The sequence below is a fragment of the Anastrepha obliqua genome, chromosome 5 (assembly GCF_027943255.1).
Source record: "Anastrepha obliqua isolate idAnaObli1 chromosome 5, idAnaObli1_1.0, whole genome shotgun sequence".
Lineage (NCBI taxonomy): Eukaryota > Metazoa > Arthropoda > Insecta > Diptera > Tephritidae > Anastrepha > Anastrepha obliqua.
In genome coordinates, this window is record NC_072896.1 from 32,560,326 (window position 1) to 32,848,683 (window position 288,358).

The 288,358-nt window shown below is 37.3% G+C and overlaps 1 protein-coding gene across 1 annotated transcript; it reads left to right on the plus strand.

Annotated features, from left to right (window-relative positions):
* Positions 1-96,225: 96,225 nt before the first annotated feature.
* Positions 96,226-231,175, plus strand: LOC129248690 (discoidin domain-containing receptor 2). The gene is made up of 13 exons (XM_054888319.1): positions 96,226-96,253; positions 96,299-96,335; positions 96,502-96,733; positions 102,432-102,579; positions 109,316-109,495; positions 112,227-112,366; positions 129,729-129,936; positions 138,965-139,126; positions 145,647-145,873; positions 146,032-146,176; positions 188,782-189,547; positions 225,846-226,109; positions 231,079-231,175. The coding sequence occupies exons 1-13, from the start codon at positions 96,226-96,228 to the stop codon at positions 231,173-231,175; spliced, it is 2,634 nt and encodes an 877-aa protein (XP_054744294.1).
* Positions 231,176-288,358: the final 57,183 nt, after the last annotated feature.

The window sequence follows — 288,358 nt, forward strand, 5'->3', positions numbered from 1 at the left end:
TAAGGCGCACATCTGCCACTTTTTAGTGCCATCGGATCATTAGTCGGCCGGAAATGTGGGCAAAAAATTCTTGGATTTTGCATGATAATAACGCACTATCGCACCAAGCACAAATTGTGCTGGGTTATTTGATCAAACACCATCGTGCAAGCTCCGCATTCACCTGATATGGCCCCGTGCGACTTCTTTTTGTTTCGCAAGTTGAAGTTACCACTTCGTGGAAGGAGATTTCAGTCGGTAGAGGAGATCAAAGGATGGCCTGCCCTTCGTCGTCCTATCAGGGGTGCATGGCGAGATCATAGGGTGCACATGTGCCTATCTAGGGTAATTCAAATAAGATATATTTTCGCCCTTCGAGTATTAATCAAATAAACCTTCGCATTGCATCATACGGTCTCATTATATCACCTCGTCATATGATCTCATAGACGATCTAATATATTTCATATACAATACCTATATGCATTCTTGAATTTTGAGGAACTGGCTTCGGCTTTATAAACAGAAACCTCAAAACGCCCCCGAGTAGTGCGATTTGCTTTCCAATCTTATTTTTTTTTTGTTTTTTTTTTTTTGTTTTTTCCTTGTTCACTCCTTTCGGGAGCATAGGGCTTCGACTTGTCTTGCGTTGGTTTCGTTAATCTATTTGATTTCTGACAGAGTAGGTGATTAGCCTGCCACTATCAGTTCTAAGTAGTGGCAATGCCCACCTGTTGTTGCTTAGGAACTACGCCTTCTTACTGCTTGGAGCACCATCTGTTGGTCAAATTTTTCTGGCAGCAGGATCGCACAGATGGTTGTGGACTTCGCTAAATTCGGTGTATCTGCGCTATTATCGCGATTGCCCGCTTCCTCTTGGTGGCGCCACTGATGCATTGTGTAACTGTGTTACACTAGACTACCGAAGCAACGAATCTTATTTACTGGGCCTTAAAGGGTCAAGCTTATGCCATTCAAAGTCTATATATGACAGAGAATACCGAAATCTTGATAAATAAGTAATATGTAGAATGTGTCAACATAATAAGGGTGTAAGTCTATATGACCCACTTATTACTACTGCTACTATTTCTTATCCAGACTAGCATAGTTTTCATTTCAATTAATTTTATTACAAGTTTTTCAGATTATGATTTAAAAAGCTTGCTGACTAGATTATAGAATTTCTTAGTAAGTAACTTAGCGTATTATTAAAGACTAGATCAGAAATTACGTGATAACTTCACATAAGAATAAAACGATTAAACCAAATTTGAATGCTGATCTTGATGATAAGAATTCAGCATCAATTCTCCTTGAGATGGTATTCATTTAAAAAAACGACTCACAAATTGGACTTGGCGAAAAATTCAGGGCAATCAATGTATCCACAAACCAGATAGAAGAGAAACATCAGCTACTGAATAGTGTTTCTTCTTTCTAATGACTGTAGGTTGATTAGTTGATAGCGGCAAAAATTAAGTTGATCGGGAAAATTAAGTGGTTGCTGAGCAAATTTTCTAAAGAGGTATTAAAGAATTAATGCATTATTTGTCATTTTCATCACTAAAATGTAGAGAATTTCCTTCTGGGTTGTCATCAGCCTCTATAGGCAGTCAGCCAGCAAAGCGCAAGCCAACCAAATTCAATAATGGCCAAACAAATCACTGAAATAAACAGAAAAAAACATTTGTGCGGAAAAAATATAGATTTTATATATGCACATTAGGGCGGGTAAATTTTTTTGAGATTTTTCCAATTCATCCTACATATGAAATTACAACAACCAAATTAATTACATTTTTAACTGTATTTCGAATTTCCTAATTGCACTGTGTGACATACAAATAATCCAGCATTAGATTCTTAGGCGTCTTGATAGACCATCGAATTAGCTTTCGAGACCACTTGGATTACGCTAGCAACAAAGCTGCGACCGCGACAGCAGCCCTGGCTAGAATAATGGCGAATATTGGAGGACCAAGACAGCAGGCAAGACAGGCCCTGGCTGGAGTAGTGAGGTCTATCCTCTTATATGGCACGACAGTTTGGCGCGATGCATTCCAACACGCTTCATACGTACGAAGCAGTAACTCCACGTACCACTTGTGTGCCCTTAGAGTCTGCTCTGCCTTCAGGACAGTCTCAGAAAATGCGGCGCTCATCATAGCTGGTCTATGCCCACTTGACGTGATAGCGCAGGAGATGTGCGAAATGAGACGTATGAGGAACAACCAAGCCCAATGCGATCAGCTGGCACTGAGAAAATCAATAAACCACCGCTGCATGGACCAGTGGCAGACGCGATGGGACAGTGCAAATAAAGGCAGGTGGACCCACCGTCTCATCCCCAACGTTGAAGCTTGGCTTCAGAGAAAGCACGGAGAAGTAGACTTCTATCTCTGCCAAATCCCAAGTGGTCATGGCTGCTTTAAAGCGTACCTTCACCGCTTTGGACACGAAGAAAGTCCATACTGCGAGCAGTACACACCAGCAGTTGAGGAAGACGCAGAACATGTGCTTCTGACGTGTCCCCGCTTCAGAAGAGCAAGGTCTAAACTGGAAGACAGCCTTGGCAGCAGCATTACGCACGAGAACTTAGTGCCACTGATGCTGAAGAGCCCGGACAATTGGAGCAAAGCCCAGCCCATGGTTGCTGAAATAATGCAGCAACTCCGACATAGGGAGCAGGCAAGGAGGAAGTGCGAACGCCAAATAAAACCGTGAAGCAGCAAACCTATCCAGCGATGAAAACGCAGGTAAACTGACGATAGCACTATTAGAAACTAACTTATCTATGGTAATGAACAGAGACATGGGGTGAGGGGGCATACAGATACGACAGGGGTGGTTCTCTTCAGATATGACTTAACAGTGGTGGTAATAGGCAGATTCAGCTTGTGACATTTTGCATCAGAACAGTAACTGACGTTGAGTGCAACGCTCAAACCGCCTCCCGACGAAATACTTGACGGTTGTACCGGGGGGCTCGGTACTTTGACAGTAGGAGGTTTAGTTCGGGTTAAAGTCCCACACTGACGGGGTAAGGCTTTCGATGCTTCCTCCTCATAAAAAAAAACATTAGATTCTCGTAGATGGGCACGCACGTTTATCGGCGATTTGAAATTTTATGTTTTTCGCTTTTGGACTATGAATAAGTTCGTGCGGTTTTTTTCGAAATTTGAAAGTTTATGCACGTAAAATGGTTACAAATTTAATATTCAAAGTATTGTCCATCGCTTGCTACTACTTTTTCCCATCTTTCTGGCAATTCACGGATTCCCTTTGTGAAAAATTCGGTCGGTTTTGCCGCAATCCACGAATCGATCCATTTTTTGACTTCATCGTAATTACGGAAGTGCTGGTCAGCCAGGCCATGTTGCATCGATCGGAAGAGATAGTAATCGGATGGCGCAAGGTCTGGACTATACGGCGGGTGGGGTAGGACATCCCATTTGAGCGTTTCTAAGTATGTTTTGACCACTTGTGCAACATGTGGCCGAGCATTGTCATGTTGCAAAATAACTTTGTCGTGTCTATCGGCGTATTGCGGCCGGTTTCTCGCAGTGCTCGGCTCAAACGCATCAATTGTCGTCGGTAGACATCCCCCGTAATCGTTTCATTCGGTTTCAGTAGCTCATAATACACAACACCCAGCTGGTCCCACCAGATACACAGCATAACCTTCAGGCCATGAATATTCTGCGCCGACGTCGATGTTGAAGCATGGCCAGGGTATCCATACGTTGCCCGACGTTTTGGATTGTCGTAATGGACCCACTTTTCATCGCCAGTCACAATTCGATGCAAAAAACCCTTTCTTTTGTGCCGTTGAAGCAGTTGTTCGCATGCCATAAAACGGCGTTCAACGTCTCTTGGCTGCAATTCATACGGCACCCAATGGCCTACCTTTCGGATCATTCCCATGGCTTTTAAACGTTTGGAAATGGTTGATTGATCAACTCCCAAAGTTTTTGCAACCTCTTCTTGCGTTTGAGCCGGATCTTGATCGAGCAATTCCTCCAATTCGGTATCCATGAACTTTGGCGGCGCACCCTCGCGTTCTTCGTCTTCCAAGCCAAAATCACCACTTTTAAAGCGTGCAAACCACTTCTGGCACGTTCGCTCAGCTAGAGCATGCTCACCATAAACTTCCACCAAGATACGATGACTTTCGGCTGCTTTTTTCTTCATATTAAAATAATGAAGAAGAATTCCCCGCAAAAAAACATTATTTGGCACGAAATTCGACATTTTCAAGTGTGGTAAAAATATTGTTGTTTACGCTTCAAATAAAAAACTTATACTGACGTTTGTGCCTTACGACAGTAGCTCTCCAATGAATGTTTGGAAATGTGGATCGATGGAATAATAATCAAGTTACGCCATCTGTTGTAAAACCGCACGAACTTATTCATAGTCCTATTACATTTCTATGATAAAGCGGATGATATAAGATATACGGTATGATGTGTTCAATGGCTCTATGCAAAACATTACTGAGAATATTCTTGTGAGATTTTTAAACCCCCTTATCTCCTCCATGGACCGGCCTTTTTTCGAAACACAAATGGCTGTCGGCTGTTGTGGGATGAACCCTTCAGAATATAATGGCAGGCCATCTTCTTCGAAAACTGATCGAAACGCCAATAAAGTAAGAAGTCGATCAATAACCATCAGTCAAATAAGCCACCAGAGAGCTGGCAGAGGACTTTAACATTACTTATGGATTCGTTCAGCGCATTGTGCCATTATTGCAGTGAAACTTCTTAGGCGTCGATGGACGAGGGAGAATGGAGAGTAAAATTTCAAAGCCATGCAACGTTTTGGCCATTTTCGTTCCGCGAGAGAGAAAAAAGATATAAGGAGAGAGAGAACTATACCTTATATATATCTTAGATACACTTTAGACTATTTTTCCTGAGTTTTTCCCTGTGGTTGCTAAATTCTAGTGGGAAATAACACTGCCTACTTTGTTTGCTGGTGCAAACCTGTAGGAAATATATTTTTGGTGCCTACTGTTTGGGACGTTCTTTGTTCCCAATTTTTTTGGCGTTTTTGTTTTTGGTGCCTACTTTTTGACGTTTGTTTCCGTTTCCTGGCTAGTGCTTGTGCGTACTATAAAGTGCTATACATTCCGGCGTCGGATTTATTGGTATTGCCTTGCGATAATTTGTGCCGTTGCTGCGGTCCTGGAATCGCTGCATTCGGGCGGATGATAAATGCTCGGAGTAGTGCTCGTTGTTGCCACGGTTTGTGTCCGGCGTTTACCTACACCGATCGATCCTTTTCCGTTTTTTTTTGTAAATTTTGTCTATTTGTATTCTCTGCAAATGTTGTGAATTTATTTAGATATATATTCTTTCTCTCTCTCTCCCTCTCTCTCTCTCTCTCATTCTCTCTCGGGTCTCTCCCTCTTTCTTTGTCTGCCTTGAAAGTTTCACTTCTATTATTAGAGAGATTAAAATAGCTTTCTCGAGCTTCAGTGGATTTTAACAATTTATAATTTGTTGTGAACTAAACTGAAAGTTATTTATCTGTAAATAAAATTATATATACACTTGTTAACAAAGTAGATATTTAAAACGCAATTCGAGAGGCCAAAATTTAATTTCTCTTATGACTTAGCGTCTTGCTCGGATATCCATAAAATCTTTATATTTTATACCTAGTCCTGCCATAAGTTTTGTTACATGTTAAGTCCGTTAGATGTATGAAATTATAAACTTTTTCCAATAAAGTTAGTTTTGTTCAATCACAGTAATATTATATTAAAAAATAAAAGTTTAATCTTGGTCCCCATTTCTTTTCACAAAAGCTTTCAAACGATTAGGCCATTCAGTTATTGCAGCTCGCACGATTTCCATGGATTTTGACGTCGCTGCTACAACCAAAGATTGTTTGAGATTCTCCAAATTTCTATGAGGCCTTCGACGGGCCATGCTCTCCAATTCTGACCACAAACTGTAGTCCAATGGATTCAGGTGTGGACTTCCAGACGGCCAATCTTCTGCGGCTATGAACCCAGGAATATTTTTTTTTTAGCCACTACTGGGTGGTTTTTGCCTTATGAGCTGGAGTGGAATCTTGCCGGAAGATCCAACGCTCTCTATTGAAGGGAGTATTGCTCAACTACTTTACCACGCTTTCTAAGACGTCCTTTTGGTACACTTTTGTTCCGGTCTTAACCCCTTTTTCGCAGAAGTGGAGAGATGTAACGCCTTTACAAAACACTTTCCACCAAGGCGGCCTGGGGCCACGCTGAACCTTTTGAAGCAACATTTTTTGCGTTTCTAGAAATTTTAGCATCTATTTTGTCGGTTCGCTTATTAAAAACTTCTTCAACAGTGAGCATTTTCTCATCTGTGAAAACAATTTTTCACCGCTGCGTACCACCGACGAAGTTGCTTGCTGCTGTCGAGTCTAATTTATAATACTTCAAGCGCGTTGTCAAAAGACGCCCAGTTGAGCGATGGAAGGCTTTCATGTGGAGATCATCTTTAATTAGTCTTGAATGGATATACTAGATACATTCATTTCCCTGGACTTGATTTTCTACTTTCTAAGAGAATTTCTGCAAATTCTTTCTCGAGCACCTTTTATGATTTCACTGATTCCAACCACGCGGGGCGAGCACTTATTTTTAAGGTACGGTACACTAGACAGGGCTACTTTACTGGGGCGGCAGCCCTTGGGCGAGAAAAACCCGAGTCATTCCGGTAACGTAGAACCGGCTGCCATGCGACAAGGAGGTCAAACTGCAACTTAAGGTAAAAGTCGATGACACACCATTTCCGACTGTTAACAACGCCAGAATCTTGGGAGTTACCTTCGATAGTTTGCTCTCCTTCTTCGCTATTGCCACTTAAGTCCAAAATTGCAACGAGATATTCAAATCGCTTGCCGGCAGCACTTGGGACAAAGACAAAGAAAGGTTGCTATCGACATTTCAGGCAATAGGCCTGCCAGTTCTAAGCTATGCTGCGCCAGTCTGGTCGCCTGGAACCAGTGAATCGCAGTGGTTGCAGCTACGGACCTGTCGAATCACTGCCATAAGGACTGCGGCAGGATGTGTACTGATGTCCCCAATACAACATCTACAAGACGAGGCCCATATGCTCCCTGTGAAGGAGTCTCACCCATGCAGACACCTGCTTGAGCTTGAGTACCTTCCAGGCATGTCAGAAGGTGCCTCTTAACTACGCGGAGGAGATACAGGACAAAACAGACCGACAATTACTGGATCGGACAGTGCACAGACAGACAATTAACGACATATATCGGGGGACTCTTACCACCTTCTTAAGCTCCTGATCCCCGAATGACGTCATCGGAGTCCAACCACCACCAAGTTTTCTTTATAACTTTAACCCAAAAAAAAAACACAGAAAATTAGTTTCTGGTACCCAAGAGCAACATACACGGATTTTCTTCTAAAATTTCTTTCCAATATTTAAAAAAAAATACAAATTTTTGTTAATTGACTAACATTCAAAATACTTCCAAAATCATTCTAGAGCTATGTATGCTTCTTTAGGCTGTTTTCTATTCCGAATTGTCAGTAGAAAATTTTAGTCGCCAAAAAGAAGTCATCTATTATTATTTAAATAAATCGACCCGTCCTAATGTATATATATATCGATGTCTATAAAGGCGAAATATTATAGCGTGCCTAATAAATTCGAAAAATATTGAAAAGGGCGCAAAAAAGCATTCCACAAACATCTAATGAAATTCGCAAGCAAACTGGCAATGAATTGAAATTTTCTCAGACTTTATGCTAGCCACGCCAGGTGTGGGCGGAGGTGCAAAGCAAAAACGCAAAAACATTAAATCATAAAAATTGACTCATTTGTAACATAGAAAGCGCATTAACACATTACGCCACACCAAAACCTTGTGCCTATTTTCACTCCTGCGCCTCCAACATATTTCGCACATTTACTCTTTTTTTTGGGATGAAAGAAAAAAAGGCATACCGAGAAAATTACCACAACGACCTTTTCACACACCTCACACCCAAAGGCGGTGGTGGAGTAGTAAAAGCGAGAAGTTAAGAAAATATTGCTGTGAGTGTATAAAGTATGCGCAGAAGGATGGCAAGACAAGGATACGTGGCAGGCCATTCGCAACCCGCTTGGCAAAGTAATAGCAAAGCAAGAAATCAAATACTAATGCAATAAAATGGTAAACGCGTTAACACAAATCCACAAGTGATTTGAACGTTCATACAAGTAAATATATAATGGAGGCAAATGCAGAGGGAGAAAGTAGAAATAATTGAGGTCTAAAAGGGGATGTGGTGCCAATCAAGTGAAAAAGTGAAAATACAAAAATCATTTCCAATCAATATTTGCGCCTATGGAGGCATGCAAAATTCATTTGGCCAATATGAAATTGAAAAGGAAAGTAGTTAACGAAAGTAAATCGAAAATTAAAAATTAAAAATTAAACCAACGAAATGTGTTTTTGTTTTGTTTTGTTTATTTCTTGTTTCTTCAACTACTTTTATTCAAGTGAGTTGTTTCGAAACTTTTGCTGCTCAGAGTTCCTACAACAATCTCGAGTCGTGAACTTTGTACAACAGCTGCTTAAAATTCCGCCAAAATCTCGACGCTTGCCAAGTTTAAGTGGCATTTTACACACTGTAAGTCGGAAAAGTGGCCGGAAGTTTTTCGATTTTTTTTTCTTGCTTTTTTCTGGTTTGACTTTGTTTGCTTTCACTTTCTAACGAAATGTGCTCCACATTATAATGGCGATTCGATTAGTTTTTGTAATTTTCCACACATATTAGACGTCAGTAAGCGCGCTAACATGCTTAGACGCCGCAAAGTAGGTAACGCTTTGTACTCCTAGAGTGAATTGGCTCTGCTGCTTTGTATTTTCGAAATTGGCCACTTACGCCACATTTACTTGCACACACAAAAAAAGAAAAAACAAAACACACACTCACACACACTTGCACACATATTGTACACGATAACCGCTGACATTGGCATTTGATTGCTGATGACTCTGCTGCATTGCGCGCTTTTATCGATTGGTTTTCGTTACTTACTTTGTTTGTTTTCCACGCTTTAGCTGTGAGTTGCTTATTTGTTTTCTATGTTTGCGGTTGCGGCTTTTGCTATTGCGGCTCTGTGGGGAATATAAACTACGCGTGTGAGGTCAGCTGAGCAGCGCGTGTGGCAGCACAAAACAGTAATTAGCTACTGTAACGATTCTTTATCGTTTTTTTTCGGTTGGTGGAGCTATGTAATAACAATTGTTAGCAGTTAAAGGCCGGGAAAATTTTCTTTTATAAATTGGAAAATAAATTCAAATAAAAGTTTATTGGACGTCGTTTTAGGCTGCTTCTTGAAGGTGAGCATACGCGCTGATCAGGAAAACAGATTTTTGTAAAAATGGATCATATTTCAGGAGCCATTGACTCCTGTCAGTTCCACTTTGATTGGTCTGAATTAGAGGGCAGAATCGACGGAGGCATCTCTGTTGAACAACTCTGTATGGAAGTGTGTTTCAGACCGAACCAACTGCAACGCAAGAAGCTGTTGACGGCCTAGGATCGGCAGAGTTCAAAATACGACAGCCGCTTAAGCTCGTTTAATCAATGAACTACTTTAAGAAGAAGCAGGGATTTTGCATCCTAATAGTATATACTACAACGAGAACAATTGCAAGTCTCATTACGCTAAAAACAGCCTTCTCAACCCCTAACCTCCAACCTTACTTAACCTAATAGAGCCCGCGAAAAAACTATAGTACCACAACTTTTTGTCAATTTTTGTTTTTATAATTTACCATTTTTTTTTTATAAGCCACAGTTTGAAACTTCGTAAAAAATGTATAAGTAATGAGAGGGTTAAAGTAGGTTAGCCAGGTTGCTTGTCTAAGACAAGTCACCCGATAGCCCTAAGGTCATAATTTCCATCCCATAACTAAATTTCTCAAACCACTTACATCTTTTCAAGATGTTAACTAGTTTCTCCAGTGAGATATTATGCAAATTTCCCAGGACTTGCAAGAAATAATCATTAAGATATTTCGCACGCCTTCTTTGAAGTGCAAGACATTCACAGCGGCGGTGTTGTATCGACTCAATTTCTACTTCACCTTCACAACTCCAGCAGATGTCATTGTGAGGTACACCATTTCTAGTAGCTAGAGTGCCAATAGTGTACTGACTCCCCTGTGAGGGCGCTGGTGGTTAATCTGTTGAATCCAAGCAGACATTTGGTCTTTTTAAAATTCAGTTTTGACCAGATTGGAGACCCCTGAGCTAGTAATCAGGGACCACCTTCTATTGACTTACGTGCTTACGCTCAAGGCAGTGCATAGATCGTTTAGACGAATGCTCATGTCCTCTACCACTCGCCGAAGGACAAGCTCAGAGCATTTTCTTGCACACTCATCCGATAATTCATTTCCCTCCACTCCAGCGTGACCGGGAGTCCAACGAAGTGTTGTATTGTTGGATAAGCCAGAACTTGGAAGACGCTACACTGATCTGGAAGTGCAAAGAAGCAATTGAAGAATAATTGTTTCGAGTACACTCCCGATCTAGTGCCAATGCGCATCTTTAAGCCGTCAGCATAAATACGGTGACGACTATGATCTGATATACCTCTGGTCTATCAATCCTTTTTGTCCTGTATTCTTATGTGATAGTCTTTGTTCAGATTTATCTTAGGAACTAGATAGTTTGTTTTTGGTGCCTCTAGCAAGTGTACCACAGATAGTAGAACTGTTTTCTTTTGATGTGCCTGCTGCTTTGATCCTGGAAGCAGATTTGGCCGCTATCCCTTTAACATACATTTATATCAATGGGATCCCTTCCAGCGCCGCTTGAGGCATTGATCGGAGCGCATCTTTTATTCCTACACAAGCTGATCGTTCGACTTTTATGAGATTTTTTTTATTTAGGATTGTGTCTGCACCGCCACTCACCACATGCAAGCTCCATAAATCAAAATGAATCTAACGATCATATTGTACGCTAAATAATTGATATGCGGTTTCAGGACCAATTTTTTGCCAAATTTCTTTTTACAGATAAAGAAGGCATTGCAAGCTTTCTTTAAATTTTCCTCGGTGCTCCTTTTTCAAAAAAGTTTTGAGTCCCGAATTAGGTCAAGGTACTTGGCTTCGTTCGATAGGGTTCGTGTTATAATTATAATCTTGTATAAAACTCGTAATTTTCATCAAAAAAATTGAGCTTGTAATTTTCATATAGAAAAGTTCAAGTTTGAAATGATTCGATGAATTTGGATCCTTTTTTTTGACGACAATGCGCATTTTGTTCCATACAACGACATTTTTCAGTAAATATTTTGGCCCTTTCCTGCATTGACATCTACTTCCACTCACTTAACCAAGCTAAGATGAGACCTAAACACAAAAAATACCCAGTGTTCGATGCAGGCTGAGTTGTTCAAATATGGAGGCGCATTTACCAGCTGCTATCATCGCCAATCATCAAAATCGAAGTGTATTTTGGCTAATCCATATGAAGGGAGTTTCTGTTGCTTCTGCAAATTATACCGGGACAAACCTTCTCAACATCAATTCTATCCCTAGACACCTGCTGTGTGAAAGATTGAAGTCCATTGTGAACTATCAGAGTGGTTTAGATTAGGTCAAGCTCGGACCGTTCCACACTATACTAATCGATCCTGGTGGATTCTCGTTTCACTCCCGATCTAGAAAAACGATATAATATTCATATTAAACGGTCTGACTCAGTTCGCGAATCAATTTTGTAATGTGGTAGTACCAATCACTTCACACTAGGGACCTCGCCAATTCAAGTTCGATCTCGTTGAAATAAAAACTCCTTTAAGATTGGTCATGAATGGAAGGAAGTCGAACCGAAACTTTACTGTCACTGGCAATGTGATTACACACATTGTTTTTTACCTGATAATATTCGCCTGACAGAAAACGGACAGATAACGAACCGAGATCAGCGCTATGCTGTGGTGGGGACTGCCGTTTGGCACGTTATGCAGAGTGGCACTTCTAGGCCAAAGGATCCGCGCCTTGAATTTTCCCATACGCTACTAGCAATGATATTCCCTTAAAAAACGCTGAAGTTTCTCTATTGACTCCAATTCTGCGATGTATTCAAAGAAATTCTTTCTAAGATTGCGATATCGCAGTTTTGTTAGAGCGTGGCAGTGGCGGGGATATTGTCCGACAATGTGCAACTCCTTGTTATCCCTGCAGCTACGAGTAAAGTCATTTGTGAGGAGGTCCATTCGATTTACGTGCATTCTTAAAGGTCCAGTGGTGGTGGTAACCACAAGGTCCTGAATTGGGCAGCAGATAAGATATTTTGGGATTTAGAACTTCTTCTGTCGAGCTTAGATCAGATCAATTTATACTAGGTTTTTACAGCGAAACAAATTATGGTGAAGACAATCCAATCGTCAAGTTTTTTTACAGAATCGATTTTAAGACCACTTTTGAAAGCTCTAAGGGAAGATGTCTATGTATATGACGCTGTGCCCACATTTCTTAACTTAACGCTGTGTAATATCAGCTTAGATACAACCTTTAAACCCTTCCAAATTGGCAAGTTCCTCTAGAAGCGCTCGAAACTAAATAAGATTTCAGACAAAGTGATCCATTTCCGTCCAAGGTCTTCATTTTGATGTTGGAAAGCATAATAGATGTATGCTAGAAATGAGAGCCACATCAAGGCGCCGACTTGAACAAAAAAATTCCGATGCTGCTGGAATGCGCCACCAAGGCCATTAAGCGGACTTCACTGGCTCCGAGCAGAAAGTAAATGCGAGCTCAGCAGCCGGCTTTCAGAGTCCAAAAATTTAAAGGAAAAGTCATAAAAGCATTCAGCAGCTCCATTCCCAGCTTAAAAAAAAAGCGGCAAAAGAGCTTAGCTTAGCGGTGAACGAGGACCAAACAAAATATGTCTTTACAAGGCATAAAGAGTCCTAGGGGCCTACACCCCTAAGTTGGCAGTCATAACATGAATATTTGAAAGATGATGTTTGGGGCTAACATTGTCGACATCGAGACCAAGCGAAGAACAATTATAGTTAACAGGTGTTATTTGGGTTTGGTACGTAACTGATATTCAGCGATCTCTCTTGGCCCACAAAAATCACACTCCACAGTTTTCTCTCATGATGAAAAATGCTTAAAAGAGGTTTAAAAAGCTCATAAGCCTTCCAAAGGATAAACTGAGAATGCTCAAGGGCAGTCTCACAGGCATTCTCACAGGCCAATACAGGCTCCACAGTCATCTGCATACGATCGGGTTATGGTCCACTACCTCTTATCGTTTCTGCGACCAATACCAGGAGATTCCAATGCATCTTTTTCTTGAATTTAGCGCAGAGAAGGTTGAGACATCTCGGCCAAGTGCAGCCAACAGGAAGGCATATACACTCAGCCCAACCCAGCGCTATCTAGAGTTTAATAAGGGAACTGGGTCTGGATGAGGTACTGTGATGAGTAGAGGGCACAAAAGACCATGATATAAAACTGCAAACATCGAAGTAATCTGATCTAAATTACTTTATATGACAAAGAAATATGGGCAAAGTTGAGCATAGATGAGGAAGTGTTAGGAGCAATCAGGAGAAGATTTACGAATCTATCCGCCTGAGCTATGTGGGTCAAGTGGGATAAGATTTGAACTGCACGAGTTATAGAACGTCAGGTTGCCACATCATTTGCATGACGAAAGCTGTTGAAAGAAAACGAAAGCAAGAGCTCCCGCAAATCCAATAGCGGCACAAACTTAGGGGTGCGTGACTGCGCTTGACAATTACAACTAATACAGCTTCTTAAAAGCGTGACGATACTCCCGATTTTTTTTTAATTTCTTTTGGTCGGGCTCGGAGCAAGAGTGAACCATTTCGCTTGGCTATACGAATTTTAGCTCTCGCAGATTTTTCCTCCTTGGGCACATGACTGTATAAACGAAATTCTTCTTACTATCTAATACATATGGCTTGTGAGCAAATAATTGTCCTGCAATTTCAATCAACAATCGATTCCATGCTTGATCTATGCTCCATCTAATTTTCTGCGCTCCTCTTTTCGCCATGTTCCTCTGCCCTCGGTGCACACCAACAATGCACCTTTAGCACAAATTATTTGTGGCTCAATAATTCTAGCCATTACTGCTGCCATTACAATCGACCTACCAGACAGACGACTGCGGCTGATGCTTGTGAATGACGAAGCTTTGTCTGCCTCGCTGCCATTCCAATTTTTATTAGTCGTGTGTGACCCCAGCGACGAGAAGGCCCTGTGCACGGTGACCGCGCCAACTGCGATGACTGATGTAATCACTACACAATCGGTGGTGTGAGAGTGCAAGGAGCAACTAAGTGACTTGAAGACTTCCACAGCTCCTTGTGATTTATTTTTTCTTTCTCGTTTTACGCCATTAACCTTGCGACTATCGCAATTCGATTATATTTATTTGTGCATTTGTTCGCTCTTCGGCCTATTTGATATACAATTTTCTTTTTCTTGTGGTTTTTTTCTATTTCTATTTCGATTTTCTGCTGAGACTAATATCATTACCACAAATCAACTGTTGGTCGATGTGGTGTATTTGGCCTGACTATTTTATTTCCACTACAACTACCAAATGGGTCAATTGGTCGACATCGCCGATGTAGTCGATGCTGTGGTTTTAATGTGCTGACCATTTGATGTAAGATGTATACACAAATACATGTAAACTTGTAAATGTATTCATATGTTTTTTTGTTTATTGTTGTGTCTTACTTTATGTGACCGCCTGTGCTTTGGTCCTGTTCTGTTTGTCCTTGCAGTGATTAGTTTCGATTAGGCACAATCAGTTGCAGCATAACTGCTTTAGCACACATTCGTACTTACACAGGCGCACATTTGTTTTTACATGAATACATTTGTATTAGTAAAACATATTTGAAATTTGCGAAAGTACAGTGGTTTAAAAATAGAAAGAGCTGAAACAAAATACAAAAAGAAGTATTAGAATGCGATAGTTTCCCAAGTAGTTGAGGGTACAGCTTTTGATACTAAATTCAGATTTTGAAAATTCAAAACTTTGAAATTCAAGGTTTTCAGAGAAATTTTTTGCTATCTTTTAGATTTCATTTTTGTACAGATTTAGGAAAAGGTAAAATTGGCGAACAGTTTTCGAAAGAAATTTTCTTTCTCAATGTTTTTTCACTACAAAGAATACTGGTTGCGACACTTAATTTAGACATAGAAATGGGGAGTAAGCTTAAAGTAACAAATTCAATATGGGTAGGAGCTTCGGAAAATTAGAATTTTGGAGTTTCAAAATGGCAACTTTTTTGGCAAAAAATTTATAGCATACAGGGTTGCCCATATTCGACGGACACATCTGGCAATCCTGTATCTTTTGACAAAGACGTCAGATCGCTTAATGACTTACCGCGTTGCAAGCGTCAGTCCCAGCAGATTTTTACCATGGAACAGTACACGCCATGCGAGCGCTCCCAAATTGTTAAAATTTACATTCAATAAAAGAAGTCAATTGTGAAAACTCAACGTGCGTATAAAAAATTAAATAATGTGAAAAGTGCGCCTTCTAAGAACACCATTAAACGTTTGTACGAAAGGTTTTCGACTGCTGATGCTCTTTCTAATCCAAAGAGGCCAAATCAAAACCGACCAAGGCGATCGGATGAGAATATTGCTCTTGTACGGGCCAGTGTTGAGACATCGCCAAGGACATCCCAAAATCGCCGTTCTCAGCAGTTGGGCATTTCTCGGACCACTTTACTTTATTGTTGCCTGCGGACAAGCCTCGTCGGTTGGAATGGGCCCAAAGAGCCATCGAAATGGCTGAAGATGACGTGCAATTTTAGAACAAAATCATCATGTCCGATCAGGCGTTAGTGCCAAAACGATTATTGGGCCGTTTTTCTTCGAAAATGAAGATGGCCAAGCTGTTACCGTCAATCAGGAGCGTTATCGCGATATGATAACCACTTTTGTGATGCCAATTATTCGTCGAAAGCGTATGAGGCAGTTCTGGGTTTAACAAAGCGGGGTTCCACCACACACAACTCGCACCACAATCGATTTTTTGAAGAAATTGTTTTCTCGTCGTTTGATGTCGAAAAATGGTGATCTTGACTGGCCACCGCGTTCGTCCGATTTAACGCCACCTCACTTCTTCTTGTGTGGATATTTAAAATCAAAGGTTTATATTAATAAGCCAAAGACCATAGAAGAGCTCAAGAACAACATCCGTGATGAAATAGCCGCTATTCCAGCCGAAATGTTAGCTAAAACTATGGAAAATGCTGCAAAACGGGCACAATACGCCGTAAAGGCTCAAGGCGGCCATTTGAGAGATATCATATTCAAAAAGTGATGTCAAAAAAATCTACTTGAACCAAATAAAATGATTATTATCGTCAGCATCAAAAAATTGTGGTTTTCTTTGGTTTAAAAAAAAAACACATGGGTCCGTCGAATATGGTACTTATATTTTCGAACATTGAATACGAACTTTCATAATGAAAAATAGAGAATTCCGACTGGAGGACAAACTTCGAAAGAGTAAAATTTTTAAATTACAAAAAGGCGCAATTTTCGAAAAAAGTTCATGGAACTTTCCTATTTTTGGTATACTTGTGCCTTTTTTCAAAATTCGAAGTGACGAATTCGTGATGCAAGAAAAACTCCGAAAAAGTAAAATTTTCACATTTGGCGAATATTTCGAAATATATTCTTGGAAATTGTTTCAAGTTTCAGTAAATTTATATATTTCGATATTTAAATCTAATTCTCTTAATTTGAAGTTTTGAATTGCAACGGATTCTCTCCGAAAGTATCCGTTTTTCGAAATTCAGAATGTCAAACAAATAGTTTTAGAGTTTTCTTGATACTCCGTTCATTTATATGCTTCAGATTTATATATTTAAAATTCAAAGTATCGAAATCAAAATGGAAAAAAATTAAATTTTCCAAATTCCATATAGCGGAAAATTTTTTCGAAACTCGGTATTTTTATATATATCGATGTTAAATTACAATTTTTTAAATTCAAAGCATCGAATTTATAAAGCAGATCAAACGCCGAAAAATAAAATTTTTTTCTCTAAATTTTAAAATAGCGCATTTTAATGATACAAATTTTTGAAGGAAAAGTTCTAAATGTTAAACAAATTTCGAAAAATAGTTTTGGAATTTTTTTGAGTTTGCGTATATTTATATATATAAAATTTATACTTGTAAAATTCAAAAAGGCGAAATCAATATGTAAAAATTTAAATTTTCAAAACTCATAATAGCGGAAAATTTTTGAGAAAAATTTTTTGTGAAAAATTTTTAGGATTTTTTTCAAAACCCGGCATACTTATACATATCGATGTTGAACTTAGATTTTTAAAACTCAAACCCACGAGCTCATAATTTAAATTTAAAAATTTATTTTTTTTTTAAGTTTTCTGGAACCCACTACACTTATAATTTTCTAAATTGAATTCAGATTTCAAAATGATGAATTCATAATTAGGACAAACTCCGAAAACAAAAAAATTTCAATGGTAGAAACAATTTTCGAATTTTTTCGAAACTCGGTATTTTTATATATATCGATGTTAAATTCCGATTTTTTAAATTCAAAGAATCGAATTCATAAAGCAGAGCAAACTCCGAAAAATAAAATTTTTTTCTCTAAATTTTAATATAGCGCAATTTAATGATACACATTTTTGAAGGAAAAGTTCTAAATGTTAAATCAATTTCGAAAAAAATTTTTGAAATTTTTTCGAGACTCCATATATTTATATATATAAAATGTATACTTGTAAAATTCAAAAAGGCAAAATCAAAATGGAAAAAATTACATTTTCAAAATTCATAATTTTTCAAACTCAAATGAGTAAACTAAAAATGGCGGACAAATTAAAAAAAATTTTATTTTTAAATTGGAATTTTTCCGAAATTCTGACTGTTTATATTTTTAAATATTGCATTTTCAATGCAAAAATCAAAGTGGTAAGCTGAAAATTGATGAAAAGCTCCGAAAAAGTAATACAAGTTTATCTGGCCTTTATCTGTTTGGGTTTTAGAAATATTTTTTCGATTTTTTTTTTCGTTTTATAGATTGCTTTTTTCGGTTTATTTATAAATTTAGTTCCCTAATTTTGTAGCAAATATTTTAGCATTTTTTGTTTAATCTAAACTTTTATTGAAGAACTGCAATGTTTATTGGTCGCCATAGGAAGGGTCTTTCAAAAAACATGCCTAGTTGTTGCTTTCTAGAAAACATAAAAATTTAGATTCTTTCGAGATTTTCTATTTTTATTCAAAATACGATTCTTGACAATTATATGTATGTGAAAAATCACATCATTTAAATCTCTACCATAGGCACCTCTACAGGTAAAATTCGCCAACCAGTCGATTCAGGAATGCCGAATTGCTAGAAACGTCGACGAGTCGATAGTCAAGCTTGTTCAGCAGCTCTTCGCGCCACGGCAGCGATATTCCCAAGAGAACGTTCAGTTTTTGGTCTACCAGCCCTTTTTCTATCTTTCATTGAACCAGTTGAATTGTCGACTTATAAACGAAAACAAAAGCAAAAAAACAAACCCTTTATGTATAAGTTTTGCAGCATAAAATTCCAAAAATTTAATTAACAGAGGTGCCCTCTTAAACTTGAATGAGTTTCTAAATGCACAAAAATCTCGAAACTTTTACAGCCTCACAAAAAGTTTTAAAAGTAGCTTGAAAGATAATTTTCTCGGGCCTTGAAAAATTTCGTAAATCACGAAAATATAACCGTAAATTATCTGGTACGTTTCAGTGTTGACTTAATATCCCTAATCATCATCATCATAGCATCACAGTTCGAGGTGAACTATTGCGTCCGTTACATTTCGCTTCCACGGCATAAAATCAAGTAAAATCAAATAAATCAAATAAAATCAAATAAATCAAATGAAATCAAATAAAATCAAGTAAAACAAATAAAATCAAATGAAATCAAATAAAATCAAATAAAATCAAGCAAAATCAAATAAAGTCAAATCAAATCAAATAAAATCAAATAAAATGAAATAAAATCAAGTAAAATCAAATAAAATCAAGTAAAAAGAAATAATATCAAATAAAATCAAATGAAATCAAATAAAATCAAATAAAATCAAGTTAAATCAAATAAAATCAAATGAAATCAAATAAAATCGTCTCGGTCAACAGCTTTTCGTTTGATATCCGATATGTCCATAGCTCCAAAGTTGCCTTCAATGGCATCTCTCAATCGTTTTCTCGGCCAGCCTCTTCTTCTGTCGCCTTGTGGATTTGTTTCTAGTTCCTTTTTAGAGTTCTATCGTTACTCATTCGTAAAATGTGACCGTACAACCGAATCCTTTGTGCTTTGATGTACTTGATTACTCATCAATTTACTTTTATCAGAGTCTCCATAAGACAGGCATATATTTTGGGGCCGCCAAATTTTTAATCGCAGCGAAAAAGTTTAGGCAAGTTCACTTGTTACTCAATGAGGTTAGTTCATGTTGGTAAGAGCATTGGTTTTACTTTTCTTAATGTAATTGTTTTTGTTTTTACTTTCATCCAGCTCTTTTGGTCGTTGCACCACCGTGCAATGGCAGAAGAAATAACAGCAAATCAAGATATATTTAATTCGTTTTGGCCGCGAGCAGAATTTATTATGGCTCATGGGCGCACGTGCTTGGTAAATTGAGCACAGACACACATACATACATATATTCTATGTACATACGCACCTCTTGATATAAATATGTATGCATGTGTGCGTAATATAAATATGGCTGGTATTTGTGATTAATCGGAAAAAGAAAATTTGTTTGCATAATGGCTTGGAAAAGTTAAGGTAATCGTTTAAGAGGTTTACAAAAAATTAAAGACCTTTTTTTTATGCATGTGTTTGTATATATGGGGGATGTATTTATATGTAAATCGCACAGAAGAAATCGGTATTTTTTGCTGTTAACGGTTTTAATATATATGATTTTCTTTTGAGGATTTTTATTCATAAATAGACGTCTACTGTTTTTAAGGCAGCTAAAGCGACTTATGAATGCACGAGCATGGCTTAATTTGTATGTACGAGTATTATTTATGGCACATAAGTATATACAGGGTGTTTTGTTACCGACTACAAAGCGTTTAAAGTAACTTTTAAGTTAATTTTACTACGAAAGAGACCTAAAAGTTGGAGCGCTGCGCGAATGTTCTAGGAATGGCAGCCGTTTTGATTTTTATCTTGTCTCACAACGTAGATGCGTCTGAAAAAGAGTACACGAGTATCACTTGATGTAGAAGTGTTTTGCTTACTAAAATAGGTTCATTCGAAAGCCAATAAAACCTGAATAGGTTCAAACAACTAAAGCTGCTAAAATAAATGGTTTTTCAAAAGTGATGTCCAGATGTCAGTACTGAATAATTCCTTTTTTATGTCATCTTTGAGATTTGTCAAGCCGTCAGTTGCATAATTTCACACGGTAGAATAATACAATACATTAAAATTATTATAACATATTATGAAAATAGTCGATTTTTAAGAATAACAAGAAGCAAAATTCGTAATTTTTTTGTGGTAATAATCGCCCAAATGAGTCGACAATTCAAAGGTTGGTGAAAAAATGCATGAAACTGATTATGCCAAGGATGAGAAAAGAATTGCAGACCAACAGCTGGACTTTCTGTTGAGAATATTGCTGCTGTAGCGCAAAGTGTTGTTAAACAACCTTCAACCATCGATGGCTCACCTTTCTCAACAATTAGGCATTCATTAAGCGGTTGCTTGGCGAATTTTACCTGTAGACATGCTCGTTGTGGACAGAACAGACCCTTTTAGTATCTTCAATAAACTGCGATTCCGGAAAAGTTAAAAAAAAATGTTTCACTGGTCGCTCATATTTGTTTAGTTGCGCTTATGGGAAAGTTTCGAACGACTCTATCCTGAGCTAGCACTGGCATCGTAGCCCATGAGTGGGACTATTATGCAGCAAAAAGCAGAACGGAAAATATCTTGAAGTTACAGGAAAAACCGGTTCTTTTCTTCCAAACAAAGACAGTACATCAAAAGTTGTACAAGGTGGGGCAAAAATAAGATCTATGATTTTTCAAACGGTAATCATATTCGACACTTGTGAACCAAACAGCTGCAGTATACAAACAGACAAGCAATAGAGCACTTAAAGTTCAAAATAAAGATTTTCCCTCAATCAAAATCATTTTTTGTTTATCATTAAAAAAAACTTATTCAAAAACAAAATGTGATAATTAATTTTAAGCTACCTTGTAATATTTCTCAGATATACTGTCATGGTGCAACAAGGTAAAAATCAGGATGGCTATCATTCCTTGGGTGTTCAAGTTGGCACCACAACTTTGTGGTCTTCTTCGGCAAAAAATTGACCAGTGAACGTCACTTTAAATTACTTGTTGTCAGTAACAAAACACCCCTTATATATAATTGTGCATGTATTGTATATGTGGGTTTTGGGGATCTTTTCCACTCAATATCGGAGCTATAGCGTGGTCGAGGCAACTCTTTTTGTCATGGTATCTGGTCTAGCCTTTCTCGACTAGTTCGGGTCGCACACGATGTGGTTCCAGTATCGATCGCGTAGTCTTCTAATCTGATCTCCTCTTTGATGGTGTGCTATCCCACTGCTAAAGAGTGCTCAGTTTCTATTAGCTTAGTAGCCGCAGTCTCTTTATGCAATCCATCAGTTACTTCATTTCCGTCAGTGCTCTTATGACTCGGCTTGGAGCTGCGTGCGAGAATTTATTTAGTCTCTGTGAGCTCCAAAATTATAGAGGGCTTTACTTCAAACGGTGCACGCAAATTGATTACAAATACTTCCACTTAAAAGAAACTCGGAAAGCTCCTCATCGACACGGGCAGTCTTGTCTTGTGAGCCAAAGATCCGACCCACTATGCTTCCTGTCTCTTCTGTGGAATTTTCTGAATCGCGTACATTTCCTTGGTAGGTAGGCTGTCGTATTCCAGAGTTATTTATAGATTTATACAGTGTGAAAGCGGCTGTTTTTTTCTATAGAATTGGTCTACTTCTCACTAGACTGTAGATGAATAAAGAGAATCAGGACCAAGAATGAAACTAAGTTTTGATCGATTGGCCTCTGGTACCTATATAGAGAAAATATTAAAGAAGTTCTTAAATGTTTTACAGCAAGCGTATTTTTCTCTCAACGATTATTCTTAGATACGAGTACTTCTCAGATATGCTTGGCCTAAGTGCTGTTTATACTGGCAATGCCCTTGTCGAAAAAATTTTCTAAAAGCGCTGTTAAGCTCTATCAAGAGCAATTATTTCTAGTCAGCAGATTTCCTTCATACTGCGATTGCTGAAGCTTATAGGTTTAATAAACTCAAATTGGAGATTAGAATTTCAAGACACAAAAAGTTTGATCAATATGGAGTACGCAAATCATTAAAAAGGAGCCAATCTTAATGAATACTGGTTTCAAAGGCTTTTAATTATCACTAATAACGAATATGAGTTTAACACTACAAAACTCAAAATGGCGGTACCAAAAATGGGGATATAAGTCTAGATGGAGCCAATCTCAATGAAAATACCAAAAGATTTTAGACATCGCTGACTATGAATATGAAATTTTACTTAAAAAAATTGAAAATAGTGAATTGAAGTTATGAATGACGGCCATTTAAATACAGTTAAACCTCCTTTGAGCAGACACTCACCGGCGACTCACCTTTTGTCCGTTCAAGAGAGATATGCACTCAAAAGGGTAACTTCTTTCGATACATAAGATTTTGTACAGAAAAAAATGTCTGCTCAAGGGTGATGTCCGGCTAATAAAGGTGTCCGTTAGGAAAAGTTACACTGTATAATGTTATTTGAGGAAAATTACTATTCAGAAGTTCTTTAAATCGCAATTTACGTAATTAAAACTTGAATTTTATAATTCTGTCAGCCTTAGATTACTCAGTGGAGCGTTTAGAGGCACTTTACCTGTAATAAACATTTCAATACAATAGGGCTATTTAGCACTAGTTTACGCAGGTTTTGCGGTGATGAAGAGAAGTCCATGGAATACTTAATCACCAAATTGTGAAACATTAGGTCATAGGGGACACAGAGTCCTGGGCTAAGGTGCTAAACACAATAGGAGATAAGCACACAGGAGCGCACAATAGATTAATCTGGTCGCAGTGTATAAAGGCCTTAGCCTAACGCCTACAACCATGCCGTTACTATTACCAACTGTCAGTAATAATTTTATTTAAATGTAATTCTAATCACAAATTTGGTTTCAGTAGCTTTATCAATTTCACGATGTACCGAAGAAATTGTCAATTGCAAAAAATGTCCCTTGAAATCGTTGATATGTTCCATCCGCCATATTCAGTGCGTTGTTGAATTGTGAAATTGCTCTGATGCCTCACTAATTTTAGATAGCAGTTAGGTCAAATGGTTGAAGTACCACCTTTTCACTCTCCCAGTAGCACTAAACCGCCGTATTAGATATCATTATGAGACCTTCAACGGGCTAATATCTGCAGCCAGCCAGAGCTGTTGATATAATGGAGAAGATTTATGGAATTTAGGTAGGCGCACTGTCCAGGCTGTCAAAAAAAGTAGCACCCAATTATCTTAATCGTCTAGCTGGCAAATCCGGAAAGTGCTCAATAGTCTTCTTCTGTGAAGGGTCACCGCAGCTTCTGCAATAGGGGTTAAATAAGAAACTTAGCCTTTCCGCGTGTGAGCCGATCGTTCAGTGACTAGTAAACACAGCTACAAGTTTGGAAATTGAATGGCGTGGTGTCTCCAGAACATTCTTAGTGCTGCGCCTATTGAACTGGGGCTACAGGGTTTTTGAAATAACACATGGAAAAATGGAGCTTCATTTTTTCTGAGCCTTTCTGAGAAATAAGTTCTGCTATTTCCTTTTAACAAAAGTCAGTTGGATGCCGTATGTGGGTAGAAGGTCTCTGAGATCAATTCAGTTCCCTTCCTGGCAAGCCCATCAGCATCTAATTTTATAAAGTGTTATAACTTAACAAAAAAGTCAACTGGCTTCAGTTACAGAATTTATTCAAGTGAACGCTCAGTTCTAACATTTATTATGTCATGTCGTTGTAAAGTTAAAAAAAGAGAGAGAATTAAAGACGCGTTTGGATTGCAGAGTTGCCAAATCGACACTATTCAACATAATGACTCTCTAACTTTGTAAGGCTCTAAAACACAGCTCCTAATAGGCAAACAGAGCTAATCAAATCTGGTGTTCATAGGATTAATATTTCCGAACCATATTCATTTAGTTGTAGATGTACAGTATAAGCTCTCCTAGAGGGCACCTCTGTATAACGACAACTTTCCTAAGGCGGACATTTTTTCCTACAACAAATCTTAGGTATCGAAACTAATTACCGTCTCTTGAATGGGCAACTCCACCTTAGTGAACAAAAGTTCACTGGGGTTGGCCTCCGTCCAGGAAAGGTTTTACTGTACTTATATAAGTATATAGCAGTCGGGTGTCCAGGTTACAAAAAAAAAACAAAAACCAATTCGTGAAGAAATCGCTCAAAATGAGCCAATTTGTTTAATTTATTTAATTTTTTTTTTTATTAAAATTCAGTTAATCAAAATAACAAATCTTCCATTGTACCAATGAGATTTTCTTGAAGCATCGTTTTTGAAAAAAAAAGTATAAAGCCGCCAGGGTAATAATATGCACTACGTTAAATAATTATTATTAGGGACTTATCGACCAGTTTTTATAATTTATGTTATCTGCTTCAATTTTAATAATTTTGTATTGTAACTACAGTTCATTCTCCTACAAAAACCAAATAATTGAGAAGTCAAAACTTTGTGCAAATTAAAAAGAAAAAAAAATTCAACAAAACTTTAAAATTTTTAATCAGAATTTATAGACAAACTGGCGCATACTTCTTTCTTGGGTGTTTGGCAGAGTTCTTCCTCCTATTTGTGGCGTGCGTCTTGAAGTTTCTCGACAAATGAAGTGTCCTTGAGTTTTAAGTCTACTCCGAGCGGCAGATACTTTTAGTGAGGACGTTTTTCATAGCAGAAATACCCTCGGAAGTTTGCTATTGCCTGCCGAGAGGCGACTTAAAAAATCCTGGTAATTTTTGATAATTTTTTTTTTGCTGGCGATATTATACATTTTCGTCCCATAACGAGTGCTTGACATTTCGTGGTTCGGCTCGTTCGATATGTTCGAATGCTCGAAATGCTACAATAAAATCGATTACAGTACAAAAGGTAGGCTTACCAAAAATGAAACTCAAACTCCACAACGCACTTTTTAATCATTTATTTGGTGGGGTACAAAAAATTGTTGAACGAAGAAAATCGACCAAAATAAGCCAAGGAGATTTTCAATAATTTTTATGCGAAAAAATCAAAAACAAAAAAAGTCGCCCAATCTGGACACTCTGATTAGCAACCCCTACTAGGCACCCCAAGGCATTATTTCATCTTTTCAGAACAATTCCCGTCTTAAATAGAATAAATTTATCTTCGCCTTTAACTCTCTCCTGACTCATTTAAAGAAAAAAATGCTGTTAAATTTAATAACTGAATAAAAATTGAGTTTGCAAATTGAATCTACTAAATGAAAATGAATTTCATCTTTAGAATCTGTTCCATTCATTCGAAAACCACTGATATCACAAAGCAACCGACAATACAATGCCATGATAATTCTTAATACCATATTTCCGATGAAATACACAAACACTGACTTAACCCATTCTCGACCAACTAAACACTTTATGGCTTTTAATAAGAAATACACACTTCAACCATGAAAAAAACGAAAAAAAAAAATTAAATAAAAAAAACAGAAACGCAAACTACAAATGAAATGAAAATTCAATGAAACGAAATGAAATTATTGTACAGAATTTACCAAAACATTCATTCAACCATTAAGACACAATGCGAAATCAAGTACAACAATAAGAATACACTGATGATAATATAAAAAGAAAAAAGAAAACAACTACAACAAAACCAACCAAAAATACCAAATGCCAAACAATGAAATCAAGCAAGCAAATTTTAATTCCCATTCAAGTGAATTTTCCAGCAAATTGCTGTCTTTGCACACAAGACAACAACAACAAACACAAAAGCAAACAAAAGGATGTATGTATGGAGAAAAGCAGATACGAGTACATAGAAGAAAAGGAGTTGAAAGAGCGCTCTGAATGTGTGAGTGAGTAATCACGTTGATGGGCGTCGTGCACCTACGCAATTTAATTTTCGATATGGTTGCCTGGAAAATATGGCGCGACAGCCAAACAAATACCTGCGGGGAGAAGGAATAGAAGGAAGAAGTGTGGAAAAAAGCGAACTGAGAAAGTACACAATTACCTGCGGAAAATTTGCTTTTTACATGTTTTTCTATTGGCGTGAAGAAGTTGGTTGAGCTTGGATGCGTACACCTCACGACAAAACAAAAATTCATATATAGCTTTTGACTAGTTTTGAACCGGTTTTGACACTTTTTCTTTTGTTTTAAAATTTTCATTATTTTTTTTTATTTCTTTTTATTGGTTTTTGGTGAATTTTTATTATTTTTTTTTTATAAATAAATAAGTTATACTTTGTCTGGACGAAAACCATATAAATTCAGTTGTGAAATTTCATAAAAAAATTAGAAAAATTTCCAAAAATTTTGCTCTCAATTTCCCGGTTTTTAATTAGAGAAAGAAAGAGAGAGAAAGAGTTTTGGTATGCAGTTTTTACTACATGAAATTTTAGTGTAGTAAAGTGCAAATTTGAAGTTGCTAGAAAATCTTGTACATTTTTTTTAATTTTTTCTGTTGTCGGTGTTGCGCTTTTTCTCCAATAACAAAAAATGTTGTGCGTTTGAACGAAAAAAATTATGAAAAATCAATGAAATTTTTTAGGAGCATCAAAATTGCACTACGTTATAAAAAACAACTGCAACGTAGAATTGGGAGGTAAAGTTTTTGGAATTTTTATAAAAAAATTCACAATTGAATTATAGTTTTTGCTAGACAATGTATAGCATATTTATAAAAATATGTTATGAAAGTTCAATGAGAAAAAAATAATAATGAAAATTAAAAAAAAAGTTGTCAAAACCTGTTCAAAAGCGGCCAAATATTGATGCCCTATCGTGTGTGTTACCGCGTTCCAAAATAAAGGTAAAAGAAGAAAATTCGATACATTCTTACGTCATACGAAATACGACATGCCCGTCCCTCTAAGCAAGGCTACTACGAAAAAAAGGCGGCCAGTGGAGTCTTGTTTAGACTAGCTCATCGCCTGCGAAGACGTTAGGCCAGCCACGCTCTACAGATTGGTCGTAGCCAAGGTAGGAGAGGTTTGGCCGGGAGCCAAACTCGAAGCGTTTAGTAAGGAAGAAATTCCAAGCAGACCTCGAACTCGAGTTTAGATTCCGTTCAAACCAGCAGAGCCGAACAAAATTGAACCAACTTTTAAGACATGCAATAGCGACCTGCCAACTGACAACGGGAAGGTGGAAAAAGTAGACGCGCCAGTTGAGGGAAGAAGACAGGTGATGCTTATCCTAAATGGAGAACCGCTTGCCCCAATGGCGCAGAAAAATAATGTTGTAAGGTTCGGGTTTGTTAACGCAAACATTCGGATCCATCGCAGCGACGAACGAGCTTTGGATCCAGATGAGGAGAGTGACAAAGCCGGCTAGCGTAGCGATACGGAAGAAGAGTTGGGTATGCAGCGAAAGGTCTACCGATTCTGAGAGGCTGACCGGTGTAGGGCCGCTCTTCAACGAAGAGGATCTCCTGGCTGACACTGAGTGTGGGCAGATCTCGGAGGAGGACGTTGATGTCACGATGGTGGAGATGAAACGGACAGATTCACATGAAACTGATCCAAATTAATCTCCACCACTTTAAACTTGCGTCCGCGCACCTTTCCGTCCGCTTGGCTGCCGGTAGACCCACATTCAAGAGCCATAGAGCCATAGCCAGAACATAATCTGCGGACTCGTAGTTAAGGGCTTCAAACTAATTGCCGTACAACACACAGGTAAGATTCGTAGCTGCATCCTAGCTAGAAATAGGATCACTATTTTCTTGCTTCCACAGCTCAGTAGCGGCGACTTGGTGGTGGCACGCATTGAGCTAGGGAAAACCGGCTTTTACCTAGACTCTGCCTACATGGCGTATGAAAAAGACGCCCGCTAAAACCAGCCTCATAAGAACGAAAAAAATGAAAAAAAGATACTTCCCGCTTAATCACGGCAGAAATCTAACGCCGCCAAATGTGTAGTGGATCAACCATTTCTGACTGAATCGTTAAGTGGCTTTGGTGCCGACTGTTTTTTTTTTCTCATAATCTTTATCATGTAACTATGCACTATACTTTTTTATATATGAAGCAAGTCGGTCTATATATACGATCTTTTACTATATCTCACCTGAAGCGCCCCTAGTGAATGATCCTGTACCCTATGTTGCAACCGAATGTCTATGGAGTTAATGAAGCAAATTTTTTTAAATCCAATACGAAGCTTTTGTGGAATTTAGTAACAATAGCTAAAAAACATATAATTTATTTTCGGACATTTATGAAATTGCGGATTATTAAAAATCTTTGAAAACCCAATAGCCAACCATCACTGTTTGATGCCAATCGATCACCTAAATACTACGATTCGACTGCATCAAACTACTTTCTGTGGGGCTCCGATAAATATAAAATGTTTTGGCAATGATGCAGAGGCTATTCAAGAGCTCAGCCATGCGTTTTTTACAATTGATGATATCCATGCCGAGACTGGCTAAAATATTATATTATATAAAGTATGTAAAATTAAGATTACATAATGAGTCAATGGGAAGGTAGCCGTGGAAGTTATTTGCCTGAAATGGTTTGCCATATTTATATTCAATGACGAGGTTTACTCTTTTTAGTAAAAAAGTAATAATAAAATTCAAAAGATAAACAAAAATACTCATTTTAACTTGCATTATTTATATTTTGTAGACAAATTGCATTAAATTTCAAACACCAGATGGACCACCCTGTAGGAGAGGAAAATCCGTCCAAATACCATATATTTTCTGAACGTAAGAGGAAATAAACAAAAAGAAATGTCCATCAGTATTTTTTGTTTGCTACTTTCATTTAAAACACGATTTCGTTAATGCAGCTGGCATCCACTATATTCATTTTTGACTAGCTTTATATTCCACAAGTATCTGTCATTGTAAGCTTTAAAGGATCGAATTGTTTCTGCATAGACCCCATAATATTTATTTTTCTAAACTTCCTATTTACAAGTTAAATGACCAAATCGAAACTCAGAGGAGGCCAATTAACCAATTAAGTCAATTAAATTATTTGACTAGCTCTGTGGCAAGGCTAGCTTTGTCCTGCTGAAATCAAAGGCAATCAACTTCACCGAACTAAAAGTTGATAATCGTGACTTTGTAGTGCTTGTGATTGAAAACAATTTCCTTCTCAAAATCATTTAAAAAACCCAAAATTATTGTTATTACTACTTCAAAATTCTTCTTAAACTCTCACTATTTAAACGTACATGGACCTCTTAACAATAAACTGCGATTTTCAAATGAGAAATTTACGTTTTCGCTTATATAAAAAAAGTTATTTGAAGAGAAAATAATTTTTCAAACTGCTCAAGACCCAAATTAGAAGTTACTGCCCTTTTAGTCAATGGCAAATTGTTTTCCTAAAAATTATCCGCGAGCTGTGTTCGCGTGTAATGCTGAGCTGCTGAGATCGATGTTGCTCCATTGAATAGCTTGGCCAAAAAGAATTCAAGCGCCAATTATTTGATATGGGAATAAGTTTCCGTCCTTTCATAGCCAAAGTCATGAATTACTTAAACAATTAAATAGTACATGATATTATGTGAAGTATATGCCATTGGAAGCACAACTTTACTCCGTCTTTCAGGTTTTTTTTTGTCGGGATCACTAGCAAGTGCAGCACTCAGGCATTAACTAAGTCCATTGTACTACACTTAGATTCCCTTTTAATTTTTTTTAAATACACCCAATCTCGAAGAAATCTGAGTAGATCTTGTGGTTCCAAGGAGCTTCTTAACACATCAGTGCCAAATACCTCAAACCTGATTTGGGCTTTTAGGTAGCATACGGATTCCTCTGACGAAAAATTCGAGTTCTTTTGGCTTCATCCATTTATTGAGCGAGTTTGTGATGCTCTCGTAAGAAGTGAACTGCTTTCCAATAAGGAATAAGAGCTGACTACATCGATCGGATTAGAGGGTAATCGGAAGGTGCAATACGGCGTGTGCGGCAGGATTTCCCAATTCAGTCCCTCTAAATATTTCTGGAACTATTTAGCAACGTGTGACCTGGCGTTGTCATACAGCAAAATCAGTTTGTCATGTCTACCGTCCCATTCCGGCCGCTTTTCTTTGGGAGCTTGATTCAAATGCATTAGCTGCAGTCGGTAACGTTCGCCAGTGATGGTTTTAGATGGTTTAAGGAGTTCATAAAAGATGACACCAGATGCATAACATAAGGTTTGAAGCATGAACATTTATTTCGCTGTCAATGGACCTGGTGCACCTGGCAGGCTCCAACTTTTTCGAAGTTTAATAGATCCATTTATCATCGCCTATGACGATGCGACGTAGAAAACCTTTTCTTTTCTACCATTCAAGGAGCATATCATACGTCACCAAATGTCTTTTAATATCCCTCTCAATTGATGTCGTACCCAGTTACCTGCTTTCTGGACCATTCCTATCGCGTGCAAACGTTTACCGACGGTTGATCTGTCAACATTCAACTCTTTAGACATATCATCAAGGGTTCGACATGCGTCTTCATCCAATAATTGTTGTAGCTAAGTATTTTTGAATTTCTTCGGTGGCCCTTCGCGATCTTTGAGACTCACGTCGAAATTGCCACTTTGGAAGCGTCAAATCCACTCTTTACGAGTTGTATTTGATGGGGCGTGATTACCGAAAATATTGATCAATATACGACACGTTTCCGCTACACTTTTCTTTAAAAGATAATAATGAAGCATGACTTCCCTGCAAATGCTGTTTTTTCTGACCGAACGAAGATATTTTTGATGTCATATAAAAAAGGATCTTTATGTTTCAATCGAATGTCAACTACTACAATCGAGACCTTTCATATACACATTGAAATGACCAGTATATTACTAGAGTGAACACAAACATAGTATCAGCAGCGACACCTCTTTTACAAGGCCGGAAACTTATTCCCATGCCCAATATATATTTATTCATATATATTAGGGCGGGTCGATTTAAAAATCGCTCATTGCTCTGTGAAAATCGTATTCTAGGGATCAAAATAAGAAACTTTGCCGAAGGAACCATACCTCTAAAACGAATTCCGATGTCCTTCAATTTGGGTCGAACGAAAAATCCCACTTTGACCCATTTAGAGTGCTCCAATCGACTCCAAATGTATGACCGACCCCCACTAACTTTGGACGGCCGATCCACCCATGCCAGTGGCACACCCCCTGGAACTCCTCTGGGGGGTTCTCTATACAGTCATTTCAAAATATCACCATTTTTGGCCTCTACATGAGAAAAGAAACTAAAAAGTTCGACCAAAATTGGGGGACATCAGAATTCGTTTTAGAGGTATGGTTCTTTCGGCAAAGTTTCTTATTTTGCTCCCTAGAATATGATTTTCACAGAGCAATGGGCGATTTTTTTGCCTCCCCACAAATGGACCCGGCCTAATATACAGGGTGAAGCCGCTACCAAAAAAAAATTGAATAACTTTTTTTCTTTTTAAGTTATCTGTTCCATTTCTGTTTTAATTTGCAGATTGATCTTTAAAATTTATTAAAATGGATAACTGGGACACGCAAACAAGAATTTGGATAGTCCGCCGCTATCACGCACTGGAGTCCGTAGTTTTGGTACAGAGAGAGTACAGGCGGATGTTTGGCGGCGATCCCCCGAGCAGATGGACCATAATGAGACTGGTGAATAATTTTGCTGAGCAAGGAACAGTCGCAAGAAGGCCTTATCATCGAAACCCACCAGTTCGGACGGAGGAAACGATCGCTGCTGTAGCTGCAGCTATACAAAGCAATCCAAGGGTTTCAATAAGAAGCTTATCTGCTCAACTTGGTGTCAGCCGACAGTCTTTGCAAACAATAATGCACAAAGATTTAGACTTATTTCCCTACAAAATTCAAATGGTTAACAAACTGAATGCAGCAGACTTGCCGAATCGCTTGGAATTTGGCCAGAAGGTCCTGCAATTGGTGGAAGAAGACCAAAACATGTTAAACTGCCTTTTCATGTCTGATGAGGCCCATTTCGATTTAAACGGCAATGTGAACAAACAAAATTGTCGAATATGGAGTACTTCTAACCCACAGATACTCCACGAGACGGAATTGCATCCTCTTCGCGTGACAGTGTGGTGTGCGGTTTCTTCACGCTGTATTGTCGGGCCTTATTTTTTTGAAGAAAATGTCACACCGTTACGGTTACTGGAGACCGTTATTTGAAAATGCTGAAAGAATTTTTCTATCCAGAACTACGCCGAAAGAGAATTCCTTTCAACTCTGTGTGGTTTCAAAAAGATGGGGCAACGTCTCACATAGCCCAGACTGTTATGACAGAGTTGCGACGAAAATTTCCCAATAAACTGATTTCAAGAAACTCCGAATTTCGTTGGCCCCCCAGGTCGCCTGACCTTACTGGACCTGACTTTTTCTTGTGGGGTTTATGTAAACAAGAAGTTTATAAAACAAAGCCAACAAATTTGGATGAACTAAAACAATCCATTCGGGCAACAATTGCGGCTATTCCTGTCGCAACTCTCAAAGCAGCAATGAACAACTTTTTACTAAGATGCCGCACTTGTGTCAACGAGCATGGGGGGCATTTAAATTCAATTATTTTTAAAACTAGTTAAGCTACATTTAATAAAATTTAATGACCTTCAACTCGAAAAAAAAAATAAATGAATTCCATACACTAAAAAAAAAATTATTTGAGTTTCTTAATGTAGCAAAATTCATCAGCCACCCTGTATATAAATATATTTATATATACACCGACTGATAAAGGGACTGTCTAAAGTCTAGAGTGACCATTGAGCCAGGACCAACCGAATCGTATTCATATGTGAATTCACTCGTCTTCTTATACATTGGCTTATAAAAGAGTGCTTGAGGTATACAAGCGAACACTTCAGGTCTTTGAACACCGTGCCGTTTGTACAGAAATAGCCACGCATGAGTAACTACTGTCAGCGTCAAAAGAAAGTGTAATTTTTGCATTAATTTTTTTATTTTTTTTTTATAAAAATCTAGTTTAGCTACAACAAAAGTATATACCGTAAAGTTTAAAGTTTTGTATGAATATTCGTCAAAAAATTTCATAAAAATTGTGAACTTCTTAGTCAAATTAAGAAAAATATAAAAAAAATGTATATTGTTGTATAAAAATTTTAAAGCCCATTAAATTTGAATTCAATAGAGTGTGAGCTTCAAGCGGTTAAAAATTGATGTCAATTTTTGATAATTTTTTCGCTGAGATGTTGCGTATTTTCTCCTTATAAGGAATTATATTTTTTGATACGAGTAACATATGTAACAAAATAATACAAAATTGAATGGGTTATTAAACTGCAAACCCAGAATTTTTCTAAGAATTTTGAATAAAATTTTCTTTAATTTTTGATGTCTTTTTTTGGTGTAGTATGAAGTGTATTTTTATGAAAAGTAAAAAAAAAAAAATTAAAAACAAATATAAATAGTCAGAATTTGTTAGTGTGTCGCGTACACTCGCTTCTGATGCTGACAGTAAATCCCTTTTCCGCCTAAATATGTCCTTGTTTACTTGCAGCAGTTACTTGCTAAGCTTTTTAATAAATAAAATTACAATAATAAAGCTTGTTATGCCACACACGCATGCAAATACATGTAGCAACATACTGAGCACGGCGCTATGCGTGGGCAAAGGATGTGAAAAACAAGCAGCAACAATAGAGGTGGGGGGGTTAGGTGAACTTGACGGTAGGGAAAAGAAAAACATTTTTATCTAAATGAATTAAATTAGTAAATAAAGTTGGAAATCATATTAAATGAAGTGAAGTACAATAAAAAATTCACACGAGTAAAGTGGATTTCTTTCTTCAAGTAGTAGAAGCATACTTCAAACCTCAACGCACAGCACGCATACACCGGTACGTACCCAAGTATACGAGTATTTGTTATTCATAATAATATATTCATATACGTAGGTATGTAGATTCTTATACTCGTATGTATATGCGACGGTGCAAGTGAGCACATATTGATACTGTTACCACACATGAAATTGTTATACCTTACGCAATCTGAATTTCTATAGTTCACTAATTTTAATAGGCTGATTAGCATTACTATATAAAGAGTTTCCCTTAAGGGGGCGTATTCCCACATTCAAATTCTAAATCATGCCTTTATGTGTGAAACTAATTTCGTTCAGGTGAGCACCAAGACTTTGATGGCTATACTATGTAGCTCGAAAGAAACTAGACTTGCATCAGTTGCAAAATACCCAATAGGAAAATAAAAGCTTAACAGCTCAGTAAACAATTTAGTTAAAGAACTGCTATTTGATAATGAAGTCACACTAGTTCGAAAGGGACTAGACTGGTACCAGTTGCAAAATACCCAATTGCAAAATAAAAACCCAAATACTCAGTAAATATTCTGGTTCACGAACTGCTATTTGTTGAAGAAATTATACTAGTTCAAAAGAGACTAGACTTGCACCAGTTGCAAAATAACCAACTGCAAAACTACAGCTCAGTAAGCATTCTATGTAGTTAAAAAATGATGAAAAAGTCATACTAGCCCGAACGAGACTAGAGTTGTACCAGTTGCACACTAACCAGTTCAGTAAACATTCTGGTTAAAGAAGTGTTAATTGATGAATAAGCCATACTAGTTCGAAAGAGACTAGACTGACACTAGTTGCAAAATAACCAATTTCGAAACAAAAACCCGGCTGCTTAGTAGCATTCTTGTTAAAAAAACTACTATCTGATGAATAAGCCATACTAGTTCGAAGGAGACTAGACTGATACTAGTTACAAAATAACCAATTTCAAAACAAAAACTCCGCTGCTTAGTAAGCATTCTAGATAAAAAACTGCTATCTGAGGACGAAGTCATACTAGTTTGAAGGGAACTAGACTGACACTAGTTGCAAAATAACCAATTGCAAAATAAAAACCCAAATACATATACATACTTGCATTTAGTATCAGAGTTATTATGTATAAAAAATTTAAAAAACACAAATTTTAAAAATTAAGTTATATTAAAACGAAGAAAAAAGTGAAAGAAAAGAAGGTGTGTAATTCATATAATTCATAAGCATTTCAAAATAATAATAAAAATGCAGTTTTTAAAAATTAAGACGAACAAAAAAATTAAGCATAAGAAAATTTTGTGTTTAATACTTTAATTCATATAATTCATAAAACAAAGTAGTTATTAATTTTTATATGAAGTTTCTTCCATTTAGTGTCAGAGTAGTTATGTATGTATGGGTTGGAAAATACCCCTCCACTAAACCTTCCCCAAGGTGCCGATTGGTTATAGATACCACAGTTCTCACTCTGCACACAGTTGAGAGGTAGCTAGCTAAGGTACTTCACGGACCAGTGTTCGTTACTCCTTAAGAGTACAGCATTTGTAATGGAGTTTTACTATGGTGTGAGGTAAAGGGCCGGATCAAGGTGTCATGCGATCCGTGCCGAGGATCAGCCTAGCTGGGGGCCCTTTTTCAAAAATAGCCCAATGGTTAATGTGAGCTTACGGATACCTGACGCCCTCCGTAATAACTAACCTTCATCTCTGCACATCTCTTCTCCGACACTCGTGGGACAACAACAAAAAACAAAAACTAAGACAAAGAAACAAACTTGAAGGGTCAGCAAGCTCTGAGAAAGGAGCAGCGTTTAAAGCCAGCTCTCAATCTGCCACCACGATGACTAAAGTCAAACTTAGTCAGAGTTGACCGGCGGCAAGCGCTGGCACTGGGACTGAGATTAAGCCTAGCTCCAGTACATTGGCACCTCCTGTGACAGTCGTCGGAACCAAACCAAGTAGTCGACATCCTGTGGCTATGCGGAGAGCTGGGGAAGATACTGCCACAGGTAGCACCGAGTCCAATGCTTCCGCCGGAAAATGGCCGACAGTAAGGATCACTGATCCAACCAAAGCAGGGTACTTGGAGAGGCGTAATGCCGTCAAGATACTTAAATGGCTGCACGAAACACCACCAACAACGAAGGAGCTGGCAAAGGAGGTAAACGAGTCGATAGAGTGGGCGAAGAAGGTACTACCTAACTTCACCCTCGAAAGGCCAACCACATCGACAGCTGCCACCAAAAGATAGAGGTCTACTGAAGAGGTCAAACCGTTAGTGAAAAGACCGAAAAATCGAGGCAAAGCGCCTAATAAAAAGTTTGCAGAAGTGGTCCGCAATCGCATGAAAATGGGCGCATGCTGCTCTAACTAATGTTACGCTGGAAGTGCTACTAAGCAATCCAGGTCTGCCACCATTATGTACTGACGCTGGCTGGTATCAAGGCCAAATTAAAATTATAGCGTGCGATGACGAAAGGTCGGTAGAGCTATATAAAGCAGCAATAGCGAAGATCGGGGAAGTCTACCCGGAAGCGAAGCTCGTGGTAGTAGACAAAAATGATATCCCTACACCCTCCGACCCATAGCAAATCATGCAAATAATAAGTGCTTGCAATCCAGGCCTTCCAACGTACTTACCTGCCTACCTAAGCCAAATTAAATGGAATACAAATTTTTTTTACAAGAGAAAATTTTGTTGATTATTTTGATTTATGTATAAAATATTCTTTAATCTTCTATTTATCAATTTTTATATCCTTTCTCAAGTCGTCTAAAACTGCGAATTTTCACACAAATGAGACCAGAACTTTCTGTGCGTTAATTAACAGGTACGAGTATTAGGTGCTGCAGAGACTACTAGTTGCTTATTCGTAGGACACCGCGAAGTTTCTAATTTTGATTTTGGTTTCTGTAACAAGTCAAGTTCGGAGATAGTAAGTTGTTGGCCAGAGGTTCCTATCCTCGCGATCGGATTGCCATCTAGCAATTGCATGGGACAGAATAGAGTGCAAAAATTTTGCTTTGGCCCTATGGCCGGAGCTCGAGGAACTATGACGATGCCACCGCTAAGTTAGAAACCACCTGAAAAAAGTATAAAACAAATTACTTCAGCTAGAATGCAAACTGGTAGTAATGTAATTAGTTCAGAACTAATCGATTTGACTACAGGAAATCTACAAAAACCCAGCGCTTGCCACAAGCAGCCAGAGTTGTTCGTATGAACGGTAATAATCACTTTTGTAAAATTTTAGCAGGGGCCGAAGGCAAATACTCGCATGTAGGTGCCGCGGTGACAACAACAACAACTACAAAAAAGCAAACAAAATAACGAAAGTGCTATATGAATAATTTAAATCGTTTTTCTGCTTTCATGGCCACACAAACACCTTCAGTGGCATACTGCGGCAGCAGTCGACACAACAATATTATTGCATAAAGTTGGTGCAACACTGCTGTCACCAGCTATCCATCACTTTTGCCGTTTGTTTGTTATATTGCGGTTTGTCAACCGGCCTGTCAACATTGCAACATTGGAAAATTGCAACAAAGCACATAATAAATACTCTCACACACATGCATACATAGATATTCGTACCAGCCGTAAGGTATGCAAGTAATAGCAACAACAATAGTGCCGCATAACCTTTCGCACTGCTAATGTTTGCAGTTATATACTTACACATATATGTATGTGCGTGTGTGTGTACCATATTGCACCGGCGGTTGCAGTTGCAGCCACTTCAACGTGTTGTTTGCCTTTCAATTATGCTGTACAAACAATGGCGACACAGCAGTACCAACCAAATCCTCATGTCCCATTACCCATCCATTCTGGTGAGTCAAAATTTTGCTGCAGCGCGTTTGCACTTTCAATTTGAAATATTCCCTCAGTCAACAATAGCTAAAATTTCATAAAAACACACCCATACATACATGCGTTTTTCTAGGAAAAAAATATATGTGAAGTGCGCATTATTGTCGTTTGCCAATCAGTTATGCGCAAGCGCAAACTTTACTCAATAAGTCGCAGCATGGGTAATGCGCGTGTGACCACCGCGATGACTTGTTTGTCTGCTGCTGGGCTTAGTTCAGTATTACTTTCAGTTGACTTTGTAAATATTGTTGTGAATGGAGAACTTTTCAAGCGATTTTCTCATTCATATATTTCCAGTGAGTTAAGGGTGAACAAGGCGGTTCACATAGTGGGTTTTTTGTTATTTCGATAGTTACAGCTTTTTCGCGCTAGAAATCTTAAACGAAAATCAATATTTATCTCCGCAGAACGAAAGTAATCGATTTACGCTTGAATAACATTGAGAAACTTATTTCCAAAGTCGATGCCGTGTAGCTCCTCCCTTGATTGAAAAAAATTCAAATCATCTTTGCTAACGAAGCGCTGCTTCATCTCGGCGGCTATGTTAACAAGCAAATCTGCCGTAGCTGTAGATCGAAGTAACCGCACCTGATCATTAAGAAGAGAATTCATCCTCAGAGAGTGGCAGTCTGATGCGCGTTTTGGAGCGGTGGCATCATTGAATTTTCTTTCTTTGAGTGGTATAGAGGCACGAGAAAAAATCTTTAATAGCATGAAATTGAAGACATGGACTTGGTCAATCTTTGATTTCAGCGGCACAGCGCATCATGCCACTCAACTCATGTCACAATCGATCTTTTGCGCGCCAAGTTCGTCAGTCGTGTTATCAGCTGTTTCAAAGGTGTCAATTGGTCACTTCGGAGATCCGATTTGACGCCATTAGGCTTTGTTTCAAGGGTACCGAGAAGTTCCGATGTTATGCGAACACTCTATTAAGAATTCAGGTATATACAGCGTTTGATTGAGAAGTAATGAGCCTTATTTTTTTTAAGCAGTTTTATTAAACCTTTTGGCTTATACAACTAATATTCTTCAAAATAGGACCCTTGAGCGTCAATACACCGCTGGTAGCGGTCCTTCCACTGCAGGAAACATTTTTTAAACTCATCCGCCGGAATCGCGTTCAATTCGGCTGTCAGTTTTTTGGATCGCCTCGATGGAGTAGATACGCCTCCCCTTCAGCTTTCTTTTCAGGTGCGGAAACAAGAAGAAGTCCGTAGGGGATAGGTCTGGGCTGTAGGGAGGGTGGGGAAGCTTCGGAACCCCCATCTTGGCCAATGCAGAGATGCAGAGGAAGGCGATGTGCCCCGGCGCATTGTCGTGATGAAGGGTCTAATTGTTGACGCTTTGCGCATTTCAAGTTTTCCGGTCACGATTTCCCGCACATTGTAATAAGTTAATATTCAAAAATTCACGAACCCGGTTCACATCTTCATCTGTTTGCGTCATGGAAGGCCTTCCAGATCGCTATTCGTCTTCGACGTCCTCCCGGCCTTCCTTGAACGACTTTTGCCACCGTTTTACCTGAGCACAGGACAGAGATTGGTCCCCGTAAGCCTCCTTGAGTAGCCCAATGCAAAATCCTAACACACTTTTAAAACAGCTTTCTCGCGCTCAACGATGTTGACTCCACCGCTGTTGCCAGCGAACTGGTACCGGTTTCTAGTGGAAGGGGAAGGTCCAACGATCATTTTCCCCCACCAGCCGATTAGGTTGATCGCTTGGCAGACGCTCCACGCGGGAAGGATCATTACTTTTCAATCAAACCCTGTAAGGCGAATATCGAACAAGATATTCGTGAGTTAGAGCCCAGGTTAGGTTAGGTTAAACTGATTGCCCAGAGAGTCAACACACTTGAACGAAGAAATCAAATTCATCCTAGCAAAGGAAGTAAAGTTAAGGAAACCAATAAGATGATTTTATCCTTCGATAAAGAAGGGGGAGGTAGTTGAAGGGTGGGATTGAGAATTTGTGGATTACGAACGATGACTGAGTTACGATTATGCTAACAGCTTTATGTTGGTGATGAAGTTAATCAGATTTTCAATATTAAGATTTAAGATCAGATTTTTAATATATCAGCAGGCATAGCAAAGAAGTGAGTACCAAAATGTCTCAATTTTATCCCCCTCTTCGTCAAAGCGAGGTCTTCTAAAGATCGATTCGAAAATTAGATGTGTAGTGCGAAACGACCCGAGGCAGCAACATGAATGAAATCGTTTTCCGTAAATAACGGCAATGTTTATTCTTTCGAATGGTCCAGTTGTTTTGATTTCGAAAGCCTGATTTGTTTCGACTACGTTGAACTTTATTCCGCAATATATTTCTCCAGTTAATTACACACAAGTGGAGTGTTAGATTTTACAGTAAATTAGGGAAGGATAGGCACTATTTTCTTCTTATAAAGGTGGTCCTGCCAAGGTTTTAGTCCTCTGAAGCATCACTGGCATGATATTATCAATATCTGGAGATTTGAATCGGGAAAAACCTTCCTTTCCTCAATTGAATCTGTTGACAGGATAGATGTCAGGGAAACCTCAGGTAAGGTCATTACAAGCTGGAGCAAAAGAATTTTCCGGAAAATGGGTATCATCACGAGTTTTTAAAGACCCTTCGGTGATTTCAGCTCATTCCCCATTCGCTCTTTTGACAAGAGCTTTACATAAATGGTTCTTGAAGAGGATCTTGTTGAGTCTTCCAGAGTCTTTCACGGATTCAATGGATTCGCAGTATTAGGAGTTACACTTCGCATCTCTAATGACTTTCTTATATTTTCTCAAAATTACCTGGTAAGCTTGAAAGTTTCTAATTTGATGACACTCATTGAAAACTCTCCTGTTCTTCTCTTTCAAGTCGGTCAGCGTCTTGCTCCACTGGGTAGAAAAGTCTTTATTGCTAAAGGATGTTGGACAGGCCACTTTAAAGGCAGTCTGATAGGACCTCTTTAAGTGTTCAACTTGAGTGCCCAGTTGTCCCGAAGTGGAAATTGAAAAATTACTCCTGTTCAAATTTCTTGTTGAAAACTCTGTGAAAAAAGATCCAATCAGTTTTTGAACATTCCTACGGCGAGATAAGGTTTCCTGAATGAAATGGATTTCAGAAAGGTTCAGGTTATGCACCGAAAAAGAGCTCCTTTGAGAAACCGCTCAATAATCAACCCTGACCGCAGAAATATTTGACGGGTTCATAATGTTCAGAACTTCCTCCCAGCAGCTTAATATTTTCAATGCTGGGAAAACAAACGTTGAGTTGTTGCCTTTGTTCCAAACAATTACATTACGGATAATTATAAAATCAAAAAGACTCACCTCGTTCGTTGTGATGTATGTGGAATTTGCATCGCAGCCAATCAGAATGTTTTCTTACTTGGGCAAAAGTGTATCCACCAGATTCTGGATTCCGTCAGGAGACGCTGGACTGCTATGGGCTCTATACGCAGACACCAAACAGAAAATACCACCACTACAATGCTTAAGTAAAAATTAACAACAACGGAAAGGAATGACAAAGCCAAACTGATGGGTTCAATTTATTACAGCGGTTTCCGACCCTAGTAATATATGAAACAATTTCTTTTTTTTTTAAGAAGACGCTATATGGATGATGTAGATTACTAGCAGTTTATTAATACAATTAAATCGTGCTACATCGGAGTTTATTGGTATTCGATGGCTATTTAATATTATAGTAGAATTTGCTAATAATTAAAATAGTCTCAATTCATATACGCAGAAGCTGAAGAGCAACTTTTAGTGCCCAAATCCCTTCTATGATTTCTTTTCATATGCACCCATCACTAGAGTTTTTATAAAATGATAATTCATACTACAACAAAAATCGTTCCTATAACGCAAAATTTCAAGTTTTGTGTAAAATGTTTCAGAATTTTTCAAAATTCCATCAGAACTTTTAACCGCCATTTCTTGGAGCATGCAGCTTTAAAGCCTATTTGTATAATAAAAAAAAATTGAAGGCATTAGAAAATACCGTTGATTCTTGATAGTTTATTTCGCTTAGATGTCATGTCACTTCTTTCGAATTTTTTCGGGCACGAAACTTCAAAACGATAGAGAAATTTTTTTAATGTATTTTTACTGATAGTCTGAGTCCATGGCTGCTGCTCAAGAAGGCAAGCTTCTACAATTGTTGTGTCACTCTTTTTTAAACAAAAGTTAGCTGAAAATGGTTTTCTCAGTGTGCGAGTGATTTGGTCGCCTGGGCATATTGGTATTCAAATATATGAAAGAGCTGATGCTATTGCAAAAATATCTGTTTGCTGTGGTTCAAGCTTGAGCGTAAAATTTACTTTTAAAGAGGCATTCAGAATTATCCGTAATTTAACATTCAGAGATTGGTATGGCGGCTTTCTTTCATTTTCAGGGGAAAACTTTGTCCCCTTTTTGATCGATCAAGTTACATCTTTTTTGCTTCATATGCGGACCTTGTTTCTATATTAAAAAACAATGAAGTCTTTAAGTATTTTATTTCATTTCTCAGTGTTGCCAACTTTTAAATTTAAGTAATACATTTTGACAACTTTGGCACACCAGGGCATCTATTGTGCACCCTATGCTGTCTATTGACTGTTAAGTATGCTTATGAATTGTACCGGCCCCTTCTGAGGGAGTGATTGTAGGTCTTCATCTATACGCATGAACTTGTTTAAAAACTTTTTCCTTCTATGCGTCAACCCCGGACATTGGATGATGAGATGTTCTATAGACTCCTCATCTTCGCAGCAAAATCTGCAGGTGCTGGTGTTAGTTATGCCTAATTTATGTAAATGTTTGTTGCAGGTGAAGTGACCTGTGAGGGCGCCAGTGAGAGTGCGAATGCTCTTTTTGTTTAACGTGAGGGCCATGTTAGCTCTTTTAGCATTGAAACTTAGGAACTTTTTGGAGTGTCTCAGACCCTCTACGTTGTTCCAATGCTGATTTATTAGGGTTTTGGCCCGGTATTTTCCTTTTTATTTTAGGCTGTTTTTGTTAAATCCAAACATGGGACTAGGTTCGATGAAATTTTTTGGCTTGAAAGTCTGCCTTTTCGTTGCCGTCATATCCCTCATGTCCTGGTACCCAAATAAATGAGACATTGTTTTTAGATGCCAGGTTATTGAGTGCCTTGTGGCATTCTAAGAGAGTTTTTGAGTTGTAGGTATAGCTATCTAAAGATTTTTTTGAACTGATTGGCTGTCCGAGAGTATTCTAATCTTTACTCTCTTGTGGTTTCTACGTTGCATAATGTTTGCTGCTTCCATTATTGCGTATAATTTCGCTTGGTAGATGGTGGTGTCCCTGGTGAGAGTGAATGGTTTGTGGATTCTGGGCCCCACTACTCCTGCTCCTACACCATAAGGTGTTTTTGATCCATCAGTGTACCATTTTTGTGAATCATCATTCATCCATTTTGGGTTTGTTTTCCACTCGTTCCTCTCAGGAAAGGTAACTGTGTATCCTTTTGTGAAACAGAGGGTTGGGTCAATGTGGTCTGAAACTTTAGCCATGCTTATCGTGTTTTTGATTTTATTTAGGATACTTAGGTGACCGGTGAGCGGTGAGCTTGCCTAATTTGAAATTTTCTTTCATGTGTAGCATGAGTGCTTGCGTAGCTGCTTCCTCTTGGGTTGCTATATGAAGTGGTGTGAGATTAAGGAGTGCTTCCCTGACAGCTGTTGGGGTAGTTCCCATAGCCCCTGTGATGCATAGGCAAAGAAAGCCTTTGTACTTTTCCCAGTTTGGTTATCGCTGTTTTTTGGATAGATTTGCTCCACCATACTAGTGCCCCATACAGTATTATTGGTCTAGCTACTTGGGTGTATATCCAGAGGGCCATACTAGGGCTGAGGCCCCAGGATCTCCCTAGTAGTTGTTTGGTTGTTCACAAAGATTTCGTGGCTTTTTTTGTTATATTATTTATATGTGACTCTCAAGTAAGTTTTTTATCTAAGGTTAAACCTAGATACTTGACCTCTTCCTTTAGTTCTATCACTGTTTCATTTATTTTCAATATAGGAAATTCCACCTTACTTTTTCCTGTGAAGGGGATAATTTTGGTTTTGTTAGGGTTGATCGACAGGCCCTCCCTTTTACACCATTCCCATGTTGCGTTCAAGGCATTTTGCATAAAGTCTGTTAGTGTCCTTTCATGATTGCCTTTTATTATAACAGATACGTCATCTGCATAACCAATGGTTATAAGTCCCTTATTGTTTAGGTGCTGCACAAAGTCATCAACTAGTAGGGACCATAGCAGTGGAAGTTTTTGACTCTTGGATCAAAAATTCCCTCCTTGCCCACCCTGGCGTTAAAGTCGCCAAGCACGATTTTTATGTCGTGGCGGGGGCAGCGCTCATAGGAACGTTCCAAGCGTTCATAGATGGAATCTTTGGTCGCATCGTCCTTCTCTTCCGTCTGGGCGTGGGGCAAATTAGCGATATGTTGAAAAAACGGGCTTTGATGCGAATTGTTGCGAGACGCTCGTCCACCGGAGTGAACGACAGTACTTGGCGACGAAGTCTCTCTCCCACAACAAATCCAACACCGAATTTGCGCTCCTTTACATGACGGCTGTAGTAAACGTCACAAGGTCCTACTCTTTTCTTGCCTTGTCCCGTCCATCGCATCTCTTGAATGGCAGTGATGTCAGCCTTTACTCTCACGAGGACATCAACCAGCCGGGCAGTGGCACCTTCCCCATTGAGGGACCGGACATTCCAGGTGCATGCCCTCAAATCGTAGTCCTTATTTCGTTTGCAGTGGTCGTCATCAGTATAGGGAGGTCTCATCCGAGGCTTTTTTAAACTTTTCATTGGGGGGGGATTTTTAAGTGGCGGGTCCCAAACCCAACGCACAACCAGCTATCCTGGAATGTTTCGCCTTCTCACGTTAGCTCACTCCCGAACGGGTGTTCGGAAGCTACCCAGAAGATACGTGGGCTAATCCCGGCCGTTGTGAGCTGCTTGAACCATATGCAGAAGAATCGTCCTGGTCATTCCCAAGTGAATGGCGATCAGTAATTTTCCCACTTGAGTGGGCTTCCACACATGGAACCATCCTCCAGTGAATGGCGATCAGTAACTTTCCCCACTTGCGTGGACTTCTACACATGGAACCATCCTCCATTGTCTCTAACATGAACGACGATAGACTGATTGGTCTGTAAGATTTTGGAGAATCAGGGGGTTTATTACCTTAGGAATAAATATTGCCTTCATTTTCCTCCATATCTTTGGAATGTATTCCAATATTAGACTAGCTCTGAAGATTTTCACCATGACTCAGATCAGTTCCACAGTGCCTTTGGATAGAAGTGCTGGAAATATTCCATCCGGGCCTGGAGATTTAAAAGGCTTAAAGGAGTTAATTGCCCACTCTACCCTTTCAAAATTTATGATTTTGTTGGCAAATGAGACCGTCGATCTCTGTTGATGGTGAGTTACCATGTCTAGACTTTTGTCGATTGATAAGTCATGACTTTTACAATCTGGGAAGTGAGTCCTTAGAAGAAGCTCTAGTGTTTCTGAGAATGTGTTTACATACCGGAAGTAGATATTTTTAGGCACTGCTCCTCAGGTGGTGGCAGGCAACACCTCGGCAGGCAAAACATTTGTTTAAAGACTCTTGCTTAGGTTTTTCTTTAATTTTGACTTTACAGACTGGCACGTCAATTTTATTCATATTACTAGGCAAATAACTAGAACTTGAAGGATTATATAATATTTGGCGACACTTAAGAATTTGACAACAGCAGTCACGATCTGTGATCTACTAGAGGCAGTTATATGCGAAGTGATCGTAATATTTACTTCGTTACAAGGTAGACATGCTTCACTCTTTACCAATCCTACTTGTTCCGCCCGAGATCTTGTGAGACATAGAACTATCAAAATCCTAACCACTAGTCCACAATGCTTACAGGTAGTTTGTGGTTATGGAATTGTATGTGGACAGCACGATTTTGGCAGTCTTGTAGGGCGTTTATGTATTCCACAAGCTTTTTGTCCTGCATATCACTTCCACGTCTAACTTTTTTTTTATAACTAAGAGAGGGACGAATGTGTGGTACGTAGACCAATGATAAGTCCTGAGTGATTTTGGCCAGCATATCTATTTATCTATGCCCTGATATCCAGTACACAGGACTTTATGAACTAAAATTTTTAATATATATTTTAATTCTTTACTTTTTGATCTACGTGAGTCAGCCAAATATCAGCCAAGTAATAAAAATTAGTAATCGAACAAGCAAAACATCATTTCTCCATCACTTTTTTCCCCAGCAAATATTATGGGATCTCTTAAGCAGCGTAATTTTCACGTAGCAGCTCATCCTAAAGTTTTAATTTTGGATTTATGTATAAATCATTCCATGTAATGCGCATTATAATATACAGTTATCTTCATGAGAAATGCCGTCGCTTTTTATGGGCTATTAATTTAATGGCTTTAAACTGTTTTGCACAAGCCTTTTACGATTTTCCTTTGCTTTGCTTTGTTTTATAAGGACAAACATTTTATGACTTACTGGCTTGGAATTCTCTTTAACCGATTACACGTACATACATACAAAATAATTGGGAGTGAAACCTTTCGCCTTTATAAGTTTTCACTTTTGCTTTCGCGCATTATGTGCTCTGCTCTTATTTTACTTTTGTTCTATTTTTTTCATTTCACACTTTGTCATTTGTCTTTTGTTTTCCTTTCAGGCTTACTTATATATGGCGTAGCAGATTTTTTTCTTCAAAAAATAGTTTTTATATACTCGCATATAGGCGCTTGCTTATGTGTTAGTTTATTAACATAGACATCAGCTTTGTACATATACTACCAAAGTAGAACTCTATACGACAAAGGTTACCTGTGGCCAAATCTATCAGCTATAGTACACAGCTATTTTCTACTAGTTTGCTTTGCACCTGTAGTAGCTCGTCTTTTGTGGTCATTCAATGAGCGCTGATGGGATTTCTAACGTGGCATTTCCTTAAGAAATATCAACTGCCAGCCTCTGTATCAGCATTACACCAATTACTGAATAGTCAGTCTCTACCTCACCATTATGCAAGTTAATGAACTAGTTCATAGTGGGCCAGTTAATGCACTAGTTCATAGTGGACTAGCTAACAAACTAGTTTATAATTGGCAAACAAGCAGAAAATTTACAAACAAGTTGTTAACTGACTAAATGAACATTTACATTCGTCTTACTATATATGCTTCGCGTGCATCCTTAGCCCTCCGTTGGGCACTCGCATCAGGCCAGACTGGCTTTTTCGACTTTGGAAGTGAATTTAACATATTTATATTATAGGTAACAAATTGATCTTCTAGGCGGCTTCCTAAAATTTAATTTTCTATCGATTTATGGATATGACCTTTTAAAAAGGATCCTCGAAAAAAAGACCACTCCCGGGTGCACAACCGAAGTTTTAAGAAAGGTGTCCAACAGAGGGTTCATGCTTTCAAGCATTCTTATTCATATTTACTATTAGAAAAATAATTGTTCTAAGCGATTCCATGCCAATCGTTGCAGATATTTTGGGCATAATCATAAATTAAAAAAAAAAATTGGTTTAGTTGAGCAAAAACTGAAAAAAAAATTAATTGTATAGAGCTTTTTAAGGTGAAATATCTGCTGTTCACATTACTTATTTTTTTTTTTTTCATTTTTAAAAATGAAATTTATTTTTTCCAAAAATATTAAATTTGGTTTTCTATTAAAAACTTGAAAAAATTGCATTTTAATAAAAATTTGTTTATGATGTTTTTTATTAAAAACATAAAACTTTTCTTTAATAAAACAAATTTACAAATCTAAAGAAAAAACAATGTATATAAAAAAATAGTTAAAAAATATAAAAAAATAAATATATAATACATATATAGATTATTTTTTCCTTGAAAATAAAAATTCTTTTTGAACAATTTTTTGTGTTATTCTTAAAAGCTAATTTTACGATGTTGAAAATTTTCTATAGAGTTTGTTAAGTGAAATATCTTCTGTTCTTTTTAAACATTTTTATTCCTATTCTTTATTTTTAATTTTTGTTTATGTTAAAACAATGCTTCTAAAAATTTTTTTTGGAAAAATATTGTAATTAATTTTTTGGTTTTTAAACTAAAAACTTAAAAAAAATTTTAAATAAAATTAAATCAAAATTTGTGTATGCTTTTTTTTATTAAAAAAAAATTGTTTAAATCGAAAGAAAGAAAAAAGAAAGAAAGAAAACTGATATAAAAAATTAATATAAATCATATCTAAAGAAAAATAAAAAAGCTATATAAAAAAATTAATATAAAAAAAATGTTAAAAAAAATTGTAATTTTTTAATTTAAAATAAAATTTGTTTTGGAAATTTTTTTTGTTAAAATTTAATTTTTGCGAAACAAATATTTTTTTGTTATTAGAATTTCACGATGAAACATTCAGGGATAACTACACTTAGTCTCAGTTGTAAAACATAAAAATAAAAAACATGAAAAAAATAAAAACACATTTTTTAATTAAAAAAATAGAAGAATTAAAAAACGGCATAAACATTAAACAACCATAAAAATACTTTTCTAATTTTAAATTAAATTTCTTTTTGGTTTTTTTCGGTGTTCTCTTTCTTGTAAGTTTGTTAAAAATTAATTTTTGTGGAAACAATTTTTTTTTGATATGGGAACGTCACGAAGAAATATTCAGGTATAACTGAGTGTAGTCTCAGCTCTTAATGAGAAGTGCTTCTACATTTTTTTGTTTTTCTAAAATAACTTTTTTTATTAATAACTTAAAAAAATATATATATACTTTTTTTCATTAAACAAAATTAAACAACCTTAAGAAAAGCAATAACTGTTTTTTTTTTAATTTTGAATTAATTTTTTTTGTTTTGCTATTTCGTTCAAAACTAATTAAAAGAAAATTAGAACAAATGTTTTAATTAAAAAAATACAAAGAAATTAAAAAAAGTTTACAATATTAAAAAAAACACCAAAAAAATGTTTATTTTTTTTTTTATTTTTAAATTAATTTGTTTTTCTTTTTTTGTTAAAAAATAGTTTTTGGAAAACAGATATTTTTTTGTCCTAAGAAAGGCATCCATGTTTTTCATTTTTAATTTAATTTTGGTTTGTAATTTCGATCAAAACTTATTAGAAGAAAATCAAAACACACTTTTTAATAAAAAAAATACAAATAAATTAAAAAAACTTAAAATATTAAAAAAAAAAATTTGTTTTTAATAAAATTTTTTTGGTTTTTTTAATAACTTTTTTTATTAATAACTTAAAAAAATATATATATATATTTAATACAAAAATAAAAAAATAAACAACAACAACAAAATTAAAAAAAAAAATAACTGTTTTTTTAATTTTGAATAAAATTTTTTTTTGCTATTTCGTTCAAAATGAATTAAAAGAAAGTTAAAACAAATGTTTTAATTAAAAAAATACAAAGAAATTAAAAAAAGTTTACAATATTAAAAAAAAACCAAAAAAATGTTTATTTTTTTTATTTTTAAATTAATTTGTTTTTCTTTTTTTGTTAAAAAATAGTTTTTGGAAAACAGATATTTTTTTGTCTTAAGAAAAGCATACATTTTTTTTTTCAATTTTTAATTAAATTTTGTTTTGTTATTTCGATCAAAACTAATGGAAAGAAAATCAAAGCACACTTTTTAATAAAGAAAGAAACTAAACAAACATGTAAAATATTAGAAAACAAAAAATATTTTGTTTTTAATTAAATTTTTTTGGTTTTTCCGAGAAAGTGGCAGAAAAGATGGGACCCCGGAGGACTCAGACTCCACACCATTCAATTTCTTAATTCAGATAACTTTTTTTATGGAAATCTCACGTCGAAATGTTCAGGTATAACTGAGCATGATCTCAGCTATTAATGAAAACAAAAAACACGAAAAAAGTCGGAAAAAAATATACTCCGCAATTTAAATAAAAATTTTAATGTGCGCTTCGATCGATCTGCAAACGAAATTAATGCCATAATACAGACTCTTCACTGGTTTACTGTACGCATTTCAATATAACTCGCAAAGTTATGGGAATTCTCGCTGAAACTGCCGAGCATAGTCTCAGTTAATGTTAAAAATATACGAGAAGAAGTAAAGAAGCGTATTTTTCAAAAATAAAAAATTTAAATATCCCAAAAATTTTGTAAAAAACGATAAAACAAAATAATTCTTTATTTAAAATATATTTTATTCTAAAAATTAAAAAAAAAAAATTTTGTAAAAGTTAAAAGGAAAAAATGTTTAAAAGTAAAAAGAAACCATAAATATTTATCTTTAAAACCCTCAATACCAAAATTTCCAACATAGAAAAAATCTCAAAATTAAAAAAAAAGTTTCAAAATCTTTGCAGTTTACTATTTATTATACTCAAGCCTATAAATAAACCAACTTTTAGACAAATTGACGATAATATTCAAAGTACGTGTTTCACTTGACGTGGAAACGCTCTTTGTCATACAGCTCTAATAGGTAATTTTGCAACTGGTGCAATTCTGGTCCCTCTGGTACTAGTATGACTTATTTGAGCAAATACTAGTTCATAAATTGCATAGAATTTGCTATGTAGTTCGACTTTTCACTGCAGGATATTCATATACATACACACTACAAAAATTGTATGTGTGTTAGTGCTACATATGTACATTTAGCGTCGATATTGTGCCCTCACTTTTGCCTGTCAATACAGCACAACCTGCTTCAAGCTACAGTTTTCCTCCTGCATACTTACATATGTACATACCTTTCTTTCACATTCGTCTAACACGCTTTCATCTTCCTTTCTAATCGTTGCATCTCGAGGCTTTAAGTTTTCACATTAAAGTTTATGCCTTTGAGGCATATTTCTTCCTGTCACCCGATTTGCAAACATCATTATTCTCGAAGCACCGGTGAATGTTGTCGTATGTACCACTATGTGTGTGTGTGTGCGTGACTTCTTTCTTTGCTGCTTTTAGCACACTTTTAACGTCCCTCCTACCTTTCCCATTTGGCCAGCTTTTAAAGCCGTTTTGCATAGCCACCCACTTGACACAATAACACATAAATTCAGTGCAAACGTAGTAATGTCAATACACCAGCGTCAACACAGCGCAAGCAACAAAAGTAAATGCAAATAACAAAGAGCTGCAACAACAACGGCAACAACAACAGCAACAGGCAGGTGAACCTGAGTTGCAAAAATGTCCTTTCCATGTCATTTTCGATTTTATGCCGGCAAAGGCGCAGCTATAAATTGTTAACGCTAACAAATCGCAGCCAGGCAAAGGCGAGACGAGGGAAATGGTGCCTATAAACTAACTTTTAAAAATATACAAAGAAGACATGACGGCATACAACCATATCCAGTGAGCACACTACTTTTTATGGGCTTGTAGATACACGTAGTGGCGTACATAAAAATAAGGACAGGTAGTGGAATTGGATTCAGAGAAATACAGGCTCTAGATGACAGAAGAGTTAGCGACCTTGGGGATAGTAAAGGGCGTCTTTGATGAAATGATACGGAAAACTATTTTTGCGGAAATATGATACGTAAAAAAATAAAATATCTCAAGTCCATCGTGGTATATTTTTTGCAGAACTATGAAAGTAACAAGTGTGTGAAGATCCGAACTGGCTTTTCTTTCAGAGAAGGGTAAAATAGAAAATGTCAGCATGCTCCCGCTAACCTTATAACACTCCTCCTCTCCCCTCCTGCGACTACTACAGGCAATTCATCAAGGTGGAGTCATATATTTTAGACACACCAAGTATCTATTGGGGTTATATGCTATCGATAGCTTCCATTGCCTTGTGACCAATGGGGCATCGGAAAATTGCAATATCGCTTAAGTTCCTCTGCTCATATATCAAAGAGAACTTTACTCGCTATAACACAGATTGCGTCACCAGAGACTGTTCTGTACGCACATGGTACTCTGAGCGCTCTAAGTCTGTTAGCTTGCTGTACCACGAGACGTTCAATCTCGTTCATCCTCCGGACCATACTGGGGCGGCGTATAGGAGAATAGAACAGTAACAGTTGAAAGCATATTTCTTCTACCTTCTTGAGGTACTCCAACGATAGCATACGCATGAGTGCGTGGTTTACTCTCATTGCCCTATAGCTTTTTATGTTTAGATGCTCCTTGAATGTTAGATTCTCATCGATGTGGACTTCAAGATACTTTAACCATGATTGGGATGCGATTTCATGTCCTCCAACCGAAATAGTGAGACTCTCGCTACTCCTACATTTACTGCTAAGGACCAGCTCAGTTTTTTGCGCCGAACTCGCTTAGGACACATTAGAAAGCATATCTCGAGGGAAGATCGCCGACTGGAGAGCATGAGTTTAGGTAAAGTTAGATGGGTTTCACTTGAAAAAAATGCTACCGATTATCACAGAGGTCAATTGTGGTGCCCAGAAAAGATTTTTATATTCCTATCTGAGCATTTCCTTAAAACGATCCGAGATTTTGTCCGATGAGCACAAACAAACACTGTCCAGAATACTGGAAGAAGTCGTTTTTCTAAAAACTGATAACCATTATTCTATTAGCATTCCATACACAGAGGAAGTGTTGAGTTGACACAATCTTACCTCCGGAAATTAATTTGTTGTAAAATATGAAATTGATATTTTTAATCTGGAGTGGTGCAGTTGAATCTGTAAGCAGGTTCGAAAACCGCTGTAAGCACGGATAACCCAAAAATTATTATTATTATTAAATAATGGACTATGAATAAGTTCGTGCGGTTTTACAACATATGGCGTAACTTGATTATTATTCCATCGATCCACATTTCCAAACATTCATTAGAGAGCTACTGTCGTAAGGCACAAACGTCAGTATAAGTTTTTTATTTGAAGCGTAAACAACAATATTTTTACCACACTTGAAAATGTCGAATTTCGTGCCAAATAATGTGTTTTTGCGGGGAATTTTTTAATATGAAGAAAAAAGCAGCCGAAAGTCATCGTATCTTGGTGGAAGTTTATGGTGAGCATGCTCTAGCTGAGCGAACGTGCCAGAAGTGGTTTGCACGCTTTAAAAGTGGTGATTTTGGCTTGGAAGACGAAGAACGCGAGGGTGCGCCGCCAAAGTTCATGGATACCGAATTGGAGGAATTGCTCGATCAAGATCCGGCTCAAACGCAAGAAGAGGTTGCAAAAACTTTGGGAGTTGATCAATCAACCATTTCCAAACGTTTAAAAGCCATGGGAATGATCCGAAATTCAAATTTCGAAAAAAAACCGCACGAACTTATTCATAGTCCTATAAAAAAAGTTTTTCTAAGAGCGGTTGCCTCTTGGCAGGAAATTGTGAACCTCCGAGTGTATTTCTGTTATAAAAAAGGTTTTCATAAAGAAACATCTGTCGATCGAGGGCGGCATTTGTAGAAATATAGTATGCCAAAGCGCCCACCCCAAATTGGAAGGCGATTTGAGCCAAACACCCAAGAAAAAACTTAAGTACCAATTATATAATATGTGGTTTTTTGAAATCTTTACTTAGAAGTAGTTGCCAACTGACAACGTAAATAAGTTTAGGGATAGGTGAGCGTCAGTCGGGGCAGCAGGCATCTTTATATATCTCTCAGAGGGATTTTTTCTCCGAAGTCTTTGTTGAATTCAACATTTTCTCGGTGATAAGACCATGACCAAAGGTCAGATTAAACAGACGGTCTTCACTCGATGGGCAGGGATATAAAATGCAGCGCCACTAAATGTTCTTAAACCATTCCATCTTCGGGCGAATCTAACTCCTCCAATGGGGTTGTTTGAACAGTTGGTTTTACTTTCAATGTACTCGAGGAAGTGGCTATGCAGTAATCTAAGACGCAGCTTTCGAAATGCTCCGAATGCGCAGTGAAATGTGATGCGGAATGGACCTCACCTGCTTTTCATCTCTGCGGTTCCTACAGAAATTGTTATTCAGACCTCATCTGCAGCCGACTGACATATGGATGATAGTGTGATTCGTCATTAGTACTTACATATATTCGCTTTTGGAAATTTCAGGTTCCTCGTTCTTCGAGTGCTGATCAAAGTGAACGCGAAACCCACGTGTTCTCAAATTGTGAAGACGAAAAACCCTGAACGTGATTCCCCAAGTCCTCTCAACCTCTTCCATCTGGAAACCAGCACAGAATGACGCCGTGCTGTCGAAGGTTCTTCAATATTTTTTAAGAAACTTCGAGTTGCTTCTTACCGTGACTTGGAAGCCAGCACAAAATGACGCGGTGCTGTCGAAGGTTCTTCATTATTCTTTAAGAAATTTCGAGTTGGTTCTTACCCATCTGACAGATTTGGTCATAGCTTGATTGCAAAGAAAGCGAGTTTGAAAGAGCTCGGACCATCGTGGGTGCCAGCTTTATCGGTATTTTAATTGTCAGAAACCGGTTTTAGGAACGCTATAGTAGTTCGAACGTCTTTAGGTTTTTCTTGCTGATAGAAAACGTCGAATCCTTTTTAGCATTCATCCTTTGAATCATCCGCGACGAAGAGAATTTCGGCTTACTTAGTAGTGGTATCAGATCTCTAGTAGCTGAAACTAGATAGCTTCGAAACTAATGAAAATATTAAAGAGCCTTCATAGGAGATGCAACCACTTAAATTTAGGCTAGAGCAATACGTCGAGCACTCCAATATGTTGGTTCATCGGCTACGAAAATTTGCCAACAATTTTTCTTCGGGTCTAAAAAATTATCACCTAAACTGAACTATAATTAATCGATCGAAATTGAAGGGAATTTAAAGGGAATTTAAAAATGTGAAAAAATCTTCTTTGAGTCTAAAATGTACTATCAAAATTTATCCATAATTAATCGAACGAAATCTATTATCTCAGGCGAGTCCAAATTCCTATGGTATGTGGTGCATGAGATCACTGAAAGTTTTAGCAACAATTTGAAGTTAAAAGCGCCAAGTTGTTGTCTGAGGATAATTTTCTAAATACGCTGTCAGCTGCCCTCTTAGTTGGTACAGTAAGGGTAAAGCTGTTTTTATTTCTTGACACAGATTTTTCTTTTAACTTTTTTAGAGACTTTTTCAATCGCGGCATGAAGATTTGGCCTGAGCGGAGCCCTTATGAAATTTTCCGAAGAATAATTTTCCAGAATATTTTAAACCTCTAATGACTTTCCAAATGTCTTTTTTCCGGGTTTTCTAAAATTGAAGGTCAAAAGGACCCTTTCAGATAGGAGTTAATGGATTTAAATGTTCAACGAAAATATTTCTTCTGTAATTTTACTGTCTATGACTTAACCGTTCATTTCGCTCAGGCACATATTTTAAGCATTTTTCCCACATTTTTGGAAAGAACTTAGGCCGGGACATGAAAATTTAGTTTGCCGTAAAAGAAATTCGAGCTAACTTCAGGAAGTCCATTGAGTATTTTATTACTGCATAGGTATGCCTTCAGCAAATTTCAACGAAGTCCGTGCTGGTTTCGGTGGTTGCACAGTGTTATTTTGTAAAAACATTTGTCCATAAATATACTGCTTTTTGGCGTCCAGAGTTTTTCGCCCGCAACTGTATGTGCAAGGTTTTTTTACAATCTTAGTGTGATTCATCCTTTATTCTCCACCCTTCTTCCTTTAGAGTAGTTATCTTTCCCACTTTCTTATTTACTTTCACCCTCCTTTCTCCCAGTTTCACCCAAGTCATGCATCCTTCAGCAACACTCGCTTTTGCTTTATCGCTTTTCACAGAGCCATTGTGATTATAATTTGTTGTGATTTTTCTTGACTGCTTGACGCAACACTCCCTATCAGTTTTTTCTTAGCTTTGAGGTTACTTGCGTTCGTTCGTTTGTTGTTCGTTTTGGAGGCATCTGCATAAATCCATAAACATAACTTAGCACTTCTCTTATTGGTTATGGCGCATTTTCTAATAAATACAGTCACGCCTGTAAGTTTTGCGGGCTTTTAAAAGTGATGGCTAGAGAAGAGAGAAATTCCTTCGAGGTGTGTATAGAGATTTGCATGTAGGTATTTATAAATTTTGGAATTAAGTTTTTAGATATTTTTTTTTAGAAAAATTTCGGTTGACTACCATTAAGTGGTTGATAATTAAAATGAATTAATTGGATAGGATTAATTAAATTAAATTAAATTAGTTTAGGTTAAAGCAGCCTTGATTACTTTAGAACAGATTTGGATGCGATTCAATTATTTCAGACTAAATTGGATAAGTTTCAATAGAGAACGAAAATAACTCAGTCACTGAACCCATAATTGATATATTGCAACAAACCACTATTCGGCTAGAGGTCCTTCGGGATCAACGCATCATTTAAGGACCTTCTTCTTCTTTGCAGAGATTTTACTTAGATCATTTATTTCCAGGTACAGTCGTCCAAGACAGCGAAGTCTGGCTCTGGTAACGGTTCACTATAACCTCTTATATACTCAGTTGTTTTCTGCACCTCATTCCGAAACCTGCTGGAGCGAATTTGGTACGCCAAAAATGTCCAAGCATTTCTTTACTCGTTAATGATCAGTAAGTAAGTCTCTGACTATTCTAGGTGGGTAAAAGTGGCAGTCGGCCTCTAAACCAACTCACTTAGACCGTCGCTTATCCATTGTGATACCACAGAAGCAGTTTACCTGCTACTCCTCATTAAACCAATTTGTTTCAAGTGCAAACTCATTGATATGGCTAACACTTATATTCCTAAGGTCATCCGTGTCGTTTAAGAACAAAGAGCCAGAGTATCTAAACCTAATGGCATGCCACGCGAGACAGAGACAAAGAAGACGTCTGACAAACTATTCCTCCTCCTCTTTCTGGCAGCTTCTGCAATAGTCGAAATGAGGTACCTTCAATCTGTGAACGTGTCGACTTAGAAGGCAGTGGACTGTGATCACAGCAGCTAACATAGAAACGATTTTCCTTGACCAATAAGGTAGCGCCTTTGATCGCTTGATGTCCCATTTTGACCAAATTCTTTTTATAGCATTACATGTCACACTACCATCCTATCTCGCGTTGGATAAATTTAATGCTACTTGCACCACGCAGTTTTTAGGCTGAGAGGAGTATACCTACAATCTCCATACCAAGAGCGAGGCGAGTAGCAGTGGTGGCTAATCGAGTTTAGTTTAATTTTTGTTTTATTGAACCATAGTGCAGTGCGACCTCTGATGTGATCTATTGAGCTTGGTTGCGAGCCTACAATTGAAGGATTCTTAAGAATTTAAGCGTTTCCTCGGGGTTCCTGTTCCATGTCTGTCGACAGCTGCACATCAGCAGAGTAGATGCTCTGTCGTTTCATCACGCAGCTCGCAAAAGCAATAGATTCTTATTTCTATTAATCCTAGTTTCCATAATGATACAATGACCCGTACAGTAACCAATGAGACTTCGTGAGGCCCTTCTACCAAGATTTAGGAATCTACTTGACGCTCTTATGGAGGAAAGAATAAATTGTTTGTTTGCTTATGTACTGGACTTTCCATATAGTCTTATACGGATTCTTGTAGTGCTGAGATGGGACTCCCATAGAAATAATAAATTGGGGTAAGATCGGACGATGTGGGTAGCCAGGATCACCGAAGCGGCTTATCAATCTCACTTATCACTCTCTTTGTCAGCGAAAAAATCTCACAGTTTCGTCATGGTCTCTTTGGTCGCATGTGGCGTGGACGTTCTGTCATTATTGACAGAAAATAATCATTCAGCCGATAAGATTCTCAAAAAAATATAATCCAATTATTCCACTGCTTAACAGTGCATGCTAAACCGTCACTTTGGGCCGCGAAGCGGCTATTGATGTTCTAATAGAGGGTACTGCCCATTAAGTGACCAATAATGGCAATTTTGTTTATTGAAACTTCCATTTAAATGAAAATGTGCTTCATCACTCCAAACAATAGTATTTCCAATAGCTCTGACGTTATCTCGCTGACATTGTCATGCAAATTGTAATTCGTTAGGCTTAAGCGCTTGTACGATTTGAGTTTTGAAGACTAAGATCTTTCCTCAATATTTCATGCACATTAATTTTTGGCGGTCCGAGGGCAGCCACTCTCTTGTGCACGGACTGACGTGCAAACAGACTATCGTACAAATTCCTAGCGATGACTTCAATATTTTCGTTAATTCTCAATGTCCGACTGGGCTGTCCCCGAGTGTTAGCTGTTTGCCATCGAACTTGTTGTACGAAACATTCGCACCCATAAACAAATCAAATTTTCAGTTGGGTAAATAAGTAGACGTCGAATATTTTAATGTGAATAAAATCCAACGTAGAATCTCTCTTGCCAACAAGTGCTACTTTGGACTAAGTAGGCAATTGAGCAGTAAAGTCCTCTCTCGACGAACAGAACTAACACTCTACAAGACTCATATCATGCCCGTTCTAACGTATGGTGCAGAAGCTTGAACGATGACAACATCCGATGAAGCGACGCTTGGAGTGTTTTAGAGAAAGATTCTGCGTAAGATTTTTGGACCTTTGCATGTTGGCAACGGCGAATATCGCAGGCGATGGAACGATGAGCTGTATGAGCTTTACGACGGCATAGACATAGCGCAGCGAATAAAGATCCAGCGGCTACGTTGGCTGGGTCATGCCGTCCGAATGGATACAAACGCTCCGGCTTTGAAAGTATTTGATGCGGTACCAGCTGGTGGTAGTAGAGGAAAAGGAAGGCCTCCTCCGCATTGGAAAGATCAGGTGGAAAAGTACTTGGCTTCACTTGGTGTGTCCAATTGGCGCCGGTTAGCACGAGAAAGAAACGACTGGCGCGCTTTGTTAAACTCGGCCAAAATCGCGTAAGCGGTTCTCGCGCCAGTTAAGAAGAAGAATAAAATCTACGACGAGCAGTTTACACGAATTATTGGTCCTGAAATATACTTCGATTGCTAACGCGCGGTGTTCACCCGCCGACCGCGACATTGTGACTAAATATCCCGCAGGAATAAAAAAAAGCTAACGCAGTCCCGTCCCCGTTCATAATCTGCGAAGTTAGGGAGAAAATTTAAATACTTTTTTTTCAAACTCAGTTTGACTTAAAAATTGCCGAGTTAATGAAAAATATTTTTAATACCTCACACTCTCTATTCCACGAACTTTTTAGCCCATTCTTATAAATAGTTTAGTTTCAGTGGACAGTTTAGAAATTGTTGAAACAACAAGTGTTAAATTTGCAGCAACCAGTATTATTCACTCGTTCTAGCAACTTACCCGTTACTTTCTTAAAATATCTATGAATTATACACAAAAATATGTCTGCAGCTACATAAAAGCCTGCCCCAAATCTCTGTAGATACTAGTAGCAATTCAGGCTTCGGTTGTTAAGCAAAAATATTTTTATAACGCTTCAATGGAAATGGAATGTAATTTGCCTACCTGCCATGCAACTGCGGAGTGGCAGTACTTAGTAGTAATTATTATATAAAAATATGTTCATATTTTTCTAGTCTTATTCCAAAAATATCTGCTTCCTTCTCTCCTCAATACCGCATTCATCAGCTCAGCTTTTCTTCATCCCAATTGCAGTCAATACGGGATTTTTTCCCCGCAATGAACTCGACGTGGTATTAGAACTTTAAAGAAACCCCTTAGAGTATGCTTATGAAAATGTAAGTAGAGCGAAAACGACATACGCAAACACATACACATATATGCATTTAGAGAAGCAAGCACACGAACATAAAATATTTACAAAAACAAAAATTAAATTCCACTATATCTGACGCAATTGAAAAGACGCAAAACACAGCTCAACTAACCTATATTTGTTGGGACCGCAGCTGTAGTATTTTGCGGCTGCTGTTGTTGTTGCTGCTACAGCGTTTGAGTGTTAGACTTATAGAAATATTATATTTAAATGTACTCATACATACATATGTTCGTATATGTGTACAGATAAGCATGTGTGCCCCAATTCTTCCAGTAAATATAAAACATAAGCTGTCAACGGCACTCGCAGGTACACTTGTGTTCATAATAAAAGCAGAGTGACGTGTTTTAAGGTCTTACAATTTTTATTTTTTTCTTTAATTTTTTAATTATTTTTTTTTGTTGTTGTTTTTTAATATATATTTTTTTTAATTTTTTATTTTTCTTTTTTTTTGTATTTTTTGATTGTTATTTAATTTTAATTTTTTTTGTATTTTTATTTTTTTTTTAATTTTTTATTTTTCCTTTTTCTGTATTTTTTTATTATTATTTAATTTTTAATTTTATTAATTTTAATTTTTTTTTTTTAATTTTTTTATAAAAATAAAAGGCGGTTCAAAGTTCAAAATACAGATTTCCATCACTCAAAATCGTTGTTTTTTATTTAGTAAAAAAGTTATTCAAAAACAAATTGGATGATTAACTTTGTGTACGTCGATAAGCTAGCAACAATTCAAGAGCTAAGGGATGAGTTAATTCGCCACATTAAAGGCATAGATAAATGACAATAATTTCCTAAAAAAATTGTATTTTATTCAAAATCAACACCGGCCCTTGAAACTTAACCACCCTTTACAATAAAAACCATATAACTTGTGGTGGTGGAGATGAAAGTATTGTCTTAGTGACACAGCCCAGACCCAATTGGCATAAAAAATGCCATTTTAATACGCCACTTGTTGAACCTCCACTGCTTTTTAGTAGTCGAACCCTCTTAAATTGACTCTAAATCTGCCTATGGCGTCTATTTTATTTGTTGCAATTTCTTTTAAGTTAACCATCGAGAATTCCCCCAGCGTTTTTTGGTGTAGAGAACCCAAACTTGGGCACTCACGCAGTTTGTTTCCTTAGTTTCTTCTGGATTGCAGCTTCTACATCCATCGACATCTTCCTGGTACAGTGTGCCAAAGGCCAGTGGCTGGTTATTTATTACCTAATTCTGAACATGTCTGCTCGTGGCTCTCGTAACAGCTCGTAAGTTTTGGATTTGTCTATTTGGCAACGGCCTGCTTCTCGAATAGCTAGAAAGTCTCCATTTTGTGCACGCCTTGGGGACAGCTTATCTCTTCCGCTTCGTATTCGTTATGGGATATTATATAGAGAGGAGGCCTCTTGCTAGTTCATCAACATTCTCATTTCCTTGTATGGTTCTATGGCCAGGTGAGAGTTATGTCTATCGTGCGCGCTAAAACATAAAGTCCCTTTTGTACATTATATATAACTCATAGTTTTAAACTTTGTAGAAGATTGAAAAACTTCAACAAATTTTTATCAAAATTTGTAGACAGAATCTGAGTACACACTGAGTTTCATCATCATCATTAGCCTCACACTCTTTGGCAGACCATAGCTTCTGCAGCTACATTCCTTCATTTAACTCGATAATTAGTCAGCTCCTTCCAGTTGGCAAAGCTCTTTGGCCTTAGATCATTTACGACAGAATCCAGCCACCTTTTCCGCAGTCTTCGTTTGCTTCTTTTGTAATCGGTGTGCTGCGATATGCGGTTTCATAGTTCATTAAATTTTGGTAATACAATGTTGCGCCAATTTTGAGTGTCTCAATTGATTTTTTACAATTTTTATTTTTTTGAAGGCTTTGGAGGTTTCATGCATTTTCTTCCATACGAGTATAACAAATGCTCGAAATTTTTATATGTGGAGAAAATGCACAAGGCTGTCAGCAAAGAAGCAAGAAAAAATTGCTAAAAGTCTATGAAATTTTTGAGCTACTTAAAATTTGCAGTTGGTATACCAAAATTTAATAGGGTGGAATACTGCATACCCAGTATTTTTCGCCCAGTGTCTAATCGACTTAAAGAAATGGGTTCCGCGCTTCACAGCCACCCTAGATCCGCCAACCTTTAAATTAATTTTGACAAGATGAAGGTGATGAGTCTGGCAAATAAGATGGGTGGGTGTGTGTGTAGGTAACGCTATCGAAATAGTAGAGGATGCTTTCCATTTAAATTCAACCGGGCTATTCGGGTCATGTTCTTCGATTTCGATGTAACTTAAATATGTTGCTCTCTGGTCAAAATAATGAGACACGTATTTTTTTGTTCGCCCGAAAAAAAATTTTTTCAAGAGTTATCGGCAATTTTGTTTTTCGCCTCAAACTCGATTTTTTTTAATTATATAAGGAAATTTTTTTTTTAAATGCCCATAACTTAGTCAAAAATGAACCGATTTTAATAATTTTGGGTTCAAAATGATCGTAATTACATACACAAGCGACTTCATGTAGAAACAATTGCAAAAAAGTAGTTGAAATTTTTTTATTTAGCAAAAAAGAAAAAAAATTGAAATTTTTTCGAAATTCAATATTTCAAAAAGTGTATTTTTTTTTTTTTTATAACTTTTTCCAAATCAAAAGGACATCTCAAACTTTAATTGAGCTGCATGCCTAGTAGCTAAAATGAGTTGTTTTTGAGTAATGAATTTTTGAGTAAACACCCTGTTTCGCACTTTTTGTTTTTCGCAAAATAAAAAATTTTCAACTACTTTTTTGCAACTATTTCTATATAAAATCGCTCGTGTAAGTAAAGACGATCATTTTGAACCCAAAATTATTAAAATCGGTTCATTTTTGACTAAGTTATGAGCATTTAAAAAAAAATTTTCTTATATAATTAAAAAAAATCGAGTTTGAGGCGAAAAACAAAATTGCCGATAACTCTTGAAAAAATTTTTTTTCGGGCGAACAAAAAAATACGTGTCTCATTATTTTGACCAGAGAGCAACATATTTAAGTTACATCGAAATCGAAGAACATGACCCGAATAGCCCGGTTGAATTTAAATGGAAGCATCAGAGGAATTTACTTAGCTCCACAGCAAAGTTGCCGCGGATGGTGGCACGGATCTAGACATACGCTCCCGAACTGAAAAAGCCAGAGGGGCATTCGGGATATTGTATCCTGTATGACGAAACAACAACCTGAGTTCCAGTTTAAAGGTTAAGATCTTCAAGATAAGGCAAGGACTGCTGTACAGTATCTTTACCTGCAAAATCAACGCCGATATATACAGTCGTTTACACGTTTTTGTCAACTACTGTCTAAGGATTATATTCGGAATTTACAGATAAAAAATAATATCAAACAATGAATTGCTCGAGAAAGCAAACATGTAGCCGCTAGACATTTGGATTAGAAGCCAGAAATGGATGTGAATTGGTCACACTTTACGCAAGAAAGAGGGCAACATTGCGAAGAAGGCAATGGAATGGAGCCCACTCCCAGCGAGAGGAAGAGCGTCTGACAGGCCAAGGGAAACCTGGAAATGAACTGTGCATCGCAAGACGGCTCACGTCGGGTTAAGCTGGAAGTAGGTGAAGGTGTTATCCAGGTATCGGACGAGATAGTGTGTAGGTGTTGTTGGTGCCCCATGTCCCGCTAGGGATTTAAGTTAATGATGATGATTATATTTGGAAATTTAAAAAAAATATAAGTAAAAAACTTAATAAAAAAAAGTTTTTACATTTTTTTTAAATTAAAGAAACGAAATGTTTCTCAATTTTTTTATAAAAAAAAAATTAAAAAAAAAAACTTTTTAACTAAAAAAAATTAAGTCTAATGTTATTTTAAAATTAAAAAAAAAATTCCACAATTTAAATTTAGATTAGTTAAAAAAAATTTAAATTTAAATATTTCAATTTTTTATTTAAATTTAAAATTTTAATTAATTAAATTAAATGAAAAAAAAAAATGTTTTTAATTAAATTAAAAAAAATAAAAATCACTAATGTAAGTTTAAATTTTTAAATTAAATTAAATTAATTTTTTTTTTAATTAATGATTTTTTTGAATTAATGATTTTTGTCTAAGCAAAAACTGTTTAAAATTAAAAACCAAATGGTAATGAAAAAATGAAATTAAAAAAAACAAGTTTCTGAATTTTTTCTAATTAAAAAAAATGTATGTTTGTAAATTTTTTTCTAAAAAAAAATTTTATAAAAAAATTAAAAAAAAAAATTTTTAATTTAAATTTTTGAATTTCTTATTTAAATTTTAAATTTTTTTTTTATTATTTAATTAATTAAAATAAAAAAGTTAAAAATTTTTTATTTAAATTTACATTTCTAAATTAAATTAATTAATTTTTTTTTTGAATTAATGATTTTTGTCTAAGCAAAAACTGTTTAAAATTAAAAAAAATTGTAATGGAAAAAAAAATTAATTTAAAATTAAGTTTTTAAATTAAATTAAATTATTATTATTATTATTTTTTTTTTTTATTATTGCAACTAGTTCATAAATATTTACAAATGACTAACAAGCAACTTAATTATGATAACATTACACAATTCACACTCTACATGACATAAAGCAGTTCTATGGAGGTATGAGATCGCTAGGTTTAGTGCGTCTGAGCCTTCGTATTAATCCGTTGGTTTCAATTAAATTAAGTGCTTCTTCATTGATGAGGTTTAATAGTCTTTCTTTGTGGGCAACTGCAATCTTTGCGATTTCAGTGTTAACGGAGTTTATTTTAAGGTCGCGCTCAATGTCGGAACTTCTGCAGTACCATGGTGCTTTGAAAATGCACCTAAGGACCTTATTTTGGAAGTGTTCGATTTCGTTTTTCGTACTTTGACTGGCGCACCCCCATAGCTGCGCACCATAACTCCATACTGGCCTTAGTATCTGCTTGTAAATTAACAGCTTGTTTTCTATCGTGAGAGCTTATCTGCTACCCATGAGCCATTGCATGTTTTTGAGTTTGATGTCCAATTCTTGCCTCTTTTTCTTGACATGCTCTTTCCATCGAAGTTTGCAGTCAAGTGTCATACCTAGGTACTTCGCATAGTTTGAGTATGGGACTTGTTGATCATCTAGGTATAGTGGTATATGTTGTATTTTAGTGTTTGTGAAAACTACGTGTACAGATTTTGTTTGATTAAGTTTAATTTTCCATGTATTAGTCCGCTGGCAGATCTTATTTAACGCGGTTTGTAATGTGGCTGTCGATTCGTTTTCAGTTTTACCAACTGCAATCAAGGCAGTGTCATCTGCAAACGTTGCTGTGACGTAATTAGGATCAAACGGTAGGTCATGTGTAAAGATAAGGTACAGCAGAGGCCCAAGAACGCTGCCTTGAGGTACTCCTGCATCTATTTGTCGAAGACTTGAATAAGCATCATCTTGCTTGACTCGAAAATAGCGGTCTGATAAGTACGACTCCAAGATTTCGTAGTATTGCTTAGGAAGTATTAATTTTAGTTTAAAAAGCAAACCTGTGTGACAAACTTTATCGAATGCCTTTGCCACATCGAGGAATACGCCAGAACATACTTTTTTATTTTCGAGTGCTTTTTCTATTTCGTTCGTGATCCTGTGTACCTGGTCGATTGTAGAATGTTTTTTTTATTTAAAAAAATTTAAAATTTTAAAATTTAAATTTAAATTAAACATTTTTTTTCTTTACATTTTTTTTTTTAATTTTAAATAGTTTTTGCTTAAACAAAAATCATATAACTTGGAGTTTCCATACAAACATATTTTTACTAAATTTTTTTTTTATTTAAGAATTTTTTTTTTTAATTTTAAACACTCTATGAGACTGCAAGTTACATAATTTTTGTTTGAGCATAAACTATATTTCATACAAACTAAAAAAAAAAAAATTAAGTAAAGGAAAATAAATAGTCAAAACTTTGCATTTTATCGCGCTGCTTTTATTGTGAACGCAGGTGTATATGCACACAAATATACAAATATTATATATTCACTGCATGATAGAGCACCACAAATTCTTCTCATTCCACATACACTCTACTAAATCAGTCTCACCAGAAGCTCTGGACCCAAACAGACAGCACAAGACCCCAAACTGCGTCAAACTGCGGCATTGCAATCGGTTGCTGCTGCTGTTTCTTTCTGGACGGTGGCAGATATGATGATAGGGAAAGAGGTCGAGGGAGAGAGGCGCAGCTGAGTGCTGAGCATTTACGCGTCGCGGCATACAAGTATTTGCTCTACATCTTAGGGCTTAGCGCCGCCAACGCGGAATAAAATGTGGAGCAACAGTTATGGTTGATGAAAGAGTACTAAACCCGCTTCTACATACGTAATCACATCCACGCATACATACACATATGTGCATATAAATACTTCAAAATCCATACACTCATACTTTGTACGATGATTTTAGGATTTTTGCCCATCCGTTCCATTTTCTTTCGAAAACTCATTCAAGTACTTTCATTCGTTCGTTCGCATGCACTGCTTTTTTTAGCCTTGTTTGTCTGCATTTTAAGCGGATTAAATTGTTTTATACTTACTTATACTATCTCAACTATATACACATGCATACATACATGCACACACAAACATATGCATACGTATGTATGTATGCCAGTGTGTGGTATGATGACTACAAATAAGTCTGCATTTCCATGCGTCTCTTTTGTCTTTGTTTGGCATCTTAATTCTCGTGTTCGTTTTTTTTTTCTGTTTCGTTATCCAATTTTTGAAGTGGCACAGCGTGTGGACAAAAGCGTAGAATTTATTTTAAAATAATATCCGCTCGAAACAAAGTATTGGTTTAATATTTTGAAGCTTTCACTACTCTGCATATAACCGAGACAGCCAGCAGCGCCACGCCAGCCAAAGACTTGAAAGTATTTTTGTATTTGTTTTTGTTTTTAACTGGCAACTGAAAACGCGCTTACTTGCTTGCTCCAGATTATTTGTCGCCGTTCATTGTTTTTCCATAAACAGATGTCGGGGATTTATGAATGCCGGCATTTGTTTGTAAGTAAAAAAAAAAGTGTTCGTTAGTATTAATGCCTTGTTTAAGCGCCTTAAAATATGCTTTAATGTCTTTTCAAGCGTATTTACACAGCTAATTGGTCTAACTTTCTTTTGAGAATTTTGAAGGACAACGAAAACGTTTAAAAGTTAGATGAATGCGAAGTAAAATTTAAGTATTCCACATTAGGGTGGTCCACAAGTCGAAGTACGGCATATTTGTTGCGACAGCAGCCAATATTGTTCAATATTGAAAGAGGGTAGGCGTATTTTTTAAATTCAAATCGATTAGTTTTTAATACTGCCGCAAATCACATGAAGTCCGCCATGTATTTTATACATAGAAACGCGATCCGTTTCGAGTGCTCCAAGTATTTTGTAAATTTTTGTAAATTTTTCTAAACATTTTAAAATTTAAAGGCTGGAGCTTAAAAAGAAGTAAACTGAAAAAAATTTTTTAAAATTTTATAATTTTGAGAGTTGTTCAATGTTGAAAATTTTGGTTTGAGTTCTTGAAAGTGAAATATTTTCAGTTTTTTGATATAGTTATAATTTTCCTTTTTTTAATTTTACGAATAATGTGGTTTACAGTACAATCGTGATAGTCCGACATTTCTTAATCCGACACGTTTGGTAATCCGACAACCTCATAACGTCTATGGATGTAATTGGCATTATTTTATTTTGATCAGTCGTAGCAGAACAGCAGAGGGGGATTGTTTTGTTTCCCGGTTACAACGTATTTGTCATTAAATTTGAACGACGTAAGTTCTCTCGCGATTTCTGACGGTGTTGATGTGATTTTTTTCTGTCTTTTCGTGTCATTAAATGGAACCTTCGGTAGTCTGGAATATTTGATAATCCGACAACGAGTCGGTCCCGTATATGTCGGACTATCACGATTGGACTGTATTTAGAAAACAATCTGCAAAAAATTAGTTATTTTGTAGGCAAGCACAAGCACAATAAGTAGTAAGCTGAAAAAGTTAAAAAAAAAATTGAATAATTTTGAGGTTTCTTCAATGTTGAAAGTTTTGGTGTGAGTTCTGTGAAATGAAATATTTTCGGTTTTTTAATATATTTATATTTTTATTTTTTTAATGTTAGTATAAACTACACTATTTAAAAAAAATGTTGACAAAATTTACAACCAAATTTTACAACTGGTTTCAGTCTAGTCCCTTGCGAACTAGTTTGACTTTTTCATCAAATATCAGTTCCTTAACTAGAATGTCTATTGAGCTGTCGAGCTTTTATTTTGCAACTAGTTATTTAGCAGCTGGTACAAGTCTAGTCTATTTCGAACTAGTATGACTTTTTCATCAAATACTTTAGCTAACATATCTACTGAGCTGTCGAGCTTTTATTGTGCAACTCCTTATTTAACTACTGGTGCAAGTCTAGTCTCTTTCGAACTAGTATGGCTTCTTCATCAAATAGCAGTTCCGGACTATCATAGAATGGTTACTGAGCAGTTGAGCTTTTAGTTTGCAACTTAATACTTAGCAACTGGTTCGAGTCTACTGTCTTTCGAATTAGTATGACTTTTTCATGAAATAGCAGTTATTGAATTAGAATTCTCACTGAGCTGTAGGGTTTTTGTTTTGCAACTGGTTATTTAGCAACTGGTGTCAGTCTAGTCTCTTTCGAGCGAGTATGACTTTTTCATCAAAAATAAGTTCTTTTTTCAGATTTCTACGTTTTACTTATTTTTAGTAATAGCTTCTTAGCCTATGCTCAATTCTTCGCTAAATTTAAAATAGCGCAATACACTTTTGAGTTGAAGCTCGAGTTGAAGCTATTTTAAGAACTAATCCGGTAGGTTAGATTCGGTTTTAATGGCTACTCCTCTCTATTGGGCGAAAAGAGGTATCAAAACCAAGCGGTTCTCCATGATGATACGTCAAATTCTAATTGCGATCCGTTAATTCCTCCCAATGCATTTGTTTTGAGAAGCACAGAAGGTTCTGAAAATCAATTAACTTCAAGTCTTTTTATATATTCAAAGAAACATTAAATTGAATATTTCGTATTTTTGCCACCATGGGATAGTAGCAGAGGTAGTATTCACTGATCTGCATGTCCATTTTCGCGTCCTTCTCATCTTAAACATAGCGACAAGAATAATCTGCGGCAAGCCTATTCGCTTGTAGTGCGTTCCCATAAGGAAATGTTCACCGCAGCACGAACAATGAAAAACGGTTGAGAGAGATATGCGATTTAGATCTTCTTCAGCCGATTTTTAGCCAGATCTGTCTAGTAATTCAATGCTTCTTCTTGCTTTTATTTATTTAATATTATCTGCTAGCTTCCTATTTGTCTGTTCAATGAACACAGATATAATCGGAGCTTATATGGAGATGAAGGAATGCCTGCATTGTGTGCAGAGTTTAATATCTGAAGCTGGGTTATCCTTCTTGGCAGCTCGTTCGCGGCACAGCTTGCAAGGACGTTCCTGGATCCGGGGATCCACACTATTTTCACTACATGCTTTATAGTCAGATCGTTTACTGAGCTTATTTACATAATATCGACCTTCGCGGTGGTTCTACTGCATTGTAAGTATTTACTTGTAGGTTGGTTAATAGGGTAAACTGCGATTAACTGCGCTGAAATGGGAGCTTCCACGCATCAGGGGGATGTCGCTCTAGTTGCTGTTACATCAGCTTTAAAGCCGTTGCAGCAGTCCGGGAGATGAAGATGAAGGTTCAGCAGAAAAACTGTGAAGTTTTACCATTCGCATCCCTCGGTGATTCTTGAGGCGAACCTGTTTTAAAAGCATTGGGTAGCACAGCGCAACTCGCGAAGTTTGCCATAGTATCATAAAGACGTTTAGAGTGTCCAAAACTAAGGTCCCTCTAGGCCCAAATTGCACTAAACCGAGAGTTGAGAAAGGTAGATAGGTGGTGTCGTTTAACGACATTCGCCGGGAGACCGTCACCACCTTCTTAAGCTCCCGTCCTGTGAATGCTGTAATCGGAGTCCAACCACCACCTATAGCAGATGAAGAGCTCCAGCTTCTCCGAGAGACACGTGTAACACTGGCACAATTACGTTCTGGATACTGTAGCAGTTTAAACTCCTACTTATCCAGAATCGGGCCCGACATACCAAATATATGTCCGGCATGTGAAGGCACCCCGCACGACACTAACCACCTTTTAACATGCCCTCTAAAACCGACTCATCTAACACCCCTCTCCCTCTGGACCAAACCCGTCGAAACAGCATGTTTCCTGGGCCTATCTTTAGATGAGCTAGACGAAGACGACCGGTGATATGCACTACACTGGCGGGGCTGCTATTACTGTTAACAAACAAACAAACAAAGGTAGATAGGCCTCAGAGAAAGAAACTACTATAGAAAGATGAGATGGGCATACATTTACAACTATCACACAGTCAAGCAGCTTTGAAAGCTCTTCTATCAACTGTAATCACATCGAAAATGTTACATGACTGTCTGAACCTTCTTAATACGTATTATTAGTTTGGGTTTCTGGACATGAGAGATATGATGAAAATAAATGGCTGATAATCTAGTTAAAAAAGAGTCAAAGAAGCCTCTAATTGGTCCTGAGCGTGTCTGTGGATTTCCCAAACGCTTTATTAACGAATTTCTCAGAAAGTGAGAGAAGAAATTCGTTGAACGCTGGCGAAATTTTATCGATCAGCGAAATAATTCCTAACGCCAAACAGAGGAATTTCTGATAAGCTGCTTTCACACAGCAGAGTAGACTTCTAATTGGCTACTTTACAGACCACTGTAGCCTGACATGTTACTTCAACAAAATTGGCTTCTCTGAGACCATCATCTGCCGATTCTGTGAAATGGACACAATCTTTGGCGGAACAATGGACAATAATCCCCAAAATGTGCTAAAATTTTTTAAAAAGCATTCAAATATAGGGTACCTCAGCAGGCTTTGCACAATAGATGATCACTTTTGGTTGCAGTGAAACCGAAACACTTAAGTGAGAAGAGCTCTTTCCAGTAGCTACAGCTGGAGATTCAGATCCCAACGTTCACACGGCAGTCAGTTCTATGTCACCGGAACTGTTTGGTTATTCCTCACATCTAATAATAATGCAAGTTCGAGGTAGAATTCATTAGTAAAACCAAAAAGTTATGAAAATATGGTCAAAGTAAAAGGAATTGAACACATAAAAGAAGCAATCTGAAAGAAAGTGGAAAATCTGTACAAGCAATTTAATCCTTACATTTTTTGCTGCAGCTTTGATTTTCAACGACTACTTCTTAGCTACCTACGACTTGTAATAGGTCTATCGATAAGTTCGTGCGGTTTTACAACAGATGGCGTAACTTGATTATTATTCCATCGATCCACATTTCCAAACATTCATTGGAGAGCTACTGTCGTAACGCACAAACGTCAGTATAAGTTTTTTATTTGAAGCGTAAACAACAATATTTTTACCACACTTGAAAATGTCGAATTTCGTGCCAAATAATGTGTTTTTGCGGGGAATTCTTCTTCATTATTTTAATATGAAGAAAAAAACAGCCGAAAGTCATCGTATCTTGGTGGAAGTTTATGGTGAGCATGCTCTAGCTGAGCGAACGTGCCAGAAGTGGTTTGCACGCTTTAAAAGTGGTGATTTTGGCTTGGAAGACGAAGAACGCGAGGGTGCGCCGCCAAAGTTCATGGATACCGAATTGGAGGAATTGCTCGATCAAGATCCGGCTCAAACGCAAGAAGAGGTTGCAAAAACTTTGGGAGTTGATCAATCAACCATTTCCAAACGTTTAAAAGCCATGGGAATGATCCGAAAGGTAGGCCATTGGGTGCCCTATGAATTGAAGCCAAGAGACGTTGAACGCCGTTTTATGGCATGCGAACAACTGCTTCAACGGCACAAAAGAAAGGGTTTTTTGCATCGAATTGTGACTGGCGATGAAAAGTGGGTCCATTACGACAATCCAAAACGTCGGGCAACGTATGGATACCCTGGGCATGCTTCAACATCGACGTCGGCGCAGAATATTCATGGCCTGAAGGTTATGCTGTGTATCTGGTGGGACCAGCTGGGTGTTGTGTATTATGAGCTACTGAAACCGAATGAAACGATTACGGGGGATGTCTACCGACGACAATTGATGCGTTTGAGCCGAGCACTGCGAGAAAAACGGCCGCAATACGCCGATAGACACGACAAAGTTATTTTGCAACATGACAATGCTCGGCCACATGTTGCACAAGTGGTCAAAACATACTTAGAAACGCTCAAATGGGATGTCCTACCCCACCCGCCGTATAGTCCAGACCTTGCGCCATCCGATTACTATCTCTTCCGATCGATGCAACATGGCCTGGCTGACCAGCACTTCCGTAATTACGATGAAGTCAAAAAATGGATCGATTCGTGGATTGCGGCAAAACCGACCGAATTTTTCACAAAGGGAATCCGTGAATTGCCAGAAAGATGGGAAAAAGTAGTAGCAAGCGATGGACAATACTTTGAATATTAAATTTGTAACCATTTTACGTCAATAAAGTTTCAAATTTCGAAAAAAAACCGCACGAACTTAACCATAGTCCTATTACTATCACCGAGTTTTGATACTTGATTTTAGGTATGACATACCAAACTTCCTGAATGGCAGTCCAAATATCATTTAACTTTTTATAATGCTTTAGTGATTTCAATGTTGACTTCACTCGAAATGTTTTTGATAGCATTTAAGTCCGAACTCATGGCTCCTTGGGCTAAAGCTTTGATCCCTTTCAACTAAGCCACTAATTTTAATTACTTTGGAGAAATATTTGGGATCGTTATCTTGCATAAATTTATATTTATTTGTCATGTTATCGAAGGCATATAACTACAATAGTCCCACAAGGCATTTTAAAATGTCCGAAGGTATGCCAAGAAAAAGCATCATGATGCTTGCGGCTCCGTGCTTAACTGTCTGCTCGGTGAACCTTGGATTATCTTCTTGGCGTTTTTGTCATCAGCCGGCTGCCATAGTCAAATTGATTGATGCGTAACTACAGGTACTATTCCGAAGTACGCAGGTTAAAAACTTCGTGCTAAACACCGAATGACAGAAAAAGTTCTTTCTAAGAGCGGTTGCCCCAGGCAATGGCAAACCTTTGAGTGTATTTCTGCATGAAAAAAACCACCTGCCGTTCGGAGTTGGCTTAAAAATATAGGTCCTTCCATTTGTGGAACAAGATCAAAAGACACGCCACAAATAGGAGGAAGAACTCGGCCCAACACGTAATAAAGGGTGTGAAAGCAAATTATATATCGAAGTATATTTTTTTGGATATCATCTGCCAAGCGGTTCTATCTTGTTGGTGATCGTTTCTTCTCTGCACAACACGTTTTTCGAAAAAAGTATGAATTTTACTTAGACAGCAAAGCCAATTTCTGCAAATGCGCCCATACAAGTTTGCTTCTTTTAACCCTCTGCTGAGGGTATTTTTAAGTCCAATGATTGACAAGTCTGCTGGATATTTTAAAGCGCAATGATTGACTGATATCGGATGCTATCTGCCGCGATGACTTGAATGGATATTTTTTGGCATTCGTCCAATAGCAGCATCCCTTTGTGCATCTGTCTTTCCGAGGAATTGGCTTCCAGATTTTGTCTCTGATCAACACATCGGGATTCTCCATATATGAATAAAATGCGTGGTATACTTTTTTGCGAGAAATATTCAAAATGTAAGCAATTTCTGCTACTTTCTGTTTTACTTCGTGCATTTTCTATATAATTCGTCTTGTTTTCCTGATCCTATTTTCTTCCTAAAAACACGTGCAGATGAAAATCCTTCCGTGCCTTCCTAGTTACATAGTCGTCTAACTTTCATTTCTCTCTTCAAAGATTATTCAGTAAATTTTATATGCTTTAAAAAACTAAATTATATTAAATTAAATACAAAAATATTTTACTGTTATTTCTTATAATAACTCAACCTTCCTGCCGCCCTTTGAATTACAATATTTCGTTCAAGCATTACAGCACAAAATTTGACATCTCAAGCAGCTGTGCGTAGAACAAATGGGTTATGTCTGCCATCTTAACCCTTTAAGTGCGCGTAATGTGTAAAAGAATTGATGCTTAGCGCTAAGCGAAAGGGGAAAGAAACCATTGATGCCAAATGGCGCCACAAAATTTTCAATATTAAGAGGATGCCGGCATAAGCCATCCGCGTCGCTGGCATGAAACACCTCATTGCACCAGCATACACGTACACTCCCACAGAATCAATAAAAGCATGTTCACACACACACACACACTCACCGCTAACACATATACACACACATGTATGGCACCAAAGCCATACGCATACAAACTGAAAATTTTAATTAAAAAACCCGCCGCCATTTAACTGACGACAGCAGCTATTGTAAATTTTTCGTTTATTATTTTCACGTCTTTTTAATTTCGGAGCGTAGGAGCTGAACAAACACAAAGTAGCATGAAATAAAAGCAATACCAATGAAGGAATAATAATAATAAAAGGTATGAAAAAGGGAGTAAGGAAATGTTAGCAGGAAATTTTGGCCTTCTAAATCGAATACCCGCATGTACTCGTAAGTGGTTGTTGTGGAGCCTTGAGAGTGTTTAAAGTAGTTAGTTGAAGAAGTTCGAATGAGCGGCAAGTATAAAACCATTGAAGGGTTATATAACGACTTTAGGTAGCACTTCGCGGAAAAGGATGAAAATATTGGGTGAAAGAGGTAAATGAATTATAGTAGAGTACTACAAAAGATCTATTTATGGGTCATCGTAAAAATTAAAAAAATATTTTCATAAACAAATTTTTAATTATTTTCAAGCTGGTCATTGGGCAAGGGATTTCATAGTAAGTTAAGGAAAAAAATGAGTGTTTTCAGATATATATAGCACGAGTGGAGCTGAATATATATTATATTTGGAGTACTTGTAAATATAATATATAATTAAACGCAGATTTTTATTAGTTACACTCATAGAATTATGCTTGCTAAATATTTGCCCAGGCTTCTGCTACAATTTACGGCGTGCGCTTTTATGTCCTACAAAAAAGGTCCCTCCTACTCTTTATGCTGTCTGCGAACTGCAGTTGGTTTTTATGAGAAGATTTTTATGACGGAAATGCACTCCAAGATTTGCCAGTGCCTACCATTTTGCGACCGCTATTAAAAACAAAACTTTCCGCATGATTTCTTGTGTCAAGTGCGCACCGGTCACTGAACTCCAGTCAACTGAATGAGAGTCAGGCATAAACTCACTCACTGCTTTAAATGCGATGAAAGTAACGTGGAAAAATTATGAAAGAAAAATATGGAAATACAGAATAAAGCAAAAATTTGAGTTGAAATTAAATTAACCTAAAGAGAAATACGGGCGGCCGCCGTAGCCGAATGGGTTGGTGCGTGAGTATCATTCGGAATTCAGAGAGAGAACGTAGGTTCGAATCTCGGTGAAAGCAAAATTAATAAAAACATTTTTCTAATAGCGGTCGCCCCTCGGCAGGCAATGGCAAACCTCCGAGTGTATTTCTGCCATGAAAAAGCTCTTCATAAAAATATCTGCCGTTCGGAGTCGGCTTGAAACTGTAGGTCCCTCCATTTGTGGAACAACATCAAGACGCACACCACAAATAGGAGGAGGAGCTCTGCCAAACACCTAACAGAAGAGAGAAATACTTTATATGAATACTTTGTATTGGAAAGGCATGATGTGATTTAATATGATAGCCGCGCTATTCTTATTATTACTTCACTAATCAAGCATTTGAGTAATAGAATGGCGACACTGTTTTTCACATTTGCGCTTTCAGTTTGTTCCTTTTCACTAGACCGCTTATTCTTCTCATAGATTTTGAATTGAAAAATCTGTCTCTAATACCAGCAGTGTCTTCCAGGCGGAAGTACTGGCAATTGGGGAAGCTTGTAGGCTACTAATCACAGATTTCTCTTTTAAGAGTAATATCACTATTCTTTCGGATAGCCAAGCTGCAGTCCAAGCACTGTGTTCGGCTACTACAATCCCTAACGTGGTGGAACAAAGTAGGAATAGCCTCACCATCTTGAGTGATAACCATAAAATTACCTTAATCTGGGTCCTGAGACATCGGATCATTGAAGGTGACGAAAAAGCAGATGAACTGGCAAGAAGGGATCTGCCATGAATATCGCTCTGGCAGTACCGGTATTCACACCTTTAGGTGCAGTCGAGAGTACCTTTTTCCAAAAAGACCTCCGAATCGCGGATTGTAGATGGAGAGACCAGACGAAATGCAAAATTAGCAGAACGTTATGATCCACCTACAACCTCAAGCAATCATCAACATTGATAAACATGAAACGACGGGACGCCTGGATCCTATCGGCAGTCATAACTAACAAGCAGCCAAAATGGGTATCCCTCACAATACATATTGTCACAGTTGTAAACAACCGGAGCAAAAGGAAACAACCTTCCATTTCCTCTGTGAATGTCCTGCCCTATGGAAGAACAGAATGTTCACCCTGGGCCAACCGCTGCTCAACAGTCTCGAGCAACAGTCTGGCTTAGACGCCAATAACCTAATAAGGTTCTTAAACCGCACAAACTGGGTATAGCCATGCTGTAAATAACCGTTAAACAAGTGGGTAGCGAGAATGTGGTATCAAAATGGTGCAGAAGCGCTAGTTGGGTTCTGGAAGAATCACCACTTTAACCAACCCATGCGCATCTTTAACTGCATGAAAACAGACACATTTTCTATTCAAATTTTTCCACATATTTGTGTAGTATATTTTCAAAAGAATATTAATTTTACAACCCGCTTTCTGTAGCCTACTTTGTGGCGTAACACTGCATAAAGTGCTATTCTTTGGGCTGACACACTTCCGTGTTTCGCAAATAATTCACCATTTACAACGTAAACATTTTCTACTTGCATACCTGCCTACATATGCCCACATACATACGTACATGTGAGGGAAATTATAGAAACATTTGCAATTTTGCACACAAAAAAGACAAGCAAGCATACTTGAAGGCTGTTTAGCTAAAATTTATGTCGCATATTGCCCGCAAATGTGCCGTAGGCATGAAAAGGCAGTCAGTCGCAGGCGATAGGGAAGAAGAGGGAAAATAAAAGCAGAAAACGTACAGTGAATGTTATGTAAATTTTATTTAGAAATCATTAAATGTGAATTATAAGCGGCAACGGCGAAATTATGCACATGCACATGCGGTTCCTTCACCAATTATGCATAGCTTTAGGCGCACACAAAGATGTTGCGTTGCATTGCCAAATGCGGGGTGTGTGCAAGTGCTTCGCTGCCCCTTTTTTGTCAACATTTTTTATGCCATTATTTATTTTGACTACTAAAAATTCCAGCTAAATGTAACCGAAAAGTTCGCAATAGTTTTGAAAATAGGCGCAATGCCTTACGACCGCCAGCTGCTTTCACTTTCGTGTGTGCTCCTTGTAGTAATGGCGCATTCTACTTGCAGGCACTTTAAACTGCCCCAAAAGCGGCACGATTCCTGAAAGGGGCGCATACAATTTTTCACATATGCGAAGCGCCTATGAGAGGATCTCATAAATAGAATAACAAACAAACAAAAAATAGGATTGGCGTATTTTCGTAGTTATTTGCTTTAAAAATATTATATGTAGACTCGTAGTATGTGGATTATTACGCCATCACTCTATATATATTCTGGCACACTTTTGCTGCCTTAGTACACCGAAAAATATGCAACAAAAAGTGAGCACTTTTGTTACTGTATCCAATATTTGAGTAGTACGTTTTGCTATTTATATTATTTGATTCTTGGAAACTTCTAATGGGCAACATTTTGTGCGCGGAAAAATGGGACCAACAAGCGAAAGTAATCAATAATCAAATAACCTCTGGCGAGGTAAATTTTTTTCAAATATTTCGTACCTCTTCTAACACAAAAAGGCATTCTTTTAGAGCTACCCTTGTTTTTTTTTGTTTGCTTTTTGGTGGGTCGTCAACTGCATCGAATGGTCTGGTCACTAAAACAATCCCTCCTCCTCCCCAGGAGTCTCAACAGCTCCATTCCCGGAACTTACTTTATGCATTATGGTACTTCGGGAGGGCCCAGCATGTCGTCCATGAAATGCACCAATACTATTCACCCACCTCTGGACTCCCCTTATTTGTAGCCAGCTTCATTCTATAGCCTCATGTTCTAAGGTCTCGGTGTCGTTATACCAGTGGTATGTGGGGCATGCTCCCAGATTCCTCTCACATGGGCGAATGGAGGTTGCACGCTATCGATAGTTTATTTTGCTTCTGCAGCAAATCAGAAACATTGGTAGATCTTGCGATCCATCTTATACCGTCGTGAGCACTTTACTCGAGCGTCTGTGATTTGTCGTCAGTTTGTAGACAGTCCACCTCCTGTCGTGGGCTGATTTCTTCTCAGCGATTTGCGCTGCTACTCCGCGCGTTGTAGGTGCAACATTTTCATCTTCACAAAACTTTTAACTGCGTTCCAACAGTAATTTAATGCACAAATTTTATTTATTAAGTGGTCTGGGATCAGGTGTTCATCCAAGAATAACTCAATCGTTTGCCGTTTTTCGTAAAATCAATCGCAGAAGAAGAACACGTGCTCCGCGCTTTCTATTTCATTGTTGCAGCTTGGACAGATCGAAGCGTGCACCAAAGTAAATCGATGGAGAATGAGAAACATCCATGACCGCTCAATATTTGGGTTAAATAGTATCCGCGTCTTCTGGTCACCCATTGGCTAATTATGAGTATACCATAAGTCTATAGGTCCAACGTCTGTTATCAGACGAGTTCCATTTTCTTTGCCATTTTTCTAACGAATGCGGACGTTCTGCAGCTTTCTCTTCAGTTGTTGGCTTAACTCCTTGTCTGTCAGAGAGGTGCCCCATTTCCTGCACAAGTATATGTATCTTTAGGGAGCTTTATAGCGATGAGGCAAAAACTTAACCTGCGTAGTCGGAGGATAATCTAGGCTATGATCTAAATAGAGAGCCAGACACATTGGCTTTAATGCTGCGCTGACTGGCTCTTGCTTCAAGAGATTTAAATATGTATAGAAGTTACTGAAACACTTTTCATCTGTCACTCCATTTTTATCTCTTTTGGCTTTGTGCTTGATCTGTGCAAATCTCCAGAGCATCCACTATCAAACAATCACAACGTCAACGGCCTCAGCTCAACCTGAAGATATAAGTATGTATAGATATGTAGATATCATGGCAACGCATTGGTCCGCCCGTCACAATGAGAGAATAAAAGGTAAGGCAACTAAGTAAGGTAGGTATATACATTTCGCTGGATGCATTCGTCTTGCTGCTAACCGCGTTCCTGGCCTGTCTTATTTGGGACGATGTGCCTAGGGTTGATGCGGTACCTTATGAGTCCACGCATTCAGATCCATGCCAGTGTTAATCGGGACAAAGTCAACCGAACATGCACGGCCAGATAAGTGGCGATAGGTATCGATATGCCTGAGGCTCTGCCACAGTTTTATCAGGACGGAGGCAACTGAGGCATTAGTCGACCAGCCGTTTCAACGAGATATCATTATCGCTTACTCCGGTAGCCGAACACCACAGTTGTCAGCCCGTGATCATCATTTCCAAAACATTTTTTTTGTCGTCCATTATCATTATCATAGAATATAACAGACGCTGACCAGATAGCCGCCCAATATGAGTCCGTTGCGCCTGGAGTTTTGTATAGTTTACAAAACTCTGTTCATCTTTGACACAGAAACCTCATAGGACACGCTCGTTTTTATACCGCGCCCCCTGTTTATGCCGCTCTTTGTCGAGGGTTGCCTATTTGTTAAAAACTCATTCACAACTAACCTGTTACTACAGGCCGTCTGGCTACCCGAAACCTGCCCTCCCCTACGGTAGCTTAAATTCCAACTTACTCGGCCGCTGCCGGAGAAGCGAAGATCTCTGTAAGAGGTTTTTTAGGTATGTGAGGCCTTCCTCTCATATCCCTATCCCTATCTCTCTATATTTCTATCTCCATCTGTATCTCTATCCTTATCTCTATATCTATCCCAATCTCTATCTCTATCTCTATCTCTATCTCTATCTCTATCTCTATCTCTATCTCTATCTCTATCTCTATCTCTATCTCTATCTCTATCTCTATCTCTATCTCTATCTCTATCTCTATCTCTATCTCTATCTCTATCTCTATCTCTATCTCTATCTCTATCTCTATCTCTATCTCTATCTCTATCTCTATCTCTATCTCTATCTCTATCTCTATCTCTATCTCTATCTCTATCTCTATCTCTATCTCTATCTCTATCTCTATCTCTATCTCTATCTCTATCGCTATCTCTATCTCTATCTCTATCTCTATCTCTATCTCTATCTCTATCTCTATCTCTATCTCTATCTCTATCTCTGTCTCTATCTCTATCTGTATCTCTATCTAAATCTTTATTTCTTTCTCTATCTCTATCCCTATTTCTATCCCTATCTCTATTTCTCTCTCGCTCTCTCTCTCTCTATTTCTATTTCCATTTCAATCTCTATCCCTATCTCTAACTACATCTCCGTCTCTATCTCTATCCTTGTCCCTATCCTCATCTCCATGTCCACATACGTTTTTATTATTATTTTACTTCAATTACCTTAATTCCCTAAAAAGCGTCTAATTGAATGTTTCCCAGTGTAGTGGGAGAACCCCAACGGCAACGAAATGGTATAGCTCAAATTTTCAAAGCACACTCGCATATCCACATAACAGCCACTGCTAGCTGTTCATTTTGCCAAAGCAGTTGTGTTATTTTTCGCCTGCTTTCTGCTCTTGCTTATTATCTTGACTCTGCAGCACATCCAATATCATATTGCAACTATTCCACCGCTCCCCCGCTGGTCAACGCATTGTACGAATATTACCCTCTATTTAACCGGCAAACATATGTAGAAGCATTTGTTTCTTTCTTTTTCTTTTTTGTTATTTTTGTTTTGGTTTTCTAGGGGTTCCTTTAATTTTCTTTACTACACCACATTTACCTGCAACACCAAGGCCCATACGCAAATGTAGCACATCCTTTTTACTGTTCGTTAGTCCTGCGGTCCTACGCTATCCAGCAGATGTGTGTCTGTTTTCAACAAAGTATGCAATTGCAGAAGCAGCCATGCAAAATGTAGCTAATTTCAAGGCATACCTGCACTGCTTTTTCAACACATACGGACAGGTTTATTTATATATGTAAATATGTATTTAAATGCAAGCACATTTCCTCGACATCATTTCATTTTACCGACAACCATAAAATTCTAACGCATTGCAGTTTCTGAGCGCAGCGGAAGAAACTAACCTCGTGATAGTGCACCTAAAAGTATACAAGTAGATAGAAATGGCACGTGGAATAGTAAACAGAAGATGTGATTAGAGAATCTCTACTTTCTTTGTCGCCCCTTATTTGAAGTGCGTTTCAGTTTTTGTTGAGCGTCCACATTTTCAATGCATCTAAAATGTGCTCTAATGTTGAAATTTAGACCAAATAAACGTACGAACACAACTAATTTGCTGCTTTTTGAAAAATTCTAAGGGGTCCAGTACACTCTTCTCTAGATCAATTTAAGGAAGCTTACCCAAATGGCATGCATTTAGATAAGCGGAAAATAACATATCTTTTGATAATATGAAAAGAAAAGTGTGTGAATCAGGTGATAACCAATATTACTGAATTTTAACCTCACTAAATCAAGGCAACTGACCTGAAGATTTTAAAATGATTTCGCCTCATAGTTTTTCAAAAGCTACCCGAGTAGTAGAGTAGCAGCATTTACCTCTAAATTAATTAATTTCTAAACTATTTCTAAGTTCTAAGCGCCCGCATGAGCTTAGTTAATCAAATTCAATATCTATGCAAGGTGGCGCAAAATTAATCATCCAATTTTGTTTGTCTGAAAACTTTATTTTGACCTTTATTCATTACAAACTTTTTTTGTATTATTGCTCATTACACTCGAGCGAAGGATTTTTCAAATATGACAAAAAAAAATATTTTCCCAAAACTTTTATAAAATAATCAAATTAAAACACAAAATATTTTTTTTTTATTTAACTTTGCCAAAAATTTTCGGAGAACTTTTTTTATAACAGCTACTACATTTGAGTGGGAATTTTTCAAAAATCACAAAAAAATTATTCTCCCTAAAAAATTGTTATAAACAAATAAATTAAAAAAAAACTACAAAAAACCATATATTCCCAAAAATTAGTATTAAAAAAAATTTTATTCAACTTTTTTAAAAATTTTGCGGAAAACATTTTTTTTTATTACTGCTCATTACACTTTAATGGGGGACTTTTCAAAAATTTGTTCCCCAAAAATAACCAAAAAAATTATTTCCCCAAAAAGTTATAATAAAAAATATTATGAAATTGTTTTTTTGTATTTAACCTGACTAAAAATTTTATTAAAAAATAATATGAATTTTTTTTTTTTTATTTAACCTGACTAAAAATTTTGGGGAAAACATTTTTTCGGTGACAGCCTTCTAGCAGTGCAAAGGTGTCTTTGGGAAAACGTGGGGTCTTTATCCTAGCAAGGTCCTAGGGATCTACTCTCTCTCGTGGGAGTCAGGAGGACCTTATCGAAATTACAACGCACTGTGGTCATCTGTTGTACCGGAGCTTTTCCGACTACTTCAGGCCCGGCATTAGATGCTCTGATTGATTTACCACCACTTGATGCTTTCATCCACGGAGAGGCCTTCAAGGCAATCTGCTGGCTAAAACACAATGGAAACTGGTACGGCCCCTGTCCGGCATTGAAAAACAGAGACGGCATGAACTTCGACCCAACGATTCTCTCCATGCCCCTTGACTCCATGCCATCAACAGTCGTACTTAAAAAGAGATACTGCCAGAGGCTTAGTTGTGGTCAAACTCAGAAAATGAGACCGGCAAACACTGTTTTCGCATTTTCACGGATGGCTCCAGGACCGAGCATGGCTCCGGCTCTGGGGTCTACATGGAATCCAGCAGGACAAAACAGAGGGGAGTGCAGACGGCTGGTTGGACTGATGACGGGCCACTTTCTGTGGGCGAAGCACATAGAAAGGTTGGGCATCTCTGACAGTGTACTCTGCCCAGCTTGTGAAGAGGAGGATGAGACAGCGGACCATTTCCTGTGTGTCTGCCCCGCCTTCGCTCCAATCAGGTTAGAGGTCTTTGGCACTGATGTGTTAAGAAGCGACCATCTTGGCTCCTCGGCACCACAAGATCTACTCAGATTTCTTCGGAGATCGGGTAGATTTAAAGAAAATTAAAAGGGAATCCGAGTGTTGTATAATAACTTAATTAATATCAGAGTGGCGCACTTGCTAGTTGTCCCGACAAAAAAAATTGTTCATTTTGATTTGATTTTTTGTTTTCACAGAGTGAATTCGCTACATTATCGAATTCATTTTATTCTTAGAATCCATAAACTAAAGTTTCGACACGCCTTTTTAGTCCGTAATAACTCTTTTTTATATTTAATATTTTTGAAACTTAGATGCTTGGGATTTGTTCTAAATTTTAATTTATAAAGCACAAAACTAAGTTCGCATTCTACGTGAAATGGCTGTTAAAATCCATTCAAATTGTATTGCCATGAAACATGCGTGAAATTTCATATGTATCTCACGGCAAAGTAGCACTCAGTACACGCCATTTAAAATTGTGCGAAAACTAACAGTTTGCTTGCGAATGAAGGGCCTAAGTTTGAATATTCCGAAGGTATGGCATTTTTAAGTCAACCGAATTTGCAAGGTGTGTAAGTTTTTGTGTCTAGGCTTGACTTCGTAAGGAAGTGTATTGGCTTTCTATTGGGTAGACAGCTTTTGTATTGGTTAAAAAAATAATATTTTTTACAATACGTTATATTATATATTGATTAGGGATCTATCACAGCATCTAAATATATTTTTTTTTTGTTTTTACCTTTACACTTTTCTTACCAACATTTTCTAATTGCGCCTGCAGCGGAAATGCTCGCTGCTGGCGGAATTTCGCGGCTGTAAACTTGTTACTAGTCATTTTTTCAAAAATCTCCTCAACTGCACAGTTCTAACGAAAAACATGCTTGAGGTAGCGGAATATCTATAGTTTGATACTGAAAAATTGTAAGTACGAGTTTCTTTCCCATAAAAAGGACAACTTGGTTATGCCAGGCTAGCAAATTGAAAGTAACTTTCCAAATTAATTTAATAGTGGATTTAATTTACAAATTTAAATTGAACCAAGCAAGTTTACTTTTCAAAATTGATTGCTGAAAAGTTGACAGCCAAAGTCAACATTTTCGAAGCAAAAAATTAATTCCATGGCACTTTCCGTGCCATGTCTGACTGCACCTTTACATAAGCAAGGTCACTTTTGGTAATTTTTTGTTTGTTGTTTTTTTTTCTTATTTCCATTTCCATATCGCACATAAAAAAGCACAACTTGCAACATTTTTATTGCACATAACTACTTCTACATATTTATAGAGCAGAGTCTAGGCCTCGATGTCGTTAAGCCGAGTCATTAAATGCTAAGTTGCTCTTTTTATATTTACAAGTCAGCTCATGAATTGCAAACGATAAGCGTACATACATGCGTACATTTGTATTTTTTTCTCGCATTGGCTCACATATTCTCACATGACTTATTGCCAGTGCGAATGTAAAATATTTTTATTTATTTTTTGTTTTATGTGTTTGTGTACATTTTCACGCCTCGCTAAGAGCCACGCCACTACCATGACCTACATTATCCTTACGCGCTTAGTTATGCGAGTGTGTGTATGTGTGTGTTTATGTGTATACACAATTGTGTATTGGTATGATTTACAAGCTGTTTTACATTCATATGTATGAGTAAGTAAGCTCCCACTAACAGATATGCACACATATATTTTTTTTTTCCTACGAATATAACATTTTTATTTCATGTGTTTATCAGTAGTGTCCTTATTTCTATGCAAAAAAAAATCTTCTATTGAAATGCACAGTTACAGGGTGTAGCAAATTAAAATCTCTTGGTGGAACAAAAGTTGACTTGGCACTGGCACTGACATTGTGAACGAGTTGTTTAGGTGGGAAGATGGAAAGAATTCACTTCCATTTCCTTTAATCCTTTTCCCCTTTTATCGCTAGTCGCCTCTTTTTAAAGTTGAGCTCAAGTCGTTATTACAGCTGATTTGCAATTCGTTGTATATTCCGGTGACCAAAACGGCATTGGAGCAATTGTGCTGTTACTCTCAACCTCAATGCAAAAAGCTCGGCAACTAGGTCCAAATGTTTGCTTCAACAGAATTCAATACAACAAAAATGTACTTTTTTTTGGTTTATAGAAAAAAATTTCATATGAATGGGAAACTAAATATTTTTCTTATAGGAATTCTGCATACTTTCCTTCAAGCCTTTCAAGTTTTAAAGGAAAAAATATGCTCGCATACAGAGGTATCCATTATTATAATCATTATTTGCTATTGTGTCGGCTGGCAGCACCAAATGCCGATGCAAATAAATTCCATTCGAGTCGATTTCCTGCTTTTGACTTTATCTGCGGCCTAGAGAGCGAGTAGTCAAATGTCGTGAATTCGCCAAAAAGGCTTCGTCTCCATGTTCCTTTCGGCCGTTTTCTTCGCCGAGAGCCTTGCTGAATCCAGTCTAGGGACAGTCGCTGGTTTACGAAGAGGTATCCATTGCGTATACTTTACTTCATAGGTGGAAAGCTACATTATTTTTTTCACGTTTTCATAAATCAGCAAGAAGAACTAAGTTAAGTAATGTATTACTACATACACATATATGCCGGTTTTTTTAAATGAATTTATTAAAAATGTCCACAATATTTAGGAATGCATTTTTTAAAGGACATTAATGAGCTGTATTTGTTCTAGTGAAAAGTAAGAAAGTTTCTTTTTTCTTATATCTCCTTCCATTTGATATCCGTGCTGATATCTTAGAGTGGGTGTAAGTACTTATAACTATCTTTTGAAAATTTAGTACATCGAAAACTTAAAGCTCTTTTACAGGGTGACAAAAAATAAGTGTTGATAGAAGCTCAAAACAAATAATAAAATTTTAATAGACAATGTTTGAGTAACATTATATTCAGCCAGTTCCGAAGTGGCCACCTTAAGCACGAATACACAAGCTCAAACGTTTCAAAAAATGTTGGGCTATAGGCCGTAGTTCGTCTACCGGCGATCCCACTCTCGACGCAACGCTTGCTTCAGGGAACTCCAAAGGTTTGTGGCGTTTTGCACAGGCCCTTGCTTCCAAAATCGATCACATGTTGTAATCTAGCGGATTCAGATTCGGTGAGTAGGGTGGCCATTCTTGGGAAGTAATGAAAGAGGGGAAATCAGAGGAGTCTTTCCACTGGCGCAAATTCCATTCCATACCATGACAGATGGCGGATTTTGACGACGATTTCTGTAGGCCAATTTCTGTCGTTTTGATGATTGTGAGCTTGTTCAACGGTAAACAGCTTCTCATCTGTAAAGACGATTTTTTCCCAGCCCGTATCTGCGGCCCGACGTTAGAGTGAGCGACATCTTTCGAGTCTTACTTTCTTGTTTTCATCCGTGAACATCTGGCACTTTTGTAGTTTATAAGGCTTAAATCCAAGTTCTTTTTTTGCTATAAGGCGAACTGATTCTTGATTGATGCCTGTCTCAGGAGCAATTTTCTTCATCGAGACCATGGAATTTCGTTGAACTCTTTTTTTGATGATTTTTCGGTTGTTGGAAGTGTTAAAAGTTCGTGTTCTTCCTCTTCCAGGACGGTCACCTTCATTACCAAGCTCCTTAAATCGTTCAATTGCACGAGAAACCAATGAAGTGCAGTTCCAAGGCTCCGTGCTATCTCGCAGTTGCGCGTTCCTAGCTGATGCAGGGCTATAATATCTGAGCGACTACTTGGCATCGTTACACAAAGTACTTAAAAAGAACTGGAACAGAAACGAATACTTTTTTTTGTATTTCAGAACACGCACAACAATCACAAAATAGGAGCATTCGCTAAAAAAAATTTACATTCATCTAATTGCACAGAGAAGTTTGTATACAGTAATTTTTTGTCACCCTGTAAAAACTGGTTCGATGATGAAATGAAAATCGGAGTATGCAGTATTAGTACCTATATAAAATCTGCACTTTTACGTGCATGCGAAGCTCTTCCCGGACAAACTTGACTGTATCACAGTGGTATCCTTTAATTGGGCATAACTCCTAAATTTAAGAGTTTTACTTAAAAACTGGCATAAACTGTAATTTTTCTACAAAACGTATTTCACTCGGTTTTGGTGGCTTTCGTGGCTAAGGAGGAGTAGCATTATGCCATGGGAGGAATGCCAACTGTTTTTCCAAAGGATTTTTGTACCATTCTGAAAGTAACAGAATGACTAAATGAGAGGAGATGAAGCGGGAAACAGGTTGGAGTCTTTAGTGACAGTAGGGCTTCACTGAAGGCTCTGGAGAACGCAAAGTAAACCTCAAAGATTATTCCAGAATTAAAAAAAGAGCTTAACTATGTTGCAAGATAGAATAAGCTCGTGCGTATATGGGTGGAAACTGCTGATGAATTGACCAACTGTGGATCAGCAGTTACCCCATAGGGACCAGAGGCACAAATCGGAATCATTTCTGCAGGAATCAAGAAGTGGATCAACGATTATGTATGCAATCTACATAAAAAGCCTTGGTCCGGTCTAGAACGCTGCAAAACTACAAAGCGTTGTATGACAAGACCCAACCAAAAACTGTCGAACTTTCTTCTAAAAGTTCGTGGAAAAGACGTTCGGTTGATTGTTGGTGTACTTTAAGGATACAATCCATGGAATCAGCATATGACTACCATTGGAATCATGGAGTGCCCGATTTGTTTGTCTTTCTTCGAGGAGGCGGATAGCGCTGAGTATTTTGTCTGTGAGTGTCCCACCTTTGCTAGGGCAAGGCTACAAATTTTATGTTTTAATGTGTAATATTCGTTCTCTCAAACTGAAGGATATTTTCCGTGGAAAATTCGCACAGGACTAACTATCTCTGTCTCTATCTATGTCTCTACTCTATCATATCTCTTTCTCTCTGTCATTTCTCTGCTTTCCTCTTTGATAATCAACCTTCTTAATGTCCAAATGTTTTTTTAGTAAATATGTGATACTTATTCTTTAAATCTTTTTTTATAAATTTAAATACATTTATCTCTTTGTGTCTACAAGTGGCTGTTTCCTAAACAGTTCTATTTTCTTTTTTCTTTTCCTCCTTAAAACACAATTTTCTAGGTAAACAGGAATGTTACAAATAAATTACTGGTATAACCTATTTATATCGAACTAGTTGGTCACTAGTACATTTAGGACCAGTCCGCTATACTGAATTTTAAACCGCGTTGTCCCGAAAAGTTTTAGGTGTTCCATGTCACATGCTCCTTTTCGATAGTTCGAAACTAGTACTGAATGGAACAGTTGGGAACTAGTACGTTCTTTACTTTTTTTCGGTGTTTCCGAATCAGTGTTAATTTCGACCAACTTTATTAAAGAATAAACAAAACAAAGACCATTTAGCAGCTAGTGCTGCTGCCGCTGTTGCAATTTTCAGTGGAGTCATGCATTGACGTGCTACTTAGGAGTTCAAATTTTGATTCTTAGTAGAAGCAAACAACTTAAGTTTTCTTATTTTTTATTTTATTTTGTAACTTAATTTTTATATTTTTATATTTTTTATTAAAAGTTTTTTTTTAACTTTTTTTTAATAATTTTAGCATTTTTTAAGGATTTTTATTTCGATCAAGGGTGAGCTCCAGAGAGGCATAATTTGACGACATAGACTTGGACGACATTTGGCTTCAGCAGGAAAGCACGAAAGCACATCTCACATATCACCACACATCCCATCCTTTCCACTCCAACTTTGATGTTCATATTATGAGTTTCGGCGTTGTCAATTGGCCACTTCGGAGCTTTGATTTGACTTAGACTTAGACTTTTTCTACGAGGGGCCGATTCAGGTCCTTAAGGTGAATACCGCTCTAGTCATTCGTGAGATAAAGCCAGAAACCGTTACCAAAGTCTTTGAAAACTGGTTTAAGAGAATGCGCTTCTACGTTACCAGCCGGGGTCGTCACATTTTTTTGCACATTTTTTCAATTTAAAAAAAAAAACCACTATAGGGGTCACCCGATATATAGATAATTTGGCGTGTAAATACTTTCTTGGAAATGTGAAGGATTTACAAAAAAATACTTTCTTATGTTTGTGGCCGAGTTCCTTCTGCAATTTGTGGTGTGAGTCTTGAAGTTTTTTCCACAAATTGTGGGACCTACAACTTTTTGCTGCATGCCAACGTCAAATACTCGTAGTTCATATCTAGAATAATAGCTAACTTACATCGTATGTACGATGGGCGGCTGATATATTTTCGTTCTAGGGTGTCTAATGAAAACATTTTGTGGTATTACCATAACTACATATACTTTTTTTTAATTTTCAATGGGATCTGTCTCAAGTGAAATATACTTCTCATTTCATAAATGAATTGCCTTTGTGCCACTAAAAAAATAATGTCAAAATTCTCTTCAAAATTGTTTTCTGTCTGGTCGTCTTCAACTCACTGTTGGTCGCAAATCTTCGTCCCGTAACTTCTTTTCGTTTAATTAAATACAAAAAAATCACTAAAATCCAAGTCAAAACTTTGAAATCCACAGCTTTTAAGGCAATCTTGGCAACCCGGATAGTGTGAATGGAAGCTTTTCTTGTAGAAGCTGTGCTCGCACGTCGACTAGTCACGCCTCTTCTATACGACTACCACACACGCCTGACCTGACAGTTAATTAAAGTAGTACTGGCCTTTCACTGTAGTCTCTTTAGGCAAGTAACAATTACTTTAATAAAATAGTAGCGAATATCTATGATGTGGCCACCACAGTGGAATGGATTGATGCGTGACTACCATTTGGGAGTGCAAGGTTCGAATATTCGTGCATGAAATAGGCAAATGATAGAAAAAGTTGTTTCTAATAGCGATCGCTTCTCGGCAGACATTGTCAAACCTACTAGTTTATTTCTACCATGAAACAACTTCTCATAAAAAACAACTGCATAAACGAGAAGGTCCCACAGTTTGTGCAAAAAATTAAGACGCACAGCTAAAATAGGAAGAGGAGCTCGGCCAAACAACTAATCGATGTGTACGCGCCAATTATTTATTTATTTTTTTATTATCTTCGATGCGGACTTTTCCATTATGAATTACTTTGGCGACTTTTTTCCTTTCATCCCCTGTATCGACCCTTTAGACAAATTTTGGATCATACTGACGAATCCAGATTTCGTCTGCAGTTACTAATTTCGTGCAAGCTACTCTGACTCAACTACCATAAAAATCTTTAAAGTCAGCTCCAATCGTCGCTGTTTATCGAGCGGTGTAAGCGTTCACGGTACCCAATCCTCACCTTTCATATGCAATCGACGGTGTAACGTCGCTCTTATTAATTCCTAAATAATCTGTAGTCCCTTTGCTATCTGTCACAATTTAATTCTTCGATTAGCCAGCAGTAATTTTCAGAGTTTTTGGACATTATTTTCAGTCACTACACTCACTGACCTCTTCACAGCTCTCTACTCTTGCTTTGGAAGACTAATGGCAGTTTCTCGAAAAAATTCTCCAGCGCTTTTCGTTTTTAAGCAAAAAATTTAATCACAGCGCTGCGCTCCAAATTTCGATACGAGAATCTCCAGTTTCAATAAAAAAAATATTGTATTGTAGAAAATAAAAAAGCTCTACGCATTGACATTGATTGGTCTTACTTGAGCCACCCTGTGTAAACAGAGATTTATATTCCTGACTTTAATCCAATAGTTTTTTAGCTACTCAGCATTGTTTTCTTTATTTTAGCAAACTATTTTTAGTGCATTCTACTTTTCTACTCCGTCTATTTTTTACTTTCATTAATTCTATTTGTGCTTTGTGTTATTTTTTACGTATAAAATACTGCCACGCTGACTACATTCGATGTTGACTACGCACACAAATAAATCCATAATAAATTTAACGAAATTTATGTAGCAGCGTTGCAAAATTGGGCAGGCTGCGAAAATAGAAAATTCAGAAAAATACAACTGAAAAGATAGAAAGTAGTGGGATACGGTACACTAGACAGACTAGTTTACTGGGTTGGCAGCCCTTGGTCGGGAAAAACCCAAGTCATTCCGGTAACGTCGAACCGGCTGCCATGGGAACGGAAAGTAGTCACCAAATTCGCTGAATTCCCGAAATCTCAGGATCGAAATTTTCCTCCAATATTGTCATCCTTGACATGTACGTCTGAATTTTTTTTTTGTTGAACGCTTTTCAATGTCCCCAACTGTATGTGTGCAAAAATCTGGAAACGTATAAACTGAATTGGTAGCAGAGAATATCGCTTCATAGCGCATTATACACATACACTCACATATGCATACACGCATAAGTAAACACACACATATAAACAAATATCTACGCACACAGCAAACTACGAATTTTTGTCGTCCGCCTGACGTCGCTTGGCATTAATATCAATTTTTGCCGTCATAAATCCAATGAGACGTTCATTTGTATAAACATATCTTTCTTCTTCTCTTTTCATTGACATTTGCATACACATATGGGCATATACATATAGGTATATGTATATGTGTTCACATCTATACACTTACATATCCAGATATCCGGGGCTGCCATTTGATCTCTCCATATGTAACTTTTACTTCTTTCATTATTAATGTTGAAATATGGGTCGTCGGGGGATATCAATGCTCTAGCCACTCAGGCACACAGTCAGTTCTGAGCAAGGAACAGAAATCAAAAAAAAAAATTAAATGGAGAAAGAAAAAAAAGTAAAAATAAGGAAGCTAAGAAAATGCGTAATTTAAGTTGAGAGTAAAATTGTGACAAATGCATTGGCTTGGCAGGCGAAAGACTAAGAAGTATATAAATAAATTATGCGTTATTTAATCCGAAGCAGTGAAATATTGAATTTGAAATGAGTAAGATAAATAAGCTCTCGGCAAGCTTAAGACGCATTTGAAATTGGAAAGCGATCCAGCGTAATCATTGAAGGTTAGAGAGTTTTTCCCTTATGCGTTGGGATTTCATGACCTATGGAATTTCTTCATGCAGTGGATAGTGGCCAACTGCCTAACTATCTGCGATTTCTCGCAGTACTCTTGTGTTCTTTCAAAATCGAGACTAGTTGGTCGCTTTGTACTGTCCATTCATTGACAGCTTTTGACGTTTGTGAAATTAAATATTACTGCACAAACTTCCCTACAATTTTATCTTAGAATTCGTATCTACATATTGTAAAGAAAGATTATTATTTATTTGTTTGTTATATTTATTTATTTGTCGTTCCAAGCTAGGCCTCCAGCTTGGCGAACGATTATTTTCTTTCTTGTGTCTTACATACTAATTACAAGCGTTTTTATAGTAACTTTTATCAATGCAAGCCAATAACAATTTTTCGGTGTTTACTTGTGTAATATGATTCTAGCATTCACGCGCCGCGCATAAAATAATTACGTTAGCTATGTTTGCGTTTACTTTCAAGTGTAATGAACCTTTTAAAAAATATGATACTTTATTTAAACGGCACAGCACAGTGAATGCATAAGTGGACAATAAAATAAAAAGCCAAAACAAAATGTTTATGAATATTAATGTTAAGGCATATCCGACTTATAATCATACTAATTACAATATACTATATTAGATATCATATAGATTCTTTGTTGTGTGTTTGGCCGAGTTCCTCCTCCAATTTGTGGTACGCGTCTTGTTGGAATTCCATCTATCTATAAGTGAACCACGAGAACTCGAAAAATGTTTAGCATACAACTTTTTCCACGTCACATCCATATTAATTACAGTTTGGATAGCTCTCGGCCCTAATTAAAGTGACATCTCTTGAAGAATTTACTGAGGCAGAAGCCCTGTTGTTCAGATAGAGACTCTCATGTTCGTCCACTGCATTCCAGTTTTTATATGCTGTGATATGCTGAACGCCACTTGAGAATAGTGTTCTACATGCTTTGCTAGTCACCCGTGCTGCTTTCCTTGGTTTAGGTTTGGCAGCCGCATCGCACATAGGGACAGCAATGCCACTTAGACCTCGAAATAGGTCTGTCTATATTCCTTAAGAAGTAGGATTTTAAAAATAGGTTCCTGCTTCCGCCTAGAGCTGGGCATGTGCAAAAAAGGTGTTGAATTGTTTCCAACTCCTCCTCATTTCTGCTCCTACGACATTAACAGAAATGCATTTAAACGCCTAATCTCCTTGCGTGATTTCCTATGAGACAATATCCTGTGAGAGCCCTTCTGAGGTCCTAACATAATTTGAAGTCTACTCAGTTTTATTATATTCTTGGATAGACTTAGACAAATTCCAAGGCACTAATCCATCTTTGATTTACAGAACTAATTAATGCGTCTATAACAAGAATCTTACAAGTTTCGAGAGGTACCTTTGCAAGTTGGTCAGCCCTACAGTTCTCTGGTATATCTCTGTGGCCTGGAACCCAACATAAAATAATACGATACTGTTTTAGCCATCTCATTTAGAGATTGGCGACAATGTAAGACACTCCTTGTTGTTATATGGAAAGCATCCAGAGCCCGTAGGGCAGCTTGGCTGTCGGATAGAATGCAGATGAATCAAAGAATCAGTAATTTAGCAGCCATTTAATGTTTATTCTGCCCACCAGAAGGAAATGAGTTCGCCAGACTCGCTGATGGTGCACTCGAAATTAGTCGAGCAATGCCTGACTTTTCTTTCAGTCTCATCTCGAAATTTCATTATCATGCTCATAAGGGAACCTTCGTCATTGTTGCTGTTTACGCAGTGTACCCTTGAGATGGCTCATCCGTGCAAACCGAGTGTACCGTTTCCTTGGGTACCTGTGGCCTGCTATTGGAGAGTTGGGACACAGGCCAACTCAAAGAATGCTTGACAAGAACTCTAAATTAAAAGGTCGCGATGTATTTTGTCTTTGGCATTTGTGCGGGCTCAATAGATTGTCCGTAATTTATCGTTTATGTAGAGCTTTTAACATAGCCCCAATTTAATACATATTCCAAATCCTTTTACTTTGATTTTGTTTTACTCTATGTCTACTTTTAAGAAATGACTTATTGTATAATACCCTTGTTATAAGGTATTTGTTTCTATCTATCTATCTTATAGAATAAAACATTTATTTATTCTTAAAAAAGAGCACGGGCTGCCTAGACCCTCGGCTCGCTGATGTAAAAGTAACAAATAGTTAGCTTAAAAGTCTTACATGTAAAAGTGAGAAGAGAAAACTTAATTATATATATATAGGTATATAATTGGCGCGAGCTCCTCCTCCTATTTGTGGTGTGCGTCTTGATGTTGTTCCACAAATGGAGGGACCTACAGTTTCAAGCCGACTCCGAAGGGCAGATATTTTTATGAGGAGCTTTTTCATGGCAGAAATACACGCGGAGGTTTGCCATTGCCTGCCGAGGGGCAACTGCTTTTAGAAAAATGATTTTATTAATTTTGGTGTTTTTACCGAGATTCGCACCTAAGTGCTCTCTGTGAATTCCGAATGGTAATCACGCACCAACCCATTCGACTACGGCGGCCGTGGCGATGCGGAAGATACTTTTCCTAATTTATTCAAAATGTAGGCAGTCATCGAGTAGATGGCAGACCGTTAAAGACGATGAGTGACAGTGCTGTCAGCATGGAGGGCTGGAACCATTGAAAACGTATGAGTGGGTGCGATTGGGTGTCATATAGGTATGTAGGCGGACTTGATATCGTTGCAACGGCAATTTAATGGGTAGTTTCGTTTTATCCTGTTTGGATTATTTAAGATCCCCAAGTGACCATTTGTGCATTATTGTGCCTTTGATATATACTATAAATTTGTATACTTCTTTTTTTCGAAATATCGTCGAAAGTTCTAAGTGTTTCTTTCCCAGCGCGTTTAGCCCGTTCGTCCGCAAGATTCTTTCCTTTTATGCCTGCATGGCATGGAACCCACGTTAGTGTTATGCGGTCGCTATTTTCTAATAATTTGCTCCGGATACAGGAGGTGATGTGCTTTTGTTCATTGTGTTCATTATCGATTACTGCTTTCGGCAAAACATTTTCAGCGAAGGTAATGCCATTCGCTGCTGTTTCGGTTATATAAACAGAGGCATAGCTAGAGAGGAGGTCGGCCGTGATTGTTTCTCCTTTCGAGTTGACAACTGCAAACGATTAAAATTAAACTCCATGCGGAAAGCAGAGAAGTTGTGATTTCTGCAAAAAGACGTTGGTAAACAGTGACGCTAGTGAAATTACACTTATTACCACATTTCGCTAAGTTTAATATAAAACTAGATTCTTTCATCAACCAGGGCGGAAACAGTTCATCTTGGCGAATTGAATCAGGAGTGGTACCAATCTCTCTGGCGTAATCAATGCACTGTGCAATTGACGATATGCGACGTGAAGTCTTACTTCGTTGAAGTTCGTCTACCACTGCTTCATATAGAGCGCTGTTGTAGCAAAGAAATAGCTTAGGTATAAGTTTATTCGTATTCGTCGTGAATCTCTTTTCAATAGTTTGAAGGCTGGCTTCCGTCAGTATAAATTTTGTTGTTGATTTAGGAAGCTTCTGCTTACAGCCATGTGGTAAGCTGAGTAAAGTGGTTTTATGGTACTTTTCGCACAGTTGCCATAAATGGGAAAGCCATAGTCTATCTTCGATAATATGAGGCCCTCGTTACATTTATTACCGTTGAATAGTTAATTAAACAGTGTTGAGATGAAAAATATTAAGCCTAAATAACAGCCAGCTTAATAAATAAATAAGTAAATAAATAAATAAAAAATGGCACCATCTCCACCAACTATCAAAATATAGTACGAGAGAGCTCAGATTTTTTATAATTTTGCACATAATAAATTGCCTTGAATTATTAAAAATTTTATAATTTAAATATAATCTGCTGATTTTAAAGTAATTTATAGTTAATCCATCCAAAATAATTAGGTGCACAGTTTCCAGTTCGAATAAATAAAAAAAAAAACAAGAAAATTCCCCAACAAATAAATTAACTATTTTCGCATTTGTGCATATTTCAATAATTACCGTTACGCGCACCGATTTACCGACTTTTTTGTAGTGTTCTACTTATCAGCAGTGTTGTTGTTGTTGTTGCTGCTGCTGCTGCTCCACTAAGTTAAATTATCAAAGTCGATAATCGCACTTTAATGGGCGCTTAAATTAAATGCGATTGCAATTAGTTGTTTGTACTCATTTCGTTCGCTTTTTATTTGCCATATTTTTTTTTACATTTTATAAAAGGGACAAAAAGTTATTAATTACAGTAGCAATCGATAGGCTATCGGCGTAATCCTGACAAAGCAAAAAAAACAAAAGCAGCATTTATTTTCATTATTAAAATTAATAGTAACGTATGGAGTAGAGTATCAATTACAAATGAGTTACCTTAATAATGAATGCACAAAAACAGAAGAAAAAACAAAAACAAAAAAAATTATAATATGTTAATTACAGTGGCACACCATACAAGTGCGTAAATATGTTTGTGTAAGCATTCATAATTATAATTTGCAGGTATGCCAGAGCTACTCTATGGCGGTGTGTGGCTTGAGTGCGCAATTTTTAATTAAACTTTTGATGCGAATATATTTTTTAAATCTCTAATTATATTCCATGCATAAATATTTCATATTCCAACTTATTTAATTTTCCACATTCTTTTTAATTTTTCTTACTTTCTTACTTACTTACTTTCTCAAAAATTCTATTACTTTCAGACTGAAGGTCGACAATAATGGCGGCGCTTGGTGTCCGAAACATATGGTTTCGCGTGGCCTCAAAGAGTATCTGCAAGTGGACTTGTTGCAAGTTCATGTTATCACGGCCATACGCACACAAGGACGCTTTGGCAAGGGTCAGGGTCAAGAGTATACGGAGGCCTATGTGCTGGAGTATTGGCGTCCGGGTTTCGAGAAGTGGCTACGCTGGAAGACCATTCAAGGCAAAGAGGTTGGTAGAAATATGGGCACACAATTTATTTTTTTAGCGCATATGCAAACAAGTGAATATACACTAGTTTACAAATTTCGATTTTTTTTTTTGCGCTGGAAGCCACTATTCATTGCGTAGGTAGAAACGCCCGCTGATATTAGAAATCGAGTAACATCATTTTTATGAACACGTTTTCGAAACACTGGCAATTTACCGTTTTACCAATAACCAAAGAAAAGCAAAAAGAAGCAACAATTCAAATTTCGAAAAAAAATCTTTATTTTTTCCTACTGCATCGTTTGTAAATTAACTAAATTTTTATTAATTAATATGACTTACTATGCCTTTGAAATGTGCAGGGCAATACCTTTCCAACACCTGGCAGGTTATGTCGATCCAGCGATATATGCCATTAAATACGAAAAGACCTGAAAAAATTGGTTTTGCGGGAAATTTGTGGAAAAAATGCGAATCATTGCATTTTTCGCGGCCCCAAATTGCTATAAAAATCACTTTTTCAACCAGGTGAATTTCTTGTGCTAACTAGTGTAAGTGCTTCTGTGCACAAAATGAACATCATATGCGTGTTTAGCAACTAGAATTACCCTAAAATTAAACTTTTTAATATAAGTAAATTTTTTGTGCTAACTAGTGTAAATGATTCTTTGGGACCCAAAATGTCTATAGAAATATTTTTTTTAAATTTTACCCTAAAAATCAACTTTTCGCCAAGGTGAATTTTTCTTGTTAACTAGTGTACATTCTTCTTTGAAGAAATGCATCGTTTTCGTGTTTAAGGACACAAAATTACAATAAAAATAATTGTTTCACGAAGGTTCTTTTTTCGTGCTAACTAGTGTAAGCCCTTCTTTAAAAAGCCAAACACAGTTTTAGTGTTTAGTAATCCATAATGTTCATAGGAACGATTTTTTTTTTTCAAATTTACCCTAAGAGTCATTTTTTCGCCAAGGTTCATTTTTCGTGTTAACTAGTGTAAATGATTCGGTGAAAAAATATTCTTCTGTTTAGTGTTAAGCGACTTGAAATTAACTCAGTTTTTCATCAAGGTTAATTTTTCATGCTAACTAGTGTAAACACTTCTTAAAAAATGCATCCTTTTCGGATTTATGGATCTAAAATGTCCATAGAAATCACTTTTTTGCTTTTACCTCATAAATAAATTTTGTACATAGGTGAACTTTTTTTTTAGCAAGTGTAAACTCTTCTTTAAACACAGGAGAACATTTTCGCTTTTAGCGACTCGAAACTACATTAGTTTTCACCAAGGTTCATTTTCTTGTTAACTAGTGTAAATGCTTCTTTCTATAGAAATCCCTTTCTCACAATTAATTTAAAAATAATTTTTTCACCAAGGTTAATTTTTTGTGTTAACTAGTGTAAACTCTTCTTTAAAGAAGGATATTATTTTCACTTTTAGCGACTCAAAATAAAATCAGTTTTTCACCAAGGTCCATTTTTCGTGTTAACTGGTGTAAATAAAATCTTTAAAAAATGCATCGCTTTCGTGTTTAGGGACACAAAATGTCTATAGATATCTCTTTTTTAATTTTACCCTAAAAATCATTTTTTCACCAAGTTAAATTTTTTGTGTCAACTAGTGTAAACGCTTCTTTCTATAGAAACCACTTTTTCAAAATTACCCCAAACCCCATTTTTTCTCTAAGGCTAATTTTTCGTGTTAACTAATGTAAATTCTTCTTTAAACAAAGGACATAATTTTCGTTTTTAGCGACTCAAAATTAAATCAGTTTTTCGCAAATGTCAATTTTTAATGTTCACTAGTGTAAACGCTTTTTTGAAAAAAGCCATCATTTTCGTGTTCTGCGTCCCAAAATATCCCTTATTTATTTTTTCAACAAAGCTCATTTTTCGTGTAAACCAGTATAATCTGTACATTTAGTTTTTTTAAAAATAATTTTTTTTTGTTAAAATTCTTTTGCAATCCGCAAACGAAAATGTTTAATAATAAACGCTGATTGAGTCCCGCATCTGCTATTACAAGTGCATTAATATATGTTTACATATGTTTATATGTATGAATATTTAGCACTGTTAATATCTATCTATGCGAACGGGCGTCCTAGCCTCATGCATAGTTGCACAGGTCGTCTTTACTGTTCTACAGTCTCCCACGTTTTTGTGGCTCCTCCTACTACATTCATTTTTATCCCAACTCCAGCAAATTTGTTTGTTATTACAACTACAAGCTATATACGTACATACATATATACACACATACAAACATATGTGTGTGCAATATATTTACTCGTGCCTTACCCGCCTTTGTTATTGTTTTAGCTCGAGGCCACGTTATTCAGTGCTGCGACAATCACCCGTATATTCGCCTATATTCACACATTAATCACTTCGATAACAATCACTTGCGAAAACTATCTTTGGCATTTACCCATCCTGCCCGGACTGCGTGGCCTGCTGCCTGGTCCGCCTTTCTTGAATTATTCGCCTTGTGCTGGTGATTTCTTGCTCCGCCCGTAATAACTATTTTTCATATTTTTAGTTTGTTTATTTGACCTTTGCTGCTTTTGCGTGCGTGTGGCACAATTTCGTAGGTGTTGCGGGAAAAAATTATGGGAGCTACACCCAACAAAATAGTAAATGAAAAATAGCCTGAGTCGTTAAAAATAGTTATAAAAGTAAAAAAAGTTTATTTATTTAACTCTTAGTCTTGATTTGGTGTTCATATTACTCTACAGTTATGTTATTTAAAATCGATGGACTCATTTCGGGTTATGTTCAAATGTAGTTTAATATTTACAGATTTTTACAAATCCAGGCAATGCCCATTCCGAATTGTACTATTTTTTATGTTAAAGCTATTTTGCAACAACTTCTTCCTTCCGTACACTTCTCTCAAAGGCATTCAAAACTGTGAGTGACGCTTTCCAAATTCCAATCTCAGAATCCGATGTTTATTTCTAAGAAAGTAACTCTCCTAATTACAGCTTCTTTGATCTCTTTATTCTTCCTTCACAGCATTGCAACGCGGGGTGCGTGAAAGTTTCCTTCATGATGCTCCTCTAAAGCGGTCGATCTTGAGCTTTTGCTTCGTAGTTACGTATTTTCAAATTCATGAGATCGTATTCTACTGCGTTTATCCAGCGGTTCCTTGGTCTGTCTTTAGCTTTCCTGTCATGGCATTATTCACGGCAAAGTTCGCAGGCATACGGGTAACATAACCCAGCCATCTTTTGCGCTGCGTTAACAAAACGCCCTGTTATCTCGTTCTGAGTGAGATCGTTTAGTTCGGAGTTGTACTGGATTGTATAGGTATAAAAACCTTTCTTAAAATTTTTCTTTCCGTACCTCACATCCATACGTTAAGATTGGTCGGATAAGGGTCTTGTACATAGTTAGCTTTGTAGCTTTAGACAAGAGCCGGGACTTGAACAAGGGGGTATAATACGTTTAGTTGGCGGCAATGACGCATTCCCTGACTACAGAAGTTCAATCACCACTACATGCGAAAATAACCCTCAAATATTTAAATGCTGATCTTTGATCCCCTACGCGACATCAAAATGAGTTTAATTTCGACTTAATCTTAGGGAATAAGAGACAGTCGCCGAGGGCGATATCGTGGCTATAGAATATACTTTCACCCTTTTTTCTTGCACTACGAAGGAGGAAAAAGGCGGCACGTTGTATGGTGCACGAAAGTGAGCTCACAGCCTCTCCAAAACGCTAACGTAGAACTGATCAATAGCTGAATGTTCGGCAATTTTGAAAGAAATTATCAGTATTATCTTCAGTTGGGTGTTGGACACCCTTGCTTTCGCTGGCTGTTCCCCATCTCCTTCTAATTACTGCAGTCTTCGATTTCGGATCTAGCGATTACAATCAAATATCTAAGTCTTATCTTTCATCCCAAAGCGGGGCAACAAATTCTAGCACACATTTTCGCAGCTTCATAAGATGTTACTTTCGAAAAGGATGCAAAAAGCACAAAACCGTGGGACGTGATAATAACTTCAAAAGGTGAAAGTGACTAAAGGAAGATCCCAACTTTTCAGGCAAATGACGCAGTCTTGCCATTTCCTGAGTTTTGACTATATTAATTTTCCGGAACTTAATTACCACATCTCGTATAAAATTGCCGTAAAGAAAAATTCTTTCCAAAACCTATCCCTCTTAAATGCTGCTGGTATTGAGATATTCTAAAATACCGAGTTTATTTATGTCCTGTCTTGTTTCCGGTTTATATTTGATTATTTATTCGTGTATGGAAAATAGGGCCTCAACAAATTGTTTCCACTTGTCCCGATTTCGAACTATTATTTGAACTTCACTCCATGTTTTGTTCGTGTTTTCCAGATCCGCCCCAATAATGTTTCTCCAAGTGGTAGATGGGTTCGTTATGTGATAAATTTTCCATTTTTTAAATCTTAAATCCATTCCTGTCTTTAAATATTTTGTTGATAGTGGAGGGAAAAGCTTATTTCGGAGTAGGTTCTTCCAGTTGCACGTAGTCGCTACGCAAAGTCGACTCTTTAACGCTTGATCACAAAATTTTAGACCACCGATTCGCTAAATAATTAGTGAACACCTCTATGCCAAAAGAATGCCGGATAGGCTGAGAACATTCGTCTGCCTTCAGGTTATACTCGTAGATGAGTTCATGAGCAGCCAATTTCTCGCACTTCACAAGAGTTCTGTCTTTCGCAGACTTCAACTTGAGAAAATTTGTGTCGCGACTTCGGTCTCACACGTACAAACAACTGATACAGGGACTCAAAGTTGATGAGCAGGTTTATACTAACGAACTGGGTTTCGGAGCATTTGGAAGATAATGCCCATTTTGGCCCAAAACAATCTTTAGCAACTAGTAGAATTTTTTGACGAAAGGCTACGTTAGCAAGCAAATTTAGGGCATTTGGGATAACTGCAATGTACCTGAAATACTTTTACATTGAGGGCCACTATTTTTACAAAACCAAAAAGCCTTTGTATCTACTGCAGTATTTCGGACGGCTGCATCATTTGTCCGTGTTCATTCGAAAATGAGTTTGATATGGCCATCATCGAGCACTAGAGGTCGATGGTAACCAACTTCCTTTGTCCAAAATTATACTATGTGGACTAGGGACGGCACTAAATGCCACAGAGCATATTCCACGATAGATATTCTTTATGGAATATTTGAGGGTATAGGCATTTCTCGCGGCGGCGATGTGACTTGATCTACACTATTGTGTAATTTGATTTGAGCAGATATTTTTTGGTCAGGTTTTCTGAAGATCTATGACAATAAGCCGCAATCGGTCGATGTACTCTAAGCCAACATAGTCCCGACGATTGTTTAGAAGCAGTCGTATCTATGCTGTAGAGTCATTAAAAACTGGAGTTCTCACAACCGCAGCATGGCGGAACTTTGAAGGATTGTCATCTTGGCTACATAATGACTTACATGGGCCCCACATATAATTTTTGTTATTCCATTTTAACGGCTCGTCTTTAATAAACAATTTTTTAGACCACTAAAACAACAAAAATAAAGATGTAATCGCGCTCGAGCACTTACTAAATCTGAACATTGTATATAAATTATATTTCCTTAATACCATAATACTTCAATTTGTATATACAATTCCTTAAGTAGTATATATTTGTTGTTCTATGTAGAAGAGTGCATTAATATTTTGCTTAATTTCCCCTTTCTTTTATTTCTCTCTTGCAGATACTGCCTGGCAATATCAATACTTACAGTGAAGTGGAGAATGTCTTACAGCCAATCATTTTCGCCTCAAAAGTGCGAATCTATCCATACAGCCAATACGATCGGACTGTCTGCTTGAGAGCCGAGGTAGTCGGCTGCCTTTGGGAAGGTGAGTGAATACTATGCATGCACATGCATTTATAAACTACTACATATACATAGATATGCCTTGCGTGTCTCCGCATACGAAAGGTAATTTCGTTTAGCATAAAAGAACCGAAGAAGGCAGCATCTAACACTACACACACATTTTCTTTACCCAACTAAACAACAAAAAGTTAGTGCTTAGTTAGTACTCTCTTTTCGGTAAACGCACACTGTTTAAAGTCAAATGTGTAAATTTTCATCAATACCAACAAAAACTATGTCACTAGTCAAAACTAGTCAAACATACAAACTACCTCAAACTCTTTCCTCGGTCAATTGTTTGCTTCTTCATTTACCGAAACATATTGGGATTGCGGTTGTGCTGTCAAAAGGTGTGTTAGATTCTTAGGTATTATTTAACAGAGTTTGGGGTCTCGCTCACAACATCAAAAGAAGAATGCGCAGAGAGAAGTGCACAGATCTCCAATTGTGCTAGAATCTTCCGTATTCTTTAACAGAGATCTCCACTTGAAAAATGCAACAGAGTAGTCTGATAATGTGCAGTCTTCCATTAGTGAGTTAAAAATGCTGGAATAACATATCAGATCCTGTTCCACTATCAATTTTTGAACCATTGCATGTATGTGTGTTTAACCCACATGATATGCCCTACAAAACAGTGCTGAACACTTTTGACTAAAATTCCAACACATTTACAAGCATTTTATTGTATATATTTAACATGCGCATTATCAGAATTATCGAATTATATGCTTAATAGGGAAATCAAATATTTCAATCGATATTCTTTTCCCCTCCTCGGTGTGAATTCTATCTCTTTTTTACCAATAGTAATTTCATATAAGTAAAAAATATATCTACTGTACTTTAAACGCCAAGGCAACTCATTTGTATGCTTATAATGTTGCTGCTCTGAAAAAACTTCTACTGTGAAATTTGGCTGTGTCACCATAGCCGAATGAGTAGATGCTTGGCTAAAATTTGAAAATTCGTGAGTTCGAATTTCCGTGGATGAAACACCGAATTGGTGTGTAAAAGTTTTCTAATAAAAACAAAAAAATATAAATTTTATATACATAACGAAAATGAGGAGTTTTTGTCATCAGTCTGATTACTTTTTAACGATTTTAACGAAAATGAGGAGTTTTTGCCATCATTCTGGATTAATTTTAACGACTTTAACGAAAATGAGGAGGTCTTGTCGACAGTCTTGATTAATTTTAACGACTTTACCGATTTAATGTGGCTTCTGTGAGAAAAGTACTAGTCTCAAATTTGGCTGTGTTTGTTGTATAGCCACCATAGCCGAACGAGACGATGCTTGGCTAAAATTTGAAAATTCGTAAGTTCGAATATCCGTGAATGAAACACCGAATAGGTAAGTAAAAGTTTTCTAATGAAAACAAAAAAATATAAATTTTATATATTTCTAAATTTCTAATGATAACGAAAATGTTGTCATCAGTCTGATTACTTTTTACAAAAATGAGGAGTTTGTGCTGATTACTTTTTGATAACAAAAATGAGTAGTATGATTATTAGTGCTGAGAAGTTTGTGATTATCACAATAAGGAGTTTAGATGTCGGCAGTTATTACACTGTAAGAATAAAAATGATTAGTTGCATTGCCTTTAGAGCATAGTAGATATATTTTTCAGTTATAAGAAATTGCTATTGGTAAAAAAGAGATAGAATAACACACCGACAAGGGGAAATTATCAGAACTTTCCTATGGCTAGAACGAAAATGTGTAGTTGGATGAGGATAGTGATGATGATAATATGAGTGCTTATAAATATGTCAGCTGTCTTGTAGGATAGTAATTGTAGAATTTTTCTTTAGATCAATAAATTTTTTTTAGCAACCTCGAACATAATTGCACTCTTAATTTAGCCAGTCATATGCAATTTTCGGGGACTTGAAAAATTTGCGCATTTTATAAAAATTCGCTTAATATATCACTTTTTTCAATGAAAAAAGATGACAACTTCTCTATAAAATTAAAGTTTAATATTATGTTTCCAATACTACACCTTGAAAGCAATAATTATGAGACTTTTAGAAAGATTCTTGGCTTTTGAAGATTTCTGGACCTTTGCACCTTCACTTCATTTAGTAAAAATTGCATACAAATATCATCAAATTTTTTCTATTCTATTCAGCTTGAAAAATTCTTTCAGCTTGAAAATGTAAAATTTTTTAGAGTGAAAACCTTAAATTATTCATATTTCCTTAAATGCTTTTCAACTACAGTTTTCCCATTCACTATTACGATTCATTTATTGATACAAATGCATTTATTTGCCCACTCACACATACATACATACAAATCTCATGATTTCCATAAAAACACATCAACTTGTCGTTCTGCATTTGACTAACAAAATACCTTAAAATTTCACATGCAACCATTCACCTACACCTAAACAGATGTGCTCCTATCCACATGCATTTTGCAGCTGTAAATCTGTCAGTGCATGCAACACTTTTGCAGCACAGAGTCAAGAAAAAATATTTAGCTTTTCAACCTTGTCAAAGCAATCGCATGCAAATGCAACATTTTGCTGTCAATCCACATCTGTTGTAAATGGCAAATGGCGACAGGGGAACCCAGAGGAGTCGCACTGGTGACTATGAATCGTTTTTGATGTGTCACACATTTGATGTCAAAGAGTGAAATATTGATTAGCGTTTTAAGTGTACGAATATTGTTTGTATGCGTTTGAATAGCTAAGCAAGCACGCACATCCACACACACATGCATATTGTCATAGAAATATATAGAGAATTGAAGTGTCAAGATTGTACAGCATTGAAGCTCGTTGCGCTCTTCTGTACTGCTCCTCTTTTTGGTGTTAACAGTTTTCGAATAAATAAACAAACATCAAATGTTTCACTCGAAATGGATAGTGACAGAAAGAAAAAATGTGTTATGTTAGGAGATCGCTTTTCATTTCGCTACACTTAGTTAGTTCATGTATCAGATGTGAATCGTTGGCAGCCATAGGCGGCGCTACAGACTCCGATGAGTATTGGAACTGAAGATTTTTTACTGCAATGCAATGCCACTCAAAGCAGTCGAATTACTAGAGGGGTTCGCATGCATCTGACTGGTTTTCATGATTTTGGTGAGGTCAGTATTGATGTGACAACCAATAATTAGAGGTGAATTCAATCAAAACTTCACATCCTACTCTCCAGTCAGACGTAACTAGAACTCTTACAGTCAACCAAATTGCAGCTATAGACTACAAAGGCTGGCGTGCCTAAGCATAACAGGGGCTATGAGAACTACCCCAACTGCTGGGATGGAAGCGCTTTTAAATCTAACACGGCTACACTTAGTAATACAAAACGAAGCTGCTACGCAAGCGCTCTCCTCTCATACGAAAGAAAAATTTAAACCAGGTGATCTGACTGGACACCTCTATAAACAAGGTTGAACGTGCGGTATTCATGATCCAGGCGAATGACCACACGGAACTCGTACTCAATTTTACTAAAAGATGCAAGGTTATTTTTCCGTCTAGGGAAGAGTGGAACACTAAACCAACATGGCTAAATGATGACTCTCAGAAATGGTATAGAGATGGATCCAAAACGCTCTGGGAGGTAGGAGTAGGAAAAGTGGCACACAAAATCCTAACACTAAGTACAGATACCACGATTTTCCATGCGGAGCTCTTCGCCATAATGGAAACAGTAGAAATCGTATCCAAAGGGGGGTTCGGTTAAAATACCTTCGGACAGTCAATCAGTCTTCGAAATCTTAAATAGCTTTACGTTTTATTCAAAAATTCTTAGAGAGGGTAACAATGTGCTCAACAAACTGACCACTCTTAATTAGGTTTCCCTCATCTGGGTACCGCGACATGAGGGACGCGAAATAAACAGACAAAAAGACAGATTTTTATGGCAAAAAAGAGGAGAGAGAGCCTTTAATAAAAACAACCGCAGACAGAAAACCTAAAAATGGGTCCAAAAAGCACAAACGGCTTTGATCACTCTAAAAAGTTTCGGAACTTTAATGCTAACAGAGTAAAAGCTTTTCGCGAGGAGACTTCGTTTGTCTGAAGTCATAAGTAAGTGGCCTTAACTATGCGAGGAGCTGAGTTTGTCTTTCAAAGATAGTCGAGTTCGAGGTTCATGAAAATGAATACCAGACGACTCCTGCCTAAGGCAGTGTAGGATATATCATCAACTTTATTGTTACTATGGAAATTTGGAAATTTGTTAATACATCAGAGTTATCTTCTTATTCTTCTTTTTAGCATCACAGCTCTTGGTAAACCATTGCTTCATTCAGAACCTTGTGCCATGTGTCTCTATCTAAGACCACCGCCGCACGTTTGTCGATCTGGTCTTTTCTACCTCGTTCACGCGGTGTAGCTGGACAATGTAGATCTCCTTGTTTTCCGTGGCATTCTTTTCGAACATTTCCCAAACCTACAAAACACATATCATCATCTTATTTGGATGAATATCATGCTTGACTGTCGGCTTTGGCGCATCTTCTGGAGCCACCCACTTATTTCTTGTCTTCATATTCCAGTAAGGGCCCATTTCTCATCTCGCCTGACGACTCGGTACAAAAAGCGCTGTTTATGACCACGTGTTACTCGATGGTGGGCGAGATGCTGAGAAGCAATTTGAAGGCGATTTTCTTTTCGAGGTACCCAGGCTCCCAATTTTTCGGTAAATCCGGTAAATCCCATTGAATGAAGGTGATTGAGAATCGTTTTATGATCGCAGCTCATTTTTTTCCGCCAACTCACGAGTGGCTTGGTGACTGTTCTCTTTCAAAAATGATTTGAGACGCTCTTTATCAAATTCAGAGGGCGTTCTGCTGCGGAAGGATTCGAAAGTATTTGTTTTGCAGAATTGATTGGAAATTACTTCACGGATTTTTACCTACGTAAGATTTAAAAGGTGTAAAATTAATAAATCTCCCGGAACCTTACTAAGCTACCTCCGTACTAGCTTACTATTTGGCCATACCTATCCACGTTGGTTAGATTAGCTTAATTTTTTCGGCTCACTTAAGAAAGAGAGTTTATCCGCTGGTGAAAGCGTCCTCTTTTGGTTCCCAAAAAAGAATTCTGGACTCTCATTCTCATATTTTCTTAAAACATTCCGATTTTTTGCGAATCTAATTAGACTTTTCGACAAGGCTATACCTCAAATCTTCAAGTCTCAAAGAAATAGCCAACTGGAGCCTGAATCCCATTTTTCGAAATGCGAGATATTCGCACAGAAGCGTTCCATCCACCTTGTCTCTTTCTCAATTCTATCTACATCATCATCATCGTCATCATTTGCACTACAGTCTTGTGCAGACCATTGCTTCCACTTTTTTTTCGCAGTCCTTAATTCGTTGTTTGGGTCGGTATCTTTTGATGGAGTTGTTGTAGATTCACGATAAAGAATACTGGTATAAACTTGCCAGTCTTAGGACCAGTCTCCTCTGGGAGAGCCAGATCACCCACTTCTTTTGATCCATTTCCTTTTACTGGAATTTCCTTCTTTGTGAGGTACGCAGTCTTTGGTTGGGAAAAACAGTTTCACTGCTAATGGGATTCAAATGAGATGATTGGCAGTAAGAGGTGAGATACATCAGGTGCCCATATAAGTATTCAAGTTGCACATTACTGCCCTTTGTGAAACACTCATAATTTCTACAGCTCCTACAGAAATCGCTATGCAGGATTTCTAACCCGTCGGTAATACGTCCAATAGTCATGTCTCTCGTTAGTATTTTCGTCAACACGGTACATTAATTTCGAGATCTTAATTAATTTCATAGGGTGTTGGTCAAAGTGAGGGCGATATACTGCAGGTATCCAGTATTATCTGCTGTTAGTAACTGCTCTAATAATGTCCTCGTCTTGGGAAGACAAGAAACCCAACGGGGCTTGTGGGATTAGCCGATATCTCCAAGTTCTGTCCTTCGTTAGTGCAGTAGTCTAGTTCCTTTTCCTGAAAAATTACAAGTTTTAAGACTCCGCTTGGCGCTGTACTGTTGAAGAGACTGTGGGACTTTATAATAAATTTCGAGTTAGTTTTTACCAATTTAAGAGCGAAGCCAGAGGTCACCGCCTGACTATTTACAAAGCAGATAGGTGGTGAAAAAATGAGGTCCATCCTGCTTTCCAGCTTTGTCGCCATGTCTCGAATTCAAAAATATCTGAAAATAAGAGCTCTAAAAAAAATAAAAAAAAAAGGTCACCGTAGCGGAATTATTTGGTGCTGGACTACCTTTCGGAAAAGCACAGGTTCGAAACCCCGGGCAGGAAACACCAATTGGTAGAACAAGTTTTTTTCTAATGGCGCTCGCTCCTCGACAGGTAATGACAAACCTCCGAGTGTATTTCTGCCATGCAAGAGGTTCGCATAAGAAACCATCTGCCGTTCGAAGGGGGCGTAAATCAGTAAGCCCTCCATTTGTGGAAAGACATCAAGACGCACACCATAAATGCCAGAAGTAGCTCACTTAAACACTTAAAAGGTGTAAGCGTCAAAAATATTCAAATAACAAATTTGAATTTGAAAAATTTTATATGTATGTCAACCCTTTCTATTAGAGTTTTCTCTATCCGAAATTTCTTTCGGTTAAAAGTTTCTAAGCCAAACTAAATTTACAGTGAAACTTGTTTACAGTCGAAACATTTTGAAAAGAAAATTATTTTTTTAAATAAATAACTTCTATACGGTAATATTTTTATTCGAACCTTCCACAGATGGCATCGTTTCGTATAGCATACCCAAAGGCGTTCAACGTGGCATGGAAATTGATTTATCAGATAAAACCTATGATGGCCACGAAGAAGGCGATCGTTACATCGATGGACTGGGACAACTAGTTGACGGCCAAAAGGGCAAGGATAACTTTCGTACGGATATACATGGATTTGGAAAAGGTGAGTTTAATGAAGAGTTCTGATATTCGAAATGTTTAAAGAAAATATAAATATTTCGAAATGCAAAGTGAATGATGTCGAAGCATCATAAAATTATAATTTTATCTTTTGGGAAGGATTGATTTAATAATTTGGAAAGCAGGTTATTTTTCTTAAAAACGTTAACTATTTGGAATGAAGATAATTTTTTTATTTATTTCACTATGCAACAAAATAAAAAAAAAATTCAAACCCGAACTGCCACTTTTTGGTATTTATTATTTAGTTCGATCCCCAAAGCGCGAAAATGACACAAAAAGTTTATTTGCGAAGGTAACACTTTTTCTTTAGAATTTTTGAAATAATTTTTCTTTCATTAAATTTTTTTTAGTTTTAAATATATTTTTTTTATTAAATTTTTTTTTATTGTAGTTTGAGTTTAATTAAAAAAATTTTTTTTTTTTTTTAATTTTCTATATATAGTTTTTTCATTAAATTTTTTTTTTTATTTTAGTTTAATTTTAAAAAGGTACATAACTTAACAGGTTTTTCTATATTTTACAACCCGTTGAACGGATAAAGTTGACTTACATATATGTCACTCGACAAGAAAAATAATAGTCTTCCATTCATTTATTCAAAACTCTTTCCTTAAAGCAGTACTTAAAGGGCAATCGGCTAAAATTTGGTGAATTAAAATTTTCCCCATAAAACTTAATTTGTTTGCTAAATTAATTTTCTTTTGTAAAATTTTTTAATATATTTTTTTGTTCTTTAAGATTCAAAAAATTAATTGCAAGCAGTAAAATATAAATTGTTTAATTAAAAAAAATATATTTTAATTAGAATAAAAAAATTTTACAAAAAAAAAATTTAAATAAAAAAAATTGGAAGCAAAAGAAATATAGAACAAAAACATTTTAAACTAAAAAAAAATTTGTTTGGAAATTTTTTAAATTATTCTTTGTTTCTAAAAAACGTGTTAAAATAAATACTTAAAATATTGAAGATGACTAAGTACAACAGTTCTATCTAAGTAATGGTAAATAAAAAATCCATAGGCGTCGGGTAGAAACATAAAAAAGTGCAACGTCAGTTTTTATACTGTGGTCATCATCAGCATCAATGCCTTTTGTACCGAGTGCCTCAGTTGTAGAACTTTTTTCATATACACACAAATTCTGCGCCTCCGAATCCGACGTGAATACTGCCGCTGCAGGTGGATTTTTCACATTTCTGTGGGTACCATTTGGGGACTGTAGTCCTCGCTAAGTTCATGTTTTTACATCCATAACTCGAAACACGTGAAGTACATCTATAAGTTACAAGCCTAAAGAAGATCTGGTGAGCTCCACGGGTAAGGTAACTATATACTCAATAGCGTCAGGTTGCTTCTTACCTGAAGGGCAGAAGCCTTTTGCAGAAGCTCGCTCCGAGACAGAGGCAGTAAGCTTCGAGAAGCCTTTCAATTGTATATATAGTGTATCAAAGAGTCCTTCCGAAGCTTCTACTCTCGTTAGCCCTGGCCACTGCTCCCACGAAGATTGGATACTACGTCTTCAACTAAGGTCGCTTATCGCTTATCAGGGTGTACCACGAAAAGGTGAGAGTAGGAATTGAGGTTAAAGAGATCTTTGCTTTCTCAAATTTCTAAAACCCGCTTGCATCCCTTTTACTGTGGTGCTTATTTAAAAAAACGAAAAAAAATTCAAATTTTTCCAAATTTTTTTTTTAATTTTCAAATTTTTTTTTAAGATTTAAAAAAAAAAGTTTTTCATATATATATTTTAAGTTTTATGCATATACATTTTTTTAATTAATTAATTTTGTTTAATTTTTAAAATTTTTTATTTCATTTTTTTAGAGTTTTTTTAATGTAACAATTTTGCTATTAAACTTAATTTGTTTGCCACAATAAATATGTAAAAAACCGAAGATGACTCAATACAACTCTTCTAAAAATTCATAGACATCGGATAGAAATATAAAATATTGCTATGTGCTTGTTTAAAAACACGAAAAAAATTAAATTTTTAATTTTAATATTGTTTTACTTTTCGAGGTTTCGTAATTCACCTATATAAAGAATTAATAAGAGCGTTTCGGGATGAAAAATCTGTAGCCCAGTGTTTGTTGTCTTAGCAAACCAGAAAAGAGAAAGTGAAGCAACATTTTTATATTGTTTAGTCAAACAAATGTTTTAATTATTTTGTTCTCTTTATTTCCAAATACCGTGCGGCAGTAGAAGTTGTTCAGGAAAAACTTGAGTTGCACGTACAAGTATGGATTTTATAATGCTGCATACCCAGTATTTCCAATGAAATTCTTTCAAAGTCTTTAAAATGTCAAAGGACTAAATTAAAAAAAAAAATTCAAAAGCTTATCAATATAAGTGATATGGTAAAGGAAGTATATCTAGCTTTAAAAAAAACATTTTGCTTGCTTTTCTACAGGACTAATATAGTCATTTGTAAAATGTGTCCTTAAATATCCTTGAAATTTATATTTATTGAAATGATATATTAAAAGAATATATACTAAAGGTACAGAGATGTAGTAATACTTATAAAATATCTATAGTTTCACGTGCATATACAATTCTTCCTGGATAAAAAAAATTTAGTTTTTGTCGCACGGTGTAGTCAGTGGATAATAAATAATGAAGTAACTAATTAATAAAAATTCAAAAAATGTAAAAAGTAACTGGCATCAGTCATTTGCATATTAAGAAATTTAATTTGCATATTCACAGGCTTTGAATGGATTGGCTGGCGCAATGACACCCCAAACCTACTGGGGCATCCGGTGGAGATTACTTTTGAGTTTGAAGGTATACGAAATTTCAGTGCTGTCATATTGCATACGAACAATATGTTCTCCAAGGACGTGCAGGTGAGTTACATAAGGATTTATTAATTGAAATAATATATATACAGAATGAAGGGGTTTTCCAGCTACAGTTTGTTATAAATTATATAGTTATATATATTTTTTTATGTGTTTTTTTTTTATGTTTTTTTTGGTGTGGCCTGTTTTATTATTATTATAGCTGTAATAATTTGAAGACGACCCGCTTGACGGATGTGGCGTAAAAATTAAGAATTTAATAAAATGTTTTTTATTGCGCTCCACAACCTTGCAAAACCATGACACAAACCAAATTGCTGAGTCTTTCCCGATTTCGCTAAATATGGATATTTTCAGCTTTTATGCCTGCCTAGCATAGTCCGATCTGCAAGAATTATTTATCTATTTATCTGAAAATTTCGATCGACTAACTGGCCATAAAAACTGTACCATAAGTTTACTTAAAACAATAAGTCCAGGAAGAATTTCGCTTATCCTATAAAATCCAACAGGATATTGGATTGTCGTGAATGCACTTGCTTTTCCTTGGATCGTTCTTAACTGAGGTGGTATCCCGTATTTTCGAAATGGCATCGCAATCGAAGAGCAGGTGACTTTTTTCCTCTAAGGACGAAACGAAGATGGAACGACTCAAAATGCTCGAATATAATCTGATACGATTTACCTGATACAATCGTAATATCAATACTTTTATTTCCATATACCCAGTATCGCTTTTATAGCTATTATGCCCTTCCTTGCGATACTGAATAAAATTCTGTCTCGTATTTATTCGTACTATAGGGTTTTCCAAACAGAATTTTGATTTTGATATTCAAAGAAAAATACTATTTTTTAATATAAATGATTGGGTGTTCATTTCATTATAAAGAGGAAAGTATGCCGTTAATAGTGGAAAATAACATCAGACAAATGACCACCACGACCACGCTTACAGGACAATATCCTTTTCATGAAATTTTCCATAACCGAATTGCAAAGTGGCTGCCCTATGTCCTCGATAGCCTCACGAATTCAATCTTTGAGGTCTTGAATCGACCCTGGGCAGTTGGCGTATACTTTCTCTTTCACGTGGCCCCAAAGAAAAAAGTCACAAGGTGTTAAATCACAAGATCTCGGTGGCCAATTGTGATCACCTCTTCGAGAGATAACACGGTCCGGAAACTTTTCCCGTAAAAGATCAATGGTTTCGTTGCTTGTGTGGCACGTAGCGCCGTCTTGTTGAAAATAAACGTTGTCCAGATCAATAGCATCCAATTCCGGCCATAAAAAATCGTTAATCATCTCTCGATAGCGCAATCCATTCACAAATAACACCTGTTATTGGAAAACCCTTTATCTTTGCCTGAACTTCCGATACCTATACCAATGCTTGCTCGTGCTACATAATGTAAAATTGGTATGGATATCTTTATTGACATGTATCAACAGGCTAGGAAGTATTTGGCATCCTCGACAAAACCTGTTCCTTGATTAACAGAGCTTGGATTTACACTACTACCAATTTATTCCTCTAAGGTATGTTTCAGTTACTGAGTGAGATCTGTACCTTTGACGATGCTTGGAATGGGTATTTCGGTTAATAAGACGAATTAGTTCATTTGTTTGTGCCTTTGTTGAATTTGTAGTGCTTTGTCCGCCTCTGGGGGGTGGAGTTCCATCAATTGCGATTTATAGACGATTTGCTGAAATTAAGACTGATGGCAGTCCTAAACATTTTTTTTTTTTTGAAGACGTACTTTTAAATTGGGATAGGTGCTTCGACTAAGCACTTTATATGAAAACCACCGCACAAAAGATAATGTGAAAGACTTTTGAGATTGGGTGAATATTAGGCCAGGTCGATTTGTAGGGAGGCAAAAAAATTGCCCATTGCTCTGTGAAAATCATATTCTAGGGATCAAAATAAGAAACTTTGCCGAAGGAACCATACCTCTAAAACGAATTCTGATGTCCCCCAAGTTGGGTCGAACTTTTTAGTTTCTTTTCTATAACTCACTTAAATTAATTTTTTCGTTTACATATGTTCTGACTAAATAAATTTCTTAAGAGAAAAAATAAATATTATTATAAATAGATAATAAATATTATTATAAATAAATAAAAATAAAGAAAAAACATAGCCATTTAGCTGATTTTTTCATGTAAAGGCCAAAAATGGTGATATTTTGAAATTGGGGGTCACCAGAATTCGTTTTAGAGGTATGGTTCCTTCGGCAAAGTTTCTTATTTTGATCCCTAGAATACGATTTTCACAGAGCAATGAGCGATTCTTAAATCGACCCGCCCTAGTGAATATGCTTTTTGTGCGTGAGTATACTTTTCATTTCTCGTAGCTCACGCTAACCGTGAGCTAGATATTTTTTTGTGCGGCTGGTTGATGATGAACTTCACCTAAGCGCGACGACTGCAGAATAAATTTAAAAGCTTTGTAAATGTAGTTGCCTATCACTTTTCTGTGGCAACACTTTCCGGGGATACGAAGAAAAAAAGTAAAATTTTAAGATCAAAATAACTTTGGCTTAGTAGGACCTTCTCTTTTTTTTTAATAGGGATAATCTTCGGCAGCCAATGGCAAACCTTCGAGCGCATCTCTGCCATGAAAAAAGTCCTCATAAAAACCATTTGCAGTTCGGAGTCGTATTAAAACTGTAAGTCACTTCATTTGTGGAAAAACATCAAAACGACACAAATTATTTATTTTTTTTATCTAGGACCTTTGATGTTTGGGATTTTCTGTTTTTCAGTTATTCAATGAAATTTATTTTCAACAGAAACATGAAATAGTCACAGAAAACCTCCTAAAATATCTGTTTTTCATTTTGTTCAATAGAAATAAAGTACCTATATCTCTCACTGAAAGGCAAAAATACTCTGTAGCCATGATTCAATTATGAGAGGTTTGCTCACTAGTGACATTCGATTTTTGACACTCCCTTACCAAAGGTTGTATTTGAGAAGGTGAATAATGTGAAAAATATTACATCATTTTTGGTAAAAATGGTAGCAAAAAAGTATTTTCTTACTTAAATGGAAAAAAACTGCAAGTTGTTAGCGGAAATTGCCAAGTATAATATTAAAACAAGAAATTATTTCACATAAACCAAGATTTTATTTTTTGAATTAATTTTTAAATTTAAAACAGATCGCGGAGTTGCGAAGTTTCGCCAATATGAAACTATTTTGTTAAAAATAAATAAATAATTGGCACGTATAATTATGTTAGGTGTTTGGCCGAGATCCTTCTCCTATTTGTAGCGCGTGTTCCACAAATGGAAGAACCTTTGGTTTTAAGCCAATTCCGGCAGATGGTTTTTTTATGAGAAGCTTTTTCATGCTGGTACTGTGCTTTGCTAAGCATCCTCTGGACACTTCATCCATCCATGGGAAGGTGGGCTCATTGGAAACAAGTTCCGTCAATCGCAACTTTTTTATAATGAGGTCTGAAATGTTATCGGTCGCGACAGGACTATCCAATTATTCTCCCTGTCGTACCTCTTTGGGAAATGCTAGCTCTTTGCAAAACATGAATTCCGTCAAAATCATCACATCATAAGAAATAAGTTTTGTAAGTTCTCCACTCATCGATCTCGGATTGCGTCAATTACTGTATTATGTTCTGACTTAAGCGTTATGTATATATTTCATGTCATGCTACCATGGTCCTGAACATACCGATGAAAACTCTTAAGCGAGTTGTTGCTCGTAAGCAGACCATTTTGAAAATGAAATGTTTTTTCTACAAATTTTAATTTTCTTCCACTTTTACTCAAAATTTTTAGAGCTCGCAACCCAGTGTCTTGCTAAGGGAGCCGATTTGTTAAGAGGGAAGGAGAAAACTGCTTACTGAGCAAACTTTTTATCATTGAATTATGCTCTGTAGCAAGCTTTTGGTTCAGACAAATATTTGTATAAATTGTTTTTTTTTTTGTTTTTTTTTTTTTTGATCGGAAAATAAAAAATCAAGAAAAATATTAGCGCTTCTTTTTATTAATTTTAAACAATTTTTCTATTTTGAGACGTTTTCAGTGAGCCCATAAAATGTAGTCAGTTTAATATTTTTTTTTTTTTTTTCATTTCATTAAAGCATTCTGTATCTTTTTTTGCTATTTTTCAAAGGAAATTAAAAGACGAGATAAAACATTTTATACCAGTTCAAAGAAGAGTGCATTTTTCCCATCTAAAAATTAAAAAAATTAATGGTGATTTTGTAAGCGTTAGTGGATAGGCTAAATGTTAAATTGAAAAAAAAAATTAAATAAACAAAATTATAGGAGTCTCATTCTATTGACAATAGCAGAAATTTGGGGTGTAACATCAGGCAAGAAAAAAAAAATTATTTTGGGTCATTCAAATGCCACAGAGGGATCTTATTTGTATCCCTACGGTTACCGGCTCTACTGAAATCCTTCATGTAGAGCGTAAGAGAAATTATTTGAAACTGAGATGTGAGCTCTTATTTCATCGAAATCTGAGGTGCATCTAAATTATCCCCTTTTTTTTAATAAAATCCTGACTGCATAATGTCAAGCACTTCAAGGCGATATTGATGACTACTCTATGTCCTTTGTTGTTGCATACTTAGTCGCCAAGCCAGGCCATAAAAGAGAACAGCAAAAAGGCAATAATGCAAAAACGCTTGCAAAAGAAGGACGCATTCCTCCCAGTTTAATTATGTAAATATATAGCTGTGCATGTATGTGTATACACATATGTATGCACATGCACATACATACTCATCTACATATGCACATAAGCAGTTCAGACATCAAAGTATGGCCTCTCTTGTCAGCATATAATAAGCGGCGAGAATTTGTTTTTTTCTTTTTTCTTTCTACTTTGTAACTGCTTTATTTGGTTGAGCGCGACCTAAATTCCATAAATAATCATATAGGTATGTATTGTGCTATTGCTTATCCATCGAGATATCAAAGCAATTATTTGCTTTTTTCTGTACTTTTCCCACATTTTTTATTTTATTTACACGAGTTTGTATGTATACAGATATCATTTATGTATGTCATAGGTACATTTTGATTAGCCCCTTCAAAGGCTTTAATTTGCCTCACAAAAGTCACAAATACAAATTAACCCCACAATCACTCACAAATATATATATGTCAGTATAGATAGCTAAACACATACCTGCCTTTATATTTACGAAAATATATATTCTTTCCTCTATTTCGTGCTACATAGCGCTGGCTATACCTTTATCACAGCACACACACATTTGTGTGTGTATTTCGGCAGTCTCATTTCAATAATTAGCGCTTTGCTCTAGCAACCCCTTTTGCACTCTTCACATTCCACTGATTGATTTGTAACCAATAAAAAGCCTGCTCGTGCATAGCTAATTGATATAAGATATGTCAACCGTTACACGTGCCTCAACTTTGTGACGTATTTATGTGCATTGATGTCTACTTCCAATGTGTCAAATTCCTAATTGCCCGCTGTCAGTCTCAAGTGTTTCATTGACAGTATTGTCAATTTTTATTTTATTCTACTTTTTTGTTTTGGAAATGTTAAGGATTTATTAGCTTTTCTCTTGGAAACTGCAGCCAGATTGTAAATCTCGATTGGGTAATCCAATAGAAGTTGATAAGTGATAACTGTAAATAACAAAACAAAGTTGTAAATAATGAATTATTCAATCTTATAGTTATAACTAATGCCTACTAATAAAATTTCCATGACAGAAATGAACTGTGAAGTTTTGCTATTGCCTGTCGACGTGTGAACGTTATTAGAAAAAAAAAATTATTAGTTACATTTTGAGATATCTTCAAATTCTTTCGTACTCTATGCAAGCCCGTCAATCCGATTTTTGTCCAATCTAGATATTTTTTTATAAAAAATTTTTGAACGATTACACTGTGCGACAGTGAAAATATACTTTTATAGAGACCTAGTACAACTTGTAGGTATAGTAAAACTAAGAAACATGGTATAGGAGAAATTTCCAATACACCCCCAAAATCTCATTTTATGGCCATAAAACCGTTTTTCAGTAGGTTCATGTGAACAATCACTCCTAACTTCGCCAATTTCCATCCGATTTCGAATTTGTTTTTTTAGTTCGAAAGAACAAAAACAAGCCTTTTTGACAGTGTGTTGACTTTTTTTCTGAAATGACAACTGACGAGACTGTAGACGGAAGTATTTGGAATTTTTTTATTTTTTCTCTATTTTTTCAACTTTGACATAATTTTTACGATATTATCCGATATTGAGGATTTTTTTAGTACCCTACTGTTATAGTAAATTTAATCTTGCGTCAAATGAGCTATATTTGACCGTAATTGAATTAAAATTAATAGAGTTGTGTGGGTTTTAAGATGTTTTCTTTTTTTTTACTAAGGTAAGCGTTTCGAAGCATGAAAATGATAACAAGTGTCATTATAAACACATAATATTTATTGGAGTATTGTGCAGTGCAGCACTGTACGGTATGGTACGGTGCGATACGGTGCAGTACACAACGGAATTGGTTCCAAACTTAAAAATGCACTGGAAACGGCCCTTTGGAGTTTAGTATGGTACGGTACATTTGTCATTCTCTTCATCAGGTTTGAATACTTCTCTGTAAGAAATTCGACAATCATCATTCATCTGAAGTCGTCATCAACTAAATTCCATTGTTTAAATCGAGAAGCGAGCGTTTTCAGACTGTCTAATGTAAATCACGTGAAAGATCCTGAAAATCTGAATTTAATACAATGTGTCGTTCTGAAGACTTAGAACCAGACGGAAAGTACTCTTCATCATCAGGTTTATTGTTATCAGTTTGATCATCATCAGCAATGAGTTGAACTTCCTTCAGTTCATGACCTGCAGTTGAGTCAATCATATCGTCCAAGACTACGGGGTTCTTAACAGTTGCAACATCAGCATACTTTATGTGCTTTCGAGTTTTATAATGATGGCCGTTTACGTCCGTTCTGCAAAAATAACAATCATCTGGTTTATGATAAGGCTGATGATGCCACATCATCGGAGAATATTGAGAAATTCGAATTTTCTGGCAACACTTTGATTTATATCTCTTGAATTTCAATGAAACAAACAATAAAACTTTGACGCTTTAATAAGGTTAAATTATAGTAACAAACTTCTTTTGTTAATCAATGTACAGTGTGAACTTTGGTACACTTGGGAGCTTTTTTATATTTCTATTGAAAAAAAAGTGCTATAATATGTCAGATATTTTCGTAAGTTCTAACCAGTTCTGTTGTATGCAGTACAGTGTACTCTTATGTATACATATATACTCCAATAAATATTACGTATCTATAATAACGCATCAAAACACGTCCTTATTCCCATTTAGCGTAAGCCATACCTACATATCAAATTAGTAAAAAACAAAAAATCTTAAAACCCACACAGCTCTATTAATTTTAATTCAATTACAGTCAAATATAGCTCATTTGACGCAAAATTAAATTTACTATAACAGTAGGGTACTAAAAAAAATCCTCAATATCGGATAATATCGTAAAAATTATGTCAAAGTTGAAAAAATAGAGAAAAAATAAAAAAATTCCAAATACTTCCGTCTACAGTCTCGTCAGTTGTCATTTCAGAAAAAAAGTCAACACACTGTCAAAAAGGCTTGTTTTTGTTCTTTCGAACTAAAAAAGCAAATTCGAAATCGGATGGAAATTGGCGAAGGTAGGAGTTATTCTTCACATGAACCTACTGAAAAACGGTTTTATGGCCATAAAATGAGATTTTGGGGGTGTATTGGAAATTTCTCCTATACCATTTTTTTTAGTTTTACTTTACCTACAAGTTGTGCTAAGTCTCCATAAAAGTATATTTAATTTTTTTTTTTTGTCACACCGTGTTATTTTTTTTTTTAATTTTTAATTTTTTTCGGTATAATATAAAGTTTTGTTATAAAGAATTTTCGGACGACTTTGTTTTTGAAAATTTTGAAATTTTTTCGATACATTAGATTTGTTTTTATAAAAAGTTTCCGGGCATTTTTTTTCTTGAAAATTTTGAATCTTTTCGATACATTACAAAGTTTTGTTATAAAAAATTTTCAGATGACTGGTTTTTGAAACTTTGAATCTTTTCGATATACTAAATAGTTTTTTTATGAAAAATTTCGGACTAATTATTACAAAAAATTTGCGATTTTTGTTTGTTTTTGAAATACAGTGCAGTTTTTTTTTTAATTTCAGATGATTGTGAATGTGAAAATTTCTTTTTCTTGATACTTAAATATGTTTTTATATAAAATTTTCGGACAAAGTTTTTTGTTTTAAAAAATTTTTTTCGAAGATTTGTTATAAAAAATTATCAGACCATTGGTTTTGAAACTTTGGATTTTTTTTCGATATATGGAAATACTAAATATATGAAAATACTTACATTCAGCAATGTTTTTTTTTTTTTTTGAAAATTTTGAATTTTTTTCAAAACATCAGATTTGTTTTTTTATAAAGATTCCGACAATTTTTTTTTTTTTTTGGTTTCGAAAATTTTGAATTTTTTCGATTCATTGCAGTTTTTTTTTAATTTCAAACGATTTTGTTTTTGGTTTTTGAAAATTTCGATTTTTTTCGATACTTATATATAGTTTCATATACAATTTTCGGGAATTTTTTTTTTTTGATTTTGAAAATTTTGACTCTTTTTCGATGCACTACATAGTCTTCTTATGACAAATTTCGGACTAATTGTTTTAAAAGCTTGCGCTTTTTGTTTGTTTTCGTTTTTTGAAAATTTTGAATTGCTTTTGGATACATTGCATTTTTTTTTTTGTAATTTCAGATGATTGTGATTTTGAAAATTCCAAATTTTTTCGAACCTTAGATATGTTCTCATATAAAATTTTTAAACAAATACATTTTTCGTACTTGAAAATTTTGAATTGTCTTCGATATATTTCAAAATTTAAAGGTTTGTTATAAACCTTTTTCGCACGACTGTGTTTTTGAAAGTTTTACATTTTTTCAATATACTACTACAAAGTGTATTTTTGAAAAATTCCGCACTAATTGTTATACAAAATTTTCGATTTTTTTTTTCTTTTGATTTTGAAAATTTTGAATTTTTTCCGATACATTAGATTTGATTTTATATAAAGTTTCCCGGCAATTTTCTTTTTTTGTAGTTTTGAAAATTTTGAATTTTTTCGATGCATTGAAGATTTTTTTCATTTCAGACGATTGTGTTTTTTTAAATCTCGATACTTAGATATGTTTCTATACAAAACTAGCATTTCCCAGTGGGCTTCGCACCACCATACATAAAATGTTTTTTTTATATCGCAAGAAATTTTTCATATTAAGTTTTCTTTATAGAACTCGTAAAATGTTTAAACAGTTAAATTAGTTGATTTTTTTCATTCAACATACTTTCTAAAGATGTCACAATAGCCTTTTCTTTACTTTTTTAAAATTTGATTGTGGTGGTCACCTATATACAGGTAAGGTGAAAGAGCCGATAAAAACTTGTAATTAAACTTTGATTCTTTAATTTCCATTTTAATTTTTTACGCTAAATAAATTATGCTAAAATAAATAAAGTTAAAAATGTTTTTCCAATTCCTTGAATGCTCCAGTTTTTATAATATTTTCGTCCAAAATTAATATTAACATAATACAACACACAACACTTACAACCACAACAGTACAACAGAAACGCTCATAAGCGGATGTGTATTTGTTGTTGTTTTTCCCATACAGGCATTTCGTATGAGAGGAAACCATTACTCACATAAAATGTCATAACTCAGGAACGGCTGCACCGATTTCAATCAAACTTCACACAAACCACCTCCTCAAAGATAGAAAAGAACTCTTTTTGTGTCAATCGGTTTGGCGGTTCTTGAGTTATAAGATTACCAAGGAAATGTAACTTCTTTTTATATATATAAATTATATAATATATTCGAACACATTTTTTTTGGAAATTTTGAATTTTTTTTTATACCTATATTACAAAGTTTTGTTGTAAAAAATATCCGGATGATTTGGTTTTTAAAAATTTTAAATTTTTTTATGAAAATTTTCGGACTAATTGTTTTAAAAAACTTGTGATTTTTGTACGTTTTCGGTTTTTGAAAGTTTTGAATTTTTTTGGATATATTGCAGTTTTTTTTTTGATTTCAGATGATTGCGTTTTTGAAAATTCCAAATTTTTTATTTTCCAAATTTACGATTTTTGTATTCTTTTTTTTAATTTTGAATTTTTTTCGATACATAGTTTTGTTTTGAAACATTTCGGGCTAATTTTTTTAAATTAATTTTTTAGTTTTGTTAGACAAAAATTTCAGACTATTTTTTTTCATTTTAACTTTTTCCCATATACTATTGCATAGTTTTGATATAAAAAATGTTCAGACCATTGTCTTTTTTTTTTTTTTTTTGATTTTTTTCCATGCATCAGATATTTACAAAACAAATTTGGACGACTGGTTGTTGTCTGAAAATTTTAAAAGTTTTCGGAATAGTACATAGTTTTATTATAACAAGATTTGAGAGTATTTATTTTTTTTTTCTTTCAATAAATTGTTAATTGTTATAAAAAAATTTGTTAAATTGTTCAATGTTCAAAATGGTCAACATTTTGGAATTTTTTTTTTTTTTAATTTTGAATTTCTTTCGATTACTAAATAGCCTTGTTTCAAAAAAATTTTGTACTATTTTTTTCGTGCGAAAATTTTGAATTTTTTCGATACATTAGATTTGTTTTTATATAAAGTTTCCGGGATTTCGTTTTTTTGGTTTGAATTTTTTCGTTATAAGTATTGCAGTTTTTTTAATTTCAGACGATTGTGCTTTTGAAAATTTCGATTTTTTTTGACTAAAATATGTTTTTATATAAAATTTTCAGACACCATTTTTTTGTTTTTGAATTTTCTTCGATATATTTCAAAATTTAAAGTTTTGTAATAAAAAGTTTTCAGAATATTTTGTTATTGAAAATTTTGAATTTTTTCGATATATAATATTAGATATTTTTAACAAAAATCATTGGACGTACTATTTTAATAAAAAATTTTTTTGTCCTTTTATAAGAATTTTACGATTTTCTTTTTCGAACATTAAATTTTTTTCGGTTTATTCCACCGTTTTGGTCAAAAAAAATTATCGGACATTTTCGTTTAAAATTTTAATTTCTTCGATTTATGTTATAGTTTTGTTTTACATTTTTTTTTTTAATTTTGTTTTTTTTTTCGATATATTATATTACATAGTTTTGTTATAAAAAAAAATTCTAAAAATTTTGAATTTTTTGGATAAAACATAGTTTTTTATAAAACATTTTCGGAGAATTTTTTTTGTTGCTTTTGTTTTTTTTTTTGAAAATTTTGCATTGCTTGTTTTCTTTCTTAAAAAATTAAAATAAGAAATCGATCGTGATCGATAATAAAATATTTTATCCTCAAACATTAAAAATTGTTGGGCTTGCAGCCACTCTGCCGAAGAAAACTTTGCAGCCGCCATTTTTTTTTACATGAAAGGTACAAAAACGACCCTTTTGATTTTTTATTTACTTGTTTCATTGCTAAACAAAATTACCAAAATATGTATATTTTTTCAGCCGCTGCCAATAGCTAACCCCTTAAATCGTTATTCGAAAGTAAAAACAGTGTATAAATACAAACATTTATACAGCAGTTTCTGACACAGTTTCACTATTTACTTATGGTATGGAGCCTCGTTTAAAGCAACTTCCCAAATATTCTGTATGCATGTTTCGCCGCAGTCATACCTTTGCATAATAACTTAATAAAGATATCAGCACGCCGATAAGCATAAATTTATGTTAATTGCATAGTAATTACCTCATGCGCCACACAGCACGTATCCACGCATACTAATGCATATGTGAATATTTGTGTTATGTTCGCTTAATTGTATTATAGTTGCCGATATTTGCTTGCTTGTATAGGGTCTTCTCATAAGGGCCGATTGATGCTGATAGGTTGTGGCGGCTAAGATGTTATGAGTAGGATTTGTTCGTTATTATTCAGCTACGAATGCTTTAACAAGAACCCGAAAAATCGGAATTAGCGACTAGGTGCATCTTCGGCTGAATGGCTATGACGACTCCCATCCAACAGCTAATTCTTCAAAAGGTATGTTGGTTAGGCCAAGAGTGTCAATGGCGAGCCCTACAGGAGGATGATGACCAATTTTTTTAATGCCAATTGAATGTTATTAACGTGGACGACGGATGATGTGTAGTGTCACACAGCGAATTCCGTAATGGAAACTCTGCATGAGCGATTCGACGTTATGTTTATCTCTTGCGGCTATAACGTGAATTAGTCACCAAAATCGTGCGATTTGGCCCCACTAGGCCTTCTTTGTGGAGTTTTTTTAGCAGAACCTTATAAGCCTATAAATAAATTGTATGCCGCCGGAAGCGCTAAAAGTGAAGGATTTGCATTGCTCAAATTCTGTCTGATCTATACAATAGAGTCTTAGAAAATGTAACCAAACGATGCCATATCCTACACAGAATGACATACATTCACTTTTAAAATCAAAACATAATTTTGTTAATACCTCACACAGAGCTCATTTTATATAATTTCATCGCTGGCTCGCTTTTTTCGGAAAACCCTTTATATAAAGTATACGAAACTATGAGAAATACTGAGTATATTGTGACTATGCCGAAATTTAAGACTGGCTTGCGGCTTAGATGATCTTAATTTATTTTATTTTTGTTTGTAATAAATGTTGTTATTTTGTAAAATTTTCAAACAATATTTAACTTACTAATATTCACTTTATTCCTATGTGAAAGGCGTTGGTTTTTCACTCTTGAGTAAGCCAGGTTGTTTGTCAACAGAGATATTTCTAGAAAAATAATAATTGATTAATGATTTAGAGTTGGGGAGGCACCAACGTCAGTCCAAATAGGCGTTTCATACACTTAGGCGTAAAAATTGTCTTCTCCCAAATAGCGTAAGTTAAATATGTATATAATAAAAATTAAATATACTTCATATAGCCTATGGCACAAAATTAATCATCCATTTTGTTTCTAAATAACTACCAAATTAAAAAAAAAATTATTTTAAATGTTGAAAATCTTTACTTTGACCTTTACGCGCCCCCATTGCTTGTCTGCTTGTATACTGCTGCTGTTTAGCTCACAAGTGTCAAATATGATTGAGGTACGACGCCATTTGCAAAAATTATAAATCTTCTAATTGGGTGATTAATTTTGCGCCACCTTGTAGTATGCGTTTTTCTCTAGGTCTCTAAGCAAATCCTCGTTGCGTATGTTCCAGAGCTCATTTACAATGGATGATAACCTTGCTCTGGAATCGTTCTATGATATGAATGTTTGTTTTGGTGGTTCAACCCCATAGCTGAATGCCGTATGTACTTGATTACCCAGGGTCCGACACTCATTAAACCAAGGTCATAAATTTAGTTTCGAAAATTACTTTTATTCAATTCAAACCAAAATTAAGAATCAATTTACTTTTGCTCTATATGACCACCTTTTGCCTTTGACTATGGCCTTGAGACGAAAGAAGAAACGAATCGCAAGCATCCCGAATGTGACTTACAGGTATTTTGGCCCACTCGCGGATGATGGCTTTTGCTTTTTTCAGCGCCTCGAGACTGGTGAATTTTTTAGCTCGGACCTTGCTCTTCAAAACGGCCCAAAGAGAATAATCCATCGGATTCGCGTCTAGTAAATTTCAGAGCCATTGTGTGGACGATATGAAGTTCGGAACGTAGTTTTTTAGCCATTCTTGGTTCACTCGGAGATGGTGTCGAGTACTGTTAAAACGTCCATTATCTGCAACCGCAATGTTTGTCTGCCCACGGCTTCAAAGCAACCTACAGAATATTTTCCCATTTTCGCATTTGCCTTGACGCCCGGCTCGATGAAAACGATTAAAGAGCGCCCATCTGCAGTTACAGTGGCCCAAACTATTAGCTGTGGCGGCTGCCTCCTGGTGGCCAATCGATTACTCAAATTCGCGTATGAACGGTTGGTCAAATAAACCCTGTCATTTTGGGACTTCGTCAGAAAAAACCAAGTGCGTAAATTGACCGCTTTCGGCCAAGTGAAGCAACTCCTTTGCTTTCTCGAGTCTGACTTGTTGCTGCTTTGGTGTGAGATTATGCGCCTTTTGAATCTTGTAAGACTTCACTGTGAGATAATTTTTCAGTGTACCGTGGCTCAAGTCGCTTCGTCACTTTTTGAACCACTTCATGAGACGTAAGTCTTTTGATGACTACCTTCATGACGTTTCGCGATGCTACCAGTATCATTGTAAAGAGTAATGGTGCGATAAACAAAAACTTTATTTACTTTAAGGGGCTCGAGCTCACAACCAATCGCTGAAATTTCAGATTCAACTCTGCAGCTTTTACTTTAACATGTTCTTTCCACTTGAGATTAGCATCCAGGGTCATTCCTAGGTATTTGGCGGGTATTTCTGATATTTTTTTGCTTGTGAAATCCACATAAACAGATTTTGATTCATTTAATTTGATTGCCCATTTTTCAGTCCACCTGACAATATCGTCGAGAGAATCTTCCAACTTTGCATTGGACTCGTATTCGTTTGAAGCAACGGCTAACATATACATCTCGTCAGCAAACGTAGCTACTTTACACGTATTCGGTACGGAAAGGTCGGATGTGTACAATAGGAATACAATTGGTCCGAGTATACTGCCTCGCGGAACGCCTGCTGCTAATTCTTTGGTTTTTCAGTATGCCCCCTTCTGTTTTACTCTAAAATATCTATCAATTGGGAGGTGAGCAGGCACTTCGTTGGGGCTTTTGTCAGGCTTGGGTATCAATCTTTCCTCCTAGACTTTCCATTTCAATGGAAGGTACTGGAACTCGTTGCACGCGTTCATGATGGAAGTCATTTTGTTTAGGGCTTTTCTCAGTAGTTTCTTCAGTACTTCAGCCATTATTAAGTCAAAGCCTGGGCTTTTTCTTGGTTTTAATTTTGATATTTCAACTGCAATTCTTCTGAAATGTTCTATTTCAACAGATTCTTGGTATGATATAGTTGAGTTGATGTTTTGTATATTTTGATGTGGTTGAAATGTTTTCTTTAAATGTGCGGCAAACATCTCCGCCTTCTCAACATCGCTCTAAAACTATGAGCTGAAACTATGAACTATGTGAAAGTTCAGCTAGTGTAGCCCAACATAATATTATGGGCCCCATTCTGTACTTGCTATCTGCTTCTGAAGAAATAATAGCCCGAACGTTCGCGGAGGATACATTCGTACTCACAATTCACTTCCACCCCCATGTAAGAGGCCTCTTAGAAGGCACTCAGAAGCCCATATTGGCTACTACATCGAAATTCCCATGTTTCTTCTCGCACTTCACTCAGCTATATTAAAACCGGTATGGACATATGGCACTCAACTTTGGGTCACTGCAGCTAACTCCAACATCGACATACTTCAAAGATTCCACTTGAAAGCCCTCAAAAAGATCTCAAACGCCCTTTTTTATATCGCAAATACACAAATTCATCGTGAAATAATTGCAAATCCCATAACCTTCACTAGACTGAAGAGAAAATCTACAAAAGGCCTCATATGATAATAAATTAGCCTAAATTATTTTGTATCTTAAAACTGGTATATGGTCGCATCAATGGCTGTATTCAATAAATGTTTTTTTCTCTTAAATAAATTAAATAGATTTAAGTAAAAATATTGCTGAATAAAGCAGGTCGGAATAAAGAAATGTATTTAAAAAAATACTAGATAAATATTCCTAATAAAAAGTAATCCCTTCCTCTTTTAATTCAGTCCTAAGTCTAGACCTAGTCTTCTGCTTTCACTTTGCTAAACAATAATTTTCAGGTCTGTCGGTTCAAAACTTTAGGTGTCTCCATTTGTTGAACAACATTAGACGCACGCCACAAATACTAGCAGCAGCTCGGCCAAACTCCTACCAAAAGTGTATGCGCCAATATTTTTTTAAGTGAAAATTCTAAGGCGTCGATGGACGAGTGAGAATGGAGAGTAAAATTTCAAGGCCATGCAACGTTTTGGGCATTTTCGTTCCGCGAGAGAGAAAAAGGATATAACGTAGAGGAAAAGTAGAGAGAGAGCTATACTTTATATATATCTCAGATACACTTTAGGCTATTTTTCCTGAGTTTTTCATTGTGGTTGCTAATTTCTAGTGAGCAACAACACTGCCTACTTTTTGGCGATTGTTTGTTGGTGCAAGCTTGTAGGAAATGTATTTTTGGTGCCAACTTTTTGGCGTTATACTTCCTTGGTGCCTACAGTTTGAGGCGCTTTTTGGTGCCAATTGTTTGGTATTTTTTCTTGGTGCCTACTTTTTTCCATTTCCTGGCTAGTGCTTGTGCGTACTATAAAGTGCTATCCATTCCGGCACCGGATTTATTGGTATTACCTTGCGGTAATTTGTGCCGTTGCTGCGGTCCTGGAATCGCTGCGTTTGTGCGGGTGATAAACGCTCGGAGTAGTGCGCGTTGTTGCCACGATTTGTGTCCGGAGTTTACCTACACCGGCGACCTTTCTCCGTTTTTTGTAAATTTTGTCTATTTGTATTCTCTGCAAATATTGTAAATTTATTTAGATATATATTATTTCTCTCTTTCTCTCTCATTCTCTCTCGGGTCTCTCCCTCTTTCTTTGTCTGTCTTGAAAGTTTCACTTCTGTTATGTGTACTTCGCTACACGCACTTTTTTGTAATTACTCTGCTTCCCCCGAATTCTTCGGCAGAAATCGTCAATCAGTGGCCTTCATATTGCCTCCCGCGTAGTACTAGCACTACTAAATAGAGGTCTGATTTATTTTATGAGTTGATTTATTTATTTTGAAATGGCACTATTTTTACGGTTTGAATCTCGGTGGAGATAATACAGAAAGTGTGGTTGAAGGTATCAGCTGATTGACTGACGTAACCAGAGTGGTTATGACAGCGGCTTGTTTACGACAAAACTGAGATTATGTTCGAGATATAAGAAAAAAGTCGATGCAGCCTATACTCAAATGACTTCGTTTCTGTGTCATATAAACGAAGGAGGGGTCAAAAAATGGAAAAGTGGAAAAGGTTTTTCTTTCATTTTTTCACTTCATTGCAGTTGTAGGAAGTACAAAATAAATAAACAACAGCGAAATGTCTGAAAATATTTATAAGCTCGATTTTTGTATAGCCCCAGATAATAAGTTCTGCCTAAATCGGATATCACTGGATCTCCTTGCTTCTACTATTCTATTACAGTACATTCTATTACAGTACAGTATATTCCGATACCTTTACCTTCAAATTACCTTTAAATAGGCCACATAAACCTGGCTTAAAACTTTAATACCCTTAGTTTAATTGGCGCATTTTTCTATGAATTTTTATCATATCATAATTTCGTTACAGGTTTTCGTGCACGCAAAGGTCTTCTTCAGCATTGGTGGACGTCAGTATGCCGGTGAACCGGTGCAATTCTCGTATATGCCCGACACGGTGCTGGATCATGCACGGGATGTGACAATCAAATTACATCATCGCCTCGGCAAATACTTACAAATTCATTTGTATTTTGCGGCGCGTTGGATAATGTTGAGCGAAATCACGTTCATATCAAGTAAGTACAAGAAGTTTGATACATGTATCTATAAGTATTTGAAGAGAGAGAGAAAATAATTATACAAGGTGGCGCAAAATTAATCATGCAATTTTATTTTTGAATAACTTTTTTATTAAATAAAAAAATGATTTTGTGAAAGGTTATTCTCGAAAGTTAAAAATCAGTTAGCTATTTTTATTACTATTACCAGCAATGGGCTGCTCTACCGATATGGCAATATAACAAGTAAGCCGATATAAAAATCAGAGCTCTGCCTTCTTTTAAATTTTTTTAATAGTAATAAAAAATAATTGGTTATCTGATTTATACTTGACTTGATTATACTTGACTTAGAGCGATACACACGAGTGTACTATCCACCAGGAATGTCGCCATTTATGCAGATAGCCAGGCAGCAATAAAACCTCTTCCAAAATAATTTACGAGCATTTAAAAAACAACTATTAAAATCGGTCGAAAATTGCTTCCTCTCGGATTGGTCGAAAAATCCCCATTGTGCGACGTGGTGGCAAAAAGAAAACGACTTGCACTTCTGCTGATAATTTAATTAACTTCCTTGCCAATTCAGCTATTACAACTGAAGTCAACCACGTAGCATCAGCGAGAACTGTAGGGCGTCGATTGACAACGAGAACCTATCAAGCAGATAAACTCGTAAAGTTCCTCTGTTGAAACAAGCAAATTTAAGGAAGTGTAAAAGCTTTGCTCAACGGCACAAGGCATGATGTGGAACAGAGAGTATGAAAAAATGGTATAACATATTTTGGAGCGATGAAACAAAAATAAATTTATTGGCAAATGAGGCTGGGCGATATGTCAGACGTCCAAAAGCCCTAGAGCTCTCACTGCAGTTCTCAAAAAAAAAAAAACAGACAGTCAGCCATGGTGGCGGTAACATAATGATTTGGGATTGCTCCTCTTGGTATGGAGTATTCCCTCATAACCAATAAAATGGACAAATTTATTTACAAGGGCATACTTTAACCCTAGAACACACACCCAGAAAATACCACGTAAACACACACCCGGGATACGTTTGTACCCGGGACCTTATTTTGCGGTTTTTAATGCTTATTCAACCTAACAAGTATTTTGTCTTTTGTTTCATTCGAATATTCTTACTGGTTCCAGCGATATGGGCAAATAAAGTCAGGACATGCAACAGTGGATTTTAGTTTTGGTTGTTGTCCTGATAAATGCAAAACAAAATAATATAATTTATAATAATATATGTACTTGTAGAGTAACAACGAATACACATTTTGGTTTTTATTTCATTGAAATATTCTACCTGGTTCAAAAGATATGTGCAAAAAGGTCGCGCAAGGTATGGGTACGTAGGTAGCAAATACACTGGTATAACTGGTTTTTGTATTTTATATGCAGCTGCTAGGGTTGTTTTCACACGAGGTGTTGTTATAAATGCTGCCTGTTGATATTTTCATTATTGTTTTGGTGCTCAAAAGTGTAAGAAGTGAAAATAAATATAACTGAAGCTATAAATAACTGGATACGAAATGACTTCAAGAAGAAACGAATATTTATCAAGTGCAGCATATAGAAGGTAAAAAATGTAAAATAAGCAACAATGTAAACATATACTAATTTTTTTTAATATGCAGGCTAACTGAGGAACAGCGAGAATCATATATACAATCTTTATTTGATGAAATTTGTGACGATGACGCTCCCTATGACTTTGACTCAGAAGATGAAGAAGAAATTCAATTCAATGACATTGAAATTGCTGATGACGATGCTGAAGTTTCGCAAAGTGCCGCAGAAGTATTACCTGAGTATGCGGACTATGAGGATGATGAAGAAGACGATGAAGAAGAAGAAGTGGAAGAAAATAATGAATTACCTGCTAGTGGCGAAAAATTTGTTGCACGTGATGGTACTGAGTGGATGAAAGAACCAAATGTAAGTCGTCAGGTACTCAGACAAAATATTATAAGAGAACGTTCTGGACCAGCGAGATGCACTGAAATGTTGTCAATAGAGCAAACATTCAAATGTTTCATGAACGTTGAAATGGCTAATATAATTATGCGCCACACAAATAAGTTAGCAAAAGAAACTTATAATGCTTACAACAATGCGCATCCAAACACAACTCCTAAGTCATGGACGCCTGTGTCAATACCAGAGCTGTATGCATTTTTTGGCATACTTATTATGACTGGTGCGAACCATAGCAATGGAGAACATGTTCGAGATTTATGGAGCGTCAAAAACTATCCTTTATATCGCGCCACAATGGGAGTCAACCGTTTCTGTTCGATATTGCGGTTCCAAAGATTTGACGATAAAAACAATCGTGCAACACGCTTACTAACTGATAAAGCAGCACCGATCAGTGAGTTGTGGACGATGATGAACAATAATCTTGCTGCACATTACAAGCCCAGCTCATGCTTGACGATTGATGAACAATTATTTCCTTACCGTGGACGCACACGGTTTACGCAGTACATACCGTCAAAACCTGCTAAATATGGTGTCAAGGTTTGGTGGATTTGCGATGCCACAAATGCATATCCACTGCATGGATAAATATATACTGGCCAAGCAGAAACTGGTAGGGAAACGAACCAAGGCGAACGAGTGGTGAAGGATTTGTCTGCCAAATACCAAGGAAGTGGCCGAAACATTACAATGGACAATTTTTTTACGACCTTGCCAGTTGCAGAACTGCTTCTCACCTGGAAACTCACGATCGTTGGAACTTTGCGCAAAAACAAATCATATATTCCTCAAGAAATGAAGCAGAACAAAAACAGGACAATTGGTTCAACGACATTTGGCTTCAAAAATAATGTGACAATGTGCTCTTATGTTCCAAAAAAAAAAATAAAGCAGTAATTTTGCTTTCGACCATGCATAATGATGCTGAAATAGCTGACAGTGGGAAACCTGAAATAATTGAATATTATAATCGTACCAAAGGTGGTGTTGATCGAATGGACCAAATGTTTGCGGAATATCCAACATAAAGACAAACAAAACGATGGCCACTAGCGATGTTCTTCAACATGTTGGATATTACAGCTCTTGCAGCCTACATTGTCTACGATTTGAATAACCCTATGTTGCCTTGGAGAACAAACAACAAGCGTAAGCAGATCCTGCGCAGCTTGGCTGAAGCATTGTGTATGCCCATTATTGAAGCCAGAGCCATAAATCGTCAAGTGACGCGAAATTTTTCGACTAAAATTGCTATTGAAGCATATTTCAACCGACCGCTGGAATCAATGGTGTCAACAGCAGCATCAACATCTGCCGCAGCGCGCACGCCAAAACCTGTGTCCGGATCTTGCTATTTATGTTACGCACAAGAGGAAAAACGCCGTAGAAAAACCAGAAAGTTGTGCGCCAAATGTAAGAAGCCAATGTGTCTTGAACATTCGGTCACACCAACAAATTGCTCTATTTGCCATGATTTTCCTTAGATATAAGATGCATTTTTAAAATTTTTATAATAAAAGTCAATAATATAATGTGTGAAATGAATATTTTTAATTTTTCGAATAAAAAAATAATATAAAAAATGTTTTTTTTTTGATTATTATGAGGATTTTTATTATTGGGGTACAAACGTATGCCGGGTGTGTGTTTACGTATATAATGTGTTTGGAAGGCTGTAGCTCCTGAACCAATGGTTCGATCTGGTTAAAATTTTGAATTTGAACTCAAAACTAAATAATCTTCCTAGATCCGAAGTTAGCGGTATAGAGGTATAGCGGTTCAAAAGTTACAACACTTCAAAGTTGAAGTGGATACATTTGTACCCGGATGTGCGTTCTAGGGTTAAGATGTGATGCTACAATTTGCTGAAGAGAATATGTCACTTCGGTGGTTTTTTATGCAAGATAATGACACAAAGAACTCCTCAATATTAGTACGTGAATGGTTTTTATAAAATAACATTAAAGTGTAATAAATAATTCGGCCGCCGTAGCCGAATGGGTTTGTGCGTGAATACCATTCGGAATTCAGAGAGAGAACGTAGGTTCGAATCTCTGTGAAACACCAAAATTAAGAAAAACATTTTTCTAATAGCGGTCGCCCCTCGGCAGACAATGGCGAACCTCCGAGTGTATTTCTGCCATGAAAAAGCTAACCATAAAAAATATCTGCCGGAGTCGGCTTGAAACTGTAGGTCCCTCCATTTGTGGAACAACATCAACACGCATACTACAAATAGGAGGAGGAGCTCGGCCAAATACCCAAAAAGGGTGTACGTGCCAATAAATAAATAATAATAATAAATAAAAGACGATTTTCTATTTGATAACCAATGCCGGATAACCGGCAGGTTGTATTGTCAAATATTTATTGATTGATCATTAAGATATGGTCGAGCTTTTATACTTATTTTACTTATTTCTACATATTCTATAACATATGTTTACTTAACGCAACACATGTTTACTAAAGCAACTGAGTATACTACATTGGGCATGTTCAACTTATAATCATACTACATTGTGTAAAATAAGTACCCGGAATTTAAAAAAAAAAACACATTTTTTCATATTATTCATCATTATTTGTTGGATCGCCTTCAAAATAGGCTCCTTTTGAGCCGATACAAATATTCCAACGAACAACCCAGTCATCCATGGCCCGCTGGTAGGCCGGCGCCGGGATGGCCTTCAGCTCCTTTAGCGAATTTTTTTTAATGTCTTCAATCGACTCAAAACGCCTTCCCCGAAGTGGCAATTTTAGTTTTGGGAAGAGAAAAAAGTCACAGGGTGCGAGATCTGGCGAATACGGTGGCTGTTCGATAGTATTTATTAAGTTTTTGGTCTTGTATTCGCGTACAATCAAGGCTCGGTGCGATGGCGCGTTGTCGTCGCTAAAGGATCTGCTAAAGGAGCTAAAGGAGCTGAAGGCCATCCCGGCGCCGGCCTACCAGCGGGCCATGGATGACTGGGCATGGATGAGTGAGCATATATATGTATGTATATGTATGTATATGCGCATATGTAGGTATATACATTCACACACTTATATTTGCATATGCCTTCTTCCTGTGTGCATTGTAATGAACCATTTCTCTGTTGAGAATAGGGCGATGATAGAAAAAGTAGGAAATGAAAGGGAGTGTTTCGAGTGTAAAGTGTCTTAAAAAAGTCAAATCGATGATGTTGCCTCTTAGTGTTGTTGACTTATTAACGTCTGATGCACAATCGAAATTGAAGATATCTTTCATGAATTTGATAAATGTTTCGTCATTTTTTACGTTTGTGTAAATGTAACTTGACCTATTCCATTGCAATTCCATTTACCTCCTCCTCTATATGCATACAAAATATCTATCAAACAAATAAAATTAAAATTTTCTTTTGAAAAATGCAACCATACCATCAGTATTTTCTTATGACGTTGTCACGTTAAGGGGGAAGCCTGGTTTTTAAGGTCAAAAAAATCAATTTTGTTTTTTCGTTTTAAGCGATTCCTAATATATTTCAGAATATTCACACAAAGTTACAGAGCCTAATTCTCAATATTTCCGTAGATACAAAGCCAAAGGTAGGTTATGTTGTGTTGTGTTGTGTTGTGTTATGTTATTTTATATTATGTTATGTTAGTGTTAACTCATTCTCTATATCCATACAAAATATCTATCAAACAAATAAAATTAAAATTTTGTTTTGAAAATTGCAACCATTCCATCAATATTTTCTTATGACGTTGTCACGTTAAACTATCGTCAGTAAACCGACTTTACAGACAACTTCTTTTTTTTATTTATATTTTTTATTTATTTTATTTTTTTCTTGATTAGATTTTATTCACACTATTCTGCTTTTTGTATTAATTTATTTTCTTTAATTCATTTTTATTTTATTTTATTTTATTTTATTAATTTGAGCTTGTTTTTTATTAAAAAAGTTACTTTTTTTTAATTTTTGTAATCTGTTTTTGAATTAATAAATTTTTTTATTTTTTGTTTCTATTTTTTTATTTATTCTTTTTCTTCTTTATTAGATTTTAATTAATATTATTCTATTTTCTTTAGTCTATTTTTTTGCTTTTAATTTAATTAATTTTATTTTAAGTTTAGTTTCAGCTTAGCTTACTTTATTGTTTTATTGTCCTGTTTTTATTTTCCTTTTTAAATTATTATTATAATTTTTTATTTTAGTCTGCTCTACCTTATTTCATTTATTTTTATATTCCATATAAAATTTGAAGTGAAATTTCATTTCAATTTTTTTATCAACATCTTGTTGCACAATCTCATTCGATTGTATGCTGGTATGTGTGTACATTAATTTTTTTTTTTGTTGTATCGAGTTAATGAGTAGAATTTTAATTGTACTTTCACTGCGAATGCAAAATTTAGCAATTCTGCAAGTGCACACTGCCATTAAGTTACTCCGCTCAAGCACGCCGGTGCTCGGCGTGCATTAAGTGCTCAAGGCCGCCAGCATTAATATCCACAAGTACATACAAGTACAATGCACATTTACTCTGCTCACTTTTTTCATTTTATACACTTTCTCAATTTGATCAGCTCAAGCCTTTTTTCCTGTTGTTGGCTTTGCATAAGAAAACAGCAAACTGACTGTGCTCATTTCGATTGATCTGCTTTTAATTGCAAAATTTACGCCTTTTACAAAGGCGCTGGCAATATTACGTGCATATAAACGGAAACTCATTCAAACAGCATTCATTGAAATGAAATGTGAATTACAGTGAGAGAGCGAGCGAAAAAATACAGTAAAGATTTTTGAAAATAAAATTAAACTAAAAATCCATCAAAACGATATGCAGTCGAACAAAAACGATGCATTTCAATTAGAAGGGATTAGGCAAGGATTAAAGGGGAAAGTGTGTGTGCATGTAGTTATGTATGCGTGTATTGTGCTTGTGTGAATGAAAAGTTTTACAAATGCCAAATTCAGTGCATTTCAATGTGCTGTGCAGCTGAAAATATGAAAAATCAACAAATATCAGGTTGAGGGCTTGTGAGGCAACGAGCCAAAGAATTCAATCTCGAAAGATGTTTGGCAATGCAGTTTTTGTTCAATTTGGATTGAAATTGCAAATTGAATTGAATATTCAAGAAAATGATTGAATTCATTTTGTTTTTTGTTATTTTTTTTGTTGTTGACCTACCGACAGCCGACATGAAAATGAAAGATGAAAACGGAAGGGTAAAAAGATCTGAGTGCCAAATAATTCCACAATCGAAATGCTAACTATTTTTACACGAATTTTCACAAGCTGTTGCAGTAGTGGCATAATTAGGTTTACATAGCACTTGTGCAAATGGAATTCACTACGCTTTTGTTTCTTACGGGCATTAATATTGTTTAGGCTATGTGGAAGGAGTCGAAAACTCGTTTACTATTCCACTCCGCAGCATTGTACCGGTTAGAACTGGCACACAACTAGTTACTTCAGGTACGATACTGATTTTTGGTGGCAAAGGGTTAAGTCATGCGAGGTATTTCGTTTTGCTTTCATTGATCTTTAATTTAGAGAATGTTACTTTTATTTAGAGTGCCCGGTCATCAGCAAATCCACATACTGTGAAGCTTTGTTAAATATAGTCTCTGATGGTTCAACGTCTTGAATTACAATAGTCTAGAATCAGGTTCAACACAAGCGTAGACAACGCGTCTCTCCCGTCTTTACTCCTGTTTCAACACCGAATAAATCAGACGCTTTGCTTTGTAAAAGCAGTTTTGCCTCTTTCAACTACCTCATCGAGTATGTTGAAAAACTTGTATATTAAATAAAATGATATGGCAACCCTATACACAAATATTTCGTTATAAAAGTTTTATTAAATACAAATTAACGCGTTTTAATCAGAATCTTCAAAGAATTTCGTACTCTTCACCAAAAAAAATGTTTTCAGTGGTCTCGAGTACATGAAATATTATACAAAATTTGTTTGTGAATGTAATTTCTATCTTTAAAGACTTGGAGTAAAATATAGCACGCATTTTTTCTTTGATAAGAAATGTTGTTTTTTTTTATTCCTTGACAATAAATATATACTGTTAGATGAAATGCTTAGGAAGAGCTAGAGGTGATTAATTTTGCGCCACCTTGTAAATATTTATGAATATGAGTATGAATGAATTTATGAATGTGAATGAGGCTATCGAATACAAAATTTCATCTGAATTATAGTAGCAAGAGAAACTCGGTTAAACTCATAGGGCTTAAGTTTTTTTTTTTTGTAACTTTCTAATGATTCTCAATTTTTGTAATTTTTATAATTTATATAAAAATATAACTTTAGTTCATTATAATTTTTTCAACTTCACCTTATTAAGTCATTATTTTTATATTAAAAAATGTTTGTATTAAAAAATTATATGGCAACCCTGTACGAAAATTTTTGTAAAAGTTGTATCAAGTAAAAATCAACGGATTTCACTCAGAATCTAAAACGATTTTTTTACACCTCATCAACATTTTTTTACAGTGGTCTCGAGTACTCTAAATATTATACATAAATTGTTTTCGAACGTAATTTTTATGTTTAAAGACTTAGAATAAAATATAGCGCGCCTTTGTTTCTTTCATAGAAAATGTTGTTTTTTTTCATTCCATTTTTTTTTATTTTTATGTTTTTAATTTGTTTTTTTTTGTGGTTTTTTTTTTATTCCTTTATAACACGAGTATATACTGGTAAATGACGTTTCTAGGAAGTACTAAAGGGCTACTATAAAAATAATCGCTCCTAGTCGGGCATAGAGCGGAACATATTAACTACTTTAATTTCCAACTTAGCGGGTCGTTTCGACCCTTCCTTCAAATAAGTTTTATGAAAGTTCTTAGGAAGAGCAGTGAAGGGTTTAAATTGCTCTCCAAAAGTTGTATAAAAAAATGTTTTCCAGGGAGGAAAAACTCGTGTGGAACATAAAATAGCATTCACATTGAAATCTCACCAAAACCAGACGAGATTTTTACCAAATAAATGATCACATCTCAGTTTTAATTTCATTTAAAATTTCTCTATTAAATTATCGCTTCTAATGTCTTCTATTTTCAGCGTCTGTTGTTGGCAATTTCACCGACGAAGATTTCGCTGGTGGCGCCATCGCCGTAGGTGCAACACCACAAGAGAATGCCGAGTATCCATTGCAGCGCGATGAAGTAGAGCGCGTCATTAATGGAAAATTTGGTGAACGCAGTCAGCCACAAACGCCACTGGGTAAGTGATTTCATCCATTTTATAATACTTAATTTGATTTTATTATACTCGGCACTCGTATCCGCAACTGAAATTTGAGTGAGCTGTCAGAAAATGCAACTTCATTCAGCGCACGGCTTTATTCGCCTGAAATACGAATTCAAAATGAAAATCACTGCCACATTTTAGACGTCTTGATGAGAGTTTCACTTAAGAGTGCGCTTCTAATACTTTTCATCTTTTATATGGCAACAATACTATTCGTCTTGTATGTGCATGTGTAAGTGTAGGTATGTATGTATGTGCCGGTATGCATTTAACAGTACAGTAGCGCCAATGAAATTTTTGCCACGCGGGGCGAATGGGGTTTTAAACTGCTCTTCATAGAAATGTTGTCACTTCGCTGTTAGTTATGGAGAAAATAATGGTAAAAAACATGAGTAGTTTAATATTTTTAAATAATTTTTAAATTAACTCTACTAATTTTTTGAAATCACCATTAAAATACTAATTTTCAAGAAAAAAAGCCGTCTTAAAATTTTACTTAAATTTTGTGTAGAGACCGCACATCAGCAAAAAAAAAAAATGTATAACAGATTTATTGCTGAAATTGCTGATGCACCGATTAAGTCTATCTATTGTCCAGTTTGCTGACTCTATTTGAGAGTGATGATGCTTTCGAGTATATTTTTTGTCACATCTCAGAGCTTGAAGCACATAAACTTCTATGTAGTTAAACTCTAAAGGCCTTTGGTAATAGACGCAACGCTAGAATACAAATCTCTTAGAGTTAGAGAAGTATTACTAAGTTACAAAGCACCTTATTAGGTGGCAGTGTCTCCTTGTTTCAGAGCATTTGTATTCGCAGTTTAAGTTTTACTTTGAAATTCATTTCTATCAGTAACGCTAAAAGATTGTGAAACAATTTTTTCGAACAAAAGGTCTCTTTTGACAGTCCAAGTCACTTATGTAGATAAAACCTTGCACTATTACACGAAACCTTTCAAGACTGCCAAATTTTCCGTACTTTCTTAAACATTGATTTGATATCCCGGCATTAGATTTAGAGAAAACTTGCATATTTTTTAATTCTTTTATTTTCTTGACATTAAATTGAATACAAAAAAAATTAACGTAACGTTAGAATTTAGTGTCGTTCCTAGTCGAAGCAGAGAGCGGAGACTAACATGCATATGTATATGACAAGAATAATAGATTACCAGGTTTGACCACTCGCTATGGTGAAATACAAAATTGTGAGAGCTACTTCCATTCAAGGGTGGTAGATTACCAGGTTTGCTATTTTGCTATGGTGAAACAAAAATTGTGAGGGGAACTTTGGCTACTACGTCATATGTATTCACACACTCGTCCAACGAGTCGTTGTTCAGAAGGCAACGAAATGTTGTCACTGGTTGATTTCTTTCGTATATCACTAACCCAAGCGCAGTTTTTTCGTCGAAATACCGTTTCGTACCGTAAGAGACATCAGCCTATCAACTGATTCTGCCAAATGCGCTCAGAGTTGAATAATAACTGCTACGTAGCACACCGCTAAAAATATTTTCTCCATGACTTCCACTGCCACATCACTGGGCACTCGGTAGCAGAATTTCGCGCACTCATTTCACATGTATTCACAGACTCTTCCTATCAGTCTTTGCCCAGATGGGAGCGAAGTAATTTGTGTATAGGCTGCGTTGATTTTTTTCCTATATCACCATCACAATCTCAGTTTTTTTGTAAACAAAGCGTTATTATGACCCCTGTTACGTCAGCCAATCAATTTATAACCTTAAGATAGCTGAGAGTTGGTTAACTTTCTGATGGAGGCCGCACCTCTGAATTTTTTCACCATGCATTCTTGAGGCAGTGTAATGCAGTCAGCGGAATACTGAAAGAAAGAGGATCATTTTCTCAACTAGCCTCTTAATTACAACTCATTTTATCTCGCCCTTAAATGCATTTTCTTTCCATGGGAAACCTGAAAAACCTTCCGGCCGATTAACTCCAAAATTAATTAAGGTAATACAAATAAGAAGCAGTTGGTTTTTTTCACTAGCATTACTCACCTTGGTTAATAAAATAAGGAAAGAAAATAGGGGATATTTACTCAAACCTTGCAGTACTTTTGGAATTAGTCAAATTAACTTTGTCCGGCAATTGGAAAAACTATAAGAGTTAAAGAGTTGTTTACATTAGGAATAGGTTATCGGCTCGATTAGTAAAGCTCACTTTATTGGTTGCGCCAAAATAATCCTTATTGAGTTTCTCGATCACATACGATGAGGGGTTTTTACGGATGGGTTTCCAAAAACTACATAGTGTACCATAAATCAACTATTTTTTCCTAGCTCCATAGAGTAAATTCAATGGGGATATGTAATCATGGTTGGCAGACTTAAAAAATGTTTTTGTTGGGTCACTTTCAATTAATCATTTTCAAATTCATAAATTTTGCAAGCGATATTAAACTGATTTTCCAATAGAAACCTGAAGTCATCGGCATTGATCAGGTATCGATGATGGTGCGAAGAAAAACAAGAATGAATCTACAGTGTTCAAATCGATGAAAGACTCGTTGATCTGTACGGAGTAGAAATAAAATCGTATATCTTTAAAAGCTGCATAAGGACTATGGCATTTATTGGAAATTTATATATGTGGCAACACTTCCCATCACTATTTTCGTTATCCTCATCTCCTCTTCGTTCTATTTCGTTTTTCGTTTGCACTTCAAATGTTCACTCTTTTTAAGTCTGTTTCAATAAATCAACTAAACAGGATTATTTTAGGTAATTGCCTTTCTTCACTTTAATCGGTAAATGTGTCGGAACAAATATCAGCCCTCAATTAATTTTATTTAAATACCAACCACCCCTTTAACGACGACTTTGGTTCCGACTTTAGCTTACAGCAAAATTGTGCCTACTTTTGGGCATCGGAAGTACTTTCAAATGTCTAACACCCGTCACATTCACCCAGCGCCTGTGCGATTATTAAAAATGTGCCCAAATCACTTCGCCAGCACCACGCGCATTTTATTATTCCTTACCTCCATTTTTCTGCTTCACACTTACACTGCTCTTTTGTGTCTACTCTTTTGTATGAAATTGCATTTCCATCATTTTCAAACCGCAACTGTGTACGGCCGGAAAACGTGCCGTTGCATATTTAGCTACGCGACTATGGACACAACAATGAATCGGGAAAAAACGGTATGAGCATTTTCCATTTTTTACGCGCAAGTATGGTAGAAAAGATGAATGTAGGTATGTGGCCATGCAGTGGAAATGGTTGTTAAATGTTGGAAAAAATTTTGGAAAAAGGTAAAATTTGTTTTCAGTGCAAAATATTTCTCCTTCAAATTATATAGGAAGAAGAAATACGATACGGCATATGATACATTTCAGTTTGTGAAAAGTTGTCAATAATTGTTGCATAATTTTGGGTCAATATTTATTCGTCAGCTGTAAAGCTGCAAATTAATAAATTTTGAAGTAAATATTTTGTTCGCTTGCTCGTTAGTCACTAATTTTGTGCTCTTTGACTCTCCAGTATCAAATACGTAAGAGAGAAACATTCAAGGAGAGCCGGTCACAGTTCTAAAGCGCAAAGGTTCTCAAAATCATTTGCTTGTAAGGCGGTTACTTCGGCTATCAAGAAGAAAAAGAAAAGTTCGTTTTTTGTTATATGTGTCTCCTGACGGTGGCGCGGATGGAGCGAAAGACGGACGCAAAGATCTTTAAAGCATATGATACTGAGAATAACCCCTTGCTTTCCGATTTTTGAAGAAAAGAACGATACTATTTTTTCTAGAACAAAAGAACAACAACTATTTTTCGGACACTGACCCCTGCTCTTAGGCTTTTGAAGAAAAGAACGAGACAATTTTGCTAGAACAATTTTCCAACACTGGCCACTGCTCTCAGGCTTTTGAAGAGAAGAACGAGACTATTTTGCTAGAACGAACTCCCGACATTAATGACATCAGTTGTGATAGGATGATTGATACCTTTCTTCACAAGCAATTCTTACCAGGCATATTTCTGCAAGTGCTTCATTGACAGAGAGTAAGAGCCAGAAAGATGTTTAACGTAAAAACCTTAAAATAGCTAGTGAAACCTTCTCCTCAAATAGACGAGCTGGTGATGACAGACAAATCTAAGAATATATTATTTGCAAGGCAGCTAGAGCTACTTTGGTCGATGACCCTGTAAACTAGTGTTGCATTGCAGTGTCTAGTGCTCAAGTCATGTGAATATCTACTTATACTTTTTGCTTTTCCTGAGAATGGAAAATGGACCTATCATGCGAAAGTACTCTTTTCCTCCCATATTACTGAATTATCGAATAAACGACAGTGAAATGGGATATTACTTTAACCAACCACTTTCCTCGAGCTCCCTAAAGTTCACAGGTCAGCTGCATATGTATGTAGAAAGTTGTTCAAGGAATGCACGCCTTAGACATTATGCCCGAGTGACGGAATTTTCCACCCGTGGTGGTAACTTAAATTTACTCTTTCAAGGAAGAATAAGATGTGATGCCCCAAAACAATTTATTCTACGTAGCCGGAGCGATTCGGATTTATAAATGTTGATCAGATTGGAGGTACTTTTTCCTACAGAATTTTTTGAGAGATCTCGCGTAACTACCGTCAAACTAAAAACATAATTTTTTCCATTATTTATTGACATTTCGTCATGGAAAGCCCAACGTTTACAAATCGTACAATTCTATTACGAAAATCGACGCTCTGTGAAAAGTTTCCATCGCACGCTCAGGCCAGCTTATAATTCTAACCTAACACGCACTGTGGACATGTACCATTAGGTGTCTTGGTAATATCAAGTATCACTTGACGACTAATTGGAGGTCAAGCTTAGAGGGAGGTTAAAGCACGTTGTTCATTTCATAGAAATTTGTATTAATCGCTTAAAGTTTTTTCGAGGAAAGACTTGTAGTAAAACTTTCGAAGAAATATATTTTTAGAACCTCACTCAATCTACAACGCATTTCCATTAGTACGGTGGTTGACATCATCACCGGGCACTGCCTAATGGGAGCACATAGGAAACCCCCATACCCTCTAATAATATCTGTCGCAGCTGTAGGAATGAGAAAAAGGTGGAGAGCGTTGAAACACAATTGCAGTCCTGCTCTTGCCAGAATAGCGATATCGGTGTCTAAACTCTTACGTCTGGCAGACATGGAATCGGCCACCAACGGTGTAGATATAGGAATACTACACCGTTTTAACAGATCCGAGAGAAGTGTGACAAATAGTGGAGAGGGGCTTACTACATTGGTATAGCTATCAGTTTTCAAGGTAGAACAATTCTCATGAGAGTTTCCTCTTCATAGACGTCATCCCGAGGGATGATTCGTCAAAGAGGGTATTTGTTACACAAACTCAGTAAACTCTCTAAGTTTGGCTGCACCAATTTTTCGTTTTTTCTTGGTAGCACGACAAAAATTGAATCAAATTCTTCAGAGAAAACAGGCACCAAAAAAATTAAAAACATTAGCAAAATTGTTCGCAAATTTAGGAAACAAATGATTTGACGAAATGAACATCAACGCAGTTCAGGAAGAATATACCAGACACACTAGAAATCGGGATAGAAACTCGATCGAGCGTCTAAAAAAGGGTGTAGGTAGATATGTAAAATGGTTTAAGTACCAGTCTGACATTTCCTAAGTAGCACTAAAGTGCCAATTTAATATCATTACGAGACCTGATGATATCTACAGCCAACTAAAGCTGTTGACCCTCTATACAAGGTTGATGGGATTTAGGAGGTTGCAGCACCCCACGTTGTCGAAGAAAGGAACATCCATTGACCTTAGTCGTATAGCTGCCAAACCCGCATATTTTCGCGTGTGTGTCGATCCTCTAATGACCGGTCAATACAGCTACGAGTTTGGATATTGAATTGCGTGGAGTTCCCAGAACTTTCTGCTTCCTGCACTTATTGCTTTGGAGCCACAAAGTTTTCGACATAGCGGACGAAGAAATGGAGCTACATCATTTTTGAGGACTAAGTTGTGCAACTCCCCTTTAGCAACAGCCAGGGAGACGCTCTGCGACCAATTCAGTCGACTCCTTCCTGGCAAGCTCGTCAACAATTTCATTTCACTCTATGTTTCTATGAAACCCAGCTCAGAGAAATGTTACCTGCACACCCAAGAAATTTGATCTCCTCCTTGCAGGAGTTGACCAGTTTGATTAGAGTTTTAATCCCAGCTTGCCTATCGGAAGAAATGTTAATATCTGCCTCGCTCCCACGTTCCCTAAGCATTCTACATGCCTGCAGCATCACAAAGAATTCTGCCTGAAAAAGGCTAGCAGTGTTCGACAGTTTTAAGGAACACGATAAAAAGGGTGTAAGATACAACTTTTTATTCTTTCATTTTGTAAGGGTAGTAATTTATTTAATAGTTTAAGCTCGTCTAAATTATTATTTAATCAATCTTCTTACAGTATGAAATCTTTCCTTTTAACCCCAAAGTTTTTTTCTTTTCTCTTTTTTTTCAGTAATTTCACCCAAACCCATAGACCATCCAGAGCCAGAAAGCAGTTTGATTGGCTTCATATTCGCCATATTGGTGGCCATCATTTTGGTGCTGGTCATCGTCATACTCTTGATTGTCATACGAAATAAACGTGGCCGCGGTGGCAATGTGCTTGATGCATTCCAGCACAACTTCAATCCGGATACGCTTGGCGGCGCTGATAAACGGCTCAACTGCAATGGCATGAAGGTGAGGAGAGTTATTATGCATGAGCACTAACACATACATAGCAATGAAAATGATTTCAGGTTGTTATTTTTCCCAATAAATTCTCAAATAACAACACATCCCAATCACCTTAACCGCCTTGTTTTTGTTTTCGTTTTTTTTTTTTTCTGTTTTTACAGGCCGTCACTATGGACAATGACTCAGAGTCGATAGACAAGAGTAGCCTCTACCATGAGCCATTCAATGTGAACATGTACACGAGTGCAGCGAGCGGTTGCTCCATGAATGACATGCAACGACAACATGTCACACCGGACTACACAGGTATGCAAATTACTTATTATGTACCTGGATGTGTGCATATTTACATACATACTTGAACATGGATAATAATTACATCTGGGTTCACAGTAATAGCAGCGCGACTTGGTGCAAGTTTTTTGCTGTTTACTTACTTTTTAATTAACTAATTTTTTTTTGGCAAAAATATAGTTTCTACTACAACAAATGCCATATAATTTTCAGATTCAAGCTTTGTGGAAAATTAAAAAAAAAAATCAAAAAAATTTTGCTAAAATCTTAAACTTTTTATCTTTTGATAATCTTTGAGAATTTTTCCAAAAATTTTGAGTATGCAATTTTATGGCCCCATTAATTTTAGTTTAATAAAGTGCAAGTTTAAAGTAACTGCAAAAGCTCATTGAGTTTTGAAGATTTATTTTGCTGGCGGTCTTGTGCATTTTCTTCGTATAAAAAATTGCGAGCGCTGGTTACTGGGAAGGAAATGCATGACACCGTCAACAAAAAAAAAATGTCAAAAATCAGCGTAAATTTTAATTCACTTAAACTGACAGAATATTACACCAAAATTTAATAGACTAAAAAACTGCGTATTTAGATTTCTAAAAACTCCGACTTAAAAACTTCAAATTTTAATGAAAATTTGTTGAATTTTTTAAATTTTGTTCTACTCTTAAAGCTCTGACTTATATAGTTTTTGTTTTTGTTTTCGTTTTTTTTTTTAATTTTTAATAAACAAAAAAAATAAATTAATGCCCTCGCCTCATTTGAATTGGTGTTTTTGGGTGTTTCTTTAAAGCATGTGAAACAGAAACGAAAAGACTTTTTTTTTGTTTTGAATATTTTATTTTTTCATCTTTATTATATTAAAAAAATAAAAACTTCTGTGTAGCCATACAAGGTTCGTTCAAAAAGTTGTCAGCTTTAAAAAATTGCCATCCAAAAAAAGGTAGGTAAGTCACTGGCGCCACGGATTCCGGAACTCACAGGGGTCTGAATTCAAAAAGACAAAAGGGTTCTTATTCTGTATGAATGTCATTATCGTGTGAACTACGGTCTTTAAGAAAATAAAACTTAGCAAAATGGCGGACGTTCAAAGAAGAAAACCCGTTTTTAACCTTTGTGTTTGACTTTAAACTTACGAAAAAACTACACAAATTTTTTTTCCCGAATGATCGTAGTTCACACGATAACGACATCAATTCTACGTCATCAAATTTTATTTCATCAAAATCCATTCAGCAGAACCGGCTATATCTGTATCCATTGTTTATGTGAAGACCATTTTTTGAAGGCTGACAACTTTTTGAACGAACCTCGTACGGCCACAAAAAAGTTTTTATTCTTTAACAATGAATAGGAAAATAAAATACTGGAAACAATAATAAAAAAATCTTCTTTTCATTTCCGTTTTACACGCTTTCAAAGAAACACTCAAAACACACCATTTCGAATGAGGCGAGGGCCTTCCGACTTTGAGATATAACGCTCTGCTACTATTGTGAGCATAGCTGTATAAATATGTCGATACGCGTATGTAAATTTTGATAGCAGAGAATTGTTAAAATTATGAAAACATATTTGCTACCAACCAAATTGGAAAGGTGGTAAAAAAATAAATTTACAATATTCCCTGAGAAAATATCTATGCGAGTTTATGGTTTTATTATGTAAAGCCCATCACTGTGAACTTAAGTTTGAGTTTTCGGGGTCGGGGGTTGTGTCCCGCGGCCGCCATCTTGGAAATAAGGGTGCAACTGGTTTTTTGCGATTATCTCGTGAATTTCAAAAGTTACGAAAATTTTGTAAAATACTTTTTTGTAGATAATAATATTATTTACAACTTTCATTCAAAACGTTTTATTGTAATGGACTATGAATAAGTTCGTGCGGTTTTTTTTCGAAATTTGAATTTCGGATCATTCCCATGGCTTTTAAACGTTTGGAAATGGTTGATTGATCAACTCCCAAAGTTTTTGCAACCTCTTCTTGCGTTTGAGCCGGATCTTGATCGAGCAATTCCTCCAATTCGGTATCCATGAACTTTGGCGGCGCGGCCAAAATCACCACTTTTAAAGCGTGCAAACCACTTCTGGCACGTTCGCTCAGCTAGAGCATGCTCACCATAAACTTCCACCAAGATACGATGACTTTCGGCTGCTTTTTTCTTCATATTAAAGAATTCCCCGCAAAAACACATTATTTGGCACGAAATTCGACATTTTCAAGTGTGGTAAAAATATTGTTGTTTACGCTTCAAATAAAAAACTTGTAATCGAATATATCATGTCTATGTTATCTTAATCGATTTTCAGGTGTAGGAAAATTTCGAAACATGAAAATTTCAAAATGCGATATCTCTGCGAAAAAAAATGATATTTGAGCAAACAAAACGCCATTTGAAAAAAGAAGGATTGTGTTTAAAGATGCCATCCTTTAATTTTGGTGAAAGAAAACATCTGCAAGGCTACATAACCTCAAATATGGGCAAAAATGGTGTTTTTTGCACTTTTAGGTTAGGATATCTCGAAAATCAGAGCTGATAGAGCAATTCTGAGGCCAGATTTGGATTTAGCGCATCATAAACCTTTGGAAATATATAGTCTGGTTTCTGGGTCTGAATGTTGGTTAAATTTTGTCGGCCTGTGTAATCATGTACGCGCTTCGCTAATGTATTGGTTGCTCCGCTTAGCAGCTCAAAATCATACGACTAAATAAAGATAGCGGAAAAAACTTTTAGACAAAAATGTTCACATAAGAATGCTCTATAAAAAAGCTCTGATGTATATTTTCCATAAAATCAATAAAAAAAAAGTTATTACGCTTTAAAACAATGCATCCCTTAATTTTTCGCGTAATTTTGTTTATAACTTTTTTATTATTAATTTTACAATAAAACGTTTTGAATGAAAGTTGTAGATAATATTATTATCTACAAAAAAGTATTTTACAAAATTTTCGTAACTTTCGAAATTCACGAGATAATCGCAAAAAACCAGTTGCACCCTTATTTCCAAGATGGCGGCCGCGGGACACAACCCCCGACCCCGAAAACTCAAATTTAAGTTCACAGTGATGGGTTTTACATAATAAAACCATAAACTCGCATACTCCTAAAATTACGAAGTTGGCTATTTTTTTCGTCTCTTTTGACTGGACTACTACCTGAAATCTCGTTTGATATTAAGCAACTCAGGCACAGAGAAATACTCTTAAGCCATGAAGGAGAGCAATAGAATTTTCAGCTCGCAGTTTTAAATCTTCTCATAAAAAAAAATAATAATAAAAATAAAATAATAAAAATCAAAAAAATAATAAAAAAAAATAAAATAATAAAAAAAAATAAATAAAAATAAAAGGATCAGCTGATGATAAAATATTCCTTAATTCATTTGGTAAATCTGCTTTCTTACATTCCTCATAGAACTAACAGTAAGAATTATATGTAAATATGATATTTCGCAACTATTGAAAAAATTCATTGAGTGATAATTGAAAATTATATTTGGATAAGTCATAAGCCAAAGACCTTAAAATCTAAAAAAGCTGCTCACGAGGTGTAAACAGTTCTCATAAGCTCAAGGAAGAATAAGCCATTGGTCCGACTATTTTTTTTTTTGTTTGAGGTATTTGAAAATGAATTCTAAGGGTAATGGCGAGCCAGCTGTCCCATTTATAATATCAAGAAAGAGAAATCAAAGTGAAACTATACTTCTTCTACTTTATAGTTCTTCTATTTCCTCTTCTACACCTTGCGTTGAATTAAGGAAGAGGATCAACAAACATCGGAAGAGATCAAAGTGCAAAACAAAAAAATTTCTTTTGAATGCCTCCATAAACTTTGAAGTATATGTATCCCTAAATTCAGAAGCAAAACGCTGAATGAAGGCAAATGAAGAATAAGCTTTGGCGATGACAAAATTCGAATGGCTAAGAAAGCCAACAAAGCATATAATTCTACTCTAAAACTGATTCGATCTAAAATATTATCGCGTGAGCAATATGGCTGTGAACTATGGACGCTAAAGTGACAAAACAGCTAATGTGCTTTGAAAGAAAAGTGTTCCGAAAGATCTATAGTCCACTTGCCGAACTGGGAGACATAGTTAACAAAGAAAGTTTTTCAAAAAACACACGTAAAATTCAGAAAAATTCATGAAATTTTTATTTACATTGTGTAAAATAAGTACCCGGAATTTAAAAAAAAAACACATTTTTTCATATTATTCATCATTATTTGTTGGATCGCCTTCAAAATAGGCTCCTTTTGAGCCGATACAAATATTCCAACGAACAACCCAGTCATCCATGGCCCGCTGGTAGGCCGGCGCCGGGATGGCCTTCAGCTCCTTTAGCGAATTTTTTTTAATGTCTTCAATCGACTCAAAACGCCTTCCCCGAAGTGGCAATTTTAGTTTTGGGAAGAGAAAAAAGTCACAGGGTGCGAGATCTGGCGAATACGGTGGCTGTTCGATAGTATTTATTAAGTTTTTGGTCTTGTATTCGCGTACAATCAAGGCTCGGTGCGATGGCGCGTTGTCGTCGTGCAGAATCTACGAATTGTCCTTCCACAATTCGGGCCGTTTACGGCGAATGGCTTCACGTAAACGCCTTAAAACGGATAAATAATATTCCTTATTAACCGTTTGGCCCTCTGGAAGGAACTCAGTGCACCTAGCCTTGGTAATCAAAGAAAACCGTGAGCATAACCTTCACTTTTGACCGGCTTTGGCGTGGTTTTTTTGGATACGGCTCGTTCTCGAAGCACCATTCAGACGATTGCTGACTGGTTTGCATATCGTACTCGTAGACCCATGTCTCATCACCAGTTATTATGCGTTTCATGAACGTAGGGTCCGTATTAGCTCGGGAAACCATGTCTTCAGAGACCTCCTTCCGATGCTCTTTTTGCAAAAAATTGAGTAAAATTCGCCAAGTAAACAAAAGATCAACTCACTTTGACTGCAGAATAAAACACACTAAGTAATAGATCCCGTTCTAATAAGGCTTGTGCATTCAAGGACATGTGTACCAACATGAAAAAACCAAATTTGAAGTGTCAGGTATTCCCGGGAGAGTTTAAATTATAAATTCCGGGTACTTATTTTACACAATGTAAATCGATAATACAGTCCATATAATTGAAGATAATTTCATGCAAATGTTGACCGCGGCTGCGCTTCAAATGGTTCATCCACTTAGTCCAATTTAGGCATACTCTTTCCAATATTTCGGCCGGTATCTCACATATAAATGCTTTAACGTTGTCTTCCAACGCGTTTATTGAAGCAGGCTTGTCTGAATAGACATGAGCTTTAACATAGCCCCACAAAAAATAATCCAAAGGCGTTATATCACACGATTTGGGTGGCCAATTAAAAGGTCCCGAACGTATTTTATTTCACGTTCACCAAACTCGCCTCTCAACAAGCCCATTGTTACGCGTGCTGTGTGGCATGTGACACCGTGTCATGCAAGTCAAGCTCTTGCATTTTGGGCAAAAAAAAAGTTGAATATGATTTCACGATAGCGCTCACTATTCACAGTTATGTTACGATTCGCAGCATCTTTGAAGAAGTACGGTCCAATGATACCTCCAGCCCATAAACCGCACTAAACTGTGAACTTTTTTGGATACTAGCAATTCTTCTCGCTGATCTTCACTCCAAAGTCGACAATTCTGCTTATTTACGAACCCATTGATCCAAAAATGAGCTTCGACTCAGAACACAATTCTTCGATAAAAAAGTGGATCTTCGGCCAACTTTGGAAGAGCCCATTCACCAAAAATTCTGCGTTGCGGTAGGCCGTTCGGCTTCATTTCTTACACCAGCCGTATTTTGAAAAGCTTCACACCTAAATCCTTTCGCAAAATTTTCCACGTTGTTGAGTAACAGAGGCCCAATTGCTGCGAACGGCGACGAATCGATAATTTATGGCTATCATTAACACTGGCCGATACAGCTGCGATATTTTCTTCAGTTCGCACTCTACGTAAGCGTGTTGGTGGTTTCATGTTCAATAATGTAAATTTGGTTCTAAATTTAGTCACAATAGCTCGAATAGCCGCTTCAGTGGGTCGATTGAACTGACCATAAAATGGAAGAAGCGCGCGATAAACTATCTTAACAGCACACGCATTTTTATAATAAAATTCAATGATTTGCAAGCGTTGTTCGTTTGTAAGACGATTCATGGTTAAATTAAATTATAAACCAAACTGAAGATGTTTGACAGTGAAACAAAACACGAAACGTGCGTCAGCTGGTTAAAGCAACTGTTTAAAATAAGATAATAAGATTTATTAAGTCTCAACGACTTGATAAGGCTGGGATATGTGGCTAGAATGTCAAGGGAGTAATCAACGAGAAAGGCACTAGATCTTCGCCCAATTGGAGAAAGAAAAAGGGGACGCCCGAGGAAAAGGTGGGTGGTAGATGTGGAAGCTGATCTTAGGAAAATGCGCGTGGAGGGACATGGCTGTAAATCGAGATCGTTGGCAAGAAGCTGTGATGGAAACAATGGCTCACCAAGGACTGTGACGCTAAGAAAAAAAAAGTAGAAATGGAAAAGTGAACTTTTTGATCCAAGGTGGTATGAGTTAAAATATTTAAGAAAAATATTTCTTGTGAAATTCTAATATATATGTCCAAATAAGTTATTTTGCACAGAAAAATATTTCACACTTTTTTTCAACTTTTGCCATTCAACTGTACTCAGGTACCTTTATCAGGAATTAACCATTTTCTTCAACCTTCTTCTTTAACCCAGCCTTATACTATTTCGAGTCGGCTCTTCGTATGCGCAGTCCTGAGTCGTCACTTCGTTGACTTTTCTGCATCGCAAGTCGTTTTGAATGGCGGTTTTTGGTGCTCTGTCTGACCCACATCTCACTACTTCCATCTGCAACACTTGTCTCACTCTGCAACACTTATATCCTCTGGTCTTCTCATTACATAACCGTACCAGCGTAGACAGTTTTCCTGAAGCTTAGGGCTGATCTTGTACAGCAGTGTAACGCCGCTGGCCCACCCTAGTTTCAGCTCTAGTTTTCTTGTCACACCGGACACCGGAGGTTTCTCTCCAGCTTTGCCATCCATATTGAATTCGATGAGGAATTTCTAGCTCGAAGGTGCCATCTTCGCTGAAATGCGAGCCCAGGTATTTAAAGCTAGCAACTATTCTGAGTGGGGCATTATTTATTATAAGAGATGGACAACTCACAACTCGCTGTGACAAAATGAAACTCGATTACTTCGGTCTTTGTGCGGCGCACTCGTAGCCCATTCGATTCAAGGACGGTAAAACTCCGGTTCAAATTTTCTTGGAGGATGGCTATGTTGCGTTCGAGAAGGAGGCCCAAGGGAGGTTGCCCAGGTTGCCCACGCATAAAAAAGTCCATCGGCATATTAAAGAGAAGAGGGTTAAAAGCTGAGAATTTATGTATGCCTACATGAACGTTGAAACCTTGGGCCAGCACACTCGAACATTTTGACTGGGTATTTAGTTTAAGGTACGCGTCAATGACGTCTTTAATACGTCTTTAATGATAGTTTCCAGGAGCAGGTGCTTTCTTAATCCAAACGAGATCTCTAGACTTTTTGATCTAAGTTGATATATGTCAAGAAATTTATAATTCATTCGAACGTTTTATTCGCATTCTCATCACAAAAAAAGAAAAAACAAAAACACAAACTCATCAGTACTGCAGTGGACTTCTTCTGCACCTAATCAATGCCAAAAACCACTTTCAAATGCAATGAAGTTGAAAATATTACAACTGTCAGGTAATTTGTCAGCACTGACAATAAATGAAAATTCAAAAAAAAAAAAACGGAAAAAGCAGTAAAATACTATTTCATATCTCTGTTTTTATATTTTTTTTATTTTTGCTAAGCTAACATTTTAATTTGCTGTATGCACCCCTGGTGTGTGTTTGTGTATATGTGTGTGTGTGAATATTCGTGTAGTACAAAGTACAAAAGTAATTTAAAGGTAACAACAAGTAAAAACCAATGAAGTTACCAAAGTTTGCGTGTTGTTGTCAACATGGCTGTTATTGCTTTTGTTTTTGTTTTTGGTATTTTTGTCCTCGTTGTTGTTGTTGTTGTTGTTGTCATTCCCATCGCATACAGTTTTTCGGTGGATTTCATTTGTCATCACATGGCACCAGTGCCGCTGACAGAACATGTAAATCGGTCACACACACACACACACACGCATACATGCATGCCAAAACTAACACAAGCAAGCATGGCAGGTAAACAAACACACACACATTTCCTGCGAAAAGTGAAGTGACGGTCACACGGGAGCAATTTTATGTACCTTGTAATTTAAGGCAAGCTGTCTCATGCCCCCTCCACCACCTCCCTTTCGGTATTTCACTATGCTTGGCCATACTTTGCATATGCCGACAGCAGATGATATAATAAAAACGCAAAACAACAACAATGACAATAACAATAACAAAAATGACAAAAACATTAGCGCTGTCATTTTTGTCATCAACGGTTAACATCAAGAGAGCAGAGGGCGCGATGGCCGACTGCAACGACTAAGCGAAGAGGGCAAGGGAAGAGCGCACTCTAACAAACAAGTGACCAGCTGCACATGGACACACACACACATACACACACTTGAAAAACAAGTCAGCAGGTTGTTGACACTTTTATTGTAGTTTTCATTTTGCATTTGCAACATGCAACATGTAAGCGCTTAATTGAACAACTTGCCACTGTCAAGCGTTAGTGTCCCTCTTTCCGCGCCATTTTCGTACGAGCGCCTAACTTTACCTTAGCCTTTTTTTCTCCATTCTCCTGCTACCAGCTTTTCGTCGAGGTTCCTGTGCGCGTTTTGCTTCCCAGCCACTGGCGCCAAAAACCAATTTTCCGCGAGTTTCAATTCCCCTCATTGCTGGCTCACGATGCACCTTTCCCAGTTGGATGGCTCTATTGTCACTTGGCTCGTTGGCGTTAATGAATTCTAATGTTCGAACTCTTATCGTAGTGACCACATTTTCTGTTTTTCGCTTAGCTCACTTGCGCTCGCTTTCTCTCTTCCTCACTCCCTCCTTCGCTGTCTCTATCTCCCTCTGTCTCTGTCCCTCAATTCAAGCCAACATTTCCCTCGCGGCTCATAAAAGCGTCCTGTTTGCAATGTGACAGCTGAAATTCGCGCAAAAATCATATTCCAAAACGGCTTTGGCAGCCATAAATTCCGCATTCGGTTTTGAATGCATTACCCGATGCATAAAAGCCACTGTAGTTTTTTTCTTTTGTGCTGTCGTTGCTTATTCATTATGCTTGCATGTGTGCATGTGTTAGTAGCATATCGCCAGAGCGCCAGGACATGTTCGTGTTTTGCTCAATTAACCATCTTTTTTGCCGGTGTGTGGTCGCTGATGACTGATTAGCACAGGCGCCAGTAGCAGCAGTAAAAAAGTTTGTTTCTTTTACGTTTAAGGTAGACTTTTTTATATTTGTTTAGCTGCTTTGTTACAAAAGAAAATCTTCGTTTTCGAATGCGAATGCAGCACTTCAAGAATCTGCGGAAAATTTTAGTCGCGTTATTGGATCTGAAGGTCAATCAAAAAGTTCTGCATATCTTAAGGTGTACTTGATATTTTAGTCGCTGTGCACCTTTACGTTCTTTTTATGCAGATTTCGTCTGAGAAGACCCACAGTAGAATAATCCGGGGCATATTTCCCTAGAATATTTTAACCCCCTAGCGACCACACAAATACGTTGTTTTCCAAATTTGTTCAAAAAAGGATCAAAATGGCCCTATTTTAAGGCAGATAATGGGTTAAAATATTCAAGATAAATATTGCTTGTGAAATTCCAATACATATGTCCAAATAAGATATTTTTCACAGGCAAATATTTCACACTTTTTTTCAACTTTTCCGGAAGTTCGCTCAGGTACATTTTTCAGAAATTAACCATTTTCTTCCACCTTTTTCTTTAACCCTTTCGGTACGGAAAGCTGCTATCGGAAATACAAATTATTTTATATGTTTAATAGTTGCAATGGGTGAAATAAAAGTGTTTTGTCCCATACAAATTGTATTCGGTTAAAAAGGGGCGGTGGGAGGGGCTGGGACATATATGTCCCGTCAGTATTTTTATGGACGCATTTGTCTCGTTTAGTATTTTATGATACAATATCTAAAATATTAATACCATTTGGTTTTATATAAAAGTTTGTTTTATTATGAATTCAATATATATTTAGTTTCAGTAAAGTGAAAAGAAGAAAACAATGAGCAAGTAATACAGTATAAAAAAAATTGTTTTTACTCTGGCATTCTTCGCACAGTGTCTTTGTTCACCTTTCTCTATTTTGTTGTGCACAACCTGTGGAACGCCTTCGCTTAGCAATGGGAACAGGAAGATGACCTGCAGATAGTTTCCTTTTTCTTCCAGATGTACCAGATCGACTAACAGCTCTTTTTTTATCTTCGGCTATCATATTTTCCGCCAGAACGATCATAAAATCTAAGAGTGGATTTTGTCTCCGTCCAAGTTGGGAACTGATTACCCAACAATTTCCCACTGACATCATCAATAATCGGTAAAAGACTTTTTTCCACCATTTGTTAGATTTCCGATCCAGCTCATATTGACCTGCTATTTAATCAGCTCTGTCCACTCCACCCATTATTTGTCTGTAAAACTTAATAATTTCGGGGCACTCCACATTCATTTTTTGACCGTTTTTCAATTTCTTTTCTATCTGCGATATTTCAGACGAATGGCAATTACTAACAACGACTACTTCCTTGGTGTCATGCCATTTGGTATACATCAAACCTGTGTTGCTTGCTCGGAAAACGCATTGACTTTCGTTCAGCTTTACGTCGATAATTGGCATTTTTTTACGGTTTGTCATAATGGTTCCCAGCGCTGCATGACTAGTAATCTCTAGGAAATTGATACTTGTGAAGAACCGATCAAAGCACAAAGTGGCATCTGTTTCTCGAATTGTTGCAGCTAATTGTTTTACGACGCGCTCGCCTAGGGTTCCCTCGACAGTTCCTTCTTCTCTCCTAAAAATCGTAAGTATAGCCAGTATGAGCATCACACCTGAGCCACATTTTAATACCGCGCTTAGTAGGCTTCAATGGTAGGTATTGTTTCAGGGAAGAACGGCCCTTGAACTTCGTCATGCTTTCATCGATACTTTGGTAAGGACTTTCGTTCCTTGCACTTGCAAATCGAGACTTTAGGCACTCCGCAATATCTTCCACATAATACAGCTTGGATGCTCCTTCAGGTTTTTCAGGTGAAGCAAAATACATTTTTGATGACAGTGACAGAAATCTATCCCGCGATATTGCCGATTTTATAGCATCGTTTCCCATAGAACTATGTTTCGACCAATAGTGCTTCACAGATGGCAAACGATTATATGACATAATTATCATGCAACCAATGACGACTTTTATTTCTCCAATATCTGTTAGTTTTACGTTTTTGTATGCTGGTTTTGATTTTCGCATTATCTCAATTCGTTCATTGGTACACTGGGTAATACGCATAAAGAGGCTTTCTTGGAAAATTTTCATAAATAAATTATAAGGATTGTCAGTCCTATCAAAGCGCTGGCTTATATCGGGAAATCGATAACTGGTTAATGTTTTCCTTGGTACAAATTCTGGGTTGGGAGACGACCATATGGTGTTTTGAGCACAATCTGTGGAGTGCGTTGTTGGCAAAGCCTCTTCCGTATCCTCTTCACTATCATCCTCCGTGCTTCTTTCATAAGCAGATAAAACCTCACTATCAGAAGGCTCATAGTTGTCATTACTGCCGTCCGAAAAGTCATCTTCCTCATTAGATGACTCCAAAATGCTAGCGATTGCATCCTTATCAACCACTTTAGGCATTATGCGTCTTTACAAAAGTAACAATAAGAGTTTATAAATAAAAAAAAAATTTTAATTTTTCCAATAAATATCCAAGAAAAAGCATATTTGATCCTGACTGGGACACTTTGAGCCCGACAAGAATACTGATGGGACACATACGTCCCACGAGGATAAAAATGCCAGTAATTTTTTATATAACACAAAAACTTATACTTACTTACCTCAATATAATAATAGAGCACTAGCACAATAAATAAATATATTTTCAGTAAACTTTGAAGATAAGAAACCACGAAAAATCGCAAAAAACCTACCACTTGCAAAATTCGCGTCCACTTTTGCGTTTGTTTTTTGACTAATGAACACGTGTTTACCATTTAACTTCAAATAACGGAAGGAAATATCGTTAAGAATGGCATTAACCACGAAATGGAATAAATAAAGCCCATTAAATTCGCTTAATTTCCAAGCTAGGTATCTTCAAACATGTGCCGGGACATATAAGTCTCGTTCGGACCGAAAGGGTTAACCCAGCCTTATTCTATTTCGAGTCGGCTCTCCTTGTACGACAGCTCCAGATCACGCAGTCCTGAGTCGTCTCTTCGCTGACGTTTCTGCATCGCATGTCGTTTTGAATGGTGTTTTTCCAGGTTTTTAGTGGGCTGCCTGGCTCTCATTTCACTCATGGCACTCATTTCCTCTGGTCCTCTCATTACATGACGGTATAAGCGTAGACTGTTTTCCTGGAACAATAAAGGTATATTGAATCTTGTCCAGGAGTGTAACGCCGCTGGCTCCCCTCAGCGTACGCTTTTCTGTCGCGTGTAGTTTCAGCTCTTGTTTACGTGGTACAGTCCAGCACTAGGATATATATGTCATTACCGGCATGATCATGATTTTTGTAGATTTTTCCTTTTGATTTTTCTGGAATTCTCTTGTCACACCGAACACTAGAGTCTGCTCTCCAGCTTTGCCATCCACTTTGAGTTCGAAGAGCAATTTCGGGCTCGAAGGTGCCATCTTCTCTGACATGCGAGCCCAGGTATTTAAAACTATCAACTATTCTGAGTGGGGCATTATTTATTATAAGAGATGGACAACTCACAACTCGCTGTGACAAAATGAAACTCGATCACTTCGGTCTTGGTGAGGCTAGTAGCCCATTCGATTCAAGGACGGTAAAACACCGCTTTAGATTTTCTTATAGGATGGCTATGTCGCGTGCGAGAAGGTGGTCCAAGGGAGGTTGCCCTAGATTTCACACGTAAAGAAGTCCATCATCAGATTAAAGAGAAGAGTGCCTCAAGCTGAGCCTTGATGTACGCCTACATTACCATTGAGGCTTTGGGCCAGCCCACTCGCACATTTTGCCTCGGTATTTAGTTAATGGTAAGTGTCAATGACGTGTTTAATAATGGTTTCCGGGATCAGATGCTTTCTTTATCCAAACGAGATCTCTGGACTCCCGGTCGAACGTCAAGAAAGACTCTAAACTCTTTATTTAGTCGGTTTTTTTTCTATGACCGTACGAAGAACGTGGATAGCATCAACAGTCGATTTCCCGCTCATGAAACCGAACTGGTGACCTTAGCAACACTTCTAATGCATGCGTCGAGGACTCGTTCCTATATCTTTAGGCAGTGTGACATAAGTTTTATTCCACGGTAGTTTCAACAGCAAAAACAATTTACCTGAGATTACAAGAGGCTTCGGGGGTTTCGGCTCCCTTTTTGGTTATTTAGCCAAGCTCTTCCTCCTATTTGTGGTGTGCGTATTGCTGTTGTTCCACAAATGGAGGGACCTACAGTTGTAAGCCGACTCCGAGCGGCAGATGGATCTTTATGAAAAGTTTTTCATGGCAGAAATACGCTCGAAGGTTTCCCAATGTCAGCCGTGGGGCGGCCTCTATTGGAAAAAACTTTTTAAAAAAACTTAAAATTATTCCTTGATTCGAGTATTCTTCTCTTTTGGCTCTAAAACGAGACTGGTTCAATAATTCATTAGAGTAGTCTAGCAGTTTGTGCAATTAGGTCCATAGCCAAAGAAACTGCTGCTGAAAGAAATTGACTTATAAGTTGGCTTGAGACATTTTAAGAAAAAAATGGAGGAAAATCTCAATCAGCACGGCAAATAAAAACATTTTTCGTCACCATCTTAAGTAGCCAAATTTATCTGTTAAGCTTCTATTAATACTTGCAATATCTATGACGTTGAAGAGGTGATATTTTATTACATTTGTTAGAATTAAATTTCATTTTTCAATATGAAACTCCGCTACTGATCTTAGATCACAATCCGCACTTCTGAAATTATAAAAAGCGAGCTCACCTGCCATAGGGACTGGCAGATATTAAAATTAATCTTCTATTCTATATGAATTTTATGAGTTGCTATACATGAACGTTATGTATACTCTCACCCTAATAAATATACCCGCCAAATTCTTCAAGAAACTAGAGAATTGAAAGAGTTATTTCCCCCCAAAAATAGAAGAGCTGCTTCCACAACCAAGCCAACCAAGCAATCCAAGCAAAGTACCAAATAAAGTTTCTAACAAATCGGCAGCAGACAATGCGCTACAGTTGTGTGTATATGTATATAAAACTTGGAAATTCATCTATACATACATTTGCCCTACAAGCAAACATTAAAAGTTGCCTACATTTAGGCGCACAACGGGTGAGCCTTTGAATGGAGTGATAAATAAATTTGAATTCTGCAATCTAACTGCATTGAGACTTGGCTTTAGTAAGAAATTTACATGCAGCAGATATGTGTATGTGTATGTGTTTGTGTGAATAAATTATACTTTTGTATATTTGATTATATTTACGAGCCTGCCGATGTATGTATGTAAGCGAATTTGGCCTAAAACTTGAGACAAAACAAATTGAATGCTTGGCGAGCAACAAAGTTTAGTCATTATCGTTTATTACACTGGCCGAATTAATGGAATAGTGTAGGGGAAATAGAGAAGAAAATAATAGAGCGAAATTTAGATGAAGCTGAGTTATGCTTTGTAAAGAGCACCAGCGGTCATAATTCAAGTGAATTCGGTCAAATTGTGATATTACAATAGAAAGTACACACAAACGAATTTATGTATTTAAGTTTATATATGTGTATGTGTGTGTGAATGCATATATATTTTATTATTACATTTACGGGTCATAAGGTAGGATTGGGTAATTAAAAATTTGCTGGTTGTAAATTATTCCAAACACTAAGGTGCGCAATATTATATTACTACCCCTTAAACAAGCACTAACGGCGGAAATGTAGCATCGTCGTATGCGCCTCGGATATACTTTTTTTCTAATTCATAGGCTAAGCCGTACTACAGTTGAGTTCTTTCGGAAACTTGCTGCAAAAATATTTCTTAAAAAGTAAGTAAGTAACTTCCTCGTACTTCCTCATGGGGCTTGCGTGCATCTGTGAAAGGCTAGGCTGTGGCAACGGAGTGCTTAAGTACCTTAGAAGGGCCACCAATGTTGCAGAGGCTAGCCTTAAGATGTCAGACAAAGACAGGTACAAGTTCGTCCATGTTTTCAAGCCGGAAGCTTTGCCTCAGTTGCTGAGAAACTTCACTGTAGGTCAGCAACGTCCGTAAATCCATAAATTCAGAAGCGTTTGTCTCATGATGAGCGGCTCCCTGCTCTGCGTCTGATCCCAGTAGGGCGTCAGTATTATTTACTCCTGACAGTAGGTATAAAATGCTACCTATCTTCGCCCCTTGTCTAATGTCTAATAGACCCGGCCCTCAGTATCCGGCTAAAGAGGGCTCTAAAATCTTTGCAGACCCAGTCGTTCATGTGCAGGACTCAGGCGAGACCGATGATCATACTACTAAAGTCCCGATTGTTCTGATGGTTACCACAGGCCTGGACAATCGGTAAGCTACTGGGGTAAAACAACTTGTCCTTAGACAGGCAAAAATCATGAGTGATTCCGAAAGTAGTCTATCGGATTGAACAGTGGTCGGTAGTGTGGTCTAAACCACGGCCGAAGAAGATATCTCTGTGTCCAAGCACTAGAGTGCAAGGCCTCCCGCTGATCTTAAGACCAAATCGGATGATACTCCAACAAAGAGGCATGCGATGGACAAAACCCGTGCACAAAAAAGGACATCGGGTTACAACAGCTCAGTCAAGTTTCTTGAGAAGCTGAGGAAATATGATACAAATTCTCTTTCCACACGGGATAAAGCGCTGAGAAAGAAGCACGCACACAACATCCGAAAATACGAGAAGCAGAATGCTTTGAGTATGACGGTAGTTGAACGGGAGGATTCCAAATAAGACAGTCTAAAAAAGAGGAGCCAAACTGCATCGGGGAAACAAAAATGATATGACTAATGGACTTGCTTCCGGCAAACCTTACTATTGTTATTGATAGTCAAGCAGTGATCAAGGCACTGGCCTCAGCGCACATCAATTCAAGATATGTTAACGAATAGAGAAAGTCGCTCTCGTTTATCCAACAACATAACACCACAGTTTGTGGGGTCCCCAACCACTCTGGAGTGGAGGGAAATAAAGAAACGGATGAGTGGGCAAGGAAACGCTCTGAGCTGGACCTTCAGCAAGTGGTAGAGGGTATTAGAATTCCTCTAAACGAACTGTACACTGCGACTGACTTAAGCGTAATCACGGAAACCAATAGAAGGTGGTCTCTGACTACTCACTGCAGGGTCTACAAATCGCTCTGCACAAAACTGAATCTTAAAAGCACAAAATGTCTGTAACAAATCAACTACCAGCGACCTCATAGGTTTACTCGTATAACGGGTCACTGCACTATTGGCACCTCTGCAAGAGCTGTGGAGATGAAGAAGGAATTGGGTCGATACAACACCGCCGCTGTGAATATCCTGCACTTCAAAGAAGCGGTGCCAAATATATCGGCGATTATTTCTTTGAAGACCTGGGTAATTTGCAAAACGTCTCACTGAAAGGACCATCCTCTCAAATAAGACTTTTTCAATACCCTGACCACAGCGCCCCCTAGCGAGTCCATCTGTTGACGAGTTGCAGCCTATGTATGTCGGGGCCAGTTGTCTAGAAAATAATTATAAAATTTTTTTATTGAAATCCATTCAAAAGTGTTTGACCTATTCAGTTACAATGAGATAATTTTCTTATAATCTTTTTTTTTTTTGTAATTTTTAAAAATTTTTACAATTTTTTTTTTTTCAAACTTAAATTTAAAAATGCTTGGTCTAGGACCTATACTTACATTGATGTTTCGTTCTTCAAGTCGACTCAGAAATCAGGCAACAGTTGTTGATATGAAGTCCAGAAGGACTACATATTTCACCTATCAAAGCCAATCAACAGAAGTCGACAGGGAGCTAGTGATGCCATATTATTTCTATCAAAAAAAAAAACCGAAAGTGTTATTCCTCTGAAAAATAGAGAGAAAGTAACTGTTTACTAGTATGCTTAAATCCTACTCAAAGTTAAAAAACTAGACGAAAGAGCGGCTATTGCGTTCTTCTGGTGCGAAGGAAATCCGTGTCCTGTGACTTGCAGTAAAAAATAAAGTAAATTTGAGTGGAAAGATCATTGGTAAAAACTTTTGGGCCTAAAAACAGTCGTCTACCATCATATTTCCCGAACTTAAGGGGTATTCTGGTCTAGACGTCTTAATTTTAGGTAATTTTAAAACTAAGATAAAAAAAATATAATAAAAAAATAAAATATGTTAAGAAACTGCAAATCTGCCAAAATAAGGTACTCAAAATGATGCTACGACTCCCATGGCATTTCTCCACCAGAAAGCTTCATGATGAATCAAAAACTAAGATTTTGTCAGATCAAATACAAAATTTGACTAAAAGATTCAAAATTCGTTCCAGTTTTTCGGACAATCTACTAATAACTGAACTTTCTTAATGTTCAATTAGGCCCTGGTACTTAAATGCGTATAGATTGACCCTAGCTTGTAAGATGTATAGCGGAGGTTTTTCATAGTAGTTTTTTCCTTCGAAAAAAAGAAAAAATCATTTAAAAAACCAAACCTGTGATAAATATACAAATATAATGATGTAGAATTAAGATTTAAATCATATTCTGTAAATTGTGCGATAACATAAGTATTGTAACGTTTTTCTACTTAATAAACTCTTATAATAAAATATTTTTACTATCCATTTTTTTATGGTTTTTATTAGTATTGGAAAAGTATAAAAAAAAATTAAAAAAAACAAAATCGTGGAATTACCGGCTGGCGGGGTGATGGCTGCATGAAAAACGATGCTCCGGGGTGGACATGATTCCAACCCTTGCAGTGATCTAAAACAAACAAATTTAAAAAGTTCTTCATTAAATAGGATATCGCTATCGAATTACGCCAAATCAAAAAAAAAAATATTATATATTATATATTATAAATTTATTTACCCTCTTTTTTTACCTTTTCAATTTTTTTTTAAATATTTCGAAATAAATTTCGTAAAAATCTGAAGCAGGCGATCGGTCAAGTAGAACTTGAGATATCATGACGATCATCTCAAAAAAAGTAGTTTTGAGAAAATCGCGTTTGAAGTTTGAGCAACAATTCCAATCGAATAACTTAGATCATAATATTTACTACTCACTCTGGATTAATCGGCGATGTATAGAATAAATAAAGATTGTGTGGGATGCAAAAGATTTTCTAGAAAGAACGAGTCCTCAAGTCTTCCGGTAACATCTGCCGTTCATTGAGCGATTCGCTCCACTCAGGCAGCTTAAACGCCACGTCACAAAATCCGCTGTATCTCCGAAAGTAATTCGATTTTTTCAAAAATCCTTTGAAAATATGCAAGCCAAAAATCGATTTTTTCAAATTTTCAAAGACCAGAATATCCCCTGAATGTCCTATGATTTGCGATAAAAGATAAAACAAATTTGGGAGAAAATATCTTCGGTATAATGAGAAAGGAGTTATGTCTAGTTGTAGCGCGATGAACAGGGCCTTTGTTAGTGGTTTTATTACTTTATTTTATTATCAAAACCACAAATACTTTTTAAAAGCGCAGTAAATTATCTGAAAGCACATAGACTGAAAATAATTTGATAAAAATTTTACTGAAATATTTATGTCATTTCTTACTCTTTCTACTTACTTCCTTTTAGGTATTGAAGGTAATTTTAGTTTAGCATCTCTAAGGATTTTTCTGTTGGCGATATGAAGATTGTGCCTGAGAAGATCCCTAGTAAAATTTTCCGAAGAATAGTTTTTTGGAATATTTTAACCCTCTAACGACTTTCTAAAATTGTTTTTTGAGTGGTTTCTTGAGGTAAAGTTCAAACTGTCCCTTTTAGGTGGCAGCTAATGGGTTAAGATGCTCCGCGAAAATATTTATCGTGAAATTTTACGCTATACGTTTTGACTTTTCATTCCGCTGAAACATATATTTTAACCATTTTCGCCACTTTCGTGAAAACAATACAGGGCAGGTCATGAAGACTTTTCGTAGGCGGTGAAAAAGAATTCGGGTTAACGTTTGCAAATGAATTGAGAGTTTTACCATATTACTATAGGTATACTTTCAAAAAATATTAAGTAATTTTAAATTTTTTTATTTTTATTTTTATTATTGTAATATTATTTTTTTTTTTTTTTTGATGCCCTATATAAGTGGCGGTAGGCATTTAAAGAATGAGCTAAAATATATAGAAAAAACTTCCCTTATTCGCTTAATTAATCATTTCTACTGATAAACTGGGCCTAACATTTAATATCATCTCATCGCACCTCCGCCAGTATGACCACTCTAACACACGTTCGCAAAAAATCATGCTGATGGATTACCTTATTGAGAACACTCACCACCATTTCTTCGATGCTTTGATTTATCTAATGAGGATCTTTGAGCTTTTATAATATTTGCTACTCGTTAGTAGACGATTGACTTCTGAAACATACAAACATGAAAACAAAAACGAAAAAAAACTTAAAAGACTTACAACCTGAAAAACTTGCACAGCTTGAAAAACAAGAACTACAAAAATACATAAGAAACCGCGCCGAGAACTGAAAGAAACGAAAAAAAAACAAATGACTATAAAATACTTAGAGTAGAAAAAGCAATCTGCAGCAGCATAAGTTTTAGCTTAAAATTAAAAAGTTTAAAGGCTTAAAACCGAATTCGTGCGCAGGGCAAACTTCTTACCGCTACTAGGCTGAACCTAAGGCTGTAGGCGAGTGAGCAGAGGAAGCAGAGGAAGCAGGATAAGAAAATGCAGATTTTGTTTTGGGTGAATTTAATGCAATGAAAGCAGACACTGACAAAATGGAAAATAGGAAAAGATGCCTATGTATATATGTATGTATGTGTCCATATTAGGGTGGTGCACAAAAAGTCGAAGTATAAAATCATTATTGCGGAACCCATCTGGACCTTTCAAAGTATATTGAAAAAAGATATACAACTTTTTTTTTAATTTTTTGTTCTTTTTTAATTGGCCGTTGAAAATTTTAAAGTATTTTGATATAAATGGAAAATTTCTTGAAGATTTCAGACAGGTCCAGTATACGCTTCTATTGACGACTTTTATATCTTGAAAATTAAATTTTAAAACCACATTCTATCAAAAAAGTACCGGTCAATAAAACGCAAAATAGTTGTTTAATCATCAAAAATTTTTTATCGCCTTCAAAATAGGCTCCTTTCGAAGCAATACACATATGCCAACGATTAGTCCAGTCATCAAAGCACCTCTTAAACACGCATTTGAAGAGATCTTCTTCAGCTCTTTCAGCGAATTTTCCTTAATGGCCTCTATCGACTTAAAGCGGCGTCTGCGGAGTGGCATTTAAGTTTTGGGGAAAGGAAAAATCATTGCGGGCTAAATCCGGTGAATACGGTGGTTGTTCGATGATATTTGTCGAGTTTTTGGTCAAAAAAGTGTTCACAATATGACCCGGTGCGTTATCATGGTGCAAGATCCATTAGGTTATTTTCTACGCACAGTCTCTCTCGAACGTCGCATAAGTTTCAAATAATATTCTCTATTTACCGTAGAACAATTTGGAACGATTTCCGAACACCATGATAATCAACGAAAAATAATAGCATGACCTTCACTTTTGACCGACTTTGTCGTTTTTTGTTTTTGAGGATTCGGCTCATGTGGATAGAGCATTCAGCCGCCTGTTGACTGGTTTGCATGTCAAACTCATACATCCATCTCATCCGTCTCATCACCTGTTATGATGCACCGGATAAACGTTGGGTGGGAATTCACTTGTTCAAGCATGTCTTCAGCCACCTTCTTCCGATGAAGTTTTTGAAAGATATTCAACACTCTCGGAACGAGTCGAGCAGCCTCTCGTCTCATGCCCAATTGATGGTGTAAAATGTTGCGAATTGATTCATGAGACACAGTAAGGTCACTAGCTACCTCCCTCAAACTTAAATGATGGTTTTGCAGCACCATTTCCTTGACTTTGTCGACGTTTTCATCCATTGAAGACTTTGATGGGCGACCAGATCATGGGATTAAAAATATGTTTAGTTCTTTCCTTGCTACACAACATGCACTGAGGTTACCCTGGGTGCGCTTTTAGTACAAGTTGTAGTGCTTGAGAGAGAAACCGGTTGCCTGAGTGCTCCGTACTCTGGGTTCCAGTATCAGTGCGATGTCTACGTCCACTTTCGATAGGAGAACGGCCAGGTTATCCGTTGCAGTCCTAGAGTGCTGCAAATTGATCAGGACAACCTTGAGAGTCATACTTATTGGTCGTTTTTAGTGGTTTCGGCATAAAGTTGCATGCCCGTATACTGCTCCTTAGCGCCATCAATTTGGCTAGAACAGGAGTATTTCAGTTGCATACGCGTGAGCAACTCGGTAGCATCGTCAACCTTGTCACGCTCATCCTCGGAACTTGCACAGCGGAATAACTTCAAATACGCTTTCTTCCTTTCACCGAACCGAAGTTTGTTGTCCTCTTTCTTTAGTGGCTCGATTCTCTCCTCCGAGATTTGTAGAAGAAAGGACACGCTTTTCTTTTGCGGAGTCTCCGCTTTTATGATGCTCCAGTCAACCATCGGAACAGTGCGGTTATCTGCTTGCAAGTATGCGATACGAGCCCTTGACCGTCGTGCAATCTCGCTGACTGGAATTAGTTTTAGCCTCGAACCTTTTCTAGTCGTTCTGGATCTTGCCAACAGCGGTTTGCAGAAAATCAAAAGGGAATTTGTCGTCACACTTGATCACCCTGTATCCATGCACTACCTCCATTAAATCAAATCCTGGCACTTGACTACCGGGTTTGCCATGACGTGACTAACGACAATACGAGAAAGCCGTGCCTCGATTTCGAACCACTTTTCCCACGCAGGTTTGCCGCAGTTCGTTAGTTCGTCCACCAACGCAGTTTGCAGGTGATGCCGTGCCACTTTATTAAACGCGCGTTTCGCTGGTTTGGGTGTCGAAGCAGTGTGTGACATCTTGTGCTTTTTTGCAGTTTTACCGCCCTCGTCCTGCGGTCTACTATTGAATATTGACAAAAATATTTATATCAGAAATCAACTTATAACACTTTTTATATGTAAGGCATCTTAACTTTCGATGGTATTTTTATATAAGAAAAAATGGCCGTAGGCGAATACCTTTAACGTTGAGTAAACGCCTGTATTAGCGGCTTTCATATCTTAGGTAACCCCCCTGAAATATTTTATTTTCGTAGAAGATAAATATTTTATTTTTTATTTTTAATAAATATTTTTCTAGAATAATTTTTTCCTCAAAATTGTTATTTAAGGGGACTTTTTGGGCTTTTCTATTAGGTGTGCAACTAAGTTCTCGCTGTTTTGATGAAATTTCAACTTTTTTCTGAAAAAATGGTTACAAGTGAATCATTGAAAGTATTGCCCATCGTTGGCTATTACTTTTTCCCATCTTTCTGGTAGATATCTTATACCGTTGCGGTAAAACTGTTCATCTTTTGGGGCTATCCACGGATCAAGTCATTTTTTGATGTCTTCATAGGAATGGAACTGCTGGTCAGCTAGACCATGTACAGGGTTGGCCATATTAAACTGACCCATGTGATTATTAAAAAAATATGGAAAAAGAAACATTTTTTGTGTTTTATTGTGAAAAACATTTAATTTAGTTCAAGGAGATTCGTTTACATCACTTTTTGAATATGATATCGCGCAAGTGGTCGCCCTTAGCTCGTATAGCGTAATGTGCCCGTTTTTCGGCGTTTTCCATAGTTTTGGCCAGCGTCTCGGCCGATATGGCGGCTATTTCCCGTCGGATATTGGCCTTAAGTGCGCCTAGTGTCTTTGGCTTGTTGACGTAAACCTTAGATTTCAAATAGCCCCAAAGAAAAAAGTCCGGTGGCGTCAAATCCGGTGATCGTGGCGGCCAGTCAAAATCGCCGCTTTTTGATATCAAACGGCCAGGGAACAAAGTCTTCAATAAGTTGACGGTGGCTCGTGCTGTGTGTGGTGGTGCGCCATTTTGCTGAAACCAGAAGTGCTCCATACCATTTTCGCGAACAATCGGCATCACAAAATCGGTTATCATGGCCGATAACGCTCTTGATTGACGGTCAATGGTTGGTGTTGACCATTTTCAAAGAAGAACGGCCCAATGACCATATCAGCGCAAATGCCACACCAGACTGTAACTTTTTGGTCGTGGAGAGGTACCTCTTCAATAATTTGAGGGTTTTGAGTGGCGTAGAAACGGCAATTTTGCTTATTTACGGTTCCGTTCAAGGAGAAATGGGCCTCATCACTCATAATGATTTGATGCCAAAAATCCTCATCAGTTTGGGCCATTCGGACGACAAAATTGGCATATTCCAAGCGACGAGGCTTATCGGCCGGCAACAGTTGTTGATTTAGTTGTATTTTGTACGGGAATATCCCCAAATCCAAACGAATGATACGTCGTAGAGTGGTCCGAGGGATGTCCAACTGAGCAGAACGACGATTACCTGACGTTCGCGGCGATGACTCGATACTGGCTCGTACGGCCGCGATATTTTCGTTAGATCGTCTTGGCCGCTTTTTATTTGGACGTCGGGTATTAGCCACAGTGCCGGAAGACAAAAATCTTTTGTGCATTTGCTTGATTGCGTTCTTTGACGGCGCACTTTTCACTTTATTTTTTTTTCTCCACGCACGTTGCGTTTTTACAATCGAGAAGGAATTTTGAATGTACAGCTGAACAATTTCAGCGCGTTCTATTGGGGTGTACTGTTTCATGGTATAAATCTCCTTCGACTGACGCTTCCAACGCGGTATGTCATTAGCTGATCTGAAATTACAGTAAAAAGTTATAGGGTACTATAGTACTATCAATCGGAACAGGTGATAATCGGACGGCACAATATCTGGAGAATATGGCGGGTGGAGTAGGATTTCCCATTTCAGTGTTTCCAGGTAGGTTTTAATGGGTTTAATAACGTGAGGCCGAGCGTTATCATGCTATAGAATTACTTGTTCATGCCTATCCGCGTAATGCGGTCGGCTTCTCGCGCAGTGCTCGGCTCAATCGCATCAATTGAAGTCGACACCGATCCCCAGTGATGATTTCGCTTAGTTTTAACAGTTCATAATAAATAACTCCCACCAAATACATAGCATAACCTGCACAGCGGGAATATTCGGCCAAGACGACGACATAGAAGCATGACCGGGCAGTCCCCATGACTTTCTTTTCTTTGGATTGCTGTAATAAACCCATTTTTCATCACCCGTCACGATGCGATGAAGAAAACCTTTTCGTTTTTTTGCCCCTGGAGCAGTTGTTCACAGGCGAAAAAACAACGTTCAACATCCCTTGGTTTTAACTCATAAGGAACCCAAGGCCTTTGCTTCTGAATTCTGAATCATTCCCAATGCATGCAAACGCTTGGAAATGGATTGGCGGGTAATTCCTAATACTGAAGCAAGCAACTGAAGCCTTGCGTTTGACACGGATCCTCATTGAGCAATGCCTCCAATTCAGCGTGTTCGAATCTTTTTGGCCTTCCTTCACGCGGACGGTCGTCAACATTAAAATCACCGTCTTTGAAGCGACGGTATCAATCTTGACACGTTGTGTGTAGCATCTCCATAAACTTTTTGTAGCACTCGATGCGCTTCAGTCGCCGTTTTTTTTTTCGAATGAAAGAGGAAAATCAACAGCTCCCGCAAATGACGATTATTCGGCACAAAATCTGACATTTTCACAAAACCAAAAGTATATGATACCAAAACAAAATCACTAATGTGTCGATGCAGTTTGTTTATCATATGTCTAAGCTTGATTTATGACGTTTAGGTTATGTTAGAATCGATTAGCACACACTGCTGGCGGCATCTATTGACAAAAAGCGGGAACTTAGTTGCGCACCTAATAAAAAATGGGATCAAATTGACCCGTAAAAAGGGGCACCAGGGGGTTTAAATATTCCGCAAAAATGATGTCCATGAAATTATACTACAGAATATTTGTTAAACAAATTTCTATCAGAATTCAACTTATAACACTTTTTACACGATTTCTTTGACCTGAAGTAGGAAATTTTGGAAAAGCTGAGATGTGTTCGATTATTAATTTGTGCTACAAAAATGGTCTACGTAAGATATAAAGGATGGCTAAGTTTCAAGGGCCGGTGTTGATTTTGAATTAAACACAATTTTTTAAGGAAATTATTATCATTTCTCTTTATTATGATAATATCGGTATGGCTCAATAACGTATGGAACCAAATATCCGCCAAATAGCCGTCGCGGCCTCGGCGGCACACCTCCATCCGATGATCCAAATTTTCGATGACGCTGAAGCATAATTGAGATTCTATGCCGTTAATGTGCCGAATTATCCATCCTTTAGCTCTTGAATTGTTGCTGGCTTATCGACGTACACCTTTTCTTTCAAATAACCCCAAAGAAAGAAATCCAACGGTGTCGTTAACGTTTAGGTGGGGTTCATACCCTTGAAATTTAACCACCCTTTACTTAGAAGAGTATGAACTGGACTTCTTGTTCCAATCGACAGATCTAAATTTGTTAAGCTGCGCTTTCAAAGTCCGATAATTCCTGAAGAGAAGAATAATTTGGCTACTACAAAATATTAACTTTCAGCAAATTTATATCCGAATTTGCGAAAAAATGACGACCAACTTTTTTGTGTGTCACCCTAGTGTTTGTAAAAATATAAGAGAAATCTACTTTATGTATGTATATTTATAAAACCAAATGTACATATCTGTGTATACACAAATAGCCGTGCTTATAAAGTCATTCCAAAGGTAAGCTGTTGCTGGCAGAGGACAGTCACAAATGTGTATTTTCTGGGTTGCAATTAATTTAATTCTTTTTGTTTGTTTTTAGTTCAGAAAACTAAGTAAATGGGAAAAGTTTTTCAGTCAGCAGTAGTTTAAAGGAGAAGAAGAAGATTGCCAAGAAGAAGAAGCAGCAGAAAAAGAAGAAAATATGCACAAACAGGAGAGTATTAAATAGAAAAACAACGAATATCTAATATCTTAGAGTTTGATGGCAGTCGAACAAATGTATGCAGATTTGAAGCACAAACACATGTAGACACACGCACAAATATACCAATACAGAGATGAGCTTACCCAGCATAGGAAATGGGGGAAAAACTGGGAGAGGGATTATTGATATGTAGATTACTCCGCAAGAAAATTATATTCTCAACTAAATTTCTTATATTTTTGTTATCAGTTTAGGGCTAACAATTTGCGCTTTTAATTTTTACAATTTTAAAAACAAATTTTTTAAAAATATGCAAAAATAAGCACGAAAAATAAATTAATTTACGAAACTCAAATTAATCACTAAGAAAAGTAAAATTTAAAAAATAAAATAGAAAGTTCTTATAAAGGGTGGTTAAATTTCAAAGGCCGATATTGAATGTGAACCACACTTCAATGTCAAGTTTTTTTCTGCATTTCATTCGACATTTTTCAATTTCAGATTAACTCAATTTGAACTATGGAAAGATACACAATCGAGCAACGAGTTAAAGTTATTCAGGCTTATTATGAAAACGGACGTTCAAATCAAAATGCATATCGCGCACTTCGTGAAGAAAATCATCTTCAGTGATGAGGCACATTTTCACCTCAGTGGATTCGTGAATAAGCACAATTGCCGCATTTGGGCGAATGATAATCCAAGAGTGATTGCCGAAAAACCAATGCACTCTCAAAGAGTGACTGTTTGGTGCGGTTTATGGGCCGGCGGCATCATTGGGCCGTATTTTTTCCAAAATGAGGCCGGTCAGGCAGTTATTGTGAATAGTGTTCGCTATCGTGGGATGATAACGAACTTTTTATGGAATAGGAAGATATGGATGTGGACGACATGTGGTTTCAACAGGACGGTGCCACTTGTCTCACAGCTAAAGGAACAATGGCTCTTTTGCGCGAAACATTTGATGGCCGAATAATCTCACGTCGCGGCGATGTCAATTGGCCACCAAGATCATGTGATTTGACACCGTTGGACTTCTTTCTTTGGGGTTATTTGAAAGAAAAAGGTGTACGTCGATAAGCCAGCAACAATTCAGGAGCTAAAGGATGAGATAATTCGGCACATTAGCGGCATAGAACCTCAATTATGCCTCAGCATCATCGAAAATTTGGACCATCGGATGGAGGTGTGCCGCCAAGGCCATACGTAATTGAACCGTACCTATATTATCATGGTAAAGAGAAACTATAATGATTTCCTAAAAAAATTGTATTTAATTCAAATCAACACCAGCCCTTAAAGCTTAACCACCTTTTATAAATAAATAGAATTGTTAAGGTTAGTTTAAAATTTGGAGCTTAATTTGTGTTGGATCCCCCTTTGATTACAATTTGTTGAAGTCTTCGAGTCATCGATTTGTTTAAGTTTTTTATAATATTTTGATGAATTTTTGACCATTCGACATGAATCGCACTTCCAAAGCATTTAGCGCGTATCGAACTGATCTCGATTTTTGAAAGCCGATTGAGAAAGTGTTACCCATACATTTTCGATTGAGTTAAGGTCAGGGCTGCAGCCAAGCCATTCTAGAATTGGTATTTTTTCGCAACCAAAAACGCTTTCGTTGCTTTGGAGGCATGAACGGCTGCGTTGTAATGCTGGAAAATCAACTTCTTCTCGAAATTATCATTGAAATCTAGGTGTTCTATGTACTTCACACTATTCATATGGATATGAAACTAAGGGCGTTTTACCTTTGACAGTGAAATTGAAATTTGAAATTTGAAAAGTTCGAGCCGGTGCTCCTTGATTGGATTTGGTGGCTCCTAAAACACTCAGGCTAAAAAGCCCATTGTATTTAAAGCTCTGAAAAGATGATTCTGGACTTAACCATGCTTCGTCGCCACCAGACCACTGAGGCGTAAGTGATGATTGGTCTGATAAGTGCTGTGTATATCCATAGGACCACAGCAGGTTTCAGACTCCAGGTTTTACCAATGGCTCTGCGGCATTGCTGAAAAGTCCTTAATGCGCGCGATTCACCTTCAGTGAAGCGCGTGTCTCCCAAGTTGGCTTCTTACCCAAGATTACTCCTAGATGTTTAACTTCATCGGAAAGACCAAGTGCCACACCTTTCAGTGTTGGAAGACTGAGTCTATCCAATTTCCGTTTTCACGTAAACAAGACTATGGTTGTTTTGTTCGGATTAACGAAAAGACCTTGTATCATGCACCAGTCATCGATTTTGTCCAGAATCCTCTGCACTTTCGTGCAAAGCCTCCTAAGGGATTTATCCCATGTTAGCGCACAGACATCGTCCGCATATGCTTGGATATCAACACTGAGTTCCTGCATCTCTGCTAGTTGAGAGTCCACGACCAAGCAACACAGCAGAGCAGGAAGAACACCCCCTTGGGGACATCCTTGCTTGGCCCTGAGGGTGATTAGTTGGTAACTGATATCACCAGCGGTTAACAGCCACTCAGACAACCTTTGCACATTAATGGCTGTCCAAACCATGACAGAATCTCCTCCAAAATTACGAGCCATTCTCTCCTTCTTCTTCTTCCGTGCCAATACATTTGAAAACACGTTGATCCAGATTGAGTTTTCTTTTTTTCATAGGAAAAAATTACTCTTTCTTACTCATCTTCCCAAAATTGGAACTTTTCGGCAAATGTCAATCTGGCCTCTTTGTGTCGTGTGCTTAACTTGGGTTAAGCAAAAGTCGGTAGAAACTGATGATTAACTTATAGTAAGTTAGTTTTTCTTATATCTCAGTTTGAGTAATTCTCAGTTTCTACCGACTTTTGCTTAACCCAAGTTAATCAGAGAGAACGTAGGTTCGAATCTCAGTGAAATACCAAAATGAAGAAAAAGTATTTTCTAAAGCGTTCGCCCCTCGGCATGCAATGCAAACCTCTGAGTGTATTTCTGCCATGAAGAAGCTCCTCATAAAAAAAAAAATATCTGCGTTCGGATTCGGCTTGAGACTGTAGGTCCCTCCAGTTGTGGAACAACATCAAATACGCACACCACAAATAGGAGGAGGAGCTTCAGCCAAACACAAAAAAGGGTGTACGCGCCAATTATATAGATATATATAGTTCTACAAAAATCAAATAAATCGAAGCATAAAAAAAAATCGAAAAATTCCATGCAAATTTCCTACTTTTTAGTCAAAAAAAAAAATCCATCAGTCATAGAAAACAGGTTCCTTTAGCTCTTATTTGGGCATCAATCGGCAATGTAGTTGCTGCTTCGTTAGCAAGTCAAATATCAATCAAGTAGGTTGCTCGCCTACCTTCCGTAGCTTGGCGATAGAACTCTACAGCACCACCAAGCCGGTGTTTATCTCTTTTTTACCCATTCTCCGAGCATTCCTTTATTCGCCACCTGGGGACGCGTCCAATGGGAGACAAGTAACTCCACACGAAAACACTGAAAGCTTGTGAATATTTCGCAAAGGTATTCGGGAAAGTCTTTTCTAGTTGTGGCCGTCGCTCGGCAGGCAATAGTGGCTCTCCGGAGTGCATTTCTACCTCTCAAAATCTTTTCATAAAAAACCATCTGCCCTTCGGAGGCGGCTTAAAACTGTAGATCTCTCCATTTCTGAAAGCACTGTTGTTTGATATACGAGTATACATATATATATGGTTCTATGGCTCCACGGGGGAGCAAAGGCCTGCGATAAGGTTCCTCCAATTCCCTCTGTCATGCATCAACCTCTTGATTTAACTTCAAGTTTTGTTGGTTTTGAATACGTCAGCTTCTTGATTCCTCCCAGGTCAGTGCTGGTCTGACTCTTCGACGGCTGCCTTGAGGGTTCCAGTCTCTTCTTAACACGTGACCGAGCTAGCCCCATTTTCTTTTCAGGATTCAGATCAGTGTATGAGATAATTTTTGGACAGAAAATTGTCAGTATTTTGCGGAGACAGGTTAGGTTAGGTTGGTATGAAAGGAATGAGCACACTTGGACGAAGAAAAAAATGGATTTGTCCTTTGTGATACCATTATGAAGGAGGTGAGGTGAAAGAGAAAAAGAAAGGCCGATGGGATACAGGAAAAGGGCGGGAAGAGGTGGTACTGGGATGGTTAGGAGCGTGTGGACTACGAACGAGGACTATGCTGCGTTTGCGTCAACCGCTTTGTGCTGCTGATGAAATTCATCAGATTTTTCATGTCAGCGCCAGCTAAATCAGCAGGCGTGGCAAAGCAGTAAGAGCCAAGATGTCTGGATCTTAGCCCCGTCAGAGCAGGGCAGCTAAGGAAAAGGTGCTAAGATGTTTCCACCTCATCCTCCATACATCCAGCGCAAAAAGGAACCCGAGGTGATTCCAAGTCTCACCGCATGCATTCCTAGCGCGTGTGTCATGTGAGAAAACCCACGAGATTTGAAAGCTGAAATTTTGTCAACCTCAGAAGTCGCCCGAGCGCCCCCGGTCCACATTATTTCCAGAAGGATTTCGCGATTTACAAGTTTGTGTACTTTCCCAACGCTCGCTGGGTTGGTGCGATGCCCATCTTTCCAAGAGCAGACCACAGGTACTCAGGGGAGTCCCAATTCTCTCCCATCGCAGGGAAATCACCTCTCATGTCCTTTGTCTGGCCAGCTCATCCACCTCACAGTTTCCTGCAGTGTCACTCGGACCAGGAACCCAGATGGACTTATGTCAAAGACGCAGTCGAAAGTGAGGTCAAGCATTCCTTGACCAGTTTCGAAAGCACCGTCACTGACCCGAGGGCCCTTATTGCCGCTTAGCTGTCGGAGTAAATATTGCGGAGATAACGGTTGATGAAAGCCTGCAATGTTTGGAGGTCAGAGGCTGCAAAGTTCCAGGTTTCGCAACCGTTGTGTTTGATAGACAGCACAAATTGGAGATGCTCGACCAAAACAACCACCGAAGGATGTAAGCGTCAAAGTCTTCTTCATGTTGATGATCAAACCACAGCGGCGAATTTAATACAAAAAGAGTTTTGTTTGGTCTCATTCTTTGTAGAAATGACAGAAATAGTCCTGATTTTTACCAAGTAAAGTAAAAATTTTCGCTCAAACTCCGAAAAACCCCGAAGTGATAATTCAGTAGCTAAAAAAATGTAGAATTAAGTCCGATCGTCCAATCGTAAAACTGATCATAAATATGTCAAAAAAGCCCAAAGAAGCTTTTTCTGGAGAGCTCGTATTTGTATGCAAAATTAATCACCCCATCGGAAGATTTATAATTTTTGCAAATGGCGTCGTACGTCAATCATATTGGACACTTGTGAACTCGACAGCTGCAGTGTATGTTACAAGCAGACAAGTAATGGCGTGCGTAAAAATGAAATTAAGATATGGATCACTCAAACAAACAAAGAAAAAATCGAATGATTAATTTTGCACCACCTGGTACAGAGTGGCTGATGAATTTTGCTACATTAAGAAACTCAAATAACTTTTTTTTTAGTGTATGGAATTCATTTATTTTTTTTTTTCAAGTTGAGGGTCATTAAATTTTATTAAATGTAGCTTAACGAGTTTTAAAAATAATTGAATTTAAATGCCCCCCATGCTCGTTGACACAAGTGCGGCATCTTAGTAAAAAGTTGTTCATTGCTGCTTTGAGAGTTGCGACAGGAATAGCCGCAATTGTTGCCCGAATGGATTGTTTTAGTTCATCCAAATTTGTTGACTTTGTTTTATAAACTTCTTGTTTACATAAACCCCACAAGAAAAAGTCAGGTGCAGTAAGGTCAGACGACTTGGGGGGCCAACGAAATTCGGAGTTTCTTGAAATCAGTTTATTGGGAAATTTTCGTCGCAACTCTGTCATAACAGTCTGGGCTATGTGAGACGTTGCCCCATCTTGTTGAAACCACACAGCATTTCAGCATTTTCAAATAACGGTCTCCAGTAACCGTAACGGTGTGACCATTTTCTTCAAAAAAATAAGGCCCGACAATACAGCGTGAAGAAACCGCACACCACACTGTCACGCGAAGAGGATGCAATTCCGTCTCGTGGAGTATCTGTGGGTTAGAAGTACTCCATATTCGACAATTTTGTTTGTTCACATTGCCGTTTAAATCGAAATGGGCACGAATGTTTGCCATAAGCTGGTCAATAGTCTGCGGCTTGTTGGCGTAAACCGTACTTTTCAGATAACCGCACAAAAAGAAGTCCGGGGGGGTTAAGTCAGGTGATCTGGGGGGGCCAGTCGATGTCGCCTATTTTTGACACTAGACGACCCGAGAATTTTCGTTGCAGAAATTAAATTGTTGCATGCGCAGTGTGGCATGGCGCACCGTCTTGTTGAAACCAGTAGCCGTCTAAACCATTCTCTCCCATTTGCAGGCAGACATAATCAGCCCACATCCATCGATATCAGTTTCCATCAACCGTTTCGTTTTCTCGGTAAAAATATGGCCCAGTGATGGTTTTGGCGCAAATGCCGGCCCAAACAGCTATCTACTTTCCGGTCATGCAATGGCGTTTCATGGATCTCGTGTGAATTCTCAGTTCCCCAAATGCGGCAATTTTGTTTATTCACGCTGCCGGACAGATTAAAATGTGCCTCGCCAGTCATTAAAATTTGCTTCCAAAAATTGGGTTCAGAGTCAACCATTCGAGCGACTGTTTGGCCGTAGTCCAAGCGACGTGAATGGTCTTTTGGCAATATTTTTTGTGTCAATTGCACTTTATATGGAAACAAATTAAAATCATCCTTTAAAATGCGCTGCAATGTGGTTTCACTGACGGCAAAATGCTGAGCACGACGTCGATACGACACTGTTGGCTCCTGAGCAACGCTCTCCCTCACTGCTTCAACACTGCTTCATTGGAACGTCTTGGTCGTTGACGAACGGCATGTTGACGATCTCCCACTGTCCCGTGCTCAAAAAAATCCGACATCAAACGACGAATAGCATTGCCAGACGCTGCCAATTTGCCGAGATACTTTCTGCGATATGCGCGTTGAGTTAGAACAATAGAACGACTATTTTCAATGTATAGCATCACTATTTCAGCACTTTTTTTCGGTGTAAAGCGATCCATGGTTGAAATTGTACTGAATTGACGTATCGAAAACATGTATGTTGAAGTTAATCGGTTGAAAGATGGTGCACCCTGTATATATAGATATGTCGGCATCAAATGAAAGAGGATAGTACGTCCCCTTAGTATTAAAATAGCCTATAAATTTTTTGATGTTTTGAGAAAATGAATTTCAAACTTTTTGTCGAAAGTAGCTCTCACTCAAATCTCGTTATGTCTGTAAATATTTATTATTTTTTGACTGATGTTTTGACCCACTTTGTGGAACTAGAATTTGACAAAATTTTGACCACATATAAAATCGACGATGGAGAATCCAAAAATTCAATAAAAAAATAATAGCCTATGAGCACATAGGCTATTGTTATACTAAGGGGACGAGTATACATAAATCCAAAAATTTTTTTCATAGTTATGCTCTAGTCAAGCACATAAAAACTAAGCTCTAAAGTTAAAACTTGAAAGGAAAGACGTTCGGTTGATGGTCGATATCATTACAGGACACAGCCCCTTAGGTCAGCATGTGACCACCATTGGAATCATTGAGGACCCAATGTGTCTGTCGTGCTTGGCGGAGCCGGATAGAACTGAACACTTCCTCTGTGAGTGTCCTGCCTTTGCTAGAGTACGGCTACGGGTTTTGGGTGCCGATGTCATGAGAATGAGTAATATTTGTTCTCTAAAACTGGAAGATATTTACAGATTTGCTAAAAAATCTGGAAAATTCACACAAGACTAACTATCTCTACCTCTGTCTCTATTCTTTCCTATCTCTTTCTCTGACACATTTCTGCTTTCCTCCTTGAATATCGAACCTCTTTCCAGAGCTTTAAATACAATGGGCCTTTTAGACTGAGTATTTTAGGAGTCACCAAATCTCCTGGTGCTCCTTGGCTCGACCTTTTCAAATTTCAATTTTCAAGCTCTAAAGTTTTTGTCCTCGATTTTCATTCAAATCTTTCAATGAAAATATGGGTTTTGATTGCACTATATGGTATATATGTAGGTATATAGTTTATCGAATTCTTCATGTCTGATTTCATACACAGTAATAATAATAAATATATAACTTTTCAGATGAAGAATAAAACACGTATCGTTTTGTGTTTGAAAGTTATTTTTTATTCAAAATAGTCTCCATTTAACTCGATATAACGTTCAGAACGATCAACCAATTTCTGCATGGACTTTTTTATGTCATCTAAGGGAATGTTCTTTAACACCTGTGTCACGGCTACTTGAATGGCTGGAATATCATCATAAAGCGCACCTTTCATGGCAGTTTTCAATTCAGGGAACAGAAAATAGTCGCATGGTGATAGATCAGGAGAATACGGAGGGTGGTCGATGACACAAATATGGTTTTGCATAAAAAATTCATGAACATTTTTGGTTTTGTGAGGTGGTGCATTATCATGCAATAAAAACAGCTGTTTTCCCTCTGGATATTCAGGTCTTACACGAACAATTCTTGACCACAAACGATGTAAAACTTGTAATAGTTTGACCTTCTGCAACAAATTCCTTGTGTACAATACCCTTGGAATCGTAGAACGTGATCAACATTGTTTTGATTCTTGACTTCTGAAAACGCAATTTCTTTGCTTTTGGCTCCCCTTTCGTCTTCCATTGTGCAGATTGACGCTTAGTTTCAGCGTCATATTTGAAGCACCATGTTTCGTCACCAGTTATGATCGAATCAAGAAAACCTGGATCGTTTTCAGCTGTTGAAATGATGTCTTTACAATGCTCTACACGAGCGATTTTTTGATCTTCATTTAATTGGTGTGGAACAAAGCGCTCACAAACCTTTCTTTTATCCAAATCGTCAGTTAAAATTTTCCAAATAGTACCAGTAGATGAATTTAATTCTTCAGGCAACATTCTTATAGTGAAATTTCCGTCAACAGCACTGATTTCGCGGACTTTTCCCACCAATTCAGCACGATTACTTGCTTCTGGACGAGCAGGTCTTTCATCATCATTTAAATCTTCACGACCATTTTTAAAACGTTTAAACCAATTATATAAATTTGAACGAGCTAAACAATCATCACTATAAACTTTTAGAATCAATTCGTACGTCTCACTAAATGGTTTTCCAAGTTTAACACAGAATTTAATACTTGCTCTTTGCTCCATTGTATTTTTACGACACAAGCACGAAATATACTGTCAATAAAAGGCGCGTAACTTTTGAACCTGTCAAAAGATTTACATAAAGTTGGCTGCGGCTGAAAGCTGACGCGTGTACCTTTTGAATATGATCAAAGTTTAATAGATACCTCTACGTGTTCCATGATTTAAATAAAAAGTTCTGTTATTTATTGAACATACTGTGTATGTCGCACTTTGTAATAGATTCTCAATAGTCGTTATGACCAGTACTATAAATATTCAGGCATTCAACAAAATTCAATATCACTGAATTGAATATCCGTAGTATTACTTTTTGAAATACTTCACAAATTTGCATTCTCTTCAATGCATTCGCTTTTCTCTGCTGCCAAAAGTTTGATCAGCCAATGATCCAGTTTACTGCTGGGAAGTCAATGGTGCGCCATGTCGTATGAGCAACAAACAAGTGTTCAACTAGTCCACTTATACATACTTCGCAACTTGCATGCATATGAGTAAAAGTGTACCAGCAACACTGGTTGAAGGGGGGCGGTGGGGATGCGGGGAATGCTACAAGAAATTGAATTTCACCAGAGAGTGAGAAAGTGATGGTGTGTTGGCATTATTGTTACTGCTGCTGCCGCTGTTGTTTGTTATTATTGCAGCAGATGTGTTGTTGTTTTTGTTATTGTTGTGCTGCATGTAAATGCAAGTGATTTTATTTTTGCATTGCATGTTTTTGTGGCGCCAAGTTTCGAATGGTAATTGAATTTAAGGATTTTGTAGCGCTCACGCGTACAAAATTTCGCCCGAACATACTCACGCACACGAATAGCGAGCATTGATGTGTGTGTGTGTGTTACAGCTGTATGCGCATATAAATATAAACTGAGTAAACTGCATACGCACACATGCACATTTGCTGTTGTTGGTGTTGTGAAAAGTTTTGATTTTTATGTTTGTATGCTGATTTGTTTGCAAATTGCGTGCGTGTGTGTGCGAGTGTGTGTGAGGTATGAATTTATATATATGCATATGCATGAATAATATCCTTCTTGCATTTTATTGTGCATGCATTTGCACGCATTCTTGTTTATGTTTGCGTGTAGATGCAAATCCTGAAAATGTCAGCTGAAATGGAATTTAAATTGCACTCTAAGCTCTATTGGCCGACATGCAAAGCGATGATGTTTTTTTTTCTTGCTTTTTTTGCTCATAGTTTTGATAGAATTTTTGTTTATATTTTGCTTTTTTTCTGTAAATTTTGTAAACTTCATTTTATTCATAAAAACGAGCGCACAGCACATTTTAGCGGTTTAACTGGAAATAAAAATATTAAATGGACTAAACATTAAGTGGTTTTGTGTAGGAAAAATAAAGTACTTTTCTTTATACCGGATACATCAAAATATATGGAGCGGTGACATTATTTATATGGAAATTACTGTTATTTTTTCTCTAAGCAAACATTGAGTATTCAGTACCAATTGCTTGAGCTAAAATAGTTGGTGCAAAATTGTGCAATTTTACAAATCCATTTTGAAACCTCGGTATGCGCCACTTCAACGGGAATTGTGGCTGAAATCAAAGGAATGGATTTGTACTTGAATTTGTGGCACAGCCAGCTACTAAAGCCATATAAGAAAAGCATAGAAAAACTTAAATCACGAATAATTGAAAACCCGAAACAACCTCCCAACAAGCAACTGAGAATCTTATTAAAACTAAACCAAATCGAGGTTTTGAACTTAGGTGGGGCACAACACAAAGCAGGTTGGTGGAAGGTATAAATTACCATTGCGAGCAACTAATCCTTGGATATATCACAGTTTCACATTCAACCACATTCAGATTAGAGTCACCTTTCCCTTTTGCTGTATCATCCACTGCCCGTTATGAACCTCAACAGCCACTTGAGTGTGACACCCGCAAACTGCTTTGGTTTGACCCAGCTATTGCCGTCTAATTTTGCACAACGTGGTATAATTTAGTACCATATGACCTAAAATCTGAGTTCGGCTAAGCAACAGCATACATTTCATAAAGTGCACAGCACCATCTCCTTACATGAGGCCTCAAACACATACCCTGGCACCTTCTATTAAAATTTGACAAAATTTTTTTTTAATTTACTCAATTTGTGTTTAACTCCCGATTTAGAAAATTGTCATTCAGCAGACAAATTTACCTTATTAGAGTAAAGGCGATAAATTTTATTATTGGTGGAATTCCTCGTCTACTCAATGCTTGCCAAATTGCGCTGCATGTAATGGTATCGAATGACTTCTTGAAGTGAATGAACAACAAGCACATCGCCGAGCGCCATTCAACCGATTGCTCGATAATAACACGTGGTGTGTTTGCCTGGGTGTCGCCGCAGCTACGTTGACGCGGAATCCCACTTTATAATCTCTTAAAGAGTTTTTGGGAGTGCTTCAGCCTTCCTAGTATTTTGTAGATAGTGATGAGGAGCGTTATGCCTATGCAGTTACCACACTCGAGTAGGAAGCCTTTCTTCGGAAGTCTGATGATGATACCTTTGGTCCACGAAGTTGGCAGCTACTCGTTCATATCATAAACGATGACATTTTTAGCTGCTAGGAATTTTTATACAGTATTGTATTAAGGGGACAGATACTTGTAAAATTCCGAAAAAAAATTTTTTTTTGAAAATGTTAATATAATCCCTTAAGAATATGTCAAAAAATTTTTAGAACGTAAGTTTAAGTATTTCTTATATTATAGATCGTCAACGATCGTGACGACTTTATTCTCTGCGTTCAAGCGCTGGAAGAGGTATAGTTATGTATCTATTCAAACTTTTGATGCGTTTTTCACAAAACTGTAATTTTCGAATTTGGGTACACGATAACTCGAAAAGTTACTGACCGATCTCCCTGAAATTTTGCACACATCTTTTTTTATAATATTACTTTCTATGTGAGTTTACAATGCGAAATTTTTTCTAAAAAATTATTTTTTCGAAGCAAAAATAGTCGAAAATTCGCCCCAAAATTAATTTCTTTTTTGAAGCATTTTATTCCGCAAATTTTTTTTTCATGCTACAATGCCCGCCGATTGAGAAGCCCCGCTGCGCTCTTCCTGGAAAGAATATTTTATATTATTTTAATGTATAAATAAACTGTATGCCAAAAAAATATATTGACTTCTTCATTTTAAATCATTTTGTTGAAAATCAGGGAAAATATGGCTGTTTACAGGTATCTGTCCCCTTAAATATCTGTTTCTTTTTTTGAGTTACTCAATTTTTTATTAGTCTTAAGGCTTAGAAATGGAATAAACAGGAGACAAAAATCTACATTTTCGACACCTGCTCTTCTTTGCTTCTCATCGAGGACAAAAAGCTACCGAAGTGTGCCGGGACATTTGCGGCGTGTGGGTGAGTCTACAGCACGGAAATGGTTTGCATAGTTCAAAAATGGCGACTTTGGCGTCGGTAACACATCCCGCAGTGGATGGCCTTCTGAATTCGATGAAGAACATCTCAAATCACTTTGGAAAGAGAACGGTCGCCAAGTCAGTCATGAATTGACGGAAAAATGAATTGCAATCATAAAACGATTCCCAATCACCTTCATGCAATGCATTTTACCGAAAAATTGAAAGCCTGGGTGCCTCAGAAGCGCAACGAAAAAAAACAAAAAAAATCACCTTCAAATTGATTCTCAGCATCTCGCCCGCCATCGAGCAAATCGTGGTCATAAACATCGCTTTTTGTACCGAATCGTCAAGGAAGATGAGAAATGTTGCCTATTCATCAATATGAAGCAAAAAAAGGAGTAGGTGGCTTCAGGAGATACGCCAAAGCCAAGAGGCAAACCGCATCTTCATCCAAAGAAGATGATGATATGTGTTTGGTGGGGGAGGGCATGATGTGCTGGGAAATGCTCGAAAAGAATGGTACGGTCAACAAGGAGCTCTACATTGCCCAGCTTCACCGTGTGAATGAGGCTATTCGACTGAAAGTCCCAATCGACTTGATCAAACCATAATCCTTCAAGACAACGCCAGGCCCAACGTTGCACAAGTTGTTAAAGTCGCACTCCAAGAGCTCGAATGAGATGTCCTTCAGCATCCGCCATATTCTTCGGACCTTGCACCGACCGATTACCATCTTTTTCGCTCCCTGTCAAACCATATGAACAGCGTTGCTACCTTCGATAACAAAGAGGTCCTTAAGAACTGGCGGCTCAACAACTTCTTTGACACCAGATCAGGCGATTTTTGGTGGAACAGTATCAACGAATTGGTCGAGAGTCGGGAAGAGGTTGTAACCAGCAAAGGCGAATATATAATTGATGAACTTATTGATGTAGTTTTCGTTCTTTGTCTAAATAAAAGTCTTCGGTAAAACCACTACGAACTTATTCCCCAACCCAATCGTTTTCTTTTAGTTTTGTTCTGGAATTTGTGCAAATATTTATTTTGATGGGTTAGCGGCCTATTGCCTCTTCATGAAGATCTGCGCTTTTTTTCAGCGAGACGCAGTTTGGTAATTATTATTGTTGCCATACTACTAACAGCGGTCCATTGATTTTTTGAGTCCAGCATAATATCTACACTATCACTCAAACCTTCTTTGTCCAGCCTAAGACGAAGGCAGACAAAGAAAAGATGCTCCGCATCATCAACTAAATTGTCACTGAAAGTGTAGAACGGGTCGTCTCTATGCTTAAATCTATGCAGATAAGCTCTAAAGCATACATGTCCACTAAGTATTTGGGTGAGGTAGAAGTCTCTCTGTCCATGCTTTCGGTTTATCCAATTAGAGATATTCGAAATAAATCGATACGTTCATCGTCCGTTCATGGAGTTCCTCCATTCCTCCTGCCAGGTACGGATACTTCGCTCCCATTCAATCTTTCGGTTGGTCAGCTGTACTGGATCCGCTCGGTGTTTTTTTTTAGTTCGGCGAAATCAAAAGCGGTCAGCTTAACCGATAGCATACCCGCGAGCACTAATACAGCATCCTCCGATGCTATGCGGAACGCGCAGCACACCCTCAGGGCACATAACCAGTATACCGATTTAATGCCTTTCATGTATGAGCTGCAGTTTGTTGCTGTGTCCCAGGCCGGTACAACATATAGCAAGATGGGTGATACCACACCACTAAGTAACTTCCTAGAAGCCTGCTTACGGCCTCTCGTATTCATCATATTCCGGCCCAGTGCTGTTACAGCCTTCGCTGCTTTATCACTGGCGTATGTTAGGTACTGCTTCAGGCTCAACCTGTGGTCGATAATTACGCCAACATATTTGATGTACAGCTTAGACTCGAGAGATTTGCTGTCTCAACTATTTTCCAGCTACTGATAAGAATTGCTTCAGTTTTATGGTTTGCAAGGCATAAACTACTATTGCGCAGCCAATCTTTTGTGATTTCGACCGCTTAATTCCAGATTGATTCAGCCTGGTTAAGGAATATAGCAACGACTACGATTGCAATGTCGTCAGCAAACCCAAGGATTTGGGATCTTGGAAGTAGATTGAGACGCAAGACTCCATCGTCCATTATATTCCTAAGAAATGGGCCCAGCCCTGTGGGACGCCTCCTGTTACACTGCACCTTTTGATTCCTTCGTCGGTTTTGCATTGCAAGTTTTGTATTAGAAAAGTAGCTTCGACAATTTTCCGAACGTATACTGGAAACTTGGAAATTCTCCAGCGCATTTAGGATTTTGCCTCAATTAGCTGCTTGCCTCGCATTATGCGAATTTTTTGGCTTCGTACTATATCTAACACCGAATTATGGAGAAAGGCTAATCAATCCGATGTGGCGACTGAAATACGTAGAAGGAAATGGCAATGGATCGGCCATACCCTGAGTAAAAGTGACGATAATATCGCCAAACAGGCGATGGAACCCCTTCCAACGGACAGACAGGAAGAAATCTAGGTAGACCATGAGCTACCTGACGCCGCTTGCCGAAGGCGGAAATGAGGTCCTTGAGTACGACTTGGAATGAGCTTAGAACCCTTGCACAAAACCGTGTGCCATGGCGAAGAGCCGTTGTCGACGCCCTACGCTCTAACTAAGAGTTCGAGGATCCTATATATATATATATTGGGTAGTTGAAAAAGTCTTTTCGTATTTCTAATCAAACTTCAACTCATATTTTTTATATTTATAATGAACTTTATTAAACCAAATATGTAACATTTTGGTCGACCACCTTTTGCCATTTTTCTTCTAGAGACATTATTCCATCAGTGTAAAACTTTTGTGGTTTCTCGGCGAAAAACTGCTTTTCAGAGGCTTATTTTCAAGCCAACTTTACTCCATTAAGGGAGTTCTGTATTGACCGAAACAAATGGTAGTCCGATGGTGCAAGGTCAGGGCTTTATGGTGGATGCATCAGAACTTCCCAGCCAAGCTCTGCCAGTTTTTGCCGAGTCATCAAAGATGTGTGTGGCCTAGCGTTGTCCTGATGGAAGACGACGCCCTTTCTGCTGATCAGTTCTGGCCGTTTTTTTCGATTGCTTGATTCAATCTCATCAGTTGTTGACAGTAAAGTGTAGAATCAATCGTTCGAGCAGGCTGGAGCAGCTCATAGTGGATGATTCCTTTCCAATCCCACCAAACATACAGCATAGCCTTTCGAGGCGTCAATCCTGGCTTTGCGACCATTTGTTGGGCTTCACCACCCTTGCACCATGATCTTTTTCGCACATTATTGTCTCCTGTTACCATTCGCTTCAGAAATGGTTCGATTTCATTTCGTTTCAGCAAAGAATCGCAGATGTTAATTCGGTCCATTAAATTTTTCACAGACAATTCATGTGGTACCCAAACATCGAGCTTCTTTTTGTAACCAGCCTTTTTTAAATGGTTAAAAACCGTTTGATGATGAATGTTTAGTGCCTTGACGATGTCATGGCAGCTTATGTGACGGTCCTGGTCAATCTTTTCCATAATTTCATCGACTTTTTCAATGATAGGTCGACCGGAGCGAGGTGCATCTTTCACATCGAAATTTCCAAAAGGGAAGCCAGCGAACCATTGTTGTGCTCTACTTATATAGTCCGCCTTATTCCGTTACATTGGAAAATATGTATAATAGGCTCTGAAATGTTAAATAATATTGAAGTTTTCTCATTTTACCAACACTCATAATTTTTTACAACTTCTCTCCTTTCGTACTTCCAGATGTCCCCGATATTGTTTGTCAGGAGTATGCAGTGCCGCATATGCAAGATCTACTGCCTAGCGCACAAAAGTCCAACTCCATATATGGCGCAAGTGGTGGTGGTGGTGGCGGCAGCAGCAGCAACTACAGCACCAGCGCCCGTAATACCCTCAACAGCATGTTTCAATCAAAATTATCGACTGCTAGCCAAAAGTTGCAGCAGCTACAACATCAGCATCCATATCAGTCACACTCAACGCCACCACCACCCCCACCACCGGCTCCGAATTCTGCAACAATAGCCACACACTGCCCACCACCGATACCGCCCCTACCGCCATTATTGGGCACCACCAGTAACGAGAAATTCTATGCAACCACAGCGATTTGCAAAGCAAACGCCGCTACTAATGCACCGCTTGTTGTTGGCAGTGGTGCCGTTGGTGGCGGTGCCAGTGCAGGCGCTTGCAATACACTGCCAAACGGTAGCATTGGTGGTGGTAGTGGCAGTCTAGCCTCGACCACAGCCAGTCTTGCATCGAGTTCTACAACGCCTACGGGTGGCTATGGTTATTCGAGCTCAGCCGCTACTTTAGCTGCCATCAAACCGCATCATTATAATTTGGACATGAGCGGCACTGGTGTTAGCAGTGGTGGCGCTGATGTCAATGAGGAGCAGGCCAATTTTCAAGTACAGGAGTTTCCGCGACAATCATTGGTGATAGTCGAGAAATTGGGCTGTGGTGTTTTCGGTGAGCTACACTTGTGCGAGACGAAGGGAATGAGGTAAGTGATGATAGTTGGAATTTTAGAGCTACATGGAAAGCGAAGGTTGTGAACTGTGTAAAAAATGTGTAGTGATGGAATTTAGCAAAAATTCACGGTTGCATTTCATTTTTCAAAAATATAGCTTGGCACTGAAGAAGACATTTTTTGACGGCTTTATCGAATACATTGGTCCTTAGGTTAGGTTGTAATGGTTGCCCAGAAGGTGGGCTCTCTTAGACGAAGAAGTTTAGTTCATCCTTTGTGATGCCATTGCAAGAGAAAAAAGAGGTCCTTACGAGTAGAAACATCGAAAATCGCACATGGCGCATTTACCACATATTCCCATACAAATTCATGTAACTACATAGGGTTCCAGACCCGATTGCCGCCAGAGACCAATAGAAAGATTTAAAAAAAAAACAGAACAAAATGAAAAGTATGAATAAAATAAAAAATAAATTTAAATTAATAAACAATTAAGTAAAAAAAATTTAATAAAAGAAATAAATAAATAAAAAAGTGAAATAAAAATAAATAAAAACCAAACTTAAAACTCAAAACGACCTGTGCAGATATTGCGAGGGCAAAGATGAGGAAGTATCGAGCAGGCATTTGCTGTGCAGTTGTCCCGGTCTAGCCAGAAGTCGACTCGCTCTTCTAGGCTCTGCAACAATTGACAATCTTTCAGTACTCTCGGATCTGAAAATCGAATCTCTCATCAAATTCTCGAAACGAATTAATATCTTTGACCAAAATCTATAATAAAAATCTCGGTTAGGTGGGGAAATCATACAATATAATGAGCTCTACGGCAACACAACGGACCCGACTTGCGGTCTATGTGGCACTCCGATACGGGGTCCCCCTTAAACCAACCAACCAACCAACCAAACTTAAATTTAAAAAAAAAAAAACTAAATAAATAAAGTTAAATTAAAAGAAATAAAAACGAAAAGAATAAAAAAAAATAAATTTATAATAAAAATTGATAAACAAATAAAAAATAAAAATAAATAAGTAGAAAACAAAATTAATAAAAGAAATAAATAAATAAAAAAAAGTTAAAAGAATTAAAAAAAAACTGAACAAAAAACAAAATATGAAAAAAAGTATTTAAAATAAAAATTAATAAACAAATAAAAAAATATAAATAAATAAATAGAAGTGAAAAGAAGTAAATACCAAATTAAATTTAAAAAAATAAATAAATAAGAAAAGTTAAATTAAAAGAGATAAAAACAAAAAGAATTAAAAAAAAACAAAACAGAACACAATAAAAAATATTAAAAAAAGTATATAAAATTAAAAATAAAGTAAAATTAATAAACAAAAAAACGTTTAATTAAAACAAATAAAAACAAAAAGAATTAAAAATAAATAAAACAGAACAAAATAAAAAATAATAAAAATAATTACTTAAAATTAAAATTAAATTAAAATTAATAGACAAATAAAAAATAAAAATAAATAAATACAATAGAAAAAAAAATAGTAAAAGAAATAAATGTCAAACTTAAATTAAAAAGAAAAAAAAAAGTAAAAAAAAGTTTAATTGAAAGAAGTAAAAACAAAAAGAATTAAAACGATAGAACAGAACAAAATAAAAAATATTAAAAAAAGTATTTAAAATAAAAATTAAATTATAATTAATAAGCAAATAACAAAATAAAAATAAATAAATAAATAAAAAATGTGATAAAAGAAATAAATAAATAAAAAAAAGTTTAATGAAAGGAAATAAATGCCAAAATTATATAAAAAAATAAATAAATAAAGTTAAATTAAAAGAAATAAAAACATAAAGAGTTAAAAAAAATAAAACAGATCAAAATAAAAAGTAATAAAAATGTATTTAAAAAAATTTAATTAAAATTAATAAACAAATAACAAAATAAGAATAAATAAATAGAAACAAATTTAATAAAAGAAATATATAAATAAAAAAGGTAAATGAAAAAATAAATAAATACCAAAATCATATAAAAAAATAAATAGGAAAAGTTAAATTAAATGAAATAACAACAAAAAAATACAGAACAAAATAAAAAAATATTTAAAAAAAAAATTTTAATAAGTACATGAAAACTAATAAACAAATATAAAATAATAGGATAAAAATCAAATAAATATAATAAATAAATATAGAAAAGTTAAATGAAAAGAAATAAAAGCAAAAGTAAAATTAAAATTAAAAGGAAAAATAAATAAATAAATAGAAAAAATTAAATTAAAAGAAATAAAAACAAAAAAGCCAAAAAGTATAAAACGACATAAAATTAATAATAAATAAAAAATATTAAAATAAAAAAAAAATAAAAAGCGAGGAAAAAAAACAAAACAAAACAAAATAAAAATAAAATAAAATCTCAGTAATTTCAAATGTAATGCCTTGAAAAAAAGGAGAACAAAATACTATATAAATGGAATAAAATCCAATAACAAAAAATTAAATTAGGCTAAGTGGTATAAACTATCAAATGTATTATTAAATATCTTCATTCCATTTGCCATACAAAAAACTCACCGTTTATTTGTTAGCGCAAACTGGCATTCACCACCAAATATATCCACCTGTATGTGTGTGCGTACACTTCCATATTCATTTTGAAAACTTTGCGGTGCTTTATAGTATTTCGGTATATTGGCATTCCAACTGTGTTCTTTTTTTGTGCACATTGCAATTTCCACTTTTTTTCGTTTTTTGTTCAAATTACTTTCAATATTTTGCAATATTTTACATTTTCTCCACTTTTAGTGCTACTCTATTGGTTTTCTGTTTGAAATTTTTCGATTTAGTTCTATTTAATTTGTTGCTTTGTGGTCAATGCGGTTGGAATTTGCAATTTTATCGATCATTTCCATGAATGTAACGCGTGCCACATTTAAATGTATTTTTTAGCCAAAAACCACAGTCGGGCTAAAATATTATATCTACGAGTATGTGTGTGTGTGTGTGTGTAGGGGGAAAGTTGTAATTCTGTGTGTTAACAAAAAATATTATTGCAACGTACCATATATTTGGTTAAAGGAGCAACTGAGCGGAAAGTGTATCTGAAAATATTCATATGAAATTAATTTAATTTGAGGTGGCATTTATTTCGATAAACTGATGAGTTAGTTTTGAAAACCTGCACAAATAAAAGGCTTGTTGAGTATAACCAACAAAATTTCTGTCCGAAAATAGAGCGATGAGCTAATATAATATGTAGGGTGGGGTCGATGGCGGTTTAAGCAAATATAGAGATTTAAATCAGAGAGGAGACGGCTCAAGTACACTTTGAAAATTTGAAAACAATATACAGTTGATTCACCGCTAATAGCCAGTCATAGAGTTTATTGCATGTCCTTGAACCAAGGCGAAATATAAACATCAATAATGGGCTGTTCGAGCCTGCGGCCAGGAATTTTTTGTCCATGAAATATGCCAGACTATTCAGATCTGCATATAAAGGGTTCTTCAATTGGCGCGAGTCGATTTTGGCGCCATGTGGCAGCCATTTTGTTTTGGTGACATCTGTCAAATCTTTTGTTTATTATTCAGTTATTTATGCCAAATCATCATGGCAAGTTACACGATTGAACAGCACGTTGATAAAACTTTATTATCAATATGAGTGTTCATTAGCAAAACGTTTTTCAATTGGCGCGGGTGGCCCTTCCAATTTCTTATGGCCCATATTGTACCATGTGGACCTAGACGACATGTGGTTCCAGCAGGACGGCGCTACGTGCCACACAGCAAACGCTATTTTATTCCATTTTAACATCTACCCGCCTTTATTGAAAAACCCTTTATTTTGAATGATAGCATTTGCAGGGCAGCTTTCCAGGTAACCTTATTTGCATATGTACGTATATGGTACACTGTTGAAAAATATAATAGAAACAAATATTTGTATGCAAGTTTTGACAATTTTATTTTTTATTTTTGAAAACTCCGAATATTTTGAGTCAGCTTAAGAGTTCAATCCATTAATGTGAATTAAGAAAATAAAATGTCTCTTTCCCAAGTATTCTAAGAAGGTAGGTGTAATAGTTGAAGTACCTGACACTGGCACTCCCCAAATAGTGCATATAAAATTGCGTATAAATGATGCAATCGACACGAAAAATTGAAGTGTACTGCAGAGCCATAGCAAGCCAGGGCCCCCGCGTTGGCATTGAAAAAAAATGTATACTAGATAAAAAGGAAGGCAAATTTAAGAACAATCGAAAACAAAAGTAATTAAAAAAAACTCTTTGAATAGTTTATACTGCGTTTACAGCATTTTTTCAACAATAACATTTATTAATTTTTTTAACATAATTGATCTTTGCGATTTTTTTGTTCATTGAATCATAAAAGAACTGCTTCCAGGCCTAAAGAATCCAGCCGCTTGTGTTCGAATGCAAGAAACGATAAATTATTTAATCTATCAGTCGACATGCTAATACGTTAAGGCCGCATGATTCGTGTCAAGGCCGAAAGTGATGATTCGCATACTGCCCTTCCAGATGCGAAAGTTTCGATTGCAGCAAAACGGTTGCACACTTTTTCCATTCCCTGGCACCCTTTATATAGCTCTATCAGTACCACCGTCTCGATTTTTTTATATTCTGGTCTTCAAACAGTTCAATTTCTCATTCCTTGACCGAATTTCTTCTATGTACTCTTTGGTTTTTGTTAGCTCAATTTCATTTGGCAATTCGATGCCCAATTTGGCCAAAGCCTCAAGTTTTTCCAAATCCATCTCATCTGCGGAATCATTAGCTGTGAGAATAGCACCATTTTTTTTAAAACAATTTGTCATTTCAGTTAATACAATATCGATAGTTTCATAAAATACCGATTACACAATGATGTTCGATGCACTTCGTTATCCCAGTGTTTCTTCAGTAACAAGATCTTTTAGCATTTTTGACTGGCGTCGATTTCGAATTGGGCGACTTGAAACTTGAATGAGCCGTTTCCGTAGGATGTGATTTCTTCAAAAAATTTGTCGCTTCAGAGTAATATTTATTGGAACAAACTTCTGTTCTCATTTTCTCGATCGTTTTATAAACGGCTATAATGAGCGCCATAGAGAATGTATGAGAATAGTTTTTCGAATAAACCTTCATCCATATGTTTTTCGATGTCATACGTGCCGCGAAAAGCCAGCTCATTAGGTATTTGTTTATAAATAATAAATGTTGGAAATGTTAAAAGCCTTTTATGTATGGATATTGGCTATACAATACCTCAATAATTTTTTCACATAATTTCGACGGCATTGCAATATATTTCCTGATGCCATTTCTATAACAGATGTATTGGTTTTCTGTCGATCAATTGCTTCAGCTCATTTTGCCATGCTGTTCAAATGCATTCCACTACTCTGATGCCTTCCTTTGATTCAAGAGCACTTTTCCAATGTGAAAAACCAGTACATTTGAATACGTTGTCTCTCTCATGACTTGGCGAAAATTGGCGGCACGCGTAACAGAAAACAGCATTTTTCAATACGGAATATTCCAACCTAACGTAATCATTCAACCATTTTTGATTAAATTTTCTTTTGTCTGTCGTTGGTGTCCAATGCGTTAATTTAGCTCTTGAGGCCCAATATCCTTTAAAATACCATACGGAGTGATGTCGGTAAGATCATTTGATACAACTTTAGCATCAGCACTAACATCTATGAAATTATGAATTTTCTTTAAATCCCACTAAGAACTATCAAGAAAAAACATTTATTCATCATTTACCTACTACTTCCGTATCAGTAGTAACATTCAATACTACATTTACATCCAATGTGGTTGAATCGATTGTTTCACCATCCGCAAAAACAGCGGATGAATGTGATTCGGATAAAATTGAATTAGTTTCGGTTTGGGGAATAGCTGAAACAAGAAAAATTGTTTTTGCATTCCGTTTTCCGATTCTAGAATTCAAATTCACATTCAAAAACACATCCATTAATATCTTGCGATTTCTCCGTATACCTGATGGTGTTTTATTTGATTTGTTTGTAATAAACGGAGTTAGCTTAGGCTCGAGGTTTTACATGTATTGTTTGCTATTCTTCTATTCATTTTTATTGTTTTAGTTGTTCATTTTTCACGCGCAGATAATATCTTTTAAATTAATTTATAAATAATAATGAAATATATATATAAGGCTGAGAGCAAAAACGGAACATCTCATCTCACCTCTTGTTCACACTTATGAGATTTTCCGTGAGCAAGAGAAGGAGGTGAGATGCGATGTTCCGTTGTTACTCGCAGCCCTACATATGTGTGTAGTTTTCGATAGAGTTTACACTCTTTCAACTAACTTTAATACACTGTCAAGTATTTAAGCATCGTACACAGCGCAAAGTGGCAAAATTTTGGAAAATATACGTTAAATTTAATAATACTTATCGCAAATCCCTCATACAGTCGCGTTCGCTGCTTGCTGGCGTACGGTTTTGAAATTACTCCGAAGGAGTTTCCCCACGCTCCAAATTTTTTGGAGGAGTCCTGTCGGTCGGTCACACTATGTACTTAACTCGATTAATATTTATCTTGACTCCGAGGGTGCGCTAGTTACACAGCGTCCAAATACTAATCTAGTTTCTGGATTTCCCACTGGATATTTCTTACATGAGCGGAAGTATTTGCGGACTGATATATATTTTTCTTACTTTACTTAATTTTTTTATGTTTTATTATATATTTATAATTTTATTTTTTTCCATTCCACTTCAGTTTATTTTATTTCTTTCTATTTTAAAGTTTTTATTTATATTCAAAAAAGTATTTAAGGGGTTACGGGTAGACAGAGGCCCGAAAAAATGATGATTTTCAATAGTCAATTGCTTTATTTTAATAATAATAACATAGCATTAATGCATTATGTTTCGACTTGACTTTAGCAAAATTAAAAAAAAAATAATAATTGTATAAGTTATCGCTGTTTGTGTGGAGCCCGTTTCTCCAGAAGTCCCTTACGGTGATCATCACAAGTCTTTGGAGATGCACCTAAAATTAATCGGGCAAGAGAAATTAGCGGCAGGCTAATCACCTACCCTGTCAGAAATCAAAAACAGATTAACGAAACCAATGCAAGACTGAGTCTTGTCGAGGCCCTATGCTTTAGAGAGGAGTGAGCAAGGAAAAAAAAAAGATAATCTTGTACCTGACCGAAGCATGTTTTTTTCCAAATTAACAATATGGCGGCCTCAGGAAATATTTTTCAGATTTTTGAGAAAAAACCCGATAATTATTTGTTTAAAAAATCGAAATTTTTGAAAAAGTCCTTCGATCAGGCACGAGTTTTATATGCTTTCCAAAAGTAGTATAAATTTTATTGAAATCTACAAAGCGGTTTTTAAGTTACAGTAATCACCAGTTCAAAAAACACAGTTTTGAGAAAAACGCATTTAAGGGGGAACGCCACTGTGGGGGGTCAAAAATAGATATATATGTATTAAACTATGTTGATGTAAATTTTTATTAAAAAATATTGAAAATTGTCAAATTTATGTAAATAAACGTAACGAGTTAAAAAAAAATGACGTCATCAGCAATGAATAATCATCTAAAATCAAAAACCCTAGAATTTTATTAAACTACACAATAGTGGCTATCGTTGTACGTAGCCGTTTTTTTTTTTTTTTTGTTTTTGACGAAATGGTGGGGATTTGAATTTAGATGTGAGTTTTTCACCATTTTTTTGATTTTCAACTGGCCCAAAAATATAGTTATTGTCAAAATTTTGAAAATCGGCTACGTACAACGATAGCCTATGCGATGACAAAAATTTTGAAAAAGAAAATTAAAATCGGTTCATTAGTCTTGGAGAAATCGTTGCCACCGTATCAAAAAAAGTCGTTTCGAGAAAAACGCGTTTGAAATAAAGCATCGCATCGTAAGCGCTACAAGGCCGAACCGACGGGCGCTCACTTAAGTGCACATGGAATCGGGAATAAAGCGAATTTCGCTTTAAAATTTTTACCACATTTTCTTGAGTAGTTATACTAACAAGTTATGCAAAACAAAAAGAAATTGATTTTTTTTTTTTAATTTTCACAGTGGCGTTCCCCCTTAAAGTTCAGCGAACGCTCCGAAACGCCCGAGCGCCCTTTGTTAATTGTTGAATAACTCGAAAAGTAATTGTCGGATTCACTTGAAACTTTCACACGATATTTTGAAAATATTATACTATAAGAAAATGCAAAACAAAATATATATTTTTTTTAATTCTAACTACTTTCAACCCCTTATTAATTTACTTTATTTTATTTTACCTTTTTTACTTTTATTGAGTTTTTGTTTTATTTTATAAATTAAAATTTTTGTATTTTGTTAATTTTTTTATATTTACTTATATTTTTGTATCTTCAAGCTTTTTTGTAATTTACTTTTTCTTTAATTTTTGTTTTATCTGAACTAATTTTATTTTGTTCTATTTATTTAATTTCATTTTAGTTCTTTTTTATTTATTTCTCATTTCCTTTTTCCTTTTGTTATCATTTTATTTTATTTTATTAAGTTTGCAAATTTCATTTATAGATAATCCTTTTTCATCTCATTCCGTTTCAGTGGGTTTTCTTACAGTTGAAATAATTTTATTTTAACCACAAAGGATGTAAAGCCAAAAGCCCAAATCCTCTTTTTAAAATGTTAAAAACAAAAATTCCCGACGTAGAAATCCAAATGATTTTAAATTGATTCTAATTACTATAACTTTTAGGTGATAAAGTTACTTACCCGAAGCTAGTCATGTGACTGCTTGCATTCACTCAATTTCATTTCACTTCGTTTTGTGTTCCATTTCTATGCATTACTTTTAGCTCAAATTCATTTCATCTGGATAACTTTCATGCACTTCAATGCACTAAATTTGATCTCATTTTACTCCACTTCGCGTTTCTGTCCCATCTCAATGCAATCAACTTCGATTTATTTCGTAGCACCTCGATTATCTTAAATCCCATTCCATATAAATTTCTATTAAGTTTGTTTCATTTCATTTTATCTCGACTTTCTTAAATTTCAATCCAGAAAATCTCCACTCATTTCGTTTCATTCGCTCTTTGTATTATAATTTCTCTCCGTTTTGTTTCATTTCCATTCTATATTTCACAAAATTTCTTTTCATTTCATTTCCACTATTTTTATTTCATTTCATTTCGTTTCATTCGCTCTTTATATTATAATTTCTCTCCGTTTTGTTTCATTTCCATTCTATATTTCACATAATTTCTCTTCATTTCATTTCCACTATTTTTATTTCATTTTATTTCGTTTCTTTTCGTTTTATTTTACTTCAAGCCATTTCATTTACAATCATTTCTTGTTTTTTATCTGTTTTAGTTCCATTCAGTTCTTTCAATTCCCGTTCATGTTTTCTCACTACTGCCCTCTGCTCATCCTGCATTCATAATTCTGCATCAGCTCACAAATTTTATTTCCCTCCCTGATCCTCGAACAGCGTAAAGCTCATCACAAATTCCATTATTGTTGTGTTCGCAATGCCATTGGCAGTTTGCCATCACCACTGACAGTTAATAAAACCGGCACAACGCTGCATGCATACACACACACACACACCTATATTTATTCGCATATCCTTCGACTGGAACTTCCTTCGTCTGCGTATACCTGCCTTTCATGCGCCTTTATTGTTTTACCGTCTGTCCAAGCGACCACAACGCCATTTGTCTACCTTTGATTTCGTAGAAGTTTTAATTGAAGCTTTTATTATGACATTGTTGAGAACAAAAACAACAACAAGCATCGGACGAGTAACAAATTCATGTAATACAATGCAACTGACGGCCAGGATAAAGGGTGTTTCATATATGCGTATATATGTGTGTGTGTGTGTGCATGCAATAGTGTGCTCATGTGCATATTTTCAGTGTCCACTAAACTTAGTTTTGCTGAATTTTCTGTTTGCTATTTCATATTGCAGCATTTTGGCAAGACATGTCCTGCGGCGCTTTGGAATGTGAAAGTGAATTATTTGAATTTCTTCAAAATTTTGTTATATTTGGCTACAGTATGCAGTTTAAATTGTTTCCATTTTTTTACTGCTTGTTTTTGAACAATACTGTACAATTTTAGTAGTTTGTGAAATTTTTATAATATAATATTTTTATTGTGAAAAAATCAAAAACTTTTGTTTTTCTTAGCATACTTCCTAAAATTTATATATGGTCGTATTTTATTTTATTGCGTTCTTATTTGTTCTATTTCTTCGCATTCCATTCCATTTGTGTCTATTGCAGTTGAGCTAATTTTCCATTGTGTTCCACTTATTTTCATTATTTTCATTTCAATTTCATTATTTTCAATTCTACCTCAGTTCATGACATTTTTTGCTTTTTCCTTTCATTGCACTTTCTTTCTTCACCCTCCATTACATACCTTTCATTTCGTTTTCACTTCGTTCTATTACATCCCACTTAATTTCATGGCATTCCCTTCCTTTTTAATTCATTCTTAATTCATTTCATTCCATTCCTTTTCACTTAATTACATTCCTTTCGTTTCCTTTTCACTTCATTCTATTTCCTCCCATCTTATTTCATGACATTCTTCTTTTTCAATTCATTCCCATTACTTTATTCCTTTCCTTTTCATTTCATATTAATCCATTCCATCCAGTTTCATGGCATTCTGCTAGTTTCCTTTTCATTTTAATCCATTCGTACTCACTTCATTTCATTCCACTCCGTCTTATATTATCCAAACATATTTTACACTTTTCCATTTCACTGAAATATGTTCCAATTCCATACCTTTACTCTTCTTTACTCTAACTTCATTCCATTCCATTTAGTAATGCCATTCCATTCCATAATATTACTTTTAATTTTTTTTAATTCCATTCTGTCCCATTCGATTTCACTCTAGTCCATTATATTTCATTTAATTTTATTGGGCCTACCTCCTTTCCTTTTCATAATGTTACATTTCATTTCATTCCAGTCGATTCCACTGCATTTCGTGCAATACGATTCCATTGCATTTGCTCCATTTCATGTCATTATATTCTATTTGTATTGAGTTTATTCCATTCCATTATAATCGATTCTACTCCATTACATTCGATTCCATTCTATTCTATTCCTTTTCGTTTCATTTAATTTCATTCCGTTGCATTACTTTCATTTAGTTCCAATCCTTTTCATTTAAATCCTTTCTATTATATTCCTCATTTTATAATATTTAAATGTGTTGCTTTCCATTTTTCCAATTATCCCGTTGCATATATTCCATTTCATTTCAATTTATTCGATTTCATTGCATTTTATTCCATTCCATTTCATTTCAATCTGCTCCATTCCATTCCTTTATATTCCACTGCGATTCATGTAATTTAATTCCGTTACATTCTTTCATTTATTTTGATTCCACAACATCCCATCTCTTTAAAATTCTTTTGGTTTTAATCCTTTTTGTTCTGTTCCATTTCATCTTATTCGATTTCAGTCTATTCCATTCTCTTTCATTCTACCCTCTGCCGCCTCTCTCCATTTCTTTTGATGTCATTATCTTTTATTTTATTCCATTCCATTTCACTTCACTCTATTCTATTCCGTTCCACTCCATTAAATTTTATTTCATTTCATTTCATTCTGTATTCTGTATTCCATTTCATTTAATTTTATTCCATTCCATCTCATTTTATTCCATTTCATTTCAATCTGTTCCATTCGATTCCTTTATATTCCATTTCATTGCATACAATTTAATTCCGTTACACCTTTTCATTTATTTTGATTCCAAAACATCCCATCTCTTTCCAGTCCTTTCGATTTTAGTCCTTTTTGTTCTATTTAATTTCATCCTATTCGATTTATCTCTATTAAATTTTCTTTCATTCAATCCTATGCCGTTTCCCTCCATTTCTTCTGATTTCATTCTATTCTATTTTATTCCATTCAATTTCATTTCACTCTATTCCATTACGTTCCACTCCATTCTATTGCATTTCGTTTCATTCAGCTTCATTCCGTTGCATTCTTTTCATTTCTTGTCATTCCCTTCTATTCCATCTCTTTTCAGTGTCCTCTGTTTCAATTCTTTTTGTTCTATTTCATTTAATTTCATTGCACTAGTTTCATCTCGTTCAATTTTATTCAACCTTAAAATATATCAATGCATTGCTTATCATTTTTGCCAATTATCCCATTAGCTATATTCCATTTCGCTTCATTTTATAACGTTTGATTCAATTGTTTCCTTTCATTTCCGGTCCATTCCTTTAAATTATGCTCTGTTCCAGCTCATTTTCATTGAATTGCATACTTTTGTATTTCAGTAAGTCATCTCCCTAAATTGATCTATTTTATCTGAATATTTCTTCACTATACCCCCCTCGTTTTATTCATTCCTCTTGGTTCTATTCCGTTCCATTGCCTTAGGTTGTAATGGTTGCCCAATAGGGCCCACTTGGACGAAATAGTTTGGTTCGTCCTTTGTGATACCATTGAAGGACAAGGAGGGGGGGAGGAAGGGAAGGGATGGGGAGTGGTGAGTGCTTGTGGACTACGAACGGTGACTAGTCCGCGGTTGTGTTAACCTCATTATGCTGCTGATGTAGTTCATCAGATTTTTGTTATCAACGCCTGCTATATCAGCAGGCGCAGAAAAGAAGTGAGAACCAAGGTATTTGAATCTTAGTCCTGCGAAGGCTGGGCAGCTTAGGAGCAGGTGCTGAGATGATTCCACCTCATCCTCCATACAGCTGACGCAAAAAGGACTCGAAGTAATTCCGAGTCTCACGGCATGGGTACCTCGCGGACAGTGCCCCGTGATGATGCCCACGAAATTTGAGAGATGACATTTTGTCATCCCCAGGATATCCCTCGAGCGCCTCCTATCTAAACGTGGCCAGAAGGACTTCGCGACCCTACACGTTCGTGTACTTGCCCAGCGTTCGCTGAGTTGGTGCATAGCCCATCCTTCCAGGAGTAGAGCGCAGGTTGTCAGGGGGATCCCGATTCTCTCCTTTCGCGGACACATTGCCTCACAGGTCCCCTGTCTGGCCAGCTCGTCGGCTTCGCAGTTTCCTTCAATGTCACTGTGGCCAGGTACCCAAATTATCTTAATGTCGAAGAATTCTGATGCAATCGAGAGTGAGACCAGGCATTCCCTGACCAGCTTCGAGTGCACCATAATAGAGCCTAGAGCCCTAATGGCCGCTTGGCTATCGGAGTAAATATTTACCTTTTTTGCAGTTATTACGCAAGTAAGTAGCCAGTCAGCTGCTTCTTTAATTGCGGCCACCTCTGCTTGGAACACACTGCAGTGATTCGGTAGCCTGAATTTGAGTTTGATGGGGAGCTCTTTGCAGAATACTCCTCCTCCAACGCTGCCATCCAACTACGAGCCATCCGTGAACAGGTTAACGATGCCCTGTCCCCAGGTGTTGCCTCCGCTCCACTCCTCCCTTGGTGGAATATAGGTGGAGAAAGTTCCGCTTGGACTTAGCGAAGGCACACACTGGTCCGTCGACGAGGGGATGAACTCAAAGTTTCTGAGGATGCTTGAGTGCCCATATGTGAGGTTGAGCTTATAGCCCAAGCCCCTCAGTCTGATTGCGGTACGAACAGCGGCAATCCTGCCTGCGATGTCTATAGGTACCACATTTAACATTACATTAAGCGCCAGAGTAGGAGTAGTTCGAAGCGCCCCACTGATCCCAATGAGAGCGGACCTCTGGACTCTCTCTAGCTTTTTGACTGATGTCGTCCTCTCCAGTGAGTTCCACCAGACAGTGACTCCATATAACAAAATTGGCTTTATTATGGTGTTGTAGAGCCAGAATACAACTCTGGGCGAAAGGCCCCACCTTTTGCCAATTGCGCCTTTGCACCCATACAAGGCGATTGTTGCCTTCCTTACTCTCTCCTCAATGTTGGGCTTCCACGTCAGCTTGCTGTCAAGGATTAGACCTAGGTACTTCACCTTGTCAGAAAGCACCAGTGGAGCGCCCCCCATCGAGGGGAGTTGAGCTCTGGGTATTTTATATTTCCTCGTAAATAGGACGAGCTCCGTCTTAAGAGGATTCACCGATAAGCCGCAATCTGCTGCCCATCGAACAACTACGTTCAGATATCCCTGCATTAAATCGTACAGGGTATCTATAAACTTTCCTCTAACAATTAATGCCACGTCATCCGCGTAGGCAATCACCCTACAGCCCCTCCTCACCAGCTCCTCCAGCAAGTCATTGATAACAATGATCCAGAGGAATGGTGAGAGGACCCCGCCTTGCGGCGTGCCTCTGCTCACCTGCCGGCGGAGAGAGACGCCGCCCCACTCTGCCACGACCGTTCTGTCGCTGAGCATTCTGTAGATAAACCTGGAAAGATCGGCTCCGACCCCCAGTCTATCCAGAGCTTTAATGATTGCCTCCGGGAGAACGTTGTTGAAAGCCCCCTCAATGTCGAGGAAGGCGCCGACTGCGAGTTCTTTCTGATATAGAGACTCCTCAATATCTTTAACAATTGTGTGCAGAGCAGATTCCACTGATCTGCCTTTACAGTATGCATGTTGGGCGTGCGACAAACGCCCCCGAGGAATTCCGCTTCTTATGTGTAGGTCAATCAACCTCTCAAGGGTTTTCAGCAAGAAAGATGAGAGACTGATTGGCCTAAAATCCTTTGGGGAGACATGCGAGCTCTTGCCAGCCTTGGGTATAAACACAACCCTCACAGCCCTCCAAGATCCCGGTATATGGCCCCTGGCTATGCAGCTCGCATAGATGGGGGTCAGCCAGCGGCATGACACCACTACAGATTTCTGCAGTTGGGCAGGTATGATGCCATCAGGACCAGGTGACTTGAAGGGCCCGAAGGAGCCAATGGCCCAGGCCAAGCGGTGCTCATCCAGCAGCCAGCCCCGGTTCTGAAGACCGATTGGTGTACTTCCCGAGCTGGTGCTGCTAGATACCGGATTCGTTGGAAAATGAGCGTCGAGAAGCATTTTTAGTGATTCCTCGCCGCTCATCGCCCAACGTCCCGATTCATCCCTCAGGTATCCCAAGGGAGCCGAGCTCCTCGTGAGTATTCGTCTGAATCTTGAAGACTCATGACAGCCCTCCACGCTTCCACAGAAGTTCCTCCAAGAGTCCCTCTTGGCCTTCCTAATTTCGGACTTGTAGATTCCAAGTCCTACTTTATACAGTTCCCATCCTGAGGGAGACTTGATTCTTTTAGCCCTATTAAAGAGGTGTCTGCACGAGGCTCTAAGCTCAGAGAGCTCTGCTGTCCACCAAGGTGGTTTCTCCTTCTTAGGGAGCGTTCTAAGTGGACAGGAGCTTTCAAGAGCCTTATTACAAGCTGAGGTGAAGATCTCCACCAGATCATCGATCGCTCCCTCCGAGAGATCTAAATTTTCCCTGGGTGCTTCGGGGAGAAGGTTCAGCAGATTCCTGCCGTAGATATCCCAGTCCGTTCTCCTCAGATTCCTGTAGGAGAGTCTTTTTGGACGAGTTTCAGTGAGAGAGAATTGAATATACCTGTGATCCGAGAAGGAGTGAGTGTTAAGCACCTTCCAATCGGAAATTCGGTTTAACAGTGAAGAGGAGGCCAGAGTAAGATCCAGCACCTCCTCCCTGGTTGCGGTAATGAAAGTGGGGTCCTTACCCCTGTTGCAAATAAACAAGTCTTCGTTTAAAATAAAATCAAAAAGTGACTCACCTCTTGCATTTATGTTGGAACTTCCCCAACAGGTATGGTGGGAGTTAGCATCCGTCCCTACAATTACGCCGGTTTTCCTGCGTCTCGCTTCAGCCAGGGCTTCCCTTAGCATCATTGGAGGTGGCTCCACCTCGTCCTCATGCGCCATATATGCCGACATCAGCCATAGCTTCCCCGCAGGGCCCTCTAGGCTCACAGTCACAATGTCTTCATTGCTAAAATTAGGCAAGATAAATGCATTAAGTTCCTTCCTGATGAGCATACAAGATCTTGGTTTACCTAACCCGCTGTACGCCATCAGTTTGTATCTTTTCGTCCTGAGTCCAGAAATGCCGCTGCTGCTCAGCCACGGTTCCTCTATCAGAACTATATCGACTCCACCTTGTTCAAGGTGGAGCAGTAGATTGGCGGACGCCGCCTTAGAATGCTGAAGATTTATCTGAAGAATATTCATCTTCGATAATCCTCTCCAACATCCCAAGGTCGGTGTCCTCACATTCCGAGGCCAGAAGCCTCTCCTCCTCCGCCCTGTCGAAGAATGACCCTATGCTGATAACGGACCCTGGTCGTGAGGGAGCGTCACCAACACTGTCAGCCTTCGACGTGACGGAGTCTATCTCCATGTCCACAGGAGCTTCCTCAACTGTGGGCTCTTCATCCTCCCGCACCTCCGGATGAGCAGAGGCATCCGCTCTGGTATCGCTTTGGTAGACCCTAAGGACTACCTTTTCGAAACCATAGCTGATAACCCCCTTTGTTTCAGCAAGAGGGCCGAGAGACTCTGCATTCAGCAGAATCAGCGCTTGCCGATATGATCTCTCGGTCTTCTCCACCATAACCACCTTCCAGTTGTGCGTGGGGAGTTTCGGGTTGCAGTACCGGAGGATTTCCTCCATTTCCTCTGAGGTAGAGGGTTCGGAAGGGAGCCAGACACGTGCTCGCGGACGCATAGGTAGATCCTTTTTGTCCACCGCTTTCAGCTTAGCTCCCTTCCATACCTCTCCCACCAAGGCCACTGCCGCCCTGTACATAGTAGCTGACCGTTCGTCAGCGCAGACAATTCTCTTAAACGTGCCGTAGTGCCATCCGGCGCTTTCACAGCAGGGGGGGGGTCCAGGGTTTTCCCTTACTACCCTCATGAAGACAGCGGAGATGGCGGACGCTACTCTCTTCCATTCCTCCCTGGAAATGGCGCCGTCCTCCCTAGCACTGTCCATGACTCCAAGAGTGATGTGGCCTGCCTGTTTAGCGACTTCGCTAAATGATTTGGGCATGCCGCCATCAGTCCTGGGTCTCTTTTCGAGGGAAACATCCTCCTCCTGGGATCGCTGCCTTTTTGCCCCCGAATCCACTTGTGGCGCACTCGCTCCCTTTTCTCTGTCCTCTTCCGCCCCCCGTAGAACCTTCCTGGCCCACTCAAGCGTCTGAAAATGTTTCTCAGATATCTGAGAAGCACTTTGGTCGCCGTAGCGCTCCAAGATTTTGGTCGCTAGACGGAGGTCGGAGAAGGACCGCTTGCTCTGCCCTCTCTGCCGTTTAGGCTTAACAGGGGGTCCCCGAAGAGACAACCCCGAAGCCCCTGGAAAACTAATGGAGGACCCCTTGCTGGTACTGGCCATCCCATCCAGTACTGCTAAATTAGGAGACGCAGCCGGTTCCGCCTGCGGCCTCCTACCTACCATAAGCGGGTTCCCGCTTGTGACCCCCACGTTCTTGCTGGAAGTCGGTTCCGACTTCCCCTCAGGGTCCCCCCCTACTCTACTAGTCGCTTCCGACGTTTTTCCGCCACTGGGAACTTCAGCCCTCAGGGTAAGACCCCGGGAGAGTTTACGAGGGGGCGATTTCGCCCCTCCTATCCTGCGAGAGATGGTTTTAGGACTCGGTTCCGAGTTCCCGCTACCATCTGAAGTTTTTGTTGTTTGTTTTGTTTGTTTTGTGTTGTTCATGTTTTATGTTAATTGGGTCCCCACTCAGAGCCGCTATCCAAAGCCCGTAGAAGTGTAGTCGTCCCTTAGAGGTCTCATGGTTGTCTATGCCACGGCAGGGAGGCCATGCGAGGGTTGACGCATGCCCTCATGAGGCATGCGTTCAGAGCCAGACCGGACGCAAAGACGGGAGTCCTCTCAACCGCACCTACACCGCCAACCCAATGGCGACGGGTTTGGAACGTACTCCGAGGCCTGCCAGGGTTTTAACGGGACGGGGGCGGTCACGGCATTAGCCCACCAGCCGTTTCTGTTAAGTTTCACCCTAACATACTCAGGTGGCAGAATGCCGCAACCACCGGCACAGGTTCAAAAGATTCCAAATCGTACAGAAAGAAAGTCCAAAGACGAAAGCAAGGGTCGTCACCGTTCAGGTTGTTAGGCCGTTCAGGCCGCAGATCATTTTGCGCTATCCAGGGTGCACCACGCGGAGGCGATCTGCTCTACACCCCATTGCCTTAGTCTCCATTTCATTCCATTCCAAACCACTACACCTGTACCTATAAGCGAAAGTATTGGTATAAAAAAACTGGGTTGTGTTGTAATTGCAAAATTAAATTTTCTTTGCATCTAATTTTCGAAAATTATGGTAGGAAAATTGTAGTTGAAAAAAAATTCTTCAACGATCGAGAAAAAACGGTCATATCAATAATTTGGTGAAAAAATAAGATTAAGTTTTTTTTTATTTACATAAGCTCGCTTAATTTTGTTTCATACCGTTCTGCCCATTCACTCCTTTTCAGCCATTCGCCTCCATTCCGTGCAAGTAGATTTCTTTCCACTTCGTTCCTTTTTAATTCGTCTCACTTTATTCCATTTTCAGTTCATTCCATTCCATTTCAGTTTATTCGATTGCCTTTAGTAAAGCAAAACAGTAACAGTACAAAATTTGGCTGTCGTAAGCCGAAGCTTTTTCATGGATTGCCTGCTCTCAAAGTATTACTATTCCCTGCAAGCGGATTTCTCTCCTAAATAAAAAAAAATTCTGAAACATTTCCAATTTTTCGTGTTCCAGAGTTTGAAACCAAATCTACATCCATCCATCAGCTTAACAACCAACGCGCAATGCACAATCGCAAACGTCTGCGGCAGCCGCCTTTCCATGTACTCGTATTTGTTTTCAATTAACTCATCCATACCCCTTCATAGGTGTCTTTCACTATCTTCCGCTTTCCTTTATTGCCTTCAAGCTATTGGATTTTTCCACCGAGCTATTTGTCAGGCTTCGCAACCCGATACTCAAAGCCTATGCACAAAGGCAAATACTTGAAAACGCCAACAGCTGTAACTTTTCACTGCAGTTATCCGGCCATTGCGATATCTACTCATTGGACGACAGCAGCAGAGCTTGAAGCTTATACGACTATGTGCATTTTCTCATTTCTGCGCACCTGGTGCTTCTATAAAAATGTTTCTTTTTTTTATTTTGCATTTCCAGTAAGTAACTTCTTTCCCTCGCGCAGTAACTGTCTAACCCAACTCCAGCGCTTGGTCGCATATCGTATCCTGTCAAGTTTTATACCGCTCAACCTTGTTATTTCCTGCCTTGTACTGTCGTGCCTTATCCTATGCATTGCTAGACAGCACAGCTTTACTCGCTCTCTAACTTGTCCATTCATATTTACGTGTCTCTGCAATGTGTCCATGTTAATTTTCCATTTTTATCATTCATCTAGGCAACAATAATAAAGTCACCATCTGTGATGGTCTTTCCCACTATATTCTTCATACTCACGCGTACACACACACACACACATGCATGCATATGTATTTTATATCTTTGTGCATTGCATGTGTCTATCCAAATGTCCATCAATATTTTATCAGTCTGCCACACATCATAACTGACTTTTTGCTCTTTTCTCCGACGAATGCCAAGTGGCTCCTACAGATACTTCCTCTCAAGGTATTATTACTATTTTTTGCGGCTGCATAACCACAAATGTCGGTATTTGCTCATATTCAATTTTACCTGTACCGAACAGCAAGTGAATTGGATTATTTTAATTTTCTCTTTGCCGTGTGGTTGTACTTCGTACATACAGACGAGTACATAAATGCATAGGATATTCTTATGGATATGAATTGATTTCATGTCAGTATACTGCTCAAAATAGGGAGCTTGTGAGTTTAATTAAATTTTGTCATAATTTATATGCATGTAAACCCTTCCTTTGGTGATTGGCCTCCAACTTAGAAGATGACTCCTTTGGTTGTACTTCGATGAAAGTGGTATTTTGTGCTGTATTCGAACAGCAGCTGGTTTTTTATAAGAGTTTCTACCTGTCAGAAATACACTGCATTTCGAAGAGCGTCCGCTTTTTGAAGATATCTCATGACTCAAGTTGAAGTTACGCACAAAGTCGCAGACTCAAATTTAAATATTTTCGGTTCTGTCTAATGCCCACACGAGAGATATCATTTGTTGATTCTGAACTGTACTAGAGATATGTAATACTGCCGATCCTCGTCGAAGAAAAAACATAGCCCAAGCTCGATCAAATGTCAAGGTTTTGCTCACTGTTTTCTTTGATTACCATGGCGCAATGCATCAGGAATTCTTACCAAAAGGTTGTACAGTAAACAAGGAGTTATGAACTTTTGAAGCTTCGCACCGTTTGCGTGAAGCAATACGAGCAAATTCACCTGCTCACTCATCTCTACTTGTGAGATATTATTTGGCCAAAAACAACACCGTTTTCATGCCTCAGCCACCGTGTTCAGAAGATTTGGCCCTCTCCAGGATTTTTTCTGTTCCCAAGATTGCAGAGACCCATGAGAGGACGGAGTTTTGCGACGATTGAAGAGATAAAAAGCGAATAGCTGAGAGAGCTCAAGGACATACCAAAAAATGCATATCAGAGCTGCTTCGAGGATTGGGAAAAACGCTGGCTCAAGTGTATTATCTCTGAGAGGGACTACGAGTACTTTAAAAGAGATAAAATAAAAATTTATGAATACAAATTTTTTTGTGAAAAATGAAAATCCACCTCATTTTTTGAGCACACCTCTTATGAAATAGCAAAAAACTGAATATCGAGCTTCATTATTTCTCTTCTATCGATGAATATTTTAAAGTTAGAGTTGTTTGTTAGTTCATCAAAATTTTTGAATATATCAGAGCTATCAACTTCGTTTTTAGTTCAGATTTTTCTAAACTGGATAAAAAAGCAAAGCGAATGGGTTTGATGGTGAATTAGGAGAAAACGAAGTACCTCCTGTAATCAAACAAAAATTCGGCGCACTCGACCACCCACGTCATTGTTAACAGTTACGATTTCGAGGTTTTAAGAGACGGCGTTTATCTAGGAACCAGCATTAACACCAATAATAACATCAACCTTGAAATCCAACGGAGAATATCTCCTGCCACCAAATGCTGCTTTGAACTAAGTAGGCAATTGAGTAGTAAAGTATTCTCTCGACGGACAAAACTAACACTTTAATAAGGCTCACATCATGCCAGTCCTATTTTATGGCGCAGAAGCTTGGACGGTGACAATATCCGATCAGGCGTTCTTAGGAGTATTTCAGAGAAAAGCTCTGAAAGTATCGATGCGATACCAGCTGATGATAGCAGAAGGATGAGGAAAGCATCCTCTGCGCTTGAAATATCAGATGGAGACGAACTTGGTTTCACTCGGAATTTCCATCTGGCAACGGTTAGCATGAGAAAGAAACGACTGGCGCGCTTTATTTAACTCGGTCAAAATCGCTTAAGCGGTTTTCGCGTCAATCATGAAGAAGAAGACACTTAAAAAATTAGACGAGATGTATAAACATCTATCTCTCCACATTTCTAAGAAGATAAAAGCAATCGAGATCGAAATTGTTCGTCAGTGCTTGCCTTCTATTCCAGCCCCTTCTGGGTGCATTCTAATAATATTGGCGTAGGTATCAAGTTATAGTAAAATAACAGCTGATTAAACAGTTAAGCAGAGCACTGGATTTTCAGAATGAAGGAAAGGTGGAAATTCCTTTAGCTTCACGAATTCTGTTTTTCAATAGGTGAACTGAAGTTAGCTTAACCAGAACTACACGAAGGCTTTGGCATAAAAATTTGATAGACTCTTCTAACCACTACTGAATAAAAGCGTAAAAAACTTCTCTTGTTAACCAAACCGCAGCTCGATATTCTTAGAAGCATTAGTCAAATAGGCATCCATGCTGTGAGACTCAACATCATTAGAACCTATTGCGGCAGCTACTTGGAGCACGATGCTGCGAACGAGCAATCGCGTGACTAAGATTAAGCGATTGCGGAATTTGTATAGGCTATTTCTAATGAATCTTAAATAATTACTATTCAAATATCCTTTTCTTATTCCCTACACATCTCTCATAGCTTCTTTTTAACTAACAATGGAACCTTCTTTGGTACTTGTCGAAAAACTTTAATGTTCGTTGTGGATCGCACAATTCGTTAAAAGCGAAGCAATTATTAAAAGAGCTACTGAGTTCTAGTTGACCCCAAACAGAAAAAATATTACAGAGATACGACCTTAACCCTCCGATGTTCGGTACCTTATGATGCGGTAAGTGCATCATAAGGGTCTGGCCAGACCCATACAAATAATGTAAGAAATACGGTTTTAAAAATAATTTTATTTATTTATTTGAACGGATTAGTATTACTTACGAAGAGCAATTGGGTTTACAACAATATAGTTGCATGGAATGTTCATTAAGACATATGGGACGATTACATTTGCTGCAGTTATAACGAGTTTTACGTCGCTTTTTCGAAAAAGAATCATAGCACGATGACCGCGTTGAGGCAACTTGAGCATATGATTGTTGCTGTGCTGCATCTGATGTCGATGGACAAGATTCCGCTACCTAAAAGTAGCGAAATAATTTATTTTAAATTAGTAAATATGAATACATGCATACACATATCTTTATACGCGGAGATATATGTAGGTGTGTATATAATTCATACTCACCTTGTTATTGAAAAGATTCATTGCTTGTCTTATATGAACAAACCTCCTACTAATGGGTTAGTCGCCCGTTTCGTCATATGTGGGATAACTAGCTGCCGTGCCAATTCAATGATAAATGAGCACCCCTTATCACTCTGCTTTGCCGGATTCAGCTCGTCATGGATGATGAATGAGGCCAAACCGGCAATATCAAGCATATTATAAAACATTCCCAGTGGCCAACGGTTTGTCGAGCGTTTGCATGAATAGCCAGTCAACATTTGATCCATTGTATCTACCCCCGCTTTAAATTTATTGTAGTCCAAAATTTGATCTGGCTTGAATCCTTTCAATGGATCGGTGATTTGACGGTAATGGGCAGTGGATAACATAATTACTGGCTTTTACGGCTTTGCCATATACGAGCACAGAGCGATATTATTATTGTGATAACAAAATAAAGTGCTTTTAACATCACGCTTCGGGTTAAGCAATTCATGCGGAATGAAGGTCTTATTTTTTCTTACGCTACCGACGAAAGCCACTCTACGATCCATCAACATTTCTGTCAAGTTGTATGTTGAAAAAAAATTGTCAGCATAAACAGTCCTACCGCTGTCCATATAATTTTCCATCAATTTCATGACGACCCGTTCACCTTGATTCGTTTCTCGCTGGCCACCTGGTGGTTTTCCGGTATAAATTATATCTTTCAAAGGGTAGTTTGAAACAGAGTCACAAATCCACCACACTTTCATGCCATATTTTGCCGGCTTACTCGGAATATATTGGGTGAATCGAGTGCGCCCACGATATGGAAATAACTGTTCATCGACGGTTACATGACAATCCGGAGTGTATGCTTTCTCTAAATTGGCCATCAGCATGAGCCATACATCGTCCAGGGCAGCAGATTTGCTTTACTTCAACCTCTCAGCACGAGTACCACTGTTATCGAAACGGATGAAAGTAGTTAAGCTCTTGAACCGATTCAATGACATAGTGGCCTTATAAATTGGCATATTGTAACTGGCCCACAATTCTTTCGCTGGCTGAGAATTCGAGTGGAATACACCAGCAATAAGTAGCATCCCAAAAAAAGCATACATTTCGTCTTCGTTAGTCATTACCCAAGAACGCTGTTTATTACTGGGATGCTTTTCATTCCATAGACGAAACGCTTCAACTGCTTTTCTGTTGGTTTCCCGCACAATGATACTTACGATTTCAAGAGACAGCAATAGCTTGAAAAGAGCTTTATGACGCGGTGACGCTCCTCGTAGTGGCCCTTTACGAGTAAAAGTTGTAACATTGTGACAACGAGGCCTTCCAGGTGGTGGAGGATTTGAATTCCACATCTTACCATCTTTCGACCTGTATATAAGGCCCTGGGTAATAGATATGCTGCATGATCCCATTGTGGTTGAAGCCTGAAGGGCGATAGCTTCTCTATACAAATCCTCAATATCATCATGGTTTTCGTCCTCTAACTCGATTTTCTGTTCTATATCTGATGCTTCCCCGAAGTCATCTTCATCTGGAAAATATTCATCATCTTCTACGTCGCCACTTGTTTCAAATGGATCGGACTCCTGTCCCATAATTTCTTCGATTTGTGCCTGAAGTCGCTGACGTATTCACTTTAATTTTCAAATGTCAACTAAAAAATTATCTCTGCCGCTGCCTCCGCTAACAGTTTAGTTGTTTACACCTAACGGTTAACCAATTTACATGAGAAGCTTATATGGGTCTGCACAGACCCATGTGAGCTTAATTAACGAAATTAGTTTAAAGCTATTATTTTTACAACAAATATAGCAAAAATCTTAATTTTGCTACTTCATTGTGTTTAGCACACTACATTTTAGGAAGTCATGGACTAAGAAGCCTCAGATATTAAAAATAAAAGATCTACATACATTTAAAGATCGAATGGGTCTGGCCAGACCCATATGAACATCGGAGGGTTAATATGATATATGTATGGAAGCATAGTCATAATGTAATCCTAATTGGGCGCGTACTATTTTAGTTGAGCACTCCAATCACAAATTTTGTCCCGTAGGCAAACGAAAAATTGTATGGCACTGCTGTTGCCGTATCGACTTAAAATGTCCAAGTGAGAAAATTTGCATAAAATCGACTTAAACAGCAAAGCCATTTTATTCTGAACCAGCCCGTTTGGCCCTCCTAAATGCACGCACGCTTTCCGACAAAATGTTATACTGCAATGTTAACATACAATGAAAGGTGCTAGAGGAAACATCAATATATTTTTGTATAGCGTTGCCACCTGCCTAAAATTACAAATTACTAGAAAAGTTAAATAAAATTTTACAATATGGATATGCAACTAAAAGTATGGATTTCAGAAAAATTTTATCCTAAAATATTTGAAACAGGGTTGCCACTTAATTTTCAAAACATATATTGTGATCTGAGAACTAAGCGAGAGGTCGGGGGGTATCCTAGACAATGTCAAAATTTGCAGGTATCAGCAAAAGTTGAACACAGACATATTGTTTAATAGAGTTGCCACTTAATTTCTACATTAAAATATTTGAAATTTTTTTTTACATAATACATATTGAGATGATTAAGGAAAAAGGCGTACCATATATCTAGTAAATGTTAATTAAAGAAGTAAAGTAAAATATTACCATATGATTGGCAAATAGACATAGAAGTTTAAGAACCCTGCAATCCAAACTTATTTTTTATAGTATAGGATTGCCACTTAATTTCAAAATATAATTATAAAAATTATATCAAAATATGGAAGTAAACCGATAGGACTTTCAAAAGGCTTAAATCTGCCCATATTTTTGAATAGGATTGCCACCTCTACTATAAATGAGTTATAGAAAGTAAAAGAATTTTTAAAATAAGGACTTCAAACAAAATATTGCATTTACAAAGATTTAGAGCTCTTATTTTGAAATAGGGTTACCACTTCGTCTTAAAATTAAACGTTTTAAAATGTATATATGTACTAAAAATAAATAAAATGTATAAATGTACTCTATATGTATTAAAATTAGGCATCAAATGGGAGGTGTGCCACAAGACTTTGATTAAGAAATATATTGGAATATAGTAGTCACTTAAACTTTAAAATAGAACTAAAAAAATATTTATATATGGTAATTAAACAAAGAGATTTTGCACCTATGCATACTTTTGAGCAGAGTTACCATATACAGTCTCTTAAGCAGAGGGACTGAAAAATTTGTCCACATATGAAAGAAGTGAAAAAAAAGTTAATAATATGCTATGGGAAGGCTGCTCGCTCAAGAGAAAAAAATTTAAAAATTTGTTTAAAGATTTGTGGTATGTACGGAAAGAAATGTCCGCTTATCTAAGTTGTCCACTTAAGAGAGGTGTCCGTTGGGAGAGAGTACAATGTGTCTGAAAAATCATAATTAAGAAATTAAGTAAAAGAGTACAATATTAATAGTCGTAAAAGTTTCGTTTTTAATTTTAAAATTAAACTAAAAAAGTTAAGTATTTGATAACAATTAAATTCAGGGATATTTAGATAAGATTTACCACGTAGTTCACAAGTAAAAGTATGTAAAACAGATACAAATAGTAACATAAATATCAAAGGGAAGGTAGTTAAGCGCACTTTTATCTAGCATTCGGGGGCCACTTAATTTTGGATTGAACCTAAAAAAACGCATTTTACTACTAATAATTTAGAAATATTTTTTAATGGGGCTGCCATTTTTTTCATCAAATTCATTTAAATATATGTACATTTTAGTATATTTACAGCGATATAGCAGTTAAATCCAGACAATTTTAAAACAGGGTTGCCACTTAATTTTCAAAAAAAAAGTTTTACACATGCATTACAATTCGGGTATCAAAGAGAGGGTATTTAACAAAGTTTTAGTGTATTAATTATTTTAAAAGGGTTTGCCACTTAATTAAAAAACCTCATTTTAATAAAATATAAATATTGGTTTCAAATGATATTTACTATAAGCAGGATATTTGAATATGATTACCGCTGGCAATAAAATTAAAGATCAGAACTTTTAATAATTTTTTAAGTAAAAGTGGTTTCAAACGATATTTACACAGAAGGCTTCGTATAAAAAAATATACTTGAATTGTTTTGCTTATTATTTTGGTATATATTTGTCGCTTCTAATAAAATTTGAAATGAAAGTTTTTAAAAAAATTTAGGTAAAAGGTGATACATATATAGTTCGAATAGTAAACCCTAAATATTATTCTTAAGCTCGAATTAAGGTAAACAAAAAAACAACATATCGCACTTGTTACGTTAAAGCGTAACAACTCAAAATGAAAAGCAAAAGAGTAACCACTCAAAAATTTGTTATTTTAGCGCAACTACTAAACAAATAAGAATGAAACAACCGTTATATTGTTTTTAATGATATTTTCGTGCAGGACTATGAATAAGTTCGTGCGGTTTTTTTTCGAAATTTGAAACTTTATTGACGTAAAATGGTTACAAATTTAATATTCAAAGTATTGTCCATCGCTTACTACTACTTTTTCCCATCTTTCTGGCAATTCACGGATTCCCTTTGTGAAAAATTCGGCCGGTTTTGCCGCAATCCACGAATCGATCCATTTTTTGACTTCATCGTAATTACGGAAGTGCTGGTCAGCCAGGCCATGTTGCATCGATCGGAAGAGATAGTAATCGGATGGCGCAAGGTCTGGACTATACGGCGGGTGGGGTAGGACATCCCATTTGAGCGTTTCTAAGTATGTTTTGACCACTTGTGCAACATGTGGCCGAGCATTGTCATGTTGCAAAATAACTTTGTCGTGTCTATCGGCGTATTGCGGCCGTTTTTCTCGCAGTGCTCGGCTCAAACGCATCAATTGTCGTCGGTAGACATCCCCCGTAATCGTTTCATTCGGTTTCAGTAGCTCATAATACACAACACCCAGCTGGTCCCACCAGATACACAGCATAACCTTCAGGCCATGAATATTCTGCGCCGACGTCGATGTTGAAGCATGGCCAGGGTATCCATACGTTGCCCGACGTTTTGGATTGTCGTAATGGACCCACTTTTCATCGCCAGTCACAATTCGATGCAAAAAACCCTTTCTTTTGTGCCGTTGAAACAGTTGTTCGCATGCCATAAAACGGCGTTCAACGTCTCTTGGCTTCAATTCATACGGCACCCAATGGCCTACCTTTCGGATCATTCCCATGGCTTTTAAACGTTTGGAAATGGTTGATTGATCAACTCCCAAAGTTTTTGCAACCTCTTCTTGCGTTTGAGCCGGATCTTGATCGAGCAATTCTTCCAATTCGGTATCCATGAACTTTGGCGGCGCACCCTCGCGTTCTTCGTCTTCCAAGCCAAAATCACCACTTTTAAAGCGTGCAAACCACTTCTGGCACGTTCGCTCAGCTAGAGCATGCTCACCATAAACTTCCACCAAGATACGATGACTTTCGGCTGCTTTTTTCTTCATATTAAAATAATGAAGAAGAATTCCCCGCAAAAACACATTATTTGGCACGAAATTCGACATTTTCAAGTGTGGTAAAAATATTGTTGTTTACGCTTCAAATAAAAAACTTATACTGACGTTTGTGCCTTACGACAGTAGCTCTCCAATGAATGTTTGGAAATGTGGATCGATGGAATAATAATCAAGTTACGCCATCTGTTGTAAAACCGCACGAACTTATTCATAGTCCTATTACATATTTTTTCCCTTGTAATACCTATATTATTAATATTTACGGAAACAGTTTTTCGTCTCTACTGAAAATGTTCAGATCTTGAGTTGTTACGCTTTAACGTAACAAGTGCGATATATAAACATAACACATATAATATATTAGGCCGGGTCGATTTGCGGGGAGGCAAAAAAATCGCCCATTGCTCTGTGAAAATCATATTCTAGGGATCAAAATAGGAAACTTTGCCGAAGGAACCATACGTCTAAAACGAATTCTGATGTCCCCCAATTTGGATCGAACTTTTAGTGTATTTTGCGGGGAGGCAAAATAATTGCCCATTGCTCTGTAAAAATCATATTTTAGGGATCAAAATAAGAAACGAATTCTGATGCCCCCCAATTTGGGACGAACTTTTTAGTTTCTTTTCTCATGTAAAGGCCAAAAATGGTGATATTTGGAAATGATTGTATGGGGAACCCCCCAGGGGAGTTCCAGAGGGTGTGCCACTGGCATGAATGTATTGGCCGTCCAAAGTTAGTGGAGGTCGGTCATACATTTGGACTCGATTGGAGCACTCTAATGGGTTAAATTGGGGGAATACGATTTTCACAGAGCAATGAGCGATTTTTAAATCGACCCGCCCTAATATATACATATATATATTATATAAAAAATCCAATATTTTACTAAGTAAATAAATATTGAAATAAAAATATCGGCCTGATATAAGATAAGATGTTAGATAATCTGCCATCAGCTGCCAATCGTTGAAAATAGAGAAATGATTCGACTAGGAGCACAAAAAAACCGAGCGCGAGAGTAATTAAATAAAGATGTCTAATGAAGAATGATGAAACAAAATCTTTTTTACTGCTCAAAGAAATTTTTGCTGCATTCAAAAACTCAAGCCATTTAAATTTATGCAGTACTGCCTCATATTCCCACTGCATTAAAAGATCTCTACTCATTGCCTGGCGCCTTTGGTACTCGCGATATATTGTAATAATTCACAAACTATGCCAACAGAAATATTCTTACTAAAAGTCAATTTCATTTGATGTATTGCTGATTAAACTTATGTAATTCAAAATTCGATAGACACGTAATACGGCAACTGTAGCGAACATAATTCAATAAATACTTTTAGATGAGACCGTGGAGTGCCATATAAATGCATTTATATCTGCCTGCACTCGTAATATTTTGCGGTGCTTTTGCACAAGGCTGCCTCTCGGTATGATGTATGACTGTGAGTGTGTATGCATGTATGTTTGTTTGTGTGTTGAAGTGTGTTTGAACCACACATTTGACTTCTGTCAAATATCACAATTTCAATAAAGCCACTCAAGAGCCTCGACGACGAAATAAACCGAACCGCACTTAGCCATTTGCAATATGCAGCAGGCTAACCACAACCGACTCAACTCGATTTTGTATTTGAATTTCACAGGATGTGACAAAACAAAAAATTGCAAATGCAACTTCGATAGCGACATAAGTGCAAACATACACACACACTTAAACATAGGTGTATGTGTGCAAAAATAAATTTATACAGAAAGTATATATTGACCAAGTAATAAGTTGGCTTGCATGTTCGTGTGTGTGTGTGTGTGTGTACTTGCTGGTGTTGGCCATTTTAGTGCAACTATGAGCATGTTAATTATTTCACATATCCTGTTTTGTCGCAACAAGGATAACGTTCATAATGCACTTTGAGGTTTTATGACCGCAACACAATTTTATATGCTGCCGCAATGTGACACACAACAACCGTCGACCCATCGACCGACCAAACCAGAGGCAGACGAACGAATTCGGTGTGCTCCAGCACTTATGTGCATACCATATGCATGTGTGTGTGTGTGTGTTTGCAATCCTGTAGTTCTTGTTCCAACAATATTGCAAGCCATTTGGCAGCTGCAAAATTGCTATCATTCCATAAATGTCCTTTTCACATACTTCTCTTGCTTCTCTTTGCTCTCTCAGGCTTTGCCTACATTGCATGTGTGATTGGATCTTTTTGTCCATATATATGTGCGTGGCTATGTGGCATATGTGTGTGTGTGTGTGTGTGTGTGTGTGTGTGTGTGTGTGTGTGTACATACATATTTTATTTCGTATTATGACAGGTTGGTTTGTGAACAGACAACATTTGGTATTAAATCATCATCAAAAAATGCAGTGAAATGCATTTTCATTATGATTATGAAATTTGTGAAAAAACTACGAAAAAAAGCAAAAAATATTTGACAATTTAATAATTTTAATGCAACCGACAGCTGGCAAGGCTCAGGTCAGCAATAAAAATGAAGTGTATAAATACATATTTAATTTTTATGGTGAAAAAATGAAATGAAAAGGAATGAAATAAAGTAACATGAATTAAAATAAAATTGAAAATCGTTCGAATAAAAAATATGAGTAAATAAATTTAAGCTAACCTAAAATTAAATCGAAATGCAATTAAATAAATATATACAATAAATAAATAAAAAAGTTTAATTTTAATAAAATAAAAAACAATGCAGTAAATTAAAGAACAAACAACAAATCCAATAAAATAGAAATAGAATAAAACAAAACGCATTAAAATAAGAAGAACATAAAATAAGTTGAAATAAAACAAAATAGAAGAGATTTAACTAAAATAAAATATAAGGTTGTCAAAAAAGTCTTGCGGTATTTTTATTGAATTTTCAATTGTTCATAAAATTGGTTATAATAATGCGATTTAAGTCAAATATGCGCCGTTTCGTTCGATGATGAGTTCCCAACGAGATGCCAACTTCATAATGCCTCTCTTATAGAAGCTCGCTTCCCTATTGTCAAAAAACTCGGAGAGCCAATTTTCACAGAACTCTCTTGTGGACAACTTCCGACTACCAAGCTCGTTCGCCATGGACAGAAATAGGTGGTAATCACTTGGAGCGAGATCCGGACTATACGGTGGATGCAAAAGAACCCCCCATCCGAGCTCCCGGAGCTTCTGGCGTGTCACCAAAGATGTGTGTGGCCTGGCGTTGTCCTGATGGAAGACAATTCGGCCTCTGTTGATCAAAGATGGCCTCTTCTGCATGAGTGCTGCATTCAAGCGGTCCAGTTGTTGGCGGTACAGGTCCAAATTGAGCGCTTGGCCATAGGGGAGCAGCTCATAGTGAATGATTTCCTGCCAATCCCACCAAACACACAGAAGAACCTTCCTGGCCGTCAATCCAGGCTTGGCCACCGTCTGGGCAGCTTCACCGCTTTTCGACCACGACCGTTTGCGGAAATACCGGAAGACTTTTTTGCCAACCTTATAATTAAAATATATAAAATTGAAATAAATAATAATTAATAATAATAAAAATAAAAACATAGCTAAAAAAAATAAAAGCAAAAGTAAAGGTAAAAAATAAAGTAAATGAAGTTAAACTAAAATTAAAATTCTTTATAATAAAATAAAACGAAAGAAACTTAAATAAAATAAAATTGCATTAAATTTGTCAATTTAATAAAAATAATAAAAAAACAAAACAAAAACAAAAAAAAAAGAAAAACAATAAAGAACAAACAAAGAGCTAAATATGAAATTGTTAAAATGCTCCAATAAATTTTAAAATTCTAATATAAGTTATACATGAAGTAAGTTATACAATTTTCGAGTAAAAATTAAATCTAATAACATAAAATATGCATAAGCATTGTAAAAAGAAAAAATTCTATAGTTTTCTATGTAGTTTTGCACCAGTGTAAATAATATGATGTCATTAGGTAATAAGATCTCTTTTGCTGAATATCTGTATTCTAAGATAGATTGCTAATAAAGTATTTCCATTAAAAAAAAAATTATAATAAAGTAAAACAGAATAAAACAAAATAAGTTTAAATTTAAATAAAATGTAGCAAATTACGGTCTCTTACAAAGTAAATAAAACAAAAATCTAACAAAATAATAAAATAAAATGCAATAACGCCACTCCACTCTCACTCCTGCTGTCAGAGAGTACCGCCCACCAAACCGGAATGCACGAACAATGGAGCAACATTTCTCGTTCTCTACGTACCGCCGCCGAAGAAGAAATCAGATTCTGGCGAGCCCGACAAAACAACTGGTACGACGAGGAATGTCATGCAGCCGCAGATTGTAATAGTGGCAGCTGCTGTTAAATAGTAATAGCTGCGCATGTCATAGAGAATGTGAAGATCCCGATACCCCAATCGTTGACGACGGAACTGTCGTTCCGCTACCCGACCAAGACGAGGTGAGCATAACGATAACGCGGCTAAAGAGCAAGAAAGCTGCGGGTACCGGCGGACTGCCAACTGAGCTATTCAAACATGGCGGCAAGGAGCTGGTAAGGTGCATGCATCAGTTTATATGCAAAATATGGTGGGATGAAAGCATGTCTGCCGATTGGAATTTAAGTGTGCTCTGCCCAATCCATAAAAAGGGCGATACTGCAATCTGTGCCTATTACCTCGGGACTAGTCTTCTAAATATCGCCTATAAGGTTCTAGCGAGCTTATTGTGTGAAAGGCTGAAGTCCACCGTCAACCAACTGATTGGACCTTATCAGTGTGGCTTTGGGCCTGGAAAGTCCACCATCGACCAAATATTCACAATACGCCAAATCTTGGAAAAGACCCACGAAAGGAGAATCGACACACACCATCTTTTCGTCGATTTCAAAGCTGCATTCGACAGTACGAAGAGGAGTTATCTGTATGCCGCGATGTCTGAATTTGGTATCCCCGCAAAACTAATACGGCTATGCAAAAGGACGTTGCTCAATACGAGCAGCGTCGTCAGAATTGGGAAGGACCTCTCCGAGCCGTTTGATACCAAACGAGATCTCAGACAGGGTGACTCGTTGTCGTGTGACTTCTTTAACCTGATGTTGGAGAGGATCGTACGAGCCGTAGCAGTTAATCGCTCAGGCACAATTTTTTATAAGAGCGTACAATTGTTTGGGAATGCCGATGATATTGACAGCACCGGCCTTAACAACCGCGCTGTTAGTTTTGCCTTCTCCAAACTGGATAAAGAGGCAAAGCGAATGGGTCTAGTGGTGAACGAGGACAAAACGAAGTACCTCCTGTCTTCAAACAAACAGTCGGCGCACGCGCGTATCGGCACCCACATCACTGTTGGCAGTTATAGTTTCGAGGTTGTAAGAGACTTTGTATGCATGGGAACCAGCATTAACACCGATAACAATTTGAAATCCAACGGAGAGTCTCTCTTGTCAATAGATGCTACTTTAGACTAAGTATGCAACTAAATAGTAAAATCCTCTCTCGACGAACAAAACTAACACTCTACAAAGCTCTCATCATGTCAGTCCTAACGAATGGCGCAGAAGTGTGGACGGTGACAACATCCTACGAAGCGACGCTTGGAGTGTTTGAGAGAAAGATTCTGCGCAAGATTTTTGGACCTTTGCACGTTGGCAACGGAGAATATCGCAGGTGATGGAACGATGAGCTGTATGAGCTTTACGACGACATAGACATAGCGCAGCGAATAAAGATACAGCGGCTACGTTGTCTGGGTCATGTCGACCGAATGGATACAAGCACTCCGGCTTTGAAAGTATTCGATGTGGCACCAGCTGGTGGTAGCAGAGGAAGAGGAAGGCCTCCTATGCGTTGGAAGGATCAGGTGGAGAAGGCCTTGGCTTCACTTAGTGTATCCAATTGGCGCCGGGTAGCACGAGAAAGAAACGACTGGCGCGCTTTGTTAAACCCGGCCAAAATCGTGTAAGCGGTTATCGCGCCAATTAAGAAGAAGAGGAATAAAATATTGTAGAATAAAATGAAATTAAATTGAAATAAAAAGTGAAGTGAATAAACGTTAAAAATACATTAAAATAAAACAGAACAAAACAATTAAAATTTAAAATATAAATAAAACAAAATTAAACAAATACAAAAAAATTAAATTAAAATGAAGTTAAATAAAATAAAATAAAACGAATAAAAAAATTATAAAACGAAACAAATGACATGAAGTAAAATCAATAAATGTAAAATTAAATTCAAAAAAAAAAAAAACTAAAAATAAAATCAAATAGAGTATAAATAAAAAATGGTTAACTAAAATATAACAAAATGATGTAAATTAAACAAAACATTAATTAAATTCTGATAAATTAAAATAATAAAATAAAATAAAGTAAAATAATAAAACGAGCTAAGTTGAAATTAAATTTAAAAAATAATGACAAAATAAAAATACAAAATATAATAAATTTAAGTAAAATAAAGTAAAACTAAAAATTTATTTAAATTTAATTAAAATGAGAATTGAATAAAATAAAAAGAATAAATCAAATTAAAATTTAACTAAATAATTTAAAAAATTGGAAACCAAAATACAATACAAAATAAAAAAGTGCAATAAAATACTAAAAATTAATTAAAATAAAATCAAATCAAAGAAAGTAAAATAAATTAAAATAAAACAGAATAAGTTAAATAAAAAGATTAATTAGATTCGAAATAATAAATTAAATTAAATAAAAAATGTTTATAAGTTTAAGTTAGCCTATAAATTAAATTAAAAAGATAAAGACAAAAAAAAAAAAAATTTAAGTAAAATAAAGAAAACTAAAAATAAAATTAAATTCCATGAAATTTAAAAATGTAAACAAAATAAAGAAAAATACAATAAAATAAAATGAAATAAAATTAAATTTAAAAAACTAAATCAGAGTTTAAATAAAATTAAATTGCATTTAATAAAAAAATTAAATCCAAACATAATAGGTCAAATTAGAATGAAATAAACTAAAATTAAATAAAAAATAAAGTTAAAATGAAAAGCAATAAAATTAAATAAATGAAAATAAAATTAATTTCAATTAAATAAAAAAATTATAGTTAAATAAAAAAATACAAGGTACAAAAAAACATTTTTGTTTTTTTATATTAGTTCGAAGTTGAGCCTCTACCACAAGCTTCATCAAGACCAATGCTGCAGCAATGATGTGTCCAGCTTCATTGGCAAAAACGTTACCTTACTTATAGAGGGTGGGCTATGTAAAATTTTGCTTTTCAAATGACTGGCACGACTGGCTTTACAGTAGGCCATTCGATCAACCCAATTTTTAAGCACATTTTCGATTGTTTGGGCTCCAATTCCATGAATGGCAACTTCGATTTCGTGTTTTGAAGCATCAATCGCCTCTGGATGGTTCGCATAGCATTTTTCCTTAACGGCTCCCCACAAAAAATAGTGCAACGGGCTTAAATCACAGCTCCGAGGCGGCCAATTGATATCGGAATTTCGGCTGATTATTCGGTTTTCAAAAACGGTAGCCAAAAGTTCGAGTGTAACTCTGGCAGTGTGACAAGTTGCACCGCCCTGTTGAAACCAAATGTCGTCCATGTCATCCTCTTCAATTATTGGAAACAAAAACTCGTTGAGCATGTCACGGTAACGCTCGCCAAATCCGACAATTTTGCTTATTGACGTAGCCACCGATGTGAAAATCAGAAAATAAGAAGAAGACTCACCACTTTGGAAATAGGTTTTCAATATTTTCCAATTTTGTCCAAGCGTATAGCGTCCCATTTCGTAAATGTCAAACCTTTAAGTAAATTATGAACACATTTGACATGTCATTTGTGTTACCATTCTCAAAAAAATAGGTGTTTCAAAAAGCAAACGCTATATGGCCCACCCGTACTACTTCCAGATGTATTTATTTATTTCCATTTAAAAATTCATTTATATATTCAAATGCACAAAATTCGATTACACAACCTTCCTGGGCTGACAGTATTATAAATGTAGACGCCGTTATATGCAACAAACTAAAGATTTCATAAGTCAAAACCGTTATTTCGAAATTTATTACGAACTTAAAGTTGCTAAACTAGAATAAAAATATCTACATATAAAATATAAAAATATCTATCTAAAATACTTTCACCCTCGGCTTTCTGTGCAGAAATTTTCAAGCAATTATAAAAACTTTTTATTTAAATTTCCAAGTTCAATAAAAATATTTAACTCTTGTAATATTTAATTTTTCTAATTTTTTTTCTTCGTCTTTTCTCCCTTAGCGCCAATTTGGTAGCAGTAGCAACTCTACGACCCGGTGCTCCTGATCACATGCGCAAAGAGTTTCGCAGCAAGGCGAAACAGCTGGCTCGCGTCAGCGATCCGAATGTGGCGCATTTACTTGGCGCCTGCCTGCGCGATGAGCCCATCTGTATGGTGTTCGATTATTCGGAATGTTTGGGTGACTTAAATCAATTCCTGCAGGAGCATGTGGCTGAAACGACGCATAATTTGCAAGCGGGTATTATGACGAATAAAAGCTTGAGGTGAGTGAGAGCAAAGTACGAAATAAGAAAGTGGGATAATTATCACAATATGCAGACAAACTTGTAACTATTGCTAATACACAAGAGGTATGAGTGGCATGCGACTGGATTGGATTTATCCGTTGGCTGGTAGACATACTGCTACCGAATTCGCCACCGTTAGGGCATAGTGATAAGAAATAATTTTAAAAAATTCGGACACCCAAAGAATTAGGTAGTGTGAAGTTTCAGTGATATTTGGCGTCAAAAGCTAGACTATTTGTAGAAAATTATATTTGGTTTAACCTTCCGCTATTCTCAGTAGCTTCTGCATGATTTCGCACAAAATCAATGTATTCGTTCGGCATGCATCCCTGTCAAGTCCATACCAACTTTTGAAGTTCAATGCTAATCTTGCCCCACCTAGGTCGAGTTAATGGAATGTATTCCATACACCACTTGGGTATGTCCTGTAAGTGATTCCGCGTCAAGTGATCTAAGTATTTTGTCGTATTTTGAGTACAATAAGAAGTAAAGAGCAAACAAACTATAGCTTTGAAATTCAATATTGAAAAATTTTAGAATTTTTAAATATTTGTGTACTTTGTTTTTTATTAAAAATTATTTTTTATAATTATTATTTTATTTTTTATATTAAAAAAAATTTTTTTTAAATATGTAAATGTATTCATATTCATATTTTTTAAAAAATAATTTTTTTTAAACTTGCTTTTTTTAAATAGTGCTTCGTTTCGAAAAAAATTAGTTTAATTCCAAAAATTAAATTTTCTTAATTTTTTTTTATCTTTTTGATTTTTGTTTTACTGTTTTGTTTAAAAATAAATCAATTTATTTTTTTGTTTAAATTATTAAATATATTTTCATAGCAAACACGTCCAACATTTTATACTCATGTAATAGTAGTTCAGAGAAATTAACAGGTGGTAACCATCTACAAAAATATTTTTCAAAATAAGTTTTCTTAAATTTCTTGCATTTAGTATTCATACCATATTAAATTAATTATATATTAAATAACTTCCTGAATTAAAATTTTGGTAACAGCTGGTAACCCTATTTGAAATATTTTTGAAATTTAAGCATTTCTAACTTCTTTCTTTTGACAACCATTTTGTTAGTATATTTCTTGTATTTTATTATTTATATACGAACTAAATTTTTCAAATAGGTGGCAACGTTTATCAAAAATATGTTCGAAATTAAACTCTCTTAAACCATTTTTCATTTGACACCAGCATTGTAATGTTTGATGGAACTCATTAATTTATTTTGATTTAACTTACCCTTACCTTCTTTACTAAATTGAATAGGGTTAATTTGAATAGGTGGCAACAATCTCCAAAATTATTTTCCAAAATAAATTATCTTAATTTTTTACTTGGAATCCATACAGTACTATTTGAATACTTTATTATTAATCATTTAGTTATTGAATTTTCATTAAACAGCTGGTAACCCTATTTAAAAATATTATTGAAAGTAAAACATGCGAACCATCTTTTACTTGACAACCACTTTTTCTATTTTATTATTTAGATTTGATCTTAATATTTCAAACAGCTGGTAACTCTATTCGAAAATATTGTACTTTCTAAAATAAACTTTCTTAAACAATTTGATTTATTTGACACCTGTATTCTAAAATTTGATGAAACTTATTAATTTAAAATAACCTTAACTTATATATTAATTCGAACAGGTGGCAACCATCTCCAAAAATATTTTTCAATCTAATTTTTCCTAAATTACTTACACTCTACTACAATAATTATTTATTAATATTTACTTCATTTACTGAATATATTTTTTTAAACAGCCGGTAACCCTTTTTAAATCTATTATTCAAATTAAGACACTTGAAACCTCCTTCCTTTGACACCCATTTTGTTATAAATCTTCTATTTAATTTTTTATATTTCAACTTATTTTTCTAATATATGCCAACCCTCTTTAAAAATATTTACGAGGTTAAACTCTCTTAAACCATTTTTCATTTAACACCAGCATTGCAAAATTTGGTTGAACTCATAAATTTAATTTAAGTTAAGGTTATTAAATTGAATAGGATTAATTCAAGTAGGTGGCAACTATCTCCAAAATTATTTTTCAAAAGAAGTTTTCTTAAATTTCTCTCATATGCTCTACTACAGTAATTATTTATTAATATTTATTTAATTTACTGAATATAACTTTTTAAGCGGCTGGCAACCCTATTTAAATATATTATTGAAATGAAAATATTTCAAACCTCTTTCCTTTCTTTTATTTATATTTTTTTATTTTTTTATATTTGAACTTAATTTTTCAAACATTTGGCAACTCTCTTCAAATATATTTTCGCAATCAAACTCTCTTGTTATATTTTATTGAACTTAATTTTTCAAACATTTGGCAACTCTCTTCAAATATATTTTCGCAATCAAACTCTCTTGTTATATTTTATTTAACTTATTTATTTAATTTCGTTTAACTTTTTTAGCAGGTGGCAACTCTCTTAAAAAAGTAGCACATTTTTCAACTCGAGTCCTAAGCTCTCTGCGTGCAAAATTTCTTACAAATCTGCTTAGTTAAAATAATAAAAATTATTTTTATTTGTTGTTTCAAGAAACCAGACCAGGCTCTGGTGCATATCAATCACGTTGGGATGTTTTCCGCATATTTTTTATTTTATTTATACACTACAAAAAACGATATAAAAGCATTCGTTTTCGCAAACATAGAAATTCGTATGCGAAATAACTATTTGCTTTATTTTTGACGTGATAACGTCTTATAATTCGATTTAGCCGGCTACACGCACGAAAAAATGTGTCGTTACCTTGCTCATTTGTCGTTACCTGGAATGAACTGCAAGCGAAAGCGCGGAACGAACGACAAAGCAAACGAACGGCAACGTTCGACATCTTGCTCTCTCCTACTTAAGTGAGCGTATATATGTATGTATACGCGCATATGTACATATATAAATTCACGTATTTGTATTTGCATATGCCTTCTTATTGATTATTATTAATTATTATTATTGATTTGATAAAATAAAACCAAGTTTGTTAATAATACCTGTTGTTTTAATGTTATTATTATTAATTTTTTTATTATATATGAAGGAATAAATGTATGGTAATATTTACCATATACCTTATAAGATATGTTGTATACTAATATATGTATATAAACATGCATATACATATACAATTTCGCGCAATTTTCAAAAAGAACAAATCTATATGTAAAGATGCATACAAGTCATATGGACATATCAAATATACGAATCTATTATTCCGTACGCAAGCAAATGTAAGCTAATGTGCTTGAACTGCAAGCGAGAGCGCGGAACGAACGACAAAGAGCACAATCGGCCCCGCGTTCGGCAACGTTCGACATCTGGCTCTCTCCTACTTGAGTGAGAATATATATGTATATATGTATGTATATGCGCATTTGTATATAAATTCACATACATATTTGTATTTGCATATGCCTTCTTGCTGTGTGCATGGTAATGAACCATTTCTCTGTTGAGAATAGGACGATGATAGAAAAAGTAGGAAATGAAAGGGAGTGTTTCGAGTATAAAGTGTCTTGAAAAAGCCAAATCGATGTGGTGCCTCTTAGTGTTGTTGATTTATTAACGTCTGATGCACAATCGAAATTGAAGATATCTTTCATGAATTTGATAAATGTTTCGTCATTTTTCACGCTTACAAGTTACATTTACACTTGACCTATTGCATTGCAATTCCATTTACCTCCTCCTCTATATCCATACAAAATATCTATCAAACAAATAAAATTAAAATTTTGTTTTGAAAATTGCAACCATTCCATCAATATTTTCTTATGATGTTGTCACGTTAAACTATCCTCAGTAAACCGACTTTACAGACAACCTCTTGTTTTTTTTTATTTATTCTTTGTTTTTAATTTTTTATTATATCTTTTTTTTAGTTTTTATAACATTTTTTTTTGTATTTTTTCTTAATTTATTTTTTAAATTTTATTTTTTTCTTATTTTTTTTTTTGATTTTTTTTTTTATTATTTTTATTATTTTTTTATAAACCTATTATTTTTATTTTATTATTTTATTTTTTAATTTAATTGTTTTTTTTTTTTTTTTAATTTATCCCATACCCATACCGAGAAAAATAGTATCCCCTAACAGTGGGATTTGAGTCACAAAATATTTTAGTCACAAGCTTATTCCAACAAATGTGTATATGTATGCGTATATGATAATCACAACAAAAAGCCAACAAACTTTTCATTCCATTTCTTCTTTTACATCCTTTGCTATTTATCTTGTTTCCGACTTCCGTTTGGCTGATGACGGCGACAATGACGACATCGACTATACCGTTTGGCGGCGGCGTCTGAAAAAAAAACACACCTACAACGAAAATAAACTACAACAACAACATGGATATTTCACCTAATGATGAAAATGTATTTGGTCTCCACCCACGAAAAAAAAATAAAAATTCATAACTACCAACAAACCAACTCCATGAACTTCACCAACGCACTGATGATCATCTACATTATTAATGATTTTCCTAATGCTGTGCTTACCCAAACTAATGTTTGTCCTGTCACACTTCCGGTCTCGTGCCGATAATTTTCACCAACTATGCCATACACCAAAATGACTTCCACCAATGATACACCATCCACCATCATCATCATCATTACAACAACGGCGCCAATGACGATGCTTACAACTTTTTCTTCAACTCAACTTCAATGGCCATCGTACGACGTGTATGTTTTTGTTGTTATCATTGCATACTTCCTATCTGCACTTTGTGTGGGTTTGATGGCCAAAAACTTTGCACATTCTCGACAAACACGTCGCTAAAATATCTCCATCAACGACTTTGAATGATATGAAAAAAAACGAATAAAAATGGAAAATACCGTTACTTATATATTCCTGAATATTTATACAAATGGATGTGTATGTAAATACAGTTACGGCTGTCTGGTGTATATAGCTACACAAATTGCATCGGGCATGAAACATTTGGAGCAAATGAATTTCGTGCATCGCGATCTGGCAACAAGGTAAGTGGCAACACTAAACATATACATTTTTCAGCCATATACTTGTATATAACTGTATATTGACATTAGATGTACATCTCCCCCCAACTTGTCTGTAAAATTTTGTACTCACTCAATTCTCTTCCTCCGAACCGAAGCAAATGAAGCTGAAAGCAAATGTTAGAGTTGACGATTCGATGCTATTCACCAAAAACCATTTTGTGGTTGAATGTTTTGAGTTTCGGCATTTCAAAATCCCACTTACATTGAAAACTTTTCAAATTTGCAGTTTTACAAAAACGCACACAAATACACAAACTGATATGTATGTATTTGTGTGACTGCAAAACAGAGACAGTGAAGATTCAGTAATCGCTGGGAACGACGACGCACAGTGGTTCGCAATGCAAGAGCCGTTAGTCAAAATAAAATGTGAAAAAATTAGGGATTTTTAAAAGGTTCGCTCGAATTGAGATGTTCAAAATTCAAAGTGTGAATTCGGGAAAATATAATAATATATTTCCAGTCTCATTAAAATTTGGTTTTTCGGATTTTTTGTTCGCTGATCCTGATGCGGAATTCAAATTTCCTAATATAGTTCATGATGGAGGATTCAAAATAGCTGAGAAATTCTTCGGAAAATATTTCAATAAAATTTTTACAATAGCGAATTCAAAGAGGCGGACACAAATTCAGATAAAAGTAGCCGCCCTTAACGGCATTCTACACTTACTTCTCGTTGATCTTCAAGTTCAATCTATTGCCGTTCAGAGCGCTAATAGGTTGAAGGAACTTGGCCTCTGGAGCCAATCACCTGCAGCACATGGTAGCATTTTAAGGCAGATTTCCCCTTCCTCCCCTGCACTTCGTACAGGTTTCTCCATCTACAAACTCGGTTTAGAGGACTGTGCTGGGGCTATCTTTCCAAGCAGACTGGATTAGAAGGAGGGTAGAGTCTGCACGGACATATGTAGGTGCCTCTGTTTTCACTGACGGATCGAAGATGGAATCTGGAGTTGGAGCGGAGGTTTTCTCCTGGTCAGCCAATATTTCAGACTACTTTAAACTGCTTAATATTAGTAATGTTTTTCAAGCAGAAGTCATCTTCATTCTACAGGGATGCAAAATGCTTAGGGATCACTGTTGGGAAGGAGACATAAATATCTTTTCCCATGGTCAAACTGCGATCAAGGTCCTGTCATCGCCCTATTGCAGATCTCTTCTGATCAATTCCTACTCGAGCCACACATCCTGTGCAAACAACAACAATGCTTACTCCTTCTCACTTTTCCACAAATGAGCGAAACGATTCCGCGGAGCTTCTCCGAGCTCTTTACTTGGTTGTATTCACGTTTTCTGCTTGCTTAGAGATATTGCGCTCAGAGCTCAGTTTCATTTCAACTGCTTTTTATACTCCCAAAAACTTGTCTTTCGACATTTCCAATATCTTTTTCATGGTAGGAGATATCATTTTCCCGCTACATTTATTTAAATTAAAATTTTTCTATTTAGCACTTTCGGTCAGCTCTTACGTGTTTTATACCACTGTGCAAGGTCGGCTTTCACAAACTTTGTGTGAAAACTTAATTTTTGCGGTGTAAATTCGTTCGAAGCTAACTACAAGTAAAGTATTTGCACTTTGTAAATTTCAATCGCTAAATATATCAGCTGTATTAATATGCCTGCGTCTGTGTATTGGTGCGTGCGTGTGCACCGGTTTTTGTGCGGAAATTAAATTCGTACTGAAATTGCTGATAAGCACGATGATGTGGCAAGTTTTTTGGAAGAACTCAACTTAACTTTTTTTGTTGTTTTCGTTTTTGCTTTTTTTTTTTTTTGTTTCATTGGGGATAGAGGTATTACTCCGTACAATAAATACTTTATTTTGTACCCTTCGAGAAAACTTGAAAAAGTTTAGGAATTCTTAAAACGTAATTTAAAGGTAAAAAGAAATTTGGAAGAATTTGTGGGCTAGAAACAAGTATTCATGCACGTACTTATAAATTTGTTAGGATGTCCATCGAGTCGCTACATTTAAGTACTTCAATTCAATTTCTACCAGTTTAACTTGAACTCGGAATAATAAAAGGCATTCATCGTCGATTTTAACTGGCTGTGGCTGCTTTGTTGTATTGGCGGCGGTTTTTCAATTCAGCGGTTTCTAATATATACAGCAACTTATGCCAAATAACCATGGCCCCATAAGCCATTGAGAACTCTTTCAAATGATTAACTCGAGTACTATAAAAATATGTATTCGCTGGTGAAAACTTAATCCCATTTAAAGGCAGACTCGGGCTTTAGGATGAATCGCTCTGTTAACAAGACAAATTTTCATAGTCGAGATATTGCAAACCCAGACGATGCTTCCCAATTGGCCATTAATCACTCATTAATAGGACTAAGGTCTTTTGCAGGCCATTCTAACATCTTCCAAGACCTTACACAACTACGGTTCTCCACTCCGCTCGATCCTCTGCTCCGCCCTTCCAGTTTGCGATCCCTATTTTTCGCAAGTCGGCTGTGACCTCATCACTCCAGCGTTTGTTTCATCTCACTCGACCTCTGGCAGCTCTCTATCCCCATTACATCCACAACAAGTTATTGTTTCAAAACCGACGCTGGTGGTGCCATCTCTATCAACGGATCCCGCTGAAGCACTCGCCTTTGGTGACCAATTTATTTTGGCCCAAACTCCACGAATATGGACGCTAATGATGGAAAGTTAAAGCTGCATGGTGTCCGAGCATATGGGAGTAAAGAAGAGTTTTTGTGGGACTTAATGAAAATACAGGTCTTTGGACGACACTAAACTCCCATCGATCGATGCTATCAAAGTCAATAGCCAAAATCCAGGCTATTTCTCTAATTTCGCGGCGTTTTCCCAAGGACATTTTTACGTGGTGGGTCTCAGACTCAGCGCACAACCAGATATCCGCCTTCTCACATTAGCTCGCTCTCAAACGGAGCTACCCAGAGGATACTTGAGCTGTTTGGATTGCATGCAAACGAATCGTCCAGGCCACTCCCAAGTGAAAGGCAGTTAGGGACATTCCCGACTTGTGTGGATTTCTATATACAGAGCCATCATCCACCTTCACGCCAATCAAGAAGAAGAAGATTTCTCTAATTCAGCCGAATCTATCCAGTAGTGTCATTGAAAATTGTGCCTCTCAGGTAAAGTGGCTGCTGAACGCCTTTTTGTGTCCGCACGTAATAGCAGCAAGTAGAATTGAATGGAGTTGGCCTGAATTTTTTAAACGCTTATGTAGTATTTCCCTTCGCAAATAAGACCTACAGAGAGGATTTAAGGATAGCGAAAGAGAAATTAGTTGCGGATTCATGACTGCAAATCTATCAAACTTTTTTATGAGTTTAAGCAGTTTGCCGAAGAAAATAAAATTTCACTCACCCATTCTCAACCGAATACGCTACAAGGATGAGTTGCTGAGCTTATGCCGGGGAGAAGAAGTCGTTATTAAGTCTCAAAGCCTTCGATGGTAAGGACACACTGTGCGCATGGAGGACAACCACCCTCAAAAATACCTTTTAAAAACAAATTCTCTAACGACCCGTGCCCGAGGACAACCAAGGATAACCTGGCTTGACCAAGCTACTACTGACCTGAAAAAAATACTAGTTAGGAGCTAGAAGTCTATTACTATGAACCGCGCAGATTGGAAGAGGAAGCTTAAGTCCACCCTGAGCTGTGATCGCTACTTGATGATGATGAGGGCTCATAGTTCAGTCCTACCCTGTCTGAGAACGAATTTTGTGATCACCTGATCACCTGACAGGCCTTTTGAGAAAACACTGGATGGGTTTGCAGCTGTCAATACTGCAACAAGAGTTCATATGAGTTATGAATTCTAATTACTGAGAAATTTGATGTGCCAAACTGTTCGCCGCTGTGTTTGGCCTTAAAATGGGTTCCGGTTCAATTGGCTGTCAATATACGCTACGTTATTGCCGATATATTTAGTCAGGAAATCTAATTCACTGCCTTTATTTTAGTCAGTAACGGCACTCGTAAGTGCATCTACGTTCCTAATAATAGCGGCACGAAATCTTTCAGCGTATTGACTATTTATCTATTTAATTTTTTATTTCTTTTTTTTTTACATTTTTAATTTTTCAAAAAAAATCGTTCATACGACAATGAACTCCGAATGAATCGAAGTTTCAAAATTTGTAGAAAAAAAATTTAATAAATTTTCAAAAAATTCTATACATTTTATTCAAAGTTTTTCAAAATATTAAACCAGCTTAAAGTTGGTTTTAAATTCAAGTTAATTTTTTATAGTTTCCGAGTTAATTTTTGTATGCATTTTGTTCCATAACACGAATGCCTGACTTTTTTTATATAAAGAAAATGCGCAAGACTACCAAAAAGAAAACAAAATTTCAAAAATTAATTATAAAGCCAATTTAAGCTTGCACTTTACTGCATCAAAATTCAATGAGTACTCGAAAATTTTCTACAGATTTTAATTCATTAGTTTGAAGTCTTGAAAAAAATTTGCTCAATTTTCTTAAATTTTTAGTAAGAAGTAAAAAAATAAAAATAAATATATCGAAAAAATAGAATAAATAGTCAATACCTGGTGAACATAGGTGTATGCCCGAAGTATTTCTTAATCTCTATTACCACAACAAACAACCTTAAATGAAATTCAATGCCAAGGACATTAACATCATACTTTTTTTTAATTTTTTTTACATTTTTTTCATTTACAGTTTCTATACTGTTAAGACAAATGGCGTTTAGTAAAGCTTGTGTATCCCCTCTCCTCTGGATTTTGGTGGTAAACTCGCTAGTGCTGACCCTGGAGAGAGGGGGTTGCCACGTCACTGCATACACTGATGACCTAGCAATGTTAAAGATAGATATCCTAACGCCCTTATGGACATTCTGCGCTTTAACATGGCCACGCCTAGGAGCTGGACTGAAAGTAGGAGACTCACTATAAATCCCGCAAAAACTGAAATAATTCTCTTCACAAGGAAGGGGTTCCTATAATCTCCCCGCTGGTTTTTAAGGGTGTGGAGATTCCTTTGAGAGAGAATGTCAAGTACTTAGGACTCATATTAGATAGGAAACTAATATTGAGGAAAGAGTAAAAAAGGCCAACGTTGCATTATATACATGCAAAAGAGCGGTTGGTATTAAATGGGGGTTAACACCTCGCGTTACTCATTGGCTATACACTTCGGTAGTTAGACCAATGTTGGATATGGAATCTTGTATGGTGGCCATCTGCATCAAAGACGAGTTACGCTAAAATCAAGAGTAACGTTCAAAGACCAACTCTTTTATGCATCTCTGGTGCTTTAAGAACTACCCCAAACAAAGCGCTAGAAGTGCTAATCAATCTCGTAGGGAAAAACGTGGCTGCCGCCTCGGGGCTTAGGCTCAAAACTATGGCGATATGGAAAGAACGGCGGTTTGGACACGCCCGTATTTTGCACACTTTGAACAGTCACAAACAAGAAATAGACTATTCTATTCCTAGACTTACCTTCGACAAGCTCTTCAAGAAAAGTGTACCGTCACGAAGGGAGTGGCAGACACCAAAGCCATGGAGAAGGAGGGGAATTAAATTTTTATACAGATGGTTCCAAGCTAGACGATAAATTTGGCTATGGAGTATTTTCGAAAGAATTAGGAGTGTAACTATCCGTCCGACTACCCGACTGCTGCAGCGTTTATCAGGCATACCTAAATACGCATGCTTTAACAAAAACAATTATAAATATACAGGGTTTGATTGAAAAGTAATGAGACTTATTTTTTTTTAAGCAGTTTTATTAACCCTTTGGCTTATACAACTAATATTCTTCAAAATAGGAGCCTTGAGCGTCAATACACCGCTGGTAGCGGTCCTTCGGGTCCTTCGCGTTCAATTCGGCTGTCACGGTTTTTTGGGTCGCCTCGATGGAGTCGAAACACCTCCCCTTCAGCTTTCTTTTCAGGCGCGGGAACAAGAAGAATTCCGTAGGGGACAGGTCTGGGCTGTAGGGAGGGTGGGGAAGCACCGGAACCCCCATCTTGGCCAATGCAGAGGAAGGTGGTGTGCGCCGGTGCATTGTCGTGATGAAGGGTCCAATTGTTGACGAGGTCGGGCCGAACCCGGGCGACGCGGTTTTTCAGCCGAAGGAGCACTTCTTTGTAAAATGCCGCGTTTACAGTGCTTCCTGGAGGTACAACTCCTTGTGGACGATGCATCGAGAGTCGAAAAAGATGATCAGCATGGTTTTGGCACAGTAATACCGAGCAGCTCTAAATGATATTACTGACGTTCCGAGACAGAGATATTGAGGGAAACTGTAGAGCTGATGAGCTAGCCAGAAAAGGTACTGCTCTTCAACTGTTCCGTGATAAAAGTAGGTACCATTGAAATACCTTTGGCCACGAGTAAATTAGTAATAAAAAACAGCATTACCCAAGAGGCAATAGGTCATGGGAAGCTGAAGATACATGCGTAACAGCCAGGCTACTATGGCCGCAAATAAAGAAGAAAAGGACAAAGGAATTGTCTAGCCTCTCAAGAGAGGATATGTCGAAGGGCGTGGCTTATGTCACCGGCTATTTGGCAGGCATTCCTTGAGACTTGGAGTTTTCTCCCATGAATATTGCAGAAGTTGTAGAGATGAGGAAGAGGAAGAAACAGTTGAGCAATTCCTTTGCAATTGTCCAGCCTTAGCTAACATCAGAGCAGGTTGTCTAGGTAAACACTTTTTCAATTCTCTTACAGAGCTATCTGGCGCGGGGATTAGACCAATCCTGGTTTCATGAAAATAAATAAACAAGGTTCCCGTGTCGCACAGTGGTATCACAATGGAACTGTAAGGTCTAAGTGAGTTGGTCATACGGACCGACTACCACCATAACCTAACCCAACCTAAAGCTGGTGTATTTTATTTCATTTTTAATTTATTTTTTATATATTATTTTTGCATATATTTTATTTTATTTTTTTTTTTTTCTACACACACTCTCTTACTAATGACCATTTCCCCATATGGCGCGCAATATTCCATACAAAAATGTTTGCTAAAATTTAAATAAACCCAATTTAAAGCGCTTGCCCATATATTCGCTCCAATGAAGAAGCAAAATCAATTTACCGAAGCCTTATTATTTCAAAAAGCCCATCATTCAAATTTCTCGCACACATACGCGTATATTCCGAAGCATACATCACACATGCACCCGTCCATTTGCGTACTACTCAATACAAATTATTTCCGCTTAAGAAAAGTTTGCCACTCACTTCAAGAAACAAAAACGAAATAGAAAAATCAGAAAAAAAACTCCAAAAAGGCAAAGAGCGCTTAACTGCTCGAAGGCAACTCAACAAAATAAGTTCGATTTCACTTCATTTGCATGTCTGCTCGTTTATGTTTCTTCTCCTTTTTTGTGTTTTCACACTTCGTTGAAAATCAAAAGCAAAAAAAAATTAAAAAAAGTAAAGAATTTGCACAAAAATCAATGAACTGTAAATTTAACGCAGCCGTCTTTTAGGCGCGCGCACGCACACGTACCACTAGAGACCGATATTGGTTTTTCCCAAATTCTAGTATGAAGTATGAGTAAGAAAAGTTTGCTGCAAAATAATAATCTGTAACAAACTTTGCGTAAAAATGGCAAGAAAAAGTGAAAATAAATGAAAAAAAAGAAATTTTATTAAAAAGCGTAAAAATTGTAGAGTAAAACACATTAAAAATGTAAAAAGAATAGAGCAAAGGGATTAATAGCAAACTGTTGCCACAAGGAATTTACACAGAAACAAATGTGTGGACGCATATGAGTGAGCATGCGAGGCTGCTAAAAGTAAAGGCAAAATATAGAAATTGAAAGGTGGAATAGAAAACAAAGGGCAGATATCAAACGCAACACAAAAATGAAATAGCAAAAAAAAATCGAAAAATCGAAAAAAAATTGACATTGAGTAGAGGCTACTTCAGAGAGACTATTCAGTTAAACTTCAACGTTAAGCTGATCACAAATGTAACACCTTTTAGGGGCATAAATAACTATTCTGATCGTGAAACTGGAAGCAAGAACTCAGGCTCACCGATAGTGCGATCGAAACTAATTGGGAATGTCTGACATATTATACTTTTCGGTGGCATCCAAATAATGGGGTGTTAATAAGAGGTGTTATTTTGATATTCAAAGAAAAGTGATATTTTTTAATGATCGGATGTTTATTTTATTATAAAGAGGAAAGCATGCCGTTTGGCGGCCGCCGTAGCCGAATGGGTTGGTGCTTGACTACCATTCGGAATTCACAGAGAAACCGTCGGTTCGAATCTCAGTGGAACACCAAAAGTAAGAAACACATTTTTCTAATAGCGGTCGCACCTCGGCAGGCAATGGCAAACCTCCGAGTGTATTTCTGCCATGAAAAAGCGCCTCATAAAAATATCTGCCGTTCGGAGTCGGCTTGAAACTGTAGGTCCCTCCATTTGTGGAACAACATCAAGACGCACACCACAAATAGGAGGAGGAGCTCGGCCAAACACCCAGAAGGGGTGTAAGCACCAATTATATATATGCCGTTAATAGTGGAAAGTAACATCAGGCGAATGACCACCGCGACCACTCTTACCGAACAATATCCTTTTCATGAAATTTTCCATAACCGAATTGCAAAATGGCTGCCCTATGTCCTCGATAGCCTCACGAATTCCATCTTTGAGGTCGTGAATCGACCCTGGGCTGTTGGCGTAGACCTTCTCTTTCACGTGGCGCCAAAGAAAAAAGTCACAATGAGTTGAATCATCAGATCTCGGTGGCCAGTTGTGATCACCTCCTCGGGGGATAACACGGTCCGAAACTTTTCCCGTAAAAGTTCAATGGTTTCGTTGCTTGTGTGGCACGTAACGCCGCCCTATTGAAAATAAACGTAGCCCAGATCAATACCATCCTATTGCGGCCATAAAAAATCGTTCATCATCTCTCGATAGCACAATCCATTCACATGATAACACCTGCTATTGGAAAACCCTTTACTTAACCCTTTTGCATCATTCGGCGGTATAATCGGAAAAAAAATTTTGGTATTTTGAGTACATCGCGCATCTTGAGCGCAATAAAGCTTAAGGTTAGGTTGTAGCGATTGTTCACATGGAACACATTCTGGCTCATAGCCCATTGTGATAGGTTAAGTTAGGTTTCGGTGCTGCCACTCTGCATAAGATTGTAAAGGGGGTCCACTTAGCCCTGGAGGCCCATTGTGATGTCACCAGCTTGGACTTAAGTTCACCCTCTATTGCGCAATGCAGTGAAACACTTCGTCTCTCGAACAGACGATCAAATATTGTGGAAAGCTGCCGTTTCCAAACCGGTTAGACATCCAAAGTAGTAAGAGTTGAGATAGGATATCGCTTTCTGGGACAATGGTAGTGTCAGTGGAAGTCGCAGAGGTAATATTCAATCGTCTCCATCTCCTTCTCGCTCATGCTGCTGCGACAGTAGTCATTTGAGGAAATCCGCATACGTTTCCCCTAGGTTCACATTAGACAGTCCCCGGTGATGATACCAACCAGTGTATTAATGGAAGGTCGGTTGAAACTGATGAGAAACCTAGTTTTCTGTTCATTACTTATAGACAAAAGCTGTATAGTTATCTCACAAGTGCACTCCGTAGTCCATCTACTGTTTGCATGCCCAATGTAGACCGACCTGATCCAGCGCTTGCTTGAGGATGAACAGATGCTCAAATATTGGGCGGAATTTACTGATTTAATATCAGCTTCCGTCCCAGTTAGCTCATCTTGACTGTTTAAGTACCCTTGACTGTTTAAATACTCTTTGATGCGCTGTGATGTGGAACTTCTCCTGATCTCCCTAAAACCAATGTGAGCTCTTCAGAAACTTTAGAAGACGCCTAATTTCCACAATGCTGAGATCTGTGTACTCATTAAAGAATTGTCTACCAAAAAAGGTGAATCTTTGTTTGGATAAAGCAGGACGGTGGCACAGAAGATATAAAGAAGAAGTCATGAGACCCTACGCTTGTCTGCCTATAAGACGGTGCGCAAAGACTGTGCTCATTTTAGCTCACCAGAGATTTTGTGCGTTTAGTACTGAAAGTCGGTGGCAATTGAAATCGTTATGCCATCCTTCGTTCGCTATTCTTATAAATTTCTCGTGTCGTTGACTATGTTCTCGTTAGAAAACTTGGCACCGAGTTCTAGTTTTTCTACCTGGCATGGAGGGGACCATATTGCAATGGTCAATTACATTTTGTCGAGAGTTACATTTAGGCGATATGATTCAGCCGTCATATTAAGGGTTGTGCGGCATTGCGTGGCTATGTAGGTTATCCACCACATTTATGAGATTTTAAGAGAGATATACAGGAAGCCACATGGTCGGTAATCTGGCAAAGCAGCGGCCTCTTGAGATGCCTTCTCCGTAAACAACGAGGGCGGGAGCTCCTCTGGGTACCTGCGTTCTCTTCTCTTTCTCTTGGTCAGGGGGGCATCAAAACAATTCAGCGAGTGCTGGGCGAAAACTTTGATCAGCACAACAAGTCTCAACGCGTTCAGACGGCCGAGGACTCTGTTGGAGATAACAAAGTAAGTGTGTTAATCGGAATCCAAATCCGATAGGAAGCCATGCTGTTGAACTCAATATTTCTTCAAGCTTTTACGCCGCTACGGCTTAGCTATTTTTGGCTGTCAAATATAAACAAAGAAAAGCAAATTAATCTTCAATAGTTTTAGAAATATTTATGATTTGAAAGCTGTTCAGAGCAATATCTAGGAACCATATTTCGATGGATGCATATCCCTGGAAAATATTTTTAAAACTTATTCTGGCTGATAAATATATATCCATCGGTTAATAGAGCTGCACAGAGGACAAAAATATAGTAATTTTACTTGCTACTCAGCCTACTACAAAAATATGGTTTGCTGGGGTGGCTCCGAATATAAACCCGTTCAACACAGCCATCTTCCCTTTCACCAGAAAAAGAGCCTTACCAGGAATGAAAGACATCACCATACACGGGTTTGCTATTGATTTGGTCAGCGAAGTTAAGTATCTTGGCCTTGTCCTGGATGCCAAGCTTAACTGAAAGAGGCTTGCTGACGCAACCCTCTCTAAAGCAACAAAGGCTCTTTTGATCAGCAAACATCTAGCAGGAAAATCTTGGGGATGTAGCCCCAGAGTCCTGCGACGGATGTACATCATGATAATAATAAGAATGGTGGTCATGGGTTAGCAGACGTGCGCATCACGGGAGCAATGCGGACCTGCCCTGCAGCTGCGATGGAGGTGATGCTCGAGCTGACCCCGCTTCATATGGTTCTTCAGCAATTAGCCAAGCGTGCCGTGCTGAATATTACCAGGGAAGGCTTCGGGGGAGAAAATCTGATGTCATCTAAAGCATGGAAGTTGTAAGGCTGCAGCTCCCATTTACCCAGCTACCCAGAGATGATAACGCTAATGTGATGAAATTCAAAAAGAAGTTCAGAATTGAACTGAACAATAAGTTAAGCTGGAGTAGACCTACATTCAAAAAGAAACTCCAAGAATGTACCCTGTAATGGTACACAGATGGCTCGAAGACCCCAGAAGGCATAGGTGCTGGACTTTACGGCCCCAGAACTAAGCGCTCTGCGCCGATGGGCAGTTTTCTAAGTATCTTCTAAGCCGAGATGTATGCCATTTGTCAATACAGAGATAAGCTTAGACAGAATTTTCCGAAATGGGCGAATTGCTAATCTGAGTGACAGTCAGGAGACACTCATGGCCGTATCGTCCAGTGAGATTAAATACTCACGGAGCCTTGAGTGTATCGAAAAACTTAATTTACTAGGAACGCACAAGTGTATACGGTTAATTTGGGTCCCAGGACGCGAGGGTATAACTGGGAATGAAGTAGGACCTGAGCCCTTAGGAGTGAAAAGCTAGAGCTAAGGGACGTTTGCTGGCACCAAACTATAGGGCTGCGCCAGGCGAAATTCCAGCTGGGAGGGTACAACCAAGAGAGGTTTTAAAAACTCATAACGCTCCCCAAGATTAAACTGAGAATGCTCGCGGAGATTCTCACAGGCCATTTCAGACTACGAAGTCATCTGCACATGTTCGGGATTTGGTCTACGAACTTTTGTCGTTTTTGCGACCAATCTCTGGAGACTCCAATGCAGCTTCTCCCGGAATGCAGAGCAATAGCGCAGAGAAGGTTGAGACATTTTGGCCAAGTGCAGCCGGAAGAAGGAGACATACGGTAAATCCAACTCAGCTCTAACCTGAGTGCAATAAGTGAGCTGAGTCTGGATGAGGAACTGTGATGAGTGGAGGGCAAATCATGAGGTCGAAGTGCAAATCTCATAAAACATCTAATCTAATCTAAGTCTTTTAACTACACTCGTCTATGGAATTCTTTGAGCAAAATTTTTTAAATTTCTGAGCCCCTATGGTAGTAAAAAAATGTATATGAAACTTTTTCTGAACTTATGGCTCTTCTTCTATTTTTACTATTTGTCGCCACTATCGCTACGGCATGCGATTACTAAAACTCGCTTATATTTATCTAAGTTTCTTATTTGACAATTTTTTACTATTAGTTTTTGTTCGAAATGAAATAGACGTGTTGAAATGCGCTGCAAATGCATTTTCAAAATGTATTTCACGTCAATTGACTTGCGGCTATGATGCCAGCCGCGCGTCAGGCGTTAGCAAAGCCATTTAGTGAAGTTGCATTTGCGCGCTCATTTCTACTCTCAGCTTCTTCAACTACACCTTCCCCATTCAATACGCGCGCGCTATATTGCAACACGCCTTTTCCTCCCCCAATCCCACTTGACATTGTTTTTGCAAGTGCGACACTTCTGCGAAAGTCGCCCGTATTTATTTCAGCGCATTTATTTTTATTTTTATTTTATTTCTAATTTTTATTTTTCTTTTTTTTTTTGCTGTTAATGTTGTCGTCGCATTTTCGCTTTTGCCGTTTTGTCACGCAATTTTATAACAAAATAAAATTTATTTTTGCTACCAATTCACTTCATCTTCCTGCCTTCATTGGTAGTGGTGCACACACACACATATATACCAGAAGTGTGTTTTTCCTCTGTTGCCTGACAATTTCTGATGATAGTGTCTGCAGAAGCAAAATAAAGCAAAAGCACAATAAAATAAAACGCATAGCAACAACAAATTCGCTGACAACGCGAATAGACTTGGAAAATATATTTAGTTGTTTTGTTTATAGACTTCTAAATTGTCCTACCGCAGGCGCTTCGTTGCTACTTCAATGACATTACGCGCACTCCCAGCAACATTCCGCAGGATTTCCCACCAAACCCAACAAACAGCCGCCCCACTAGCCAAATAACCAACAGCCAAGGAAGCGCGATTTGCTTTTTGCAGTCCACGCTCCAGCACTCAGTCTTCTTGTACTGCCGCATACTTTTGCTTTGTCGTCCGTTTTGCAAGCTACATTTCGTCTCTTAGTAGACGTCCCTTCCCTTTTCGTGGCGGCTCTACATCACACAATAAACTATTGGATATATCTCACACCCGTTTCCAGCTGGCCAGACCACACGCCTTGGCAAGACACAATTCGCTCGATGCCCCTCTCCAGTTGGACTGTAATATTTCGTTGGCGAAATTGTGTCCTTCGGGTGTATAAATTTTAGTTTCTTCTTTATAGTTTTTGGCGGTAAGTAGTTTTAGTTGCTGGCTCATCCGCCTTGTGCGCGTTCGCCTTAAGCCCTTAGGGAAATTAAAACATTACGATAGCATTTTTAGTTTAACTTCATTTTAAAGAATTTTCTGCGACGAGCCGGAGCGCTGTTTTCCTTCTTAATCAACCTTTTACTTGCTTATACATCAACCTTTAATTTGCTTCTATGTGTTAGTTGGCGCATTCGTGCGAGTCTTTAAAGTCGCGCAAATTGAAATTACACAAATTGAGGGAAATACAAGGAGGCCGGCTCTTGCCGCTAGGCGCTTGAGATTCCTTAGCGTGACCTTTGGGGATGGCCTGAGGAAATTCTCCAGTCTAGATCCCTTTTATCTCCTCTGCTACATCGACAGCACTGGATGGCTGTAAATGGTTTCTCTTCCCTAAATTTTTCGCAGGTAGGGGTCCACATTATGGTATCAAAACGGCACGTAAGTGCTACTTGAAGTGTATCTGTGGTACTCTTGGGTACTCTAGGGATCAAAATGAAGGTTTCCATTATTCAAAATCATTCTTTTGCTTAGTAAAAAAGTTATTCAAATACAAAATCGGCCAGCATTCTCAAAAGAAATTTAAGTCCTTAAATACATAATCGTCTTTTCTTAAATTATATCTTGACCACTGCGCGGAACATCAAAGCTAGTCCAAAGTCGTTTTGGAATTCCGTCAAATCTAAAAGGTCCGAGTTCGAGTAAACCTGCTTGGATAAATTTGCAAGTGCACCTGCCGAAGCACCTAACTTATTTACAGATTTTTTATGTAAAATTACGTCTGGCTGATGAGGCGTCCCCTGACAATTTGCACATCTCGTCTGATGACGTTTTCAAGAGGATGTTTTCTCTGAAGCCTTCGTCACATACAGATGCTGATGGTCTTTCAGCTATCTTATCTGGCATTGGCAATTCCTCTTTAACAAATCTTTATCTATTAATTTAGGTCAAAAGTTCGTAGCGCTTTTACCGTTTAATTATTCGCCGTTGCTGCTTACAACCTCCTCCCACCCCTCGACCAAGGATCTCTTTATTGGCTTTATTCAGCGGCTGTTGAAGAACCTCCTGTTGTGGGGGCGGGCGTTGTAGGCTTTGGCGTATCTCCTGCAGCCACCCACTCCTTTCCTTGCTTCATATTGATGTACGAGTATAGGTACCATTTCTCATCTGCCGTAACGATTCGGTACAATAAGCGCTATTTATGACCGCGTGTTGTTCGATGGCAGGCGAGATGATGAGAAGTAGTTTGAAGGCGACTTTCTTTGTTTTTTTTTTGTTGAGCTCGCGAGGCACCCAGGCTCCCAATTTTTCAGTAAATCCGGTAAATCCCATTGACTTAAGGTAACTGAGACTCATTTTATGATCGCGGTTCATTTTTTCCGCCAACTTACGACTGGATTGGCGCCGGTTCTCCTTCAAAAGTGATTTGAGAGGTTTTTTATCGAACTCAGAAGGCCTTCCGCGGCGAGACGTGTCATTGACGTCAAAGTAGCTATTAATGAACTTGTCAAACCATTTCCGTGCTGAAGACTCGCCTATGACACCTTCTCCTTACACGTCGCAAATGTCTCGGGCTGCTTCGGCAGCTTTTTAACCTCGATGAAAGGCAAAGAAGAGTAGGTGTCGAAAATGTTGATTTTTGCCTTCTGAGTATTCTATTTCTAAGCCTCAAAACTAATAAGAAATTAAATAACTCAGAAAGACAATTAAAATATTTTTATAGAGCAGAAAGAGTTCTATCGAATGAATACGTACTCTTTGCGAAACAGCAAACAAATCGTTGTAAAATAAAAAAAAATATATAAAAACGCTATGAACTTATTCCCCAACCTAGTAGAAAGATTTGGCAGGTCATCATGAATCGAGATTGCCAATACAAAATTTTCGGCGAATGCAATTATCTTTTGCCCAATATCTTCAAGTTCCTGGAGGCGAGTATTGATTGCACAGTTCCACAACAGTGTTGAGACTACCGCTCCCTGAGGGGTACCCCTGACCGGAAATTTCTTTCGGAACCTATCGTATGACCGGAACCAACCAACGAAATTGCCGATGAATTGGCCTACCGTGGATCAGCGGTTCTCCCACAAGGGTCAGAGCCATTAATCGGAATCAGTTTCGCAGGAATCAAGAATTGGATCAGCGATTATGTAGGCAATCTACAAAAAGAGCGTTTTCTGACAAGTCCGAACAGAAAACTGTCAAACTTTCTACTAAAACTTGGAACGAAAGACGCACGGTTGATGGTCGGTATTATTACGGGACTCAACCCATGGGGTCAGCATATGACCACCATTGAAATCATTGAGGACCCAATGTTCCTGTCGTGCTTGGAGGAGGCGGATAGCACTGAGCACTTTTTTTGTGAGTGCCCTGCCTTTGCTAGAACACGGCTACGAGTTTTGGATTCCGATGTCGTGAGAATGAGTAATATTCGGAGGAGGATATTTATAGATTTGCCGAAGAATTAGAAAATTGTCACAATACTAACTACCTTTTGTCTCTGTCTCTATTCTTTCCTATCTCTTTCTCTGATACTTTTCTTCTTCCCTCCTTGACTAGGAGCCACGAAATCTCCTGGTGCTCCTTGGCTCAACCTTTACAAATTTAAATTTTATCGTATGCCCGGTTAGCATTCGTTCTTCAAATGAGACTAGCGAACTGTTTACTCCCATCACCGTAAGCGATGTTGTTGTTCCTTCTGGAGATGTGTTAAGGGGTAACACCACTGTACACGCGTAAAATAAACACGATTTTTAAAGAATTTTTTTGTATAGAAGGAAAGGGAAAACAATCAGTCTGATTTGGGAAGTTATTATTTATATACTAAAATACAAAACTACAAAGTTTGATCGAAAAATTTTACAAAATGGTGGCATAGGAGACATTTTTGTAATGTGGTTTCTCTTGAAAGAGCTCCGCGGCGCGCAGCACAGAGGGTGCAAATTTTAATCTGGAACAAAGAAACATTTTTTTTCTTAATTTAGATAAGAATAGCTAGAGAAACACGTAGGGGATTTAAAAAATATTTATTTTTGTGGAATTAGCAAGCATTTGAAGGAAAAAACTCTATTTTGGACTAAAAAAACGGCACTTAAATAATTATAACAATCGTTTAAATTAATCTATCGAAAACCCCTACGCTCTTCTATTACGAAGGTTATTATACAGACGTAGTGAAAAACCTGATTAAAAATATTTAAAATTGTTTGAGTTATGCTGCGTGCCAATTTCAGAAAACGTGTTTTGAGAAAAACGCGTTTAAAGTTTGGAAATTTGGAGAAGTCGTTAGGTAGCAGTCACTAACGCTTGGTTAAAAGCTTAAAATATTTATGAAATAAACTTCGGTAACGTACAAAACTTTTTGTTCTCTATTTTAAAAGGTTCAAAGAATTTTTGAAGCTTATAAAAAAAAAATCAATTTTTTGAAATTTCTACAGTGGTGTTACCCCTTAATGCATGCGCGCTTGATGTTTAAACGGCAGCCGGGGTATATTCTAAAGGGGTATATTAAAGGTTAAGTTTTAAGGGCCGGTGTTGATTTTAAATAAAATATAATTTTTTTTTGGAAATTATTATCATTTCTCTTTATTATGATAATATTGGTATGGCTCAATTATGTATGGAATAAAATATCGGCCAAATGAGCGCCGTGGCCTCGGCGGCACACCTCCATCCGATGGACCAAATTTTCCTTTAGCTCTTGAATTGTTGCTGGCTTATCGACGTACACCTTTTCTTCCAAATAACCCCAAAGAAAGAAGTCCAACGGTGTCGTTGACGCTTAGGCGTGGTTCACATTCGGCCCCTGAAATTTAACCACCCTTTATATAGTGAAGTGGTTTCTCAATTGTATCGCCCAGCAAGTGAAGTCTCTAATGATTTGTGATAAAATTTTGATGTGATATCATTTGTCGCTGGGAGAAGATCATAACATTTATTAACGTGGTGAGACCTAGTCGAGTCATTCCTATAATCAGCTACACCTTTAAGGTGTATAAGGCTATAATCAGCTACCCTTTAGGGTTAGGGTTAGTCAGAGGCCCGAAAAAATTATGATTTTTATTGCAGCCATTTAAAGCTAATGGCCTAGCCGCTAATTCTTTTTAATTCATTGTGATTGTAGTTCATTACTTTTCCAATTTTTAAATAAATAAAAAACAAAAAAAATATAATTTTTAATAATTTTTTTTGCTAGTTAATTACTTTATTTTCCAAAAATATAAACATCGAAATTCGACTCGATTTTAGTAAAATTTCAAAAAAAAGTTAATAATTGTAAAAGTTATCGCTGTGTGTTTGAAGCCCGTTCCTTCAGAAGTCCCTCTCAGTGATCATCACAAGTCCTTGCAGATTCATCTAAAATCAGTCGAACATGAGAAATTAGTTTTATTATAATAATAGATAATCTAGTGCCTGATCGAACCTTTTTTTCAATAATAACAATATGGCGGACTCAGAAAATATTTCTCAGGCTTACGAGGAAAAAACCGACAATTAATTGTTTAAGAAAAATCGAAATTTAAAAAAAAAATCCTTCAATCAGGAACGAGTTTTTTTATGTTTCAAAAGCAGTATACATTTTATTGAAACGGTTTTTAAGTTACAGTGATCACCACTTCAAAAAACATGGTTTTGAGAAAAACGCATTTAAAGTTTTGCTATCGCCCGGGGAGCCGGCGGCCGCCGTAGCCGAATGGGTTGGTGCGTGACTACCACTCGGAATTCACAGAGAGAACATCGGTTCGAATCTCGGTGAAACACCAAGATTAAGAAAAACATTTTTCTAATAGCGGTCGCCCCTTGGCAAACCTGCGAGTGTATTTCTGGCATGAAAAAGCTGCTCATAAAAAATATCTGTTGTTCGGAGTCGGCTTGAAACTGTAGGTCCCTCCATTTATGGAACAACATCAAGACGGACACCACAAAAAGGAGGAGGAGCTCGGCCAAACACCCAAAACGGGTGTACGCGCCAATTATACATATATATATTATATATATATCGCCCGAGAAGCACCCGTGCGTCCGTTGTTAATTGTTGAATAACTCGAAAAGTATTTGTCGGGTTCACTTCAAATTTTTACACAAGTTTTTAAGATATTATATTTTAAGAAAATGCAAAAAAAAATTTATTTTTGCAAAGTTCTAACTACCCCTAACCCCTTTAGTGCACTGGCGCCATTTATCTCCATTTTCTTGCATTTATTTAGTATAAGAAAGGACACTGCTCGAACAATGAATGATCTGGCAAGTGGAAGAATTTTTTGCCCCTAATTCTGAATTCAGTGAGTTATATTGGATGTCTTTTTAAATGAATGTCTGCTTAAATGATTTATTGAGACTAATTTAATAAACTGCTGAGAATTTCAAAAAAAAAATTTACTTTAAAATTTTAATGAAATTACATCGAAATTTCTTCTGCATACTTAAATTACATCGAAATTTCTTCTACTCAAAATTGCTTCTATCTCAATTAATTAAGCGATGAAATGAAGTGAATATTAAGTTGCACTGCAACAAATCAAATCAAGCGTTATGAGCATCATTTCGATGATTTTACTTGCACGAGTATATGAATTTGTGTCAGCTGCACTAAAATTCAATAACATTTTGCTCAATAAACATATTTATATGTATATATGTATGTGTGTGTTTGTGTGCGAATAAGTCGCACAGTAGATGGTAGAGCAAAGCGTTGGGTGCATGACTGAATATATCCCAATGACAACGAAATCAAAATCAAAATCTGTGACAAATCAAAATCAAGATTTGCAATATAAAACAAATCAGTGCGAAATACAGTTACACTATACTTGTATTTCTGCAGGGTGTTTTCGCATACAAAATAAGTAAATTTTGTTTACTAACACACACATACATACACAAATACATACACTTGCATAGCATTAACAAGTTTTACTGCGGAGGATTACATACCGTACATATCTCTATAAATAGAAATCCCTATACAAGAACATTTACATTTCTATTTCTTTACTTGTGTAAGTGTGTGGGTGATTGTAGCAATTCGCTTGTCAATTCACTCGTCAATGCAGCTCTACAACTCTTCAACTGAATGGTGCTACGCTTCGATGAGCACAACTTTGATTACTTCAACTGTTTCTATATTGTCAAAAGCGAAAAAAAAACACAAATGTAGGAGCACCTTATCTTCGTTCGCTGCTGCCCTTCTGCCCCTTTGCAAAAGTCTTGGTGCTATGCTCATTGCTTGTTGATGATACGCTTGTGTGTATGTATATGAGTGTATGTGTGCGTCTATATATGTACATGTGCTTGTGTGTATGTGTGTGCATGCTGCAATGCAATAAATCGCAAATAAATACTTCAAAACAAATCAAGCACATGCATGTCGCCACTCCTATAAATATGCAATAAAAATTTGCAAACTTTTTTAAACGAAAAAAAATACGACTATGAATGCTTCTGCGAATGTTACCAATGCGGTTGAGTTATGAATGAGATATAATATGAAAAAAGAAATGTAAAAAAATATTGAAGCAAATAAAATTGGAAGTGGACGACTCACGCAAGCTTATGGGTACAGGCTAAAGCTAAAAAAGAGAATTTTTATTTTTTTTTATATTTAAGAAAATAACCGGTTAATCGCTTTCTACATATGAAATGTGTATAAATTGATTTTAGTTTAATATATAGGTAGAATATATGTATATACATGGTGGCGCAAAATTAATCACCCCATTGCTTTGCATATCTGCTTACTTGTGAGATTATCGGTAGAGCAGCTCATTGCTGGTAATAATAATAAAAATAGCGCACAAATTTTTAACTTTCGAGAATAACCTCTCTGCAAGGTATCGCAAAATTAATCACCCTATCGAAAAATCTATAATTTTTGCTAAAGGTGTCATATGTCAATCATTTTTGACACTTGCAAAATAGACAACTGCAGCATGCAAACAGACGCGGGTCGCGTCAAGATTAAAATACAAATTTCCATCACTTAAAATCATTGTTTTTTATTTAGTAAAAAAAATTATTCGAAAACAATATTGGATGATTAATTTTGCGCCACCTTTTATTGAAAAATTTTTATGTTGCTATATTCTGTATTAAAAATTCGACTTGATACTTGAAAAAAACTAGACTTGATACGCAGTCCGAACAAGATCACTCAGTAGCTAAATCAAATATGGAATAAAGCCTGAAAACTAAAATAAATTAAGAAAGTTGGGTAGAGGGAAATACAATCCATCAATGAAGGTGATGGAATTGATCTCTCAGTTCACAGTGCTAAATCGCCTCACAATAATAATAAAAATGTTTGGCAGAGTCCCTCTTTCAGTCTGTGTTATGCTTTTTGATGTTATCCAAAGATGAGGGCCCTCAGTTTTATACCGCCTCCCAAGGGCAGTTGGTGTTTTTTCTTGTGAGTAACTTTTTCACGACAGAAATACCCTCAGACTTTTGCCGTTCCCTACTGAGGTGCGTCAGCTAATTAGAAAAAGCGTGAATAAAGCTCGAACTGCGCCAACTATCGAGGGATCAGCCTCATCTCCATCGCATAGGTATAAGATTCTATCCTGTCTGCTATGTGATAAGCTGAAACCCCTCGCCCAATCCCTACCAGTGTGGTTTAAGACCTGGTCGCTTCAACATCGACCAAACATTCACACTACGGAGAAGACGCACGAGGACCAAATTGGCACGCACCACCTATTTGTTGATTACCAGACAGCCTTTGATAGCCAGATTCGCGACCACCTATATCGCATAATGTCTGATTTCGGTATCCATGCTAACCTGAAACGGCTAAGCAGAATGACGTAGATCAGCACACAAAGTTCCGTCAAGATAGTAAAATACCTCTCCGAGCCTTTTGATACCGTTCGAGGCCAAAAGTTTGCAAAGTGACCCATTATCAAGCGATCCCTTCAACCTTGTTATAGAGAGTTTGGTTTGCAGGGCGAGGTCGGAATGAAACCGAACTTTTTTCTATGAAAGTGTCCAGCTCTTTGCACTGGCTAATGACATCCACATCATCGGTCATACCAAGCGAGATGTCGCCGCCACTTTTACGGGTGTTTAAAATGAGTCCACATGATTGAGTCTGACGATAAACAAGGGCAAAACCAAGTATACGCTGGAGTCCTACAGAGAGTCGCGAGGTTTTAGACCACAGATCGAAATTAACAACTATGAACTGGTCAAGGACTTCATTTATGTTGGCTCCACTATTACCAGCAGCAAAGATGTCAGCCTTGAAATCAGGCGCAGAAAAACTCTTGCCCAGAAGTGCTTCTTTTCTGTTCAGAGCGCAATTGAGTAGTAAAGTCCACTCTTGACGAATGAAAACAAAACTCTATAAGACGCTCATCATCCCACTCTATGGCTCTGAAGCCTGGACAGTCAAACAATCAAATGCAGCAGCTCTTGGATTTTTCGAGAGCAAAGTACTTCACAAAATATTTGGCCCTGTTCGCGTAGTTGGCGGTTGCAGCATTCGAATGAACCACGAGCTGTATGAGCTTTACGGAGATATTGACATAGTCCAACGAGTCAGCCTGCAGCAACTAAGGTGGCTGGGTCTTGTCATCCTTACGGAAGGAACTGTTATGGAGAAGAAGGTGTTTGAAACGTTAATTGGTGATGAACGGCGAAAAAAACATCCTTATGTCTGGTGGAAGGACCAAATTGAAGATGACCTGGCTGCTCTTGGCTTCAGAAACTGGAAAAGTTGTGCGGAAAACAGAGACACCTGGCGAGACATTATTCGGCAGACTGCAGGTCGGTAACGGATTGTTACTGCCACTTAAGTAAGCAAGCAATACAAATTAAGCCCTTTCACTGGCCTCTACCGCTATTTGAAGGTTGTAAGAGATCCACAATGGTTCCTTCCACGACTTCCAGAGTCTTTGACTCTCAAACGAGTGATGTGTTTTTTGGTAAAGCGCATTAGATCTATTAAAATAAGCTGCATGAGTTTGGTATTCTTGCGGAAAGACTTTCAGTTGGATGTTGATGATTCTCAAGTTAGAAGAAGTCCTCTAACACTTCAAAATGTATAATTTTCAACAGGAGATCGGCTGCCGAGACGCGTACAAAGTCACATTTTTTGATGACAAGAGATACTTCGTACCACAATTTCTTTAGAAATAAGTCTGCAATATTTTTAAATTCTGCTCGACCATCACCTATCATTTCTTTCAGCAGAGGTAACGCATTGACTGACAGGCAGCATCTGAACTCATTTATCCCAATTCGCTAACTTTGTTTTGAAGAACCGAATAATCGTACATCTATTTTGTGACAGGAAATCTTCTTAAACAACCATTACAGTATGACTTCAATGAGGTGGAAACGTCAATGCACCCAATGAAAAAGAAACTCATAAATACGCATTTATTTGAAAGCGGAAATATCAGCACAAAAAGTAAATTACAAAGAAATCGGAAAAAACTTTAATTGAAGAGCGAACAAGAAACTTAATAAACAAAAATAAATAATCCATGGCATTCCCATGGTTTTTCCAAATGCATTGGTATTTCCAGCGCATGCCAGTGAGCGGGGCACTGATTGCAAATGCGGAAATACCCAACCATACATAAGTGCATATCTGTATGAACTTGTTTATGCTTATGTTTTAGATATATAGTATACTAGTGTTTACCTATGGGTGCATATGTATTTGTGTAAGCCATTTGCCAACACTAAAGTTTACAAAGCGTCACAGCAGAGGCCAAATGTTTTGCAATATGTTTGCAATTTTATTTTTCGCATTTTTCCTTATATGCAGGGATGTATGTATACATACGTGTTTGTATGTATGTGTATGTATATGCATCTGTATTTTATTGCAACTACTTCCTTCATCATATCAGCACATAAACATACATACACACATGAATATATGCATAAATACACACATAAATGCATGCATACCTATAAATCCAGCCACCGAAAAAGTGTAGCTCCACGACATTTTAACGGGTTTTGACTACTTTTATTCTCTTTCTTATGATTCCCATAAATTTTTTGTAAAACTGTGTTTTATTCTTCAACAAATTTCATACAAACCAAGGCTTCAAATTTGGTACAAAGTTTATAAAAATTCGGCGAATTTCCGTAAAAATTCTAGCTTTTCAATAAAAAAAAAATAATAAAATAAAATAAAAACCGTAATTAACAAAAAAAACTGGGTACGCAGTTTTATGGCCCATTGAATTCTAGTCTAACAAAGTGCAAAGTAGAAGTCGCTCAAAAATCGCGTTGATTTTTGACATTTTTTTTTCGCTGGCGGTAATGCGCGTAATTTTTCATATGGAGAAAATGCACAACATCGGCAGAGAAAAAAATTATTAAAAATCTGCTAATATTTAAAGCCACTGCAAGCTTGCACTTTATTATATTAGAATTTAATGGACTATAAAACTGCGTACTCAATTTTTATTTTTTTTTTCATAAAATATTCCAAATTTTTACTAAATTTTGTCTAATTCCTATAAATTTCGCAATTCCTATAAAGTTTGAAACTTTTATTGGTATGAAATTCGATGTAGAATGAGCTATTTTTTTTTTTTTTTTTTTGATGCATGAAAGTTAAAAAACAAAAACAAATGAGAGGTAGAGAAAACTAGAAAAAGTCATGGTACTATAGTTTTTTCGCGCGCTGTATCTGAGCAAACAATATTAGGTTGAAGTGCACACAAACACACATTCATACATATCTACTATATCTGCAAGCATATTTATTTATAAACTAACACACACACACACAAATAAACGTCACAACGGCATGGCAAATCAAAGTTGCACTACAAATATGCAATCCATTTTTTTTTTTTTTAACTTTTTTCCCTCCCAGTTTGCATGGCAAACGATGATTTTTGATTTGAAAAGTTCAAACAAGAAATATGTGTACATGCATACAAACATATATATACAAATATACGATAGCAAATAGCTGAAACAACAAAGTCATCGAAGACTTACATACATACATATGTACATATATTTCCAAAACATATTGACACAACTTCAGAAATGGTGTCATTTCTGTTGACTCTCAATCCTGCCGCGCTATTGGCATTCGAAGCTTTTATGCGCTTTCCCGTATTTTTGTTTCACTTTTAATATTTATACCAGTTTCGAGCTCAACTTTTTCTTCCTTAAAGTTTCGCATGCATTCATACGAGTGTCAATGTTGTCGTTATTTCCCCGAGTTGATAATTCTGATTGTCTTAAAACCTCCTTAAATTCCACCAGTAATAGCGACCACTCCGTCCAGTTGTCACGGCAGTCAGGTCCAAGCTTATAGAAGGAATTTGATTTCTAACTGACCAGAGCGATAGTTCATTGCTACGACAACAACCAATAACAGCCCCGCCCAGATGTAAATATCACTGTGTGGATTTCTAGCTACATAGCCGACATTTGTGTCGATAACAAAAGGCTACAGAAATTTTGATCTAAGTTCCGGATTGCACTTTTCCGAAGGCCGAAGATTTTTCATGTAACGAATGCGAGTTCGAGTACCGTATAAGTCATAGTTTAGAGAGTTTCTGGGTTAAAACTCAAGCCACAGGTCTTTTTTAGATGTACAACGTATTGGTTCTGCGAAATCTGACATAGGATGCCTGGTTTGGTGGGATGCTTTTCGGAAGTACGAGGTGCAAAGGACAGTTTGTGTTGGCATCACCTAAGCATGTAGAACTTGTCTCAGTACTGCCCTGAATGTCGTTTTACACTTACTTCCTATCGACTTTCACGTTATTTCCATCGCTGCTCAAAGTGCAATCAGGTTAAAGAAGGTTGGCCTCTGGAAGCAATCTCTAAAGGAATTGAAGGCTTTTTAAGGAGTTAACACTGCATTTATTTCAACTTCGGATAGATCTTCTTTACACGAATTAGAGTTTGAGGGTCGTGCGAGGGAAAGTTTTCCAAGTCGGCAGGAAACCCTAGGTTAGAATAAAAATTTGTTCAAGCCGAAGTCTACGATATAGGAAGATGTGCTCATTTTAACCATGAACGCAACTATAACAGCACAAGCATAGCTTTCCTTACTGTTAGTTGGGCAACAATCAAGGCTCTCAACTCTTTCCAGGTAACAACAAACCTGGTGCTGCCAGGAATGACCAGGATCGTATCCCATGGATTCCAGCACACATAGCAATTACTGGGAACAAAATCGCAGATAAATTAGTCACGAAAGAAGCGGCCACTCCATTTATAGGCCAAAGCCTCGGCTTTGTTAGCCTCAGAAGTTTTCTCTAGCGCCTCCGATCTACCGCTGCCCAGAAAAATTTCGCGACTTTGCATGTTTGCGCCCTCACCTTGCGCTAAGTTGTCGTGAGACCCATCTTTCCAAGAGCAGACCACAGGTTCTCAAAGGAACCCCAATCTTCTCATTTGGCAGTGACACAATCTCGAGGGTACCCCGTCTAGCCAGCACAACAGCCTAGGAGTTTCCCGTTATACCACTGTGACCGGGAACCCAAATAAGCCTAATATCGAAGTATGTGAATGCGGTAAAGAGAAGAATCAGGCGTTCCCCAACTAATTTCGATTACACAAACAATGAGTACATGACTCTATTTACCTCTCCCTCCCTTAGAGTAAATACAAAAGTAAGCAACCAATCCAAAGCTTCCTTAATTGCGGCTACATCCACTTAGAAAACACTAGAGGAGTCCGGTAGCCCAACTTTCAGCTTGATGTGAGGTTTCCCGTAGAATACTCCACCATCAACTCTCTCTCTCCTCTCTTAAAGGAATATGAATGGAAAAAAGGATCACTCGGGTTCGACATCTGCTGAAAAGTCGTCACATTTGTCAAGGATGGCGCCTAAGTGACAAAAACGGACTACATTTTCCAACGACTTATTGTAGATGAAAACGTGGTCGTTACATTTGGTGTTAAGATTTCGTATCGTCAACGTTTATCTGCAATCCTACTGTCGTTGCAAAATTCACCTCCAATTCCATTTTCGCTTTCATGTCTGCAGCGGTGCGCTTAAAAGGCAGGAGTAATCAGCGTACTCTAAATCCTGAAGCCTTTGAGTAAGGCCCCATGGAATGCCTCTCCTTTGCTTAGTTGCTTTAAGCAACATTCCGTAGTGAAAAGCAATGGTGATAAAATGCAGCCTTGTTTCTCATTGCGTCAAACGATATAATCTTCTTTGGTATTCCTTTGCCCGCCAACACTTTCCAAATGACGTCATGGTCTAAGGATTCGAAGGCCTTTTCAAAGTCGATAAATACCATGTAAAGCGGATATCTCCACTCTACTGATTGCTCGACGATGCTACGTAAGCTGTTGACGTATTCCACACATAATTTGTGTGGCCGGAACCCGGCTTGCTCTTTCCTCATATTTGGCAATATCACTGCGGCTGAACACCTGTTCTGGATATGTGATATAATTTTATAGATATGATGCCTCTCCATTTTTTCGCTCGCACAAGTGGCCTTTTTTGGGAAATTTGACAATTATGCCTTCTGCGAGCTCATCTGGAAGTGCCTCTGTTTTCAAAACTTTTGCGATGATTGGCTGTAGTAGCTCTGGGCTTGTTATGGGGTCAGCGCGTAATAGTTCAGGAGCGGTTTTATTGGCCTCAGATGATATATTACTTTTGAGGCAATTTATTGCGTCGCAGATATCTGAATTACTTGGGCAATCTGTATTGACATTTGGATTTTCAAGGTAAACACTGCAGTCAGATATTGATTCGGACTCCCCTCGTTGTGTCTCCAGCATTTTTATGTATCATAGAAATCAGTCCAGAGCTGCGTGCTTGAGTGTCTGTAGAGGTTACCTGCTTGCCGTAATCTTCTTTTGTTGGCTTGGAAGGGGCCTTTCTGCTGCTTATACGGTTTGTTTCGGCTGTTGCTTGTGCTTGTTTGGCGACTTTTATTTAAACAAAAAGCAATAATTATATCAATAACTTAATGAATTATATTTTCGCTGTTGCTGTTTTTAACTTCGTCACATCCCTCGACCGTTCCGCCAAAAATCGCCTGGTCTGGTGTTAAAGAAGTTGTTGAGCCAGTTTTTAAGGACCTCTTTGCGATCGAAGGTAACGCCTTTCATGTCACGGAAAAGGTGATAATCGGTCGGTGCATGATTCGGAGAATACAGTGGTGCTGAAGGACCTCCCATTCGAGCTCTTGGAGTGCGGCTTTGATGACTTGTGCAACATGGGACGTGGCGTTGTCGTGAAGGAGGATGGTTTGACCATGTCGATCAGTTATTTTCAGTCGAATAGCCGCGGTGTAGCTGAGTAATCTAGAGCATTTTGTTGACCATGGCATTCCTTTCGAGCATTGGCCAATGCACCATGCCCTCTCAGTTCCACCAAACACATATCATGATCTTCTTTCTATGAAGATCCGTGCTGACTCTCAGCTTTGGCATACCTCCTGGAGCCGCCCAGTCGTTTCATTGCTTCATGTTGATGTACGAGTATAGGCACCATTTCTCATCTCCTGTGACGATTCGGTACAAAAAGCGCTGTTGCTCGATGGCGGGCGAAACGTTGAGAAACAATTTGAAGGTGACTTTCTTTGCTTTTTCATTGAGCTCGTGAGGCACTCAGGCTCCTAATTTTTCGGTAACTCCCATTGAATGAAGGTAATTAAGAATCGTTTTATGATCGCAGTTCATTTTTTCCGCCAATTCACGACTGACACGACTGGCTTGGCGACCGTTATCCTGATTTGAGTCGTGCTTCATCGAACTCAGAAGGCCTTCCGCTGCGGGACGTGTCATCGACGTCAAAGACTCCTTTTTTGAACCTTGCAACCCATTTCCGTACTGAAGACTCGCCTATAACACCTTCTCCATTCACGTCGCAAATGTCCCATGCTGCTTCGGCATATTCCATTTCCTTCTGGGTATTCCATTTTAAGCCTAAAAACTGATAAAAAATTAAATAACTCAAAAAAACAACATAGTTTTGCAGAGCAGAAAGAGTTCTGTCGAATGAATACTTACTCTTTGCCAAACAGCAAACAAAACGTTGTAAAATAACAACTAAGTTCAATAGATGCCGCCACATTAGAAATTTTGTTTTGGTATCATATAATTTTGGTTTTGTGAAAATGTCTGATTTTGTGGGAAATATTGATTTTACTCTTTCATTCGAAAAAAACGGCGGCTGAAGCGCATCGAGAGCTGCAATAAGTTTATGGAGATGCTGATTTAAGTGACACAACCGAGATTGGTTCCGTCGCTTCAACGACGGTGATTTTAATGTTGATGACCGTCCGCGTGAAGGAACGCCAAAAACCTTCTAAGACGCTGAATTAGAGACAATTCTCAATGATGATCCGTGTCAAACGCCAAAAGAGCTTGCTTCAGTATTAGAAGTTACACGCCAACCCATTTTCAAGCGTTTGCATGCTTTGGAATGATTCAGAAACAGGAGACTTGAGTTAACGCCAAGGGATGTTGAACGTCGTTTTTTCTCCTGTGAACAACTGCTCCAGCGGCAAAAACGTAAAGGTTGTCTTCATCGCATCATGACGGGGGATGAAAAGTGAATTTATTAGAGCAATCCAAAGAAAAGAAAGACATGGGACTGTCCTCTCATTCTTCTACGTCGTCGACTCGGCTCAATATTCACGCTGGGAAGGTTATGCTATGTATTTGGTGGGATCAAGTTGGTGTTATTTATTATAAATTGTTAAAACCACGCGAAACCATCACTGGGGATCAGTATTGACTTCAATTGATGCGATTGAGCCGAGCTCTGCGCGAGAAACGGCCGCAATACGTGAAGAGGCATGAAAAAGTGTTTCAACTGCATTACAACGCTCGGCCTCGGCCGTTAAAACTTACCTGGAAACACTGAAATGGGAAATCGTACCCCACCCACCATATTCTCCAGATATTGCGGCGTCCGATTATCACCTGTTCCGATCGATGGCACATGGTCTAGCTGACCAGGAGTTCCTTTCATATGAATAAAAATCCATTCATCAAAAAATGGCTTGATCCGTGGATGGCCTCAAAAGATAAACAGTTTTACCGCGACGGTATACGAGATCTACCAGAAAGATGGAAAAAAGTAGTAGGCAGTAGTGATGGGTAATACTTTGAATGATTCACTTGTAAATATTTTTTCGGAATAAAGTTGTATTTTCATAAAAAAAAGAACTTAGTTGCGCACCTAATAAAAACGCTATGAACTTATTCCCCTACCAATAATTTGCTTTACTTCGCTTAGAATTGCCTTTTAACTGATCGTGTTCTGGCGTTGTTAAATGCCGTTTTAGCAATTTTCCGTTCCGCTATCTTTTGCCATGTTTCGTCTGAGACTCACTCTGTCCGTTCCTTTTCGAGGTATCCTACAGATTTTTCGGCGTAATCGAGGCAAGCTTTCTTTATGGAGTTCGAACTACGGTCAGCTGGGAGTTGTCTCAGTCATGTGTTTACAGCATCTGACTACAATTTAAGTGTATATTTGCATCTTTCTTTTTCTCTGTTGTTGAGACGTGCACAGTTTTCCAGGCAGTGTGCATCTGTCAATTGGTTTGCGATAAATCTTAGACTTTTTTAACTGTTTCCCCCCTTTTACTCTTTAATACCTCTTTCACATCGTTGCATGTGCACAGCCCCAAGTATGCTTTACTCTTTTTCTATGCATTTTTATAATCTCTGCTCTATTACTTCGCTCCCAATGAACTAATGATACAGTGATAGAAGCTACGACCCTTGAGACAAATCCGTGTGCATATACAGAGCACGAAAGCAAAGCAACAAATCCAACCAAGCGTACCCCTTGAGCGCACACATCTCACACATTTAAGCGAACCACTGACAGACTGCAGTCAATATACTATGAAATATGCAATGATTGCATATTTTGCATATTACACAATGCCCCCATAGCATACGAATGCATACAGCTAGCGCTCATATATAGAACTCTCACACACACACACACACACGCGCACATGTGAATATGTACGCACACTACTATGAAGTCAAACCTCAATCAACGACAACTTGTCTGCCGCGTTGGCACCGAAGTGAGTGAGGCTGGGGAATGGTTGTCTACATTTTTGGTGTTGCTGTCGTTGTTATTGTTCCGGTGTCTACCTTTAGTTCAGAGCTGACTATATTCATTCATTGGCGTGAGTAGCTGCTTGACGCCCCAAAGGAAATTAGCCTGACAGGAAATAACAAATGCAGTAGCAATAACAACGAACTGAACAACAACTAACGGCTGGTCTAACTGTGAAGCCAGAAATAAGGAGCCAAGTCAATTTCAAGTGAGACGTGAGGGAAACGTAAAGGCGTTCATTGACATTTAACACTTTGCGAAGCGCAAACAATATTTAACGGCATTTCATGTAGGTATGTTTGCGTGTGTGTGTGTGTGTGTGTGTGTGTGTGTAGGTAAATGTTTGCTTATGGGCCCGCAAATATGCAACATTGCAGTTTATGCCCAAAAATAAAATAGTTTTACAGTTAGAGCAATGACAGCAGCCAGTATGCCAAATAGCATTAGATTACAAACACATACACACATACATACATACACACAAAAAGGCAGTTGTGAGTGTACAATACATAAATACAGCAATTTTTGTCAAACTCACACCTCAGCAACTAACGCCTGGAATTATGCAACAGCTTTAGTTGAAAGTCAACCGTCGTCGACTTATGCGCTCTTCTCACACATCCATAAACACTATTTTATACACACCCATACACACACGCACTAAGGATTGATAGGTAGGCATTTGTTGATATTCTTGGAAAAATTAAGCTCAGCCATTAAATTTGTGTGACACTCTTGGAAATCTAACTAAAGTGTCGACAGCTGGCAGTTAGTTGAAGTTATGAGTAAATATTCCCTTGTTCTACATAAAGGATGTGAAAAAGTGTGCGTGTTAGTGTTGTCAGTTAAAATGGCATGTGAGAGTTATTGCTGTGATTAAGGCTACGCATGTGAGGCATATAAGAAGTTGATAAAAAGCAGCCATGGAGCAAATGCAGCGCTAGAAATGTATGGAATAGATTTACGAAGAAAGCTATGCTGGATAGAATTTTTTCCCCCACATCTGTACCAAGCAATATTAAAATGATAGCAAATAGTTTTCCCTAAAACAGCCGTAACGGCAAATCTTCGTGTTTAGCCTCATAGGTCATATGACGAAGCAGATTTTCACACATCGCAATTTCTAAGCGATGAAGGTGGCGTACAGGCTTAAGCTGAATGGAGTCTGGGGAACCAGAAAAAAACACTGGCCTCTGTCAGATATGCTAGCAGTTGTCGGAGCAGTGCAGACTGTTCTCGATGCCTGCGTACCTTACGTTGCTTTCGGTAGAAAGTACGATATTTTGATCCCAGATACAGATCAATGATTAAGTCCAGAGATCCTATTAATTGGAATTCAGCACACTTTTTACCCCGATGGATCCAAAACCAGTGATGGTAGCGGATCTGGATGGTACTTAGACGAAGACAGTGAGTACTCCTATGCTACAGGACAGATAGCTATGGTATTCTTAACGCAAAACACAACAAAGCTTGGGTATCTGCGTTTGGGGTGTTACAGAGAAGGAGTTGGCTGATAAACTGGCTACTGAACTATCTGTAAGCACGCCACTAGGCCCCAAACCCACTCTAGTTGTCAGTTTTGCATAATTTCAACTATGGATTGACGTCTTCATCTACACGTCAGATCTACTCGTAGAAGACTTCGCGTTGAGCTCCTGCAGAGTAGCCAAGTGCTTTGTAAAGGAACCAAACAGGAAAGTATCGACCTTTCTCCTAAAATTCAGTAAGAAGCTCTTGTGAGTACTATGGAGTACAAAGCACGACGCCAGCGGTCATCATGTGGCTACCATAGGTATCATTGACCACGCAATCAATATGCCTATCCTGTCGTGAGAATGACGGCACTGCAGAGCACTCTCTCTCTGTAGCTGTTCGGCGTTTTGTAGAATCAGGTTTCAGCACTCTCCCTCTTTCGGATCGTTTAAGATTCGCGAAAGAATGACCTCGAACCAATTTTTCCTTCTTACCATCACTACTGCACTTATCCAGCCTCTCTGTTGCTTGCTCTGTAATCTATCCAGGTGTAGTACAATGGTCTTCCTGACTGTATGCTTGGACTTGTTCAAGCCCCCACAAATCTGATCTTATAGAGCGGCCTGTGGGTTTTAAGGCATATCTGCACAGACTTGAGCATTTACTGTGGTTACTATGATGGCAGTGTGGCTGAAGATGTCAAACATTTTTGCTTCGAAACAACAGTCAACAATTTTTGAAATATCTTTCCCTGAAACAATAATAAACTACTTAGTGATGCCTTAAGTTCCGACCGTTGTAGATATGAAACTATAAAACTTTTTCGTATGAAGCTAGGTAGGTAGGTAAGATGGCAAGAGTACCCCAGGTACGCTACAAGTAGCACTTACGTGCCGTTTTGATACCATAAAATGGACCACTATTTGTGAAAGGATTAAGGGAGGGGATACAACCGCCATCCAGTGCTGTTGATGTAGCGGAGGAGAGAAAAGGGATCTAGGCTGGAGAATTTCATCAATTCATCCCCAAAGGGGACGCCGAGGAATCTCAAGCGCCTAGCCACCAAAGCCGGACATCTGCAGAGAAAGTGTTCCACAGTCTCTTTCTCTGTAGGATCCCCACAGCTTCTGCAATGGGGGTTGTACGAAATTCCAAGCTTCTCCGCGTGAGTGCCGATCACCCAGTGGCCAGTGATCTCCGCAATGAGTTTGGAAATTGAATGGCGGGGGGTTCCCATCACCTTAAGCGTTCTGTTTATATCGTATTGAGGCCATAGTGCTTTTGAAATGGCACACGATGAGACAGACCTCCATCTGTATTGCGCTTTTCTTAGAAAGAAGTTGTGTAGTTTCCCTCTAACGACGGCCAAGGGGATACCGATGTCTGAGAAGAGGGCTGCTGGATCCGGTTCTGCCGCCCCCTTCCTGGCAAGCTCATCGGCAATTTCATTTCCCTCTATATTCCTGTGCCCAGGAACCCAGATGAGGGAAATGTTTCCTGCACGTTCGAGGCATTTAAGTTCCTCCCTACAGGAGTTCACGAGAAGAAAGCTGCAATACGGCGACGACAGTGCCTTGATCGCAGCTTGGCTATCGGAAAAAATATTAATGTCTCCCTCCCAACAGCGATCCCGAAGCATTTTACATGCCTGCAGGATCGGGAAGACCTCTGCTTGAAAGACACTGCTTGTCTCCGGCAGTTTATAGGAGACCAAAATGCTGGCTGATTTAGAGTAGACCCCCGCTCCCACTTCAGACTCCATTTTGGATCCGTCAGTGAAAATAGAGGCATCTATATCCGCAACAACTCTCCCCTCTTTCCAATCTTGCCTGCTCGGAAAGATAGCCCTAGCACAACCCTCAAAGCACAGTTTGCGAATGGAGAGGTCGCTGCGAATATCAGAGAAGGAAGGGGAGATCTGCTTCAAGATGCTGCTATGTCCTACAGGGAATTGTCTCCAAAGGCCAAACTCCTTCAGTCTAATAGCACTCTGAGCAGCAATGGATTTAACCTGCAGATCCACAGGAATTAAGTGGAGAATAACGTTGAGCGCAGCGGTGGGTACGGCGGTACGACACGTGGCTTGAGACCCCATTTTTTGCCGAACATAGATTTACAGGCGTAGAAGGCTATATTGGCCTTCTTAACTCGATTTTCTATGTGCAGCTTCCAGTGGAGCTTGGGGTCAAGTATTACACCAAGATACTTGACTTCCGATGAAAATGTAAGACACTGGTTGTTAAGTCTAGGAAGCTTAAAAGGTGGAGGCTTGTATTTTCTGGTGAATAGCATCAACTCCGTTTTGTCAGAGTTGACTCTGAGACCGCTACTGGCGGCCCATCTGCTGAGTGTAGCCAGTGCACCTTGCAAAATTTCAGCCATTACTGATGCGAAGGGACCTGAGACCATCAGGACCAAGTCATCGGCATATGCTACCATATGTTTCACACTCTCCAAATTTCTGTGAGGATCTCGACAGGCCACGTTCTCCAGTTCTGACCACAAACTGTACAGTCCAATGGATTCAGATCTGGACTTCCAGACGGACAATCTTCTTCGGTTATGAACCCAGGAATATTATTCTTTAGCCACTGCTGGGTCTTTTTTGCCTTATGGGCTGGAGTGGAATCTTGCTGGAATATCCAACGCTCTCTATTGAAGAGAGTATTGCTCAACTTCTGCACCACGCCTTCTAAGACATTTTCCAAGAACACGTTTGCCCCTGTCTTAACCCCTTTTTCGCAGAAGATGTAACGGCTTTACAAGATACTCCACACCAATTACGAAGGCGCGATGGTGGTCACGTTGAACACTTGGAACACCATCTCTTACATCTTTATAAGTTTTAGCATAGATTCTATCGTTTTGCTTATTAAAAACTTCTTCAACAGTGAAAATTTTCTCATCTGTGAAAATAACATCTTTATGACCGTTGACCGCTGCCACCGAAGAAGCTGCTTGCATCTGTCGAGTCTAATTTTCTTCATGTGCGTTGTCAAACGACGACTATTTGAGCGACGGAAGGCTTTTTATGGGGAGATCATCTCTAACTAGTCTTGACATGGATCTGGTCTATACATTAATTTCTCTGGGCATGTTTTTCTGCTTCCTAAGAGGATTTCTGCGAATTTTTACTCGAACGCCACTTCGTTTTTTGTCTCACGAAACTAAGCACAATAATATCAGTAGGCAATGCATACGAACAAAAGCAAAAACGATGGCAAGCGCGAAAGCAGAGTAATGAATCCTAGTACTTAGGAAGTGTAATAGCGTCGACTAGGGGCGAATAAGTTGAGAAGTCTAGAAAGCCAAACGTGCAAACGCTACTCAGGCACGACTACATATATAGATTCCGGACGTTGTTGACTTAATAATAGCATAATAGCCAAAGCTTCCCCCCCCCCCCCCCCCCCCCCCCGGCCTCTTTTACTTTATTTATTAGCTGTTTTGCAGGTATTTAAGTGAGCAGTGCCAGTGTAATAAAGACCTATAGATGTTTCGGTTAGTTCGTCACGTTGGATCCATCTTGAAACATAGCCCGTAATGTGAAAAGACGCGTGCGATACTGACCATCTCATCGGTCTCACCATATCGCTTTTCTCTTTCAGAATTTCATATTATGACAAAATAAAATGTCCGCTGAGATTGACCCTTTGACACCTCAATAGCATGCTTTTTATCTGCCCACATTTTTATGTTTTCGACGGTCTTCGTATGTGATCATCATCTTTTACTAGCCTATCTCCTCTCTTCTACTTCGGCCAGTTATGCAACAATCCCCTCAAATTAATTTCTAAGCTCATATTGCTTTCGTTTCCTTTTTTGCAACAAGTAACCTAAGCTTTGCTAACGGCTTTTGCTAAGCCAAACTCTTTACTTACTTATCTCTTATCTCTTTCACTCAAAAACACTTTTTACCAAAACGCTCAACTTTAATCTGGTGGGTATTTCACATTACAGTTTGCCTTACTACTACTACCACTACTGCGACTTGTTTTTGTTTGTGTTCTGTATGGCCAACCACACATGTTCACATATTTATGATTATTAATTTTCATTGTGAGTGACATGTTGACACTTGAGTCACTTTGACACTAACTATTTGCTAGTACTTGCCAAGCTTAGTGGAATTGTTGGCTTTTGGCTATGAGAGGTAGGCGAACGAAAATATGGGATAAAGTCAAAAATTACAAATTTGTGTTGGTACTGTGGATGAAAGTACATAGAGTGTTGTACATGTATTGCACTAACACATACAAGCATGTACACATTCACACCTATATGTGTTTGCTAGCTTAGCTGGCATTTTTAAAAATGCCTGTATATCCTAATATTTGTTGCCTTTGCCAAAACATAGTGACAGCTGAATTTATAAACTCAACCAGCAACTCGATTTACTTAACTAACATACAATACATACATGCATATGTATGTGTGCATATACTTATGTATGTGCTGGTATTACAAAACATGCACTTTTAACTCGTCACCAGTGGTCTAACATGAACAGCAACAGTAAAAATAATAACAATGCCAACAAGTCTAAAACAACAACAAGAGCAACAAGAGTGCATGTAATAACCGCGGTGCGGGTAAAAACTGCCGAAAATGCAAACTAACAAAATGGCAACAAAATCCTAAACTATCACCCACTAACACAATCACAACTAGCTACATAAGCCCTGCAGGAAAGGTGTAATTTGGGACGTTGTGAAACTAGTTTGTAACTAGTCGCACTATCACAAATACCAAAATATGCAAATAAAATGACTTCGGTGGGTAATGTAAATAGTATGAAATGTAACTAGTTCGTAACTAGTCTCACTATGCCACTCAAACAAATACCCTATAGAACATGCAAAACTATGCACTGCAGGGTTTCTCCTAAAACTTAGTAGGAAGTACCTGAGACTACTGGTAATTGTAATCACAGTGCACAACGCCTGTGGTCAGTATATGGCTACCATGGAAATCATTGGCGTATCAGTGTATTTGAAACTTAGAAAAAAGAGGAATGGAATGAAAGCACTAAGTTTAAAGAGGAGCTAACTTCATTACTACTTTTCAAATCAAACGCCCCAGCAAGCCAGAGCAGTCTATCGTAGCATAAAGATTATAATTTATCCTCTCCGACATAATCTGCTCTAAAATTGGGGCATATTAATCGAGCGAAAGGCCGTCAATAATATATTTTCAATTATTCTGCTTCTACATTTAGAATTAGAATTATAATAATGAAAGGTTTCCACTTCAACGTTAAGATCTTTTGTGCACTCCACCCATCACAATACCTCATCCGAACTTAGTTCGCATAGTATGGAGCTTGGTTTGGATGAGCGTATGTGCCTTTCTTCTCTCCATCCCAGACCGAGATACATACTCCTTTTACTCTCATAGGTATTGCATGGAGTAGAAGGTGAGTTGAAGTATCTGGGTATTTGTCACAAAAACAACAAGAGTCGGTGAACCATATCCCGAGCCGGTGTAGATGGCTACGCCTGGCGTGCTCCACATTTTGGTATCTGCTTATAGCTCATCGCGCACCTTGCGCCATCCGATTACTATCTCTTCCGATCGATGCAACATGGCCTGGCTGACCAGCACTTCCGTAATTACGATGAAGTCAAAAAATGGATCGATTCGTGGATTGCGGCAAAACCGACCGAATTTTTCACAAAGGGAATCCGTGAATTGCCAGAAAGATGGGAAAAAGTAGTAGTAAGCGATGGACAATACTTTGAATATTAAATTTGTAACCATTTTACGTCAATAAAGTTTCAAATTTCGAAAAAAAACCGCACGAACTTATTCATAGTCCTTATGAGGAGGCGCCTGGTCAAGCCCCTCAGAAGTGTAGGCGCCAATTATTTATTTTTGTTTTTTATTATTTGGTTTTTAGTCCCATGCATCATGGGACCACTATAAGCCTGATGCGATTGTGCACTTCTCATAAATTGTATTATGGTCATGCACTTAAGGACTAGTGAAGACTTAATCTCAATGGATGATAAGGCTTTGAGTGCAGCCTGACTGTCGCTCCGAATGGCAATTCGCTCATTTCGTAGGTGAACTCTGCAGATATACAGATGACATACACCACCGCTTGGAAAAAGCTGGGAAAACTACCTGTCGACACAGAGAAAAAATCACAGCACTTATGCCTTCGACTGTTTTCGAGCCTTCTGTATACAGTGCAGGGTACACTTTTGGAGTTTCTTTTTTACATTTTACATTACATTTCTTCTTACATACAAATAATGCATTGCCCTCTATCGATGTCAGCAAGATTTCGCTCATGGTGGCCAAATGCTGTACTCATGGATTGTAACTCGTTACCTATCCAACCAAATCTCTGTCTTAGATGAACGTTGCTATTGCTATGCTTTGCCAGATCTCTTTGGAAAGCACTTAGCTGTTTTGCTAATGTATCTATTACATCAATAACTTTCACGACTTCTTACTATCAGATCCTTTTAGTATGCCTGGTAGTATCCACTGTTCAACTACGCATGTCCGCAGTTTGCCCTGATTAATCAACTCATTAGCTTGAAGCCTTTACTGCTTGGGTACCCACAAGAAGATCACACATTTTATGCTCTGCAACTAAACTTTTCTCAAACTTGTTTTCATGAATAATTTCTGGATAACCAGGTGCACTTGAATGCTTCAAGCCCTTCCCTTACAGCAGACACTTGTCCAGTATGTCCGGCTCTTTTTCTTTCCAATTAAATAATTCGCTATTTTGAATATGGCGGTGACCTGCTATTGGGAAGCCAAATGCTTAACAACTGCGACTTCATTGGATGAATCTAAAAGTCTTCTCTGCAAATGAGATATTAGCACACGTGCATTTTCCGTCTTAGGGTATTTAGTGGAAATATTTGTATTGAGTCTCCTCACAGAGTCCACTCTGTTCCTAAGATGCTAAAAGTATAGTCGGTTCCCTACAAACTTCTAAACTACTTCTTTTGCCCTGAAGTCTTAGCGCTGTGCCACAATCCAAGGCAATGCGGTCGCTCCTCACTCGCTTAGATCATCAAATCTAAACTTCAGAGTCCAAAGCTAACCATCCAGTGGAGCACTCCGTGCAGCTAACATAAAAGTTGCTTTATAGTCAGTTTAGAATAGCCCAACAGGGATGCTTGTATTTGTGTACAACAGCGGCTCTCTTATTTTTGACGCTCGAAAAGCCAGCGCTTAGGCACTTTTGAGTACTTAAGCGTTCAGCTCGTTTGCTGTTAATGCGCTTCATTCTGACTACGTATGGCATCTACTACACGCTCACTAACTCACTAACTAACTAGCCAACAAACTAACTGGCTATGCAGGCGCTGCCAGTCGCCACAACACTGATGAACTGACAAACTAACAAAGTGATGAGCTAAAGCTGTCACTGCATTTCCAAAATGTTAGCATACAAATATACCCTTCGATGTATGTACATATGTACATATGTATGGTGTAAATAGGTACATACATACATATTATATGAGAACTGCTGCAGATTGTCATTTAATGCAATAAATACATACATACATCTATACATACATACACACATACATACCTACTTGCAAAGCTTTCAGCTTAGTGCCTTCGGATCGGTGCCTGAGCCGCTGACATGTCAGTCTGCACTTTGCTGATAAGCTACGGTGTTACTCAGCAGGATTTTTTATTTGACTCTTTCGTTTGCTCAGGATTTAAATATTTGTTTAGATTTTATCTTGCAAATTTTTTTATGTAACACTTTTTCAGTTTTTGTAGGCACATTTTTGTGGCAATTTTGTGCCTTCTGTTTACTCTCGTCAATTTGCTTGTACTTAGTGAGCTCTTTGATATATTCACAAAATATTGAATAACCTGCTGGTTTTTCTTTTAATTGGCGGTTGCGATTATTACTCAGATTTGCAGAGTAAAAAATAAATTTATGCAGATACATAGTTTCAGAATGAGAGTTAATTTGTGGGGTAGGCAAAAAAAAGTACATTCTGTCAAAAGAGTACCGTTCAACAAAAGGCAAAATAATAGTTAATCATCAACATTTTTTTTATCGCCTTCAAAATAGACTTGAAGCAATACTCAAATGGCACCGATTAGGCCAGTCATCAAAGCACCTTTTAAACGCACCTGAAGAGATCTTCTTCAGCTCCTTCAGCGAATTCTCCTTAATTCCCTCTATCGACTCAAAGCGGCATCCGCGGAGTGGTAATTTAAGTTTTGGGAAAAGGGAAAAGTCACAGGGGGCTAAATCCGATGAATACAGAGGTTGTTTGATGATATTTGTCAAGTTTATGGTCAAAAAAAGTGTTCGCAAAATGAGCCTTTTGAAACAGTGCATTGTCATGGTACAAGATCCATGAGTTTTCTTTCCACAAAATGGGCCATTTCCCAAGCATATTCTCTCTCGAACATTACATAAGATCCAAATAAAATGCCTTGTTTACCGTAGAACTAAGTGGAATGAGTTCCGAGTGCAAAACACCATGACAATCAAAGAAAACGAGTAGCATGACTTTCACTTTCGACCGACTTTGAAGGGGTTTTTGGGCTTCGGCTCATGTGGATAACGCCATTCAGCCGCCTCATACTCAAACTCATACATCCACGTCTCATCACCTGTTATAATGCGCTGCATAAACGTTGGGTCCGAATTCACCTGCTCAACGTTGGCTTCAGCAACTTTCTTCCAATGCATTTTTTGAAAGAAAGTATAGTTGTGCTCCTGAATGGGTTAGGTTTGAAAGGCCTGAGCTTGAGAAGTCTGCATTTGTATTATTGTCATTTCTCTTTATTACGATAATACTGGTATAGCTCAATTACGTATAAAACAAAATATTGGCCAAATGGCCGCTGCGGTCTCGGCGGCACACCTCCATCCGATGGTCTAAATTTTCGATGACGCTGAGGCATAATTGAGGTTCTATGCCGTTAATGTGGCGAATTATCTCATCCTTTAGTTCTTGAATTGTTGCTGGCTTATCGACATACACCTTTTCTTTCAAATAACCCCAAAGAAAGAAGTACAATCACATGATCTTGGCGGCCAATTGACATCACCGCGACGTGTGATTATTCGGCCATCAAATTTTGCGAGCAAAATAGCCATTGTTTCGTTAGCTGTGTGACAAGTGGCACCGTCCTGTTGAAACCACATATCGTCCACATCCATATCTTCCAATTCGGGTCATAAAAAGTTCGTTATCATATCACGATAGCGAACACTATTCACAGTAACCGCCTGACCGGCCTCATTTTGGAAAAAATACGGCCCAATGATGTCGCCGGCCCATAAATCGCACCAAACAGTCACTCTTTGTGGGTGCATTGGCAATCACTCTTGGATTATCATTCGCCCAAATGCGGCAAGCGGCAATTCTGCTTATTGACGAATCCACTGAGGTGAAAATGTGTCTGATCATTGAAGATGAAGTGCGCGATATGCATTTTGATTTGAACGCCCGTTTTCAAAATAAGCCTGAATAACTTTAACGCGTTGCTCGATTGTATATCTTTCCATGGTTTAAATTGAATTAGTCTGATATTGAAAAATTTTAAATGAAATGCAGAAAAAAGCTTGACGTTTAGGTGTGGTTCACATTCAACATCGGCCCTTGAAATTTAACCACCGTTTACATAAAGCCGGATTTTTTTATGTTGTAGCAGCTTTTTTCCTGTAAGAATAAAGCCGGCGATCTGGTGACTGACTTCCAGAGCGTACTTAAATTATGGAGGCAACACTTCTCGAACTTGTTAAATAGTGACAGCTGCGCATGTGAGAGAAAATGTGAAGATCTCGGAACTAGTCTCCTAAATATCGCGTACGAGGTTATATCGAGCTTATTGTGCGAAGGACTGAAGCTTACCATCAACCAACCGACTGGATTTGGAAAATCCATAATTGATCAGGTTTTCGCAGTACACCAAGAATTTGCTATACGCAATACTCGGAGAAACATCAATGAAAGGAAAGTCGACCAACACCATCTGTTCATCAATTTTAAGGCCCCATTGGACAGCACGAAAAAGAGTTATTCTACGCTGAGATTTCTAAATTTGATATCCCCCGCAAAATTAATACGGTTTCCCAAGACGACGGTGAGCAATGCAGCAGCGCCGACAGAATTGGAAAATATTTCGCCATTTGATATCAAAACCAGTTTCAGACAGAGTGTCTCTGCGTGCGAATTCTTTAACCTGATGCTGGAAATGATTGTTCGAGCTGCAGAACTTAATCGCTTAGGGACAATTTGTTATAAGAGCATACAATTGCGGGTGTGTGCCGATTAGCACGTGACGAAATGACTGGCGTGCTCTGTTAAACGCGGCCAAAAGCGGTTATTACGCAAATCAAGAAGAAAAGGAAGGATGCTTAGAGTAGATGCTTTTAAAGGTGATGAAGGAATCCTAACCTAAGACTCATTTGCATGCAAGAAAGGCGAGCTGTTTGAAAATCGGCTTAAACTGTGTAAGCCTAGACTTGGCAGTTTGATGGTGCCTTCGTATGGAAGATAGCTTTTTATGATCTGAAAAGCTCCACCCAAACTGACTTTGTTGATCTTTCGGCGAATTTATTTAAACGTTGTCCTGTTCTGATGGCTCCCTTGAAAATAGTTTTCTAGCGAAAGATTAGAATTCAGCAGGATAAGGCCATCGTTAAGGAAAGAAAATGTGACTTTTTTAAGTCCTCTCGAGCGATAAAGCTGGAATATATCAAGCGGAGTTGTGTAAAGACGCCTCAAGGAAAATAAATTTTATGGGCGTGTTAGCAGAAAAAAATCATAACTGTCGCAAAAAAAACATCAAGACACGTTTGGCTCTCGCAAACTCCTAACGAAGCAAAAAGGTAAAACTCTGAAAAAGAATACTTTTTGCGGACAAAACTATAATTAATATGATTGGTTCCGCTGGGAAGAAAAGGAACCAGAGTTTTCCTTTTTTCATCATGAAAAAAAGTCCAGAGTTCAATTCTCGGTAAGGAGCAAAGACTGTTATTCAAGGTGGGGTTAACTTGAATGTTTGCTGTTCTGTATTAGCTTACACAAGCCTCGACCTCAACCCCATTGAAAATCTGTGAAACGATAATAAGTTTAAGGTTGGGCATAAAGATTTAAAAATGCGAATGAACTATGACAAAAAGTGCATGAAGTATGGAACTCTGTTCGCTTGGAGAGATGCCAAAAGTTAATAGAAAGTCTACCTCGCAGGTGTGAAGCAGTTTCGAAAAATTATGGATACTCAAGAAAGAACTAATCAGTTAACTAATAAAATAGACAAACTTTAACAGTTTCGTATAACTTTTTTTTTGTGCAGACCACTAAAATTCCGATATTTCAGTGTCCATTTCATGTTAAATTCCGATTTTTCGAACTACTTATAATTGTATTAGGTGCGCAACTAAGTTCCCGCTGTGTGTCTATAGATGCCGCCAGCAGTGTCTGCTAGTCGATTCTAACATAACCTAAACGTCATAATCCACGCTTAGACATATGGTAAACAAACTGCTTCGACACATTAGTGATTTTGTTTTGGTATCATATACTTTTGATATACTGATTTTGTGCCGAATAATCGTCATTTGCAGGAAGTGTTGTTTTTCCTCTTTCATTCCAAAAAAACGGCAGCTGAAGCGCATCGAGAGCTACAAAAAGTTTATGGAGATGCTGCTTTAAGTGAAACAACCGAGATTGGTTCCGTCGCTTCAAAGACGGTGATTTTAATGTTGACGACCGTCCGCGTGAGGAAAGACCAAAAACCTTCGAAGACGCTGAATTGGAGCCATTGCTCAATGAGGATCTGTGTCAAACGCAAGAAGAGCTTGCTTCAGTATTAGGAGCTACCCACCAATCCATTTCCAAGCGATTGCATGCTTGGGGAATGATACAGAATTCAGAAGCAAGGGACTTGGGTTCCTTATGAGTTAAAACCAAGGGATGTTGAACGTCATTTTTTCCCCTGTGAACAACTGCTACAGCGGCAAAAAAGGAAGGGTTTTCTTCATCGCATCGTGACCGCTGATGAAAAATGGGTTTATTGCAGCAATACAAAGAAAATAAAGTCTTGGGGACTGCCTGGTCATGCTTCTACGTCGTCGCCTCGGCCGAATATTCACGCTCCGAAGGTTGTATTTGGATGTATTTGGTGGGACCAAGTTGGTGTTATTTAGTATGAACTGTTAAAACCAAGCGAAACCATCACTGGGTATCGGTATCGACTTTAATTGATGCGATTGAGCAGATGCGCTGCACGAGAAGTGGCCACAAGTGATTCTACAGCATGACAACGCTCGGCCTCACGTTGCCAAACCCGTTAAAACCTACCTGGAGACACTGTAATAGAAAATCCTACCACCCGCCATATTCTCCAGATATTGCGCCCACCAATTATCACCTGTTCCGATCGATGTCACATGGTCTAGCTCACCAGCAGTTCCATTAATATGAAGACATCAAAAAATGGTTTGACCCGTCGATAGCCTCAAAAGATGAACAGTTTTACCGCGACGGTATAAGAGATCTACGAGAAAGATGGGGAAAAAGTAGTAGTCGGTGATGGACAATACTTTCAATGATTCACTTGTAAGCATTTTTTCAGAATAAAGTTGTATTTTCACCAAAAAAACAGCGAGAACTTAGTTGCGCACCTAATATATTTTTTTTGCTTTCTTTATTTTATTTTTTCTAACTTTTTTTATTTTATATTTCTTTCGATTTTACATCTTTTTCTTGGTTCTACATAATTGCAAATATATTATTTGCTTTAAATTCGTAATCCTTCATATTTTCACATACAACATTTCTTTGCATGCCACATTAGCAAAAGTTCATTGATCTTCTTCACGAACTCACATTAATAATAGTCATTCATGCTAAATCTAAATTCTCTATAATTTAGCATTTTTGGAGAAAAAAATAGAAAGCAATTTACAATTTACAACCATTTATTATAGTCATCGACATCGTCAACATCGTTCAAGTCAATAGCAAAATTATGGACATGAACTATGGCATGACAAAAAGTCATTACGTTTAGAAATAACAAATTTAGTTTAATTTTTTGCCTTTTACGTTTTACGTTTTTTTTTTCTTCTTTCTATTCTCTCGTTGACTTCCTCTAACGATTTGTTATTATTTTTGACTAGCAAATTGCTTTGCATGCAACCACACGCAAAACCAAATACAGTTATGTAAGTACACATGTGTTCATGCCACATACGAGTATGTGTGTATGTGTGTGTGCGAGTAGGTGAACAAGTTTACCTGGATTTGACTTGGAATTCGTGCGGTTGCACTGCCCCCAAGGGACTCATAGACTTGCGAAGCAGAAATGTCATTTGTAGTTGATGACAACTGCGCTGACTTTGCTTAGTTGTTTGACTAAATTATTCGTAATATTTATTGTGTCATCAAAAATTGGCAAGGCACAGAAGAGAAGCGAAAAGGCCAGAGGGAGCCCAACAAATTAAGTATTTTGATGGATCAAAGCAAAGTTAAGAAAGTAGAAGAATTAGACAAACTGAATGGGCGGTTGCGTGACAATTAATTCTTATATTTGTCATTTGTTGTGAAATATTCTTAACTATCTTTCTGAGTTCAGTCAGTGACATATTTTGTTGCGTCAAATGCAATAAAAATAAAATGAAAAGTCAAAGCGTTCGCATGTTTGCGGTGCGAAAAGACAAGTCTTCAAGCCACAATTGAAGTAATTGACTAACACAAGTGGGGAAACTCAACAGTGAGTTGATTCTAAGTTGTAAGGAGTTTTCAAATTTGTTAATGGATGTACCTAGGATCTACAACTTCTCTCTACTGGCTGCCACCTGATAATACTCGTATTCTCCGGGCATAAATCTTAGAGCTTATAGATCCAATGCTTGATATTGCGGACAAGTGCCTATGTGATATTAAATATTTTCAGATTGTCGTTCGTTAATGATATTTGGCAATTGTGAACTAGACAGCTGAAGTGTACAAACCGAAAAGCAAAGACTTACTCATGACTCAAAGTAAATGTTTTATTTAGTAAAAAAGTAAATCAAAAACAAAAACGGATGATTAATTTTGCGCCACCTTGTATCTGTGATCTCTACTGCAGAAATCACTCCAATGAACTCGCATTCAAGCTGCGTGTAAACCAGTCGAGCTCCTTTTGCGTTAGCTGCCTAGAGGTTGAAGTAAAAGTACCTCAGCACCATCTTCCTAGCGAAGCTGCTTGAAAGTTTCATCTGTTTTAAATATTTAGTATTATTAAGGAAGTAATATTAACGGCCTATACTCGAATAGGAGTTAAAGGATAAATAAAAAATAGAGTAATATTAAATTTATAGGAAAATGAAAAACTGAAAAACTGAGCTCGCAACATTACTATATAAAATTCAGAGCTTAACATGCAAATTAAATAATTAAAGGATAAAAAAATAACAATTTTTGATTACGGTATCATAGGTAAGAATATGTTAAAACAAAAACAATGCCAAACAGCACGAAATATGAGTGGCATTTTATATATTAAGGTGTACCACAAACAGATGAGAAATCACGCTTTTTTACTTAAATTTTTCTTGGAATTTTTTTAATATTTTTTTTTTTTAATTATTTTTTTAATAAAAAAAAAAACTATTTTTCAACATCAAGCAGCACCAAATATGACTAGCATCTAATGTATTAATGATTAAAAAAAAAAACATTTTTTTATAACAATTTTTTTAATTTTTTTTTTTAATTTTTTTTTTTTTGAATTTTTTTTATATTTTTTTTTTAATTAAAAATTTTTTTTTGAACTCCAAGCAGCACCAAATACGACTGGCATCTAATGTATTAATGTGTAACACAACTACAACAGATTAAAACAAACATTATTTGTAACAATTTTTTTTATATTATAAATTTTTTTTTTATTTGGGTTTTTTTTATTTTAATTTTTTTTCTAGATATTAAAAAAACATTGTTTGTAATTTTTTGGGTGGAAAAGACAACAAAAACATAATAATTGAAGAAGTTATTGAAAAATTGGGCAACTCATTTGCTGGCAACCCATTTGCTGCAGCAATTCCAAATCTAATTTTGTAAAAATTTTAGATTTACTTGCTTAATGTTTTATTTATATCGATTGCTATTTTTTATATTTTAGCTGCCAAATTTGGCTGGTTTTTCTTTACCTTGTTTTCTAGTCTTTACGGCACTTTGTTCTAGATTAATAAAAATAAAATAAATAAATAAATAAAAATATCAAAGTTTCCGTGTGGTGACTTAGAGGCGATCTGCTTGCTGAATATCACCACAAATCTGGCCTTTTCCTACGAGCCCATACGCCCAGGTTAAATTTTCTGTTAACCTTTTCTTCTCTTGTGTTGTTGTTCTTGTTCTATGGTATGTTTTCACATTCCCTCCAAACAAGCTTTTCAAATGAGCAGTTTTCAATACTTTTTCAATAAAATCCTTTCATGTACGCTTGGTGGTGAATTCCAGTAGGTTAGTCGCTGAGGCGTATGAGTAACCTTGCAATGAATGTTTGAGTAAATGTCTCACGCTAACCCATAATAAACTATGAGCAGTAATTTGTTGCACATTTCATTGCATTTATTTTTTATTTGTATACAGAAATTTTTGTTTTTGTTCTCGATTCATCCTCCTTAATTAGAGGTAACCAGACGTCGTAGAATATTTTTGTTTTCCAGTTATTCATAAACTTCTAATATACAAAACTGCCAATGCGTCAAATATAAAAACAACAATAAAATACCAAACCAAAAATGTTTCTTAAGATTTCCTTAAAGTCGCTCCAACAATAGATCTGCTCAAGCAGCCCCGCATTTTCGACTGTTCTCCACTCAAGCCTCCCAGTTTCTAATGTTCATTGTGGTTTTTTTTTTTGTTTGCTTTCCTTTTTGTTTTTTTTCCCCTTTTTTTGTTGTTGTAGGCCCGCTATTTTCTTGCGCTAAAGTGGCTTGTTAAAGACTTGAAGATCTCATGAAATGTAAGAACAGAAAATTCGCTTGTAGTTGTGGCTAAATGCGTACGCAAATGAACACAAAGACGGCGAAATAAAAAAGAGAAAAGTTGCATACAAAACAACAACAACAGCTTACAAAAGCATGTTAACAGCAAGATAATGACGTATGTATAAGAGCGAATATGCCGCAAACTCCTTCAAAGTTTTTTTCACCCATTTTTATGTATCTCTTTAGAGCTAATTCTTTGTTGCAATGTGCTTTTTTTTTGCTTTTGTTGTACGCAATTGAAAGTGAAAAAAGAATGAGTAGCCTGAGAACTGCAGCAAAAATATTGCAGCGGGCTTAGTGCAAGCAACAACAATAAATGGATCAAAAACTCACTGCAACCACAATAACTGCACATGCAGTTGCACGTTCAGGGCAACAACAACAAAAACACAAATGAGAACGAAAAACCAAGCCAAGTACAAAAGTAACGGCAGCGGCACCAACACCAGCACCAGCTCCAGCAGCAGCAGCAGCAAAGTGGCCCGCGGCAATTTTGTATGTCTGCAATTTTCTTTGTCTTCATGTTGTTTTTGCCGTTGTTGTTGCACTCTAAGTGCTTGGATTGCTGTTGTTGAGCTGTTTGTCGAGTTGTGCCAAGTGAGTTTTGCATACTTTTTTTTCTAACTATGCATATTTTTGATGCTTTGTTCGCAATGCCTTGCGAAGCATAAGTGAACTGCGACAACGCGTATAAGCACATGCAACAAAAACAGCAATAACAACAAAGCAATAGCAATGCCAGCATAAGCACTCCAATGTGAAAAAAACCAAAAAGTTGAATTACTAAGGCAGAGAAAAAAAGTCGAGAGCAAAAGCAAAAAACAAACAAAAATACACAGCTTCATGTCCAACTTTAAGTCAAATAACAGTAAAAATGTTGACAACTGAGAAAAACAACAGCTTCAGGAAATTCGTATGTATTTGGGTAATTCTTTTGTAAACCAAAATCCTCTCTGGCGGCCACATTTTTGATTTGGCTTGGATAAATTATGTTTTTCCCTTGAACTTTTTGAAATTTGAAAAGGGCGAGCCAAGAAGAACTAGGAGATTTGGTGGCTCCTAAAACACTCAGGCTAAAAAGCCCATTTTATTTAAAGCTCTGGAAAGAACGTAGATAGTCAAAGAGGGAAGGAGAAAAGTATCAGAGAAAGAGTTAGGAAATAATAGAGACAGAGATAGAGGTAGTTAGTATTGTGAGAACTTTTCATATTCTTTGGCAAATATGTAAATATCTTCCAGTTTTAGAGAAAGAATATTACTCATTGTCATGACATCAGAACCCAAAACTCGTAGCCGTGCTCTAGCAAAGGCAGGACACTCGTAGAGAAAGTGTTCAGTGCTATCCGCCTCCTCCAAGCACGACAGGCACATTGGCTCCTCAATGGTTCAAATGGTGGTCACATGCTGACCTCATGGGTTGTGTCCTGTAATGATACCGACCATCAACCGAACGTCCTTCCTTCTAAGTTTTTGTAGAAAGTTTGACAGTTTTCTGTTCGGACTTGTCACAAAAGACTTTGCAGTTCTGCAACGTTCTAGACCGGATCATCGCTCTTTATGTAGATTACCTACATAAGCGCTGATCCAATTCATGGTTTCTGTGGAACTGATTCCGATTATTGAATCTGCCTTCTGTGGGGGAACCGCTGATCCTCGGTTGGCCAATTCATCGGCAGTTTCGTTTCCTTGACTACCGGAAAGTCCTGGAACCCATATAAGTACAAGCCTGTTTTGTCTTGCGACAGAATTAAACTTCTTCTTACATTCTTGAACGATCTTTGAGGTTTGCTTCGCGTTCTCCAGGAAAACTCCAATCTGTTTCCCGCTTCATCTCCTCTCGATTATCCATTCGGCTACTTTCAGGATGGCAAAAACTTTTGTTTGGAAAACATTTGCCGTTTCTCTCATAGCATAGTGATACTTATTACTATCGTTTAAGCCGTAAGAGCCGGATAGTACTCCAGACCCTATTTCATTCTTGGACCCTTCCAAATGAAACTGTGGGTATCAGGTCATCTTTAGGTGCCAAAAACAGAGGATACTGCTCAGATAGCATCTTAAAGATTTCTATGTATCCCGTAGTTCCGTCTTCGTGCCAGAAACCATATTTATGGAGTCTATACATCGCTTTTATTGCTTCTTGTTTTATCTTAAGATCCAGGGGGAGCAAATCAAGTATAGCATTTAGGGCATCACCACAGGTTGTACTCATGGCACCCGTGATGCATAAACATACACTTCTTTGCAGCCTGTATAGTTCCCGGATTGTGGACTTAACCCTGCTCCGTCGCCCCCATACCACAGAAGCGTAAGTGATGATTGGTCTGATAAGTGCTGTGTATATCCATAGGACCACAGCAGGTTTCAGACTCCAGGTTTTACCAATGGCTCTGCGGCATTGCTGAAAAGTCCTTAATGCGCGCAATTCACCTTCAGTGAAAAGTGTGTCGCCCAAGTCAGCTTCTTATCCAAGATTACTCCTAGATATTTAACTTCGTTGGAAAGACCAAGTGTCACACCTTTCAGTGTTGGAAGACTGAGTCCATCCAATTTCCGTTTTCTCGTAAACAAGACTATGGTTGTTTTGTTCAGATTAACGGAAAGACCTCTCATGCACCAGTCATCGATTTTGTCAAGAATCCTCTGCACTTTCGTGCATAGCCTCCTAAGGGATTTATCCGATGTTAGCGCTCAGACATCGTCCGCATATGCTTGGACATGAAAACCGAGTTGCTGCATCTCCGCTAGTAGAGAGTCTACGACGAAGCACCACAGCAGCGGAGAAAGAACACCCCCTTGGGGACATTCTTGCCTGGCCCTGACTGTGATTCGTTCATCAGCGCTCCCACCAGCGGTTGACAGCCTCTCAGAGAGCATGGAATATATCCATTTTACAATGATTTGGTTAACTCCGTGTCGTTCGGCAGAAGAACATATTGAGCCGAAAGTGGCATTATCGAAAGCCTCCTCAATGTCCACGAACACGCCCATTGTGTATTCGTCAGCTTCCAGCCTGGCTTCAATCTTGCTAGCAAGATCGTGTAAGGCTGATTCACATGATTTTCCACTCTGGTAAGCGTGTTGATTTCTACTAAGCGGACTTCTCGGCTATACCCGCACTCGAATATGTTTCTCCACCACTCGTGCTAGACTTTTCAACACAAACGATGTCAGACTGATTGGTCTAAAACTTTTTGCTAGGAAATAGTCATCTTTTCCTGGTTTCGGAATAAATACGTCGCCAGTGGGATGGTATATAAGCAAATGCAAGGCAGGCTGTGCAGATTATTTTCAGTGCCTCAATCAGCCTGTCTCCTCCTTTTTTAAGCATTGCTGAATATATTCCGTCAGGTCCAGGGGACTTAAAGTTCACAAAGGACGACAAGGCAAACCTTATCGATTCTTTTGTCACTATCCGACTAGCAATATACCAGCTGTACTTAGATGTTCCACCGTTGCTACGGTTATTGTTCATGCCACTCTCTACTTCAGATCGAGTTCTACTACCCGGAAAACGGGTTTCGAGTACAGCATTAAACGTTTCCGATTTGGAAATGATGTATGAACCATCAGATTTTCGAATGGATGTCTTTGGAATGGAATGGAATGTTTTTCCCTTAGTAATAAAATATTTTCCTTTACACAAAAATTAGTTTTTAAAGGAAACTCGGACGAGAATTATTATGTTTCTACCCAAAACTCTTTACGAGATGGGGGCAAGAGTTGAAAAACCGTTTTAAAAATTTCAGTTATTTACAATAACAAAATTTTTTTTTCTTGAATTTTCATTAAAAATATTTATTTGTTTGAAAACTCATTCAAACTTGAATAGAAACAGAAGTCCTCTAATAGCACAAGAGTTACGAGTTTTTGAAATTGAGTCCCCAAAACAAAAATCACGAAATTCTCAAAATTTTCAGTACCTTCTGTTTTTCTCCTTTTCCCGTGTAGAAGCCGTTAAAAACTTTTTTAATTTTTTTTAATTCACATCTTTCCGCTTTTTAAAGAATGCCCCATACGAAGAAATGCAAATGTCCGCACAACCAACTATCACAGTGAGAATGTTGACAGACAGTCACGCGAATGGCATTTGCCAGAAAAGTGGGTGAAGGAAATTTTACTTGACATTTTGAGCAGTCGTACACTAACAAATAAAAACCTCAAGATTTTTGTACACATTTGATTGGTACTGAAAAAATTGCAAATTTCCTGCGGTCATAATTTGAGTGTAGTTCTATTCGATCATCAGCCATAAAAGTAAAGAAAATAAAAACTTGACCCTAATATTTGGCAATTCTAGGTTATGTTTTGCACTAAAATAACTTACAGCCCTTCCATGTGGAAGTCAATGGTGTGCAGCGTGTGAATGAGGCAAACAACAACACCTGAAGTTGTTAGGCGCTATTTTTCTCTTGATAATGTTGCCTTATATGTCGGCTGTATATTTTTACACTTTTTCAGCAATTTGTGCTGAAAAACTAGAAAAAGAAGAATCCAGTTCGTTTAAAGAAGGGAGAATAGTTTTTTATTTTTTCTCTTTTTTTTTTGATGTCGTTTTATGAAAGGCAATAGTTTTTGAGTTTAATTTTTTGAGGCATTGGACTCTGAAACTATTCTGTTGCAGAAAGTTTAAGTCAATATAAAATACAGAAAATATAAAATGCGACTAAAAATTTTTTTTTTTGAAATTTTAGTGCTTGTTCCCGCTTTGGCTAGACTTTTCTAGAGTGAGAAAGAATATATATCTAAATAAATTCACAACGTTTGCTGAGAATACAAATAGACAAAATTTACAAGCGTCGACCGGTGTAGGTAAACGCCGGACCCAAACCGTGGGAGCAATGCGCACTACTCCGAGCGTTTATCGCCCGCACAAACGCAGCGATTCAAGGACCGCAGCAACGGTACAAATTACCGCAAGGCAATACCAATAAATCCGACGCCGGAATGGATAGCACTTTATAGTAAACACAAGCAGTAGCCAGGAAACGGGAATAAGCGTCAAAAAGTAGGCACTAAAAAATCGCCAAAAAATTGGCACCGAAAACGCCCTAAACAGTAGGCACCAAGGAAATACAACACCAAAAAGTAGGCACCAAAAATATATTTCCTAAGTTTGCACCAACAAACAAGCGGCAAAAAGTAGGCAGGGTTATTTCTCACTAAAAATTAGCAACCACAAGGAAAAACTCAGGAAAAATTGCCCAAAGTGTATCTAAGATAAGTAAGTATATAAGGTATAGTCTCTCTGTCTCCCTCGTTTTCCTCTACGTTATATCTTTTTTCTCTCTCGCGGAACGAAAATGCCCAAAACGTTGCATGGTCTTGAAATTTTACTCTCCATTCTCGCTCATCTATCAACGCCTAAGAAGTTTCACTTCAATAAATTAATTTATCTTATCTATCTATCCTTATTTGCCAAAATTTTCGGGACTTACTCGATATTTTTTAGTACGGAAGAAACTGCCCAACACCATCGGAAAAAAAGTTGTCAAAAATCAATGAGAATTTTTAGCCGCCTCAAACTTGCACTTTATTATGACGAAATTAAGTAGACTATAAAACTCCGAAATTTTTCTATAAATTCTGACTTCAAATTATGAAATTTCAAAATTTTCGTGAACATTTTTCTAAATTTGCTGAATGTTTGAAAATTGGATTTATATGGAGAATTTCTTTAAAAAATATATTAGAATTAAATCAGAAGAAAATAAATGTTGAAAACTTGTCCATAAGTGGCTGAGCTATAGTTATTTAATGTTTATATAATTGGTTTTAAGAAATCTCTCTGACGATCGATATTAAATGCAATCTCTAGCCAACGCCAAGAGAATACTTGGTAATGTTTAACTGGTGTCTAAAAAAGCTTCAGGGTACTTTTGTAAACAGAAGCCAACATATAATCGAGCTAACTGATTTCTCGTGACGAACCGCAATCGAAGAAATTCAAAATAGGGCTGTCGATCAACCGCAATACAGCGAGAGGTTTTTGGGATATGCTCAGCTTTACTCTTGATAAGGGTACAACGGTCACCGAAATATATGATCGGTTCAACACCTATTTCAGATAAAGGGAATATGTTTGGCCAAAGAAAAAGAGTTTATCTCGCGCTGAGAAAAAGTACTAGCGTACAAATAGACAGTCACAATGAAAAAATTCCGTAAACTAAGTTGGGACTGACTCCCTATGAATAACACGAAGTGAAAAGGAAAACATACATATGTATACAGTGTACTCTCTCACAAGCGGACAACTAAGGGACTGAAAAATTTTTCCGCTTATGGGAAGTGTCCGCTGAAGAGAAAAATGTAACAAACTTTAAAAAATCCTTAATAATTTATGGGATGTACTTAAACCAGGGTGCGCTAAGAGAGAGTATACTGTAGTAGAGTACAGAGTAGAAAATGTTTGTGCTACATGAAGAGGTCATCAATGAAACAAATCCTGCACTTGTAAGGGCTTCGAAAACTTGCATTTTCTGATCAAGTATTGACTGTGTTGCGAGTTGTGTGTTTGACCGGATGGGAGCAGCTCACAGTGGAGGAATCTCCTCCAACCCCATTAAAAGCATAGCAAAACCTCTCTGATCTTTATTCCGGGCTTAACGATCATTTGGGTTGCCTTATAGCTACTTGAACACGCTCTTTTTTGGTTTTTGTTCTTGTATGATATCCATTCTTCATCACCAGGTGCCCATCGGCTTCAAAAATGGGTCGATTTCAGTATGACTTAGCAATAAATCGCAGGCCTACGAAGTCTTTTTAGTGGCAAGTTATGTGGCATACGCGATGCATTGAGCTTCTTCCTGAGCTCAATCTTTTTTAATTGGCTTCAAATGATTTCTCGGCTAATCTTCAATGCCTGAGGAAGTGTATGAATGCCTACTTTCCGGTCCGACTCGACGATTTTCATGGGGTACCATTTGTGGAGTTGAAAATTTCAATAAAATCATGAAAATCGTCGAGTCGGGTCGGAAAGTAGGCATTCAGTTTTAAGCCGACTCCGAACGGCTAATGGTTGTTTTTTTATGACGAGCTTTTTCATGGCAGAGATACACTTGAATATTTTCCATTGCCTGTCGAGAAGCGGCCGCTATTAGAAAACACTTTTCCTATCATTTGGGGTTTCACGAAGATTCGAACTTCCGAAGGGTAGTCACGCACCAGGCCATTTGACTACACCGGCTACCGCCACTCTATTGGATTCTTAAAAAACGTACATTGCTTTGGCCGCCTATTCCAATTTTTCCTCCTGGTCGTAGTTTTGAAGAAAAGTGTATCTGACTTCGTTGATTTTTACTCCCCATTTGGAAAGTTCTAGCACAATGTGAGTCATAAGATATGGCATTTAACTAAAAAAGCTTAGAACTTTTCATTTTTCGCAACCAATCCACGGTAACTTTACCTTGCATATACAAGGCTCCGTGTGTTGGCCCCCCTGGAAGCACTGGTCCTAAAGGTCATATTTTTAAGGAACTTGGAGCCATGACAACATTTAGATTTTTGGTTATGTGGTACCCCATGAGGTGTCCCAAAGCTTTCGCTATCTATTTAAGGAGATGAAAAGAGGCTGAAATTTCATTTTGAACTTTCTTCTAAGACCTCATTTACCCATTCAAGCTATAGAGGTGGGAACCAAGGATGATAGATTACCAAGTTTGGACATCGGCTTTGAAAATTCAGAGAGTAACTTCGTCTGCAACGTCAAGGGGATTCGGCAGCCAAATTCTGCATGATCATTTCACATGTATTCACCACACCAGTTCAATCAGTCGTTATTCAGATGGCAACGAAGCAACATAAGCGAGAACTGTGTGGATTTATTTCGTATCTCAGTATCTCGTACTCTCAGTTTTTTCGTAAATATAGCGTTGTTATTACTCCGATTAGCTCAGCCAATCAGCTAATTATTTCAAATTTGCTGAGAGTCGGCTAACGGTCTGATATTGGCCCCACCTAAGCGCACATTTTTTTTCACCATGCGTAGAATTACCTATAGCAAGCTCTATCCACAAAGAGCAGGACGATCGCCAAATATACATATTTTATGGTCCATAAGCCATAAAGCCAATTTTTAAATAAATAATAGTTAGCCGTTTCATTTATCTAGCCTGCTTATCGATTCATTAGCTCGGCCTATAAATATGAATGGTTCGTGAACGAATTGGTATGTGAGCTAATAAGCCATCTCTTACCACTGCTTGATAGTTCACATGACTTGCCACAAATTTACTTCTCCATAACTAATATTTCTTCTCCATCAGATTTTAAGCAGGATATAAAATGTAGCTGCTGTATGCAGGATGTTGGTGTTTTTCGTATATGACTAACACAATCTAGTTTTTTTGTAAATAAACCGCTGTCATGGTCCCAGTTACGTCAGCCAATCACTTGATCCTTCCAAATTCGCTGAGTCTTGTTCAACGGTGTGTTATTGGCGCCGCCTACTCAATTCTTCTCAGCATGGATTTGAAGTTTGGCGAAAAATGAAATTGAGCAAGTAACTTCGGCTACCACGTCTCCAGGCACTCGGCAACATAATTCTGCAATCTCATTTCACACGCATTCACACACTCGTACAATCTCTCGTTGTTCAGACAACATTGATATTTTTCCATATATCCCTAACACAATCTCAGTTTTTTCGTAAAGAAAAGCCGCTATCATGACTCCGGTTACGTCAGCCAATCAGGATGATACATATCAGGATTGCTCGTTAGGTATGGTGAAAAGAAAATTTTTGAGGGGAACTTTGGATTCTACGTCATTTGTTTTATGTTTAACTCGGCTAAAGCTAAATTTTGTTGGCATATCTGTCAAATTCACTTAGAGCCAATGGTCTGCTAAGAAGTACACCTCTAAAAATCTTTTCACCATGCATTTGCATTAAGCAGCTTAAAATTGAGTACTGTACTCATATTATTTGATAGGCTACAATAAAAAGCTGTACTGCCTGCCATCAAACACGGGTATGCATTTGTTAACTACACTTTTTTTT

Excerpts from the sequence above, each read along its gene's own strand:
- LOC129248690 (XM_054888319.1), top strand. The coding sequence starts at position 96,226 with ATGTTAATTACAGTGGCACACCATACAA. Across the intron at positions 96,336-96,501 it reads TATGGCGGTGTGTGGCTTGA|ACTGAAGGTCGACAATAATG; the intron begins GTGCGCAATTTT and ends TATTACTTTCAG. Across the intron at positions 145,874-146,031 it reads TCAACTGCAATGGCATGAAG|GCCGTCACTATGGACAATGA; the intron begins GTGAGGAGAGTT and ends CTGTTTTTACAG.